Source organism: Rhinoderma darwinii, chromosome 13 (assembly GCF_050947455.1).
Source record: "Rhinoderma darwinii isolate aRhiDar2 chromosome 13, aRhiDar2.hap1, whole genome shotgun sequence".
In the NCBI taxonomy this organism is placed as follows: domain Eukaryota; kingdom Metazoa; phylum Chordata; class Amphibia; order Anura; family Rhinodermatidae; genus Rhinoderma; species Rhinoderma darwinii.
The window spans coordinates 59,644,863-59,933,220 of record NC_134699.1 but is presented as its reverse complement, the minus strand read 5'-3'; the positions used below and the strand labels follow the sequence as shown (position 1 = coordinate 59,933,220).

Here is a 288,358-nt window from a genome sequence, read left to right as displayed (position 1 = left end):
GTATTTCTATGGACTACGATTGTCGGATTAGTCAGTGTATTCCTATGGACTGTGTCTCTCGTGTGAATCAGTGTATTTCTATGGACTACGATTGTCGGATTAGTCAGTGTATTCCTATGGGCTGTGTCTCTAATGTGAGGCAGTGTATTGCTATGGACTACGATTGTCGGATTAGTCAGTGTATTCCTATGGACTGTGTCTCTCATGTGAGGCAGTGTATTGCTATGGATGAGGACTACAAAAAAGCCTTTTCCAAGAGCCATAACCTTTTTATTTTTGCGTCGACATAGCTGTATAAGGTCTTGTTTTTTGCGGGACAAGTTGTATTTTTTAATACCACCATTTTGAGGTGCATATTATTTATTGATTAACTTTTATTAACTTTTTTTTGGTGGGGGGGAATAGAAAAAAAACTGAAATTTCGCCACTCTTTTTCGCGTCCTAAATCTACGCCGTTTACCGTGTGGTATAAATAACACAATAACTTTATTCAGCGGGTTGTTACGATTACAACAATACCAAATTTGTATAGTTTTTGTATGTTTTACTACTTTCACACAGTAAAAATGCATTTTTTTTAAAAATTATTTGTTTTTGTGTCTCCATATTTGAAGAGCCATTACTTTTTTATTGTTCCGCCGATGCACTTGTATGAAGGCTTTTTTTTTTTGCTGGACGACTTGTAGTTTTTATTAGTACCAGTTTGGAGTAGATGCGACTTTTTGATCACTTTTTATCAAATTTTTTTAAAGTCAGGATTCACAGACTTTAATTTTTTACGGCGTTTCATGTGGGTTAAATAATGTAATAGATTTATAGTCAAGGTCGTTACGGACGCGGCGATACCAAATATGCATAACTTTTTTACTTTATTTTGGTTTTTTAATAGTAAAGCAGTTTGTAAGGGGGAAAAAGTGGGTTTTTCATTTTTTTAAATGAACTTTATTAAACTTTTTTTTAACTTTTTTACTAGTCCCACTAGGGGACTTTAATATGCGATTCTCTGATCGCTATTATAATACACTGCAATACTTTTGTATTGCAGTCTATTACTGCCTGTCCGTTTAAAACGGACAGGCATCTGCTAGGCAGACCTGGGGGCCTTTATTAGGCCCCCGTCTGCCATCGGAGACAAAGACACTCGGCGATCTTATCGCCGGGTGTCAGTGGGATGAGAGGGAGCTCTCTCCAAAACCACTCAGATGCGGTGCACGCTATTCAGCACCGCATCTGAGGGGTTAAACGGGTGAGATCGATACTAATATCGATCTCACCCGGTCGAGCAGGGATGTCCCCAGCCCTCCGCTACCTCTGGCAGCTGAGAGGAGGGGGATTTGACATCTCCCTGCTCTGTTTACTTATTCCGATGCAGCGACGTAAAAAGTCTATTACATCGAAATAAGGCCCGTTAGTGACCGACGTAGAAACACTATGGGCTGATCACTAACTATGTATAAGGACTTTTTTTTGCGGGACAACTTGTATTTTATAATAGCATCATTTTGGGGTACATATAATTTATTGATTAACTTTTTAATCATTTTTTTTAGTGGGGTACTGGAAAAAACTGAATTTTCGCCATTTGTTTTGAATCTTAATTTTACACCGTTTACCGTGTGGTATAAATAACATAATAACTTTATTCAGCGGGTCGTTACGATTGCGGCGATACCAAATTTATATGGATTTTTTTTTTTTACTACTTTTACACAGTAAAAACACATTTTTTTCAAAATTATTTGCTTTTGCGTCGCCATATTTTAAGAGCCATAACTTTTTTATTTTTTGACCGATACAGCTGTGTCAGGGCTTTTTTTTTGCGGGACGACTTGTAGTTTGTATTGGTACCATTTTGGAGTAGATGCGACGGTTTGATCACATTTTATCAAATTCTTTTGAAGGCAGGATGAACAGAAAACAGCAAATCTGGCGGTTTTTTATTATATTTTTTTTACGGCATTCACCGTGCGGGTTAAATAATGTAATAGCTTTATAGTTGGGTTCGTTACGGACGTGGCAATACCAAATATGAGTACGTTTTTACTTTTTTTTCATAAAGTATTTTGTAAGGGGAAAAAAGTGTTTTTTTTTTCCTTGGGACATTTATTTATTTATTTCAAACTTTATTTAACTTTTTTTTACTTTATTTTTAGTCCCACTGGGGGACTTTACTATGCAGACTTCTGATCGCTATTATAATACACTGCAATACTTCGGTATTGCAGTGTATCATTGCCGTAAAACTGACAGGCACCTGTTAGGTCATGCCTCTGGCACGGCCTAACTGGCAATTACTAAAGGCAGACATGGGGGCCTTTGTTAGGCCCCCAGGCTGCAATAGAACCCATCGGCACTCCGCGATGCACGCGGGGATGCCAGTGGGATGAGAGAGGGAGCCCCTTCCCTCTAAAATCAGTCAGATGCGGCGCTCGCTATTCAGCACCGCATCTGAGGGGCTAAATATGATCGGAGACCACTGCTAGTGGTCTCCGATCGTTGCCCTGAAGCCCGAGGCTGTTACTAACAGCCCCGGCTTCAGCAGCACCCCGCACGATGCGGGGAAAGTTCTTCTGACGTGCCGACGTGGAAACACGTCGCTTCAGAAGAACTACCCTGAACGCCCGACGTAAAAATACCATACGCCGGTTGTTAAGGGGTTAAGGCAAGGGTCTCAAACTCGGCCGGGTAAGTAGGCCACATATAGAAAAAATGGGAAGTTGACGGGCCGCATTACTTTCAAATTTGATACAATACAAAATTATTGTTAATCATTTAGTTATTTGAACTACTATAACACTATTACTATTATAATAATAATACTACATTACTATAATAATACTATATTACTATAATAATAGCACTAGGTTTAAAATTTGAGATATTTCTCCACGTGCTTATTTCAACAATCCAGTTTTCCAGTTTAAGTGTCGCTAAATGCAGTCCGGCGGCTCAGTTAGCAGTGTTTGGCAGACACACATGTCAAGATTGGGCAGCCCCCTTTTAGATAGTGCCACAGTGCCCTCGGTAGATGCTGCCACAGTGCCCACTGTAGATGCTGTCACAGTGCCCTCTGTAGATGCTGCCACAGAGTCCTCTGTAGATGCTCTCACAGTGCCCTCTGTAGATGCTGCCACAGTGCCCTCTGCAGATACTGCCACAGTGCCCTCTGCAGATAATGCCACAGTGCCCTCTGTAGATAATGCCACAGTGCCCTCTGTAGATAATGCAACACACCCCTAGATAATGCCACAGTGTCCTCTGTACATACTGCCACAGTGCCCTCTGTAGATGCTGCCACAGTGCCCTCTGCAGATACTGCCACAGTGCCCTCTGCAGATACTGCCACAGTGCCCTCTGCAGATACTGCCACAGTGCCCTCTGTAGATAATGCAACACACCCCTAGATAATGCCACAGTATCCTCTGTACATACTGCCACAGTGCCCTCTGTAGATGCTGCCACAGTGCTCTCTGTAGATGCTGCCACAGCGCCCTCCATAGATGCTGCCACAGTGCCCTCCGTAGATGCTGCCACAGTGCCCTCCGCAGATGCTGCCACAGTTCCCTCCGAAGATGCTGCCACAGTGCCCTTCGCAGATGCTGCCACAGTGCCCTGTTCAGATAATGCCACACACACCCCAAGTAGATAGCTCCATTGGGGCTCCCTCTAGGAGTGGAATCCCCAGCCAGAGCGTTGCCGACGCTTTGGCTGGGGATTCCTCTACTGTTGGAGCCCCTGACGTCACTGTCCATACACAGTGACGTCAGGGGATCCTCCTGAACCGGAATGTGATATCAGGGGCAACCCCAGAGCCGGAGTCCCGGAGCAGAGCACTAGTATAGGCTCTGCGCCGGAACTCTGGGGATGCCATTAACTTCAGTGTCCATATATAGACAGTGATGTCAGGGGCTTGCCCAGAGCTGGAGTCCCGGAGCAGAGCCGCTTCTAGCATTCTGCCTGGGATTCCAGCTCTGCTCCTGACATCACTGTCCATATATGGACATGGATGTCAGGGGCAACCCCAGAGCTGGAGTCCCGGGCAGAGCGCTAGTAGGCTCTTCCTGGGACTCGAGCTGTGCTCCTGACATGACTGGGACTCCTGCTCTGGGGAAGCCCCTGACATCACTGTCGATGTATAGACAGCGAGGTCAGAGGCTTCCCCAGAGACCCAGAGCAGAGACTATACTAGCGCTCTGCCCGGGAATCCTCTCTGGGGAAGACCCTGACAACACTGTCCATATGTGGACAGTGATGTCAGAAGATTCCACAGAGTCCAGGAGCAGAGCATATACTAGCGCTCTGCACGGGGCTCTGGAGAAGCCCCAGATATCGCTGTCCATATGTGGACAGCGATGTCAGGGAATTCCAGAGTCCCGGAGCAGAGTCTATACTAGCGGCTCTGTTTCCCGCGGGCCGCAGATGAAAGCCCCGGGTGCTTGAGACCCCTGGGTTAAGGGTTCCTGGACACGTAGCAGCCGCGTGGCGGTAGCGTGCTTTTAGTTTTACTGCAAATAGCCATGGTATTATGATGCAGTTTTTGCTGCAGCTTGTGCCGGGTTCCCACGTAGCGTAAACGCTCTGGAATTTCCGCAATGGAATTGTGTGCAGAAATTCTGCAGCATTTAAAGTAGCAGCAAAGTGAATGAGATTTGACCCTGAGAAAGGCCTAATTCACAGTATTAGATGCTGATTTTGACGCGAAAACCGTGTCTGAGTCAGTGCCAAAAACAGCCGAAATCGCCTCCCATTGACTTCAGGCGTTTTTTTTCCCAGGTGGCTCTCAGCCGCTCGCATGAAAAAAAAAGCGGCATGTGAACATGCCGCTGTTCCGCCTCTGACCTCATTGAAATCAATGAGAGGCAGAAAAAGCTGTGGTTTTTTTGCCCACGGTCCTCAATGGCCACGGCAAAGAAAGCCGCAGCAAAAAAACGCAGACAGGTCAAAATCTGCCTCAAAATTCCTGAAAAAATTTTGAGGCAGATTTTTTCTGCCTGCAAAATACTCAGTGTGAACAGGGCCAAAGACAAGCTGCGCACACCTGAACCTTTTATTTTCCTTGACTTACCTCCGGGTAACCTTGGCATTCTCAAAAAAAAAAAAGACTTCACAGAATAAACTATCATGGAGAAGGTTAAAGAAATAAGTATTTTCCTAGTGGAAATACATGAAATTCCTCATCAAAAACCATGGGAAACTAATCTTCAATTTTATCGTATTTTCCTAGCGGAGTCTGTAGCCTTTCATGTTATTCCAAGACAGGGAAGGAAGCTTGTCTGCTGCGGTAGAAATTAAGCGGGACATGAAAAGAGCTCGTTTCACTGAAGATCCGACGTGCGATTGTCTTTTCTGTACAGTCACCATTTCTCTAGGTGTTAAATCCCAGACCGGAAAACTTCAATTAAAAAACATTGCCCTAAAAAACACACCTTGATTAATCTTGTGTGTATCCTGTCATTATTTTCTCGTATATGAAGGCTGGGTGACAACCAGTAGGGATGATAATACGGCCTCAACACTGGGGTCGTCATGCAGCTTTCCCAAACGCTAAGGCTACATTCACACATGTCAGATTTGCAAATTGCAAATCCAACGAGAATTCTTACATGACCTGTGGCAGAAATCCAAGGTATTTCTGCCACGGGTTTGCAGCAGATCCGCAAAAGGATTAGCCCCATTGTCATTCAATGGGGCTAATCCCTGAATTTTCTATCGGGAAACCGCAGAAATAAGTAGCATGGTACTTATTCTGATTTTTTTTCTTTGCTTGGGACAAAAATTGGCATGAAAATTTTTCTGAATATGTGCGGAAATCCAGATATACATGCCAGGGATGCGGATTATCGTTGGATTTGACTGGGATTTTAACACAGAATCCGTGCCGAAATCCGTGTCAAATCCGACACGCGTGAACAGGGCCTAAAATACAGTAATACAGGGATGGGGGATTTTACAGTCAAGGATTTGGGAAAGCTAGGTGACACATACAGAAATAAAGGGGCAGGGAATGCATATCTAGGCAGATTTGCCTTTCAGGATTCTGACAAAAGTTAGAGCAGTATTGGTTGTCATATTTAAAGGGGTTCTCTGCTTTGGACAATCCCTATTTTTTAGAAGGGTCTCTTGACAATAAGCAGATCACATAGTATTTCCCTGCTGGGACCCCCAGCGATCAGCTGTAATCCGTGGGTAAACCTGGCAGTAAGTGTTACATTTCCCTGCAGCACCACCACAGGGGAAATTAAGCAATACACAGTGTTTATTTATATCAATAGGTTGTCTGTGTAATACAGGACAGGTCCTCCAGAGAGAGACACTCTTTGTAACCTCTCTCCACTCTGACCAGGAGATGAGGATCCTGAACAGAGACCCCCTCTATTAACTCAGAATTCTCTAATATGTATATAAAGATGTGTTTTTGAAACTAGACAATCCCTTTTAAGAAGTTGCCTGATTTCGAAAATTAATTTTGAAATAACTTCTAAGGGAATTCTGAGTTCATAGAGAGCGGCTACAATGAGCGTCTCTGTTTCTCTGGAGGACCCAGCATGTCGGTGCATTACACAGACAGTCAGTTGATTTAATTTGACACTGTAATGCTTAATTTCTCCTGTGGTGGCGCTGAAGATTAGTTGAAAACTTGCTGTTGGGTTCCGCCACAGATTAAAGCTGATCACTGGGGGTCCCAGCAGTGGGACACTGTGTGATCAGCTTGGGGTCGAGGGACATGGGCTCTGGTTTACTTGAATGGTGCTTAGCTGCAATACCAGACATAACCTGCTGTCTTTGGGGAAAAAAAGAAGTATACCCTTTTTTAAAATCCTGGATGACCCATTTAATAATGAGCAGCTCAGCGAATGTAATGCAGGACATTATCTTCTTTACTGACCACTTCAAGATGGGGTCCACTGCTGATTCCCATTATCAAGGTAAGGCAGAAAAAGGAGACCCCGTCCTAGACTTCTCAGTGGTCCACTATTTAATTTGTTTAAAGAGCTTCTCCACTTATACGATACAATCACTATTTGTTAGAAGGGTCCCTTTGGAATAAGCAGATCACAAAGTGTCCCCCTGCTGGGACCCCAGTGATCAGCTGTAATCTGTGGGTAAACAAGGCTCAATGTGTTCAATTTCCCTGCAGCACCTCCACAGGTGAAATGAAGCATTACACAGTGCTCATTCATATTAATGGATTGTCTGTGTAATGTGACAGGACAGATCCTCCAGAGTGGGAGACGCTCTTTGTTGTTGCTCTCCACTCTAACCAAGAGATGACAATCCTGAATGGAAGACCCCCTCTTCTAACTCAGAATTTCCTTAACTGTACACACCCATTAATATCTCCTTATAGGCATTGAGAAGGCTTTTTAAAAGGGGTTTCCATTATTATATTTGGCATAGAAAAGTCGCAAATTCTGGTGTACACCATATTTGCTCTGTAATCTGTAATCTAAAACACTTTTTATAAGTAAGCAGAGGTTTAGCAGGGGACCAATAGCGGTCCAATAAATTTATTAAGTCAGAAAATAGCACAAAAAGTGGCGCAAATCTATGGCTTCTCATAGCTTCGCAGATTTAATTTTCCAACTTTAGCTCAGCCCAATAATTGCCAAATTTATTAAGAGGCATGCACTTCTCAAAATAATTTAGCAGATTTCACTCCAACGCACTTTGGATACATAAAATGCCAGTCTTAATAAATCTTAAGTTTGTGTTTTATTTGCTCACCATTTTCAAGCCCTCTGTTTCTTGACAGTGAATTGCCACATTTTTCTTAAGCCTCATACAGACATAATATTTCTCACAGCTGAGAGTTTGTTACATTGTAGAAAATAATGAGTACAATGTACATGTTTTCAGCTCTTGGATTTAAATAAGAATTGTTCAACTCACGGACAGTAAGAAGAGATCTTGAAAATAGGGAAGAATTGATACAGCCTCATACAGACATAACATTTCTTTAGTCTCATACAGACATACTATTTCTCACAGCTGAGAGTTTGTTACAGTTTATCCAGTCTAGGCAATCCTGTGTGAACTAAACAGTCTGAACTACAGGCAGATACATTTTACCTGTACTGATACATTGAAGTGAATAACGAGTACAATGTACAAGTGGATATAAATAAGAATGTTTCAACTCACTGACAGCAACCAGAGAACTTGAAAATACTGAGGAATTAATACATAAGGTATATTGGAAACTTGCAGGACGTTTCATCATGCAACCTGGAAAACCCATTTAACTTGGCTTCATCACAGTTAAATGACACATTTAGCTCTGCTACATCTGTATCGTTTCGCAACGCTGCCTCATCCTACCAAAAATGCGGACCTCCGCTGCAGCGGCCGCTCTACGTGCTCTAACTATAAATAGCACCGTATAACTGAGCCATGTACATCCCCTGTCCATGGTACTGACTGGAACTGCAGGACATGCCCAAGCAACTATGCCCTGGTACCAGAGGGAAAAAAATGAAGAACATCAGATGACAATTTCTGCAGCTTTGCTAGATGGTTTATTATGAAACGGTGTATCTAATAAAATGAATAATGGCGTAATAATACAAAGAAATGGCAGCAACTAAAGGCCAATGCAAGATCTTCAGCCTGACAAATGGCGGATGTACGCAGTGGGAATTGCCAAATCTGATACATCATGTATTTATGGAAAAGCACCTGCGCCCTCCTCCTGTTCAGGAATACCTGACTCTCACCCCTTTAGATATAGACACATTGATCCAAACTAGTGCAGATACAAAAACAGATATTACCCATAGCAGCCAATCAGAATACAGCTCTCATTTTTCAAAGGCAGGTTGGGCAATAAAGGCAGTGATTTGATTTGATGAACAGGATGTTTAAGGTACGACTGGCCGATCAGACATGATAATTGGGGTGTTTTTTCATTATTTTTTGTCACTTGTACATCATAATTATATCGTCCTATGTTTGTATAGATAGATATAGGGCCAGAACGAGGGGTAGGAGGTCTAGGCAGCTGCCTAGGGCACCATTGAAGTGGGGAGGCACAATTTATGAATTAACAACCTTATTTGGCCGTTAATTTTTTTGTACAACCCATTAGACCCTGTAACCAAGATAAAAAAAAGTTTCCTTTAAGTGCGCCAAGGGGCACGTGGGCGCCAAGAGACCTTGTCTTGCCCCCGGATGGACGGCTAATCTGTGTGTTTCTGATGGCCACGTTACGCAGAAGAGCAAGTCAGGTGATCCCTCTCAGCCAATCAGTCAAGAGGAACATGCTTCTTTGGACATAGTTCACAGGTCAGTCTTATTAGGATATCTAAGGGTAAGGCCACACGGTGCAGTCACGGTGCGTTTATGTTGCGTTTTTAACCTGCAGCAAGTAATTTTTCAATAGAAGTCAATGGTGAAATTTGTGCTATCGACAGACGGCTGCTATTATATTACAATGTGTTTTTTGTTCGGTTGACCGCATCTTCATAATGTCCGACCGCAGTTACTGACCGCGCTGCCAAAGTTGTTGCTGAACTGCTTGCGTTTTTGCTAAGGCTTCATTCCCACTTCAGTCTTTTTCTTTAGGGTGCTAGCTGTTTTTCAGACGGCTGGCACCCTGACCCATTCATTTCAATGGGGCCATGCACACTTCAGTTTTTTTGACGGTCCCGTTGCTCCGTTCCGACAAAAGTAGAGCATGTCCTGCTTTGGTCTGAGATTCCGTGACCGTGAGGCCCATGCAAGTCAATGGGGCCATCAAAAAAACTGGAGGCACACGGAAGGCATCCTTGTGCCGTCCGTGTGTGATGGAGCCGTTGCCTAGCAACAGCCGGGCGGGCAGAGGTACACATACAGACAGATACTGCACTGTACTAATCGGCAGCCCCTTCTCTGTCAGCACTGATGTAGAGAGAAGAGGCTGCTGATCAGTGCTGAAACGCAGCGATATTAAAAAAAATATGTTCATACGTCCCCTGGCCGTTGTCTTGGTGACGCGTCCCTCTTCTGGCATCCAGTCCGACCTCCCTGGATGACGCGGCAGTCCATGTGACCACTGCAGCCTGTGATTGGCTGCAGCGGTCATATGGTCTGAAACGCCATCTCAGGAGGCCGGACTTGAGGAAGAAGCAGGCAAGCAGGGAGTTCTGGGTAAAGAGCAAATTTTATTTTTGTTGCAGGTTTTTTTTTTTAATGAACCATTAATCTACATTGTGAGCGCCGCGCATGCTATTCCCTGTCCAGCGGTAGTTTCTGTCCAGGGTGCTGAAAGAGTTAAGGGCTGCACTGATCGGCAGTAACTCTTTCAGCACCCTGGACAGTGACTACCGCTGGACAGGGAATAGCATGTGAGGTGCTAACAATATCGTGTACATAGTGTGAACGGGTTTCAGTTTCCTCTCGGAAACTGAAACACGGAAGTGTACACGGTGTACACACAGGAAGAACACTGTTCCAATCACGGACACACGGATCCGTGAAAAACGGCCGTGAAAACGGTGATGGAAGTGTGCATGAGGCCTAACAGTTCTGCAATGCAATGTAATGACGTATATACAGGAAGCACCTAACAAACTTCAACACGGGTGAAAACCATGTCCATCAATTATTTCCTTTAAGGCTGGGTTCACACGACCTATTTTCAGACGTAAACGAGGCGTATTATGCCTCGTTTTACGTCTGAAAATAGGGCTCCAATACGTCGGCAAACATCTGCCCATTCATTTGAATGGGTTTGCCGACGTACTGTGCAGACGACCTGTTATTTACGCGTCGTCGTTTGACAGCTGTCAAACGACGACGCGTAAAAATACAGCCTCGTCAAAAGAAGTGCAGGACACTTCTTTGGACGTTTTTGGAGCTGTTTTCTCATAGACTCCAATGAAAACAGCTCCAAAAACGGACGTAAAAAACAGCGCGAAAAACGCCGCGAAAAATGCGAGTTGGTCAAAAAACGTCTGAAAAGCAGGGTCTGTTTTCCCTTGAAAACAGCTTTGGATTTTCAGACGTCTTTGGTCACTACGTGTGCACATACCCTAATAACGCAACAGAACTGCAGCATTAGGCTGTGTTCACACAGAGTTTTTTGCAGGAGGAAAATTCCTCCTGCAAAAACTGCTCCAGTAGGTTTTTGCACAGTGGTTTGACAAAAACTCGTCAAAACACTCGTCTAGGTTTTTTTTTCCTCTTTCTGACTGATTGAAATGTGGTTTTGGAGGCGGAAACCGCCTCAAGATGGGTCATGACGCTTCTTTTTACCGCGACGCATTTTTTTTACTCGCGGTAAAAAAAACTCGTCCAAAAACTCAGTGTGAACAGGGCTTTACAGAGACAAAAAACTCATGCAGTTCACCGCGTGCGCTTTTCAAACGCAACAAAACCGCAACAACGACGCACCGTGTGGCCTTACCCTAATAGAAGGATTCATTGTACGCCACACATAAAGTGGTGGCCGTTGAAATTAGTGGATGTCCATAGCCGGCTATTGCATGCTATATAAAAGTTGTATATATATATATATATATATATATATATATTCTACCATCAGAGGACTCTGTAACAGATCCAGTGGCCCCTCCATGTATTTGAAATCCTAGAGGTGTCCTCACTGAGATTTATTCAGCAGCATCTGGGGAGAGGTGGGTGCTATATCAGAACCAGCCAGAGATCTGGCCGTCAAATTTAGTACTTGGCAGCTTAAGAGTTAAAGTCCGATATGCTGCCAGTTCTAGTATATCTTACAATGTCTTTTATGGAGGGACCTACGTATAGCTAATGCATGGAAGGGGTTTTCTGGTTCTATGTAAACCAAACCTCTGCATTGTATAATGAAAGATACTGCAACTTACTTAAATACATTCAATTCTTAACAGATTTCAAGAGGTGTGCTTGCTGTCAGTGAGTAGATGCATTCAGGGGCCGAAGACCAATCCTCAAGGTCTTTGATAAGGAGCCTAGGGAGCAGCAGATTCTCAGGACTCTGAATGTAAAGAAGAATTCTCATTCACTGACAGCAAGTGGAGATCTTGAAAATGGGGACCAAGGATATTAGAAAGTTGCGTAAGTTTACATTATACAATGTTTGAAATTGATGGTTACTGAATACCTCTGAACCACCCCCACCACCACCACCCAATAATTTTCTTAGAAAGCTCAAAAATTTATATTTCCCACTTAGACACGTAAAAAAAAAATACAAAAATAACACATTGGTGAAAGGTTGTAAAATGTAATGGCAAACAGATCACATACTTAGCAATAGACTAAGCACAATTAGGGACCACATTCCTCCTGCCGCTAAAAATAACCTCCAGTTTCCTATTCGTGTCTGTGAATTTCATTAAAAGAGGCTACAGAGAGAGGACTCCATCACCGCATCCCCCATAACTCCACCACTGCATCACTACATCCCTCCATCACTGTATCACTTCATCCCTCCATCACTGTATCACTTCATCCCTTCATCACTCCATCACTGCGTCAGTGACTTTGTTCAGCTTGTGGGGTGCGGAGCTTAAATGCTCCTGAGTCCTCAAAATATCAACATGTGCGTTTTCCCCCGAAATCTCCAACAGATGACTGTGGAATTCACCTGCTGAAAACAAAATTACACCGGACTACGCACTCCATCCTTGAGGAGTTAACCTGTTAATGCTACAAGTCGAGGAAATATAACTTATTATATGTGTGTGTATATACAGTTCTGTGCAAAAGTCTTTGAAAGATGTGGAAAAATGCTGCAAAGTAAGAATGCTTTCAAAAATAGAAGTATTAATATTTTTTTTATCAGTTAACAAAATGCAAAGTGAATGAACAGAGGAGAAATCTAAATCAAATCAATATTTGGTGTGACCACCCTTTGTCTTCAAAACAGCATCAATTCTTCTAGGTACACTTACATAAGGTTTTTGAGGGAACTCGGCAGGGAGGTTGATCCAAACATCTTTTAGAACAGATCTTCTGTGGATGTAGCCTTCCTCAAATCCTTCTGTCTCTTCATGTAATCCCAGACAGACTCGATGATGTTGAGATCGGGGCTCGGTGGGGGCCATATCATCACTTCCAGGGCTCCTTGTTCTTATTTACGCTGAGGATAGTTCATAATGACATTGGACAATAATTTTGAAACCAATCCGATGCCTCCCTGATGGTACTGCATGATGGGTAAATATCTGCCTGTATATCTCAGCATTGAGGACAAGACCTAATTCCCAACTCCATTAGAAGAAATGCAGCCCCAAACTTGTACGGACCCTCCACCATGCTTCACTGTTGCCTGCAGACACTTATTATTGTACCGCTCTCCAGCCCGTCGGCGAACAAACTGCCTTCTGTTACAGCCAAATATTTCACATTTTGACTCCTCAGTCCAGAGCACCTGATGACATTTTTCGTGCATAGTTGAGTCGCTTTGCCTTGTTTCCACTAAAGGTATGTCTTTTTGGCCACAATTCTTCCATGGAGACCACTTCTGACCAGACTTCTCCGAACAGTAGATGGGCGTAGCTGGGTCCCACTGGTTTCTGCCAGTTCTGAGCTGATGGCACTGCTGGACATCTTCCGATTTCGAAGGTAAGTAAGCATGATGTGTCTTTGATCTGCTGCACTAGGTTTCCTTGGCCGACCACTGCGTCTATGGCCCGTTTCTTTGTGCTTCTTTAAAAGAGCTTGAAACCGCAGTCTGCTTTGAATTCTTTACCTGGGAGAGACCTTGCTGATGCAGTATAACTACCTTGTGTCTCTTTGCCGCACTGAGTCTTGCCATGTCAGACCTGTGACAGGAAACGGTCTTCCACAACCTCACCTTTGTAGCAAAGTATTGGGACACTTACACATTATACCTTCAAGAGCTTTTATGACTCCCTATTCTAAATCTATAAGTATTAATGTGTAGTACATTCCCCCTTTGCAGTAAAACATCTTTCACTCTACTGGGGGCTTTCTACAAGATTTTATGCTGTGTCTGTGTGAATTTTTGCCGTTTATCCAGAAGATCATTTGTGAGGTCAGACACTGATGTTGGAGGAGAGGGCCTGGCTCATAATCTCCATTCTAGTTCATCCCAAAGGTGTTGGGTGGGGTTGAGGTCAGGACTCTGTGTGGCCATTCAAGTTCTTCCACACTAAACTCACCCAACCCCATGTCTTTATGGAGCTTGTGCACTGGGGCGTAGTTATGTTGGATCAGAAAAGGTCCGAACCCCATAGTTTTTCCACAAAGTTGGAAGCTACAATTGTCCAAAATGGCTTGTCTTGTTATGCTGAAGCATTAAGATTTCCCTTTACTGAAACTAAGGGGCCGACCCCTGAAAAACAACCCCATAGCATTATCTCTCCTCCACCAAACATTACAGCTGGCACAATGCAGTTGGGCAGGTAACGTTCTCCTGACATTCACCAAAACCAGACTCGTCCATCAGACCGCCATACAGAGAAGCGTCACTCCACAGAACATGTTTCCCCTGCTCCAGAGTCCAGTGGTGGCGACTTGACACCACTCCATCCGACGCTTGCCATTGTGCTTAGTGATCTAAGGCTGCCTGCCCCCATGCCATGAAGCTCCCGGCGCACAGTTTTTGTGCGGATGTTAACCCCTTAGTGACCAGCCCATTTTAGGCCTTAATGACCAAGCTATTTTATTCGTTTTTCTATAGTCGCATTCAAAGAGCTATAACCTTTTTATTTTTTCGTCTACATAGCTGTATGAGGACTTGTTTTTTGCGGGATTAGTTGTGCTTTTTAATAGCACCATTTTTGGGTACATATAATTTTTATATTAACTTTTATTAACCTTTTTGGGGGGATTATAAAAAAAAACTGAAATTCCGCCATTGTTCTATGCGTTTTTAAATTGACGCCGTTCACTATGCGACGTAAATAACATGTTAGCTTTATTCTATGGGTCGGTACGATTACGGCGATACCACATATGTAGAGGTTTTTTTATGTTTTACGACTTTTGCACAATAAAAACACTTTTGAACTAAAATTATTTGTTTTTGCATCGTCGCTTTCCAAGAGCTGTAATTTTTTTATTTTTCCATCAATGTAGTGATTTTTTGGGCTTGTTTTCTGCGGGACAAGACGTCGTTTTGAATGGTACTGTTTTGGGGTGCATGGGACTTATTGATTCATTTTTATTATGACTTTTTTGGGGGGCAATGGAAAAAAATTGCAATTTCGCCATGGTTTTTTGCGTTTTTTTTTACGGTGTTCACTTTGCGGTTTAAATTACATATTAACTTTATTAATGGAGTCATTACGGTCGCGGCGATACCACATATGTGTTTTTTTTTTACACTTTTACTAAATAAAACCACTTTTTATGGAAAAAAATGGTTTTATTTATTTTTTTACTGTACTTTTTATTAATAATCTTTATTTCTCTTTGATGACTGATTTTATTAGTCCCACTAGGGGACTTTACTGTGCGATATTCCGATCGCTGCTATAATGCTCTGGTATACTTCGTATACCAGAGCATTATTGCCTGTCATTGTAAATCAGGCCCCCGGCTGCCATGACACCCCATCGGAGACCCGCGATTGCATTCGCGGGCCGCCGATGGGTGACAGAGGGAGCGCACTCCGTCTGTAAACAAAGTTAAATGCCGCGGTCGCTATTGACGGCGGCATTTAACGGGTTAAACGGCCGCGATCGAAGTAAACTTCGATCGCGGGCGTTGGAGCAGGAGCTCAGCTGTCATCAGACAGCAGAGCCCCGGCACCAGCCTGCACGGGAGACCCGTGCAGGACTTAGACTAGGCTGACGTGAAAAGGCGTCAGCCTAGCCTAAAGCCCATAAGTGAATCACGTGAAAAGGCGTATTAGTGGTCACTAAGGGGTTAATACCAGAGAAGGTTTATACTCTGCAGTTATTGAGTCAGCGGAGAGTTGGCGACTTTTCTGTACTTGCTCCTCATCACTCGGCGCCCCCGTTCTGTAACTTTACGTGGTCTGCACTTCGTGGCTGAATTGCTGCGGTTTCTTCCACTTTATAATAATATCACTCACGGTTGATTGTGGAATATCTAGGAGGGAAGACATTTCAGGAACTGACTTGTTACACTGGAGGCATCCTATTACAGGACCACGCTGGAATTCAGTGATCTCTTTACAACAACCCATTCTATCACAAATGATTGGAGAGGCGACTGCATGGTGAGGAACTACAAAATAATCTGCAATCTTTTAAACCTGGGAAAAGCAGACTAAGAGATAACCATTGTATATCACAGACTGGAAAGAAGCGGGGCATATACATGAACTTAGATGTGATCATTATTAGCTGGATCCTGTTTGTTGGAGACACGCAAGACCAGCTTTCTGCCGAGCCGTTAGTCCAGCTGACATGACGGAATCGGCTTTGACGGCAAAATACAGCTTCTTTTTTTTTTTTTTACTTTTCAAAATACAGCTTCTATGTCTACAGGATACATAGAAGCTGTATTTTGAAAAGTTAATTTTTTTTTATTAAAGTCAATTTAAAAGTTGCTCTAAATCACCTAATACATTGTTTTATTAAAAAAATAATAATGATTGTGTACACAGCCTTTAGAGGGGTTTTCCCCTAATCATAAATTATCACAAATCTATGATTCAAAGAAAAACCCTTTAAATTTGTATATTATGTAAGATAAGTATAACACAAGCAATTTAACCCCGTACCTGCTGCTTACACTGCTACAAGGCATACTATAAAACCACACGTTACTAAGTTCGCTTGTGAAGCTGAAATAATAACCCACACGGCTTACTCCTATAAATCACGCAAAAAAGATTAATAAAACGGAAATTAAGAGAGAGTGCCGTGTGGCTTTATAAAAACTAAATCCAAGACACTTAAGGTGTCAAGATACAGAAAGCAAAGGACAAATTGCAAGAGCAGATCCTCAAACAAAAGTCCCAATAATGCCAGATCTGATGGAGAAAGTAGATTTCATTTCCTTAGGCTTAGTATTGAAGAAATGTCTGTCACTCACCACAAACCTCCCTTTACCAGATGCGCAAGGTTCCCAAAACTCAGCACAATATTGGTTTACTTCATAAGAACGACAAACTGCTTTATATCTGTCAGCAGCTTTCGAGGTGTGTTTTCACTCCTAGAGACCATTTACCAGCAATAAACAACCAAAGTACCGTCAAAACAATAGAAAGGCAGTGCTCAGGAATACGGCAGAAATACACCCTTCTGTGCCACATATGGAAGAGAAATGCTACCCCTAGGGTTGTCAGGATGTCACAGATTGTACAATCAGTGTATAGAGAGAGTTCGCTGTAGGTGCCCGAGATATACCAGGACATTAAACTAGTTGACCAATGTATTGCAAAATTTTACCCGGGTAGGCAATTTTTGTGCATCATTCTCTGCAACTTGTTACAGCCCCGCTTTGTGAGTATCGTGGTTTACCGCTCCGTGACTGAGCTATTGTTACTCCTAGATACTTTCACTTCACAACTATAACACTTACAGGTGACCGAGACAGATATAGCAGATAATAACAACTCTTACAGGTGACCAGGGCAGATCTAGCAGATAATAATAACACTTACAAGGTGACCGGGACTGATCTAGCAGATAATAACGCTTACAGGTGACCGGGGCAGATCTAGCAGATATAATAACACAGATGGCCAAGGCAAATTTAGCCGATAATAACGTTTACAGGTGACCAGGGTAGATGTAGCAGATAATAACAATGCTTACAGGTAACTGGGGTAGATCTAGAAGATAATAATAACACTTACAGGTGACCGGGGCAGATCTAGCAGATAATAATAGCACTTACAGGTGACTGGGGCAGATCTAGCAGATATAATAACACAGGTGACCGCGGCAGATCTAGCAGATCATAACAACGCTTACAGGTGACCAGGTCAGATCTAGCAGATAATAATAGCACTTACAGGTGATGAGGGCAGATCTAGCAGATAATAATAGCACTTGTCACATGTCAGTGGTTTTATGTTATGGATAAAGAGTATATACGTATCAGTTTGTGCTACCCCTCGACCCACAGCTTGCCAATAAGGTGGAAAATTTAACTACTGGCAGCATGAACTCACACTTCATTTATCTTGTATATATCACTGATGCCTGTGACCGGACACTTACGAAACCTGCATGCGCTAATGTTGATTCGCAGGTTTTTTTCCCCTAACGCTAATGTTATTAGAGAATGAATCAGATGCTTGTCTTGGGTGGCAAAATAATAGAGGTCCCATTTTAATATTTGCCATGGGCCCCCCTCTCTAATTCTTCAATACAATATAAGGAAGATGAGCAATTAAGTTGCAGTTAAAGGTCGGTTCACTCTACCTTTTTCGTCCTCCGTTTAACATATATGCTGGGATAAGTTTCCGACATACAGTATACGTTAAACGGAGGCTGTAACATATACCTAACAGTGGCATCCATTGCCCTTAGATGAATATGGGATCCATTTAACCGATACATTGTGAGCTATTTAATAATGTTTCCGTTAAACGGAAACTATTATACCCTATGAAAAGCCAATGACGTATCCATTAAATGCCTGTGAAGGGTGCCATACAACGCATCCGTCACCGTTCAACAGGCTGGAAAAGGGTATTCTACTATGTTATTTTATACCATCTATGAAGATGTTTAGTGTGTACGTCGGGAGCTTTCCTGGCAAACACACTAAGCGTAAGGGTAAAACGCAGTGTGAACCCAGCCTAACCCGAAGCAGGATCCTCCCCCACATACAAATAGCTTATCCCTGGGGGACCTACTATTTGGGTTACCATAGGTTGAAAACTATTTGCGTGTGACCATATTTTATTTTTTTAGTGTGTACGTGTACCCTCTGAGAACCTTAGTTTAGCCATTAGTTCAGATACAGTAAGCCATCTCTTGTCTTCTATATGTATACATCTATAAGGTCTCCTGCGCATTTAATCCCCTCTGCCTCCCAAGTAGTAAAAATACCACTTCTCACAATTCCTGGAAAAAATTCCGGATGCCCCCATAAAGGCATAAGTTTAGAAAGTAAGTGAGGCAGAACAAAAAGTTTACGAACTGCTTTCCAAGCTAGGATTGTATCCCTCAAGATAATGGAGGTTTCGAGACGATACGGAAGTGAAGCAACCTTACAATGCAATAAGGCCTTCAAATTCCAGGGCGAGGCAAACGCCCCTTCCAGGTCTAAATTTGAATAATTACTGGATTCATGAAGCCAATCTACTACATGGCGGAAGAGACATATCTTGCGTGACCATATTTTAATGTGGTGAAACATTCTGTGCGGATTAATTTCCTGATATGTCTTTATAGCGGTTGGAGCTCCCTTTTCGTGATACAGACATAGACTGAAATTATAAAGTTCAGACTTCCTGTAGTCACCACTAGGGGGAGCTTAAGAGCTTACTGCATACTTTGTTGTTATCTACTAAGCTCCCCCTAGTGGTGGCTACAGACAGACAAAATGTATCATTTAACTCTATTAATATGCTGAGGGTCTAGAGCACTGTATCAGAAAAATGTAGCTCCTAATGCTATAAATATATAACGAGAAATTAACCAGCACAGAATTTAGGACCTATTTAGATGAAAGTAAAAAAACAAATTGGCATTTAAGACTGTACATAAAGATTTTTTTCCACCTATACTTATGTTTTGTATAGAAATCTGATTAAACTGCAGCCTGAGATGGGAAATGTCATGTCATATGACAGTCGTGACTGGTACGGAGCTGCTTTTCCCTTCTCTGTTGTTAGTACAATACCAATAAAGTTTTACAGTGTAACTAAACTTTTAAAAAACGTTTGAAATGTCATAGTGATATGTCAAAAGTTTTGATCAGTGGGGGTCCAAGCACTGAGACCCCCACAGATCGCTAAAACGAAGCTGCAGAAACGCTGTGCTGCTTAGTTCCTGATCGGCTTTCCTCGGAAAGCCAAGCGAGCGGTGTACGGGCTCATAGACTATCTGTTGAGACACCACTCTGAGGAAAGCCGAGCAAATCAATCAGAAATCATCGCTTCTGCGGCTTCGTTTTAGCGATCGGTGGGGGTCTCAGTGTTCGGACCCCCACTGATCAAGACTTCTGACATGTCAATAGTTTTTTAAAAGTTTATTTAAACTTTTAAGCTGAATAGCTGAGCTATGTCTGACAGTCTGGTAGCTATGAATACACTGCCTAGCAAGCAACCTCTGTTATGAATGGGGACTGTCAGGCAGCGCATATAGCTGAGTAATTGACTTGCAGTTTAGAAACTTTTGCACCTTGGACCCTAGGCACTGCCCAGATGCCCAAATGGTCAGTCCACGTCTGAGATAGAGAATTATTAGTATTTTACCCTACGTTTTTAGCCATTTTTTGCTCTTGCCTTGTCGGTCACATTGGATGTTAAGTGAAATACTGTAATATCGGTTATAGAGTATCTGGACTTTCGGAAAACTTTAGAGATATATCAGAAGTTTTTATCGGTAAAGGGTCCGGGTTCTGAGGCCACCACTGTCGCTGAAATGAAGGTGCAGAAGCGCTCAGGTGAGCGCCCTGCACCTTCGGCTGTGAGGACAGTTCGTTTTAAGGACAGTGGTGGTCTCAGTGCTCGGACCCCCACCGATCAAAACTTCTGATATGTCCATATGACCAATCAAACGTTATATGAAAGTGCAGTTACTCTTTAAGGTTTCCTGGTTAAAAAAAACAACCTAATAAATTACAGCTCTTCATGTTTTGTAGTGCATTATAAAACTAGACCATAAAAAATACCAGAGTGCAGACTTTTATTGCACTGTAAATTAATACACCCCATTCTCTAGGGGAGATACATGTGGATTCTATAATATACCTGCAGTCGCCCCAGGCACGCAAACTGGCAGCTGGAAACTGAGGTTTGCAGGAGATTTAAGGTAATGTCTGAAAATCAGTGAACACCTCTCCTGATGAGGTAACGGTGAGTCACATCAGAGCTGATGTTACATACGTGCCCTTATAGCATATTCCTGCGATCATTCATCTATCACGTAGCAATCCCAGATCGGTGAAGGACATTAAAGGCCATTTATGAGATTCATTGTATAGGGTACATAAGATTTTTCATTTTCTGATAATTCTCCTGGATGTGTGCTGCGCGCATAAAACGGAGCCTATTCACATTCCGGTTATAGTCTGTGCAACTTTATGCATTTATGGCCAAAATAACGTAGAGAATGGAAGAACTTCTTGTCGTTTTTGGAGCGATATTATTTATAGAGGATCATCATCATCTAATGTGTACCATATGGGTAGAGATCTTATTGGGAGTAAGGCTTGGTAAATCATGCCCAAAAGCAAGTCGTCTTGCAGCGGGGCAAAGTGCCCCGTTGCCTCATCTAACCATATAAAATGCATTTAAATTCTGTAGAAGAAATGCACCTACATATATTTTATGAAGAAGGGCAATGAACTATTGGGTTTCAGTATTTGAGTGGTATGAGAAGTTTGTCTGCCTTGTCCGAACATTGCAATAGGCCACACGTTAAACTCTTAAGAATTAAAGAAGTTATCTACAATAAGAAAAACATGGCCACTTTCTTCCAAAAACAGCGCTACGCCAGTCGATGGGTTGTGAGTGGTATTGCAGCTCAGCTCTTTTGAAGTGAATGGGGCTGAGCTGCAATACCAGACACAACCTGTGGACAGGAATGGTGCTGTTTCTGGAAGAAAGCAGCCATGTTTTGTAATCCAGGACAACCCCTTTATTGTTTGGTTGCTTAATAATACTGAGCAGTCAGCCAAGATAGATAGGATTGTGTTTCTCTGATGCATTACTCCTATGTTGCTCTCTGTTTGGCTACTTTGCATCCAGCAAGCAGATTAGGGGTTAAAGGGATTGTCTACCTTGGACAGTCCCTACTTGAAAGAAAGGGTCCCTTGACAATAAGCAGATCACAGAGTGTCCCACTGCTGCGACCCCCAGCGATCAGCTGTAATCTATTGGGAAATCTGGAAGTGTTCATTCTTCCTGCAGCGCCACCACAGGGGAAATACAGCATTACACAGTGCTCATTCATATCAACGGATCATCTGGGTAATACCGGACAGGTCCTCCAGAGTGGAGAGATGCTCTTTGAAACGGCTCTCCGTTCTGACCAAGAGATGATCCAGAGGATGCCCTTCTCTTAACTCAGAATTATCTAATAGGATTTTTGAAAAAGGGGCTTGTAAAATAGACAACCCCTTTAACTAGCAAGTGATAGATGTCGTAACATAAGTATTGGCTTTGATCAGTGATATTACATTTTTAGTGTGCACCAAACTTCACCAAAGGCTGGTCCACATTACTAGTGGGCATAAGGGACTATGCCACTAAAACACTGGACACCAGGGCACTGCTTCACTAAGTAATGAGTAGTAAGCTACTGGACACCAGGGGCTGGGGCTCTAAACTGCTATAAGCCCTGGCCAGATGAATTACACAGCTGGATACCATTCCCTGAGGCACTATAATGCTGTATACCAAGAACTGCAGCACAACACCATAGACTCGATCATTACACCTCTGGACACCAGGGATTGAATCCATAAAACCCTGGACACCAGGGATAGAATCCATAAAACCATGGACACCAAAAACTGCAGCAATACACCACTAAACACCAAGGACTGAGGCATTAAACCCCTGGACACCAGAGAAAGGATCCATGAAACCCTGGACACCAGGGATAGAATCCTTAAAACTTGGACACCAATAACTGCAGCACTACACCACTGAACACCAAGGAATGAGGCATTAAACCCCTGGACACCCGGGATAGAATCCATAAACACCTGGACACCGGGTAAAGAATCCATAAACCCCTGGACACCCGGGATAGAATCCATAAACCCCTGGACACCTGGGATAGAATCCATAAACCCCTGGACACCCAGTATAGAATCCATAAAACCCTGGACACTAGGGACTGGTGAAATAAACTGCTGTATACTGAGGAGAAGGTCACCAAACTGTTGCTAGTTTCACGACTTGGGGACTTGACCAGAGGACGCTAAGGACAGGGTCATCAAACCACCAGAGTATGATGTCCTGGATTAACCCTTACCACTCTTCTGCAGCTCATGTAAAGAAGTGATGCACCCAGCCGTGTTCTCATACTGTGTTTTGTTGCTTTCATGTGACAATTTGCAGAAGATCTATTGTAGTGTTTCTTGTTAGATTTATACTAAATTGCATCCCAACACCCGCATCATTCTTCTGTTCAAGTCTTAAAATATTCATTGTCAATGTAAGAAGGTTTGCCAACATATGAAATGACCACACATTGCAACCTGCATTCAATAACCGAACAGATGCTCAGATGGGTCACAATTCTCAAATAGAGAATTACGTCATGTCCCTCCAAACATGCAATGACATCACTCACATGAGTCATTTGTACTGAGCACTCCCGCTACCAAGCTGCTCCTTTCCATCGCAATAGCAAAGTGATAAGAGACAGAACAGCTACTCCGAATTCCATCCTTAAAAGTTTTTTAGATAGTCTTCTTTCTTTAACCCTTTACGAACATTTGACGTACATTCACGCCATAGCCAGGAGGGGAAAGTATAGAGCGGGCTCACACGCTGAGCCCGCTTCATACTCAGTGGGTGTCGGCTGTATGGGATAACTCCCATCCCGACTATTAAATCACTTAGATGCCATGGTCAATAGTGATAAGTGATCATTGTCCCCACCGATAACGAGAACTGGGGTCCCAAATTGCCCGACAACAGTGAGGAAGACATCCTAAATTCCCAGATCCTCTTAACCGCAGTGAGGAGGAGCTTGAATGGACCGGCAGCCAAATACGCGCCCGCCACTCCATCAAAGTCTATAGGAATGACGGAAACATCCGAGTACAGTGCTCAGCTGCTTCCATCACTCCCATAGACATGGAATCAAGTGGCGGGCACGTATTCGGGTGCCAGTCCATTCAAGCTCCTCCGCACTGCGGTTAAGAGGATCTGGGAATTTAGGATCCCCGATCTCGTGATCTGTGAGGGTCCAAGCGGTAGGGCCCTTAGCGAACAGGCAATTATCACTGTGGATAGGTATTAATTCTTGATTCTGGGACAACCTTTTTAACGCATTGTTCCCTAACAGGGTATATGAAAATGGGCTTTCTAAACTGGACAAACCCTTTAATTGTAGCGTCCATGACCACGGACCGTCTGGTTTACTAACCTCCCGACGCCCGCAGCCATGGATACTTGAGCGCTGGTCCCCATCTCCTTCCTAGGAGACGCCTGCGCTCACTTCCGCTCCGTTCTGCTGTGTCCCGTAGGTGTGCGCGCACACGCTCGTGCTCGGCCTTAAAGGGCCAGCGCACGCACATCAGGAAATCATCATCAACGGCCCATGATTTCCTGGTCTATAAGAGTGCCCAGCCCTTCTGATCCTTGCCTGAGCGTTGTTAGTTTTCTCAATCTGTCTTGCAAATGGTCCCTTAGTGTTTCCCGTTCCAGTTGTTACCCGTGCCCTGTTACCTGTTCCTGTATCCCGTGCTGTTCTTGTTCCTGTGCCTATTAGTATTGGAGTCGTGTCACGTCCTGTGTCATGTGCCACGTCCGGAGGAATTCGTCACGTCTGGCTCCAACCTGCGGCATCTGTGACATCCGCCACGTTTGGAGATACCTGCTACACCCATCTCCATCAGTGCCAGAGCTGCGGCCACTGTCTGGACTATCCAGGTACCCTTGTGCGGGACTTTGTATTCTGGGGTTCCTGTTATTTGGCCAGCTGCCTCCCTGCTACGGCGATGCGGCCTAGTGGGTCCACTAACCCGCTTTGTGACATTAATTAACAGTTTACGCACAAATTTTGCCCGTTTCCGATCAACAGCCCAACTGGCCAATCAGAAAGTGAAGAGAGAGCTCACAAAGGCGACCAATTCTGATGCGTTCACGCCTCAAAAGTTTTTTGTCATTAGTTGAATAAATACATTTGGCAAAAATACCAGATTGTTTTTGGGAAGCCCTGCAGTCTCTTTATTTTTACGCCCACCCTACCGATCCTTTAGAGCGTGACCTTCCGTCCTTGTTCTGTGAGTTGTGAAAATCTTTCTACAATTTCCTCAATTTTTCTGCAATTACCCCAAACTACCTAGTCTACGTTCCTTCTGCATGTAACAATCTGCAGTGTATTTCCATGAAATTTAGAAAAAAAAAAGTGCTGTATTTTTTTGCGTGGTTTACTTAACACGGGTTATGTTCCAACTCTTTGAGAAAATGATCTGTAAAGCAGTGTATAAAACATTTACAGTCCTAGAGACGTAAACCACAGCGAGTTTATAAAGTCATTTGCTCATGAAACATAACATTGACTAAATGGCTTGAAAGACCTCATGCTATATACAATTTCCCCCCTTACTTCCACATTAGAGGCGTCTTGTCAAACTGTCCCTCTCTCCTGCATATTGCGACTGGAAATATAATTTCATCAAGGGAGAAAAAAAAAAGAAAAAATTGTTTCCATTTTTACACTAGGAATTTTATTTTGTGGCGAGAGATGGAAAGTAGAAGATTATTTTGTGCAGCCATAGGAAAACCTAAGAAGGACAAAGTCATATGAGGACACTTTAGATGCTAATCTCATAAGATACAAAGGTCACCCACCCAGAAAACACATTTGTCCTTAAAACATGAACATTTGGAAGCTGGTTTCCATAACCTGTGGTTATAATACTGCCTGCTCCTGCAGAGATGCCAAGAAGGAAAGCAATATGTAAGAATTTGATGTAATGGAAGGACTTGAAGATCCCGAAGAGAAGTCAAGCAGACGGGGCTGGATGTAAACAATCACAAGTAGACAACTGGTGTCATTTGGCCTTGATGATCTTTTTTGGGTAGTTATAACACATCTCTGGTTTACAAGGTCAATCTTGTGTCAAATGTAAGGACTCTTCATAGAACGGGCCCATTCGGTTGAAATGTTAAGATTAGGACCACCATGGACCATCAAAGGACACTTTTTTGGCCTTGAATAGTTGTTTCCTTTATCCTCTGCCATTAGGAATGTATAGCACATAGTAATGTTCCTTTGGCTTCCAGAATGTCCACCTTCTGGCAACTTTGTTATTTTTGTGATATGGTTTGCTAATAAAGTGTGGTTTTATTTCAAGATATCCCCATGATATGTAAATCTACGGGCGTGATAGTACCAGTTTTTGGCAATTGGTAATAAGTATAATAATAAGAATAATTGATAGATAAATAGATAGTTATGAGATAGATAGATAGATAGATAGATATAAGATAGATAGATAGATAGATAGATAGATAGATAGATAGATAGATAGATAGATAGATAGATAGATAGATAGATAGATAGATAGATAGATATGAGATAGATAGATATGAGATAGATAGATATGAGATAGATAGATAGATAGATAGATAGATAGATAGATAGATAGATAGATAGATAGATAGATTATGAGATAGATAGATTATGAGATAGATAGATTATGAGATAGATAGATATGAGATAGATAGATTATGAGATAGATAGATATGAGATAGATAGATAGATAGATAGATAGATAGATAGATAGATAGATAGATAGATAGATAGATAGATAGATAGATAGATAGATATGAGATAGATAGATAGATAGATAGATAGAGAGATAGATATGAGATAGATAGATATGAGATAGATAGATATGAGATAGATAGATAGATAGATAGATAGATAGATAGATAGATAGATAGATAGATAGATAGATAGATAGATAGATAGATAGATAGATAGATAGATAGATAGATATGAGATAGATAGATATGAGATAGATAGATAGATAGATAGATATGAGATAGATAGATATGAGATAGATAGATATGAGATAGATAGATAGATAGATAGATATGAGATAGATATGAGATAGATAGATATGAGATAGATAGATATGAGATAGATAGATATGAGATAGATAGATAGATAGATAGATAGATAGATAGATATGAGATAGATAGATAGATAGATAGATAGATAGATAGATAGATAGATAGATAGATAGATAGATAGATAGATAGATAGATAGATATGAGATAGATAGATAGATATGAGATAGATAGATAGATAGATATGAGATAGATAGATATGAGATAGATAGATAGATAGATAGATAGATAGATAGATAGATAGACCCAAGGAGTAAGCAGCACTGAACATGAGCTCCTGAGTCTACATCAATATATACCTTGTAATGAGCAAACTGTAAGGCATAACCTGGATAATACAGACTCCATGGAAGACAGGAAGAAGCAGGACTAAAAGTTCTTCATGAAAAATAAGAAATGTAAAGATTTGAAAGAAAAAACAAGAATTTTGCTTAGAGGACAGACTGCAGCAGAGAACATCAAGTCTGACCGAGTCCAGAGAACTGAGCATCCAAAAGGTAAGAACTTCCTGCAACACCAACACAATCCATCTAGAGAGAAAACACCATAGATATAAGGATTTATCTAAAAAATGGAAAATCACAATTTAGAAATGCAGAATAAAGTAAATGTCCATAAGACGGAGTTTGGGATAGAAGGTTCAGACAAGAGGGGGTCAGGCACCTTGGAGATCACATACTCCGAAGAGCAGAGGAGCATTCAAGCGAGGAAAGCCGTAAAACATGCCACAATCAGACACAATCCAGAGACACTTTTTGCTGACTTTACCTCTAAAGAAGAAATCAAGAGGAAAACAAATGTATTATTCTACACTGAGCACCGCTCCGCCTGGCACACAGCCCTGTGCCAGCACTATAAGGACATATCAAAGTGTGGCATCAATAAGGGCCGACAGATCAGAATAAAAGACCCAGGAAATGATGGGAGTATTACACTTACCATAAGTCTATATAATAATGGCACCGTTCTCATACAAGGCAATGAGGACAACCTAGAGAAATTCCAAGAAATCTTTCATCATATTAAAGACCAGGCCCAAACTTACATAGAACAACAAACTCCAGCAACCCAGACCAGAGATGGACATACAGAGACAATCTCCAGCGACACCCCCGCTGCCCCATGTCCCAATGTCCCACACCCCTCACCCGACACCCTCAGAGACTGTTTATCTCAATTAGAAAGAGACTTTGTACAATTCAAAGAAGAACTTCAAAGAAATCTCGGTGACAAAAACACAAATGACCAAGTAATTAAAGAGATAAACAAACTGAAATGTGAACATGCATCAGCTCTGCAGGAAATACAATGTACACTCCGAGAGCTGCAACAAGAAAATACAAAGCTCAGATTAGAGATAGAAAATCTAAAACCACAAACACAAAGTCTAGGAACAAGGGAGAGCGCTGACATAAGGACTGCCAATGACCAGCGCGATAATATATCAAATCACCCAAACCCAATAAATATTCCTGAAATTAATGAAAACAAACTAGGAGAAAACAGAGCGACACAAGTGGGTACAAAGCCGACCGCCAACCAAACCTCCAGCACAGAACCACAACAGCACCACATACCACCACCAAGCAGGACCCAGGACACAAGCATCAGACAAGCCACACGCAAGCCTGATACTGTCCTAATAATTGACTCAAATGGCAAATACCTTAATTCACGGCGACTCTTCCCAGGAAAAAGGGTCAGTAAAATTCACTGTGCAACTATCCAACAAGTCACATCAGTCATCAATAACCCACATTTTACCAATCCAAACCATCTCATACACACGGGTACAAACAACCTCCAAGACCAGCAACAGCAGATTGCAGAACAACTGACCCAACTAACAAAGACGGCACAACAGAAGTTCCCTGACAGTAAAATAATTATATCATCCGTGCTCCCAAGAAAAGATGTACCCAACGAGATCACCCAGGCCATCAACACAGAGCTGGCAGCGAACATCAGCTCAATGTCAAACATCAGCCTGGCACAACACCCCTCCATAGAGCAGCACCACCTGTATGATGACAAACACCTCAACAAACGAGGGGTCAGCCTTCTGGCCAAAGAACTGAAAGACATTGTGCTGAACAGACCCCCCAGACCTGGACCCCACACCAGCCAAAACATGGAGACATCACTAACAATGAAAAGACCTCAAACTCCACACACCTCACTACACCCAGGTGAAAAACCCCTTTACCCAAGGTCAGACCAACAGAGGCAAAAGCCATGGAGAAAACCCCCTGCCTCACACAGAGACACGCAGGGGAGAGACATGGAGGAAACCCCCTGCCTCACACAGAGACACACAGAGCAGAGACATGGAGGAAACCCCCTGCCTCACACAGAGACACGCAGAGCAGAGACATGGAGGAAACCTCCTGCCTCACACAAAGACACGCAGAGCAGAGACATGGAGGAGATAAAGACCCTGCTCAGCACTCTATGTAGAAAACTTATGTGACTGTACAACACGAGACTATCTACAACACATCCAGCAGTCACATCTCCAGCCCGTCCTATACAGCGCCGCTCATTACAAGGTATATGGACACACAATGACGTCCTTTATAATCAGCAGCTGGAATATTCAAGGCCTCAACGCCTCAGCCTTTGGATGCAAAATTAACGATCCAGACTTCAACCAAAGACTGAAAAATATCGATATACAAATCCTCCTGGAAACATGGACTAGGACAGAGAATGAGTCCCTGGTGCCCACTGGATACAGGGAAATCTCTGTCCCCGCCCTGAAAAATAAACACATCAAGCAGGGCCGGTGTTCAGGAGGAATATTAGTCTGGTACAAGGAGGAGCTCCATGAGCAGATCAAAGGCGTGAAGCGAGGAGACAGCCACATCTGGATAAGAATAGGCAGCTCCATCCTCACCTCTCAGTCTGACATGTATCTCTGCGCAACGTACATCGCACCGCCAGAGTCCCCGTACTCCAACCCAGACAGCTTTGAGATTATACAAAGGGAAGCCGCCCATTTCCAGACCCTGGGCAGCGTTCTCATCTACGGAGACCTCAATGCAAGAACGGGGAGAAATAAAGACTACCTGACCAATGATGGAAACATCTTCATCTTTGGAGCAGAGGCCGACTGTCATAACTCCCTACAGAAAGAGAGAAACAGCTATGACAGCACCATCAACAAAAGCGGGAAAAAACTACTGAATCTATGTCGAAGCTTAGGACTCCACATACTGAATGGCCGCACCAAGGGAGACTCTTTAGGAAGGTATACACTAAACTCCCATGTAGGCAGCAATGTAGTAGACTATGCCATCACGGACATGGACCCCGCAAACATTGGCGCACTCATAGTCACTCCACAAACGCACCGGTCAGATCACAACCAATTACTTCTATACATCAAATCCACAACCAAACCATCTGCACAAAAACCACATCAAACCGGCCTCTTCAACCTGCCCTCATCTTATAAATGGTCCAAAACGTCAACTATAAAATATAAAGAGACAATGAACAGACCAGAAGTGCAGGAGATGCTTCACAACCTCTACAACAAGGTGTATGAGACCATCCCAGGAGGGGTAAATCAGGCCGTAAATGACCTCAATAATATATTCTATACCATGGCAGAGAAGTCTGACCTGAAAAGATGTCACTACAAGAGGCCACAAGAAATACATCCTAACGGTTGGTTTGACCGCGAGTGCAAAGAAGTACGGAAGACCCTAAGAAATGCCTCAAATAAGAAACACCGAGACCCAAACAACACCGGTCTGAAGGAGGCCTACAGCAACATACAGAGGCAAGACCATCCTCCGAAAGAAAAAACAAAGTCACATCTCCACCAAACTTACCCAACTCCAAGATGCCCTCCATGACAACTCGTTCTGGGAATTATGGAAACACATGGGCAAAAATTGCAAGAAAAACAACCTTCATATCCAAAATGGCAACATCTGGCTCCAATATTTCAGGGACCTCTACAAAGATATCCCGAAAGACGGACAAAGCCAAGAACAAAAACAAATAATATCAAAATTGAAGGCGATGGAGGAAACACTTAAAGATTCTCAAAACCCCCTGGATACATCAATAACACTGCAAGAAGTAACAGAGAGAACCTCAGACATAAGGTGTAAAAAATCCAGCGGCCTAGACAGAATTTCACCAGAAATGATAAAACACAGCCTGCCAGAAATACAGGCCGCAATAGTAAAACTATTTAATATAGTGCTGAGTGCCGGCTACTTCCCGCAAATCTGGAACCAAGGCCTTATAACACCAATCCACAAGAGTGGGGACAGGTACGACCCGGCCAACTACCGAGGGATATGTGTCAGCAGCAACCTGGGGAAACTGTTCAACAGCATCCTGAATAAGAGAATCCTCAGCTTCCTCACCCAGCACAATGTCCTCCACCAAAGCCAAGCTGGGTTCATGCCAAACCACCGCACCACTGACCACATCTACACCCTGCGCAGCCTCATCAAGAGCCACGTCCACAATACAAAGCATGGGAAGATTTACGCCTGTTTTGTGGACTTTAAGAAGGCCTTTGACTCAGTGTGGCACCCGGGCCTATTCCTGAAACTGCTGGAGAGCGGAATAGGAGGTAAAACCTATGACATCATCAGAAGCTCCTACACAGAGAACAGATGCAGCGTGAAGGTGAACGGGAGAAGAACGGCTGATTTCCAGCAGAGCCGAGGAGTCAGACAAGGCTGCAGCCTCAGTCCAATGCTCTTCAACATCTACATCAATGAACTGGCCACAGCTCTGGAATCCTCCTCAGAGCCAGGTCTCACCCTCCATGACACCCAGGTGAAATTCCTGTTGTATGCAGATGACCTTCTGTTACTATCACCAACCGAGAAAGGTCTCCAAGACAACCTGCAAATCCTAGAAAAATTCAGCTCCACGTGGGCACTACCCATCAATGCAAAGAAAACCAACATCATGGTGTTCCAGAAGAGAAACTCAAAATCCCCCAGGCACCCGACCTTCACACTAAATAACGCCACAATCACAGCGACCGACAGGTACACTTACCTGGGCCTAGAAATCAACCAATCAGGAAGCTTTAAACAAGCCATAGAGATTCTGAAAGACAAGGCGTGCAAAACCTTCTATGCCATCAGAAGAAAACTATCATCTCAAACCACCAGTGACGGTCTGGCTGAAAATCTTTGACTCCATCATCTCCCCAATCCTCCTGTATGCCAGTGAAGTCTGGGGTCCGGACACATACCCAGACTGGTCAAGGTGGGATTCCAGCCCAACAGAAATCTTCCACCTAGAATTCTGCAAACACCTTCTCCAAGTCCATCGGAGCACCACAAATAGTGCCTGTCGGGCAGAACTGGGCAGATTCCCACTGCACCTCACAATCCAGAAGAGGGCGCTATCATTCTGGGCCCATCTACACAGCAGCAGGCAAAGTTCCTATCACCATAAAGCCCTGCTACACCAAGGGGTCCCAGGTAAACCAGGCCCCGCAGAACATCTCACCCTGACCCGGCCTGAAGAAAATGTCACTCAGCGCGGCCTCACAAAAGCCGAAATCAAGAAGACAATAAACGAGAACCAAGAGGAGTATATCAGTGACTGGAGGAACGACATAAAGACATCCCAGAAACTGACAATATACCGGAGTCTACAGCGGGAATATAAACTGGCGCCATATCTGGAGAAACTGCCAAACCCCAGAGACAGACAGATCCTGAGCCGCTACAGACTGAGCGCCCACAACCTGCTCATCGAATCCGGGCGCCACAGACAGAGCTACAAGCCCAGGGAGAGCCGACTGTGCCAACAGTGCGACCAAGAGGCCGTGGAGGATGAGGCCCACTTCCTGCTACACTGCTCCAAATACTCAGCAGTGAGGGACACTCACTTCAGGAGACTCTCTGATCTCTTACCGGACTTCAGCTCCATGGAAGAGGAAGAGAAACTCTACATCCTGCTGGGTGAAGAGGAAACCACAGTGGGCACAGCGGCACAATATGTCACTGCATGCCATAGACTGAGAGAGACATGATATGCCATGGACTTGTATAACCCCGACCCTAGATGTGTCCCTATCCCCCAATCCCTCAGTCCCTATCCCTCATTCCCTTACTTCTTACTTGCTTTGGCAATGCTAATATGTATTTGGTCCTGCCAATAAAGCTTCTTTGAATTTGATAGATAGATAGATAGATATGAGATAGATAGATATGAGATAGATAGATATGAGATAGATAGATAGATAGATAGATAGATAGATAGATAGATAGATAGATAGATAGATAGATAGATAGATAGATAGATAGATAGATAGATAGATAGATATGAGATAGATAGATATGAGATAGATAGATAGATAGATAGATAGATAGATAGATAGATAGATAGATAGATAGATAGATAGATAGATAGATAGATAGATAGATAGATAGATAGATAGATAGATATGAGATAGATAGATATGAGATAAATAGATATGAGATAGATATTAGATAGATAGATAGATAGATAGATAGATAGATAGATAGATATGAGATAGATAGATATGAGATAGATAGATAGATAGATAGATATGCGATAGATAGATATGAGATAGATAGATAGATATGAGATAGATAGATAGATAGATAGATAGATAGATAGATAGATAGATAGATAGATAGATAGATTGATAGATATGAGATAGATGGATAGATATGAGATACATAGATAGATAGATATGAGATAGATAGATAGATAGATAGATAGATAGATAGATATGAGATAGATAGATAGATAGATAGATAGATAGATAGATAGATAGATAGATAGATAGATAGATAGATATGAGATAGATAGATAGATAGATAGATAGATAGATAGATAGATAGATATGAGATAGATAGATAGATAGATAGATATGAGATAGATAGATAGATAGATAGATAGATATGAGATAGATAGATAGATAGATAGATAGATAGATAGATAGATAGATAGATAGATAGATAGATAGATAGATAGATAGATAGATAGATAGATATGAGATAGATAGATAGATAGATTAAAAAATTACAGTGGACAGAGAGATAGATATAATATAGATAAGCAGAGTTTTTCTGCAGAGTACTACTTCATCTTCTACAGGGTTCACACTAAGGACAATGACCATCATTGCTAAAATGTGGACCACCATCTGGTGTCGGTGCGTAGATTGTGTTCCACGTATGAACCGCAGACACCATTAGACTTAATACAATGTTTTTCCCAATATGGGTATTATGGTTTTATGATGTCAGGTTATCTTATACCAGTACGGATATACATGTACATAAATCTCAGCCTTTATCCCATTTTCACCTATATATTAATACATATAGACAGACGAGTGATGTGTGTGCTTTATGGCAGCTGCAATGATTGGGGGTTAATAGTCATAGAAAAGTCAATAGAGTATTAGAGTTTCCTGTAAAAACAAAAAACTAAAGTTTATATTAATATTTTATTTCTTTGATGATATATTCCCTTTAATATATGTTGGAGGGAAGGAAAAGAGGAAAGTGTGTGATCTATTAATATATAGCTTTTATTGATATGCATTAAAATAAACATTAAGATAAAAAATCCAATGGTGCAATCGAGTATGTGCGAGTGACCCCCAAACTCACATACTCGCTGGCCATATAATCAGTGTAGCGATGTATGTTGCAATAAGATTCACATATGATTGTGTGCTGCCAGCTTGGGTCACTGTCAAAGTCTCATTAGGTTCTGTGCTGCCAAGACTTGGCGAGCAGCACAGTGTGAGTAGGTTCAAACTGCCGGTGTTACAGTGAGCGCTGTGTAATGAAAAGCGAATCATTCGCGCAATTGAGACCGGCCAAGATCACACTGTTTGACAGTGAGCCGTAGTGGGACCCCCCAAGGATAGTGAGTGGGCATGTAACAAATTGTATCACATGTAGTCAACATCCAATTGTATACTATCAGGTTGTCTCACTGATGATTCACAAATATTTGTAAGTGTGCTGCCGCGCGGTTAGCAAGCAGCACGGTGTGAATGAGTGCCAGCCGGCCAATCTCTCACGATGGTGCTCCTGGTGCCGGAGCAGCAGCGTGGTAGACAGGCTTGGCTGATACAATGCAACGGCACCCAGCTGTCAGCTGGGGCAGTAGTGTTATTGAATCGTCTTAGGGTAAGACTATATTCCCGGCAGTACGGGACCCGATATGTGCGCTGTGCCTGGCAGCAAAGCGGAGTATCGTGCTTTACTCCCGCATTGGACGGAGCAGCAAGGTAGGGGAGATTGTGCGTTGTATAAATCAATGGCAAGCAGCAGTCACTGCAGCCGGTGAGTGATGGGTCACACCCAGCTGTTAGCACGAGGCACAGCGGGGCGTGTTGTGAGCTGCGCTGTTGTGCTATTAGGACGACTGACCGCTGTCAGTCCGGTGTGGAATACAGTTAGGCTGGTGACTGTTTGGTTTTGCTGTGCAGCTAGGGCCATACATTGCACCATGGATTATAAACAGTGCTAAGCACCCGACGCGCGTTTCGCCAGCATTCTGGCTTCTTCTAGGGGTGCGCCCCATTGTTTAGGCACAGACATTACGGCTGGTAAACATTGAAGAGGCCGCGCATTCGTCACTTTGGCCCGTTCAGTCAGCTGATCAGCGGAGGTGTCGGGAGTCAGACCCCCACCGATCTGAGGATAGGCCATCAATATAAAATGCATGCAGAACCCCTTTAAGGTAAGAGTTTTACTCTTCATCCCTCTCTAGAATGTACACAAAACATAAAAAATATACATAAAATATGTATATATTATAACATTTATATAAAAATATACATATGTATGTATAATAAAATATTTCCCGCACTGGAGGACCCTGTCCTCTATTACACGGACACTGTGTAATGCTTTATTTCTCCTGTGGTGGCGCTGCAGAAAAATGTATACTTGCTGCCAGGTTTCCCGACATATTATAGGTGATCGCTGGGGGTCGTCCCAAATATATTATAAAATATATATAAAAATATACATAAAATATACATAAAAATATAGTACAGGTCGGGTTGTATTTACATCTACATTATTCAATAATAATAAACTTTTTTTATTGAAAGTGAATATTCACAAATTGATTGCCATATATACCGCACTCAATGTATATACCAAGAAAATAACCTGAATTTTGACAACCTATTCGATATCATCCTAGTGATGTAGCAGAGCCGAGTTCTTTATATCATGCATGGTGATATCATAACTTGTTAAAGCCGATGATTGTTCATAGGACTGCAAAATAAACTACTGCATGTAAATGGATTTTTCCACATTAAAGGGTAACTAAACTTAAGTTTTGATCGGTGGGGGTCACAGCACTGAGACCCCCACCGATCGCTAAAACGAAGCAGCAGAAGCAATCGGTTGAGCATTGTGCTGCTTCGGCTTTTCTCTGAGCAGTGTATGGGCTCAATAGAAAGTCTATGGGTCTGTATACCGCTTCGAGGAAAGCCGATCAGAAACGAAGCGGCACAGTGCTCACCCGAACGCTTCTGCTCCTTCATTTTAGCGATTGCTCAGACCCCCACCGATCAAAACTTCTGACATGTCACTATGAAGTTTTTTAAAGGCTTAGTTACCCTTTGAAGGGTTTAGCAATTTTAAAAAGCCAATTTTCATACAACCTATTAGGGAATTTTAAGTTGATAGAGGGGGGGGGGCCCTGTGTTTTGGATCCTCATGTCTTGGCCAGTGTGGAGAGCGGTTACAAAGAGTGACTCCGGCTCTGGAGGACCTGACCTCTATTACACAGACAACCCATTTAAATGAGCACTGTGTAATGCTTAATTTCCCCTGTGGTGGCGCTGCAGAAAAGTATGTGATCGCTGGGGAGTCCCACTTTGTGATCAGCTTATTTAAAAAAGTAGGGATTGTCCAAAGCAGGTGACATCGCTGTTTTCGAAAAATAACCTAATGGGACACTGACCTTTTTGGCGCGACATCTAGAATTGGACCACCATCAATCAGATATTGATGGCAATTCTAATCAATATGTCATCAATGTGTATGATATGGAAAATCTGTCACACTGCATATAAGAATAAGGCAAATGACAAATTCAGCACTGCTACATCTGCATGTATACAATGCTTATGAATAGAAATTAAAATGTTTTCCCAGGAAGAATTGCTTCCAGGTGTTTGTTCCAATTCATCCGATACGTGAGCACATTATAACATTGACGTTTACAGGACATTTTATATTATTTTTTTGCTTCCAGGACACCTAAGAATTTCTCATCTTTTCATCATTTACAGAGCAGAGTCGTAAAAAAGGAACATTCAGGGCAGTTTTAATGTTTTTGAAGGGAAGCGGCTCATTTCATAACCCGAGCTGCAATGTCGTACTTTCAGGAAAGTCACGTGACTCCCGGTTTCATAACGTCATGTGGTGGGATTGCAGATTTAATGAAAGCAAGAAATGATAGCGGGAAAAGAAAAAAGAAACGGTTATGGCCAAGTTTGGATTTAGTAAGTGAATAGTACAATATAACCCCTTCCTGCACCATGCCATAGGTTTACGGGGGGGGGGGGGCAGTGCTTTATTATACATCAGACACACAAAGGCGGGATCGAAAATAACTCGGATCCTAGATGTATTACCTGTTCGGTGTCGCGGCCAATAGTGACCGCAGCACCCTAGTGACTTTACAGAGGGGCTCCCTCTGAGCACAACGCACCCCTACGACAGTATTGTGGAGTGCCAATGGGTTTCCATGGAGGTCAGGAGTCTAACAAAGGCCCCCAGGTCTACAATGTACCTAAGCATATTAGGGCCTGCCTATCTAAGGTAGGGTCTTATAGGCTGCCTGTCAGTATAAGGCTATGTTCACACGCAGAGTCAAAAACCACTGAAAATGACGGAGCTGTTTTTAGAGAAAACAGCCTCTGATTTTCAGCTGTTTTTGAAGCTGAAAACATTTTATGAGGTATTTTTTTCTAGACGTTCTTGGAGCGGTTTTTCTATTGACACCTCTCCAAAAAGTGAGATTTTTACGCGCTGTTTTTTACGTGCCGTTTTTTAAAACAGCAGCGTAAAAAAACGACCTGACTGAACATAGCGACGTTTTTCCAATTGAATTCAATGGGCAGATGCTTGTAGGCGTTCAGCTACCGTTTTTTCAGGCGTATTTCAAGGTGTTTACCCCATGGAATATACCTGAAAACTCTGCGTGTGAACGTACCCCAAGGCCTCATGCGCACTTCAGTTATTTTCTTCAGGGTTCTATCCGTTTATTTAACTGATAGCACCCTGAGACATTCATTTCTATGGGGCCATGCACACTTCCGTTGTTTTGACGGTTTCGTTTGTCCGTTCCATCAAAACTAGCGCAGTGACCATGGAAGTCTATGGGTCCGTCAAAAAAAACGGACGGCACACTGAAGGCATCCGTGTGCCGTCTGTTTTTCATGAATCCGTTGCTAAGCAATCAACACACAAGATGGATTTTAACAGACCGTTTAAAACGGAAGACAAACGGAAGCACAGAATCCGTTTAAAACGGAACAACGGAATGGATGCGGAGTGACAACGGAAACCACACGAATGTCACAATGGACACACGGATCCGTTTTAGACGGACGTGAAAGCGGTGAAGGATGTGTGCATGGGGCCTAACATTGAAAGGCGTAATACAGGAGAAGTGCAGTGTATTATGTAAGCGATGAAAGGATCGCAAATACCATAGCTGAATTTAAAAATATCATTAAAAAAAGTATTATAAAATTTACAAAAATATAAAAAATATCCAATGTAAAAGAAAAAAAATACACATTTTTTCCATAAGAAAGTGTTTTATTATTAAAAAAAAATTAAAAATGTAAAAAAATTGACATAATTGGTATTTCCGCAAGCGTAATGACCAATACCATAAAAATACCACATTATATATCCCGCACTGTAAAAACCAAACAAAAAACGAAAAGACTATTCCAGAATTGCTTACAAAAACAGCAATAAAAGTTAATCAATAAGTCCCCAAAATGGTAACAATAAAAATATTCAACTCGTCCCACAAAAAGACGAGCGCCCATAAAACTTTGTCAATGGAAAAATAAAAAAACTTATGGGTTTTGCAATGCAAAAACACAAAAACAAATTGTATGTTAAAAAAGTAAAACATAAAAAAACGTTATAAATTGGTATCGCCGTAATCGTATTGCCCGCAGAATAAAGTTATCATGTCGTTTATACCACACGTTGAATGCTGTAAAAACAAACCCGCAAAAAAATGGACGAATTGCTGTTTTTTCCAATTCCCCCTCCCACCCAACAAAATCACTGTGTCCTTCAAGGGGTATTCCCAAAATAATAAATTATCATCTATCCACAAGATAGGTGATAATTTTATGATCGCTGGGAACCCAACCAATCTTGAGAATAGGATTCCGCCCTCCCAAGTTCTCCTCACTGCTCGGCCAACACTGAGGAGGACATTGAATGCCGCTGCATTGAATGTCTATGGTAATGACGGAAACAGCCGAGTAAAACGCTCAGCTGTTTCTGTCATTCTTATAGACATTGAATTGAGCGGCTGGCACATGCTTGACCATTGCTCCATTCAATGTCCTCCTCACTGCGGAGGGTGCAGCAGGAGGATCTGGGGGTTCGGGACCGTGTTCTTGTTATGGGTACCAGCGATCACAAAAATATCACTTATCCTGTGGACAGATAATCATTTATTATTTTGGGAATAACCCTTTAAGGCCCAAAATGAGGCCACGTCCTAGGGACACTGTCACAATATAGTAGCCATATCTCCCGATGAATGCAATCGGCAGCAAGAGATACAGTATCAGACAGACGTATGCACATTCATGTTTTGGTGCCACTTTCCCGCAATTGGGGTCACAGTTTTTAATATTAACAGTTACCTTGGCCACAATTGTGGGAAATTACATCAATAAAACATGTTTTTTAGGAAATGGTAACAGTTTGGAACACGTGAAAATTCCCTACAAATGGCAGGATACAGTCACCGTTATATAAGGTGCAGTTTTGTCTTGCATTATATATGGGATAATGTCCCATATGTAGGACCACGATTTGAAGAGTAAGTGGGAGGTTCCTGTCCACCATTGATTTATATGAAACACCCTCATGCATTCAAAAAAGGGCTGACGTCGCAGCAGGGACCCAGTATTGTATATCAAAATTCAGCTGCTGAAGAACCTCTTTTTTAAGAAGAGAGGGAGCACCACCTGTCATTAAATCAGTGGAGCATTAACTTCCTACAAATACAACCTGCAACAGACTGCTTTTACAGGAAAAGATAAAGCAGGGCCTATGTGGCGCCACTGATCCCTGTATAATCGTCTGGTGGATTGTGAGGTCAGCATGAGAGTAACTATAGGCATTGCAGCTTCTGTGTGGCGCGGAGGTTGAGTGAGCCCACTCAGGTGTAAGAACATTGTTCCTTTTTGCGGAAAATAAGACGTTGGGGGCTTTCTGCTATCTAGCACTACCATGTGGGTGCTCTCAGTGGCAGATAGACACAGTGCCACTCTAGTTAAGGGGCCCCTGTTTCAACCTAAAATCCTATTTTTACTGTCTTTTAGATTGCCGGTAAAAAACTACACTTGCACATTTTTGCACAAGGACCCTATAATTTCTGTGTCTGCCCCTGGGTTCTATGATATATGGGGCTATTGTCTATACCAATTTATTGCTACCTGCTGCTGTTTCAGTTTTCTCTCACTAGGTGGTGGGGATCCGTATAATATTTCTATAGCGCCCAATGAATTCTAGTTATGCCCCTAGAGTTCAGGGATTAAAAAAAAAAAGCCAGTAGAATTGTGAATGCAGCTCTGGAGGTAAATAAGGTATGAGACTTTTTGAGTTGCTTTGTATCCTGTATATCATTAGGAAAAAATAGACTTTCTATTACATTTCCCAGACAGCCCTTATTGAATCTCCTTTGAAAATTTAAAAAAAATAATAATTAAAAGTTTGCAGTTTGTTGCAATTAATTTAGAAATACAACAAATACCATTCTATTAGATATTGCAGATTGAATAATAGGTTATAATGTATTGGATGTATTTTTACTACATTTTATATGGCTGTTTATTATTATTTTTTATTTATTTTTTACTCCAACTGCCCCCTAGTGGTAATGGATGAAATCACAACTACTTAATGTTCACAATAATAACATACCCTGTAGAAATTTTTACTCTTTTGCTTATATGGAGGGGCATTTCTATATACTTTTTGTAAAATATAGCACTAAATACACAAAAATGCACAAAAGCTAATAGAGTCCACCTGTTTATAACAGTCCCTGTATGTGGTCACTACAATATATTTGGGATTTAGTTGGTCCTATATTGAGGCAAATGTTATTTAGTGTCCCCTTGCTACCTAACACTATATCTTGGGTGACAAAGAATATGGTCAATATATCTTCCACGGTTGACAAAATATGATATGCCCCAATGATCACTACTTTATGTCACTTATGTCCAGTGCTGGGAAACAAATACCAATTTTAGGTTTAGTGCCCCCTTAAGGGCTCTTGCACACCGTTAATTTGCGTTCCCACAGAACGTTTTTCACAGGGCGGATAAGCTGCGTAAAAACGCAAAGTGTATTCGCTCTGGACGCTGCAGGGAATTCCGTCCGAAAAACCTCACCAAATTGTGGTGTCGTTTTTTGATCGGAATGTCCGCTGCGGAAAATAGCAGGTAAAAAAAAATAATGAAATCATATTACCCGTAGCTATAGCGACGCGTCCCTCTCACGTCCTGCAGCCCAACCTCCCTCCTGGGATGACGTTTCATCCCATGTGACTGCTGCAGCCTGTGATTAGCGGATTGGCGGATTGGCCCTATCACTGTTTGTCAGCCAATTTTGTTCTTTGCTGTCTTTTTATTGTATTTTGTGTTTTTTTTTACTGTTTTTGTTTTTTTACTATTTTATTTCTGTATTTTATTCTTAATTTCTCTTTACTTCTTTTAAAATACATTATTTTGATTATTTATTTTATTAGGTCATTATTGTAATCATTTTTTTATCCAATCAGTTCATGACATATTTGGGGAGGTCCTTGTAATTTTTTGTTTGTGTCTTACATTACTTTTTCCCCTATTAATGGGGCTGCCATGTCAGACTCGGTATAGGATACGTTTTCTCTTGGTTTCTTGGGGTTATTATTGACTCAGATATTTCCTTTACTTCGCACATCCAATCACTTACACAGTCCCGTCAATTTCACCTCAAAACCATCTCCAGAATCCGCCCTTTTCTTACCGTGGAAACTGACAAAACTCTCATTGATGATCTGATTCACTCGCGTCTCGACCACTGTAAATCATTACTAATCGGTCTTCCACTCACTGAACTCTCCCCTCTCCAATCGATCCTTAATTCAGCAGCCAGGCTCATCTTTCTGACCAACCGCTACACCAACGTCTCTACCCTCTGCCAGTCACTGCACTGGACCGCTACACTAATACGTCTACCCGGTGCGTCACTGCACTGGTTGCTCATTCCCTTCAGAATTAAGTTCAAACTTATTACTCTCACCACAAAGCTCTCCCCAGTGCTGCACCTCCTTACATCTCCTCCCTCATCTCTGTCTACCACCCTACTCGCGCTCTACATTCTGCCAACGACCTTAGATTAACATCCGCCATAATCCAAACCTCCCACTCCCATCTCCAAGATTTCTCTTGTGCTGCACCCGTCCTCTGGAATGCGCTACCCCAGACAATCTGATTAATTCCCAATATCCACCGTTTTAAACGTGCCCTGAAAACACATCTTTTTAGACAGGCCTATAACATTTCCTAATCGGACTCATTTCCCTGGCCCCACTTTTACATTAGTCATGAGAACTTGACCCCCTTATTCAGCAGTATCCCCCAACACTCCTTTGCACCCTCATGTCTGTCATACACAGATGCTGTCTGGTGACCGGCTCATGCAGCTTTATGTTACTACTCCATATGTATAAAAGATGGCGGGACCATTGTCCTGATCAAGCAGTTCTTACATTTTGTGTCTCCCTTATTTCCTTATAGATTGTAAGCTCTTGTGATCAGGGTCCTCACTTCTCTTGTTTTAAGTATTTAGTTTTGTCACTATGTAATGTCTGATATTGTCTGTACATATTCCCTCTGAATTGTAAAGTGCTGCTGAATATGTTGGCGCTATATAAATAAAGATTATTATTATTATTTCAGAATGATAGCTGAAGTTCATCATATAGGATGGACCATCATTAATTTAGTTGCCCCCTTCACCACTAGTCCCTAGCATTCTTATCTTTAAAACATACTCCCTATTTCGCTCCATACGCCCTGCACATGTGCAGCTTTTATTGCAGAGTTCGCCAGTTACAAGGGCATATGTACCATGGAGGCGGGCTGCTATGGGGCCCTTGAGGAGCCCTGGTTGGTCCCATCTCCTTTGCTATTGGGTGGAAAGACCTTGAAAAGGAATCCCCTCCCCAGAGGAACTGCATTGTTAGCGAGCAAGAGGGTGAATAATTGGCCCAAGGGAAAAACAATGAGGGGGAGGGGGGAACTGACACCAGGGTGCTGGCGAAACCATAATGGGGGCTCTGTTTGATCTACATTTTGGGGGTCACTCTTGGCTACGTACATCACTGCTGGACACCCTACCACGTATATGTAGTAGGTCTGCTGGCTCATACGGCTCCTCTCTTGGATCCATGACCAGCATGCTCTGTGTTTACCACGTTGTGAATGAGACCTGTATGAAATTATTATACTTCCACCGGGAAAATTGTGCCCTCTATGTTGTGCCCAACCCCTACATTGAACCCAACATAAGGTGCCATATTGTGTTTACCAAAATAACTGACCTCGGTCTTTGCTGGAAAATGTCATGTCTACAGTTTAGAGATGATCGGGTTAAATTTACACAAGAAAGAGAGGAAAACCACACACTGTTTTCGCGTGACAGTAATTCCTCCTGGGTCCCCCTTATTTTCCATTGCATAAACTTCTCAGCATGCCACCCACCCCCAAAAAATTGAAAAAAAAAATCACAGAACACCTGCAGACAGCATCGTGGAAGGTTTTGTGACCTGATGAACTTTTTTGACGTTTTAATGTGTGTTGTGTCAAACCCAGACGGTGGGTAAGAGGGAGGGGTTCATCTCACACCAGACCCCAGGAATCCAGGAAAATAAGAGGGGGTGCGGACAGGAAGAATAACTTAAAAAGGAAAGTTAAAAATTGTTCTGGATTCCATTGACTCTGTAGTTATGTAAGACCCACATGCCGGTATTTCTGCAATAAAACACTGACACATGTGCACGGTCAGACAGACGGATCAACAGATTGGTTTACATTACTAAGAGCAGGGTAAATAAATACAAAGGATAGGATGCATATTTCACCTCAAATAAGAAGCTGCTCATACAATGTGAATGGTGAGCAGGAGCTGGGCACTGTGCCCTCTAAGCTGGGTGAACCGGAAAAAAAAAAAGATAAATATTATTATACAACGTCCAGATAAATATTATACAGTGTCCAGATAAATATTATTATATAGTGTCCAGGTAAATATTATTATACAGCGTCCAGATAAATATTATACAGTTTCCAGATAAATATTATATAGCATCCAGATAAATATTATACAGTTTCCAGATAAATATTATTATATAGCATCCAGATAAATATTATTATACAGTATCCAGATAAATCATTTTATAGAGTCCAGATAATATTATTATACAGTATCCAGATAAATATTATTATACAGTATCTAGATAAGTCATTTTATACAGTGTCCAGATAATATTATTATACAGTATCCAGATAAGTCATTTTATAGTGTCCAGATAATATTATTATACAGTGTCCAGATAATAATTATACAGTGTCCAGATAAATATTATATAGTGTCCAGATAAATATTATTATACAGTGTCCAGATAAATATTATTATATAGTGTCCAGATAAATATTATTATACAGCATCCAGATAAATATTATTATAGTATCCAGATACATAATTTTATAGTGTCCAGATAAATATTATTATACAGTATCCAGATAAGTCATTTTATACAGTGTCCAGATTAATATCATTATACAGTGTCCAGATAATATTATTATACAGTGTCTAGATAATTATTATACAGCATCCAGATAAATATTATTATACAGTATCCAGATAAATATTATTATACAGCGGCCAGATAAATATTATTATATAGTGTCCAGATAAATATTATTATATAGTGTCCAGATAAATATTATACAGTGTCCAGATATTTATTATTATACAGTGTCCAGATAATTATTATTATATAGTGTCCAGATAAGTCATCTCATACAGTGTCCAGATTAATATTATTATACAGTGTTCAGATAAATATTATTATATAGTGTCCAGATAAATATTATTATACAGCATCCAGATAAATATTGTTATACAGTATCCAGATAAATCATTTTATACAGAGTCCAGATAATATTATTATACAGTATCCAGATAAATATTATTATACAGTGTCCAGATAAATAATTTTATACAGTGTCCAGATAATATTATTATACAGTATCCAGATAAATATTATTATAGTATCCAGATAAATATTAGTGTCCAGATAAATATTATTATACAGCATCCAGATAAATATTATAGTGTCCAGATAAATATTATACAGCATCCAGATAAATATTATTATACAGTATCTAGATAAGTCATTTTATACAGTGTCCAGATTTAATATTATTATACAGTATCCAGATAAGTCATTTTATACAGTATCCAGATTAATATTATTATACAGTGTCCAGATAATAATTATACAGTGTCCAGATAAATATTATATAGTGTCCAGATTAATATTATTATACAGTATCCAGATAAGTCATTTTATACAGTGTCCAGATTAATATTATTATTACGGTGTCCAGATAAGTCATTTTATACAGTGTCCAGATAAATCATGGCAGCCCATGGGAATTTCTAGACCTCCAGAGTAGACAAGATGTTTCCGCTGTGGTAGTCTATGGGGGATGAAGGGATAATAGTAATATCCTTGGTGGTCTAGGGTAGTGAATGGATTAATACTAACAACCTGAGAGTTGTCACAGCACCTGCAGGGATTACATTAGGTCCTTCAGTGGTGAGTTATGATGGCCCGTATTGTATGCTGGGAGATGTGGTGGCTCCTCGGGCATTCTGAGAGTTGTGTCTTTCAGGATATGCTGGGAGTTGTGGTGGTTTGAAGTGCATGCTATCAGTTGTGGTGGCTGTCCGGATATACTAAAAGTTGTAGTGGCTCATAGGGCATGCTGTGCGTTGTAGTTAATGTTAGTGCATCATGGGAGTTGTAGTTTCACTTCATCTGGAGAGCCAAAGGTTGTAGACTAATGCAAAGATTTTAAGCATTAATATATTACATTGGGCCACACCCAACCTATGCAGGGATTTTTATTGCTGCTTTATGTGAATAAAGAAATACCCAACATCAGGGGCACTATATATTGGCACATACCCACCAAAAGTTTCATATTAGTAAAAATACTGAGTTTTGATGCTGCGCTCCCACGCTGACACCCATCTTATTGGGAATAGTGTGCATATGTTGCTGCTAAACCCTCTCCTTGCACCTCCGATACGTTCCTGGATAATATTACCACAATGATAATATACCACTGGAATGGAAACAATTACGTAACACTGTCTTTTTTCAAAATACACCAAAATATGTTCCTTACGCAATGGTACTGAAACAGCAGACATGTCTCGACCTGCAGCTGAGTGCACTCATCGCAACCTCAGATTCAGAGGAAACTGTTTAGGCTCTGTTCACATATGTGTCGTGGTTTCTATCATTTTGACGGCAAAAATAGCGCTCCAACGCAAATGTGAACATAGCTATACTGTTACTTTAGGCAGGGGTAGACTGACTATTGGGGCAGTGCTAGGACCCATTGCCATAGTCAGATACATCACATACTTCTTAACCTCCCCGTTTATCTCAAGGGGCAGGGTATATGCAAATATGACCCACAGCAAGTGTTTCTGGGAAGATTTAAGGCTTAAAATTGTTCTGTGATCTGGAATTTAATAGTTAGGGAGGTATCATTAGTGTTTATAGAAGATAAATACAACAAAGGAAATTGCTCAAATGCAATATGTTAGCCCAAAGTGTATGACGACTATGTTGCTTGGTAAGTGGACCCTCACCTTTATGGTCTAGGGGCCCAGACCTAAATATGCCGTAGGTCTCTTTTTCAGACACTACTCTTCCATGAGAAGTTCCAATAGGGATTTCTGCAACGTGTCGTTATCTAACTTCCCTTGACAGCCCTGGCTTATGGCACTGGGCATGCTGGGAGTGGTGGTGGCTGTAAAGGTATGCTGGAGCTTTGGTGGCTCGAAGGGTATTCTCGGAGTTGTGGTCGCTGTCTAGGTACTCTTGGAGTTGTGGTGGCTATCAGGTATTCTCAGAGTTGTGGTGGCTATCGGGTATGCTCAGAGTTGTGGTGGCTATCGGGTATGCTCAGAGTTGTGGGGGCTATCGGGTATGCTCAGAGTTGTGGGGGCTATCGGTTATGCTCAGAGTTGTGGTGGCTATCGGGTATGCTCAGAGTTGTGGTGGCTATTGGGTATGCTCAGAGTTGTGGGGGCTATCGGGTATGCTCGAAGTTGTGGGGGCTATCGGGTATGCTCAGAGATGTGGTGGCTATCGGGTATGCTCAGAGTTGTGGTGGCTATCGGGTATGCTCAGAGTTGTGGTGGCTATCGGGTATGCTCAGAGATGTGGTGGCTATCGGGTATGCTCAGAGTTGTGGTGGCTATCGGGTATGCTCAGAGTTGTAGGGGCTTTTAGGTATACTCAGAGTTGTGGTGGCTATCCGGTATTTTCAGAGTTGTGGTGGCTATCGGGTATTCTCAGAGTTGTGGTGGCTATCGGGTATGCTCAGAGTTGTGGTGGCTATCGGGTATGCTCAGAGTTGTGGTGGCTATCGGGTATGCTCAGAGTTGTGGTGGCTATCGGGTATGCTCAGAGTTGTGGTGGCTATCGGGTATGCTCAGAGTTGTAGGGGCTTTTAGGTATGCTCAGAGTTGTGGTGGCTATCGGGTATTCTCAGAGTTGTGGTGGCTATCGGGTATGCTCAGAGTTGTGGGGGCTATCGGGTATTCTCAGAGTTGTTGTTGCTATCGGGTATGCTCAGAGTTATAGGGGCTTTTGGGTATACTCAGAGTTGTGGTGGCTATCGGGTATGCTCAGAGTTGTAGTGGCTATGGGGTATGCTCAGAGTTGTGGTGGCTATTGGATATGCTCAGAGTTGTAGTTGCTAGCGGGTATTCTCATAGTTGTGGTGGCTATTGGGTATGCTCAGAGTTGTGGTGGCTATTGGGTATGCTCAGAGTTGTGGTGGCTATCGGGTATGCTCAGAGTTGTGGTGGCTATTGGGTATGCTCAGAGTTGTGGGGGCTATCGGGTATGGTCAGAGTTGTGGTGGCTATTGGGTATGCTCAGGTTTTGGTGGCTTGCATGCCATGCCTTGAGTTATTGTCGCGGTTAGAATATTGTGGGAGTTGTGGTGGCTGTGAGTGCATCCAGGGTTGTAGATTTTACAGTATTTGAGGAGCCACAATTTCGAGCATACCTCTAGGCACTAGGTTGGATTCATTAATACATCACATTCGGCCGCACACAACCGATGCAGTGATTTTTATTGCTGCTCATGCTATCGGACACACATGTGCAATTATCCTAAATCACGGGTTACAGAGAATTAAAAGTAAAAAATATTTCAGAGCTCAAGTCACATGGGGCTGGTGATGCTGACGCCTATTCTGATGTTTTACTCTTGGAGAACCAACTCATAAATTAGAGAATATGCCGATAAATGTCGATAAATGTCTGAGACAGGAATACCCCTGTAAACTGGCCACACACATTAGATAGTTGTCGGAAGATGCCTCCGATCAGATGACAATGTAATGTGTATTAGGGCAGCCCAACTGTCCCCTGATGTCTGCTGTTGGAAGAAACAAGGTTGTCCTACTGTGAGATAAGCAGAGCCAGATGAGTCTGGCAGCCGCTTATCCCCTGATCCTTTTGGCAATAAACATGCACGCTCGGACACTGCTCTTCTTCTAGCTAGCATTTCAGGCATCGAAAGCTCCGACCATTTCTCTTGTATTAGTAAAGATGCCTAATAAGTTTATATCGACACTTAACTTTTTAAACTCCCTTCTTGCTTCTGGGAAATTCCGGGAAGCACTGGAGTTAGCTGGGAGGTGGTGGCCCCTAGGGAATTGCCCCATTTGCCCTCCCTGTAATCCGGTGTGGTATAGAGGATGTTATATAGAGGGTGGTTTTATATATTGTATAGAAGATTATTAGGGCACGTTCAGACGTGGCAGAGTTTTCCCGCTGCAAATGTTGGTGCAGATTTGGGGCAATTACGCAACGAATCTGCACCAACACTTGCATATTTGACAGGTAATTCAGACGTTGCAGAAAACACAGCGGACTTGCCACAGATTTCAGTTTTTGCATTGCAAAGGCTGAAATCCGCAGTGAAATTCCGCTTCTTCTCCGCAACAGACAGTGCATGCTGCAGAGGGAAAATTCTGCACCGCAGCCTATGGTCCGCAGCGGAGTTTTCCGCAACCTCTGAACTAACTTGCCTCAAAATGTATTGAAACAAATGTAAAAACGGTCGCTGGAGAATTCCACAGCAATTCCGCCACGTGTGAATGTGCCCTTACTGAACAATGGGGCATTTTCAGGAACACACATTTCCAGGAATGAGGCTTGAAACTTTTCGACTGGCCCTGGGACTCGGGGTAATTGGCAGCTATGGAAAAAATAGCTGAAAATGACTAATAGATTTCCTAATCTGACACTTCCACTTTTATATTGCTGGGTTTTGGCATCGACAAAGATTCACTGAGTGTGGAAAAAGTCTGAATTAAAATGTGTCTGAAAATACATTGAAGTTGTTCTTGGAAGCCCTGAGCAGGCGACTATTAATATTATTACTAGTTCTGTCCAAGCTCACCCAAGGAATAAAACTGTAGGAAATAATATATAGACCCACCCATTCATTGTATGTGGAGAAATAAAGTAGTGTATAGTGTATAAATAACAATAGTAGTAATAATAAAAACAACAACAACAATGTAATAGTAATAAATCAGAGCAATAATAATAAAAAAATCTAATAGCAATAAAACAATGATAATAATAATAATAACAACATCATACAGGGTAATAAAAACAATAAAATACTACAACTACTACTAATAATAATATTACAAATAATAGTTATAATAATAAATACTAATAATAATACTAATAATAATTATTATATAATAGTAATAATAATAACAATAACATAATACAGGGTAATAAAAATGATAAAATACAACTTCTACTACTAATGATATTATAAATAAGCATTATAATAATAAATACTACTACTACTAATAGTAGTAATAAACCAGAGTAGTAATAACAATAAAATATAAAGTTGTTATTATTAATAACAACAAACCAGAGTAATGATAACAATAAAATAATAGCAAACCAGAGTAATAATAGCAATGAAATAATTATTAATGACAATAAACCAGAGTAATAATACGAATAAAATATAAAACAATAATAAAAACATGAAAATAATAAAATACTACTGATATTAATAATAATAATATTAATAATAATAATAAAAAAATACTAATTATTTTCATAAACCAGAGTAATAATAGCAATAAAATATTAATAATAAAATAGTAATAAGAACAATAAAATATCAAATATGAATACAGCGATGATAATAATAATAATTACAATAAAATAAAATTAATAGTAGTAGAAATAATAAAATAGATTAGTAGTAATTTAAAAAAAAATAATAGTAATATTAATAGCAATAAATAATCATAGTATACGCTACATCAGTCCAGTCTTTTGCAGGTCTGTCACATGAACTGGACCTAAAAAAGGGGCGTGTACTATGCAAATTTGCATAATATAAGACATTTTCTAGGCAGAGCGGGGTAGAATGGGTGATTTCGGATTCAAATGTTGGGAGGTTTGAGAATAGTAAAAATGACAACAAAATATGAAATAATAGCTAGTAATAAAGCAGAGTACATATAATGGGTAGCAATAATAATAATAAAATATAAAAAAATAATAAAAACACTACATTCTGAGGTCTTGAAATCTCCTACACGTAGTCACATTTAAGCAGTCCCATGGGTTATAGTGTAGTTTAATATTTGCCAAATCTATATTTGCATATTAGGAAAGTGCATAAAAATAAATCGCTCCAAGTTATCTGCATTTCTGAAGTATAAACGAAAGTTGATAATATATGTGCGGATGTTTTGTACATATGATAAACATATTATCAACCTGTCTAAATGTAAGTTGAGCTACGGAAATGTAATGTTATAAATCTGTATTTTTCTTTGCAAAAATTCAATAAAAACTATTGAAACAAAAATAAATCGCTCCATTTAAGGCTAAAATTTTAGACTTTTAGTGCAAGTCTCAATAGTAAGTAACAGCAACACTTTCTATTTTATCATTATCTATAGTATAGGAATCAGTCATTATATGATGCACCTTGCATATGGCGGGAGCTGCATAAGAAACATGCACCTGTAGATCTCGCAGCTTTTGGCTCATTCTCCAATTGTATTCTTAGCGCTAAAACATCGGAAATAACAAATATGTCAACGTTTCCTGAAGGAAATGCTGCTCAGCATTGACAGGAATTCATAAAATCTGACCTCCACGTCACTTAGTAATCCTCCCTGCAGAACCGTAAATAAAGTCAAGTAAATAGACAGATGCAGCAGAGCTGGGTTTGTCAAATGTAGTAGGACGGACTGGTGTTATTGGGTCAAATGTGCCATGCTCGCATGTTATTTGTTGTTTTACATAGGACTGCCGGTGAACCGACTACGTTGTCATAACTTAGTAAGTTACTACAAATTATAAAAGAAATAATTGACAAATTTAGCTTGGCTACATCTGTAGTTGAGCTGAATTTGTTATTTAGAGGGGCTTTCCAGGATTTGACAGGATTTTTTTTCCTCTCTGCATCCCGGCGGTCATAATTTTTTTATTTTTTGTTTGACGTAGCTGTATGAGGCTGTGTTTTTTGCAGGACGAGTTGTACTTTATGTAGGTGCCATTGTTTTTATACCTATTTGTTCTATTTATATTCATTTTTATTTTGGGAAAAAAAGCAGTTCCACTGCAGTCTTTCTTCATTTTTCTACAGCGTGCACCGACCATCATAAATAACGCAATAAGCTTGTCGTGCAGGTTGTTACGGTCGTGAGGATACCAAATATGTGTATATTATTTTATCTTTAAAGGGTTTGTCCACTACTGAACAACTGATGACCTATCCCATCAGTATATCATCGTTGCGGGTCCGACACCCGGACCCTGCACCGTTAAGCCGCTTCGGCTACCTGACTGATTATGCTATGTACGGAGCCCAGAAGCAGGTGATTCTGAACATAGCATAGCGGCCGTGCTGCCAAACTGCAGCTCTGCTCCTATTCACCTGAATACAGTACTGCAGCTCACCACTATTCAGTGACTGGAGCCAACTGCTTCCGGCATGTACATCTGGTGCTCGGGGGCAGCTGGAGCGGCTTAATGGTGTGGGGCCCGGGTGTCAGACCCCCACAGATCATGTACTGATGACCGGTGGATAGGTCACTAGTTGTCCAGTAGTGGACAAACCCTTTAAGTTTATTTATTGCAAAATTATAATTTTTTTGTAATTTTCCTCTTTTTTCATCTGAGGGGCATTTTTTATTTTTTTTTAACTGTAATGTACTGGCAAATATCTATATACCAGTGAATAAGGCTGTGTACTAAGGCCCTGTTCACACAGGGTTTTTTGGCACTGTTTTTGATGTGGAAACTACATCGAAAACCACGCCAAAAACGCCTCCCATTGATTTTTCACGGGAGGCGTTTTTTCTCACGAGTGAAAAAAACGCTTGCAGGAAAAAGAAGCATTATGCCCTATCTTCAGGCGTTTCCATCTCTGACCTCCCATTGACATCAATGGGAGGCAGAGAAAGCGGTTTTCGCAGAGTTTTTTGCCCGCGGCGCTCAATGGCCATGGCCGAAAAACGCGGCAAACCCAGGGGTCCCTCAATGGATCAGAGCTTTCCTGTGATGTGATCAATGGGGCGTCCCCCCTCACTCTTTCCTTTTGAATTACACGATCAGCTTTGATTGCAGCATTCGAGGGATTCACGGCAGAGATCAGAGATTTCTCTGTTCTATGCCATTCTAGCAGTGCTGTGGCTTTGTAGTCTCGCTCCTGATCGCACTGGCACACTTTTTGTGCCCCCCACTATCTGCAGGACGAGTATGCTCATCCTCACGTGGCATTATCCCGCCGCTCATGCGGTGAATACTAATCCTTAGTCGGCAACCTGTAAAGCATTGATAGCCTAAGCTTAGGATAGGCCATTTGATCGGTGGAGGTCCGACACCCGGGATCTTCACTAGTCAGACTAATTAAAGGGTCAGTTCATGGTTTACGCAACCACAGTGTCTCGTTTATACGGGCGCCTGTGCAAATTCTAATCAATGGACTGAGCTGCAGTTCCAGGCACAGCCACACTCAAATGTTCGGCGCTGTGCCCAGGGCCATTTTGTACCTTGACTTTCTGGTTTGGACCTACTCTCCTCAATAGTCACTTCTTCCAGCTACTAGCCGATCATGCTTGGATTCTCCTGTGTGACCCTTAGGCCGGATTCACACGAGCGTGTTCGGTCTGTGATATACGGACCTTATGTCGGCAGTATTTTCCGGAGCTAACCCAGTGCAGGGAGCCGGGCTCCTAGCGTTATAGTTATCCCTGCCTCGCTGCGGAAAACCGGACCGAACACGCTTTTGTTAATCTGGCCTTAAGGTAATCTTACAAGGCCCGATGTGGACCGTGTAAACAAGCACCGATCAACGAGACGAATGCTCGTTACTATGATCGCACGTCCACATACATTTTTATCATGGCGGCAGCACAGGGAGATGTGCTGCCGACAACTATAATATTTATGATATTTAAAACAATACGATAGGCTGATGAACGAGCGACATGCCGCTTTTTTTCTGATGAGAGGCTAAAATCAGCAGACACCATTGATTTTAATGGGAGGCGGTTTCGGACATTTTTTACACTGATTCCAGCGCTGTTTTCGTTCCACAGTAAACATTGAAATAAATAGGCCGTCTGTGTGAGGGCCGTGCTGTGTATTGCCTTTATCTAAAACTTCTTTATACCCTAATAGGACATATGGAAAAGGATGTCCAAAGCAAATAAGATATCTGAAAACCACTCATAAACATATGAAATCTCGTCAAACCACAAATTCCACTCTGCTACATCTGTATATAGAATATAACTACTGTAGAAACAGTAGGCCTGTCCTAGAACTCATGTTGGGGGGTGTTGTTGAGAAGGAAATTCCTGTTTTCTCCCTGTGGAGTTTCCCAGGTGTTTCTGCCTTGAGCTTCCGTCAGTTTCCTCCTTTGCATCTTGATGCGGCTTCCTGAACCGTATGTGTGAAATAATGTTTGCTGCCAGAAAATCGAGGCCCAAGCCACGACAATGTCCACAACAAGGACACACAGCAAAAAAAACAAACATTGAGATGATTCCAGGAACTCTGCTTCGTATCATTCAACGCTATCTTCAGTAGGGAAGAAGACGGCAGAAAAAACCCTCATATAAAAACCTCAATCATATTTTTTTTGCACGTCAATCTCAATTCTAAAACAATTTCAAAATTGCTTCTTAAAAAAAAAAAAACAACGCATAGTGGTTTTCATTCACTCACAGCAAGCAGAGATCATGAATAATGGTAAAACATTTAACGCAAAGTATATTCAAACCTACATAATGCATTGATTAAGCTTTATTTACATAAAACCATGAATCCCCTTTTAACGCAGGGGCTCTAGTGCTGGGCCCCATCTTGGTGTGGCGTGGAAGGGGGTCCCTGTTGCTGCTGAGCCCTGAGTCTCTATCAGTAGCCAGTCCACTCTGGCTTACACAGGACTGTCAACGGGTCGTCTGCTGCAAGATATACAAATGTAGCCGCGATACTACAGCACTGAAATATAAGGGTGTAGCTATAGGGGGTGCAGAGGTAGCAGTCACACCGGGCCCTGGTACCTAAGGGGGTCCAAAGACCACCTCTGTCACATAAGGAGACACTAGTATAGTAGAAATGGCACATGCTACTTGGGGGGCCCTGTCACATTTTGCAATAGGGCCCGCGAGCTTTATGTTACGTCTCTTTATAAAGCATTGGGACAGCTGAGTGTGCGCTGCGGTTTATACTGGATATTAGGTCCTTTACCTTAGACTGTTCTGAACGTAAGGGGTAATAAAATGATTGGCCAAGTAGGTCGTACATCACAGGAAATTGTGTTTTCATGTTCCCAGTTACGTGGGTTATGAAGCACCAGTGTTTCCTGTTAGTAGAGCGGTTATCTACTGGTGGTCCAGCTGTCACCAAGGTCACATCTCGGATTATTATTCTTTCTGCGTGCAGTTTGACACACAAGAAAACTTGTTGCTTTCTCCTTTTCCCTTAGACATCTGATCTTTTGTGTATTAAGTGGTACTGCTCACTTCAAATAAAAAGTTACAGAAAATACTTTGTATATCAATTCCTCCCAGTTTTCAGGATCTCTGGTTCCAGGCAGTGAATGAAAACACCCATTTAGAGGCTAAAAACTCTGCCCTGATAATGCGCTAAAGTGTATCAGAGCTCTCTCTCTTAACAACCCCTAAGCTGTGTGAGCAGAACTTGGTCAGGTTATTACAAAAAGAAGAAAAACATAACAGGAAAATGTTTCTATTCACTGACATGAAGCTGAGATCTTGAACTCTGTATGAAACTGATACACACAAAGTAAATTGGAAAATTGACTTTTCATAATACAATGAATAGGCTAAAAAAGTTTTGTATACGATAGATGCCTTGTTGATGAATCTGTCGATGGGGGGAAATCGCCTGGTCCACAGAAAAGACCATAAATGTCTGATAGATGCGGGTACAACCTATGAGAACTTAAGGAAGCGTTATTACTGTATGGGGCACTAAGGGGGCACTATTACTGAGAAGGGGCACAAAAGGAGCAGTGTTACTGAGGGGGCACTTTTATTGTGTGGGATACTATTACCATCTGGAGCACTGTGGGTACTGAGTTTGTTTAGAGGATGGGGTATAGGTAGAGAGGATGCTGGTAAAGCGAGGAACCAACATGTCTGTGTGAGATTCTGCAGAGTCGTGGCTGGAAGAAGTCGTCTTGGCGGTTTGGGCCGGATGGAGAAGAAAAGGAAAGAGAACTTCTACAATCAGAGAAGACCTCACCTGTGAGTCACTGAATGTAACTGTAGTATAATCACTAATATGGTCTGCAGAGCGCCTGTGTGGAACCGGTATCTACCACTATACGGTCACTGTGTGGTAGTAATATTGGTCTATGTATAGTGGAGAAAACTTATTAAGACTGCGGGTATTATTCAGTCACTATGTGGTTATGGTGTGGGGGTATTATTCAGTAACAGTATGGGGGTGTTAGTCAGTAACAGTATGGGGGAATTATTCAGTAACAGTATGGGGGTATTATTCAGTAACAGAATTGGACTATTCAGTAACAGTATGGGAGTATTATTCAGTAACAGTATGGGGGAATTATTCAGTAACAGTAAGGGGGTATTATTCAGTAACAGTATGGGGGTATTATTCAGTAACAGTAAGGGGGTATTATTTAGTAACAGTATGGGGGTATTATTCAGTAACAGTATGGGGGTATTATTCAATAACAGTATGGGGGTATTATTCAGTCACTGGTTATGGTGTGGCGGTATTATTTAGTAACAGTATGGGGGTATTATTCAGTAACAGTATGGTGGTATTATTCAGTAACAGTATGGCGGTATTATTCAGTAACAGTATGGGGGTATTATTCAGTAACAGTATGGGGGTATTATTCAGTAACAGTATGGGGGTATTATTCAGTAACAGTATGGGGGTATTATTCAGTAACAGTATGGGGGAATTATTCAGTAACAGTAAGGGGGTATTATTCAGTAACAGTATGGGGTATTATTCAGTAACAGGATGGGGGTATTATTCTGTAACAGTATGGGGGAATTATTCAGTAACAGTATGGGGGTATTATTCAGTAACAGTATGGGAGTATTATTCAGTAACAGTATGGGGGTATTATTTAGTAACAGTATGGAGGTATTATTCAGTAACAGTATGGGGTATTATTCAGTAACAGTATGGGGGTATTATTCAGTAACAGTATGGGGGAATTATTCAGTAACAGTATGGGGGTATTATTCAGTAACAGTATGGGAGTATTATTCAGTAACAGTATGGGAGTATTATTCAGTAACAGTATGGGGGTATTATTCAGTAACAGTATGGGGGTATTATTCAGTAAGAGTATGGGGGTATTATTCAGTAACACTATGGTGGTATTCAGTAACAGTATGGGGGTATTATGCAGTAACAGTATGGTGGTATTCAGTAACAGTATGGGGGTATTCATTAACAGTATGGGTGTATTATTCAGTAACAGTATCGGGGTATTATTCAGTAACAGTATGGGGGTATAATTCAGTAACAGTATGGGGGTATTATTCACTAACAGTATGGGGATATTATTCAGTAACAGTATGGGGGTATTATTCAGTAACAGTATGGGGGTATTATTCAGTAACAGTATGGGGGTATTATTTAGTAACAGTATGGGGGTGTTATTCAGTAACAGTATGGGGGTATTATTCCGTAACAGTATGGGGGTATTATTCAGTAACAGTATGGGGGTATTATTCAGTAACAGTATGGGGTATTATTCAGTAACAGTATGGGGTATTATTCAGTAACAGTATGGCTGTATTATTCAGTAACCGTATGGGGGTATTATTCAGTAAGAGTATGGGGGTATTATTCAGTAACACTATGGTGGTATTCAGTAACAGTATGGGGGTATTATGCAGTAACAGTATGGTAGTATTCAGTAACAGTATGGGGGTATTCATTAACAGTATGGGTGTATTATTCAGTAACAGTATCGGGGTATTATTCAGTAACAGTATGGGGGTATTATTCAGTAACAGTATGGGGGTATTATTCACTAACAGTATGGGGATATTATTCAGTAACAGTATGGGGGTATTATTCAGTAACAGTATGTGGGTATTATTCAGTAACAGTATGGGGGTATTATTTAGTAACAGTATGGGGGTGTTATTCAGTAACAGTATGAGGGTATTATTCAGTAACAGTATGGGGGTATAATTCAGTAACAGTATGGGGGTATTATTCAGTCACTGGTTATGGTGTGGCGGTATTATTTAGTAACAGTATGGGGGTATTATTCAGAATCAGTATAGTGGTATTATTCAGTAATAGTATGGCGGTATTATTCAGTAACAGTATGGGGGTATTATTCAGTAACAGTATGGGAGTATTATTCAGTAACAGTATGGGAGTATTATTCAGTAACAGTATGGGGGTATTATTCAGTAACAGTATGGGGGTATTATTCAGTAAGAGTATGGGGGTATTATTCAGTAACACTATGGTGGTATTCAGTAATAGTATGGGGGTATTATGCAGTAACAGTATGGTGGTATTCAGTAACAGTATGGGGGTATTCATTAACAGTATGGGTGTATTATTCAGTAACAGTATCGGGGTATTATTCAGTAACAGTATGGGGGTATTATTCAGTAACAGTATGGGGGTATTATTCACTAACAGTATGGGGATATTATTCAGTAACAGTATGGGGGTATTATTCAGTAACAGTATGGGGGTATTATTCAGTAACAGTATGGGGGTATTATTCAGTAACAGTATGGGGGTGTTATTCAGTAACAGTATGGGGGTATTATTCCGTAACAGTATGGGGGTATTATTCAGTAACAGTATGGGGGTATTATTCAGTAACAGTATGGGGTATTATTCAGTAACAGTATGGGGTATTATTCAGTAACAGTATGGCGGTATTATTCAGTAACAGTATGGGGGTATTATTCAGTAAGAGTATGGGGGTATTATTCAGTAACACTATGGTGGTATTCAGTAACAGTATGGGGGTATTATGCAGTAACAGTATGGTGGTATTCAGTAACAGTATGGGGGTATTCATTAACAGTATGGGTGTATTATTCAGTAACAGTATGGGGGTATTATTCAGTAACAGTATGGGGGTATTATTCACTAACAGTATGGGGATATTATTCAGTAACAGTATGGGGGTATTATTCAGTAACAGTATGGGGGTATTATTCAGTAACAGTATGGGGGTATTATTTAGTAACAGTATGGGGGTGTTATTCAGTAACAGTATGGGGTATTATTCAGTAACAGTATGGGGGTATTATTCAGTAACAGTATGGGGGTATTATTCAGTAACAGTATGGGGGTATTATTCAGTAACAGTATGGGGTATTATTCAGTAACAGTATGGGGTATTATTCAGTAACAGTATGGCGGTATTATTCAGTAACAGTATGGGGGTATTATTCAGTAACAGTATGGGGATATTATTCAGTAACAGTATGGGGGCATTATTCAGTAACAGTATGGGGGTATTATTTAGTAACAGTATGGGGGTATTATTCAGTAACAGTATGGCGGTATTATTCAGTAGCAGTATGGGGGTATTATTCAGTAACAGTATGGGGGTATTATTTATTAACAGTATGGGGGAATTCAGTAACAGTATGGGGGTATTATTCAGTGACAGTCTGGGGGTATTATTCAGTAACAGTATGCGGGTATTATTCAGTAACACTGGTGGTATTCAGTAACAGTGGGGGTATTATGAAGTAACAGTATGGTGGTATTCAGTAACAGTATGGGGGTATTCATTAACAGTATGGGGGTATAATTCAGTAACAGTATGGAGGTATTATTCAGTAACAGTATGGGGGTATTATTCAGTAACAGTATGGGGGTATTATTCAGTAACAGTATGGGGGTATTATTCAGTAACAGTATGGGGGTATTATTCAGTAACAGTATGGGGGTATTATTCAGTAACAGTATGGGGGTATTATTCAGTAACAGTATGGAGGTATTATTCAGTAACAGTATGGGGGTATTATTCAGTAACAGTATGGGGGTGTTATTCAGTAACAGTATAGGGGTATTATTCAGTAACAGTATGGAGATATTATTCAGTAACATTATGGGGGTATTATTCAGTAACAGTATGGGGTATTATTCAGTAACAGTATGGGGGTATTATTCAGTAACAGTATGGGGGTATTCAGTAACAGTATGGCGGTATTATTCAGTAACAGTATGGGGGTATTATTCAGTAACAGTATGGGGGTATTATTCAGTAACAGTATGGGGGTATTATTCAGTAACAGTATGGGGGTATTATTCAGTAACAGTATGGGGGTATTATTCAGTAACAGTATGGGGGTATTATTCAGTAACAGTATGGGGGTATTATTCAGAAACAGTATGGGGGTATTATTCAGTAACTGTATGGAGGTATTATTCAGTAACTGTATGGGGGTATTATTCAGTAACAGTATGGGGATATTATTCAGTAACAGTATGGGGGTATTATTCAGAAACAGTATGGGGGTATTATTCAGTAACAGTATGGGGGTATTATTCAGTAACAGTATGGGAGTATTATTCAGTAACAGTATGGGAGTATTATTCAGTAACAGTATGGGGGTATTATTCAGTAACAGTATGGGGGTATTATTCAGTAAGAGTATGGGGGTATTATTCAGTAACACTATGGTGGTATTCAGTAACAGTATGGGGGTATTATGCAGTAACAGTATGGTGGTATTCAGTAACAGTATGGGGGTATTCATTAACAGTATGGGTGTATTATTCAGTAACAGTATCGGGGTATTATTCAGTAACAGTATGGGGGTATTATTCAGTAACAGTATGGGGGTATTATTCACTAACAGTATGGGGATATTATTCAGTAACATTATGGGGGTATTATTCAGTAACAGTATGGGGGTATTATTCAGTAACAGTATGGGGGTATTATTCAGTAACAGTATGGGGGTGTTATTCAGTAACAGTATGGGGGTATTATTCCGTAACAGTATGGGGGTATTATTCAGTAACAGTATGGGGGTATTATTCAGTAACAGTATGGGGTATTATTCAGTAACAGTATGGGGTATTATTCAGTAACAGTATGGCGGTATTATTCAGTAACAGTATGGGGGTATTATTCAGTAAGAGTATGGGGGTATTATTCAGTAACACTATGGTGGTATTCAGTAACAGTATGGGGGTATTATGCAGTAACAGTATGGTGGTATTCAGTAACAGTATAGGGGTATTCATTAACAGTATGGGTGTATTATTCAGTAACAGTATCGGGGTATTATTCAGTAACAGTATGGGGGTATTATTCAGTAACAGTATGGGGGTATTATTCACTAACAGTATGGGGATATTATTCAGTAACAGTATGGGGGTATTATTCAGTAACAGTATGGGGGTATTATTCAGTAACAGTATGGGGGTATTATTTAGTAACAGTATGGGGGTGTTATTCAGTAACAGTATGGGGGTATTATTCAGTAACAGTATGGGGGTATTATTCAGTAACAGTATGGGGGTGTTATTCACTAACAGTATGGGGATATTATTCAGTAACAGTATGGGGGTATTATTCAGTAACAGTATGGGGGTATTATTCAGTAACAGTATGGGGGTATTATTTAGTAACAGTATGGGGGTGTTATTCAGTAACAGTATGGGGGTATTATTCAGTAACAGTATGGGGGTATTATTCAGTAACAGTATGGGGGTATTATTCAGTAACAGTATGGGGGTATTATTCAGTAACAGTATGGGGTATTATTCAGTAACAGTATGGGGTATTATTCAGTAACAGTATGGCGGTATTATTCAGTAACAGTATGGGGGTATTATTCAGTAAGAGTATGGGGGTATTATTCAGTAGCAGTATGGGGGTATTATTCAGTAACAGTATGGGGGTATTATTTATTAACAGTATGGGGGAATTCAGTAACAGTATGGGGGTATTATTCAGTGACAGTCTGGGGGTATTATTCAGTAACAGTATGCGGGTATTATTCAGTAACACTATGGTGGTATTCAGTAACAGTATGGGGGTATTATGAATTAACAGTATGGTGGTATTCAGTAACAGTATGGGGGTATTCATTAACAGTATGGGTGTATTATTCAGTAACAGTATGGGGGTATAATTCAGTAACAGTATGGAGGTATTATTCAGTAACAGTATGGGGGTATTATTCAGTAACAGTATGGGGGTGTTATTCAGTAACAGTATAGGGGTATTATTCAGTAACAGTATGGAGATATTATTCAGTAACAGTATGGGGGTATTATTCAGTAACAGTATGGGGGTATTATTCAGTAACAGTATGGGGGTATTATTCAGTAACAGTATGGGGTATTATTCAGTAACAGTATGGGGGTATTATTCAGTAACAGTATGGGGGTATTATTCAGTAACAGTATGGCGGTATTATTCAGTAACAGTATGGGGGTATTATTCAGTAACAGTATGGGGGTATTATTCAGTAACAGTATGGGGGTATTATTCAGTAACAGTATGGTGTATTATTCAGTAACAGTATGTGGGTATTATTCAGTAACAGTATGGGGGTATTATTCAGTAACAGTATGGGGGTATTATTCAGTAACAGTATGGGGGTATTATTCAGAAACAGTATGGGGGTATTATTCAGTAACTGTATGGAGGTATTATTCAGTAACTGTATGGGGGTATTATTCAGTAACAGTATGGGGATATTATTCAGTAACAGTATGGGGGTATTATTCAGAAACAGTATGGGGGTATTATTCAGCAACAGTATGGGGGTATTATTCAGTAACAGTATGGGAGTATTATTCAGTAACTGTATGAGGGTATTATTCAGTCACAGTATGGGGGTATTATTCAGTAACAGTATGGGGATATTATTCAGTAACAGTATGGGGGTATTATTTAGTAACAGTATGGGGGTATTATTCAGTAACAGTATGGGGGTATTATTCAGTAACAGTATGGGGGTATTATTCAGTAACAGTATGGAGGTATTATTCAGTAACAGTATGGGGGTATTATTCAGTAACAGTATGGGGGTGTTATTCAGTAACAGTATAGGGGTATTATTCAGTAACAGTATGGGGGTATTATTCAGTAACAGTATGGGGGTATTATTCAGTAACAGTATGGGGGTATTATTCAGTAACAGTATAGGGGTATTATTCAGTAACAGTATGGGGGTATTATTCAGTAACAGTATGGAGGTATTATTCAGTAACAGTATGGGGGTATTATTCAGTAACAGTATGGGGGTATTATTCAGTAACAGTATAGGGGTATTATTCAGTAACAGTATGGGGGTATTATTCAGTAACAGTATGGGGGTATTATTCAGTCACTTAAAGCGTTTCTTAAAAATGCATCACGTATAAAAAGAAGCTTCAAGGCAATTCACCTAATTCCCATACTCAATGGGAGCCCTAATTACACGCCAAAAAAACGACCTGAGAGTGCGCGCGCGCACAACACGTCAAAACCACTAGAGTTTTTTACACGTAGTTTTTAGCACTGTGTGAACAAGGCCTAACAATGCCTCCTTTAGTTCTCACTATAGGTGCGGGTCTCAGAGTTGGTACCCGCATCTATGAGACATTATAGCCTATCCTGTGGATGTGACATAAATGTCTCAGATGGGAAGAATCTTTCATTTGCTTTCTGCGCTTTTCTGTTTTTCCCCTGTGAAGAAGCCGCAGTAAATACAGGAGGTTTTATTCTCCTCCAATCACAGCGCAGCTTATACAATCTGGCTGCATGATACTGATGGAACGTAGAACCCTGCCGCATCATAGACATTGTGCTTATCTCCCGGGTGATGACGTCGTGTTGCGGCATTTCTTGTTGATCGGTGAGAGAAGTCAGACACGTCTTCTAGGAGCTGTCCAGCGTTTCTACCACAACAGGATATTCTTTACTTTACAACTTTCTGACAACCTGTTCCCGGCTGGAGATACAGGTTGTCACCACCATGGAGCAGGACATCATGGAGTTTTTCGCATGGAGGAGGAGGACTGTTCCGCATCTGATGTGTGGCCCCCTGGTGGTGGTCGTCTGGTCCTCCTGCCTCTTTCTCGGGGTAACAACCCTTGGACTCTGCATCCCAGCTCTTCCCGTCTCCTGGCAGCCTGCAGGCTACACCCTTCTTTTCTATATATACTTTGCTCACGCGATCTTGCATCTACTCAAGGTCTCCATGAACTTTTCAGACATGGACGAGGTTGTGAGCAGATTTTTCCCTGTGTGTGGGACAACATTCATCCACGTCTCCATGTCTCACATGTACACACGCAGGAGAAGACGAAACCTTTGGTTTTACTCTATGTGTGTCCCCGTTACTGTTATGGGGGCCACAATCCTGTCCCTGGCATCTCGTTGTGTTATTTTAGAGATCGGCCATTGGTCCGGTGTCTCCATAGGAACACTGGTGGGATACGCCCTGTGCCTCCACCTTTATCTCCTGTACCAAGTCGTGACCACATGGGAAGGTGACGAGGCCTGGACCGTACAGGACCGGGAATAGAGGCAGAATACAGGCCCATATGTCATCTCCTACACATATACAGATCCGCAATGAGGAGGCGGAGCTAACAAATCATTAATAAATATTAGAATGTCTTATAATCAGCGCTGGTTTCATGTTTCATAATAATACGGTTTATAGGAAACACATGGACAAAAAGTGACATGAGAGGAGATGATCCTGGAGAAGCACTGGCTGTCAGTGAATGGAGACATGATGGTGGGTGACTATTCACTGACAAGGATACTGTGTGTATGGGAGCAGCACCGGTATGAGTGATGGGTGAGACTATGCTATTAGGGCCAAAGGTAAGTAAGAAGAAGAGTATAGCCAGTAATAATACTTAGGGTATGTGCACACGACCTATTTTCAGACGTAATGGAGGCGTTTTACGCCTCGAATTACGCCTGAAAAGACGGCTCCAATACGTCGGCAAACATCTGCCCATTGCTTGCAATGGGCTTTACGATGTTCTGTGCAGACGAGCTGTCATTTTATGCGTCGCTGTCAAAAGACGGCACGTAAAATTACAACCGCCTCAAAGAAGTGCAGGACACTTCTTGGGACATAATTGGAACCATTTTTCATTGACTCCAATGAAAACCAGCTCCTATTACATTGGTAATGGATGCCGCGAAAAACGCGAGTACTTGTAAAAACGTCTGAAATTCTGGAGCTGTTTTCTCCTGAAAACAGCTCCGTAGTTTCAGACGTATTTGTCGTTATCGTCTGCACATACCCTTAGAATGCGTCGACACGAAAAGTGAATTTCTAAAATTAAAGGGGTTTTCCCATCAGAGACATTTATCACAAATCCAAAGGACATGTCATAAATGGCCGATTTTGAAGGATAACCCACTGGATAACATAATGGGAACTTTAAATAGAAAATTGACTTTTGCATTGGATGAAGGCTTAATTAACAAAAATGAGTTTCAATTTTTAGAGGTAAAAGAACCCCGTATGCCCACGATATATGTACTTCCTAAGGTGCATAAAAATAGGAACACACCCCCAGGCAGACCCATTATTTCAGGGTGTGATGGCCCAACAGATCATCTTGGTAAATACATAGACGAAAAATTGAAACCTTTTGTCCGTACACTTCCATCCTTTGTATTAGACACGGGGGATCTTCTAAATAAAATTGATAATTTGAATTTTGAGGAAGACTTTATCCTGGTGGGATTGGATGTGGAGTCCTTGTATACCTCCATCCCACATGATGTTGGCCTCAAGGCGGCTGCGCATTTTCTGGAGAGGAGAGGGGGAGACTGGGCCCATCAAAATGAATTTATTATTGAAATGTTGGAATTCGTTTTGAATTATAACTGCTTCTCTTTTGATGGTAAATTCTACCGTCAGATTCGTGGAACGGCCATGGGATCTTCTTGTGCACCATCGTATGCCTGTTTGCACTTGGGCTGGTGGGAAGAGTTCATAGTATACCCTCATCCTCTTTTCAGAAAATGTGCATCCGTTTGGCTCAGATACATGGACGATGTCCTTTTGTGCTGGAAGGGACCGTTGGACTTACTTGAAAGTTTTATTGGGGATTTAAACTCAAATGAACTAAATATCCTTTTGACCTTTTCTCATAGTAAAGATCATATTAGCTTTTTAGATCTTAATATTCATAGGGAAGGAAATAAATTAAAAACGACTACATATCGGAAACCAACATCTGGTAATACTCTTTTGGCAGCAAGTAGCCATCACTTTCCATCTCAAATTAAGGGGATACCGATAAGCGAATTTCTTCGAATTCGCCGTAATTGCACAGATTTCAGGGATTTTAAAAGCGAAGCACAAGACTTATCATCTCGCTTTGAAGATAGGGGTTACCCCAAGAAGATGATCAAGAAAGGATACAATAGAGCATCTAGGCAGAATAGAGAGGAAATCCTTAAGAGAGGTAAAAAAGATAACAGTGATAATAGAGTCAGATTCATTTCAAGGTATGGGTCCCATTGGAACATACTTCGGAATCTGATGATTAAAAACTGGCCACACTTAACCTTGGATAAAAGAATCAATTCAATAGTGGGGAATGTACCGAGCATGGTCCCAAGAAAGGCCCCTACTCTGAGGAATTTATTGGTGAGTTCTGAGTTCAAGAGAAGGACCCCAAATAATGAGAAATGGCTACAGAAACGTCCAAAAGGAATGTTTATGTGTGGCTCTTGTAAATGCTGTAAGTACGTTTTAAAATCAGATACTTTTCTGGATAGTGAACATAAAAGGGAATTTAAAGTCTATAATTTCATCAACTGTCGCTCAACCATGGTCGTTTACTCCATTATCTGCCCATGCGGGAAACAATATATAGGAAAAACGAAACGAGAATTACATGTTCGCATTAGTGAACATATTAGAGATATCATTAAGGGTGAAATGATTAATCCTCTAGCTGCACATTTCAAAACATACCATGCCCAATCACCAACTGGCTTAAAATTTATGGGGATTTACCAACTTTTTCAAGATAGAAGGGGAGGTGATCTCAATCGAATACTCCTCCAGAAGGAAACTATGTGGATCTATACATTAAGAACTTTGAATCCCAGGGGATTGAATAATGAAATTAAATTTAATATGTTTCTTTGAATGGTTGGGGTTTGAGAGACTGTCCTGTATTTCCCTCAATCCTCGGTATTCTGGAGTTAGCTGGTATTGGATATAAATAATTTCTGATACAAGAATATTAGATTAAAGAAAGGGACCCCCCCCCCCCCTTCTTTTTTTGTATGTCATCCCTGGAGAATGATCTAGGAAAATTGGTTGTGAAAAATTTGGATTTAAATATACACACTTTCTGGTTTTAATTTTGGAAACCTGATAGTTAAATCCTAATTTGCCTTCTATCCGAATATCATATAATAATTTTTTCATTACAATTTGTTTTAGTGGTATGACTATGAGTTACTTTATTTCCAATATAGAATGATCAACTATTTGGATTAATAATATCTAATGGGTGGGAATTGGGGATCTGCTGTCTTATAGACACTGGATCCTGAATTCGTGCCTTCGCTTGGAATTTCATGATGGCTCCTATTATTCATCAGAGTCTTTTATACGCATATGCGAAATATGATGTAAATCAGTAGCAAAATTAACCGATTTTGATTCTGCTTTGGGGGTGGTGGGGACCCGGGTCCTGATGCCTGAATTGGTAGTAGTTCTCCGTCCCTGCCTCCCCTAAGGTATTATCTGGATTTCATATGCTTATATGTATGAGTGAATATACTCTATATACAAATATGTTAAAAGAATTGAATAGACTTCATATCATCTTATGTTAAAATAATACAAGGGGGGTTCCCCTATTGAAGAAAAACTTTTTTCCTCCATAAATCTATTATAAAGTCTAGATATTAATAGTTAACCGTATTAACGGAAGAAAAAAATTTTTTTTATTTTATTAATCAAATCTAGGTATCAATGGTATCTCTATATAAAATTTAATAATTGGTCTTATTTTGACCAAGTTGAGACACATCACTGATTACCCTCCTCCGGATAAATACTGAATATTCTTATGAATTTGATTTTCTGGATATTCTAACTGTTTGTTTGAACATAAAAATATTTTAGCTTGCTATTAAAATTGAGAGATATATTTCATGCGGCATCTCATGCAAGAGTTAAATATATAATATCCATAATGTCTTTGTGTGAAACATTATGTTCTTGATCATGGAACCAATGAATGAATTTGGGACACTATATATATATGGTGTGTCTGGCAGTAATTGTCAAACTGCTCTGAAGAAATCCCGTTCAGGGATGAAACGCGTCAGCTGTCCTAATCAATGAGGCGGGTAGTGACGTCCTAACCCTGCCCAGAGAATACCTGTCCAGTTTTGAAGAGCTCTGTGGAAAGGAACATATGTTGGAATAATTACCTACCTGGTTGCCGGCGTGCGATCCTGTCCGGTTCGTTCCTCTTGGAGTGCCTGGTTAATTCATCTGAAATTTCAGTGTGCGATCCTGCCTTGCTGGGCCCCTATCTCAGTGAATACAGCGGCCTTTGCCAGTATGGATCTATAGAGGAAGACGCCAAGGGAAGTAATGGTGGAGATGTGGATGCTTTGCAATTTAATGTGTGGCCACACAGGCGAATTTTCCTCTTGAGGAGATCTATCTTTTACATCGGAGTTAATTATCTCCCTGCATGGTCTCCCTGGCATTTTTTTTTGATTTCAGAGATGAAGGTAAAAATCCATTCAAGCTCATACTCTACTCCAAAATTCAATTGCCTGTAGGCTATACATTGACCTAAGGGTCTGTGAAAAGACTTCCTATTATCATCAGTTTTGAATTGGAATTTTTTATCTACTTGATGAGAGAAAAAAGCACGTTCATAACCACATTCCTTCAAATCGTGAGGCTATTTTTCTATTTTTGAGAGTTGTCATATTGTATATGCATGAAAAAATCTTGTTATAAATAGCATTAACAGCCACTTCGAATGGGGTTATTTTGCAACATTGTGATACATATTACATACATGTTTGGAAACCGCAGGTGTGAATACAGTCTAGCGGTTTACCATTTGGAAATCTTCATGTAAAATTGTGTAACAAACATACATCATGCTATATATCCATCTGACAAAATTATTTACCTTTTGAAGGTTTATTGTATGTTATATTATTAACAGTTACCCCAAATAGGTCCTTTGGTAATATGGTTATACAAATTACAATTATCTACAGCTACCTTACATGTATGTTTGGAGACCGCAGGTGTGAACACAGTCCAGCGGTTTTAGATTTGGAAATCTTGTTGTAAAATTGTTTAATACATATACATCATGCTATATATTCATCTGGCAATATCACTTACGCCTTTGAAGGTTTATTGTATGTTATATTATTAACAGCTACCTCAAACAGGTCCTATGGTTATATTATGATATATATTATATATATGCTTGGAAAACGCAGGTGTGAACACAGTTCAGCGGTTTTCCATTTGGAAAACTCTTATATTATTAACAGCTACTCCAAACAGGTCCTTTAGCAATATGTGATACAAATTATTCAAATGTTTGGAAACCGCAGATGTGAACACAGTCCAGCGGCTTTTCATTTGGAAATCTTTTTGTATAATTGTGTGGTACACATATACTATATTATATAACCATCAGGTAATATTACCAATGTTTTGAAGATTATTCGTACGTTCCTTTTCCTGGCCAGGAGAATTCTCTTTTTAAATTGTATTTTGGTGTATGTATAAATTTATCTTTTCCGGTATTATCTGGATTCAAAAAATAAAATAATTATTTACTTTTATTGAGCCCAAGAGTGCTTAGTTATATTTCTGAAACTTTTTCTTTTTTTCTTTTTTTCATTAACTTATATCAGGAATGGCACCGTGCTATATTATATTGCATTTTTGGGTTCTTTAGGTATGGTTTGTAATAACCACATCTGTTTTTCTTTAAACATCTGCCCATTGCTTGCAATGGGCTTTACGATGTTCTGTGCAGACGAGCTGTCATTTTATGCGTCGCTGTCAAAAGACGGCACGTAAAATTACAACCGCCTCAAAGAAGTGCAGGACACTTCTTGGGACATAATTGGAACCATTTTTCATTGACTCCAATGAAAACCAGCTCCTATTACATTGGTAATGGATGCCGCGAAAAACGCGAGTACTTGTAAAAACGTCTGAAATTCTGGAGCTGTTTTCTCCTGAAAACAGCTCCGTAGTTTCAGACGTATTTGTCGTTATCGTCTGCACATACCCTTAGAATGCGTCGACACGAAAAGTGAATTTCTAAAATTAAAGGGGTTTTCCCATCAGAGACATTTATCACAAATCCAAAGGACATGTCATAAATGGCCGATAGATGCGGGTCCCACCTCAGAATACAGATGACGTCATTTATACTGCATGGTAAACGCCATGAAAGCAAATAAAAAAACTGTTGCGGAATTGATGTTTTTTTCCATTCTCCCCTGAAACATTTTGTAGAAAGATTACTCAGTACATTATATGTACCCCAAAATAGTGGCATTTAAAAAATACAACTCGGCCCGCAAAAAAAAAGCACTTATACAGCTATGTTGATGGAAAAATAAAAACTTTATGGTTTTCAGGATGCAGCGATGAAAAAAACGAAAAACAAAAAGATGTGTCCATATGGCCAAAATTAGGCAACGTCCTTTAACCCGTTAGTGACTGCCAATACACCTTTTCACGGCGACCACTAATGGGCTTTATTCTGATGCATAAGCCTTTTTACGTCGCTGCATCAGAATAGGTAAACAGAGCAGGGAGCCATCAAATCTCCCTGCTCTCATCTGCCAGAGGTAGCTGGGGGCGTCCCTGCTCGACCGGGTGAGATCGATCTCACCCGTTCAACCCCTCAGATGCGGCGCTCAATAGTGAGTGCCGCATCTGAGTGGTTTTGGAGAGAGGGAGGGAGCTCCCTCTCATCCCACCGGCACCCGGCGATCAACGAGCGTCTGTGTCTCTGATGGCAGCCGGGGGCCTAATAAAGGCCCCAGGTCTGCCTGTAGTGAATGCCTGCTAGGCTATGCCAGAGGCATGCCCTAGCAGATGCCTGTCCGTTTTACACGGACAGGCAGTAACACACTGCAATACAAAAGTATTGTAGTGTATTATAATAGTGATCGGATGATCGCATATTAAAGTCCCCTAGAGGGACTAGTAAAAAAGTAAAAAAAAAGTTTAATAAAGTTAATAAAAAAAATTTGAAAAAAAAATGAAATACCCACTTTTTCCCTTTACAAACTGCTTTACTACTAGAAAAACAAAATAAAGTAAAAAAGTTACGCATATTTGGTATCGCCGTGTCCGTAACGACCCCGACTATAAATTTATTACATTGTTTAACCCGCATGGAACGCCGTAAAAAAATTTAATAAAAAACTATGGAAAAATTACTGTTTTCTGTGAATCCTGATTTTAAAAAAATTTGATAAAAGTCATCAAAAAGTCGCATCTACTCCAAAATGGTACACAATAAAAACTACAAGTCTACAAAAAAAAGCCCTGATACAACTGCATCGGCGGAACAAAAAAAAAGTTACGGCTCTTCAAATATGGAGACACAAAAACAAATAATTTTGAAAAAAAAGCGTTTTTACTGTGTAAAAGTAGTAAAACATACAAAATCTATACAAATTTGGTATCGTTGCGATCGTAATAACCCGCTGAATAAAGTTATTGTGTTATTTATACCACACGGTAAACGGCGTAGATTTAGGCCGCGAAAAAGTGTGGCAAAATTTCAGGTTTTTTTCTATTCCCCCTCAAAAAAAGTTAATAAAAGTTAATCGATAAATAATATGTACCCCAAAATGGTGCTATTAAAAAACACTCAAAAAACTATAGCTCTTGGAATGCGACGATGGAAAAACGTAAAAAATGGCTTGGTCATTAAGGTTTAAAATAGGCTGGTCATTAAGGGGTTAAAGGTTAAAATGGAAACAAAACGGGATTACAAGTCCCCCATTCTTTAATCTGTGACCAGGATAAAGGTATCTATCAGATGCTCAGAGTATTGTGCTTCAGCACATTGTTAGGCCCCATGCACAAGGCCGCTCCCATAATCACGGGCCGCGATTTCAGGCATGGCCGGCCATGGACAGCCGCCCACATTCTCGGCCCGTACTCCCATACAAAGTATGAGTGCACAGCCCGTAAAAGCAAAAGATATGACATGTCCTATCTTTTGCAGTACACTTCTACGGCACGGACACCTTCCAGTAAATAAACGGGAAGGTGTCCGTGGGCAATAGAAGTGAATGGGTCCGTAATTGCGGTCCGTAATTACAGATGATTTTTACAGTCGTGTGCATGGAGCCTTACATTGGGGCACATCCTATGTTTTTATAGTTTTTTTCTTTACATTTTTTATATTTCACATACAAATCAACAACTAAAACAACCCGTAAATAGGTCCCTTGTTTTGTAGGATCTTTTTTTCCCACTGGCGTTAAGTTGTGTTGATTGTCGTTTCCTTTCATACTTAAATTTGGAAACTATAGAAAATGGAGTCAGGGCTATCTGTAGTTATAGCCCCGGGGGGAGCGTTGTGGAAGGAGCTTGTGGTGGAAGTGTTTTGGTTCTCTGAGGTGTGAAAGGAAACAATCTGACGTCTTCAGGCAGGAAGAAAACACAGGGTTGGTCCTGGCTGTGCCTCACAGGGAGGCCGTTGAGAAGGGAATTAAAAATAGTTTTGAAAGACCTGCTTAAAGGATATCCGGAATAAGAGCAATACTACAGACCATTACTGGGCAAGTTTTGTTAACTTACGCAATTCTAAATAGCAGACAAGGAAGCTTAACTTACAGCGAATATTCACCTCTGAATACTATCTTACAATTAATCTACATAAAAAGAAGAAAAACTTTGTAATTATATTACATGTCTTGTACTGATCCTGAGTTACATCCTGTATTATACACCAGAGCTGCACTCACTATTCTGCTGGTGGAGTCACTGTGTACATACATTACATTACTTATCCTGTACTGATCCTGAGTTATATCCTGTACTATACTCCAGAGCTGCACTCGCAATTCTGCTGGTGGAGTCACTGTGTACATACATTACATTACTTATCATGTACTGATCCTGAGTTACATCCTGTATTATACTCCAGAGCGGCACTCGCTATTCTGCTAGTGGAGTCACTGTGTACATACATTACATTACTTATCCTGTACTGATTCTGAGTTATATCCTGTATTATACTCCAGAGCTGCACTCACTATTCTGCTGGCGGAGTCACTTTGTGCTTACATTACTTATCCTGAGTTACATCCTGTATTATACTTCAGAGCTGCACTCATTATTCTGCTGGTGGAGTTACTGTGTACATACATTATTTATCTTGTACTGATCCTGAGTTACATCCTGTATTATAAACCAGAGCTGCACTCGCAAATCTGCTGGTGGAGTCACTGTGTACATACATTACATTAATTATCCTGTACTGATCCTGAGTTACACCATGTATTATACTCCAGAGCTGCACTCACTATACAGCTGGTGGAGTCACTGTGTACATACATGACATTACTTATCCCGTACTAATCCTGAGTTACATCCTGTATTATACTCTAGAGCTGCACTCACTATTCTGCTGGTGGAGTTACTGTGTACGTACATTGCTTATCCCGTACTAATCCTGAGTTACATCCTGTATTATACTCCAGAGCTGCACTCACTATTCTGCTGGTGGAGTTACTGTGTACTTACATTACTTATCCTGTACTGATCCTGAGTTACATCCTGTATTAGGGTATGTTCACACGCTTAGCAAAATATGTCTGAAAATACGGAACTGTCAGACGTTTTTGTAGCAACTCGCGTTTTTCGCAGCGTATTTTACGGACATTATTGGAGCTGTTTTTCAATGGAGTCAATGAAAAACGGTTCCAAAAAGTCCCAAGAAGTGACATGCACTTCTTTTTCGCGGGCATCTTTTTACGCGCCGTATTTTGACAGCGTGTGAACATACCCTTATACTCCAGAGCTGCACTCATTATTCTGCTGGTGGAGTCACTGTGTACATATATGACATTATTTATCTTGTACTGATCCTCAGTTACAGGCTGTATTACGCCCAGTTCACAAAATTTTTGGCGCTGATTTTGACACGGAAGCCGCGTCGGAATCCGTGCCAAAAAAACACTGAAATCGCCTCTCATTGATTTCAATGGGAGGCAGAGGCGTTTTTTTCTCGGGCGGCCTTTAGGCGTTCATGGGGAAAAAAAGCGGCATGTCGCGTTCCCATTGAAATCAATTGGAGGCAGAAAAAGTGTTTTTCGCTGCATTTTGTGCCTGCAGTCCTCAATATTCACTGGCGAGAAACTCCGCAAAAATCACATCAAGAAAGCGCAGGAAGGTCAAAATTTGCCTTCAAAATTCCTGAAAGAATTTTGAGGCAGATTTTTTCGGCCTGCAAAATACTCCGTGTGAACCAGAGCTGCATTTACAATTCTGCAGTATTACGATTCTCGCCAGAGAAGTGGATCTTTTGGCAGAATTCGGTTTGGTGCTAGCTAAACTTAGGTGCGGAGTCTAAGGAATCTCCCCAGTCTACCCTTAACCGCATGGACTTTCCCGAACGGATTCCTAGCTTGCAGTCCCCAGACTAGTCCTTTATGGTCGCAGTTACGCTGCCAGGAATGTCTAGAACAACGCAGAGGCAAAGTCAGAAATTAAACCAGGGGTAGTTACCAGGAGGGCGGTCAAGATGCGGCAAACCAGCGGATGAGTTCATGACAAGTCAGAAGGCAAGTCACGGGTCAAAACCAGGAGGTCGGACTATAAATCTAAAGGGGCAGGATGAAGGCAAAATCCAAAGGCAAGATTTGGATCAGAGTCAGAATCAAACAACAAACCAGCTAAATAGAAGTAACTTAATCAACAAGCAATGTGTCAGGCTGGAATCAATTTTTAATGGATTGCTAGGTCTGATATCTTTAGAGGGCATTGGTTGCAACATTTACACAATGCGGCCAGCAACTGGAAGATCATCGCTTTATTAGGAGAGGTGAGTAGCAGAGTAGGAACCAACGGCCACAACTCGTAGATCGCCTCTAAATCGTGGAAAGGTGAGTTACATGTAGGCTTCAGAGCAGAAATCTCCTAGCTTTCCTGCTTGTTCCATGCCTGCACAAAGTTTGCTCTGGTGATTTGCATTATTGGAAGTGGCACTGAAGAATATGATGATGTAGCACAACATAACTCCTCTTCTTCATTGTAAGAGCTCAGAGAAATGAGAGATAAGTGGCTTGGTCCTACAGGGGTTAAGCATGAGAAATAAAACATATTATTTTCTTATTGGAGTTTCCCTTTAGTCTATATGGAGTTTACGTAGACTCAAGCTTGGAAAGTGGAGGATGAGGAATTAAGAAATTGAGAAAATGCCCAACTGTCCCCCATTGTTGCTTGTAACATCTGCTTCTGTAAGCACTCAGTGTACAGTCAGTCCATCTAAGCTCTCCGAGAGTCTGTCTCCTTTTTATAATCCTGTAGAAATATGGATTATGGGGCAGACAGAAGAGACAGCGTGGGAGGCATGGGGACTTAGTGGGATGAAGGGCACAGGCTTCATAGCCGGAGGCAATGTCCTGCCAGTTGGCCAGAGCCTGTCCCCCATGTGAAACTTACCAGTCCATGCAAGTCCAAGCCTTATATTCCCAAACTGTGTGTCTCTTAGTTGGATTAAAAGAGTTAGTGGCGATGATGTTACCATTGGCAGAATTCCGATCAAGCCAATGGCCAAAATATATGCAACCATCATTAATTGTCTTTGTACTTAAAGCAGAGTTGTCAACGGCCCATTACTTGCTTTGTATACAGGGCATTGCGCACTGTGTAGACGGCAAACAACAAGGTTCCTATGGAGCAACAATCTAAAAAAGAGTTAGGGTATGTGCACACGATAGCAGGCATTTACGTCTGAAAAGATAGACTGTTTTCAGGAGAAAACAGCTGCCTCGTTTCAGACGTAAATGCTCCTCCTCGCATTATGCGAGGCTTCTCTGACAGCCGTAAATTTTGAGCTGCTCTTCATTGAGTTCAATGAAGAACGGCTCAAATTACGTCTGAAAGAAGTGTCCCGCGCATAATGTATATAAGTGTCCCGCATATAATGTATATAAGTGTCCCGCATATAATGTATATAAGTGTCCCTCATATAATGTATATAAGTGTCCCGCATATAATGTATATAGGTGTCCCGCATATAATGTATATAAGTGTCCTGCATATAATGTATATAAGTGTCCTGCATATAATGTATATAAGTGTCCCGCATATAATGTATATAAGTGTCCCGCATATAATGTATATAAGTGTCCCGCATATAATGTATATAAGTGTCCTGCATATAATGTATATAAGTGTCCTGCATATAATGTATATAAGTGTCCCGCATATAATGTATATAAGCGTCCCGCATATAATGTATATAAGCGTCCCGCATATAATGTATATAAGTGTCCCGCATATAATGTATAGAAGTGTCCCGCATGTAATGTATATAAGTGTCCCGCATATAATGTATATAAGTGTCCCGCATATAATGTATATAAGTGTCCCGCATATAATGTATATAAGTGTCCCGCATATAATGTATATAAGTGTCCCGCATATAATGTATATAAGTGTCCCGCATATAATGTATATAAGCGTCCCGCATATAATGTATATAAGTGTCCCGCATATAATGTATATAAGTGTCCCGCATATAATGTATATAAGTGTCCCGCATATAATGTATATAAGTGTCCTGCATATAATGTATATAAGTGTCCCGCATATAATGTATATAAGCGTCCCGCATATAATGTATATAAGTGTCCCGCATATAATGTATATAAGTGTCCTGCATATAATATATATAAGTGTCCTGCACTTCTTTTGACGAGGCTGTATTTTTACGCGTCGTCGTTTGACAGCTGTCTGTGATGTTTGCCGACGTATTGTAGCCCTATTTTCAGACGTAAAACGAGGCATAATACGCCTCGTTTACGTCTGAAAATAGGTCGTGTGAACTCAGCCTTAATGTGCCATTTCCAGGCAGCAGCAAAAACATGTCAGGACAGGTTCACACCTGCGTCGTTCTTTCCGCTGTTCTTATCCGTCAGTGGAGCACAACAAAGATACCTGGAGCGCCGCTTCAGTTGTACGACCAAAACATTCATAGTCCGACAGAACGCATTGACTTTAACGGTTTCCGTTGGGTTTCCAGAAGGGTTTTCAGACAGATCTGTGATGGTGGTCCCTAATGGAGCCTCCAATGCAAATGTGAACAGGCCCTAAGAAGGTGGCTGCCCGGGATCAACCATAACTTTATTTCAGAACTGTAATAGACACTTGACAGACATCTCCAGTCTTGAGTTGGGCACATGGATGACCAACAGTTATATTCGATACTGGGAAAGATTTGAGATTATCTCAAAGTCGTGAATTGTATCGTATAAAATTCAGTATTAAGCCCATTAGCCTGTGACATTGACACCACACAAGTAGAACAATTTACATTTATAGATGCTTTAAAATAAATGTCCACCTCTTAACACCTTGTTGTTTTTAGGACCAACATTCATGGCTGACTAATTTCTTACTATTTCTTTATAGTGATCGGAGGTCTGTTTTTCTAACACAGAGCTCAAAATGTTACTGTAAATAATAAATTTTAGGCCGCTTGCACTCACCACTAGAGGGAGCTTACTGCATACTGTGTTAGGCCCCATGCACACGACCGTAAAAACCTCAGTTTTTGCGGACCGCAATTGCAGTCCGCAAAAACCGACCCATTCACTTCCATTGAACACGGACACCTTTCCGTATCGCTATGGATGGGTGTCCGTGCCGTAGAAATGTTTCCGAAAATTCTGGAACATGTCCGTTCTTTTGCTTTTTGCGGGCCGTGCTCCCATACTTTGTATGGGAGCACGGACAGAAAATGCGGGTGGCAGACGGCGGCGCGTCGTGCCCGCAATCGCGGGCCATGATTATGGGCACGGCCGTGTGCATGGGGCCTTACTATTGAGCTCAACGCATGAACAGTATACAGTAAGATCCTAAACTCTCCTTATTGGTAGCTGTAGATACAAAGAATTTTATCATTTAAAGGATTTTTCAAAATTGGCAGCAGGGCAGGGGATGGAATTACATAGTAAACTAACAGATACTCATCCCCTGATGTGCCCAACGCTCCAGCACTGAGGCTGTCGCTTCGGTCTCGGAAGATCCTGCTGTGTGCCGTCCATCACTCACGTGCCGCTGCAGTCAATCGCTGGCCACAACGGTCACATGCCATTCATGGATAAGCCCTTTACCTTTATGTATAAGCAGAGAATTTGGAGCTCTGTATTGGAAAAATTGAGCTCTGACCAGTATAGAGATATACAGTATTAAGACTTTAATAAGCACTCAATAGTGGACTTCCATTCATTGACAGCAGACATAGATCTTGAAAACAGTGAAGAAATGAAACACAAAATATTATTTTTTGTTATACAATGATCTTACCTTATTTATATAAGATTGTACAAACCTTTTAAAGGGAATCTGACATGACAAATCTCTTTATGTAAAACATGTCTGAATGGTGCCCCATACATAGCATAGTAAGTGCTGTCTCGTCTTACTGGCCAAGAGGTACCATGTGATTTATATTCATCACATACTATGTATAGGAGCCCCATATGCTCTGTTGAAGTGGTGTGTCATCATGGGAGATGACATCATTTATATAAGTGGGAATTTCAGAGCCCCGATAGTATATATGATAACTGCACAATGACATCATCATGCTAGACACAACCTGTACATGTATAGACTAGACAGAGTTATCTCACTATATAAATTAATACTGAATCTTCATACATATCTTAGTACCATCTAAGTCCACATCTAAGCACCAATGATGTCACTGGAGTATGATGATGTCACTGTATTGAATTATATATCTAAATCCAGTACATAGTGACATCATCATACTCCAGTGATATCATTGGTACTTAGATGTTGAGACATGGTATAACATTTGCCTAGGACTGGCTTCTTTGTGGCTGTCATATGTGGTTCTGTATAATTGCAGCTTCCAGTCCCATTCATACTGTTTATAAAGCCATTATATAGTTATCTAGATGCGCTATGAAGAATAAGGCGCTAACTTTCCCTTCAGTGGTATTGACATGGTTAAAGATGAGAATAATCTTCCTTTTAAGCAGCAGGAATACTTGGGATGTAGAAGCTTAGAGCGTCTTCCTCACAGGATATCCAGCCTCGGCCCATCGCCAAACACCCCCGTTTGATATGACCTCTATTCCATATGAGGGAACAATGCACATCATCTCTGAGAGACTTAACACCTCTCGAGCCCACTCCTAATATCTGCCATCTCAAGCGCTATGGCAATAACAGGTGTGCAGCGGAGACTGTGAGATAGACAGTCATCCTCCAGGGACCGGAAGGCAGAGGTGGATGGAGCATCACCACACTCTGTGGGCTTTACCTATTGCAAACTGGTATAATTCATTTAATCCGCGTCTGTCTGGTCTGAAGACAGTCTGTCCTAATACTAGACACCATTTGCTAAAAATTTGGCTTTGTTACAAGGCTATTTTTCTATTTGGGATGTTGTCTCGCTCAAAGGTCTGACAATAAGACTGATGTCTCAGTTATTTAATGTCCTGTCAACGTTTTCTATAGCTTCACCACCCATATTATGCCAACATATTCTGAAGTGCCCCTCAAATATTTCTTCAAAAATGATCAATCCATGTGATAATATGGCATCTGAGACATACCAATTATATAAGTAGGTTACTTTACAATTATAGGGCCAGTGCAAAGTGGGAGGATAAGCACTGAATTTAAAGGGGTTCTCCTCTTTGGACAATTCCTACTTGTCCTGGAGTCTGGTCTGAAGTCTGAATTAATTGTGGGGTCTGGTCTGAATTTATTTAGGGGTCTCATCTATACCGCATTCCAAATTATTATGCAAATGTTATTTTTCGCTGATTTTCCTAAATAGTCGATGCAAATGACAGTCAGTATAATCTTCAAGCCATCAACCGTTGGCGTATAATGCAAATTTTATTGAACAAATCTCCTAATGATAACAGATTTTTTTTTAGAAGTAAAAAACTCAAAATGCACTGTTTCACATTATTATGCACAACAGAGATCAAAACATTTTAAAGGTTGTAAAGAGAACTAAGATGGTAATTTGTTGAATTTGCAGAATCAGGAGGTCATATTTACAGAAATCAAAAGCTCTTTCAATAAAAAAAAACTTAACAGGCCAAGTTACATGTTAACATAGGACCCCTTCTCTGATATCACCTTCACAATTCTTGCATCCATTGAGTTTGTGAGTATTTGGACAGTTTCTGCTTGAATATCTTTGCAGGATGTCAGAATAACCTCCCAGAGCTTCTGTTTTGATGTGAACTGCCTCCCACCCTCATAGATATTTTGCTTGAGGATGCTCCAAATGTTCTCAATAGGGTTGAGGTCAGGGGAACATGGGGGCCACACCATGAGTTTCTCTCCTTTTATGCCCATAGCAGCCAATGACACAGAGGTATTCTTTGCAGCATGAGATGGTGCATTGTCATGCATGAAGATAATTTTGCTACGGAAGGCACGGTTCTTCTTTTTGTACCACGGAAGAAAGTGGTCAGTCATAAACTCTACGTACATTGCAGAGATCATTTTCACACCGTCAGGGACCCTAAAGGGGCCTACCAGCTCTCTCCCCATGATTCCAGCCCAAAACATGACTCCGCCACCTCCTTGCTGACGTCTCAGCCTTGTTGGGACATGGTGGCCATTCACCAACCATCCACTACTCCATCCATCTGGACCATCCAGGGTTGCACGGCACTCATCAGTAAACAACACGGTTTGAAAATTAGTCTTCATGTATTTCTGAGCCCACTGCAACCGTTTCTGCTTGTGAGCATTGTTTAGGGGTGGCCGAATAATAGCTTTATGCACACTTGCAAACCTCTGGAGGATCCTACACCTTGAGGTTCGCGGGACTCCAGAGGCTTCAAATACCTGTTTGCTGCTTTGCAATGGAATTTTAGCAGCTGCTCTCCTAATCATATAAATTTGTCTGGCAGAAACCTTCCTCATTATGCCTTTATCTGAACTAACCCGTCTGTGCTCTGAATCAGCCACAAATCTTTTCACAGTACGATGATCACGCTTATGTTTTCTTGAAATATCCAATGTTTTCATACCTTGTCCAAGGTATTGCACTATTTCATGCTTTTCGGCAGCAAAGAGATCCTTTTTCTTTCCCATATTGCTTGAAACCTGTGGCCTGCTTAATAATGTGGAACGTCCTTCTTAAGTAGTTTTCCTTTGATTGGGCACACCTGGCAAACTAATTATCACAGGTGTCTGAGATTGATTACAATGATCCAAAGAGCCCTAAGACACAAAACCATCCATGAGTTTAATTGAAAAATGAATAATTAAATGTTTATGACACTTAAATCCAATGTGCATAATAATTTGGAACACGGTGTAGGGATGCACGATGCATTGAAACTTCGATACTGTTTCGATATGGTGCATCCCCAAACGGTTTGATAATGTTGTTTCATGTATTTCGATACTATGAATGTATGAGTGCGGGGCTGCGGCTGTGTGATACAGCCATTGCCCCGCTCCTGAGTCCTTATAAGTGAGCGCTGTCAGGATGATGCGATGCGGCCAGCTCTGCACTAATGAGCGGCGGCAATGAAGACAGAAAATGGCGGGCACACTGCAAAACACCCCCATGTTCTGTCTTTAGTGCCTGTGCTCATTAGTGCAGCGCCGGCCGCATCTCCCCATGCTGACCGCGCACACACTTATGTCAGGAGCGGGGCAATGGTTGTATTACACAGCCGCAGCCCCGCTCTATAACGGCGGAGATCATAGAAACCTCTTATCTCCGCCGCTATTCCCCTGAATGCTGCGATCAAAGCGTACCGCAGCATTCAGGGGAAAATGAGAAGGGGGGATGCCCATGGATCGCGTCACAGGGAATTCCAGGGCTGTCTTACCTAAGTATGCCCTAACAGGAAATATGGTATGTAATAACAACTGCCTGTGTACTATACGTACACAGGCTAATGTACTGGCATACATCTGAGATATGTCTGTACATTAAAGTTTTAATATAGCTTTAATTTTTAATTCAAAAAAATACTCATACACCTTATTTTAATGTTTATTGTAAAAAAAAAAGTCTCAATACATAAAACATACATATATTCGGTATTGGCACAGCTGTAATAACCTGCACAACAATTTTTTTTGCGTCCTTTGTGATGTGTACGCTGTAAAAAATTTAAAAAATAAAAACCTTTCACTTTTTAATGTGAGGCACGAGGTGTGATGAATTTAATTAACCTCCATGTGCCTCACATTAATAGTAATTAAATTCATCATCACACCACACGCCTAAAAAAAAAAAAATAAGTTCTTCCATTTTCTGATGTATTACTGTTGGCAAAGTATCGTTTTGGTATCGAAATCGCAATACTACACAAAGTATCGGTCTCAAAGTCCAAATTCTGGTATCGTGACATCCCTAGTCTCATCTGGGGTCTACATAAATTTAGGGACCTGGTCTGGGATCTGAAATTAATTTAGGAGTCTCGTCTGGGGTCTGAATCAATTTAGGGGTCTGAATTAATTTAGCGGTTTGATCTAGATTCTGAATTTATGGGTCAGATCTGGGGTCTGAATTAATTTAATAGTCTGGTCTGGGGTCTGAATTAGGGCTGGGCAATTAATCGAAAAATAATCGAAATTCAGCACAATTAATCTGCATCATCTTGCGAATTCCGGTTTTTATCAATTAATTACTCCCGTTTAATCTATCTGCATCTTCAGGACGCATAAACAGTTGAATCCAATGGTAGACCAGGGTTCCTGCTCTACCATTCAGTGTCACTGGACGCGAGGCAGTGACGTCATCGTGCCTGTCTGCGCCGAGCTGCACAGAGCAGAGGAGCAAAGAGAACTTATCCACTCATCTTTGGAACAGGGTTAGGTGAGTATGTATATTATTATTTTTATCAGGCACTATTGGGGGCAACTGTAGGGGAACTATACAGCTATGGGGGCAGTTAGGAAGGAATTATACTATGTAGAGGCAGCTATGGGGGCATTATACAGTGTGTAGGACAGTTATGGGGGCATTATAAGGTGTGGAGGACAGTTATGGGGGCATTATACAGTGGGGAGGGGAGTTATGGGGGCATTATACAGTGTGTAGGACAGTTATGGGAGCATTATACGATGTGGGGGCAGCTAAAGGGGCATTATACTGTGTGGAGGGCAACTATAGGGGCATTATAATGCATGGGGAGCTCTATGGGGCAATAAACAGTGTGGGGGCACTGTCAGGGTATGTTATATACAGTGGTATACAGCAGGTTCAAGGGATAAATATGAATTTAATGGTGTAGCATGCAAATAGGGGGCGTGGCATGCAAAAGTGGTGTGGTCTAAATCGTTCAATAATCGTAATTGAGGTTACATGTTCAATTAATTGTGATTTTGATTTAGGTCATTAATTTAGGGGTTTGATCTAGAGTCTGAATTTAGGGGTCTAGTCTGGGGGTCTGAAATAATTTCGGGGTTTAGTCTGGAGTCTGAATTAATTTAGTCTAGTCGGGGGTCTAAATTAAATCTGGGAACTGAATTCAATTTGGGGTCCGGTCTGGGGTCTGAATTAAATCTAGGGTCTGATTTAGGATTTAACTTAAATTTAGGACCTGATCTCGGGTCTAAATTAAATTTGGTGGCTGATGTGTGTCGTGCCGTTAACCCAACATGCTCTAATAATTTGTCAGGTCATGCTGGGAGTTTTCACAGAGGTCGTGTTTTTTTTTTTACCATAAACCTCACCCTAACTTTCACATGAATCTGGTACATGCATGGCGGGAGGATGAGGGGCACAGCAACTTGTTTTCCTAGCTAATCTGTATTACCAGAACTTTCATACTGGATGTAAAGGTTTCCTAATGTAGGAGAATAAAATCTCTAGCCAGGGGATAATACCTGAGTAATATAATATTGATGAACGCGGTTGAAATGACTCACAAAACGCGCTCCAACAGAACATATCAATAATTATTTGAAATTGAGAACACATTGGGGATTTTCCTACAGATTATAGAAAACTTTTAACTCCTGGCTGTTTGCTGAGGACTTTTTGATTTAGGCCGCCAGGTCATTTTAGGAGAACGCCGTCCACTTTAAACGTGATGGAACAGGACCATACTAGGTCAGCAAACTGCATACTAGAAAGGGCAAGCCAAAACATTAGCATAAAATGTAGATAGGATTTCATAAAGGCAGAAACCTATTAACATTTATTCCTAATACATTTCCATATATCTTTTAGAAGTGCATTAAATTAAAAAATCTTTATTTTACATACGAGATACACTATATATACACTATTATCATCTGCTAGATCTGCCCCAGTCACCTGTAAGTGCTACTATTATGCCAGAAAGGTTGATGGTCAGTATTATTATCATCTGCTAGATCTTCCCCGATCACCCGTGTTATTTGAATCTGCTAGATCTGTCCCGTTCACCTTTAAGTATTATCATTATTATCTGCTAGATCTGCCCTGTTCACCTGTAAGGGCTGATTCAAACGACCGTGGCGTTTTTGCGCACGCAAAACACGTGACGTTTTGCCTGCGCAAAAGCCACTTACCTGCTCCATGAGGCGGCATCATATGATGCGTGGCTGCGTGCCTTTCGCGCAGCCGCCATCATTATGACACGCCATTCGGATGTTTGTAAACAGAAAAGCACGCGGTGCTTTTCTATTTACATTCATCCTTTTGACAGCTGTTGCGCGAAACAGGCAGTTCGCACGGAAGTGCTTCCGTGCGACCTGCGTGGTTTTCACGCACCCATTGACTTCAATGGGTGCGTGATGCGCGAAATACGCGGAGATATTGAACGTGCTGCGCTTTTTACGCAGCGGACAAACGATGCGCAAAAAACACGGACTGTCTGTACTGGCCCATAGACTTCTATTGGTCCATGCGTGCCGCGTGAAAACCACGCGACCTGCATGGACGCAATTCACGGTCGTCTGAATCAGCCCTAAGTGCTATTATTATCTGCTAGATCTGTCCGGTCACCTGTAAGTGTTATTATTATCATCTCGATATGCCCCAGTCACCTGTAAGTGTTATTATCTTCTAGATGTGCCCTTGGTACCTTTAAGTGTTATTATCTACTAAATCTGCTCCAGTCACCTGTAAGTGCTATTATTATCTGCTAGATCTGCCCCGGTCATCTGTAAGTGCTATTATTATCTGCTGGACCTGCCCCAGTCACCTGTAAGTGCTATTATTGTGAAATGGAAGCGTCTAGGGGTAACAACAGCTCAGCCACGAAACGGTAGGCCACGCAAACTCACAGTGCGGGCTGCCGAGTGCTGAAGCACATGGAGCGTAAGTATCGTCTATCCTTGTTGTAGCCCGCACTAAAGTGATCTATACTGCCTCTGGAAGTGACATCAGCACAAGAACTGTTTCCGGAGCTTCATTAAATGGGTTTCCTTGGTCGCTGGAACACAAGCCTAAGATCCCCATGCACAATACAAAGCATTGTCTGGAGTGGTGTAACACAGACTCTAGAGCAGTGGAAACGTGTTCTCTGGAGTGATGAATCACGGCTCCCTATCTCGCAGTCTGATGGAGGATTCAGAGTTTAGCAGATGCCAGGAGAACGCTGCCTACCAGAATGTATACTGGCTATTGTATCATTTGGTGTAGGATGGGTAATGGTCGAAGCTGTTTTGAGTGTTTGGCCTCTTATTGTAAGTGAAGGGTAATGTTAATAATACAACATTCAAAGACATTTTACACAATTGTAAATTTGAGGCAATAGTTTGGGGTTCAGCCCTTTCCTGTTCCAGCATGACGGTGGCGCTGTGCACAAAGCAAGCTCAATAAATACAGGAGGTGAGGAGCTTGCTGTGGAAGAGTAGCTGCACATAGTTCTGACCTCAAACCCATCCAACACCTTAGGGATGAATTGGAACATCGATTGCGAACCATACATCAGTACCTGACCCGGGGTTGGACTGGCCCACCTGAGTACCAGAGGATCCCCCGGTGGGCCCAGATTCTGACCCAGTTATATGTCCCAAATGGTCTAGCAGAAGACAACCCCATTTGAAACTGACTTGGGAGCCAAGCATTTCCCACTAGGGTCTTATTTCTTATGTGTGATTCACAAATAACCTACTAGACCTTGATGACGATATGTCCTATGTGTACAATGATAACAAGTGGACATGCACATATTCTGTAGAGATGGTGAGTGGGCCCTCAGAATCATTCCCTCTGGTGGGCCCAAGAGGCCTCACTCCAACGCTAACCTGACCAAATTCTCAGACACTCTCCAAAATCTTGTGGAAAGTCTTCCGGGAGAAGTGGAGGTTGTTATAGCCACAAAAGCCTCACTCCGACGCTAACCTGACCAAATTCTCAGACACTCTCCAAAATCTTGTGGAAAGTCTTCCGGGAGAAGTGGAGGTTGTTATAGCCACAAAAGGGGACAAACTCCATATTAACGCCCATGTTTTTGGAATGGGATGTCCAACAAGCTGATTTAGCCAGGGTGTAAAATTGGCCCGGTGTCCATATACTTTTAGCCTGAGAGTGTACAATCAGATGTATTTTACATCCTCTCATTGTTGCTAATTTTCCAGTAAAAGTGAGGAATGGGTTGGCCGGTCCAAAAATTGCCACTTAGCCTATGGACAGTAGCTTATGCGGAGATCTGTCTTGCATGCCCCAACCAGGGACAGGAGGCAACTAAAGCACCCACAGTTTCTATGCCTAGAAGGCTTCTGACCGTAGTGGGGCCACCTCAACACTGGCAGACAGACCCCTGCTCCCTGTATCACCTGCTCCCAGTGTTCCCGTGTGAGGCCAACTACTGGCTCATTGGGCTCAAATCCGGTAAAGTCTTTCTGGTTGCAGTGCTGAACTCCTGTCAAATCCTTCGGTATTGCATATTGTCATCTCATGATCTACTAGTTTAGTATAAAATTCAAAAGTTGTAGAACTTTTCATTTAATTATTGCTTATTCTTTATTTATTTATTTATTTAGAACCGCAAAACCCCTTTAGGTCATTTATAAATCCTACAACAGCCTGGCCGGACAAAGTCTTTCATCTGTAATCTTATTTTCAGTATTTATTTATGGGAATGTTTGGCGACAACCACTATGGCTTCCATTGCAATCCCAACATTGGCTCTCGGCCATCTTTTTTCACCACATCCTTGCAATTCAGGACATTCAGAAAGTTCGTCGACAACCATTGTGGCAACTGGTACCCATGATGTTTGTGGCGTCCATCCCATGAAGAAAGGGAGCCCAAGTTGGGTTGCCCAATCTTTCATCTTCTTGTGTAGTGTGAACCTGAACCAGGTCCTACAGGTGCCTCCACATTAGCAAATAAAACACAGAGGAAATCAGCCCGAGGGCCATCAGTCCATTTAGTTCTTCAAGAAATGGAAAAGAAGATCAACAACCACCAAATATCACCTCATATATATATATATATGTAATTGCAGCATGGGAAGATATTGGTGTTCAAGGGGCTGTCCACAGTTAGAAAAACATGTCTCTTTTCTTCCTAAAACAGCGCCACACCTATCCACAGGTAGTGTGTGGTATTGCTGTTTAGACTATTAACTTCAATGGAGGTGAGCTGCAATACCAGACAACCCATGGACATGTTTGGCACGGTTTCTGGAAGACAGTAGTAGTGTTTTCCTAATGTGAGACAGCCCCTTTAAGTGCGGTCATACTTGAATTTAAGGCTTTAGCGTTTCTTATATTGGGAGAAAAGATGGCCTCGAGCATTATTATTTTGGATAACTTCTAATCACTGTGCATAATATAAAAAGCTTGTACATGTAAGATGCTCTCATTTCCTTTTTTTTTCATATTCTATAATCATCGCCACGTAAATCCTACAACAGTCTGGCCGGACAAAAGCTTTCATCTGTAATCTTATTTAGTTTCAATCGATTTTACTTCTCTTTTAACTGTGTTGAGAAAAAAAAAGCCATTCTGCCCAATTCTTCCCAGTCCACTTATTTATTTAAAACACAACCCATGCAGGTAATTCCTTATCTGTTCATTACTGAGCATGCGGGCTGTAAACTGAACTTCTAAAAGAACCCACCGAAGGTCCAATAATAAATCCCGCACAATCCTTTCCACCTCAGGTTTGACATTTGCAGTGGTGTCGATCACAGATTTAAATTACTCCGACCAGGACGGCACGCCTGGAGGTCGGTCACCAGATTGCAAAATGTCACTTGTCGGTGACCCTCCTCCATTATGTGGGTAATCCAAGGGTTTTCTATGGAATTCTTCAGGTCAACAAGCTATTTCTCATATGGACAACTTACACAAGGCTGGAAAGATATACATGGAAAGCCAGGGGCGTAACTAGGAAAGACTGGGCCCCATAGCAAACTTTTGACTGGGGCCCCCCTCCCCAGGGTGTCACACAACCCACCCTTGTAGATAGTGCCTTTTTTACAGCCCCCCTGTAGATAACGCCATACAGCCCCCTCTGTAGATAGCGCCATAAATCCCCCTGTAGATAATGCCATACAGCCCCCCCTGCAGATAACTCCATACAGCCCCCCTGTAGAGAACGCCATACAGCCCCCTGTAGAGAACGCCAAACAGCCCCCTTTGTAGATAACGCCATACAGCCCCCCCCTGTAGATAACACCAAACAGCCCCCTTTGTAGATATCTAAACGCAGTGTTTTCAGACGTAATTCGGGCGTGTTACGCCTCCAATTACGCCTACAAGCATCTGGCCATTGCTTTAATTGGGTTTTACGGTGTTGTGTTCCCACGTGGTGTAATTTTATGCGTCGCTGTCAAAATACAGCGCGTAAAAAGACACCCGCGAAAAAGAAGTGCATGTAATTTCTTGGGACTTTTTTGGAGCCGTTTCTCATTGACTCCATTGAGAAACAGCTCCAATAACATCCGTAAAATACGCTGTGAAAAACGCGAGTTGCTACAAAAACGCCTGAAAACAGCTCCGTATTTTCAGACGTATTTTGTTAAGCCGTGTGGACATACCCTTAGAGGGACAGTCTCATGGACAATGGGACCAATAGCAAAATGCAAATGGCCCACTATCCTTCTGGCATAGGAATATCCCTGGAGATCTCTTCTTCTCCAAGCCAATCTGATCCCCATCCTCTTCGACCCTGAGAAGTTCCATATTAGTTGGGAATTGGTCACCATTTTGAAAACGTTTTAAATATTTTTCTACACATTCAGCAATAGCTTGGTCTTAATGAAGCAACTAACGAGTAAGCCTGGATTTCACGTAGCTATTATTTCTACCATTCAACCAAGAATTCATGTCGTAAAAATATTCCTAATGTGTAAATAATCAGAACGATCAAATCCGAACATTATCCAATCTGCTCCACCTGGCTGGAGCATTCAGTGCTTCCTGTGAGCCTGATGTTCATAGTCTCCGAAACACAATAGCTCCACATCTTGCAAGTGGTTGAAGTCTCCATTATATCAACCACCACCAGCTTCCACTACACGACCTCCCATTTTAATGTCTTCTAACTTTGCTCCATCTTGCCTTATTCCATCTCCTCCCTCTGCAGCTTTTACATTGTCGATTTCCATTTCCAACATTCTTTAGCAATTGCTACTCAAAAACAGTGCCACACCAGTCCACAGGTTGTGTGTGATATTGCAGTTCAGTCCCATTCCCTTTAAGATGTTGCAATGCCAAACATTGCCCGCAGACGGGTGTGGCGCTGTTTTTGGAAGAAAGCAGCCATGTTTTTCCTAAACCTGAACAACTCCTTCAATAGAATGAAGTCCCCCATTTTAGACCCTAATCTAATAACGAGAACAGAGCGACTACAAAGAGCATGGAGGAGAATTGGCTATAACTACAGCTGGCTCTGGCGCTCCTAGAGGCCTGGATGGCAAATTCGCATGGTTATGCACTGGTACAAGAATGGGGGATATACCTCTACATAAACTAGACAGAGTTGATAGTCACAATTGTGGAATTGCTAGGTGGAAGTCTCCGTCGGAGCTGTAATGTAATGGCATTTGTCCCCCATTGGGTCCTTTTGTAAAATAAAATGTATACTGCGCCCCTCGATGCCTTTCTATTGTATATGGCACTACACTATTCCAAACAGTAAAAAAAAAGGAAAACTAAAAAAGTTAGACGACGCAAAACTCCTTGATATATGCCAAAAGTACACTCTTGACATACGTCAGGTCAATGGGGCACCATGGACACCGTCAACTGTGGTAAAGATGCACTTGCGATTAAACTGGTCATAGAAGAAATGGAAGTAGTAGCTGCTGCTTTAAAGATCAGAATCGGGAAGCCAACCTTCCCTATTCAAAGATCACATAGCTTAGACTATAGCATGTGAACCACTACCACCAAGTGATCGACATACCAGAACGACCCAAACCAATCGACTTCTAATGCTTTCTTCTACCATTACTCTAGACCATTGATTGACTGCTCCCCTAAAGCAGTTTGAGGTCACTGTCGTGCAGGATTTCCACCTTGCTATGACAAATCCAAACCATCTTCCCAAACGGAGTCTGAAATGGTTCAACTGACTTCATTACATAAACCCGTGCTCAATATTTTTAGCTTTGAGAAAGACATAACAAGACGGGTTGTCAGAGATTCAAGATTACCTAATCTTTAAAGAGAATAAATAGTGAGCGCTTTGTTTTAAGGCCAGGTTTACACGAGCATGTGCGTTATGCATGCAAAAAAACGCAGCATTTTGCGTGTGCAAAAGGCACTTAACAGCTGCGTGTGTCATCAGTGTATGGTGCGCGGCTGCGTGATTTTCGCACAAGCCGCCATCATTATGACACTCCGTTTGGATGTTTGTAAACAGAAAAGCACATGGTGCTTTTCTGTTTACATTCACAGTTTGACAGCTGTTGCGCGAATCACGCGCGTCCCACGGAAGTGCTTCCATGTGGCATGCGTGATTTTCACGCACCCATTGACTTCAATGGGTGCGTGATGTGCGAAAAACGCAGAAATATCGGACCTTTCGTGAGTTTTACACAGCGGACTCACGCTGCGCAAAAATCACTGACAGTCTGCACTGCCCCATAGACTAATATAGGTTCGTACGACACGCGTGAAAATCACGTGCGTTGCACGGACGTATAACACGCTCGTGTAAATGAGCCCTAAGACTGAAAAATACGGGACTAAAATACAATTCAAATTAAGCTATTGACTGTAAGGGTATGTGCACACGGTAGCAGGCTTTTACAGCTGAAATGACAGACTGTTTTCAGCAGAAAACAGCTGCCTCGTTTCAGCCGTAAAAGCTCCTCCTCGTATTATGCGAGGCGTCTGGGACGCTCGTAAATCTTGAGCTGCTCTTCATTGAGTTCAATGAAGAACGGCTCAAATTACGTTGCAAAGAAGTGCCCTGCACTTCTTTGCCGAGGCAGTCAATTTACGCGTCGTCGTTTGACAGCTGTCAAACGACGACGCGTAAATTACAGGTCGTCTGCACAGTACGTCGGCAAACCCATTCAAATGAATGGGCAGATGTTTGCCGACGTATTGGAGCCGTATTTTCAGGCGTAAATCGAGGCAGAATACACCTCGTTTACGCCTGAAAATAGGTCGTGTGAACCCAGCCTTAAATAAAGTTGATGGTGTTAGGTAATAAACTACGTAGAAAATAGAGACAGCTGAGAAAAGTGAACCTAGCATGAAACATCTGGATGATACCCCTGTTGCATCAAATTAGCAGGCACAGCACCCAGAGTAAATTGGACAGTTGGGTGGTGCAGCTAGAGGAGCTCTGGTCCAATCGGCACTCTAGAATGCTCTTCCCCATAGTGCCCACTATATGATGGCGTCAATGTAGCTGGCACTAAGGGCTCCTGCTGTACAGCTCCCTGAAACATAGTTCAAGTGTACTATAAGCTCCTACCATCATGCATCTGAATTGGACTGCTGGGCAGTGCATTAGACTGAGCCCACTATCGGAAGTGCTCCACCAACAGCACTCCAATTGGACCAAAGCCATTAAGAGGCAGGACCTCTTTCTCCATAGTCCCCACTAGTTTAATGCTTTAACACAGTGGTCTCCAAACTGTGGTTCTCCAGCTGTTGCAAAAGTACAACTCCGAGTACGCCCTGACACCCTTTGGCTCAGTGCTGGGCAGAAGATTGAGCACCCTATTGGAAGTGCTCCACCAACAGCCCTCCAAAGCCATTGATAGACAGGAATTTCCCTTATACCCCCCCCCCCCATAATTTAATGCTTTAGAACAGTGGTCTCCATCGTGTGGCTCTCCAGCTGTTGCAAAATTAGGCTTTAGCCACAGGAAACCATAGCTTTAGGGGCATCAGGTATCTGCCCCATGACAAAGTAACTCTAAGAGGCCTCCATGGATACAGAATTACTTATTCTCCAGAATGTCTGTTTGGGCTTCTCAGTGACGTGTTCATGATTCCTGTGCTGGTCTACAGTCATCGTACGGCTTGGTTTCCACATTTTTCCCTATTATCTGTTTCAACGAGCTAGGTGTTACCATAACATCTCTAAAATTAGGTAAACCCTTAGTCTGGTTATTGGTGCATCAAGTGGAAAATCCATCTGGTTTTGGTCAAAGATCCACATTTTTGGTTTTCTCAAAGATTTTTTAGAATTCCATGGATAACAACAAAAACAAAAAGAGATATGTCTTATCATGAAAACACATTTTGCATGCCACAATTTCTATAGCATCATGACTGCACAAAGCCATGATCCCTACCCCATCGAACACTTTTGCGAGCCAGACCTTCTCATTCAACATCAATGCCTAAGCGGAGAAATTTTATTTTATGGCAGAATGGGCACAAATTCCCAAACACACCTCCACTTCTGGAAAGCCTTTACAGAACGGTGTAGGCTCTAATATACGCAAAAGAGGCCAACTCCATATAACCCCCATGGTTTCGGAATGACGTCCAACAAGCTCATATAGGTGTGAGGGCAAGGTGAACACATACCTTTGGCTATATAGTGTATATGCCGATTCAAGCTACTGCAACCTAAAGGCTGGTCCACCAGGATTAGATATCCTTATAAAAAGGTGGAAACATTCATAAAAAGTGGCTTATCCCAGTAACAACTATGTATCATCTTAATATTCAAGTGGCTGAAGGAGTATCCAAAAATATCTCATATCTTGCAATGTTCCCAAAATTTTGCCATATAGAACGATGGTGTTCTAAAAAAGGGTTGAGGATTAAAAACTAGTTAAGCGAGATTAGACCAGAAACTGTGATTCTTCGAGACATCTTTGCTTATGAAACCTAATCACGTTCTGGAGAAGAAGTTCTTCAAAAATCTCATACAAAGATCACATAGGAAGTCCCAATGCGTCGAAGCATACATCAAAGGATGACCACGTTGAGACACAGTATTTTTGAACGTCCTGGAAAATGATTCCTATTATTTCCTTTTATCACATCATCACGTGGCTAAGAAGAGATTTTCCAAGTTATTTCTGTTTTTGGGATTTTGTTAGGGTGGTTGATGCCGCCTTCCCTCTTCACGCCAATTGTGAGCTTACAAAAACACTACGGACATTGGAAAACAATGAAGTCACATCGTTGCAAGTTTTAAAATCGAGAACTCTAACAAACTTCCCTTCCTTTCTAACGTTAGTAATACAAAAAAACTAATTGCAAACAGGTTCCGGCTGATTGTGTGAACGACTTCAATTTGGAAAAATCGAAATGAGCAGGATGCCGATCCAAAATACTATGGAAATTGTAAAAAAAAATTATGCCATTTATGAGAGCGGTTTCACATGCTGGATGTTGGTATGGCATCACTGCTCCCAGTCAGCCATCTAAGGCCATGATGGATGGCTGTTCCAATAGCTAGATGCTTCACCTTCATGCCCAATAATCAACACCGAGATCCCCATGCTAATTTTTTGTAACAATTTTTATCCTTCAATGCCCCACTGGCAAGTAACTTTAAGTTCTGACCTTGGCTGGACAATTCAAAATGGTTGTGGGTTGACCCCGTGAAAGTATCTCTCTCCCCCCCCCCCCCTTTGAATGAATGGCCTCAAAAGCTGAAAAACATGCTCTATTAAAGCAGGTCATTAGCACTCCAAAACTTGGAATAAGGCCGACTCCATATGGCCAAATTATGGTCGCAACACTAAGACATCTCCCCACATCCGCAGTTCTACTGAATTGACCTTAGATCACCATAGGCAAGTTCCCATTAGTACAACTGAAGGAGGTGCGGGCGTTCACGCTGTATATATTGATGCTAAAATACAGCCACAAACATGCAACATGAAGCTCCAGGGTCCCCACAAACCACGTGCCAGGTCTTCGGATGTGGCACAGGGGCCCAGAGGACACCATGCGACTGCAACCTGTGGATCACTACAGCTACGCTCTTGTACAACTGCATTACAGCCATGTGAAAAGAATGGCCAAAAGAGAACTGCAACTGAGGATATGGAAGGTGAAAAGTTTTTGCATCTCTGGACTTTTTGAATTTTATGTGGAGTTCCATTTTAATTAAATTTTCCCAACACCCGGTAAAGACGACCTCCACAATGTACATTAGACAGGTTAGCAGCGTTTTACATGGAAAACTAGAATCCAAGAAATCAAAAAGTGCATCTTTGCCAAAAAGATCCTGATAAACTGCAGACGTCTGACAAGAAAACCTAAATCCAGACTAGAAAAATAAATATTTACTCATGTGAAAAAGTCTTTGTAGTCATGAGCAAGAAATGTGCAAATACGTCTTTATTTCATCTGGACAGAGTCGTCGCTGACATTTCTTGTTGCGAACTAGTGTAAAAAGGTAATAAACACATAAAAAGAGCGGAATCTCTTAAAATGCCAGAAAGGGGGCGCTCCGCTTACTCATGGACGAGTCAGAAAGAGCTTCTATAAATACAGGGAAATATTGGATCTCATCGTAAATCAGATGTCCAGATGTATTATTAACCTTCCTTTTAAAAAAAAACAAAAAAAAACGGGTGTTCCGGAAATAAGCGATAAGCAAAAAATGTAATTTTTTTTTTTTTTTTTAAAACAAATCCAGAGAATTTTCAAGAGGAAGGAAAGTCATTGCAATCTATAAAATGTATGCTTACAGGGAATCAGAGAATAAGATGCTCTGGTATCACAGACCTTATTTGTTCTAGATTTTGGTGCTTTTCATACACACATTACCCCGGTCTACAGCCAGGGCGCAAACAATGTCTCTTTGAATCCAAATAGGCCTCTTCCATGCGGCTCCCGACTACCCAGAAAATGCCAAACAAGTAGGGGAGTCCTGGGTTTTTGGCACAGTTTCATAACGTAACCCATCTATGCTGGTCTCCTCCAGTGCTGATCTGTCAGAGGAAGATATCTAAGGATACATCTAAATGCCCGCTGAATGTGTATTAAATCGAGACGTAGGGAGAGCACACCACCATGGAAGGCATGTTGTCTTATAAGAGCACTATGGCTGGCACATTACTTTGTGCACTGCTCTGGCTGGCACACTTTTATGGGCACTGCGGTTTTTACTTTTGTGCTTTTAGTTTAAGCTATATATGGCCACTGATATGTGGCTGGCACAATATGGGTAATCCTTTGTAGAGGGCACTATGATATGGGCAAATCTGTGCTGATGCAATTACTCAGTTGGCACTAGTAGCTGGCCTACACTTTTTCATGGGCACATCAGTGGGGGAATAGCTATAAGGTGGCACCAAGGTATAGGCACTGTGACTGATGTAGGGCAGAGTCTTAGGTGAACTCTACGGCTTAGAGCAATTCGGGGAATTACAGCGGAGATTGTCTTGAGGATATCCCCAGGGTTGGTTTGGACTACAGCGGCGCCAGGATAATAGAGGGTATGTAGTAAAATTTACTGTGGCATCGACTTCTATGCTCCAGGATGGCAGCTGTTCCTTATTGTGGCTCCGGAGACTCCGTTGTATGTTAGGGTGTATTAACATGGCAGGTATCATATTAAGTTTTTGCAGTCTGACCACCGTGTGTATGACCCTACAACGCAATGTCTGGTCCCGCTCTAATTGGATTCTACCAGCTTTCTAGTGCAAACCCATAACCTGTATAAATTGGTGGCAGCTATTTTCGGGCTATATACCATTCAATCATACTATAGGGCGACTCATTCTAAAGAATAACCCAAAAAAAACCAAAAACACATACGCATAAAAAAGGCACAAAAGACACAGACTTGGTTTGACATTAAAAAATATAATTGATATGCAAGACATTTTATTGGATTGGAAATAAAAGCTCATTATTTCCCGTTGTGTATATTTGTTTTTTTTTTATTTTTTATTTCTGACATGGCACAACCCTGCAGTATTCACCACTAGAAGATCCATACAACATTTCATGGCCGGAACGATCATGACCTATTTAAACAAGCCCTTCAGTAATAGAAAACATTACTATTTGTCATGGATACCATGACCCCAGTTACCCCTTGCAATGCATTATATGGCGCTCTAATAGGGAGAAAAAAAAAAAAAAATATAAAAAAAAAAAATATAAAAAAAAAAACATAAAAAGGGGCAGAGGTCCGGGCCAAAGAAAAATAGGCAAAACATTAACAAAATAAAAATATTACAGTTTACAGTAATTGTGTGTTGCTGCACAAATTTCAAGAAAATAGTAATTTGATCTAGGAAAGAAATTAGGAAGAATTGCACCCAAAATTATTTTTTTTTTACAGTAATTGTGTTGCTGCATAAATTAAGAAAATTTTAATTTGATCAAATAAGGAAATGAGGAAGAATTGCACCTAAATATCATGGGAAACAAAAATTAAAAAGGTTTTACAATAAATTGTGTGTTGCTGCATAAAATGAAAGATAAAAATAATTTGATTAAAAAAAAGGAAAATTAGGAAGAGTTGCACTCAAAATATGGCAAATAAGGAATACTTTCAATTCATTTTGGAGGACCAGAATTGATTTTTTTTATTTCATTTAAAAATAAAAATAAAATAATAATTATGTTGATTGAAGACTAAAAAAAGTTATCCCTGTTTTTCCTTTGCTGTATTTAATAAAAACAGATTTAACTAAAAAAAAAAAAAAAAAAAAAAAACTAAAAAGTTTAGATTCAGACTTTAAAAACTCATCCATCACTCTTGGCGGCCATACTGGCGACCCAATGCATTGCAAGCCCCTATGTCCACACGAGGGTCCCTTCAGCGACACATGGACTATTCCTATACATCCTGAGGAGTAAATTGTACACAGAGGGTAATGGTTTGGCCTTTAGTGCCAGTCACATACCAATACAAAAAATAAACCCGCCCCAGTATGATGATTTCATAGGACAGATTTCCTCTGAAGTAGTATACACGCAGAAATTCCGCTTTAAATCACGTCTCAAAACAGTCCTCCATTAACTGGGTTACGATAACCTCAGACAGCATTATTCTAGTGTATTTTTAGCTTTTCAATTCAGCCACTACTGAGACCATGTAGTCAGCAATGACTCGTCTTGCCTCCGATCGGCCAGCATAAAATCATCATTATGTCAATCTAACTACTTGGCATTAAAATTAAACACATTAGATTAAAAACAAAAAAAAAATAATATATATATTATATAGGAGGATGACATTTTTTCACACAGCCACTCCAGAATCATTGTTTAAAAAAAAAATGTGGGGTGGAGGGGAAATTAAATATAAAAAAAATAAAAATAAAAAAAATTCACCCTTTCACCAGCAAAACCCTATAAATATTTGCCACCATACTTCACCCAGATCACACACTCTTCCTCTCAAACACAGACTAGAATCAAAATACAGAACTTAAATATTATGACAAAAAAAAAACTAGTAGCACCTAGAACCAAAACAAAAATGCCTAGGATATGAAACCTAAATTGCTATAAACCCATACGGCAGCAAATGGGTGAAGAAAAAAAAATATTAAAAAATATCCCATTCCGGTAAGACGCATCAGTGAAACTCCTGCACTGCCAGAGAGGCTGCTGTGGCAGAACAGGGGTTAGACGTTTGCATTAAAAGGCCAACAGAAACAATATGGAGTCCAGTTTTCCCAGTCCCATGATGCATTTCTATGGGTATTTAAGCAGCCATATTAAAGCCGCCCCATGTCCTGTAGGAAGAGAAGTCCATGCGTTGGATGAGAGAGGGGGTCACTCGTGTCCATTTATTCTCCCAGAATGAGTTTGACGAAGGACGCCACATCAGTGTTCTTGGATGCATGCAGCATAAAGAACGGGTGTTGCTGCAGGGTAGATGCATAAAAGTGTTACAAATTTGTTTCCCAAAAATAAAAGCTATGATTTAAAAAAAGATCTGACAGCTCCCCTCAAAGCCTATTTTTTGTTTTAGAACTCTGTGTTGTGTTGTTGTTCCTCCTGGAAATGTTGCCTTACCATTCCATTCCTCATGTGAATGGGGCATATCCTTACACAGTAACACTCCGTTCTGTGTAGGGACACACCCTACTAACAGGAACCAGTAACGTCCAAGTGTTATTTTATACATACATTTCCAGGAGGAATAACAGAGGAACGACAGATAACGTGGGGGAGAGCTGACAGGTCTGCTTTAGAGGGATTCTCTGGTTTTCTGTAAATTAAATATCTCCACAAATGCATATAAGAAAAATAAAATGATTTCAAAAGTTGCTTAAAATTTTGGATTAAAAATAACCTACCTATACAGATGTGTCTCCATGGTTACAGACTACAAACAAAATCAGCCTGAACACTGAATAGATATTAGTAAGGAGTAGGTAGTAGACAGATAAAAGGGAGAATGACTATAGGGTCGGACTACTCAGGATTTGTTTGTAGTCTGTAACCATGGAGACACAAATCGGATTAGGATCTGTAGACACAAAACAAACTTCATTTTGGGATAATCCCTTAAAAAAAAAGACAATAAATGGTTAACATCCATACTTACCATAAGCTCTGCGTAAGTCGGACGCTCTTTGGAATTTTTCTTCAAGCTGTGGACAGAACAAAAAGTTTATAAAGAGATTTATCAGTAAATTATCTTTCTTGCACCGATATGGTCACGGACGTAGGTCAAACCAAAGCTCCTTGTTCCTAATGAGATGAATGTAGTACTCGCTAAACTGCGGAACAGCTTGTGGCAGGGCCAGATTAAAAAAAGGGCACATAGGGGACATGCACCATAGAGTGTCCACCATATTGGGAAACAAGAGCGCCTCCACCCCGGAGAACTGGCGGGTGCTCCCCCATTCCACACAGGTCGATGTGACGAGCCAAAGGCATGCACGGCCACATGTGGCTACTATAGGGGGTCAAATGGGGTCTGGGTCCCAGAGGTGGGGTGGGCAGCCCCATCACATTTCTTTTGACCATTAACCTTTATATGGTCACATGTATTAATGACGTCTCCAGAGACGGATCGCAGGAGCGTTTAAGATTCCCTTTCCTCTTAATTATTAAGACGCCTAAATCTCCAATAACGAATGCAAATGGGTTTGAAAACAAAAAAACGTAATGAGTGTTCACACCCAATGACAACACATATCAGCAGCTGGACAGCAACAAGTGTCCGTGTCAGAGCGCGCCACATCCGTCACTGCACAGCCTCGCCTCTCCTTGCTGCTGGAATAATGTTACCCATCCTTAGTCAGGACGCTTCCTGTGATTGCTTCCGGCCCCGTGATCTTGGGGAAACTTTCCAGACAGACAATAGCAAGACAAGCTGCATCAGACATAACCAGTAAAACGTGAGCTGGCCTATGGGATTCCTGAAACCGAAGGGGAAACTGCCGGATATACTTTTCCTGCTCCTACTTAGTGGTAAACACATTGCTCATATTTACAGTATTAACCCTATTACGTGTCCGCAGTATTGGCACCACATTGGCACCACATATGATCCCCTAGTAGTGCCAAATTGTGGCCATATCCGCACCAACTTCTCAGTTACTAGAGGGTCCTCATCTATATTTAACCCTTCAACGACCACCAACTGTCTTCTGTCGTAGGCCAACCCGAACTGTAACCATAGCCACCCCTGTTCACCCAAGACTATACAGATCATCTATCAAAATAGGAAACACATTAAATATTTTAGTGTGAATTTGCATATTTAAAAATTAAAAGGGGTTTTCGGAGTTATTTAAAAAAATTAGCCAATAAAAGCTGTTCTGTTCCTCCCCGTATATCAACGTGATCAATGCAGCCAAGCACTGGTCTTGGCCATTCTGTACCGTATACCCACTGAGACCAGTGATTGGCTGCAGCGATCATGTCGGTATACGGGCACGTCATCACTGCACATTATTGCTGAGGCCATGTCAATACACAGCGGCGGAGAGGAACAAAAGCGGCGGTGCTGGAACGACGGGGATCCTTGAGTTGAGCAATGGCTCTTTTTTTTTTTCATCAATCCGAACGTGTCCAATTTTTTAGATAACACACATAGATTTACTTTTTCTTTAACTTTTTTCTATTAAAACTAAAAAAAAAATATATTTCTCTAAAATGAAAAAGGTATTAAAAACATCCCTATGTGGCACAAAAGAAAAAAAACACGGCACAAAAAAATATTTGGTAGCACAATAAATACATTTAGGACCATTAAACCATCGCTAAAAAGCGTCCGCTAATTTAGGATCGAAACACATATATCTGAATAATAAAGCACGGCCACCCCATCTCCTGTCAGCAGGTCTATGAGCTGAACAGCCGAATTATTGGACACCGTGTGGTTGCTGGGGTATGCAGCAGTCTGTCTAGATATAAGGGCAGAGAAGGGGCACAGAGCCATGACAGCACTAAAACCACTTTCCTCTACCGGCTTTATTAATCAGATTTTCCTAACTAAAACTGTAGATGAAGCAGCCCCTAAAGCAGCTCCTAGAGGGCAACTCGTTTGAGACACATCCTAATCGGAGCGCTGTAGTAGTGCCTATTATTTAAACGTTAAAAGGCCATCTGTAAGATGCCCACGAGGCGACTATCTGCAGGGCCGAAACAGTACCGTTGTATGATGGCAAGTGAATGGGACTGAACTGCAATACTGAGCTGCAATACAAAGATCTGGGGGTCTCTAATCCCACTGTGTCCTCTTCATTGTTTAGCGTGGACACAGCGCCGAACATTTAGTAGTGGCTGTGCGCCACTACTAAATGTTCGGCGCTGTGTCCACGGTAAACAATGAAGAGGACACAGTGGGATTAGAGACCCCCCAGATCTTTCCTGCTCCAAAAGCAAACAGGAATCCCGCTCTACTTGTCATCCGCAAATTTTTAGCCGATCACGTGAAAAATATGCAACTCTTCTTATGCGATTGGATAAAAAGCTGCACATGACCAGTCGGGGACTCCCATGGGACTCCTACAAGCATTCTTTGCTCTTGCGACTTCAGTTCTCTGTTCTCCATTTAAAGCGACTTCTATAAAATCAACAACTCCTATCATCACTCACCACTTTGAGGTAAAGTCAACAAAATCTGCAGAAAACTTATCCGCAGGCAACTGTGGAGACGGCTCCTCCACCACCTGTTTGAGTTGCTGGAAAGGAGTTCCCCAGGAGTCATAAGGAAACCGCAGGATGGCCAGCTCAATCTAAAGAGGAGACAAGACAGGGACATCAAGGACGAGAGGCAGGAAAATAGACAACTGCTTGACTCTGCTGCCACCGTGTGGTGAGAAACTGGAACTGTGACCTTATACTCGCTGAAGGGCATTTCCTATGGTTTCCAAATCCCCTAGCGCCAAAGAATGAATGAAATATTGCAATACCACACACAACCTGTGGTGGTGGAAGAAAGCAGCCATGTTTTAATAATCCTGGACACGTGCAGTGTTGTCATGGGGACCTTATGGTTTATGAGACTCACTCTTTCCCCTTTGCTGCGTGGGCAAGTAAGAGTCAGATTGTTAAGCAAAAACTTACCAAAGTAATCCCCAGACTCCATATGTCAGATTTGACACTGTATCCTTTCTGATTTAGCTCTGGGTTTATTCTTTCAGGCTGTATAAAAAGGAGAGCAAGGGTCATTATAATACCACTCAAATATCCACAAACGGAGTTCCTAAGGGTATGTTCACACGATGAGAGGCATTTACGTTTGAAAAGACAGACTGTTAACAGCTGCCTCGTTTCACACGTAAATGCTCCTCCTCGTAATTTACGAGGCGTCTGAGACGCTCGTAAATCTTGAGCTGTGCTTGATTGAGTTCAATGAAGAACAGCTCAAATTACGTGGCAAAGAAGTGTCCTGCACTTCTTTGCCGAGGCAGTCCATTTACGCGTCGTCGTTTGACAGCTGTCAAACGACGACGCGTAAATGACAGGTCGTCTGCACAGTACGTCAGCAAACCCATTCAAATGAATGGACAGATGTTTGCCGACGTATTGTAGCCCTATTTTCAGGCGTAAAACGAGGCATAATACGCCTCGTTTACGTCTGAAAATAGGTCGTGTGAACCCAGCCTTAGAAACGCACACAGCATTTCCCACCAGTTCTTGGTCATTCTCTTTGGTCGGGTTGATAAAAATTATATTTAGTCCCCTTTAGGGATGTCACGATACCAGAATTGGGACTTCGATACCGATACTTCGTTTAGTATTGCGATTTCGATACTTTGCCAACAGTAATAATTATAAAAAAAGTTCTTCCATCTTCTGATGCGAGGCGCGAGGTGTGATGATGAATTTAACCTCCACGTGCCTCACATTAATAGTAATTAACCCCATCATGTTTCTCAGTCATAATGGGTTAATGTGTGAGGTACATGATGGGGTTAATTACTATTAATGTGAGGCACATGGAGGTTAAATTTATCACACCTCGTGCCTCACATTAATAAGTGAAAGAAAGGTTTTCTTTATTTATTTTATTTACAGTGTACACATCATAAATGGCGCAAAAAAATTATTGTGCAGGTTATTACGGCCGCGCCAATACCGAATATGTGTATATTTTATGTATTAAGACTTATTTTAATGTTTATGGTAAAGAAAGGCGTGTGTATTTTTTTTAAATGTAATATTACTTTATGTTTTTACTTTATTTTTAAACTTTAATGTACTGGCATATATGTATATACGGATAGTACACAGGCATATATCTATATAGTGATAGTACACCGGCAGTTGTTAGGACATACCTAAGCATGCCCTAACAACAGGAAATATGGTAAGACAGCCCTGGGGTCCTTCAATGGACCCTGGGCTGTCTGGCCATATATAGTATGGCCCTCGATCAGGTCACAGGAATTCCCTGTGATGCGATCCAGAGGGCATCCCCCCTTCTCATTTTCCGCTGCTGCGATCAAAGCGGACTGCAACATTCATTCAGGAGAATAGCGGCGGAGATGAGGTTTCTCTGATCGCCGCCGTTGTAGAGCGGGGCTATAGTAATACATGAATGTATGAGAGCGGGGCTGCGGCTGTGTAATACAGCCATTGCCCCGCTCCTGACATTAGGTGTGTGCGCGGTCGGTCAGCAAGATGCAATGCGGCCGGCACTGCACTAATAAGCGGCGGCACATGCACCGAAGACAGAACACCGGGGTATTTTGCAGTGCTGTCTTCAGTGCCGCCGCTCATTACTGCAGCGCTGGCCGCATCACATCATCCTTATGGCGCGCACTTGTTGTCAGGACTCTGTATTACACAGCTGCAGCCGCGCTCTCATACATTCATATGTTACTATACTTAACTGCGCGGCCACACAGCTTAGTATCGAAATACATGAAACAACGGTGTCGAACCGTTTGGGGATGCACAGTATCGAAGTTTCGATGCATTGTGCATCCCTAGTCCCCTTCTAGTTTCTGGGAAAGTAGGGTAACAATATGGCTGCCAATACAGCTACCAGACAGGTAGTCACCCAGCTTTCCTAGGATCTGGAATGTAATATCTGTGCAGTGATAAGGGAGCAGAAGGTAGCGTTGCAGAACTAAAAAGCTGGGTGACAACTAGAATTTTTTTTCTTTTTTTATTATAGGGGGGCGCTCTTTAAAAAGAACCACTCTTATGAAATGTGCACTTTAACTAGGATAATTTACATGACACCCCTAAAGAGTAAACTAAACACCTATGGAGGACCGGGCGTATATCAGTCCCACCTACAAATGCAAATATCCCGGAAGCTCCTCAGACATTAATGACCCCCCAACTAAATCTCCTGTGGATATGAATAAAAGTAAAGCCACTTGCATACCATGGACAGCTCTGCTATTTAATTTAGCTGGACAGACTAGGCAGCCCCCCCCCCCCCTTTAAAAGATAGGCCGACCCCATAAACCCCTACCGATCAGCAAAGCAAAAAGAATGCAAATGCTAAGCGGCACAGCACCATATAAGTTTGTGTGGCCGACTCTGGTACTGCAACTCATCCCATTTCAATTGCTGTTGGGTTAAATGCTGTATGGGGTATCGCAGAGAAGGGAGTAGGATTGGCCAATGAATGGTATTTATCAGAATTACCCTTTTTCACCAGATCTGTACACTTACTGCCATGTATGGTTTACAACCGGCATCCATTGTTTTGGCTACGGAGTCAACTAAGTATCCACTGATTCCAAAATCGCACATCTTCACTTGACCCTGCTTGTTGATGAGGACATTGGAGGGTTTCACATCTGAAAATTGTACAATAGATCTATATCAAACATTTCTTACGTTTGGATCAGGACTCGAATCTTCTGTACACCTATGTCCTCATGACAACACTTCTTGTCTAGGGACATTATGTGGATCCTAATCACCAATGTTCACTCTCTAACTGACTTGAATAGCAGCAGATATGTATGAACGTTGATGTGGATCCACACAAAATCCTTATAAGGCTGAACAAGGCCAGAGCTCTGACAGGAAGTGTTGTCATGAGGATGGCAGATTTAGGCTTTACAGGCAGTGTTATGCTGCGGCTTCAATGTTGAGATAACCCATGCAATAATAGGAATTATGGTCCCATGGGCCACATAAATTTGAGGAGAAAGATGGGAAAGAGGAGAAAAAAAAGAAATGTTTTCCAGTTTATGTAATTAAAGCCTAATAATGATCAAGATAAAAAGTTCCACAACTTTCTAATATGCTTTGCATATTTATTCTTCACATTTTCAAGATTTTTGCTTGCTGTCAGTGAATAGCAACATCTTTCTTTACATCCAGGACCCAAAAACTAGTCCTTAGCAAATATCTTCACAATTCAAGAAAATACTCTGTAAGGCTCTGTTCACATCTGCGTTGGGGTCCCGTTCTGACGTTCCGTCGGAGGTTTCCGTCAGAACGGGACCCTGACCAGACACAAACGGACACCGACGGAAACCAGGGGCACCATCTCCGTCACCATTGAAATCAATGGTGATGGGGACGGAAACTCGGCGTCAGTTTGTGTCCGCTCAGTGTCCCGTTCGGACGGGGGACCCCAACCCAGATGTGAACAGAGCCTAAGCTAAACTGCATCAACAGAACAAATCTCTCTCCTGTCCTGTCCTGATAGTTTGCAACAATGTATCAGTGCAGCTAAAATGTATCATCCAGCCTGTTTAACTCACAGATGACTGTCTAGACGGGATAAAATTGTAGCAAACCATCAGCTGTGAGAAGTATTTAGTACCTGCGAGATTTCAAGACTCCAAATGAAAATTATGTTTCCATTCGACAGCAAATGGAGATCTTGAAAAAACGTTATTAGAAAGTTGCAGAACTCTTCATTATACAATGATTAACCCCTCACAGTCAGACATTATTTTCCGTTTTTCACTCCCCGCCTTCCATGAGCCATAAAGTTTTATTTTCCCGTCAATAGAGCGGTGTAAGGGCTTGTTTTTTGAAGAACGAGTTGTCGTTTTTATTGGTACCATATAATATAATGTACTGGGAAACGGGAAAAATTTCTGTGGGGTGGAATTGGGGAAAAAAAAGGAGTTACTCATTTTTTGGGGGGGAGGGGGGGCTAATGGTCCATTAAGTTTTTTTTATATTTTACTACTTTTACAAAAAAAAAAAAAAGACGTTTTGTTTCACTATACTCTGAAAAACATAACGTTTTAATTTTTTTATCGATTGAATGTTGTGAGGGCTTATTTTTTGCGGGACCAGCTGTAGTTTTTATTGGTACATGCGACTTTTTGACGGTTTCATGCTTTTTTTCACGCCGTTCACTGTGCGAGTTAAACAATGATAGATTGTAAAAGTTCAGACGCGGTGATACCAATTTTGTTTATTTTTTACATTACTTTAGAGGGAGAAAAAAAAAATGGGAAAAGTTTGTTTTTTTTACTTTTAATATTTTTTTCCACTACTGAAAACTTTATTTACCTTTTTAAAAAAAAAAAAAAACTTTAGTCCCCCCAGGGAATTGAATCCTCCTCTTTCTAACAGCTTAGATGCCTCCGTCACGATCAACTGCGGCATCTAAGTGGTTAAACGGCAAGGAACAGCACGATCGCTGTTCCGAGCAGTTCGTGTAGCTGACACCCTCAGCGTATGGAGCGCGCGCAGCGTGTGAGTCCGCTCCATACTTCTCCCCCTGCACCAGGAAGTACCAGCACGTACCAATGCTTGAAAGGGGGTAGAACGCAGGATAGAACTTGTCTGATAGATTCAAGTCCCAACTCTGGGATCCGCATTGATCTTTAGTTTGGGGACTCCTGACCCCGTCAAACTTTCTGCCGCTGGTCTACGGTCACGGGGTTACGAGGTGGATGGGTTTTCTGAAAACAGCCAAGCGCGTTTTGCTACAGTGTTTTCAAAACTCCCATAGAAGTGAATGGAAGATACAGAGACGGCGTAGCATAGCGACAGAAGGCAGGACACGGTTAGGGGGCCCCCCGTTCTAGACATAGGTGCAGGTCACAGAGGTCGGACCTGTATCGATCATACATTTATAGCATATCCTGTGGAAGGGAAACCTCTTAAAGCTTTATTCACATAAACCCAGGGGGGAAAGAAAAAGTTAAAAATCTCCCATAAGTTTTCCATTGGATGGAATAGATTTCCACTAGTTGTAACTTTTAACCACTGACGCTATCAGAGCACGATATCTGTAGAATTATCTTTACGTCCTGGTTGTGGACGCATACATTACACAGGACAAACAAGTCGCTCGGAAATACAAAAAAAGAAAAAACAAATTTCCACTGAATACAATAAACGTGGAGAACACACATAAAGGGGTCCACTTACCTCTATGGATCACAGAGAGTTTACTATGTAGATGTTCTAATGCTCTGACAATCTGCAGGAGAAACAGAAATCAGGGCAGTCCCCTTTAAATGAGGGCATATATAGAATGTATTAATGTACATTGGCATATCAGGAGGATCAATATGGCTCATACGACAGCAGTGTTATCAAAAAGCAACGAAAAAGCGCCTCATCGCACACTCCGCCTTGCGGGACGGTAGTTTTCCTTTTACGGATTGAAGAACCGGTCCCTAATACTTTCTACAAGTCAGGCTTATGTATAGGATATCCCGATATAACCTTGATCCCCACTGCTCATGGTCACTTACAGAAACTGCTATTTTGCCCAGGATATCTTCCGGGATTGTCAAGCCTTTGTCTATCACGTCCTTGTAGAATTTGTCCAGTGATGTATCCATAAGTTCCATACAGATCCAAACATCTCCCTGCAAAACAGTGAACAGACATATGAAAAACCCGAAAACATCGATAGGTTAGTTGGTTTCTGAGGAAATTAGCCGACACACTTATGATATAGGGCATTGAAATACAGTCGGTGTACTGCGCTACAGAATATGTTGGTGCTATATAAATAGTTAACCATAAATATATAATAGAAAGACAAAAAAGTATTTGGAAAAAAAAAATAATAGGTTATTAACTATTCATACGGGCGGTATATTTAATATTAGTTCCATTATTACAAAATACTAAACACTCTGGGGGTTGGGAGCCGATTCCCATTGTGGAGATCCAGCTGGTGTAGAGTGTTTTACAGGCAATGCTCCCTGGGATAAAAAAAAAATGCAAATTAGCTCTCCCTCAGAAGGAAGAAAACTCTCTCCTTATAGATAGCTACACATATATATATATATATATATATATATATATATATATATATGACATGACTCCGTGAGCCCGTTCCATCCTTCCCCTACCCGACTTTGGCGTATGGATACGTCAAATGTAGGGAAGGGGTTAAAAAGCCTCCAAACACGACTAGGAATATCAGCCAATCTGAGACCGTTATTTTGGAGTTGTCAGTACAGAGTACTGGATGGCTGGATGAAATGCCTTTGAGGCAGCGCTTGGAGGTACTAGTTCTCCTTTTAGAGATTCAGCTGGTCGATAGGTGGCACTAGAGAGACTAGTAATGAGTACACTAAACAGTGATAGTAAGTAACTACAGCGCCCCCCATATAGCGTGAGTGTCCGCTGGTGTTATATAGTTGGCAGCAAAAATTATTTTTATCACATATAGCTGGTAAAGCACTGATCAGATATTGGTAGTAGTTATATTCTTATGCAAAGGTGGCAGTATTAAAGTAGTTAAATTCTTGTATATTAGGAGGCAGTATTATAGTAGTTATATTCTTGTACATAGGGGGCAGTATTATAGTAGTTATATTCTTGTATATAAGAGCAGTATTATAGTAGTTATGGCAGTATTATAGTAGTTATATTCTTGTATATAGGAGCAGTATTATAGTAGTTATATTCTTGAATATAGGGGGCAGTATTATAGTAGTTATATTCTTGTACATAGGGGCAGTATTATAATAGTTATATTCTTGTATATAGGGGCAGTATTATAGTAGTTATATTCTTGTATATAGGGGCAGTATTATAGTAGTTATATTCTTGTATATAGGGGCAGTATTATAGTAGTTATATTCTTGTACATAGGAGCAGTATTATAGTAGTTATATTCTTGTATATAAGAGCAGTATTATAGTAGTTATGGCAGTATTATAGTAGTTATATTCTTGTATATAGGAGCAGTATTATAGTAGTTATATTCTTGTATATAGGGGGCAGTATTATAGTAGTTATATTCTTGTACATAGGGGCAGTATTATAATAGTTATATTCTTGTATATAGGGGCAGTAATATAGTAGTTATATTCTTGTATATAGGGGCAGTATTATTTTAGTTATATTCTTGTACATAGGAGCAGTATTATAGTAGTTATATTCTTGTACATAGGAGCAGTATTAGAATAGTTATATTCTTGTATATAGGGGCAGTATTATAGTAGTTATATTCTTGTATATAGGGGCAGTATTATACCGTGTTTCCCCGAAAGTAAGACAGTGTCTTACTTTCTTTTTATCCCCAAAAGCCCGACTATGTCTTACTTTCGGGGTATGTCTTATATTGTAAAAAAATTGTCGAATTTTTTTTTTTTTTTTTTTCACAAACTTTATTTAACTGTTTTACATTTTTTTTTTTAGTCCCACCAGGGGACTTCACTATGCGATGTGCCGATCGCATATATAATGCTTTGGTATACTTAGTATACCGAAGCATTATTGCCTGTCAGTGTAAAACTGACAGGCAACCTATTAGGTCATGCCTCCGGCATCGCCTAACAGGCAGATGCTGAAGGCAGACCTGGGGGTCTTTGTTAGACCCCCGGCTGTCATGGAAACCCGACGGCGACCCGCGATTTGTTTGCGGGGGCGCCGATCGGGTGACAGAGGGAGCTCCCCCCTCTGTCAAACACATTAAATGCCGCTGTCACTATTGACAGCGGCATTTAATGGGTTAAACTGCCGGAATCGGCGCGCGCTTCGATTCCGGCAGTTGCAGCAGGAGCCAGGCTGTGTATAACAGCCGTGCTCCTGCCGCTGATGGAGACGTATGGAGAGGGGGGCGGCGCGGAAGTGGGCAGGAGGCGGCAATACCCCCGTGTTTCCCCGAAAGTAAGACATATGTCTTACTTTCGGGGTACGGCTTATATTAGCCGACCCCCCTGAAACCCCCGATACGTCTTACAATCGGGGGTGTCTTACTATCGGGGAAACACGGTAGTAGTTATATTCTTGTACATAGGAGGCAGTATTATAGTAGTTATATTCTTGTGTATAGGAGCAGTATTATAGTAGTTATATTCTTGTACATAGGGGGCAGTATTATAGTAGTTATATTCTTGTATATAAGAGCAGTATTATAGTAGTTATGGCAGTATTATAGTAGTTATATTCTTGTATATAGGAGCAGTATTATAGTAGTTATATTCTTGTATATAGGGGGCAGTATTATAGTAGTTATATTCTTGTACATAGGGGCAGTATTATAATAGTTATATTCTTGTATATAGGGGCAGTAATATAGTAGTTATATTCTTGTATATAGGGGCAGTATTATTGTAGTTATATTCTTGTACATAGGAGCAGTATTATAGTAGTTATATTCTTGTACATAGGGGCAGTATTATAATAGTTATATTCTTGTATATAGGGGCAGTATTATAGTAGTTATATTCTTGTATATAGGGGCAGTATTATAGTAGTTATATTCTTGTATATAGGGGCAGTATTATAGTAGTTATATTCTTGTACATAGGAGGCAGTATTATAGTAGTTATATTCTTGTGTATAGGAGCAGTATTATAGTAGTTATATTCTTGTATATAGGAGCAGTATTATAGTAGTTATATTCCTGTATATAGGGGCAGGATTATAGTAGTTATATTCCTGTATATAGGGGCAGTATTATAGTAGTTATATTCCTGTATATAGAGGCAGTATTACAGTAGTTATATTCTTGTACATAGGAGCAGTATTATAGTCGTTATATTCTTGTATATAGGGGGCAGTTGTAAAGGATCTGCCAGGCACTGCGGGGTTAACTCCCAGAACTAATCAGTCAGCACCTGAGAATACATCCCTGAGACTGACTCCTGCTTCCACCATTCAGGCTGGCAGGCTTAGGAGTGGGAGAGCCTATCGTAACCTGGCCAGACTCAGCTAGCTCCCGCCCTCGGTCTATTTAAGCCTGCACTTCCTGTCCCTCGGTGCTTGTTATTGCTTTTGTTTCCTTCCTTGTGGTTCCTGGCCCAGCTACAGCTCCTGCTATTTTTGATCCTGCTCCATACCGACCCTGGCTTACCGACTACTCTTCTGCTTTTCGTTTTGTACCTCGCACACTCCTGGCTTGCACTTACTGAGCGCAGGGACCGCCGCCCAGTTGTACCCCGTCGCCTAGGGCGGGTCGTTGCAAGTAGGCAGGGACAGAGTGGCGGGTAGATTAGGGCTCACTTGTCCGTCTCCCTACCCCCTGCCGTTACATAATAACAAGCCCATACCTAGTCTACCCCTGGTCCCTGACACCACTATGGATCCCCGTGAGACCCTGGCTCAGCAAATGCAGGGTCTCTCCCTACAGGTCCAGGCCCTGGCTCAGAGGGTCAACCAGCCTGATGCTACCCTGGTAGTTCCCCGCACCGCACCTCTTGAACCCCACCTCAAGTTGCCCGACCGGTTCTCAGGGGACCGGAGGACTTTTCTCTCCTTTCGGGAGAGTTGTAGGCTTTACTTTCGTTTAAAGCCTCATTCCTCAGGTTCTGAGAGCCAGCGGGTGGGTATAATTATGTCCCGGCTCCAGGAAGGGCCCCAAGAGTGGGCCTTCTCCTTGGCTCCTGACGCCCCTGAACTTTCCTCCGTTGATTGTTTCTTTTCTGCTCTCGGACTTATTTATGACGAGACTGACAGGACTGCCTTTGCCGAGAGTCAGCTGGTGACCTTAAGTCAGGGTAAGAGACCTGTTGAGGAGTATTGCTCTGACTTTCGGAAGTGGTGCGTAGCTTCTCGGTGGAATGACCCTGCCTTAAGGTGCCAGTTTAGGTTGGGTCTGTCGAATGCCCTGAAAGACCTGCTAGTTAGCTATCCCTCTTCTGACTCCCTAGACCAGGTTATGGCTTTAGCGATACGACTTGACCGACGTCTCAGGGAACGACAACGTGAACGTTTATGTGTTTTCTCCTCCGACTCCCCCATGATGCCTCCCGAAGCTCCGTTGCTTCGTTCCTCCCCGAAAGATTCAGAGATACCTATGCAACTCGGGGCCTCCGTGTCCCCCCAACAACGTAGAGAATTCCGCAGGAAGAATGGTCTCTGCTTCTACTGTGGGGACGACAAGCATCAAGTGAACAACTGTCCTAAGCGTAAGGTTGCAACCAGAGAACTTCCGCGTCTAAGTGATCATCGGGGAGGTCACTTGGGCGCACAGGTATTTCCCATAAATATGAAACGTACTAAGATCTTGCTTCCCTTTCAGGTCTCTTTTGGTGGTAGGTCTGCTACCGGCAGTGCTTTCGTGGATTCAGGGTCCTCTACTAATATCATGTCTGTAGAATTTGCTATGTCCCTTGCTATGCCTCTTATTGATTTGCCTAAACCTGTCCCGGTAGTGGGTATCGACGCCACTCCTCTTGCTAATGGTTATTTTACACAGCATACCCCTGTTTTTGAACTCCTTGTTGGCTCCATGCATTTGGAGCAATGCTCTGTACTGTTGATGCAGGGATTATCGTACGATTTGGTGCTAGGTCTTCCCTGGTTGCAGTTGCATAATCCTACGTTTGACTGGAATACTGGGGAGCTAACCAAATGGGGTAATGAATGTTGTACGTCATGTTTTTCTGTTAATTCTATTTCTCCCCCTAAGGAGGCGAATACGCTACCCGAGTTTGTTCAGGACTTCGCTGATGTTTTCTCTAGGGAGGCCTCTGAAGTGTTACCTCCTCATAGAGAATACGATTGCGCTATCGAATTGGTACCAGGAGCTAAGCTTCCTAAGGGTAGGATATTTAATCTTTCTTGTCCCGAACGTGAAGCTATGAGAGTGTATATCCAGGAATCCCTGGCCAAGGGTTACATTCGTCCCTCTTCTTCTCCGGTAGGTGCTGGCTTCTTCTTCGTGGGGAAGAAGGATGGTGGTCTTAGGCCATGCATTGACTACCGTAGCCTGAATAAGGTCACGGTAAGGAACCAGTATCCCCTTCCTTTGATTCCTGATCTCTTTAATCAGGTTCAGGGGGCCCAATGGTTTTCTAAATTGGATCTACGGGGGGCGTATAACCTTATTCGCATCAAAGAGGGGGATGAGTGGAAGACTGCGTTTAACACGCCCGAAGGCCATTTCGAATACCTCGTCATGCCCTTTGGGTTGTGTAATGCCCCTGCGGTCTTCCAGAATTTCATAAATGAGATTTTGAGAAATTACCTGGGGATTTTTCTGGTAGTGTACCTTGATGACATACTGGTGTTTTCCAAGGACTGGTCCTCCCACGTGGAGCATGTCAGGAAGGTGCTCCAGGTCCTTCGGGAAAATAAACTGTTTGCCAAAACCGAAAAATGTGTGTTTGGGGTACAGGAGATTCCATTTTTGGGTCAAATCCTCACTCCTCATGAATTCCGCATGGACCCCGCCAAGGTTCAGGCTGTGGCGGAATGGGTCCAACCTGCCTCCCTGAAGGCGTTACAGTGTTTTTTGGGGTTTGCTAATTATTACAGGAGATTTATTGCTAACTTCTCGGTCATCGCTAAGCCCCTTACGGACCTCACTCGCAAAGGTGCTGATCTCCTCCACTGGCCTCCTGAGGCTGTCCAGGCTTTTGAGGTCCTTAAGAAGTGCTTTGTCTCGGCCCCGCTGCTGGTTCAGCCCAACCAAATGGAGCCATTTATCGTGGAAGTTGACGCATCTGAGGTGGGAGTGGGGGCTGTCTTGTCCCAGGGTACCAGGTCCCTCACCGATCTCCGCCCCTGTGCCTACTTCTCCAGGAAGTTTTCGCCAACTGAAAGTAACTATGATATTGGCAACCGCGAACTCTTAGCCATTAAATGGGCATTTGAAGAGTGGCGCCACTTCCTGGAGGGGGCTAGGCACCAGGTAACGGTCCTTACCGACCACAAGAATCTGGTGTTCCTAGAATCTGCCCGGAGGCTAAACCCGAGACAAGCTCGATGGGCGTTATTTTTTACCAGATTCAATTTTTTGGTTACCTATAGGGCTGGGTCTCAAAATATTAAGGCTGATGCACTGTCGCGTAGCTTCATGGCCAGCCCTCCTTCAGAGGAAGATCCTGCTTGTATTTTGCCTCCAGGTATAATCATTTCCTCGATCGATTCTGATTTAGTCTCTGAAATTGCTGCTGATCAAGGTGCAGCTCCCGGGAACCTTCCTGAGAACAAGCTGTTTGTTCCCCTGCAATTCCGGCTAAGGGTACTTAGGGAAAATCATGACTCCGCACTATCTGGCCATCCAGGCATCCTGGGTACCAAACACCTCATTACCAGAAATTATTGGTGGCCTGGGTTGCCTAAAGACGTTAAGGCCTACGTCGCCGCTTGTGAGGTTTGTGCTAGGTCCAAGACTCCCAGGTCCCGACCAGCGGGCTTACTGCGTTCGTTGCCCATTCCCCAGAGACCTTGGACACATATCTCCATGGATTTTATCACCGATTTGCCTCCATCCCAAGGCAAGTCGGTGGTGTGGGTGGTGGTGGACCGCTTCAGTAAGATGTGCCACTTTGTGCCCCTCAAGAAACAACCCAACGCCAAAACGTTGGCTACCTTGTTTGTCAAACACATCCTGCGTCTCCATGGGGTCCCTGTCAATATTGTTTCGGACAGAGGGGTACAATTTGTTTCATTGTTTTGGAGAGCCTTCTGTATGAAGTTGGGGATTGATCTGTCCTTCTCCTCTGCCTTCCATCCTGAAACCAATGGCCAAACGGAGAGGACTAATCAGTCTCTAGAACAATACTTAAGGTGTTTTGTCTCTGACTGTCAATTTGATTGGGTCTCTTTCATTCCCCTCGCCGAATTTTCCCTTAATAACCGGGTCAGTAACTCGTCTGGGGTCTCTCCTTTTTTTTGTAATTTTGGGTTTAATCCACGGTTCTCCTCCGTTTCACCTGGTAGTTCCAACAATCCTGAGGTAGAGGTCGTTCATCGGGAACTGTGCACAGTCTGGGCCCAGGTTCAGAAAAACCTAGAGGTGTCCCAGAGCGTACAAAAAACTCAGGCTGATAAAAAACGTTCTGCTAACCCCCTGTTTATGGTCGGGGATCTGGTGTGGTTGTCGTCTAGGAACTTGCGTCTCAAGGTTCCGTCCAAGAAGTTTGCTCCCCGGTTTATTGGGCCGTATAAGGTCATTGAGGTCCTCAATCCTGTCTCCTTCCGGCTGGAGTTACCCCCGTCTTTTCGGATACACGACGTGTTTCATGCCTCCCTCCTCAAACGCTGCTCCCCGTCCTTGGCTCCCTCGAGGAGACCTCCTGTTCCCATCCTCACCCCGGAGGGGGTGGAATTCGAGGTGGCCAGGATTGTGGACAGCAAGATGGTCCAAGGCTCCCTCCAGTACCTGGTCCATTGGAGAGGATACGGGCCCGAGGAGAGGACTTGGGTACCCGCCCGGGATGTTCACGCTGGGGTATTGGTCAGGAGGTTCCACCTGCGTTTCCCCAGTAAGCCAGGTCCACTTAGAAAGGGTCCGGTGGCCCCTCATAAAAGGGGGGGTACTGTAAAGGATCTGCCAGGCACTGCGGGGTTAACTCCCAGAACTTATCAGTCAGCACCTGAGAATACATCCCTGAGACTGACTCCTGCTTCCACCATTCAGGCTGGCAGGCTTAGGAGTGGGAGAGCCTATCGTAACCTGGCCAGACTCAGCTAGCTCCCGCCCTCGGTCTATTTAAGCCTGCACTTCCTGTCCCTCGGTGCTTATTGCTTTTGTTTCCTTCCTTGTGGTTCCTGGCCCAGCTACAGCTCCTGCTATTTTTGATCCTGCTCCATACCGACCCTGGCTTACCGACTACTCTTCTGCTTTTCGTTTTGTACCTCGCACACTCCTGGCTTGACTCGGCTCGTTCACCACTCTGGTTGCTCACGGTGTTGCCGTGGGCAACGGCCCCTTTTCCTTGCTCGTGTTCTTTGTATGTTTGTCGTGCACTTACTGAGCGCAGGGACCGCCGCCCAGTTGTACCCCGTCGCCTAGGGCGGGTCGTTGCAAGTAGGCAGGGACAGAGTGGCGGGTAGATTAGGGCTCACTTGTCCGTCTCCCTACCCCCTGCCGTTACAGCAGTATTATAGTACTTATATTCTTGTACATAGGGAGCAGTATTATAGTAGTTATATTCTTGTATATAGGGGGCAGTATTATAGTACTTATATTCTTGTATATAGGGGCAGTATTATAGTAGTTATATTGTATATAGGAGGCAGTATTATAGTAGTTATATTCTTGTATATAGGGGCAGTATTATAGTAGTTATATTCTTGTATAAAGGGGGCAGTATTATAGTAGTTATATTCTTGTATATAGGGGGCAGTATTATAGTAGTTATATTCTTGTACATAGGGGGCAGTATTATAGTAGTTATATTCTTGTACATAGGGAGAAGTATTATAGTAGTTATATTCTTGTATATAGGGGCAGTATTATAGTAGTTATATTCTTATATATAGGAGCAGTATTATAGTAGTTATATTCTTGTATATATGGGCAGTATTATAGTAGTTATATTCTTGTATATAGGGGCAGTATTATAGTAGTTATATTCTTGCATATAGGGGCAGTATTATAGTAGTTATATTCTTGTATATAGGGGCAGTATTATAGTAGTTATATTCTTGTACATAGGGGCAGTATTATAGTAGTTATATTCTTGTACATAGGGGCAGTATTATAGTAGTTATATTCTTGTACATAGGGGCAGTATTATAGTAGTTATATTCTTGTATATAGGGAGCAGTATTATAGTAGTTATATTCTTGTATATAGGAGCAGTATTATAGTAGTTATATTCTTGTATATAGGGGCAGGATTATAGTAGTTATATTCTTGTATATAGGGGGCAGTATTATAGTAGTTATATTCTTGTATATAGGGAGCAGTATTATAGTAGTTATATTCTTGTATATAGGAGCAGTATTATAGTAGTTATATTCTTGTATATAGGAGCAGTATTATAGTAATTATATTCTTGTATATAGGGGCAGGATTATAGTAGTTATATTCTTGTATATAGGGGGCAGTAGTATAGCAGTTAATGCCTGCTACGTAAAGCTAATCGCTTTCTGATAACAACAGCACAAAGAGCTTGAAAAGTGATAACCACTTTAACCCCAAAATGTGCTCAGAGTAGTTGTGACTTCCATCCCCCCTTCTTATAGCAGATCAGATAAAGAACAGTACTCAGAAGGGGGAAGCGCCTCCTACCAGCATTCAGGAGTAATACTTTTACCATATACCTTCTGAATAATCACTTATGGGTGGCATTGGTTTTTAGGTGAACAGTCTACATTAATGTATTTACCACTGACTCTTTGAGTGTCAGTTGAAGACCTTTAGATCCTTAATTCCCTTCAAATGCAACCCATTACCTCTCTAAATAACGCTCCGTAAAACGTCACAGTGAAGTCACAGTCAACTGTGCGCATAGATATATCGAGATCCATCAGAAGTCTCTTTTGTTCCTGGCTGTTCACAGTTGCCCTGATGCGCTGCAGAGGAGAGAACAGCATTCAGTCAGAAAAGTGCAAAGCTCTTCAACCCCTTCATTGTACGTCTAAAAACTTACATGAATAAACCAGGCCCTCCCCCCCCCCCCTCTGACATCCACAAATAATAAGCCAAATGGAGAGTGAGTATCCTGATGAGACAACCCCATTCAGTGTGCATAAGGACATATGTGAGCATTGGGGTATTTTAGGCGCCCCTCTGCTGTTGATGGATCCTACAGGGCAGGAGAGGGGAACCTAAAATACCCCAACAGCTTTTGCTTGTAAATTAACCAACTCAGATGATAACATTATACTAGTTGTTCAATCACCATTATAAAGAATTAAAGGGGGCTGTCCAAGATTAGAAAAACATGGCACTTTCTTCCAAAAACAGCGCCACACCTGTCCATGGGTTGTGTCTGGTATTGCAGCTGAGCACCATTGAAGTTAATGGAACTGAGCTGCAATACCACACACAACCTCTGGACACGTGCGGCGCTGTTTTTGGGAAGAAAAAAAAAAAGCAGTCATGATTTTCTAATTCTGGACAACCCCCTTTAAAAAAGGGAAAGGCCCCCAAAAAAGGAAATCCATCTTTTACCTTTACTGCCATTATCTGCTCACTAGGTACATGGCGCATCTTCTCCACCACTCCGTAGGCTCCTCGGCCCAGTTCTTCTATTGGTAATAAGTCATCTGCTTTTACCTCAAAGTTCTAAGTACAAGAAGAAAGAAGAACATTATCATAGCGTCACCGTCACTCTGCCGGCCAAACGACAGGCCCGCAGTGCTGCTGTGATTATATGGCCTGGAGAGCTGCCAAAAGGGCCATTCCCATTCGGATGGCACCTCCTTCCCTTGCCGGCCAGCTGAGAATGTGCTGCGTAATTAGAAAGATCTTGGCACACAGCGTCATCGCATGCAGCTCGCCTTCGTTAACGGGTTGTAGCAGAGCAAGCGGAGTTGTGCTGTGCATGTTGTCGCGATGCTAGGGCAAGCGTTTCTTTAGATCAGCACCTTTAAGTCTGGCCACCTTCTTACGTCATATAGTTCAGCCCGGTGGGGGGTTTGCACATATTTTGGCAGCTCCAGGGACAAATGCTCTACCGGGAACACAATGTTCCATTCTTATGTCATGGGCATATCTGAAGTGACAGGTACACGGAATTAGACTTAAATAAAGAACAGCTCATTCGCCACCAACTTTGAAAAGTTTCCACCAGGCTCCGCTGCCCGGCCCCTGTGAACTCAGCAGGTTCCCTTTCAGTGGACGGACGGGATTAAGAGGCAACAGCGTACAAACCTTCTCAGGTCCCATGTAAGATATTAAAGTGGAGCTCCTTCAAGAAGAGGATTAGTCGATTGCTTAAATATAATATTGAGTGATTGTTTTTTAAGCAACTTTAAGCACAGAATATGCCATCACTTCTTGATCAGTGGGGGGTCCGACCATCTATCACGAGAACAAAGGGGCCAGGCCTGTCCAGGTGCTGAGCAAAAAACTGCAAGTGGGGGTCCCAGTGGTTAGAAACAATAAATCAGGAAGCCGGAGACTGAAAAACCCTTTTTATCAACAAAAAATTCTGCATTTTTCTAATATACTGTTTCAATTTCTAACCATTTTAAGATCTCTGCTTGCGGTCATTGAACAGGAACATTTGCTAAGAGGCCTGACTGAACTATCATCTGGGAACCTAAAACATTAGCAGTACAGATCTTTTCCCTGCCCTACTACAATGTATCAGTGCAGGTAAAATGTATCAGCCTGGGGAGTGACCGAGCACGTTCTCGACAAAAGTTCTGAGCAGAGATGACATCAGTCGACGCAGAATTAATCAGGGTAAGCCTAGGTCTGATCGCACTCAGCAGACGCACAGACGCTGCCAGTAATCTTCCCACGTAGCAGCTTAAAGGAGCAACTAAACCTATGGAAAAATAAAAATGCTAAGACTTGCCTTATTCACACCTTGGTTTCCCCATGTATCAGCTGAACTATTAGGAAGGGGTGTGGCTTAACGGAAAAGGTGGGGCTTAGTTTTGACTGGTGTAAACTACAATCAGAGCAGTAGGGGGCGGTCTGTACTCCTCAGCGAGAGGAAGAAAAAAAAAAAACGTTTCCACCGCCCCATTTCCCAATATTTTTAGCGTGGTCTAATTCTAGGACGGGAGATAAAACAGACGCCTCTTGGCGAAATACTGGAAACCATTGTGTTTATTTCTACTGTATCATTTCTTTAAAGTGCCCCCCCCCCCCCATTCCGATGTAACCGCACAGCACCGGTAGAGTATCGTGCACTTTTCCTATTCTGATTGATAAGACTCGTGCACGGTACTCATCAGGCGTCTTACGTCTTCCTCGACAACTCTACCGATTAGCGTGCAATAGCGTTTCTCTACGCCTGTTGTCCGATCAGAATTGGAGGGATTATTTTAACCCTTTTCATATACTAGCTATGATGGACAGGAGCTGCAGACTTTAGTGCTACAACTTTACAGGAATTCCCCCCGACAGGACTGCTGATCGGGCTCAGCCAGAGGGCATAGCATCAAGCATGAAGTCAGGAAGGAGTGGTCTCATGCATCGCAATCAGGTTACAACAGGGAACTGGATATCTGCACTGTGTGGGCGACGGCGAGAACCTGCTGAGGGATCTACCGTAGCTTCCTAGAAAACCGGAACACCGTGCCAAACCCATGTGCTCCGTCTGATTAGAACGTATACAGACACATATATTACAGCTTTATAACCCCCCCCCCCCCCCCCCTTATAGAGCTGCTCTATTGCAAGTATCACACAGGAGACCCATAAAAACCTAAAGGCGTTTGAACACTACAGAACGCACAGCTCAAAGCTTGTGCCTGGAAAGATTTCTAGGACTGGCATCCTTATGGCTGACAACGTGCGAATCGGCAAGTAGCACCAAAAGGGATCCTGGCGATCTAGATTGGAAAGTGTGTCCAAGTAATTTTTTTGCTTCATTTAATGTAGAAATAATTAATCATGTCAAACGTAGGAGATGTTGTCTTAAGCTTCGTTCAACAACCAAGACAGAGACACCGCTGTTACTGCAGATTAGTCATCGACCTGTAACCACTGCTAAAGGTTCTTCCTATAAATGGGACGTCCAGCTGATAACACGGTTAACCAAATACACAAGAATTTATATTGTATGCGGCACGGTCAAAGAACAACATTGTAAAAGGGTGGCAGATTATTCGCTGGGATACCCATTGATCATTGGTACAGGGTTCCCGAGTCCTACATTCCTCCCAATCAGCATCTGTACTGATGGTAAATAACAGCCTGTATTATACTCCAGAGCTGCACTCACTATTCTGCTGGTGGAGTCACTGTGTACATACATTACATTGCTTATCCTGTACTGATACAGAGTTAGATCCTGTATTTTACTCCAGAGCTGCACTCACTATTCTGCTGGTGGAGTCACTGTGTACATACATTACATTGCTTATCCTGTACTGATACAGAGTTAGATCCTGTATTTTACTCCAGAGCTGCACTCACTATTCTGCTGGTGGAGTCACTGTGTACATACATTACTTACCCTGTACTGATCCTGAGTTACAGCCTGTATTATATTCCAGAGCTGCAGTGACAATTCTGCAGTTTGCAATTGGAAACCATCAACAAGCTTGTGGTTAGACACACCCCTATCAGACCTACCTTTTCTCCAATCAGGATGCATGCTTTTGAGTCCAAGTCACGTGGTGGCCTAAGAAAATGAAGGAAAATAAATAGATGAAAGCGAATAAGCTAAAACATAATACAAATACTCCCATGTTATCATTCTCACTACTACGGAGATTAACCCCTTCCCGACATTTGACGTATCCATACGCCAAAGTCGGGTAGGGGAAGTATGGAGTGGGCTCACGGAGTGAACTGGCTCCATACGATGCGGGTGTCGGCTGTTTGCGTCAGCCGACACTTCAGAGTAACGATGCTCGATCCCGCTCGTTTAACTCGTTAAATGCTGCAGGCAATAGCGACCACAGAATTTAAATCGTTAGAAAGAGGGGGCGACCCCTTCTAACAGTTCATCGCGCCCCCCGCAACGCAATCGCGGGGGGGGGGGGCGATGGTTGCTATGGCTGCCTGGGGGCTTAATGAAGGCCCCCAGGTCCGCCATCTTTGTGCACCTATTAAGCCTTGCCTCCGGCCTGTCAGAATCACGATATACTGCAATACATTAGTATTGCAGTATATCGTGCAAGCGATCTAATGATCGCTGGTTGAAGTCCCCTAGGGGGATAATAAAATAAAAGTAAAAATGAGTTAAAGTAAGTTTTTTTTTGTATAAAAAAGAAAAAATTAAAAAAGTTAAAAAAAACCTTTTCCCATTTTCCCCCTAGAGAATAGTAAAAAAAAGAAATAAACATAATTAGTATCGCCGCATCCGTAAAAGTCTGAACTATTACAATATATCATTATTTAACCCGCACGGTGAACGCCGTAAAAAACAAAAATTGTGAACGCCAGAATCTCTATTTTTTGGTCACCTCATCTCCCACAAAAAATGAAATAAAAAAACTGATCCAAGCGTTGCATGTACCCCAAAATGGTATTATTAAAAACTACAGCTTATCCCGCAAAAAATAAGCCGTCACACCACTTAATCGACGGAAAAATAGAAAAAAAGTTATGTCTCTCGGAATTTGGCGACACAAAATAAAATTTCTTTTTTACACTTCGGTTTTTACATGTAAAAGTAGTAAAATATAGAAAAACTATATATATATTTGGTATCGCCGTAATCGTATTGACCCGCAGAATAAAGTTAACATGTTGTTTTAATTGCACAGTGAATTCCGTAAAAACAGCGCGCAAAAAAACATGGGAGGAATCGCTGTTTTTTTTCATTTTCTACCCCACAAATCATTTTTTTTCCCGATTCCTAGTACATTATATGGCAAAATAAATGGTGCTACGAAAAACTACAACTCGTCCCGCAAAAATCAAGCCCACATAGGACTACATAGACGGAAAAATAAAGACGTTCTGGCTTTTGGAAGGTGGGGAGGAAAAAACGAAAACGAAAATCTGAAAAAGGGCTGCGGCGGGAACACAGGCCAGTCATCCGCAACCTGTGGCTCTCCAGTTGTTTTCAAACTATGACTTCCAGCATGTCCTAACAGCCTGTTGCTAGCAGGGCATGCTGGGAGTTGTAGTTTCACAAGATCTGGAGGGTCGCAGATCACTGGTAAAAAATTCATACGTCCAAAACCACATAAGTGTGTAGTGCCGGCCTCCTACGAGACGACGCTGAATGTAGCCGCTTCTAAATTATTTCTATGGAGCACGAATCCCAATCTGAAATGCGTTTTTTTTAACCCATGCAACCTTTTTTTAAAAGGCCTATACAGTATGACAGAACTGCAAGCAACAAGACCCCGGCAATCAGCTGTGATCAGTGGGTCGGCCATGACGGCATTTACTGAAGTCAACGGGCTTCATTGTTTTCAATGGATGTCTACATTCCTTCAGAGCCTCGCAGGACGCTGCTCTAATTGTTTAAAAGTTAGGAAAAAGAACCTTTTAAAGCCGACCTGTCCGCTCTCCTAGTGTTCCCCCATGAAATTCCTCTGTTGATCCTCCTGGAAATGCGTGAATAAATTGTTAACTGGGTGCAACCATTCCCTTTGTTAATAAGGCGTTTCCCTACATACCCTAATTTTGTCAGCGTGTATGGGCGTGTAGGAAAGAGACCTTTTGACAAGGCAAATGGTAACACCAGTTGTTTTCTTCCACACATTTCCAGGAGGAATAACAGAGGAGTGGCACAACACAGACGCTCCAGCATTGTTATTTCAAGGAGAATGCAACACTGACAATTCAAGAGAGCTGACAGGTACTTTTTATAGGGATTCTCTCACCTTAGTTGTTAATGGTCTATCCACATCTGGGATTCTCGCCTATCCGGTCAATGCGGCCGCCCTATCTCCTGTTCTGCAAGCTGCATCCAGGCAGAGACTAAAAGGAAATATGGCCGCACTCATGCTAGACTTCATTAAAGTTTTGAAGGCACCCGAGCACCAGGGCTGCAAGCTACTTCCGTTTAGTGAACGGGGGGCAGAGGTACCCCGATCTCCCGATAGGCAGAACTCTCACCTAGCAGACAATGGCATATCCAATAGAATGGTATTTCTTTCTGAAATATATTAAATTGTAATTGCGGCAAAAACTAAACAATGGAAGGTTCGCCTGCGGACCGCTCAGACAATTGCTAAATCACTCCAGGACATTGTTCTGTCAGCACAGATTATTGGCATGATCTACATCGATAAGGCAACCTGTTGGTACATCTAGGTTTTAGATTCAGCCAGGGAACCAATGACAACAGAAGAGGAACCTACAAAACGTCAGAGAATAGCCAGAACCGGCAAGCACGTGCCAGCAGGAGGCGACAGCGAAGCACAGACAAAGCCTATGAAATCAGCTCAACGCCATGCAGTCTGCAGATGGAATGTCAGGAATGTAACAGCTGGGGATTCTTTCAGCGGCAACTCAACTGTGATGTCAGCTCTGTGGCACCTCCGATATTCACTAGGATGTCCCTCTAGCCGTCTCATATCTAGCTGCCTGTAGATAATAGCGAGCGACAAACACGAGACCCCCGACCTCACGCAGAAGAAAGACTTTATTAAACGTGTAACATTTCAATCTACTATTACAAGATCCCCATAAATATCAATTTTGGAGTTACACTGTTTTATACAGTGTACACAGGTACAAGGGCTCGTCCATGCAGCGCCTTCCCTCTGCTGATGTTCAGTTGGCCCTGAGGAAAGGCCATGTACTGATCCCGAGCAACATTCTGTATTATACTCCGGAGCTGCACTCTCTATTCTGCTGGTGGAGTTACTGTGTACATACATTACATTACTTATCCTGTACTGTTCCTGGGTTACATCCTATATTATACTCCAGAGCTGCACTCACTATTCTGCTGGTGGAGTCACTGTGTACATACATTACTTACCCTGTACTGATCCTGAGTTACATCCTGTATTATACTCCAGAGCTGCACTCACTATTCTGTAGGTGGAGTCACTGTGTACATACATTACATTACTTATTCTGTACTGATCCTGAGTTACATCCTGTATTATACTCCAGAGCTGCACTCACTATTCTGCTGGTGGAGTCACTGTGTACATACATTACTTATCCTGTACTGATAGTTAGTTTAATCTTTGTATAAGATATTCTGCAACTCCCTACAATTTTTAAGATTTCTGCTTGCTGTAAGTAAATAGAAGCAAACGCTAACATCCAGAAACAGAAAACCTGCATAGACACAATACTTCTCAGAGTTGAGAGTTTGCTACAAATTCTTCCTTGCAACAAGGGTTTCCTCATCGAGTTACATGTGCCACCTCTTCAGCTTTATATGCCATAAAAGTCTGTGGTAACAAAACTTCTTTAACCCCATAACGACCAAGCCTATTTTGGCCTTTTTTGCTTTTCCATCGGTGCATTCCTAGAGCCATAACTTTTTATTTTTCCGTCGATGTAGCCGTATGTGGGCTATTTTTTGGGACGAGATGAAGTTTATATTACCATTATCAGGTACATGACAGTTATTGGTTAACATTTATTATTATTTGGGGGGGGATGGGTGACAGCAATTGCCACTGACTGTTATTTAAGAGGTTTAACGGCTGGGATCGCAGTTATCTCCGATCCTGGCTGCTGCAGTGGGAGCACAGCTGGTTCCAGGAGCGATCCTGTAGGCACACTCCTGTAACCGTGCGATCAGAATTACGTCTATGTACGGCATTCTGCGACAACTAACCACCGCAGATGACGTATATGCACGGCGCTAGGTTAGGGGGTAAATAACGAGGTCTAGAATGAAGGGGGAGGCACGGGGCTCAGTACAGTTTAATATCCACCTGTAAGCATTGCGTTGTACCACCTTTTGATCAGACACGGATGGCGTATCTATTGTTAATAATTAGAAAACCCCTTTAAAACCTTACAACATCTAGTAGCACGGTGTTGTGGGGGTGACACTTTCACATAAAACTAGAGAAGAGGAGCTCTAGCAGACAAACACACGAGAACTGATCATTTTTGACATTTACTAGTCTTGTAACATCAAATTAAAACTGGTTTAGAGAAAACATATCTATATATCCTGCTAGCTAATTCAGGACCATCATGTATTGACCTAAGTGGACAGCGACTACAATGAGTAACTCTTCCTCCGGAGGAGGCGGTACATCCACGCGCTGCACGGTTAAGCTCATTAATTTCAATAAGCGTGTAATGCTTTATTTCCCCTGCAGGGGCGCTGCAGGCGAACAGAAAACTTTACAACTAAACCGATTCCAATCTATCGCTGGAGGTTCCAGCAGTGGGACATCCTGTGATCAACTGGTCGTCGGGAAGCCCTTCTAACAACGCCAGGATTGTCCAAAGAATACATGTAGCTCTTATGAAATAACAATTCCGGAACATATTTACTTAGAACTCTGCATTCTACCATTCCTCTGTTATTCCTCCTAGAAATTTATGAATGAATTGACAACTCTGTGTTCCATTTCCCTTGTCAAAGAGGCGTGTCCCTACACAGTCTCACTCTGACAGCACTGATTGGACATTGTCAGTCTGTGTAGGACACCCCCCCCCCCAACTGGTAACGCCCAGTTATCAATGTAGTCATACATTTCCAGGAGGAATAACAGAGAAACGGAACATAAAATTGTAAGAAAAGATGCTCCAGAATTGCTATTTCACGAGTGATACAATTATTTACTAAAACAGTCATGTCAGGAGAGGTGACAGGCGCTCTTTAAAGTAAAAATAATCATAAAAACACCATATATTTTATTTTTAGACTTACGTGGGAGGAGTGGGATCCGGCTGATCAAAAATCGGAAGCTTAGGCAACTTTGGGTTTCTCCTCTTTCCTTAAATGTAAAAAAAAACACTAGGTTAAAAAAAGTTATACAGGCAACATTAGATCAATTACATTTTTATAAAGAACGTAAAATAAACAATCTATGGAGACGCACAGCACACAACGTAAGGACAATGTGACGTCTTTCCCAATACAAACCACATAGGAGAGGCCCGACTTTGAGTCATTAAGACATTTCTGAATGGTTGATCATACGTGGGAGAGGTCCGACTATGAAAAAGAGCAGCGACAAGTAGGTTGCGACACTATTACTCATCACTCCCGACATGACCTGGCCTCCTTCCACATATAGGAAGCATAGGGATAACTCGCCTGTACACAGAGCCGACAAACACAGATCTGCAGGACCGATAAATTAAAGCTCCTTTTTTTTTTTTTCACCTATGCACCGGTTTGTTTTTTCAGAGTAAACAAAATATCACATTGTTAACTGGAAACAGTCAACAAGCTGCTGTTGATGGATACAACATTCTATTTGTGATTCTCTATTATGATACTGATCTGCTGGTCGATGTTGCAGAATAACGGATTAAAAAGGGGTGTTTCTCCCATCTAAGGGGCCAGTTGCTGCAACCCATATAACGCCAAGAACAGGGGTGCCTGGTCCTGCGTTACCGTAGTCAGCGATCGTGCTAAACCCACAGACCCTAATGGAGAATTACCACGCGCGCATTGTCACCTCTCCACCAACAACGGAGTAACAGGCATGGAGGTCCCAAACCGATCAGACGTGTATGGCATCGAATAGTTTCAGATGTGAAAGTGTTAATATTGGCGTAGCCCAGGATGGGATTTCAGCCTGCTGATCGGCACTTCGGGAGACTTTTTAGTAGGTGCAAAGGCGCCCTCTGGTTACGTAACTTCTAGTATTATATATTGAAGGGGCCTGCCTTAGGACTGGAGGTGTTGCAGCAGGCCATGAATGAGTAAATGGGTGACCATGTAATATAAGACTGAGGCCAACAGAGCAGTAGCCCCTACACTCTCCAGAGTGGGGTACCCCTTCATGAAGTCTATATGGCCTAATAGGGACAAAGCATTATACAGCTTTCTAATATACTTTGTTTCAATTGCTCACAGTTATCAAAATTTCTGCTTGCTGTCAGTGAATGAGACCATTCTTGCTTACATCCAGAGGCTGAAAATCTGTACAAACCAGGCTGAGGTTTACAACAATTGTATCCATTCTAGACTATGCTCTGGGAGATAAATACATCAGCAACACAAACCTCTTTCTGGATGGTTAGGCTATGTTCACACGGAGTATTTTGGGGGAGGAATATCTGCCTCAAAGCTCCAAACGGAATTTTGAGGCAGATATTCCTCCCCCAAAATACTCCGTGTGAATAGCAATTATCGCGCCGTTTTTCGCCCGCGGCCATTGAGCGCCGCGGGCATAAAACACGCTTTCTCCTGCCTCCCATTGAAGTCAATGGGAGGTCGGAGGCGGAAGCGCCCGAAGATAGGGCATGTCGCTTCTTTTTCCCGCGAGGCAGTTTTACTGCTCGCGGGAAAAAGACGCCGACGCCTCCAATTGAAATCAATGGGAGGCGTTCTCGGGCCGTTTCTGCCGAGTTTTGCGACGCGGTTTCCGCGTCAAAAAACTCGGCAAAAGACCCCGTGTGAACATAGCCTTACAGTGTATCAGTGAAGGGGAAAAACTATCAGCCTGGAGCTCAGATGTTTTACTTTTTAGTTGTCTACACTGGATACACTGTAACCCTCTCTTAGCTGCGGTTCACAAGGAGTTTTTTGCATGCAGAAAATCTGCCTCAAAATTCCATTTGGAAGTTTGAGGCAGATTTTCCACTCCCTGCACGCCGATTTTCGCCCGTGGCCATTGAGCGCCGTGGGCATAAAACGCCACTAAATATGCTTTCTCTGACTCCCATTGAGGTCAATGGGAGGTCAGAGGCGGAATCGCGCGAAGATAGGGCATGTCCCTTTTTCCTGCGAGCCGGTTTTACCGCTCGCGGGAGAAAACCGCCTCCACTTCCCATTGAAATCAATGGGAGGCATTTTCGGTCGGTTTTTGGCGAATTTTGCGGCGCGCTTTCCGCATCAAAAAACTCAGTGTGAACATACTCTAATAAGGCTGGGTTCACACAGGGTTTTTTGCAGGCAGAAAATCTGCCTCAAAATCTGCCATTGAGCGCCGCGGGCAAGAAACGCTGCAAAATACGCTTTTTCTGCCTCCCATTGATGTCAATGGGAGGTCAGAGGCGTAAACGCCCGAAGATAGGACATGTCGCTTCCTTTTCCCACTAGATGGTTTTTCCACTTGCAGGGAAAAAAACGCCTCCGCCTCCCATTGAAATCAATGGGAGGCATTTTTGGTGCGTTTTCTGACGCGGTTTGCGGGTAAAAAAAAACTCTGTGTGAACTCCCCCCTTAGGTTTAAACAATGGATGTAAAAAAAAGGGTGTTTATCTTATTCACCGACAGCAAGTAGAGAACTTGAAGCAATTTAAACAAAAAGGTTTTAGGCTATGTTCACACGGAGTATTTTGGGGGAGGAATATCTGCCTCAAAGCTCCAAACGGAATTTTGAGGCAGATATTCCTCCCCCAAAATACTCCGTTTGAAAAGCAATGATCGCGCCGTTTTTCGCCCGCGGCCATTGAGCGCCGCGGGCAGAAAACACGCTTTCTCCTGCCTCCCATTGAAGTCAATGGGAGGTCGGAGGCGGAAGCGCCCGAAGATAGGGCATGTCGCTTCTTTTTCCCGCGAGGCAGTTTTACTGCTCGCGGGAAAAAGACGCCGACGCCTCCCATTGAAATCAATGGGAGGCGTTCTCGGGCCGTTTCTGCCGAGTTTTGCGACGCGGTTTCCGCGTCAAAAAACTCGGCAAAAGACCCCGTGTGAACATAGCCTTAGAGAGTTTTAGAACTTTGTTTATACAACATGAAGCAGCATTTAAAACGTAGCCTCAAAACCTAATCTTTTCATAGAAATTACCCGAAAGAGGATCATTAAAGGGATATCCCCATCTCAAAGTGCACAGCAGGTGGTGGGGAGCCGTGGTGGGGTCCCGCAAGTCATACCGCCAACAGTCAAAAAGTAATGGCAACAATGATCTTTACGTCTGTGTGAGCTCCTCATACAGCACCTTCTTCCTGGCTGTCTAGTAAGCCCCTCATCGGTGCACCCATTTCTCTTGTAGATGCCCCTGTTAATGGGCATCTGTCTGCATGGTATGTCACCACCTTAAACAGCTATGCAAAAAAAAAATGGATGCTAAATGCTGACACTATATAGCCCACCCACTCAATGCTCAGGGTCTTACACCTGTCATCTACTTGATGGATTAGACGGCGCACCTACCTTTATAGAAATCTCTTAGAAGATCGTATTTAAAGGGTATGTCCACCTTCAGGCAACATTTTAAAGCATATAGATATATTCTATCAATTTTAGTAACATTGTAAATACATTGTATTGATTATCTTATTGTAAATTATAGCCCTAAATGGCATCTACAGCTCTGCTGGTCATCATTGGAAAGAGTCAGCAAGCTGGCTACATTAACTATAATGTTGTGGGAAAGTTATAATGCTGGAAGACTTCAGCTCTCAAGCATGTAGAATAGTGAGTGCAGCTCTGGATCAGGATCAGTACAGGAGAAGTAATGAATGTACACAGTGACCCCACCAGCAGAATAGCGAGTGCAGCTCTGGAGTATAATACAGGATGTAACTCAGGATCAGTATGGGATAAGTAATGTAATGTATGTACACAGTGACTCCACCAGCAGAATAGTGAGTGCAGCTCTGGAGTATAATACAGGATGTAACTCAGGATCAGTACAGGATAAGTAATGTAATGAATGTACACAGTGACCCCACCAGCAGAATAGCGAGTGCAGCTCTGGAGTATAATACAGGATGAAACTCAGGATCAGTATAGGATAAGTACCGTGTTTCCCCGAAAGTAAGACAGTGTCTTACTTTCTTTTTATCCCCAAAAGCCCCACTATGTCTTACTTTCGGGGTATGTCTTATATTGTAAAAAAATTGTCGAATTTTTTTTTATTTTTTTTTTCACAAACTTTATTTAACTGTTTTACATTTTTTTTTTTAGTCCCACCAGGGGACTTCACTATGCGATGTGCCGATCGCATATATAATGCTTTGGTATACTTAGTATACCGAAGCATTATTGCCTGTCAGTGTAAAACTGACAGGCAACCTATTAGGTCATGCCTCCGGCATCGCCTAACAGGCAGATGCTGAAGGCAGACCTGGGGGTCTTTGTTAGACCCCCGGCTGTCATGGAAACCCGACGGCGACCCGCGATTTGTTTGCGGGGGCGCCGATCGGGTGACAGAGGGAGCTCCCCCCTCTGTCAAACACATTAAATGCCGCTGTCACTATTGACAGCGGCATTTAATGGGTTAAACTGCCGGAATCGGCGCGCGCTTCGATTCCGGCAGTTGCAGCAGGAGCAAGTGCAGGGGACGGCGCGGTGACGTATGGAGAGGGGGGCGGCGCGGAAGTGGGCAGGAGGCGGCAATACCCCCGTGTTTCCCCGAAAGTAAGACATATGTCTTACTTTCGGGGTACGGCTTATATTAGCCGACCCCCCTGAAACCCCCGATACGTCTTACAATCGGGGGTGTCTTACTATCGGGGAAACACGGTAATGTAATGTATGTACACAGTGACTCCACCAGCAGAATAGTGAGTGCAGCTCTGGAGTATAATACAGGATGTAACTCGGGATCAGTACAGGATAAGTAATGTAATGAATGTACACAGTGACCCCACCAGCAGAATAGCGAGTGCAGCTCTGGAGTATAATACAGGATGTAACTCAGGATCAGTATAGGAGAAGTAATGTAATGTATGTACACAGTGACTCCACCAGCAGAATAGTGAGTGCAGCTCTGGAGTATAATACAGGATGTTACTCAGGATCAGTACAGGATAAGTAATGTAATGTATATACACAGTGACTCCACCAGCAGAATAGTGAGTGCAGCTCTGGAGTATAATACAGGATGTAACTCAGGATCAGTACAGGATAAGTAAGGTAATGTATATACACAGTGACTCCACCAGCAGAATAGTGAGTGCAGCTCTGGTGTATAATACAGGATGTAACTCAGGATCAGTACAGGATAAGTAAGGTAATGTATGTACACAGTGACTCCACCAGCAGAATAGTGAGTGCAGCTCTGGAGTATAATACAGGATGTAACTCAGGATCAGTACAGGATATGTAATACAATGTTACTCATATCTAAACGATGAAACATTGTTTGAAGGTGGATGTACACTTGAAGGATGATGATAATGATATGAAGAAACAGCGTTAGTGTGCTGTATGGCAACCGTGCTCATGCACACAACACGGATAATTCACCCAACAGACTCACCAACTCCTTTGCTTGTGGGGGTCTTCTTCACGTACCCAGGAGCTGTGTGACAAATTAAAGGAACACCTACAAATGAAAAGTGTTCACTGTACACCAAACCGGCGTTCGTGCCAATCTTAGGGCCGGACATCTACATGAAACGCAATTACTTAGAAGTTATTACAGGAAGGTGCCTAAATGCATCAGACGCATGGGAAATGTAATTGCAACACTGCACACACAGCAGCACAGAACCATATGGAAATGGTCAGGAACGGTTAACTCTATGGAGCTGCCCTGTAGCTCTCCCATCAAAGAAGCAGCTTGCAGTACCACTTTCCACCACTGCCAGAGCCAAAAATGCATAAGCACAAATGCAACAGCGCCCCCATCCATAACCTAGTGACACTCTTCTTGGAGTCACTTACTTATTCCATATTATAATGTCAGTTTACAAGTATACAGGGCAGCCACAGAGAAATCAAAGCCTTTTACAGCGGCCTGTATTCCTTAAAACGTATTCCTGAAATAAAAAGAGAGTCAATAGTTCTGAAAAATCCATGATTGTGGGTAGGGCTGTTACCCTGCAGCAAAACTGGGTCCTTGGGTATTTACTGTAAACCTCAAAGTGTATGTCCACCATTAAACACTAGATGATTAGATAGATAGATAGATAGATAGATAGAATCTGTATAAAGGGTTAACTATAAATACATTACTTTACTAATCTTGTATTGTTCCTGAATTCACAATTCTACTGATTGCTATTGGAAACAGTCAGCAAGTTTGTTGTCAAACACTGTCCTATTAGCCTTACTGAGCTTCTATAAAGTAGCGGGACAGATGATTTTTCCTAATATAGAAGACTGTACAATGCCTGGTGTAAAGACGACACTTCCCAGAATGAAAATCACCAGAGCAAGCTCCAGGCAGACACTGAACAAGCAGCAAATGCTGGAGATTTCAGCTTTGAAGCCTGCAGAATTCAGAGCACTTCTTTCAATACAGGCTGCAACTCACAAATCAGTACAAGATAAGAAACGAAGGAAGGGGAGCCGGTCACTGCCAGGAAACTCAAGGAGCCCCACAGGCCAAAAAATGTCTCATGTGAATAAGATTTCCAACTGGACAATTCATCAAATTGCATTTTGATTTGTGATAGGCACCGCTTATCTTCGTTTAACTACAAACCCATAGGGAAATGGCATCGAATTATCCCACGTCTATGGCCATTAGATGACAGGCCACATGGGGCACCATTCGTCCAATAAAAGGAGCGCCGCTTGGGGTCCCACCGATCATTAGAACAGGGGTTCAAAGCCCCTCGTTCCTACTCAGGCCCGCATAGTGGAGAAGCTCGAATGGAGGAGCGATCGCCCTCCCCACCCCCATTCAAGGTCAATGGGGTTGACCGAAACATCGGAGGACTGCACTCCATCAGACCCGCAGGTCCATTCAAAGTTCTGCTCACTGCAAGGGGTGCAATGGGGGGCCCGGGACCCCTGTTCTAGTGATCAATGAGGCCCCCAGTCATCAGACCGTTATCCTTTTGAGAATTGATAGATCTTGAGCTTGGTATGATGCCTTTAAAAGCAACTGAAATACCGCAGTCATAATCTACAGGTAACTTTTCTTTACCGATTCTGAGTTTCATGATGTTTTCTTCTCCAGTCATAGCTAAAGCTAAATTCAGAATTCTGCTGGGGAGATCAATCGCCATGTGTTTCCAAGGCCAACCAGAAGATTTGTATGTGAATGGAGAAAAGTTCCTGAAAACGAAAAACGTATACAAAAAAAGAGTTTCCATCATCAGGCCAATTAAGATGGTTACCCAAAGAGAGTCACATATGTAGCAATGCAGAGCGACACGCTAGTCAGGAACGGTGAAAAACGGAGTGACAACCATCACGGGCACGGCATTAGCCGCCATTAAAAGGTGGTCACCCAGCACCGAACTACCAAAAGAGGCTGAAAAGACGACGTCGATGACTCTGGAACAAATTATTTACACTGCAATCCCAAAAATGCCTGCATCCACTTCCAGCAGAGAAATCAATGGCTGCAAATGCATCTGTTAACCCACTCACTGCCACACATACAACTTATATCATGACAGAAAATCAATGTGAGAAAAGAAATAAGAAGGTTTTCTGTGGTTTCTATTTCCTGGACGACTTAAAAATAGTCATCGAATATCTCTGAGATCTCCCCCCGGTCAGAACACATGCAACATAGGGGGATCCTAGCAAAAATGTTACCCACGACCCCCTCAGTACAAGGATGTTTTTTTACTATATTCAATTAATAGGATTCAAAAATGGATTTGTCAAGTCTTTAATGCTGGGGGGGGGGGGGGGGGGGGGTTCGGTGCGAAGACATATGGGAAAGTACACACTGCACAAAGTAACACCTATAATAGCAAAAACTGGACACAGATAAAACCCTCCTGGTCAGATTGACTGGTCCCCCATTGTACACACAGCAGAGGAGGAAGGTTGCTGCCACCGCAAGCTGCCTCCCAGCCAGATACAAGTCTGATCTAAGGGGGGGGGGGGGTGACGACGCGCAACATGGATGTCACCTAGGATACCCAAAAGGTGTCTGGACAAAATAAATAAATCTATGAACTCCATATAGACTCCACATAGAAGAACGTACGCAGCAATGTGACCAGGAGTATTTGACTCAACGTCTTATCACTGACGTCCTGGGATTGTTAAGTGGACTGGTTAGCACAGTGACACGTCTGAGGAGAATAAATGGGAAATGTATTAAAATGAAACCACAAAAAAACAAAAACAAAACTGTAATTGGCTCCGCCCTGAACATACGAACGCTACGTCTATCCGAGCTGCAGAGCTCTGCGTGGTGCATTGCAATTCTTACTAATACATGCTTTTCAGATTAAAATAAAAGCTCAATTTCTGCAACTTGCTAATAAGCTTAGGTGATATAATTCCACAAATGGGATCTACGCTTGCTGTCAGTGAATAGAAATGTACGGTAGAAAAAAATACATCTGAATGTTAAAAACAGGTACAATTATAGAGGTTGTCTCGTGAATACAACGCCGGTCTATAGGTCATATTATATGGACGTCATGTGGGGGGGGGGGGTTCATTAAATGATGAATAATTTTTATTTAAAGCTGGAAAGGGGTTCCATATTTTTTTTTTCTTGCGGGGGGTGGGGCTGTCTAACATAAGGATTGATTTTAATAATTGCAACGCAATTGGGGAGGTGGGGGTCATACATAAGCCTGAACTAGCAGACTACATTTTCTGTCTAGCTTTTGCAAACGACACACCGAGGTGGACCTAGCCTGCAACAACTTTAGCGCAACTGTAAAGTACATGCAGCACAATTCCGTTAATCCGGCATCAACAGAATATTAGGTTTTCCGGACTACTCAACAGTCGGAGGAATATAGTAAGAATTGTGCGGCATAAAATGAAACGCAGACGTTATAACATTAACTCCTAATCAGACATCTCTGCTCTGCATATATCGTAGTACAGTTCTGTGCCGAACTATCGCAATATAAAAACAGACGTTTTGTGTGTTTTTTTTTTGCTATTTACGGTTCACGCAGGTTCAATTTAATAGGACTCGTGCACGATACTCTCCAGACGCCATTTTTTGCACTGTGATTACTGCTCGCCGGTCTTATAGATCTCCCACAATCTCTGTAGGCCGTAACTGGAGCCTGGCTGAATTATCTGCCACCCGGGAGTCTGTATTTCCTATAAAAACTTCCAGGGGGGGGGGGGGGTAAAACTCTTCAGGAGTCAGACCATCCGAGGAGCAAAGCTACGTTCATAGTGGCCCACAATAAAGATATCATTTATAAAGATTGACAGGGGATCACAAATATATATATATATATATAGGAGCGCAACACCCCCAACATGGCGGCCCTAAGGAAGAAGGTTCTTCCATTCTATATTTATTGTCTACTTTAGGGAACATTTGGATAGCCCAAAAACACACACCCTGATGGTCCATGAGGGTGATCTGGATAATTAATTTTTGTATATAACAACATAGGCCCCGATGCTATTCCAATAGTGCAAAAAAGAAAAACTGTATCAATTAAAAATTATTTCCTTCCTCGTCGTGAGAGTGGAAAAGGGGTCTTAGCCCTCCTGCACACAACCGAGTGCCACTCTGGCCATTTTTCACAGCATCCGATAGCTTTCCAGTATCCATTCCCTTTAGTGGGTGAATCGGGTCTGTGAAAACGCACCAAACTCTCCGATCTGTTGAAAGATAGAACATTTCCTATCTTTCCACGGATCAAGGACGGGACTCGGACGGCACACACGGTCGTGTGCATTAGGGCTTAGGACAGTTTCACATAGCCGTAATACTGCCAGAAAACCCCGACCCTTTGTGCCGAAATAAACCTAGAAAAACACTTGACGGATCCCATCAGCAGCAAGCCAAGACTTCTAAAGAATCCACAAACAGCTCTCACATCTAATCCCCCCATTAACCCGCAGTAAGAGTCCCGCGGTTTGTTTTTCCCTTCCAGTGTGTCATTTCATTGGCTTCTGCAGCCACTTGCAAGGCCTTAGGGGTAGAACTGTTAAAATAGTCTTTCATAAAGGACGTTTTAAATAGCTCAGTGTATATAACCAGTGCCGTGCCAATCAATACCAAGCCTGGCTGTGCAAAGGGCGAGAGAAAAGAGGGCAGTCCAAGTCCGGCCTGAAGAAGGTATATACAAGGAGGAGGAGTGGTATATACACAAGGAGGTGGAGGTATATACAAGGAGGAGGAAGGGGGGTGGTATATACAAGGAGGAGATGGGGTGGTATATACAAGGAGGAGATGGGGTGGTATATACAAGGAGGAGGAAGGGGGGGTGGTATATACAAGGAGGAGGAAGGGGGGGTGGTATATACAAGGAGGAGGAAGGGGGGGTGGTATATACAAGGAGGTGGAGGGAGGGTGGTATATACGGGGAGGAAGGGATAGTATATACACAAGGAGGGGATAGAGATATATATACACATACATACATACACACACACACACAAGGAGGAGGTGGTATCTACACAAGGAGGAGGGGCTAAATCCTGCACAGCTGAATTGCAACTGCACAGAACAATCTGCAGCAATGCAAAAAGATATAAAAAAAAAAACAAAATATTTAGTTTTTCTATATTTTACAATAAAAAAAAGTCAAAAACAAACAAAAAGTAATGCGTGCAATATTTAAAAACATATAAAGGCTAATTAAATGGTGCGAATTATGTTGCAGAAACCAAATAAATGCAAAGATAGGCAATCAGTAAAATTTCCATGTAGACCGTACAATGCAATAAAAGTAAAAACAATGCAAAAATAAAAATTAAAAAAAAGTGCATACATGCAAACGAATCATCTAAAATGAGGCAAAAGAAACCCTGCAGTATAATACGCTGCAAAAAAAGTGCATGCAATTTTAACTCGTTCATGGCCCCTGCAGATCTGCATGGCCCCCCGGCTGCAGAATTTAAAAAAAACAGACTAAATTCCACTTTGAGCTGTGCAGCCGTGTAACGTGTGGGGTGCAGACTGCGCTAGGAGCGGCGATCTACGGACATGTTGCATGGAAGCCCTGCCTTGTAGGAACTCTGCAGAAGGGCAGCACGCAAACAGGAAATGCAACTGCACCAGGGAAGCCTCAAACTTGCTAATGCACTGGCACACTGCTGCCTGCACTGCTGCACTCTCATATGCACACGGGAGATTTTGCATTTGCACTGTGCAAACTCCACAATTCTGATCCCTTACCTCCTTTACTAGGCTGAGACATTCTCCCCTTTGCTTTGATGGGAAGGGGGAGGGGTGCACAAAAGACTTTGCCTCTCCTCTCCTCTCTTTCTTTCTAGTTTTACAACAAAGATGCAAACTGCAGGCTCCAGATCTTCCTGCAGAGCTGCTGGGGTTGCAGGAGGTGCTTGCACTGCCTGTTCCTGGATTGCACAGCAAAAGCCCCCTAATGCACAGTGATCGCCGTCCTCTCCGGTCCGTGAAACAAGATTTCCAGCACTTGCAGTTGCAGCCGAGATCCCGGGCTCTGCACCTACATGATGGGCCAAGGGCTGCCAGCTGAAAAGCTCCAAACTTGGAATCGGGGACGCAAAGCGCATGCGCGGTTTCTGGGAGCGTTCGCGGGGCATGACGGGACATGTAGTTCCAGGGGAGGCCGCCTTTTTTCCCCTCTCATGCCGGTTTCTGAGTGGAGTGAACCCGATGACCTTACGCTGCGTGTTATTTCACTCAACGTACAGGGGTTTTATGCTGTTATTTACACAGAATTTGGGACATTTTCCCTCAGAAAGCTCCAGAAATAGACTTTGTCAGGCGCCGTGCTGTGCAATAAAGTTTTCAATGACGCACAATATGGTTGCGAAAAGTCTGACTGGAAATATTTAGTCAGCCAGTCCCTTCAGTTAAAGTAAGGCTGCAGTCATACTCCCCTTTAGTCTTACTTCATATATATACACTTTAATCGGATTTATAAAGTTTTCCTTTAAAATCCTAACAATGCTCCAGTAAAGGAATCCCAGTTGTTTATTAGTCATATCTGTTCCTGGAAAAGCTGGGTGACTACCATAACAACTGCTGCAGGGGTTATCACTCAGCTTTACCAGTGTCCTGAACAGCAAAGCTTCTTGTATGCGTATATACCGTCCATATTGCGGTACTCCTGGGGAGATATAATGGCGTCCATATTGCTTGCCAAGAAACGGCTGCATAGAATTGGTATCTGCGTGCGAAAAGAGGAAAACATGAAGACTCGAAAGAGGTTTTCCTACTGTTGGTAAATAAATAATGTCCCCAAGAACAAAGGTGGCAGTGATTTCTCTTGCTTCTTCCCAATACAGAGGGACTCCTGACCAAAATGGTTGCCGTTCCTGACACGTCTCTAGGTAGAGGGGGTCCCCCACTCTATGAGCCATAACAGGGAACATATCTGGTGGACCAGGCCCGTCATTGCGATGGACTGACGGACATTCACTTGAATGACCGCCATGTAATGCTACGTTTGCTTTGTAGCGGCTGTCTGACCAGGGGTAAGGGTTTATTCACGCATCGCAGTCTTGCCGCGATTGCCTGCTATGGCAGTTTTTGCTGCGATCTTCACTAATTCGCGGCAAGACCACGACGTGTATAAAGCAGCTGCCGTTCAAAAAGTGGTTGTTTTCATGAGAAAAACGCTTTAAGTTTCACATCCGAGTCATCGGTGCCATCCTTCGGGTAGAGACACACGTAGCAGTCGAATACACAAGCCGCCATGCGGTTTTATCGCTAATCGGCATGATTTATAAATAATTGTTAGTGTCTGTGCGTTTTTGCGGGTAAAAAACGAGCCCTACTGCGTTAAAATCGCATGGCGGCTTATCGGGCGTCTGCCTGGTTGCCGTTACATGTGTCTTTACCCTTAGGCTGAGTTCACACGTCGTGAATTTGTCGCAGATTTTGTTGCAGATTTGATGCAGAGCTCATCCTTTTGCATTGCAAAGGGAATAATTTGCAATGAAAATCGGTGACACATCCATAACGTGTGAACTGAGCCTTAGGGCGCTGGTGTTTTTTACGGCTAGCACACTGACCCATTCATTTCTATGGCCACATGCACACGACCGTGGTTTTTACGGATCCGTGTGGGAGCGAGTCGCAAAACTCAGAGCAGGTCCTATTCCTGTCCGTGTTTGCGGATCAGTCTCACGTATTCAAGCGTATGGCGACGTGAAAACCACAGACAGCACACGGATGCCACCCCTGTGCTGTCCGTGTTTTGCGGATTTGTTTACGGACCGCAAAATATAAACGGTCGTGTGCCTGAGCTCTTGGAGATCAAATTGTAAGTATTACAGGTTCCCATTGACTTTCTTGGGTTTACCCTACGTAGAAAATAATAGAACGTAATAGCGTAGCGATAAATGCTAGGCGCTCTCCATGGCTATGAATTGAACATTTAACCTCTTGATTTAAATCGCACTAAAAAATGAACCTAATCCTATCATATTCTTCTTTCAGGCTCATTTCCAATTGTAAAAAAAAAAGTGCGCATTATGGGGCAAATGGCTGCCAGCCCCCCCACCATTTACATTCTGCCGTTTTTGCAGCATGACGTTCATCGAGAAGCATAAGGTATGTATTATAATGTAATAAGTATGATGAGGTGACGCTGCAATAACCAAGAGCAACGATATTCTTTAAAAGAAAACGGAGAAAAAAAATATATAGATTTACGATGAGCAAAAATAATACAGTGGCATTAGTTTAATCTAGAATCTGATAATCCAGAAAATCTGATCATCCAACAAGTGTTGCCATCAATATAATATCACAAGAACCAATAAAGACATATTTATGGTTAAAAAATGAAGTGAGTTTTATAGACGTCCTAACTACTACCATGGGATAATCCAGAATATCTGGTAATTATCAGGTTCCACTGACACCAGATTAAGGGAATTTTTTCCAATTTGAAAATGAAACCCTATCCCTTTAATGTGAATCTCCACTGAAAGGGGTTGTCTGCTTTGAACATTTGCTCCTTGTGTGTTCCCAGCGATCAGCTGTAATCTGTAGGGAACCCTGCAGAAAGTGTTTAATCCTTACAGTGCCTCCGCAGGGGATATTAAGCATTACAGATCTCTCATTAATATCAATGAGTTCTCTAGTGCTGTGCGATTCTGCGTGTGATGTATTCAGTCACATGTGTTCATATGTGTACATGCAATTTCATGCGACCGCATCCCGATATTACAGAAATGCAAGATTGCGTTCTACCGTAGACATGACCATGCAAAATGCATTGTTTGCCGTGCTTTTCGTAAGCCAGCTGGGGATACGCGAGTAACAAGTCTTGTGCAGTCAGTGCATTTTATATTCAAGTTTTCACTATACAAAAACATTTATGGTGCCTGGAATCTAGTTAAAAACCCATTTTCAAATACCCTATTAGGGAATACTGATTAATAGTGGAGGGTCCCCCATCAAGGACCCCATCTATTAGCCAGAGCAGTGAGCAGCTACAAAGAACATCTCTCTCTGGAAAACCTGCACTTCTATTCACTACACAAATAGCCTATTGATTCTAATGGGATCTGTGTAGTTCTTCGTTTTCCTTGATGCAGGGTAATGAGACATCTGCTGCCAGGCTACCCCACAGATAACCGCTGATCGCAGTGTGATCAGCCTATCATCAGGGGCCTTTTTACGCTAAATAATGATCGGGCTCGTACGGACACCCGTTCCTCAGCCGATCTTTTATGCGATAAAAATAAAAAGTTGCTTGTTGGCAGCAGAACTCATCGTGTAAACGGAATACGCTGCCGACAAGATGCAAAATGAATGAGGATGAATGATCGTCCAGGGGTGAACGTCATTACACGTGATCTTGAAACATGGATTTGTAACAGAGTTCTCTGTACTTGCAGCATGCATGCTTACTAATATAAATTGTTGCACTAATTATTTATGTTACTTATATAGTGCCAACATATTCCGCAGCGCTGTACAAAGGTCCACACTTACTGTCCCCATGAGTGCACTAATTCACTTTGTTCCTCAGTTTTTGTGGTATTATCTATATTGAGGGATTCATGTTTGGCTGTGATACATCGATCTATATATATATATATATATATATACTACCGTTCAAAAGTTTAGGGTCAATTAGAAATTTCCTTATTTTTGTAAGAAAAGCACAGTTTTTTTCAATGAAGATAACATTAAATTAATCAGAAATACACTCTATGCATTGTTAATGTGCTAAATGACTATTCTAGCTGCAAACGTCTGGTTTTTAATGCAATATCTACATAGGTGTATAGAGGCCCATTTCCAGCAACCATCACTCCAGTGTTCTAATGGTACATTGTGTTTGCTAACTGTGTTAGAAGGCTAATGGATGATTAGAAAACACTTGAAAACCCTTGTGCAATTATGTTAGCACCGCTGTAAACAGTTTTGCTGTTTAGAGGAGCTATAAAACTGACCTTCCTTTGAGCTAGTTGAGAATCTGGAGCATTACATTTGTGGGTTCGATTAAACTCTCCAAATGGCTAGAAAAAGAGAGCTTTCATGTGAAATTCGACAGTCTATTCTTGGTCTTAGAAATGAAGGCTATTCCATGCGAGAAATTGCCAAGAAACTGAAGATTTCCTACAACGGTGTACTACTCCCTTCAGAGGACAGCACAAACAGGCTCTAACCAGAGTAGAAAGAGAAGTGGGAGGCCCCGCTGCACAACTGAGCAACAAGACAAGTACATTAGAGTCTCTAGTTTGAGAAATAGACGCCTCACAGGTCCTCAACTGGCAGCTTCATTAAATAGTACCCGCAAAACGCCAGTGTCAACGTCTACAGTGAAGAGGCGACTCTGGGATGCTGACCTTCAGGGCAGAGTGGCAAAGAAAAAGCCATATCTGACACTGGCTAATAAAAGGAAAAGATTAATATGGGCAAAAGCACACAGACATTGGACAGAGGAAGATTGGAAAAAAGTGTTATGGACAGACGAATCGAAGTTTGAGGTGTTTGGATCACACAGAAGAACATTTGTGAGACGCAGAACAACTGAAAAGATGCTGGAAGAGCGCCTGACGCCATCTGTCAAGCATGGTGGAGGTAATGTGATGGTCTGGGGTTGCTTTGGTGCTGGTAAAGTGGGAGATTTGTACAAGGTAAAAGGGATTTTGAATAAGGAAGGCTATCACTCCATTTTGCAACGCCATGCCATACCCTGTGGACAGCGCTTGATTGGAGCCAATTTCATCCTACAACAGGACAATGACCCAAAGCACACCTCCAAATTATGCAAGAACTATTTAGGGAAGAAGCAGGCAGCTGGTATTCTATCTGTAATGAAGTGGCCAGCGCAGTCACCAGATCTCAACCCCATAGAGCTGTTGTGGGAGCAGCTTGACCGTATGGTACGCAAGAAGTGCCCATCAAGCCAATCCAACTTGTGGGAGGGGCTTCTGGAAGCATGGGGTGAAATTTCTCCCGATTACCTCAGCAAATTAACTACTAGAATGCCAAAGGTCTGCAATGCTGGAATTGCTGCAAATGGAGCATTCCAAGACCAAAGCAAAGTTTGAAGGAGAAAATTATTATTTCAAATAAAAATCATTATTTCTAACCTTGTCAATGTCTTGACTATATTTTCTAGTCATTTTGCAACTCATTTGATAAATATAAGTGTGAGTTTTCATGGAAAACACAAAATTGTCTGGGTGACCCCAAACTTTTGAACGGTAGTGTGTGTATATATATATATATATATATATATATATATGTTTGTTTGATCCGTAGATGTCATCCATTTTCTGATGTTAGGCTGATTTTTAACTAGTATGGTTGTGTTGACTAATAAAGATATACCTTCTATGTATTATGGTACTTTGGCTTTTTTTGCACTCTATTTCTTCCATTGGTTCATGTTCTATGGGCTGCATTTCTGTGTCTCCCTGCTCCTCCTCCCTTCTCCATAGACTTCTATGAGCAGCTTGTATGTGTTTCTGCTCCTACTTCCTCCTCATGCTGCTCCTCCACTCTCCATAGACGTCTTTGGGCAGCGTGTATGTGTCTGTCTGCTCCTGCTTCCTCCTCCTGCTCCTCTCCCGCTCTCCATAGACTTCTATGGGCAGTGTGTCTGTCTTTTTCTCTGTTTCTGCTTCCTCTTCCTGCTCCGTCTCCCATCTCGATAGGCTTCTTTTTGCAGCAGTGTCTCGCTCGCTCTGTACTCCTGCTACCCCTTCTCCTCTCCATAGACTCTATAGGCAGCATGTCTGTGCCTCTCTTTCTCTCTGTTCTTGCTCCCTCCCCCTTCATGGCTGTGAAGAGACACCCCGACTTCCTGCAGAGTTGGATTTTAGTTGACAACAGGAGGTGGGTAGCAGATTACAGAAAGGGAGACACCTAGTGGCAGTAACTTCACACAGAATTTGCAGGGATAAAGCAACTATATTTTTAAAACGTAAGTAAATGACAAAAGTTGAGATATATATATATATATATATATATATATATATATATATATAATGTCAGGTATACTATTAGATGAGCATAAATTGTTTGAAAAGTTAGTGTCCATTTAAGTGTGTATGTAAAAAGAATCCACTTTCACCGACAGCAAGCAGTAATCTTGAAAATGGTGAAATAATGGAAACACAAAGTATATTAGAAAGTTGCAGAACATTTTCATTTTAAAATGATAAAACTTTATTTATATGAAATCACTTTGAAAATTAAATGCAAGGCAAAACTTATCGGTAATACATGGCTGATTTATAGCTTTTCACCATTAGGGTCGGCTCTGTGACTGCCGCTTACATACACTGCCGATAGGAAGCCTAAGGCAGTCTGAAATCAACCTCCTGTCTCATTACAGGTCTAGACTGCACCTCAGTTCACCCCTATGCTTTAGACTTCAGCTTTGCTTGTTCAAATGGGCATCTGTTTATAAACACTAGCTCACCAGGAAGTCGGTTCATGAAGAAATCATTTCATATACTGAGAGAAATGAGTCTCAATAAAGAGGGAGAGTCTAGAGATCTGCTGTAAAGGGGAACAGACCTCTGCTGCTGATCTGCGGGAGACCTCCTCAGGCAATGAGATATTTTTGCATCCTGCAGCAATAAAGCATTATGATTCTAAAAATTGCATTGTTATTATTAGGGCATGCCCCCACGTGGCGGATTTCCTCCGCAACTGTCCGCATCAGTGCCGCACAGAATCTGCGTTGCAGATTCTGCGGCGGATCTGCCCAAAATGTGCAGTAAATTGATGCGGACTAGCTGCTGCGTACTGCGGTAAAAGTGCTTCCCTTCTCTCTATCAGTGCAGGATAGAGAGAAGGGCCAGCACTTTCCCTAGTGAAAGTAAACAAATTTCATACTTACCGGCCGTTGTCTTGGTGACGCGTCCCTCTTTCGGCATCCAGCCCGACCTCCCTGGATGACGCGGCAGTCCATGTGATCGCTGCAGCCTGTGATTGGCTGCAGCCGTCACTTACACTGAAACGTCATCCTGGGAAGCCGGACTGGAGACAGAAGCAGGGAGTTCTCGGTAAGTATGAACTTCTATTTTTTTGACAGGTTGCTGTATATTGGGATCGGTAGTCACTGTCCAGGGTGCAGAAACAGTTACTGCCGATCGCTTAACTCTTTCAGCACCCTGGACAGTGACTATTTACTGACGTCTCCTAGCAACGCTCCCGTAATTACGGGAGCCCCATTGACTTCCTCAGTCTGGCTGTAGACCTAGAAATACATAGGTCCAGCCAGAATGAAGAAATGTCATGTCAAAAAAGCAAGACGCATCCGCAGCACACATAACATGTGCATGACAGCTGCGGACTTCATTGCGGAATTTAGAATCTCTATTGAAGTCAATGGAGAAATTCCGCCATGAGTCCGCAACCAGTCCGCCACTGGTCCGCAACAGACAGAGCATGCTGCGGACACCAAATCCTGCTCCGCGGCCTATGCACCGCAGCGGAATTTTACGCATCGTCTAAACGAACACTTCTAAATAGAAGTGGAAGTCAATGGAGAAACGGCTCCGCTGCGGATTAACGCTGCGGAGTGTCCGCAGCGGAATTCAAGTGAAATTCCTCCTCGTGTGAACCCAGCCTAATAAAATTTTTTTTTTAAAGTGGCTCTTTCAAGACTCCGAAGCTACCATATCTGAGGACAGCATAGGAAAATACCTATATTCTATTTCTCCATCCTATGCTGCCGTTACATCATCTAGTCAAGGAGGACTGATCGAGCTTTCTATGTCCTATGTCTATACCGATCCCGGTTATTATATTACAGGTACGGCAATGCTGCTATTTGAACAGTTATCCGAGCAGTGCAGTGTAGTCCTGTATCGATGCCTTTGTGAACATTCAGTCCTTCATGCAAATCTGCCTGCAGCATTTTTCAACAATCTGCTGATGCATTCATTCTTCAGATTCTGCTCAGCACAATATTCTCCAGTGCCTCTTGTTGGTAAGTTATCATTCTTCTTGATATGTTTTCAGATTTAGGCCCGGAAAGCTCCTGACGTACATCCTAAAAGTGTTTATAGGGTTACTATAGCCGACAGAGTCAAAAATAGTGTCCTTTAGGTCTCCGCGTGGCCGGTATACATCAATCTACCGCACAAAAATATGGTATAGAATAGTGTAGTAGAATACGTTATTCCATACAACATTTTCCAATAAATGAGTTCCTATGGGTGACAGATGCCACTGTATGGCATCCGTGGGAGGCATTCGTTTGACATATACATCGGGAGTCTTTCCCGGCCTATACATTAAATGGAGGCCATAAGCGTGATGGGCCTAAGCAACAATGCTTCAAAATGTTTTGGATGGCGCACCTCACGGGTGGGTTTACTGCCCTGCATTATTACCGCTACCTCCAAACCATATGATTGGTTCAGCGAGACAGAATTATGGAAATTTGTATACAACCCATTCCAATATAGAAGGGTCCTGTAATTTGCCATCACTTCCTGCAGAATGGGGCAGCTTGGTCTTGTATTGAAATCAATGTTACACTGTTCTTGGTAATGAGTATGGGCCCCATAGCAGCCACAGAAGCCATACTTATACCCGATCAGTATTTTGCATCAGTATTTGTAAGTCAAAACCAGGACTGGATCCTAAACATAGGGGGAAATATAATGAAAAGATTTATACTTCTTCCCTTCTTTGCATCTATTCCTGATTTTAGCTTGAAAATACTAATGCAAAATACTGACCAAATCTGCATTGTGTGAATGAGGCTTTAGGCTGCTTATACAGAAGTTTTATTTTCTTTCAGAACCTCAAGACAAAAGCAAAGCTCCTCAATTCTCATGGAAGTTTTTTTTTTCCATCATAAGAGAGATGGGAGTTTACAACCATGTCGACGTCATCTTCGTGGGGGTTCATTATTGAACCAGGCAGACAGGTATGTTCTTCAGGTTCCACAGCACATGTAATGCAATAGGTCATTGGCCGTGGACATGGGCCGTGTAAATGAGCGCCGATCAATCAGACAGCTCATTGATCGGCGCCCGTTTGCTGCTTTCATAGGGAGCTATGTATGGGGACAAGCACTTGTTACTTCGATCGCTCGTCCCCACGCGTTTCTATCACTTTGGCAGCGCGTCTGCCTGTTTACACACCAAGATGTTCTGCCAACAACGATAATATTTTCGGCTGCATAAATGATACGATCAGCCGATGAACGAGCGTTTGCCCATTTCGCCAGCTGATCGTTGCCCTGTTTAAACAGGACAATGATCGGGAATGAGTGTTCTGTGATTGCCCGATAACTGGCCCGTGTAAAAGGGCCTAATGCAATGCTTCTCAAATTGTGAGACATCCCCCAGTTGTTGGTGCTGCACAGGCCTTTCTTTGGCTGCACCACTCTCCGGTTTAGCAATAAAATTGACTGCTTATTTTAATATTACATTAAGATCAAGAGAATAATAAATCAAGATACATTTTTAATATTGGCTGAGACTTGGATGACCAATGGTGAGGTCCAGGCATCACTATGTTCCGGCTAGTGATGTCCTAGTAGAAAAAGCGGTGCTAAAACACGAGAGCCCGTTATTGTCAGGTAGGAAAACATGTTATTAATTGTCATACCAACAAGTACAAACAAAGGAACGCCGAAATTGACAAATCAAAACAGACGTAAATGGCTGTCAAGTTCATTGCCGGTACTATGTATTGGACACACCTAGGGGGTCATGTATAAAAGGAAAAAAAATATTATTTACTCGTCAAACTTGGAAAAGAGAATATTGCACAGAGTAGTCTTAGCCATATCATATATATATATATATATATATATATATATATATATATATATATATATAATGGTAAAATTCTACATGCTCTTACTAAGAATGAACTACGGATAGTTGCAGGAGAAAAAGTTGGATCATTCCAGGGGCGCTGCTGTGTGGTGGGAATAAAGGGAGCGATATCCAGAGGTATTGGTAAGTTCAGTTTATTTGAACAAGTTGGCTACGCGTTTCAACGACGGACAGTCGTCTTCATCAGGCCATGTGCACAGTTACACACAAAATGGCTTATATAGCATCTAAGTTCGATTAGCCATGTGTCAGAAAAACCGCCAAATCTGTAAAAGGTCAAGGTGCGATCATGACGTCACACCCGGTTTTTTTTAAAAACATAGCGCAAAGCAACAAATAAATTTTAAAATTAGCATTCAATCTAAAAGGTTAAATATAAAAGATTAAATATAAAAGAACAGTTTGAACAAACGAAAAGGCGAGAGTGCAAGACAGCGAAAATATATACATAAATACATTGTTTGGTAAAATCTTCCCCAAACTATTATGTCATTAATAAGCAAGTATAGAAACATACAGTAGAGGGTTAACATGGTGTGGTAAAACCAAAGGGATATGTAAATGGAATGGTAGAAGTTGATTTGACATAGGGCTACAGTAGGAATAAATGTATTGTCGGGTTACAGAGCAAGAAGCCGGGACGCGACTTCGTTGCCTAGGTAACCAAGCAGAGAGAGAAAGGATGGAACCAATGGAAGTGAATGTGCTTGCTGCAGGTGAAGTATTGGGACTTTGAAAAGGTTAAAAAATATATATAGTTGTAAGATTAGAGAGATATACGTAGATAGTGTATTAATCTTGATCGATATTTGGATGTTAAAAGGATAGATCGCGACTTACAGAGTTCTTAAAAATGAATAGTTCAATTCCAAGTAGTTCTATTTTAATAGGAAATGTGTAGTGTATTTTAACCTCCAGTATGTGATTCTATTGGAGGAATATTCGGTTTTGAATATTTTGAATTCTTTTAAAGACCGTTGAAACTGGCAATTCCATTACCAGGTTCTAATGTCGGGCAGCGGGACAAAAAGAACCCAAATCGGACGGGAACGAAAAGGGCAAAGCATGCTGCAGGTGAGTAGATGATTAGGAAAAATATTATTAATCAAATATTATTAATCATTATTAATCATTATTAATCTTCATGTTTTGGGAAGGTTAATTAGGCATTATTGCATATTTAGTGTTCACAATGAAGGAAACCACTGCATTAATGAATTCATGTGGATAGTAAAGTGATAGAGGGAGAACGTATGGTATGTTGATGAATGTTTTCATTTGAGTTAAGAAAATGTTTGTATCTGACTTCCAGTGTTTATTTTGCAGTTTAACGGATATTAAAAATGTGGGTTAATCTAATGTAGATTCCGATATATCGTTTAGACCCCCTGGATGTAATGTCTGTAATTTAAAGATCCAATAGTTTTCCCTCTGTTTTAGCTTATTGAATCTATTGGGAATATCATGTTGTATGTTTTCAATAGGTGTAACTGTGATTTGATTAAATTGAGAGTTATGTACGTGGGTGAAATGGCGTGAAACACTGTGTTTTAAAAAGCCTGTTTTCACATTAAATCTGTGTTTATTTATTCTGGCTCTCAGGCACTGTGTTGTCCTCCCTACATATTGGAGTTGGCATGTACACTCCATCAGATAGATTACATAGGTACTGCTGCAGCTTAGGGGTGACTTAATCGTAAAGGACTCTTGCGTAACTGTTGATGTGTAAGTGTATTTTTTATTGCTGATAGTGTTGCAGCATAGGCATCTTGGGTGGCCACACTTGTAAGATCCATTTGGTCTAGGTAAAAAGCTGGTTGATGATGCTTTTGGTTTGCGGATTCTGCTGGGGGCCAACATGTTTTTCAAAGTCAGTGACCGTCGGAAAGTGATGGTTGGGTAAGCAGGTATTATATCTTTAAGGAAAGGGTCACTTTTTATAATGTGCCAATGTTTGTGTAAGACTGATCTAACAGTCTTGTTACCTAGATTAAACGTTGTAACAAAATTGATGTTGTGTTTGTTTGATTCAGATTTTTTCTGTGCAGGATTAAGGCAGGACTCTTGGGATAATGATGAGGCTTTCCGTCTTGCCTCTTTAATTAGTTTGAGGGGGAAATTTTTGTCTCTAAATCTTTTCTCTAAAGTGTTACATTCCGATTTGAAATTTCCGTTGGTGCTACAATTTTTCCGTATTCTTCTAAACTGACCGAAGGGTACATTTGTCAGCCAGGGGCGGTAATGGGCACTTTTAAAGTCAATGTAGCTGTTTACATCTACGGATTTAAAATGAGTTTTAGTGACAAAAAGCTCGGTAGTGGTATCATAGTTGATGGTGAGGTCCAAATAATTAATTGAGTTTTCGGAGAACGTGTGTGTAAACGAAATGTCAAAGCTATTGATGTTTAGATAGTTGATGAAATTGGAGGCTTCAATTTCTGATCCTGACCAAACGAAGAACAGGTCATCTATATACCGCCTGTATAAAAGAATATTCTTTTTGAAAGCATGTTCCCCGAGAATATATTCCTTTTCAAAAGCCCCCATGTATAGATTCGCATAGGATGGTGCGAATCTGGTGCCCATTGCACAGCCTCTAGTTTGGTTATAGAAACTGTGATCGAATGTGAATGCGTTGTGGTGAAGAATGAAATCAATGCAGTCAGTCAGAAAAGAGGCTTGATTGTTTGGGATGGAGGTGTTAGATGATAAAAAGAGTTTAGTTACCTGCATGCCTTTTGTATGTGGGATGTTACTGTATAAAGCGGTTACGTCTGCTGTGAGAAAGTGTATATCGGATGTATTGGTTTGGAGATTAAATAGGTCTTTGATTAGTTGAGTAGAGTCTTTGAGATAAGATGGTAATGTGAGCACAAAAGGTTGAAGGTGTAAATCTATGAAGTGAGAAAGATTGCTGGTTAATGAGCCGATACCTGAAATGATTGGACGTCCAGGGGGGTTCGTGAGTGTTTTATGGATTTTAGGGAGATGATAAATGAAAGGTACACTCGGGAATGGTACATGTAAAAAACGTTTTTCTTTCTTCGTGAGTAAGTCCTCCTTGAACGCTTTCTCTATCAGGGATGTGTACTTGAGTGTGTAAGTTGGAAGGGGGTTAGAAGTTAATTTACAATAAAAAGTCTTGTCGTTTAGAATCCTTCTAGTTTCTCCGAGATAGTCATCTCTATTTTGGATCACTATGCCTCCCCCTTTGTCGGCAGGACGAATGACTATATCTCCATTGTTTTGTAAGGATTTAATGGCCCTCCTTTCGTGTGGGGTTAGATTGTCTCGATAGGGATAGGGGTTCACTAGCGACCTGAATTCACTACTGACTAGTGTTGAGAACGTTTCAATGAGAGAACCCTGGTGATGGATAGGGTAGAATTCAGATTTAGAGTGGACATCTACTGGAATGGCTTTGATATTTGCATGTAGTGACTGTGGTTCCTCTATGATAGCTGGTGATGTGGTAGGTTTCTGTAATGCAAAGTGTCTGATTAGGGTAAGCTTTCTAATAAAGCGGTTGAGATCCATGAATAGTTCAAAGTCATTAGGTGAAGATGTAGGACAAAAAGACAGTCCTTTATTAAGTAAATCTGTCTCATGGATGTTTAATAGATAAGACGACAGGTTAAATATTTTTATTGTTATTGTTTTATTCGATTTTTCTTTGGGTTCAATCTCGCACAATGGTTTGTTACGGTTTTTTCCTCCTCTCCGTCCTCTAGGTCTATATTGAGTTTTCTTTTTATGGAGATTTTCTGTATTTTCGGAAAGAAGTGGGTAATGGTTTGGGCTTTGGGGCTCATTAGGAAGGGTAGGAGAATGTCGTTGCTGGTGACAGTAGGTGTTAATGGAGGTCGGGTGAGTTGTGAGGGTAGGCCTAAAAAAGAAGTTGCTGCATAGGTGATGTCTAATGATGATGTTGCTAGCTCAATTTTGGAATGGTTGTTGTTAGGCGGTAAAGATGTGGACAAACTTCTATGGGGACTTCCTTGTATGTCGAGGATGGAGGACTGGGGGGTGCTGTGCACTGATAATTGGAGTAGAGATACCAGGCTGTCTTCGATGGAATCATTGAGTGGGGAAGAAGGGGAGTTAGGTATGGTTAATACTTCCATTGGTTCAGATGTGGGAAAAAACTTGGAGAGGTGAAGCTCCAAATCTGATGCCCTAAAAGCATTCAAAGGTACTTGAGTGATTGTTAATTTACTAGGTGAGGAAATGGCTTGAATGGAATTGCATTTATCCTCTAACGGTTTTCTTGCCGCTAAGGGGATGTGTATAGAATGTTTCTCAGTTGGGACACTTCTAGGTGTTCCTGTTGAAAGGCTGTCATTATTAGGTCTCTGATGGAGTCTTAGACTGTTTTTAAAAGACCTACTGAAGGTGTTACCTTCGGCAGTAGGAGCCCGAAATTTGGGGGGGACCCTGGACATTAAAGGGACATCCAGAGGTGCTGAGTGGTTTTGACGTGGAGTATTAAATTTGCTTGTAGCAATGTCTGTCTTAGATGTATGTGGTATAGATACTCTCCAATCTCCTGAATCATTAAGCATATAATCATCACGGTCCCTCTTAAGTTTTTTAACCTTTTTCATAATTATGTCTTTCTCATATATATTAAGCCTGTTGCTAGTACAGGTCTCTAATTTCAGAAAATCACGGTGGTCAGAGAATTTGAGGAGTTTTTCTTTGATCTGAGAGATTTCTGTTTTGAAGGTCTCAATCAGTGTGTTCCGTTTTTTCAGAAGTCTTTCCAGAAGACCTAGGTGACATTGGTCTAAAAATGCCTTCCAGTCATTACTAAAAGACAGATCAATGGGGTAAGGGTTATTAATAGAGAACCTTAACCCCCTTGGGGCAATGTTTTCATTAATATAGAACTGTAAAAAAAGGCAGTCTATGCTCTGTAGAGCTTCTTTTTTAAGGGTGTCCTCCAGTGTTAGATAGAGATCAGTCATTACTTTGGTCAGTTCAGGGTTGACATCGTTACTCACTGTAGTAGGAGCCCCCATCGTGGGATCAGTTCCGATCAGCTGCATGATCAGGTTCTCACGTAGGGAATTCCTTTTGTCTGTAAAATCCAACATTGTGGGGGTTGATTGTAGTGGTATTGGTAGATCAGAGGGGAAGAGCTCCACAGCGGTATTTCCACGAGGGTAAAAAGTTCCACAACGGTATTTCCACGGAGGTAAAAACTTCACAACGGTATTTCCACAAAGGTGTAGGTAGATCTATACACGCGGCTGCCAGTGCAGGAGAATCTGGCAGCCGCGTGTATAGATCTACCTACACCTTTGTGGAAATACCGTTGTGAAGTTTTTACCTCCGTGGAAATACCGTTGTGGAACTTTTTACCCTCGTGGAAATACCGCTGTGGAGCTCTTCCCCTCTGATCTACCAATACCACTACAATCAACCCCCACAATGTTGGATTTTACAGACAAAAGGAATTCCCTACGTGAGAACCTGATCATGCAGCTGATCGGAACTGATCCCACGATGGGGGCTCCTACTACAGTGAGTAACGATGTCAACCCTGAACTGACCAAAGTAATGACTGATCTCTATCTAACACTGGAGGACACCCTTAAAAAAGAAGCTCTACAGAGCATAGACTGCCTTTTTTTACAGTTCTATATTAATGAAAACATTGCCCCAAGGGGGTTAAGGTTCTCTATTAATAACCCTTACCCCATTGATCTGTCTTTTAGTAATGACTGGAAGGCATTTTTAGACCAATGTCACCTAGGTCTTCTGGAAAGACTTCTGAAAAAACGGAACACACTGATTGAGACCTTCAAAACAGAAATCTCTCAGATCAAAGAAAAACTCCTCAAATTCTCTGACCACCGTGATTTTCTGAAATTAGAGACCTGTACTAGCAACAGGCTTAATATATATGAGAAAGACATAATTATGAAAAAGGTTAAAAAACTTAAGAGGGACCGTGATGATTATATGCTTAATGATTCAGGAGATTGGAGAGTATCTATACCACATACATCTAAGACAGACATTGCTACAAGCAAATTTAATACTCCACGTCAAAACCACTCAGCACCTCTGGATGTCCCTTTAATGTCCAGGGTCCCCCCCAAATTTCGGGCTCCTACTGCCGAAGGTAACACCTTCAGTAGGTCTTTTAAAAACAGTCTAAGACTCCATCAGAGACCTAATAATGACAGCCTTTCAACAGGAACACCTAGAAGTGTCCCAACTGAGAAACATTCTATACACATCCCCTTAGCGGCAAGAAAACCGTTAGAGGATAAATGCAATTCCATTCAAGCCATTTCCTCACCTAGTAAATTAACAATCACTCAAGTACCTTTGAATGCTTTTAGGGCATCAGATTTGGAGCTTCACCTCTCCAAGTTTTTTCCCACATCTGAACCAATGGAAGTATTAACCATACCTAACTCCCCTTCTTCCCCACTCAATGATTCCATCGAAGACAGCCTGGTATCTCTACTCCAATTATCAGTGCACAGCACCCCCCAGTCCTCCATCCTCGACATACAAGGAAGTCCCCATAGAAGTTTGTCCACATCTTTACCGCCTAACAACAACCATTCCAAAATTGAGCTAGCAACATCATCATTAGACATCACCTATGCAGCAACTTCTTTTTTAGGCCTACCCTCACAACTCACCCGACCTCCATTAACACCTACTGTCACCAGCAACGACATTCTCCTACCCTTCCTAATGAGCCCCAAAGCCCAAACCATTACCCACTTCTTTCCGAAAATACAGAAAATCTCCATAAAAAGAAAACTCAATATAGACCTAGAGGACGGAGAGGAGGAAAAAACCGTAACAAACCATTGTGCGAGATTGAACCCAAAGAAAAATCGAATAAAACAATAACAATAAAAATATTTAACCTGTCGTCTTATCTATTAAACATCCATGAGACAGATTTACTTAATAAAGGACTGTCTTTTTGTCCTACATCTTCACCTAATGACTTTGAACTATTCATGGATCTCAACCGCTTTATTAGAAAGCTTACCCTAATCAGACACTTTGCATTACAGAAACCTACCACATCACCAGCTATCATAGAGGAACCACAGTCACTACATGCAAATATCAAAGCCATTCCAGTAGATGTCCACTCTAAATCTGAATTCTACCCTATCCATCACCAGGGTTCTCTCATTGAAACGTTCTCAACACTAGTCAGTAGTGAATTCAGGTCGCTAGTGAACCCCTATCCCTATCGAGACAATCTAACCCCACACGAAAGGAGGGCCATTAAATCCTTACAAAACAATGGAGATATAGTCATTCGTCCTGCCGACAAAGGGGGAGGCATAGTGATCCAAAATAGAGATGACTATCTCGGAGAAACTAGAAGGATTCTAAACGACAAGACTTTTTATTGTAAATTAACTTCTAACCCCCTTCCAACTTACACACTCAAGTACACATCCCTGATAGAGAAAGCGTTCAAGGAGGACTTACTCACGAAGAAAGAAAAACGTTTTTTACATGTACCATTCCCGAGTGTACCTTTCATTTATCATCTCCCTAAAATCCATAAAACACTCACGAACCCCCCTGGACGTCCAATCATTTCAGGTATCGGCTCATTAACCAGCAATCTTTCTCACTTCATAGATTTACACCTTCAACCTTTTGTGCTCACATTACCATCTTATCTCAAAGACTCTACTCAACTAATCAAAGACCTATTTAATCTCCAAACCAATACATCCGATATACACTTTCTCACAGCAGACGTAACCGCTTTATACAGTAACATCCCACATACAAAAGGCATGCAGGTAACTAAACTCTTTTTATCATCTAACACCTCCATCCCAAACAATCAAGCCTCTTTTCTGACTGACTGCATTGATTTCATTCTTCACCACAACGCATTCACATTCGATCACAGTTTCTATAACCAAACTAGAGGCTGTGCAATGGGCACCAGATTCGCACCATCCTATGCGAATCTATACATGGGGGCTTTTGAAAAGGAATATATTCTCGGGGAACATGCTTTCAAAAAGAATATTCTTTTATACAGGCGGTATATAGATGACCTGTTCTTCGTTTGGTCAGGATCAGAAATTGAAGCCTCCAATTTCATCAACTATCTAAACATCAATAGCTTTGACATTTCGTTTACACACACGTTCTCCGAAAACTCAATTAATTATTTGGACCTCACCATCAACTATGATACCACTACCGAGCTTTTTGTCACTAAAACTCATTTTAAATCCGTAGATGTAAACAGCTACATTGACTTTAAAAGTGCCCATTACCGCCCCTGGCTGACAAATGTACCCTTCGGTCAGTTTAGAAGAATACGGAAAAATTGTAGCACCAACGGAAATTTCAAATCGGAATGTAACACTTTAGAGAAAAGATTTAGAGACAAAAATTTCCCCCTCAAACTAATTAAAGAGGCAAGACGGAAAGCCTCATCATTATCCCAAGAGTCCTGCCTTAATCCTGCACAGAAAAAATCTGAATCAAACAAACACAACATCAATTTTGTTACAACGTTTAATCTAGGTAACAAGACTGTTAGATCAGTCTTACACAAACATTGGCACATTATAAAAAGTGACCCTTTCCTTAAAGATATAATACCTGCTTACCCAACCATCACTTTCCGACGGTCACTGACTTTGAAAAACATGTTGGCCCCCAGCAGAATCCGCAAACCAAAAGCATCATCAACCAGCTTTTTACCTAGACCAAATGGATCTTACAAGTGTGGCCACCCAAGATGCCTATGCTGCAACACTATCAGCAATAAAAAATACACTTACACATCAACAGTTACGCAAGAGTCCTTTACGATTAAGTCACCCCTAAGCTGCAGCAGTACCTATGTAATCTATCTGATGGAGTGTACATGCCAACTCCAATATGTAGGGAGGACAACACAGTGCCTGAGAGCCAGAATAAATAAACACAGATTTAATGTGAAAACAGGCTTTTTAAAACACAGTGTTTCACGCCATTTCACCCACGTACATAACTCTCAATTTAATCAAATCACAGTTACACCTATTGAAAACATACAACATGATATTCCCAATAGATTCAATAAGCTAAAACAGAGGGAAAACTATTGGATCTTTAAATTACAGACATTACATCCAGGGGGTCTAAACGATATATCGGAATCTACATTAGATTAACCCACATTTTTAATATCCGTTAAACTGCAAAATAAACACTGGAAGTCAGATACAAACATTTTCTTAACTCAAATGAAAACATTCATCAACATACCATACGTTCTCCCTCTATCACTTTACTATCCACATGAATTCATTAATGCAGTGGTTTCCTTCATTGTGAACACTAAATATGCAATAATGCCTAATTAACCTTCCCAAAACATGAAGATTAATAATGATTAATAATGATTAATAATATTTGATTAATAATATTTTTCCTAATCATCTACTCACCTGCAGCATGCTTTGCCCTTTTCGTTCCCGTCCGATTTGGGTTCTTTTTGTCCCGCTGCCCGACATTAGAACCTGGTAATGGAATTGCCAGTTTCAACGGTCTTTAAAAGAATTCAAAATATTCAAAACCGAATATTCCTCCAATAGAATCACATACTGGAGGTTAAAATACACTACACATTTCCTATTAAAATAGAACTACTTGGAATTGAACTATTCATTTTTAAGAACTCTGTAAGTCGCGATCTATCCTTTTAACATCCAAATATCGATCAAGATTAATACACTATCTACGTATATCTCTCTAATCTTACAACTATATATATTTTTTAACCTTTTCAAAGTCCCAATACTTCACCTGCAGCAAGCACATTCACTTCCATTGGTTCCATCCTTTCTCTCTCTGCTTGGTTACCTAGGCAACGAAGTCGCGTCCCGGCTTCTTGCTCTGTAACCCGACAATACATTTATTCCTACTGTAGCCCTATGTCAAATCAACTTCTACCATTCCATTTACATATCCCTTTGGTTTTACCACACCATGTTAACCCTCTACTGTATGTTTCTATACTTGCTTATTAATGACATAATAGTTTGGGGAAGATTTTACCAAACAATGTATTTATGTATATATTTTCGCTGTCTTGCACTCTCGCCTTTTCGTTTGTTCAAACTGTTCTTTTATATTTAATCTTTTATATTTAACCTTTTAGATTGAATGCTAATTTTAAAATTTATTTGTTGCTTTGCGCTATGTTTTTAAAAAAAACCGGGTGTGACGTCATGATCGCACCTTGACCTTTTACAGATTTGGCGGTTTTTCTGACACATGGCTAATCGAACTTAGATGCTATATAAGCCATTTTGTGTGTAACTGTGCACATGGCCTGATGAAGACGACTGTCCGTCGTTGAAACGCGTAGCCAACTTGTTCAAATAAACTGAACTTACCAATACCTCTGGATATCGCTCCCTTTATTCCCACCACACAGCAGCGCCCCTGGAATGATCCAACTTTTTCTCCTGCAACTATCCCTACTCAAGCGGTCCCTTCTGGTCACCGACTCGGATCTGGCAGCAGCACTGTGGCTTATATTTACATGCCTTAAAAACTCTTTTTCCAGGTGAGCAATTTTCTTGCCGCACTGTCTCACCTTTACCAATTGATCTGCACAAGGTGGCGCCGTGGTTTTTTCTTTTTATTTATCCTAAGAATGAACTACGCCATTCCCCACCACAGACATAAAAAATTAGTTGCCATTTTTTGTTTAAAGGGGCTCCTGATCACAAATAGTCCTGCTGCTCGGTCCACCTAGAGATCAGATGTTCTCGACGAGGGAAGCGACCAGGTAATCCGCATAAAATTAAGCATTACACCCACTGAAATCAAAGGGCTATCTGTGTAATCCATCAATGTGCCAGGTCATCGGGTTGATCTTTGTAGCAGCTCTCTGTTCTGGCTGAACGGGAGGACTGTTGCCACCATATAACCTAATTTGTCTTAAAGGGTATGTCCACCTTTGAACATCATTTTACAGATTTTGACAAAAACAAAACAAAAACCTCTTAATAATTCTGTAAAAAAAAAAGGAAATGGCTGAGGTTTTATTGGTGGTATTAACTAATATTCTCTCTGTCTTTTTGTTTTCTAGGTCTCGCTGGGGGCTGTATAAAAGACAGCATTGCTGGGTTTGATAGTAAAAGCCCAAATCTGCTTAAAAATGGTAAGTTATGCTCCGAACACAGTGACAGATGATCTGTGGTCATTCTCTCATGTCAACCTGTTAAAGGGTAACTAAACATTCAACAAACTTCTGACATGTCACAGTGACATGTCAGAAGTTTTGATTGGTGGGGGTCCGAGGACTGAGACCCCACCAATCACTGAAACAAAGCGGCAGAAGTACTCGTGTGAGCGTTCAGCCACTTCGTTTCTGTGCGGCTTTTTCTGGAAATCAATGTAGCGGAGTACGGACTCATCATAAAGTCTATGTGCCCGTACTCTGATACATCGGATTTCCTGAAAAAGCCGAACAGAAACGAAGCGGCTCAGCGCTCACACGATTGGTGGGCATCTCAGTGTTCGGAACCCCACCAATAAAAACTTCTGACATCTCACTATGACATGTCAGAAATTTGTTGTCTTAGTTATAGCTGTCTGGAAAGCAGGGGGACAACTAATATGACTGCTATTACAGCTCTCATCCAGCTTTCCAAGACACCTGAACAGCAAATCGAGATGTACTAGGCAGATTTGCTATTCAGGCTAGGTCTACACCCTGATTTTTGGCCGCCCGCATGTCCTATTAAAATGGTGACATGGCCATGACACCACCTTAATGTATTTCTATGGGGGATAAAGGTCACAGGCAACCTTGCGACCATCCCAAAAGGTGTTAACCAGTCAGATTTTTTGTGAGGGTTGTCTGTGACTTTGTTTCCCATAGGAAAACAACTGTGCAGTCATGCCGCGATTTTAACTGCAACATTTTGGTGACCAAATGTCACTGTGTAGTCCTACACTTAGTAGTCCAAAAAGGCTGAGTGACAAACCCTGTGTGAGATGTAGTTGCAGTCATTCTTGAAAACTCTATTAAACTCATTGACTAGTGCTCCAATGCAATGCCATAGAAGCTCCAATGCAATGCCATAGAAGCTCCAATGCAATGCCGTAGAATCTCCAATGCAATGACGTAGAAGCTCCAATGCAATGACATAGAAGCTCCAATGCAATGCCATAGAAGCTCCAATGCAATGACGTAGAAGCTCCAATGCAATGCCATAGAAGCTCCAATGCAATGCCATAGAAGCTCCAATGCAATGACATAGAAGCAAGCGTGAATGCATTGTAACTTATAAGTATGTTTAGATAAGTGGGTGGTGGGATAGTATACTACTGTTGATATCTTGTTAATAGTACTGTGCCACATATAGTGTCCGTATATTCAATACATATTAACTTATGTGTATTGGGGTATATTGAAACTATACCGTGAATATATTTACTGTGCTGTGTATTTTGTGTTTAATATCTGAGTGTGATTTGTGATAGTAATTAACCTTTGCTTGCTATACAATTGTGTTGTGCATCACCGCGAGTACACACACACTTAGTGGCAAAGCAGATAGATAAGCGTAAAAGGAAAAAGGTAGGGGAGCTAGGCATAACCCTAGTGACCCTAGCATAAAGGAGCTAGTAATAGTGGGAGACACTAGGCCGGTGAACCCCATTAATGCTTCAACCGTTGCGCTGCGGTTGAGCACTAGCCTTATATTTACTTGAGCATTTCTTATTCTGTACATGACAACATTTGGCCAGCATAGCTGCCTGTATACTTTTTTTTTCTAAGAATACCTTTATTGGAGTTTTCTATGTGTAAATAATACAAGATACATCATGATAATATATGGAGGCATGTTTGAATTAACATGTATGCTGTACAGCATATACTAAAAATATTACTGGAATCAACGGTAAGATAAAACGTATAAAAAAAACAATCAGAGCAAATTACATTCAAATTAAATTAAATTGCTGGATATGCCGTTAATCTAGATTACAGTATATTATCTGCATTACGCACAAAGGAAACGCAATCAAATTAGTTGCCAAAGTCACAGTTAAAACCTTGTGTTGTGTGATAGTATTCAGAAACCTGGGGAAGCATCAACTGTACATTGAATCAGACATATAATATCAGTGGGGTTCCGGGTGCTGAGGCCCCCACCGTTGCTGAAACGAAGATCCAAAAGCGCTCAGCTGATCGTTTTGCTTCTTCAGCTGTGATTAGTGCTCCTCGTCAGGCTGAAGACGGCGTACATAGAATGTCTAAGAGTCCTCTTCAGCCTGACCTGGAGTGCCGATCACAGCCAAAGGCGCAGGGCGTTAAGCTGAGCGCTTCTGCGCCTTAGTTTCAGCAACGGTGGGGGGTCTCATCGCCCGGACCCCACTAATCCAAACTTTTGATATGTCTCCATGACAGTGTAGTTGCTCTTTAAGACTGACTGCAAGCAGAGCATGTGATAAAATAGCAAAATAAGTAATACTCAATTGGTAAATCCCCCGCTGCCCCAGCGCTCGCCTGTCTCTGTTGCTGTCCAACACTGATGGCGTTACTACTACCAGCACGTGACCGCTGTAGCTAATCACTGTCCTTAGTGGTCATGTGCCCACCGTACTACCATCACCACTGAGGACAATGATTGGCTATAGTGTGGTAAAGTATAGAGGGTAGGATTACCATTTAAAAAAGGGCTAATCTGTCTGCCCAGGACGAAGGGATTTTTAGCCTACTCGTTTATTTCTTGGGGTATGGAGTTCAGTAGGGGTTTAAAGCTTTCTTGATAGAAAGCTGAACTAGGAGAAGAGATTAAGGAGATCCCTAAATATTTGACAACTCGGGAATTCCATTGAAAGAGAAATTGTGCAGCCAACTTCTTCTGAAATAACTAGTGCTTCCTATGACTTTTTATCATTTACAATGTAGGATAGATTACCAAAATTACATAGGGGTGTCTGTACCATTGTGAGAGAATCTCAAGGGTTTGTTAAGGCTAAGATAATGTCGTCTGCCTTTAAGTCCAATATTGTGTTCCACTTGTCCTACTTTTAAGCCACTTATGCAGTGATTAGCACGTATTGATTCAGCTAAGGGTTCCATAACTAGGGCGGAGATGAGAGGCGACAGGGGGCAACTTTGCTGCGTTCCATTTCTAATGCTCAATTGTTCTGATACAAAAAGAAGTAAACCCTGGCTGAGGGCCTAAAGCACAGAGCCATGATGGACGATTTGATAAATCCACTAAAGCCATATCTTGTCAATACCGAATTGAGGTATCCCAAATGAACTCTATCAATCGCCTTCTCTGCATTAAGAGCCAGGACCAGAGTTTTTTTTTAAAGTTCATCGTGTTATATTAGATTAAGGAATCTATGGGTATCACCAGGAGTTTGCCTAATCTCTATAAATCCAACCTGGTCTCGGTGGATTAGTGTTGAGAATTTTTAATAGCCTACTTGCAATTATTTTTGCGGATAGTTTAACGTAGGCACACAGTAATAGTATTAATACATATACATTAAATGGAATAAAACTGGTGATACCAGAACAAGAGAAGGACCTGAGTATTCTGGTTACAAATAAGCTAAGCAGCAGAACTCAATGTCAAGCAGCAGCTGCAAAAGCAAATACAATTTTAGGGTGTATAAAAAAAAAAGAGATAAAAACCTGTGATTCAAATGTAAGATTACCTCTCTATAAATCCTTGTACGACAACATCTTCAATATGGGATTCAGTTTTGGGCTCCACTTTGTAAAAAGAACATAGTAGAGCTGGGGAGGGTTCAGTGGAGGCAAATTTATCATAATAGCTATGTGGAAGACCGTCCGAGTGGAGCGATTTACCGAGTTTGAGGCTTTTTATAGCTGAAAGAACCTTATTTGGTATAAAAGGGAGGTCAGGTTCTGAATATGTTCTGGGAGGAGATTCGGCAGGTTCAGGTTGTCTAAAAAAAGACGTTATGTCTTGCCTGTTTAGGTTGAGGCGTAAATTTGTCATTCTTCAAATTATAGAGAGAGTTGCAATATTCCCTAAATTGAGCTACAATATGTTGGGGGGGGGGGGGGCTTAATGATTTTCTTGTTGCTATGTTATTAAATAGGCCTTGTTTGGCCTGTCTATGTTTTGATTGCTGCCCTAGGAATTTTCTTGGCCTATTATTGTGGCATAGAAATTTGATTTGTAGCGCTAAAGCGTAGCTTAGTGAAATGAATTGCAATTTTTGTAGTTTATCTCCTTGCACTTTAAAGCCGATCTGTCATCAGACTATGCTGCATTATATAAGCCGAGTATGGCACAGGTCCGCTCTCCTATAAGCCAAAATGGCTTGAGTAGGTAGGTGAGTGGCGGAGAAGAAAGTAAAGTCTAAGGGTCCTCTTACATGGCCGACATGGGCCGTGTAAACAAGCGCCCATCAACAACACAGCTCGTTGATTGGCGCTCGTTTTCTCCTTTCACAAGGAGCAATGATTGGTTATGTATGGGGACGAGCGCTTCTTACTACGATCGCTCGTCCCCATACATTTTTATCATGTCGGCAGCACATAGTTGTTTACACAGGGAGAGGCGCTGCCGACAACGACAATATTTATTGCTGCATATAAACGATACAATCAGTCGATGAATGCTCATTTGCCCGATATTTGGCTCGTGTAAAAGGGCCTTTATTCAGACCCATGTTGGCACCGCCACACATCTAGGTATTCTTATTTTATAATCAGGCCATGGATGGAAGATGATGATCTGGCCTTGTAAGAAGATACTAGGTCCAGAAACGTTATCTTATTAACCCCTTCCGGTCATTTGCCGTATGGGTAAGCCATGGAAAGCTAGTGCTTCCCGCATTTAGCCGTATCCAAATGCCAAATGCTTGGCACCGGCTCAGAAGCTGAGCCGGTGCCATCATCGCCGGATGTCAGTGGTATCTTACAGCTGACATCCGACTGTAAAGGCAGGGACCGAAGTTAACTTCAATCCCCGCCATTAACCCCTTAAATGCAGCGCTCAATCGCGATCTCTGCATTTAAGATGTTTTCAGCTCATCGGAACCCCAGCAATGAAATTGCCGGGGTTCTGGTGGCTGTAATGGCAACCGCAGGCCTAATAATGGCCCTCCCGGTCTGCCTAGCACGGAAGTCGGTCAGGACCCGCTCGGCGGCGGAGCCTGATTGGCTTCCGTAGACGCCGGCAAGGTGGCGCCGGCTCAGGAGCTGATCCGGCGTCATCAGCGGTGAAAGTCAGCTAGCTCCGATCCCTGCCATTAACCCCTTCGATGCAGCGATCGAAAGCGATCGCTGCATCTTAGCGGTTGCTAGCAGATCTCCAGCCCTGACAGGCAATCAGGACTGGCTACTGCTGCTATGGCAACAGGAGACAGAGTGGCCTCCTGCTCTGCCATTACGGAAGCCGATTAGGCCCCGCCGGGAAGCGAAGCCTAATCGGCTTGCTGTCAGTGAATAACTGACAGATCTAATACATTGCACTACGTAGGTAGCGCAATGTATTAGAAAAAAAAAAAACCTGACAGTTGGACCTTCAAGTCCTCTAGTGGGACTTGAACAAAAGTGTTAAAAAAAGTGAAAAAAATAAAAGTTTGAAAACATAATAAAAGTTTCTAGTAATACAATAAAACAGAATCGCCCTGTTCCTTTATCAAGTCCTTTATTATTGAAAACAAATAATAAACCATACGTATTTCGTATTGCTGCAACCGTAACAACCTGAGGTATAAAAATATTATATTATTTATTGCACACGATGAACAGCGTAAAAAATAAAAACGTTAAAAACTGTACCAGAGTTTCTGTTTTTTGGTCACTTTGCCCTACAAATATAGGAATAAAAAGTGATCAAAAAGTCGCACGTATCCAAAAATGGTACCTATAAAAACTATAGCTCGTCTCGCAAAAAACAAGCCCTCATACAGCTCCATCGACGAAAAAATAAAAAAGTTATGGTTCTCACAACATGGCAACAGAAAAACGACATTCTTTTTACAGAAGTAATTTTATTGTGCAAAACGTTGTATCGCCGGAATCGTACTGACCCGCAGAATAAAGTTAACCCCCAAACTGCAAATGTGCGGAGTGTGGACCAAAAGGGGCATAAGAAAAGACATTTATGAGTGCGACACCGGCTTGTGCAGAAAGGATCAACGTAACACACATCTATGGATTATTTTATTATTTACCCCATTATTATACCACCTGACTATGCCCCTGATGTACTCTGCCCAGCTTACATGTACCCCCACATTATAAATGGAAACACCAGTAATACTCAAACAAATCTACTACCAAGCAAAATCCACGCTCCAAAAGCCAAATGGCGCTCCTTCCCCTACAGCGTGCCCAAACAGCAGTTTATTTCCACATATATGGCATCGCCATACCCGGAGAAGCCTTTTAACAATTTTTGGGGTGTGTGTCTCCGGTGGCATAAGCTGGGCATGACATATTTGCCACTGAAATGGCATATCTAGGGAAAAATATACATTTTTAATTTGCACCATCTGCAGCGCATTCATTTATGGAAAATACCTGTGGGGTGAAAATGCTCACTACACCCCTTAATAAATGCCTTGAGGGGTGTCGTTTCCAAATGGGGTCGCTTTCTTTTTATTATTTCACATCTGAGCCTCTGCAATTGTGAACCAATACTTTGGAAATCGCCAAATTAGGCCTCAATTTTACATGGTACTCTTTCACTCCTGAGCCTGGTCGAATGTCCAGGCAAAATATTAGGGCCACATGTAGGGTGTTTCTAAAACCGGGAATCACTGCATAATAATTAGAGAGCTGTCTTGTTATGGTGGCACAAGCCGGGCACCACGTATTGGCATATCTATTGAAAAATCCCATTTTCACTCTGCAACATCGAGTGCACACTAATTTCTACAAAACACCTGCGGGGTTAACATGCTCACTACACCCCTAGGTGAATGCATTAAGGGGTGTAGTTTCCAAAATGTGGTCACTTCTGGGGGGTTTCCACTGTTTTGGTCCCACAGGCGCCCAGAAACCAATCCAGCAAAATCTGCACTCCAAATGGTGCTCCTTCCCCTCTGAGCCCTGCCGTGTGCCCAAACAGCAGTTTATGACCACATATGGGGTATTGCTGTACTCAGGAGAAATTGCTTTACAAATGTTGCGGTTCTTTTTTTCCTTTATTTGTTGAGAAAATGAAAAATTTTGAGCTAAAGCTACGTCTTATTGAAGAAAAAGGATTGTTTTTATTTTCACTGCCCAATTCTAATAAATTCTATGAAACATCTGTGGGGACAAAATGCTTACTACACCCCTACATGAATTCCTCAAGGGGTGTAGTTTCCTAAATGGAGTCACTTTTTGAGCGTTTTCATTGTTTTGTCCCCTCAGGGGCTTTGTAAATGTGACATGGCCTCCGCAAACCATTCCTGCTAAATGTGATCTCCAAAAGCCAAATAGCGCTCTTTCCCTTCTAAGCCCTGCCGTGTGACCAAACAGCCGTTTATGACCACATGTGGGGTACTGTTTTACTCGGGAGAAATTGCTTTACAAATTTTGTGGTGCTTTTTCTCCTTCAGTCCTTGTGGAAATGAGAAAAAATTGGCTAAACCTACATTTTCTTTGAAAAAATGTCGATTTTTATTTTCAGGGCCTACTTCCAATAATTTCTGCAAAAAACCTGTGGATTAAAAACACTCACTATACCCCTAGATAATTTCCTCAATGGGTGTAGTTTCTAAAATGGGGTCACTTGTGGGGGGTTTCCCCTGTTTTGTCCCCTCCGGGGCTTTGCAAATGTGACATGGCCTCTGCAAACCATTCATGCTAAATGTGAACTCCAAAAGCCAAATGGCGCTCCATCGCTTCTGAGCCCTGCCGAGTATCCAAACAGCCGTTTATGACCACATGCGGGGTATTGTTTTACTCAGGGAAATTGATTTATAAATGTTGTGGTGCTTTTTCTCCTTTAGTCCTTCTGGAAATTAGAAAAAAATCGCTAAACCTACATTTTAATTTTCAAGGCCTATTACCAATAATTTCTTTAAAAAACCTGTGCGGTCAGTATGCTCACTATACCCCTATATATTTTCCGTGAGGTATATGGTTTCCCAATTGGGGTCACTTTTTTGGCACTGCAAGAGCCCTTCAAACCTGACATGGTGCCTAAAATATATTGTAATAAAAATAAGGCCCCAAAATCCACTAGGTACTCCTTTGCTTCTGAGGCCGGTGCTTCAGTCCAGTAGCAAGCTACGGCCATATGTGGGATATTTCTAAAAACGGCAGAATCTGGGCAATAAATATTGAGTTGCATTTCTCTGGTAAAACTTTCGCTGTTATAAAAAAATTGGATTAAAAATTAGTTTCTGCAAAAAAAATATGAAATTTGTAAATTTCACCTCTACTTTGCTTTAAATCCTGTGAAATGTCTAAAGGGTTAAGACATTTTCTAAATGCTGTTTTGAATACTTTGTGGGGTGAAGTTTTTCAAATGGGGTGACTTTTTGGGGGTTTCTAACAAATAAGGCCCTCAAAGCCACTTCAGAACTGAACTGGCCCCTGTAAAAATGGCCTTTTGAAATTTTCTTGAAAATGTGAGAAATTGCTGCTAAAGTTCTAAGTCTTGTAACGTCCTAGAAAAATAAAAGGATGTTCAAAAGACGATGCCAATCTAAAGTAGACATATGGGGGATGTTAATTAGCGACTATTTTGTGTGGTATAACTTACAAGCAGATACATTTAAATTTAGAAAAATGCTAATTTTTGCAATTTTTCGCTGAATGTTGGTGTTTTTCACAATTAAATACTGAACGTATCGAGCAAATTTTGCCAGTAACATAAAGTCCAATGTGTCACGAGAAAACAATCTCAGAATCGCTTGGATAGGTGAAAACATTCCGACGTTATTACCACATAAAGTGAAACATGTCAGATTTGAAAAATGAGGCTCTGTCAGGAAGGTCAAAAGTGGCCAAAGAGGGAAGGGGTTAAAGTCTCCACCTACTCCGTCAACATGTTTTAGAACTGTAAATAGTATTCTTGCAAAAAAATAGTTTCTTTAGAGTACATACGTTGACCAGGGTGTATTTAATATAGAACAATGATGTATCACCTTTGTGCGTCAGAAATCGTGCAAATGTGGTTTTAGGCTACTGCTTCCCTTATTGCAATTGGATGACCACGTTTTTTGCATGTCATGGAGGACAGGAAAATATAAGGGTATATGGGATGTGCACACTTGAGTGTTTTGTCCTTTTAAAAATGGGTTTATGGTGCAAAAAGGACACTGCAAGTCAAAGAAACAGCCTCTGTCCACAAAATATGTATTTTAAAAGGGCCATTTAGTCCCTTTATATTAAAGGATGAGACATGATCATCATAGGGAAAAGGAATAAGAAGAGTTAAGGCCCTTTTACACCGACCGATAATCGTCCGGTGATGCTCGTTTGCTCCGGTCACACGGAGCTATGGATGGGGACGAGCGGTCATTACTCCGATCGCTCGTCCCCATACATTATTATTATGTCGGCAGCGCGTCTCCCTGTTTACGCACCAAGATGTGCTGCCGAAAATGATAATATTTAACTTTTTTAAAACTATATGATCAGCAGATGAGAGCGTTTGCTCGTTCATCTACTGATCGCTGCCCTGTTTACACAGGACAATTATCGGCAACGAGCGTTCTATGAACTGTCTGCCCGATCATCGCCCAGTGTAAAACCCCCTTTAGTGTGTGAAGAAGCCCCTAATGGGGTCAAAGCAGGGTGTTCCCAAGAATAAGTATTCACAGACTAAATAGTATTATACATCCTATAACAAAGTGCAGTGGCATATCCAGCATGATTCACAAAGGTAACTAGAAACCTAAACAAAAAAACGGGAACATGTAAATCGGCATTCGTCGGGGGCCGAGCATCAGCATGAAGGGCGGGTAAGGAGCACAATTAGAGGTTAGCCCTTGAACCTCTTAAAGGCTAAATGAACTGTAGATAGCATAACGAAAGGGTACCAGTCAAAAATTATTTTCTTCTTGGCAATTTTTTTCCTGGTACACTTTGTAAGATGCCAGTGAAGATGCCCGCTGGTAAGTCAGAGGCAGTTTTGATATTCCATTTGTGGAGTAACTGAAGTCTTCCTGTATATCGCTCCATTTCTGCTAATGAATCATTTCATAGGCAATACCCATTTTATATTTGATTTGGCGATCCCGGCGCATTTGAAGAGTAGTAGGCGAGAGGTCAGGGAACAGCGCAATGGTAAAATACAGGTCAGGAAGCAAACTAGATTTCTTCGCTTCTTGGAGAACCAATTCTTTAACTTGATAAAAATGTACGTCCCTTCTGGAATTTTCAGGAGCAGATTTGGGTTTTGTTGAGCAACGTACTCTGTCACTTGCAAAATCGGAGGCGTTGTGCATGGGGAGGTGAGTCTTGGAAAGAAGTCAGAGGGTGTTCGCTCTGTAGGAGAAATTTCTTCAGAGATTCCTCTAAGTTTTATATTATTTTGGTGAGACCTGTCCTTGAGGTCTGTTACTTTTTCTTTGAGCCCTTTAATCTCATCCTCAGCTGTATTATGTGCATGTATTAGCTCGCGGTCACCAGCAAAAATCCCCCTATTTTGTTTTCTAGGTGGGAGGTACGAATGTCCAGTTCATCAATAAGTTTGCAAATGGTGCGTCCTTTTGCTTAAAGGGAATCTGTCACAAATTAAACTTTTTTTTTTTAAAGTAAGTTACTTATTTCTATTATATTTTTTAAGTTTTTTGCTGTATTTTTTTTTCTTCCACATGGTGGAAAGTATTAAAAATGAAATAATAATTTGACATGTTTTCCTATGTTGGCCACCAGAGGGAGCACTTCCCAGAATGGTATTTGACACGCTTTTTTTGCGCATTTTACGTGCCAAAAACCGCATAAAGAAACGCTTGATTACGCCTGATTTTGCATGTTTGGGGGGATTTGTGGGGGGGGGGGCGCCCGTGCATACTCCGCTGCACAAAAATAGGACACAGCTCTGCTGCGCACATTACACACACACACAGGTCTGCTATACACACACACACACACACACACACTCAGCACTGCTACACACACACACACACACACACACACACACACACACACACACACACACACTCAGCACTTCTACATATAGACACACACAGCTCTGCTGCACACACACACACACACACACACACACACTCAGCAATGCTACACACACACACACACACACACACACTCAGCACTGCTACATATAGACACACACTCAGCTCTGCTGCACACACAGCACTGCTACACACACACACACACACACTCAGCACTGCTACATACAGACACACACTCAGCACTGCTACATATAGACACACACTCAGCTCTGCTGCACACACAGCACTGCTACACACACACACACACACACACACACTCAGCACTGCTACATACAGACACACACTCCGCTCTGCTGCACACATACACACACTCAGCACTACTACACACACACACTCACTCAGCAATGTCTACTCTGCGAGAGCGGGGGTCTGTGAGAGAGAGGGACAGACAGAGACACACACCTTACCTGCAGTGCAGCCTGTCTTCATAATGGCGCCTGCTATCTCCCTACAAACCAGCTTCTCTGCTGTGTGGCTCTGAAATACGGCTGCGCCGGACAGAACCAGATAGCAGAGGCAATGGACGGGAGCCGTTCATTGTGTCCTATGCCCTGTAGCTGCCGTATTCCATCTGTGTTTGTGTCGTTAAGAGACACATACACAGATGAAATAAAACATGGCAGCCCCTAGTAAAGTAAGAAAATGTTAATAAAAAAACTTTGTGAAAAATTTAATAAAGTCAATATAATATTTTATTAAATAAAAACACATAAACTAATAAAAAAAAATAATAATCATGACACTGTCCCTTTAAAGGGTAACTAAACGTTCAACAAACCTCTCACATGTTATAGTGACATGTCAGAAGTTTTGATTGGTGAGGGTCCGTGCACTGAGACCCCCACCAATCGTTAAAACTAAGTGGCAGAAGCGCTAGTGTGAGCGCTCAGCCGCTTAGTTTCTGTTTCGTTTTTTCCGATAATCAATGTATCGGAGTACAGGCTCAATAGAAAGTCTATGAGCCCGTTCTTTGCTACATCGGCTTTTCGGAAAAAGCCGAACAGAGACAAAGCGACTGAGCGAGCGCTTCTACCGCTTAGTTTTAACGATTGGCGGGGGTCTCAGTGCTCGAACCCTCACCAATCAAAACTTCTGACATGTCACTATAACATGTCAGAAGTTTGAAGGTTTAGTTACCCTTTATATCTGTGCATATGTTTTTTTGTAGAGAAATGAGCATACCTTTTAGTGTACGTTCTGTGACAGGCTCATCAGATGGTGAGAGAGTGTTTAAGTCCCATTCAGTTCCTCTTCAGCCTCCGGGCCCATATGAACCCCTTTTGACGATGTGGAGTATGAGCCACGCTTATTGGCAGGCTCTTTAGTAGATGGTGATGCGGGAAGGTCCGCTTACTGAGCGATTTTGCTTCTACCGTCTGCAGATCGCTGTCGGTAACTTGCGCTGATGAGTAGGCTGGGGATCCAGTATCCTCTCCATGGTGCAGAGATGTGCATTGTACCTCGGTATTGCCTATGGTCAAGGTTCATCCCCGTTATACTTGTTTTGTATGAGAGATTGTTGTGTTTTATGTGAAAATCAAACAGCATTTCATGTAATCTTAGTTCTTTATACCTATAGGATGAGGATGATGATAACTTTACTAATAAGTATTATGTCAATAATAAAACAGAAGTTTCATATCTCGGCTATTATAATCCCACGGAGGATAATATAAGGTATGTCATATCTATAAATAATAATTTACTCTTAAATCCTATTGTTTTTAGTCTATTTCCCTTCCAAGGAGGATATGGACTCCGGATAGCAAGGCAGGTGTTACAAGTCATGGGGATACATTTGGGATCATTGTCAATTCTTGAGTCACAGTAGTACTATCAATAAGCATTACACTACAGATGTGCCATACAATAGGGTACACTGACACTGAGACCGTGACATTTCTTTAAAGTGGTTGTTCTCCTTGGACTTTGTGTCTGTTCTCCAGAGGTATAGCTTGTATTATTTTCCAGAGCTGCATTCACATTTCTGGCATTGGTTATTAGAAACAGTCAGTAAGCTTGTCATCAGACACTCCTCTAACAGCTGAGCTGAGCTGCTATAATGCAGGGTAACAGTTCATTCTTCTTTCATCAGATTACTGTAATGCCAGGTGAAAAGAAGACACTTCCCAAAATGCAAATGGCCAGAGCAAGCTTTGTGCAGACACTGAACCAGCAGGAAATGCTGTGAGATTTCAGCTCTGAAGCCTGCGGAAAGGTGAATGTAGCTCTGGAGTATAATATAGGCTGTAACTCAGGATCTGTAGTAGATAAGTAATGTAATATATGTGTACAGTGACTCCACCAGCAGAATAGTGAGTGCAGCTCTGGAGTATAATAAAGGATATAACTCCGGATCAGTACAGGATCAGTAATGTATGCACATAGTGACTAAACCGGCAGAATAGTGAGTGCAGCTCTGGAGTATAATACAGGATCAGTAATGTATGTACACAGTGACTCCACCAGCAGATTAGTGAGTGCAGCTCTGGAGTATAATACAGGATCAGTAATGTATGTACACAGTGACTCCACCAGCAGATTAGTGACTGCAGCTCTGGAGTATAATATAGGATGTTACTCAGGGTCAGTGCACGTAATGTAATATATTTACAAAGTGACTTTGGTGTTGAAATGTAGACATAGGCTAAAAAGGACAGATGGGCATTGACCTTCCCAATACAGTAAAAGAGGTTTAACACTGGACGATTATCGGGCAGACGAGCGTTCATAGAGCATTCCCATAACGCTATTTGCCGATAATTGTCCTGTGTAAATAGAGCAGCGATCAGTAGATGAACGAGCAAACGAGCGCCGATCAATGATGTCTCGTTGCTCAGCGCTCGCTGCACCAGCCGATTATCAGTCGTGTAATAGGGTTAAGACAAGTACTGACCATGGATGACTAATAATATAGATGAACCCTAGTATTTGATATATCCAGTCAGGATGAATTTGCTTATGATCTACTTAAGTTTGGGTAACACACTGTGTTATGCGGGTTATTTACTCACATATATCAAAATTGATATTCTATGATAATTATATGAGCCATTGATATAGTCGGCTTGTATTAATAGCTTGCTTCACGTTAAACAGTTCCATTTAATTAAAAAGATCTGCCGCTAACTAGGTGCTAGGAGAGCCCCTGAGATTAAGGGGTTATTCCTCATTTATGGCATATCCACCACAGGATATGCCTAAAGGGTGCGGGTCAAACCTCTGAGAACCACAACTATTGGGAGAACGAGGGTCCGGTAACCCGACTCCCATTATACAAGAGTCCAGACAATAGAAGAAGGAAAATTAGTAATGAATGTTTATATTGCACAGAAATTTTCCAAAGAACTTTTATAGTATACGTATTATTGGACTTCCCATTGAACCATATGGAGAGTGCAGCAGCCAGGAGTCAAGGAATGGGGGTCACCGAGCCCTGATTTTCCAGATAGATCAGGGTCCCTATCAAGTATTTATGGTACACCCCTGTTAACCGTTATAGCCAGAGGAGATGTTCACTGTGTGATTGTTTCAATAAAGCATTGACCAGCACCTATTAAAATCAATCAGCATCTGTGTAATGCACAGGGTCTTCCTCAGTGAAAGCAGATTTTTACTGAGGGGGGGGGGGGGGTTCTGATGCCTTACTGTATATATATATATATATGTTTTATTTTAATGCGTTGCATAGCTTCATATCATGTTTCTGATGGGTCAGCCTCCTAGGATTGCGGTTATTTCTTTTGAGGTCCCATCAAAGATGCTTAAGGTTTTCTTTAGGGTCTCCGCTTTTTTTCCACATTTTAAAAAAATGTATTGATCGGTTTATTGGCTTCCTTTGAATTCGACACCAGCTTGTATGTCTGAGACTGGGAAATTTGTTTGTGAAACCCATTTTAATGGGAATGTCCATCTACAACAACCCGCTGTGCTGAGGCAGCTCCCACGATAGTGAGCTGATCTGGGCGGTGTGACTGCTGACACCCCGTGCGATCAGCTGTTACTGGCAGGAGAAGCTGCCAGGGCCACCCTGCAGGGGAAATGTAGTATTACATGATTATTGAATTCAGTGGGGGCCTATGTAAAACATGGATGTCCTAAGTGCCTTAGGCAACAGTCACACGAACGTGGCCAACCTTGAACATGAGAGGTGCACCCGTGCGTTATCATGCATCCCCCATAGACTAGATTCTAAGGAGGGATGTGTGAAGCACAAAAAAAATAGGACGTCCTAGTTTTTTCACGGACCCTTCACACGCTCTGTTGAAACAACCCATTGAAATACATGAGTCCGTGTGACGGACGTTATTTTAACGGACGTGATACATTATGCCCTGATAGAGTTGGCGCGGGTTATCTAAATCTGGCCATTCACTAGAGATTTTGGACAGTAAAAAGGCAGATTTAGACTATCACACAAACGATCGTGACATCATCTGAAGTTGATCTGCCGTGTTGGATTTTGTCGGGTGCAGTCCTTGATAAGTCGTTCATGTCAAACGACAGATCTGCTTTCCATCAATAGAAGCCCCAAGCAGGCCGCAGATAAAGGCAGAGATCGATCGGCGAGTAGATGTTTTAATTAATGGAGATATCATCTAAAACGACAACCTTCACAGAGCAACCGTGAACGGCAAGTCATTTAGAAAACGCTAATGTATGGCCCGTCTAATGCTGCGTAACTGCAGAATAAGTCACTACACTTGGTTCATTACCATAGACACATAGATTACTGGTGTGAATGCTCAGTATCAGCTTTGAACTGTCTAAAGAGCGTCTCTGGAGGACCCGGCACGTCCGTGCATTACATGGACAGCCCAGAGATTTCAATGAACACTTTGTAATACTAAGTTTTCCCTGCGGTGATACATTAGAGCAACCCTTGCTGATGGTTTCCCCCACAGATTTTAGCTGATTGCTAGGGGGTCCCAGAAGTGCGATACCCTGTAATCCGCTTATCATCAGGGAACTTTTCTAACAAAAAGGGATTTTCCAAAGTCCACAGCTCCTTTAAAATGTTTTACTTTTTACATACATTTTTTGTATTTTTTTTTTTTTCAATTAAATCCAATCATTTTGTTTGCCTTTGCTGCATTACTTACCAATTTGGAAGTCAGTCTTCAGAATATTGCACATATTTACAGCTTTTTATTACTTAGTGTGACTTATGAAACAGCCGCAGACATGTTCTCTGGGTAATGTAATCTGCCTGAAAACTGCTAAATCGTTCTAATCTTCTTACCTCCTGCAAAGTAAGGTTTTTCTTTGGCATCGGCCTTCAGAAGTGTTCACATAGTGCTATGATAACAAGTAGCTGCCTGGAATGGATGAGAACATTAAAGAGCAACTCCACCCACAACTACACGGGCCAATGATCAGGCAAATGCTCGTTCCCGATCATTGCCCTGTATAATCAGGGCATCGATCAGCTGATGAAAGGGGAAATGCTCGTTTATTGGCTGATCGTATAGTTTATGCAGCAGAAAATATTATCGTTGTTGGCAACACATGTCCCTGTGTAAACCGGGACATGCGCTGCCGACATGATGGTAATGCATAGGGACGAGTGATCATAGTAACAATGGCTCGTCCCCATACATTACTGATCATAGCTCCATGTGAAAGGAGCAAATGAGCGCCGATCAACGAGGTGTCTCGTTGATCGGCGCTCGTTGTTACGGCCAAAGTTGTCCAATCTAAAAAGACCCTTATCATAGAAGCAATGCCTCAAAATGCGTAGGTGGACGGAGGTTGCCCAATCCAAGAGGTTCAGGGCATGCTGGAGGTTGGAGCCTAATCATGACCCTTGACTAAGGGTGGTCTTTCCCTATTCCCTGGATAAAAGAGTCTTTCATGCCATTCATTAAACAATAGACAAAACTAGAGACCTTCCAAGCAGCTGCTGTTGTACAGAAACGAATGTGTTATTCATATGAGTGTGATTTTCAGATGATCGTCCATGTAATGAATGGACGACCCGTGTCCTCAAGAGGAGGTCTGTCCTTTGTAGCGGTAATCTGACCACACTGATAGAGGGGACTTCTGAATGAGATTTCAAAAAGGGATTCTCCTAACCAGACCTCAACTTTTTAGTTCATAAAGTGGTCCCCTAGTCAGGTACAGCACAGATTTCAGCTCTGGAGGGCACGCAGGCATCCATTAAAAAGAAAGGGAGCTCATCGTTTGCATTGCATCATTACCTTCCAAGTACCAATAACTTTTAATCCGAGCCTCATTGGTTGACAATGGACAATCCCTTTAAATTACTTCTCATAAAACAGGATCAGTCTTATATGGACTACGTGCAATAGTCGTATTAAAGGGATGCGAACCAGATGAAAAGAGATGTTTTAGAACGGGATGATATATGCACAGTCGAGTCACATTATTATGACTACCTCCTACATTCGGCAGAGTGTAGCTCATGAAGGCAGTGATGTTTCGTGGGCTTGGTGGGTATATAAGGTGTGCGATAGGCTGTCTGATCACATATCACTCGTTGTTGTCATGGGTAAAAGGGGCGATTTATCAGAGTTGCAAAAAGGGATGATTATTGGCTTTCAGGCCATGGCTGGCGGTTTTTCTCACACAGCGCAGTTTGTGAACTGTCCGCGTGCTGCTGGGGTGACAGTGTATCGTGAGGGGACAAATGTCATCATTGTAAATAACCGATGTGTAAACAGCGGAGCACCGCGTGACATTGATGTGAGAGGTGAACGTCGGCTACGAAGGTGCGCGAGGGCCAAATACCAGAGACCACCGATCACTCTCTGCCCGTCTAGCTGCTGTCAGTGCTGCACACGTCGGTTACTCAAGATATTAGCTGTTGCTCATAATAATGTGACTCCACTGTGTATATAAGGGTTCAAGCCCTTTTTATTTGACGTTTACTTCCTTTATTCCACCAATCCATGCAGGGTAGGATATTCTAGTGATCTATATGCATCATATATGTTCATTTCCCCCTACCAGGCTTCCATCTGAGATAAATGCTGGGCTGGATTATGTTCTAGGTGACCCAGACATCCGAGGCTTTATGTGTTCATTCTTCAAAAGTCCTCTTCTTTGCATTTGAATAAGGTGACAGCTGGCTTAAGGGCAAGGGGGTCAGAGGGTCTTTAGTCTGACCCACATGTCACATCTGCCTTGTAGCCTTGGTTTTAATGACAGACCAACTATCATTGGGGAGTTCATTCATCTCGCACTATAAACCGGCAGGGCTATCTTGGAGGTGGGCATACACGGTGCCATTACTATGGACGACATATATAACAATGATATTTTTCTCAGCATTAATCAGTTTTCGGTTATCACACCCAACTTTAGGGTGAGGTCACACGCGGAAAATTTTGTTGCAGAAATTTCTGCAACTGAAAATTATTTGCATTTATTTTAATGGAACTTGCAGAAATTCCTGCACCTGCTGCAGAAACAGCCACATTCAGATGAAAGGAACTGATTTTTCAAGCGCAGAAATTTCTGCAAGAAAATTTGCCGCGTGTGACTCCACTCTTAGGTCAGATGCATGTTACGTGCGGATTTGCCGCGCGGATTTTCGTGCGGCAAATCTGCAACGTAATACAGTACCAGCAAAGTAAATGAGACTCCAAGTATTCTCATCTACACGTGGATTTTTTCTGCACGTAAATTGACTTGCGGTGCGTATTTCAATTTATCTTGCGTTTCTTTTTGTGAATTGTATTTGACTAGTTTTAAAAAAATCCATAGCATAAAAACACAGCTATTTCTGCAGCAAAACATAAAAACTGCACATAAAAGCGCATAAACACTATTATGGCATGGCCAGACGTGGCGGAATTTCTCTGGAATTTCGCTGTGGACATATTCTCCATTGGTTTCCACACCTTTTTAGTTAGGTTCGTGCTGACGAGGCGTAAAACTCTGCAGCGGACCATAGGCTGCGGTGCGGAATTTGGTGTCCGCAGCATACACTGGTTGTTGCGGACTCATTGCGGAATTTCTCCATTGACTTCAATGGAGATTCAAAATTCTGCTATGAAATCCGCAGATGTGTTGCTTTACGTATTGGTTTTTTCGAACAGGATATTTCTTCATTCTAGCTGGACCTATGTATTTCTAGCTCTACAGCCAGACTGAGGCACCATGCACACTAACGTAAAAACGCCCGTAATCACGGGCCCTAATCACGGCACAGGCAGGCCCATAGAAGTCTATGGGGCTCCCGTAATCACGGGTGACTACGTGTGTGCACCCATAATTACAGGAGTGTTGCTAGGCAACGTCAGTAAATAGTCACTGTCCAGGGTGCTGAAAGAGTTAAACGATCGGCAGTAACTGTTTCAGCACCCGGGACAGTGACTTCCGATCACAATATAGATCAACGTGTTAAAAAAATAGAAGTTCATACTTACCCAGAACTCCCTGCTTCTTCCTCCAGTCCGGCCTCCCAGGAAGACGTTTCAGTCCATGTGACGGCTGCAGCCAATCACAGGCTGCAGCGGTCACATGGACTGGCGCGTCATCCAGGGAGGTCGTGCTGGATGTCGAAAGAGGGACGTGTCACTAAGACAATGGCCGGGTAAGTATGAATTTCTTTTACTTTTACTAGGGAAAGTGCTGTCCCTTCTCTCTATCCTGCACTGATAGAGAGAAGGGAAGTACTTTCACCGCAATACGCAGCGGCCAGTCCGCATCAATTTCCTGCACATTTTAGGCAAAGCCGCAACAGAATTTGCAACGCAGATTATGTGCGGCATTGATGCGGACAGTGGCGGCAGAAATACGCCACGTCTGGCCATGCCCTAAGTGTGAATTTTACCTGCAGAATTACCTGCGGTTTTGATGCAGATTTTCTGGACCTAATTCCGCAACGTGTGCATATAGTCTAAGGCCGGGTTCCCACGTAGAGTAAACGCTGCGGCATTTCCGCTACGGAATTGTATGTGCAAATTCCGCAGCACTTACAGTATCAGCAAAGTAGATGAGATTTAGAAAATCTCATGACCATGCTGCGGAAAAAATGCAACGTATACGTTAATAAATTGATCTGCGGTGCAGAATTTAAATCCGCAGTACGTCAATTTATGCTGCGTTTTAGTTGGTTTTCAGTTGCGTGTTTTCCCCATTGAATTCAATGGGGATGCAAATCCCGCAACAGAAAGCCAAGAGTTGCAACTTTTGCGGCGTATTCGCAGCGATTACGCTGCAAAAATCGCAACTACGGAAAAGGAACCATACTTACCCAAAAGTCTGTGTGTATTCGTCCAGTCCGGCCTCCTGGGATGACTTTACAGCCCATGTAACCACTGCAGCCAATCACAGGCTGTAGCGGTCACATGAGCTGCAGCATCCTCCATGAAGATCGGACTGCACAGGAGGGACGGGTCGCCATAACAACGGCCTAGGTAAGTAGGAACGTTTTTTACCGCTGCCTTCCGTGTGATTTTTACGCAATGTATCCGACCTGTGTATCCGTACGCAACGTATCCGATCACACACAGGATACGCAGCAGATTCTAAAAAAAAAAACGCGGATAAATCTGTCACAGAAATCCACAGAAAATAGTGCGTTTTTGCTGAGCATATTGCTGCGGAAACGCGGTTTTACCTGCAGATTTAATGTTAAACATTGATTATAGCAAAGTATATGTGCACCTGCGTTTTCCAGCTATTTTCACTGCGTTTCCGCCATGTAAACGCTGTAAAAATGGCAATAAAACAAATCTGTTGCGGTAAATAAGAAGCAGCTATGCACCTGGCAGAGACATGATTGGAGCAAGCAATCCCCCACACATCTGTAAGTAGTCCCCGCTCAGAGGAAGTCTCATGGGAGAGGATATGCATTATGTCTCAAGTCACCGCATTACGGTACGTGGAAGAAGAAAGGAACATAAGCAATGGATACCAAGTGTCCTTGTATCTTGTAGAAGCAGCCGCAGACTGAGCCAGAAGCGGCTCCATTCGCTGTAGTAAGGCAACCTCCTGGAACCACTCATCCAACAGTGGAGGAACTGCCGATCGCCACCTGCGGGGGATAACTGATTTGGCAGCTTGGAGGAGGTGTCTAAGTAGGGAGCATTGGTAAATGGGTAGTGGCATAGGGAACATGAATAAGAGGGCCGCCTCGGGTGAGCTAGAGACAGAGACCCCAGTAATTTCTAATATAATTTGGAGAACCGCCTCCCAGAAACTCCGCAAAGAGGGACAACTCCCCCAAATATGAGACATGTTTCCCCGTCGCCCCACAGCGCCAACATGTGTCAGGTACAGACGGTTACCATTTATGCAGGGCAGTGGGGACCCGATACCACCTAGAGATAATGTTATAGCTAGTTTCCTGAGCTCGTATGGCTATCGAGGCTGCGTGAAAGCACACATCGTATCCGCCCTGTGCACCGCAGGGAATTCTGGCTGAAGAACCGAACCAAATTGTGGTGCAGTTTTTCGGCCTGAATGTCCGCTGCGGAAAACTGCACAGAAAAAAAAAATGGATACTTATCATGGTGTGATTGGCTGCATAGGTCACATGGCATGAAACGTCTTCCCAGGAGGACAAATTTTGTGTAAGTAGAAGTATTTATTTTTTCCTGAGTTGCGTTTTTTTTGTGCGAAAATCGCTGCGATTTCGCCACAGAAAACGCAACATCTGCTATTTGTTGTGAGTTCTACCTCCCCATTGAATTCAATGGGGAAATCCTGCAACAAATAAGCAGCGTTTATGCGAATATAGTTGACATGCTGCGGATTGAAAAAATGCACCACAGTTCAATTTCTGAGCGTTTTTTATTTTCCACCTATCATTTCCGCAGCGTGTGGAGGAGATTTGTTCAAATCTTATCCCCTGTGCTGCTTATGTATTATGATGCGGATTTTCCGCAACTAAATCCATTGCGGAATATCCGCAGAATTGATGCTACTTGTGAACTTACCCTTAGGCCTTATTCAGACGAACATTGAAATCGTCCATGTGATGGACGTTTTTTTAATGGCCGTCACACGGCTGCATCTATTTCTATGGAGCCTTACGGTAAGTGCGCACATGGCAGATATGCTGCACTAAAGTACACAGCGTATCCGTCCTGGAAGCCGCAGGGAACGCAGTGTAGTTTTTGGGGCGTAACACAGCTAGAAAAAAAAAAAGTTCATATTCAACCCATTTTCCGTTGTCCTAACGACGCGTCTCTCTGCACAGCTTCCTGGGATGACTGTAGCCCATATGACCGCTGCAGCCTTTGATTGGCTGCAGCAGTCACATGGGATGAAACGTCATCCCAGGAAACTGGGCTGTACTCCGTGCAGAGGGTCGTGTCGCCATGATAACGCTTGGGGGGTAAGTACTTGTAACATTTGCCCATTTGTTGCGGGTATTACCTCCCCATCGAATTCAATGGGGAAAAGTCACAACACAAAAGCAGAGATTCCGCACCATAAATTGACATCCTGCGGATTAAAAAAACCTCAACAAAGGTCAATTTAAAATGAGCATTTTCTCAGCAGATTTTTTCCAGTGTGTGGATGAGATTTGTTCAAATCTTACCCACTCTGCTACTACTGTAATACGCTGCAGATTTTCCTCAATGAAATCCGTTGTGGAAAATCCGCAGTGTTTACGATGTGTGTGAATATGCCCCAACAGAGCTCATTTCTTGAGGACAAAGTGGTTCTAATTAAATAAATTAGTTATAGGTGCCATATAATATGTGGTGATTGGTGCAATCTGTATTCAATAACATGGCGGTCAGTGGTACAGTTACCTTTAGGGCTTGTCCACACACCACGGAATTGCTGCAGAAAATTTCTGCAGCAATTCCTTTGAAAGTCAAAGGCTTTCCGCTGCGGCAAAAACACACCCGATCCTGCGTAAATTGCTGCGTTTTTCCCAATGTTAGTAGATGGAGACCTCTATGAAAAACGCAGCAATTCTAGACACTTTCTGTAGCAGGAATTGACATGATGAAATACGAAAAATACGCACCGCAGGTCAATTTCGGCTCGGAAATTTTACGCAGCGTGTGGATGAGATTTGTTAAATCTCATCCACATGCTGCTACTGTATTCTGCTGCGTTTTTCCGGAATTTCCGTTACGTGTGGACGAGCCCTTAGTCTTTGGTAGACAGTGGTAATGACAGAATCTCATAGGTGTAGTAAGTGATAGATCGGATTTAATACATGGGGTCAGTTGAACATTTAAGCCGGATTTACACGTGGCGTAAATACTGCAGATTTTCCACAACCGATTTTGCTGCTGAAAATCCGCAGCATAAGACAGTAGCAGCAGAGTGGATGAGATCTGAACAAATCTCCTCCACACGCTGCGTAAATTATAAGCGGAAAAAATGCTCAGAAATTGACCTGCAGTGCATTTTTTTTTTAACCCGCAGCACGTCAATTGTATCTGCGTAATCGCTGCTCTTGTGTTGTGCGTTTTCCCCATTTAATTCAATGGGGAGGTAAAACCCACAACAAATAGCAGATGTTGCTATTTCTGAGGCTGAATCGCAGGGATTCCGCTGCAAAAAACGCAACTCAGAAGAAAAAAAAAATTCTTATACTTACCCAGAAGTCTGTGTTTCTTCGTCGAGGCTGGCCTCGTGGGATGACATTTCATGCAGCGGTCACATGGGATGCAACATCATTCCAGGGCTGCAGAATGTCAGGATGCTGGAGGGACACGTTACCGTGGTAAGTATCCTTTTTTTTTCAGTGCAGGATTTCCGCAGAGGACATTTTCCGGCCGAAAAACTGCACCACAATATGGTGCGGTTTTTTGGCCGGAATTCCCTGCAGCGACCAGGGCGGATACGCTGTGTACCTTCATATCCCTAATGTTTCTACCTTTGCAGCCATTGGCACAGTCAGTGTCTAGGAACCAGGTTGCCAGTAGAATAGCCAGCATGTGGTTCCTGGTGGTCAGTGGTAGAGTCTGGATCTGATAACAATTGTCAGTCAGACATTTAATACTTGGTGGTCAGTGAAATATTTAGATCCTGGTAGTCAGTGTCCAGTAACCGGGTGGTCAGATGTACGGTCAGCATATAATCTCGGGTAGAAACATGAATTGTGTGCTCTCTGTCAGTATCCAGATGGCCTGCTGCACAGTGAGAACGTGAATGTCCAGGGAGCAGGTGGTCAGTTACACGCCATGATTTGGTCCCTGGCCAGCAGAAGTACATCCAGTGTCCTGTACTGTATGAGGCTATCAATGCACGTCCAAAACCATAGGAAGATATTGCTGACACTACTAGAACAGGTCAGGAGGAAAATACTTCTAAACTTGTGCAAAATAAAGACATCCCCAGTGGAAATCAGGCATTAGGGTTTGTTACAGCAGTTATCAGTTTTCCACATGTGAAGAATGGAAATCATCGCTTCCAGACCAAGGCTGTTCTGATACCTCAGTCACATGAGCACTGGATCTCCAGATCTACAAGAAACCTAATGAAAGCCGCGTGGTCCAGTCTTTATACATCATACAGCGTGATTGTTACTTACAGTCTTTTTTGGATTCAGAGCCTCATTCAGATATAACGTTGATGTCAATTTAATCAGTAAGAACAAATGTAATTATTAATTGCAGTGTGAAAATGTGGCAGCAATGCTGTACTTATACAAACCAGTCTGACGTTGTAGGGCCAAGTGCCTGTAATATGATCCTGACCCATGAGCCACGGGACAGCGATATAGTTCCTAGCCTTGTGTTCACTGCCAGTCATTTGGTTCTAACCCCGGTGCCAAATTTCAGTGATGCTTTGACATCCTAGGTGTCATTGATACACATTGGTATCTGCAGATGCCAAAAGCTATGGACTTTCTTTTTTCCTCACTGACCCCAAAGTTCCTGAAAGTAAAACACACGTTCCATTATAATATTATTCCTGCCACTATAACGGTGTGCCCGACACTAATGTCCCCATAACAGTGAGCCCAGATGTCCCCCTAACAGTGTGTCAGCCACAGATGACCCCTTAACAGTATGCGACAGATACCCCCATAACAGTATGTCACCCGCACATATCCCCATAACAGTTTGTCAACCACACATATCCCCATAACAATGTGTCAGCTGCAGATGTCCTTTAATTGAAATCTAACATTGGCTGAAAATAATAAATTTATATAAAGTATAACAGGAATTCTTTTTTTCTATGGTCCAAAATAGAGTAATACACCAAGGACGCAATAATAGTATCAATGCATATATATTAAATGGAATAAAACTGGGGATAACAGACCGAGAAGGACCTGGGTATTCTGGTTACAAATAAGCTAAACAGCGGCGCTCCAAGTCAGGCTGCAGCTGCAAAAGCAAATAGGATTTTATAGTGTATAAAAGGAGAGAGAAAAAAAACTGTGATTCTAATGTATTATTAGAAGGCCACATCTTTAATATGGAATTTTGGGTTGGGCTCCACATTGTAAAAAGCATATAGGAGAGCTGGAGGGGGTTCAAAGGCGGGCAACTAGATTATCAAATGGGATGGGAGCAGGGGTGTAACTAGGAAACACCGGGCCCCATAGCAAACATTTGACTGGGCCCCCTCCCCTGGGTGCCACACACAGCCCGCCCTTGTAGATAGTGCCCCCCTGTAAATAGTGCCATACAGCCCCCTCCTGTAGACAGTGCTATACTGCCCCTCTGTAGACAGTTCTATACAGCCCCCCATGTAGACAGTGCTATACAGTGCCCCCTGTAGACAGTGCTATACAGCGCCCCCTGTAGACAGTGCTATACAGCCCCCGCTGTAGACAGTGCTATACAGCCCCCGCTGTAGACAGTGCTATACAGCCCCCCCTGTAGACAGTGCTATACAGTGCTCCCTGTAGACAGTGCTATACAGCCCCCCCTGTAGACAGTGCTATACAGCCCCGCTGTAGACAGTGCTATACAGCCCCCCCTGTAGACAGTGCTATACAGCCCCCCCTGTAGACAGTGCTATACAGCGCCCCCTGTAGACAGTGCTATACAGCCCCCGCTGTAGACAGTGCTATACAGCCCCCGCTGTAGACAGTGCTATACAGCCCCCGCTGTAGACAGTGCTATACAGCCCCCCCTGTAGACAATGCTATACAGCGCCCCCTGTAGACAGTGCTATACAGCCCCCGCTGTAGATAGCGCTATACAGCCCCCGCTGTTGACAGTGCTATACAGCCCCCCCTGTAGACAGTGCTATACAGCCCCCCCTGTAGACAGTGCTATACAGCGCTCCCTGTAGACAGGGCTATATAGCCTCCCCATACAGTGCTATACAGCCCCCCTGTAGACCGTGCTATACTTTTAAGTATCACAGAGGGACAATCGATGCGGTTTTGTTCTTTTAAGCCACACCTCTAATCCCATCCAATCCCCGCCAATACATACCCGGTTCAGCCCACACAGTACCATGCTCCCATAGTGCCCACCACACAGTATAATGCCCCCATATCTGCCACCATACAGTATAATGCCCCCATACAGCATGCCTACACAGATGCCACATGTAGTATAATGCCCACACGGATGCGCCATACAGTATAATGCCCACACGGATGTGCCATACAGTATAATGCCCACACAAATGCCACATGTAGTATAATGCCCACACGGATGCGCCATACAGTATAATAACCACACAGATGCCCATACAGTATAATGCCCACACAGATGCCCCATACGGTATAATGACCATACAGATGCGCCATACAGTATAATGCCCACACAGATGCCCCATGCAGTATAATGCCCACACAGATGCCACATGTAGTATAATGCCCACACAGATGCCCCATACAGTATAATGACCACACGGATGCCCCATAAAGTATAATGACCATACAGATGCTCCATACAGTATAATGCCCACACAGATGCCCCATAGAGTATAATGACCACACAGATGCCCCATACAGTATAATGACTACGCTGATGCCCCCATGCAGTACAATGCCCAAACAAATTCCCCCATACAGCATAATGCCCCATAGCTGCCCCCACGCAGCATAATACCCCCATAGCTGCCCCACAGTATAATGCCCCCTCATAGCTGCCCCCACAATATAATGCCCCCATAGCCGTCCGCACAGTATAATGTCACCCATAGCTGTCCAGACAGTATAATGCCCCCATAGCTGCCCCTGCAGTATAATGCCCCCACAGTAAAATGACTCCAATAGCTGCCCCACACAGTATAATGCCCCCCCATAGCTGCCCCCACAATATAATGCTCCCCATAGCTGCCCCCACAATATAATGCTCCCCATAGCTGCCCCCACAATATAATGCTCCCCATAGCTGCCCCCACAATATAATGCTCCCCATAGCTGCCCCCACAATATAATGCCCCCCATAGCTGCCCCCAAAGTATAATGCCATCCATAGCTGTCCCCACAGTATAATGCCCCCCATACAGTTTAATGCCCCCCATAGCTATCCCCACTGTATAATGCCACCCATACCGTATAATGCCCCTAATATAGTCAAATGCTCCTATAGCTGTCACCATATCAGCCCCCCTTCCCTATCCAGTATAATGCCCCATAGTGCCTAATAGAAAAATAATAACATAATTACTTACCTTAGGATCCTTCTCCTCCGGTCTGTGCTGTGAGTGACTCTGCACAGACAGGCGCGATGACATCAATACATCATGCCTGCCTGCGCCGAGCCGCTCATAGCAAAGTGAATGCTGGAGCAAGGAGCCGTAAGCTCCTTGCTCCACCATTCAGGAAGCGGGACCAGCGCGGTCAGCGCTGTGTGGCTGTGGGCCCCCCAGGCTTAGGGGCCCGGTTGCAATTGCGACCGTTGCGACCCCTACTGCTAAAGCGGTAGTTACACCACTGGATGGGACGTGTCGCTTACAATGAAAGGCTAGAAAAATTTACTTCAGCTTGGAAAAATTACGCCTTAGAGGTGATCTTATTAACCGGTATAATTATATGTGTGGTCAATACAAAGAACTAGAACATAAGACTTTGTAAATGACCAGGGGGCATTCATTATATGTGGAAGAAAGGCGTTTCAGACATTAATATAGGAAAGGGTTCTTTACAGTTAGAGCAGTCAAACTATAGAATGCCCTACCCCAAGATTTTTAGCATATGGCATGCTCTCTTCCTCGCTCGGTACGTTACTCACGTGTGAATGAAGCCACAATACAAGGTTGCGCTGTGTAACTTGCCTCTAAAATGCAAAGGATTATTTTCTTTTTAATTACTCCTGTAGTGTCTCAAGTTAATTAAAGCTTAAAATGTGATAATTTGAGAATTGTTTGAAATATAATGATAGGAATTATAAGTGAGAAAGAGGAGGGATAGATCTGGATGTCCTCTGCCGCTTGTGTAAAGATGTCATTAGTTATTGTGCTCCGTTATAAAGGCCGCCATTCTGCGTCGGACGCATCTCAATTAAGACGATAATTAATCATTTTTATTATTTTAATTTATGCAAAACCCACCATAATGGAGGCATCAAAGGTTATTTCTCCAACCACATGACAAACAAGTCAGACACACCGAGTCCTTAATTTCCTTTAACCCATTACGGGCTGCTGGCCATGGTTTAAAGTACCAGAAGGCCGGGGTTATACACATGAATGTGTTGCGGTTGACCCATTTTTTTTTAGGCAAAAGTGATTTCTTAAGAAATGGGCAGCAGGTTGGCTCAGCAGCAAAGGCGTACATAGATCGGAGAGGGCCACCAGTGACACCTCCAATCTACGGTAATGCTTTTCCCCCTCCCTTCCCATTAAGTGTAGGAGAAAGGAGCAGCACAACCCCTGCAAGTTTCTTCCCCCTTGTTAGTGAACATTGCAGTGCCCATGGAGAAGGAGAGCCTTGCTTAGGTTTCCAGTAGACCTAGGATGTGGCCAACCTGGCCTTCTTCTCCATAGACCCCATAGCAACTATATGAGCTGCCTTATTGGGTGGTCATTACTGGGTTCCTGAGCTGCATGGAGTTTGTATGATAACCCCCTTTTTATTTTGCAACATAAAAATTGCAATCACTGCTAAATATGGCAGCCCCTTGACATTAGAATCGGTAAAGTGATGGGGAGTAGTAGGTGTAGCTTCTGTGTTGGTTCTCGGGTGCATTAAAGGGTATGTTTCCCCATGAGCACCACTAATCAATCTACATAAAAGTTGAGTCACATTGCATTACCATACTGAATCATAGGTTATAGCCTGTATTATAGTCCAGAGCTGAATTCACAATTCTCCTGGTCAAGTTTGTCATCATACAGCTCCGTAACAACTTAGCTGAGCTTCTATTTTGCAGAGGGCAGCTTGTTTTTGTACATCAGATTACTGTACAGTGCCTGTCTATGATAACAAGCTCTATGCTGACCCTGAACAAGCAGCAGATTATGATAGATTTCAACTCTGAGGCCTACAGAATGGTGAAGGCAGCTCTGGAGTATAATAAAGACTGTAACCTCCGTATCAGTACTAAATGTATGTACCCAGTGCCTGCCCATGATAATAAGCTCTATGCAGACCCTGAACAAGCAGCAGATGATGATAGATTTTTTTAGCTCTGAATCCTGTAGTATGGTGAATTCAGCTCTGGAGTATAATACAGACTGTAACTAAGGATCAGTACTAAATAATGTATGTACACAGTGCCTGTCCATGGTAATAAGCTCTATGCAGACCCTGAACAAGCAACAGATAATAGATTTCAGCTCTGTAGCCTGCAGAATGGTGAATACAGCTCTGGAGTATAATATAGACTCTAACCTCTGGATCATTACTAAACAATGTATGTACCAAGCGCCTGCACATGATAACAAGCTCTATGCAGACCCCGAACAAGCAGCAGATGATGATAGATTTCAGCTATGGAGCTTGCAGAATGGTGAATGCAGTTCTATAGTATAACACAGACTGTAACCTTAGGACTACGTAATGTATGTACACAGTGCCTGTCCATGATAATTAGCTCTATGCAGATCCTGAAAAAACAGATGATAGTAGATTTCAGCTCTGAGGCCTGCAGCTTAGTGATTACATAAGTAACGTATGTACACAGTGCTTGTCCATGATAATAAGCTCTACACCCTGAACAAGCAGCAGATGATGGTAGATTTCAGCTCTGAAGCCTGCAGAATAGTGAATGTATAGTAATGTATGTACACAGTGACTGAACTGTTTATGTAGAAGAATTCTATGATCAGAGGTGGATCACGGACATATGTGATACAAATATTAGCAAAATCATGATCTGTATGGTCCAGTGATCTCTGTGAAATCTGCAATGAAGTCAACCAAGGAGGACGGGGGATCTACAAGGGTCTATTGACGATGATGAGTCACCAGCAGCAGCAGGTCTTCAGGCCTCCCTGCAGCGCTCTCTGCTGACCAGCAGGTGTCGCCAGTGGCCGCTGCTGATCCCTCCTCCCCGCTGTGTCAGTGTGAGCGCTGCCCCGGGTTGCCGTGCTTCGGCAGCGGCTGTACGTGCGTTATCACTGCCGGTAAGGAGCCGGGCCGGCCTGGGAGCCATCACCAGGATAACCGGCCTGCTGCAGCATCAGCATCCTCGTCCTGGAATATCGCAGGTACCGTGTGCATTGTGTGTAGACTGTGATGTATACGCAGCCTGTGTGTGTCTATTGTGTGCCCACTGTGGGTGACCCTGTGCACCCGCTGCCATAATATGATCTGCAGTCCTGTGCAATATGTACCAATGCTTGTATGTATTCATGATCACGGGGCTAACCATGGAGAACCTGCCCTTGTAGTAGATTATCATCATATTAGTGCTTATTATTGTGAATTATGTGGCTTTAGGTGGCAGCGCCCCGATTCTGGGACCAACCGGGAGATGCTGCATGTTGATTTTCTGCAATGGTGCATTAAATTGCTAGTTCTTTAAGTGCAAAGTATTTTTCTATGCAGCGGCATAAGACATAATCGCTTCTCCCGTCATAGGATACGATATGCCATAATTGTTTAACCGATGGGGGTCCGACTGTTGTCCCATTCCTGGTAGAGATGGGTGATCTCCATTAAAGTGAATAGGAGATGTGGAAATTTGTGGAGTGTGTAGAGCGCACTTACTCGTTTTCATATCTCTTATCTTGACCACCTCTATGCCAGGAACGGGGCACCTGGCACCCCTATTTTTAGGATCCACAGTTTGACCCCACTAATAAAACACTTATGGCATATGCTCTGTATGTGATTTGAGAACCTTTTGTTTCTCAGCAGCATTTCTCTAAGAGTTTGATGCCTGATTCAATAGGTTTCCCTATGATCAGACTTTTATGACTTTAGGAAACCCCTTTAATGCGGATTTCTTATTGCAAGGAACTTCATCGATGGAGAATGAACTTGTATTCCTCATCTCTGTCCTTGCTACAACTGTGGGGTCCAGAGATCTACACCTTGATCTACATTATATACAAATGTCTTGTAAGATGTCAGTCGTTGTTTTTAATGCTCTTGTGCCCACGCTTGTATGGAGGTGATGTAAAGGAAGTTTCTGACAAGTTAGAATAGAGACCTAAGCAGTAGATTATCATCATATAGGGCAGGTAAGGGTCCCCGATGCAAATCTGCAAACCCTTTACTTGTCGGAGAAGGAGCTCCCTGATCTTGGCTGGAAACACTCCATTTGACAGGTCTTTTTTAAAGGGATTGCCTTTTGTATACTTCTCTATCACCTGTTGATCAGGAGTTATGACCAGGGGTTGGGCTACATGGCCGATCATGTGCATGGATCGGCCGGGCCCGCTCGAGTGGGAATTGGTCTTCTAGTGGATGTCTATGACGTCCATAAACTCTAATAGGGCATGTAGACAGGGGTTGTCTTTGAGATGACCCCTATGTGTAGATACATAATATAGCAATAATATAAAAACATTCTGCAATAATCTAATATATTTTATTTCAGTCCGGCTTATCACCTGTGCGTGTAGTTCATTTTCCGGACAGGTTTTCTGTCTCTAGATATAAACACGGATGTTCCCAATTCATTCACAGCAAGCAGAGGTTTTAAAAAGGGTGTGGAATTAAAATGTTACGGCCTCATGCCCACTTCAGTTTTTTTCGTCAGGGTGCTATCCGTTTTTTTAACTGATCGCACCCTGACACATTCATTTCAATGGGGCATTGCAGGTCCTACTCCTGCCCGTTTATGATGGAACGGTCTCGGCCTTTGCATTGATTTGGTCCGTGAAACAACGGACTGCTCACGGAAGCCATCCGTGTGCGGTCCGTGATTCACGGAACCGTCATTAGCGGCCGTTGAACGGTCGATGGAAGAATGCATGAGGCCTCAGTGTACTAGAAAGCTGCAGAACTATTTTACATTAATTTAGCTTTATTTATTTATTTAAAAACATGAAGCGCTCAAACTCAATTAACATGACTCACAAAAGTGTTGACCATGAGGACCAAGGCTTCGTTTCCATGCACGTGTCCATATAGATCCCAAAGGACTTATCCCATATGTGATGAGCCGCCACTGCAGTCCTCAAGCAATGCTCGACAATCAAATTTCTAAAGTGAGTCTTTTATATTAGAAAGTTAGAGCGCTACATGAGACATGCTCAGCCGCTTGTTATTAAAGTGGATCTGTCATAGGATTTCAGACAAGCGGTGGACATGCCATAGAGCAGTTGTTTCCAGCTTCTGCAAAACTACAACTCCCAGCAGGCTGTTAGAGCATCAACTGAAGGTCCACAGGTTAAACACCACTGTTTTCAGGCAGCCAATACAGCAGTTATGGGGCCAATAACAAGAAGGGCTCCAGCTCCGGCTAGGTACCCCCCACACCAAAAAAGCGGAAACCCCTAGAGGGTGGTGCTGCCTTTCTGTCCTAGAAATGAAAATGGGTTGGGGGTAGAGGTAACATGTTTTTTTCGTGAACCAGCAACAGCAAGGGGCCCCATTAAATTAGTCATTAGCACCTGCCCCCAGTGTACCGGCCCATGTCAAGAAGCTTCGGACCTTCTCACAGTCGATACGCAAAGACTGGTACGATTGAAAAGGCAGATGCATGTACAGGGGCGGTATGTGTAAAGACCACTGAAGTTTCAATGCAGTTATTGGCTCAGTTTTTGGATAGGAGTGGAAACAAAAAAAAAAGGGCGACGCTTCAGTCTTTTCCTTTTGGATCCACTTGTCTCTGGCTAAAAAAACTAAGCCAAAACTGTGTGTGCGTGTCCTGGCCTTGCAATGGTGCAGAAGAAGGTCCAGAGTTTTCTGCTCTGGAGATGAGACCAGAAATCAACTTCAGGACCGTACGATAGATGGAAAATCACTCCCATCACCTCGATCAGACATACTTCATAGTGATTCTCGGTTACTGGTTGTGTTCACATTGGTGGCATGGCTTCCAGGACTCCTCTGTTCTTCTCGTCCCACTACCTGCATTAGAGATGTTATTCCCTCACACCTCATCCAGTCTCTCTCACCGGCTGGCATCCCTCTTCTCGACCCCTTAGGCCCTGTTCACACAGAGTATTTTTTACACGTTTTTTGACAGGGAAACCGCGCAAAAAAATGGCCGAAAATGCCTCCCATTGATTTCAATGGGAGGCGGACGCGTTTTTTAATGCGAGCGGTAAAAAACGATTGCGGTAAAAAGAAGCGTCATGCCCTATCTTCGGGCATGTACGCCTCTGACCTCTCATTGACATCAATGGGAGGCAGAGAAAGCGTATTTCGCAGAGTTTTTGCCTGTGGCACTCAATGGGCGCGAGCAAAATACGCCACGAAAATCCTGGCAAACCGCGTGCAGGCAGATCAAAATCTGCCTCAAAATTCCAAATTGAGTTTTTTGCAGGAGGAAAATTCTGCTTCAAAATTCTGTGTGAACTCAGCCTTACAATCTGGTTTCCGCACTCTACAGTCTACACAAACTGCTCTCACTAAAGTCACCAATGATCTAAATCTAACGGCAACTACTCTCTCCTGATACTTCTGGATCTCTCTGCAGCATTTGGCACTGTAGACTACCAACTCCTACTCAGTATGCTACACTCTTTTGCTCTCTCTTGGTTTTCTTCCTACCCCAGTGAGTCATCTGCTAATTCTACTTCTTCTCCTCGCTATCGGGGTTCCTCCGGGATCAGTCCTATGTCCGCTCCTCTTCTCTTTCTATGCAGCCCCTATCAGACAAACCATCGGCAGATTTTGCTTCCAGTACCATCTCTACGCTGATGACACCCAATTATATACCTCTTCCCATGACAAAACACCAGTGATTGCTTGTCCACTGTCTCTTACCACCTTGTCCTCCAGTGATTGCTTGTCCACTGTCTCTATCATCATGTCCTCCAGTGATTGCCTGTCCGCTGTCTCATCATGTCCTCCGGTGATTGCCTGTCCGCTGTCTCTACTATCATGTCCTCCAGTGATTGCCTGTCCGCTGTCTCTATCATCATGTCCTCCAGTGATTGCCTGTCCGCTGTCTCTATCATCATGTCCTCCAGTGATTGGCTGTCCGCTGTCTCTATCATCATGTCCTCCAGTGATTGCCTGTCCGCTGTCTCTATCATCATGTCCTCCAGTGATTGTCCATCCGCTGCCTCTAACATCATGTCCTCCAGTGATTGCCTGTCCGCTGTCTCTATCATCATGTCCTCCAGTGATTGTCTATCCGCTGTCTCTAACATCATGTCCTCCAGTGATTGCCTGTCCCCTGTCTCTATCATCATGTCCTCCAGTATGATTGTCTATCCGCTGTCTCTAACAACATGTCCTCCAGTGATTGCCTGACCTCTATCTCTATCATCATGTCCTCCAGTGATTGCCTGTCCACTGTCTCTATCATCATGTCCTCCAGTGATTGCCTGTCCGCTGCCTCTAACATCATGTCCTCCAGTGATTGCCTGTCCGCTGTCTCTATCATCATATCCTCCAGTGATTGTCTATCCGCTGTCTCTATCATCATGTCCTCCAGTGATTGCCTGTCCGCTGTCTCTATCATCATGTCCTCCAGTGATTGCCTGTCCGCTGCCTCTAACATCATGTCCTCCAGTGATTGCCTGTCCGCTGTCTCTATCATCATGTCCTCCAGTATGATTGTCTATCCGCTGTCTCTAACATCATGTCCTCCAGTGATTGCCTGTCCACTGTCTCTATCATCATGTCCTCCAGTGATTGCCTGTCCGCTGCCTCTAACATCATGTCCTCCAGTGATTGCCTGTCCGCTGTCTCTATCATCATGTTCTCCAGTGATTGTCTGTCCGCTGCCTCTAACATCATGTCCTCCAGTGATTGCCTGTCCGCTGTCTCTATCATCATGTTCTCCAGTGATTGCCTGTCCGCTGCCTCTAACATCATGTCCTCCAGTGATTGCCTGTCCGCTGTCTCTATCATCATGTCCTCCAGTGATTGTCTGTCCGCTGTCTTTATCATCATGTCCTCCAGTGATTGCCTGTCCGCTGTCTCTATCATCATGTCCTCCAGTGATTGTCTGTCCGCTGCCTCTAACATCATGTCCTCCAGTGATTGCCTGTCCGCTGTCTCTATCATCATGTTCTCCAGTGATTGCCTGTCCGCTGTCTCTATCATCATGTCCTCCAGTATGATTGTCTATCCGCTGTCTCTAACATCATGTCCTCCAGTGATTGCCTGTCCTCTATCTCTATCATCATGTCCTCCAGTGATTGCCTGTCCCCTGTCTCTATCATCATGTCCTCCAGTGATTGCCTGTCCACTGTCTCTATCATCATGTCCTCCAGTGATTGCCTGTCCGCTGTCTCTATCGTCATGTCCTCCAGTGATTGTCTGTCCGCTGTCTCTAACATAAATTTCCTCTCTCTATCGGAAACTGAATCTTTCTAAAACTGAGCTCCTTGTCTTACTACCATCTACTAACCTCCCTAAACCTGATGTCTCCATCTCAGTGTGTGGTACTACCAAAACGCCTGGGCAGCACGCCCGCTGTCTTGTGTTTGTTTGACTCAGATCTTTCCTTTAGTCCTCATATTCAATCACTTACACGCTCCTTTCAGCTTCGCCCTAAAAACATCTCCAGAATCAGCCCTTTTCTTACTGTTGGAACAGCAAAATCTCTCATTTGATTCTCATCTTGACTAATTCATGTAGCACTCACTGTTCTTGCCGTAAAATGATCTGAAACCTCAGTGTAGGGAGTTCCTTTCCCTTGTGCATTAATCCGTGTAGAGACAGCAGCCTGACTATGGCAGTAACGTGTAAAATGAACAGATATGACAAAAGAGCAGATATATCTGTGCATATTTTTTTGCAAATCGGTGACTGAGTGACCAATGACAGCTCGCCATAGCCTACTTAATGGATGACTATGGTTGTAGCTTTGTGGCACTGGTTAAAGTTGATGGAGCAGCAGCTCTGGAGCACAAACTGCAGTTCTAGTAACTGAAATATTGTGTAGATTAAGACAACAGGAACATTCATGAGCATATGGAAGTTTTATTACAGGGGCTGAAATGTACTTCTATGACCCCTGTTTGCCATAAGAGGCTGTAGAGGACAATATCGTAGTATTGAACTGATTATATACCAATACAATACCACCGAAAGAAGGGGCACAGACACAGAGTACTGTTCAATATAAAGCAGCGTTGCTGAACAATATGAGATCTACTGTGTTTGCGTCCCAGGTAATGACCAAGATAAACTTGGTGCATCGATCAACAATTGATAAACCCAAAAAAGAAAATGATCGACTGAAGCACAACAGATTGATAGCAAAAAGTACAAAATTTTATTAACATGAAAACATGACAAGGGTTAAAACTGGAACAGGGAATGAGTCACTCAATAAAAAGACATCGAAAACAATAATGCACCGGATGTCAATGTGACAAAGATCTATACAAAACTGTTTGTTTGTTAGTACAGCAAAGAAAAAGAGTGTATATATGCCTGTATAGGCCTGTAGTTGATAGAGCCAAAAAGGGTGATAGCAGAAAAAGAGATCCAAATAGGATAGGATACCTGTATACACTGCCTACATCACCACTATGCAAGTGAACGCATAGCAATGGTTACATGTAAATGCCTAAATGCAGTGATAATCTGCATGTATGTGTTGGACTAATGTACGGCATAGTATGTATTGCAGGACCACTATTTGAAATAACATCCAACAATGTGCATGGGCTCTATAAGAAAAAAACTTGAACTATTGAACTGATTAACATTTGACTGGATGACAGAAGAGACAATACGTTGGGTTTGCAGCATGGCTGTATATTGTAGATACTTGGAAATACTTCAACTAGTAATGAGATGAGTTTCTATTGATTTTAGGCAGAGAAATGCAGTGCGGCGTCTTCATATGAAGACCGATCCAGAACATCACTTAGATCACCATATACATATTTTATCGGCACATTTGCTGGACTTGTGACTAGCTTGCTGAATAGGAAATAAAGTGACGAGTCTGGCTGTGCTCCTAAAATCTGATTGCAATATTGTGGCTCCTTAGTGTTCTAGATATAGGCATCTTCAAACTATTTATTAACCTTTTGGACAAACCCTACTTGTTAGAAGAGTCCCTTCGCAATAGGCTGATCACAAAGTGTCCCCCTGCTGGGACCCCCAGCGATCAATTATAATCTGTGAGGAAACCTGGCAGTAAGTGTTGAATTTCTCTACAGCGGCACCACAGGGGAAACTAAGCATTACACCGTGTCCATTGATATCAATGTATTGTCTGTGTGATGCAGGACAGGACAGGTCCTCCAGAGAGAGTGTTACTCTTTGTAACCACTCTAACCAAGAAATGACGATTCTGAATAGGGGAACCGCCTCTATTACCTGAGAATTCCCTAAAAGGATATATGAAAATGTTTTGTTTTTTTAAAAATGGACAACACCTTTTAATGACCAGACACTTTGCAATTTGTAGTTTGCAATTTTCCGCTCTTGCAGGTTTTTAAGGTTACAACATTTTTATGTTTTATGTTATTGAAGTGATATTTGCATCTTTTTTGCTTGAAAGATAAGGCTTTGTTTGTTTGTTTTTTTACTAGTTTTACATACATAGTATTTGCTTTTTTTTTTTTTTTGTATTATTAAGCATTTAGGCCCCATGCACACGACCATGGCCGCCATCAGGGCAGTACTGCTGGTACTCGAGTCAGGGGCCCGGCAACAAGGATGAAAAGAAGGGGCCTGTCCGCTACTTTAAACATTTAGTTGAGGGCCCCAGCGTTAGTTACTTGGAGAAAGGAACGGACCCTGCAATGTAACGGGCCGTTCTTTACTCTGAAGTAACTTACGCTCGGGCCCTGAGAGGAAGATGCTGCCTGAGTTGGAAACTGAAGCTCCGTGTCACGTGTGGAGGGAGCCGCCCACCAGACAGGGAGGAAGAAGGAATAGCCGGAGAGGAGCAGTGCCACGCAGCCCCCCTCCTGCCTGCAACTTGTACCAGGGGAGGGAGGACGAAGGAAGAGCCGGAGAGGAGCAGTGCCACGCAGCTCCCCCCCTGCCTGCAACTTGTACCAGGGGAGGACGGACGAAGGAAGAGCCGGAGAGGAGCAGTGCCACACAGCCCCCCCCCCCCTGCCTGCCTGCCTGCAACTTGTAAGGCGGGATTCACACGACCGGGTCGTTCCCGAGCCCGAGTGTCGGCCGGTAAAATCGGCCATTTTGCCCGGCCGGTTTGCATTAAGTTTTGCATCCGTGCCGGGCCGGGCAGATCCGGACAGTGACATCAGCGGCAACTCCTGAAGGGGAATCCCCATGTGTTCGGGGATTCCGCTTCAGGAGTTTCCCCTGATGTCACTGCCCAGATATGGACAGAGACATCAAGCGCTCTGTCCAGGAGCGGAATCCCCGAAAACACGGGGATTCCGCTCCTTCGAGGAGCTAAAGTGCGGCTAGCACATAGCAGAGCGGGGGGGTACCTCCCCGCTCTGCTATAGTGGCGTCGCTACAGTAGTAGCAGCCGCAGCAGCAGCTGCTAGCGGCGCCATGGAAGGTGTCGCCGGGCCAGGGTGCTTTTAAAACAAGCAGGGGAAGGGAGCCAGCGCAGCGCTCCCTTCCACCTGCTGTACACCCCGGCCCTGCCACACAGTGTACAGCGATGCCATTCGTCAGAATAGCATAAACTCCTCCTCCTTACATGCACTCTGCGCTGTGAGGAGGAGGAGATAGAGCGCAAGCGCCGGAAAACCCGGCCATCACTCGGGACACACCTCGGTGATGGCCGTGTAATACCCGGCCCCATAGACTTCTATGGGAGCCGGGTACCCGGGCGAAGATAGAGCATGTCCTATTTTTTGACGGCCGGTTTTCCCGGCCGTCAAAAAATCGGTCGTGTGAATAGCCCCATTAGGGGTCTATTATTCCTAATGCAGCCGGGTGCCGGCCGATTTATGAACGGCCGCCACCCGGCCGGGAAACCCTGCCGTGTGAATGAGGCCTAACTGATGAGGAAGATTCCTCCAGGACAGGTAAGAGGGAACTGTAATGTTATGTGTGGGGGATTCTTTACTATTTGTGGGGGAGGGGGAACTAACTGTTAATGCTATATGTGGGGGAGGGGATTTTGTGTAAAATGTTTTTTTTGTGGGGGAGGGGAACCTAACTGCAAATGCTATATGGGGGAGTAGATTTTGTGTAAAACGTTTTTGTGGGGAGGGTGGGACTTGGCTGTGAATGCTATATGTGGGGGGAAGGGATTCATGATAAATTTTTCTTGGGGGAGGGGGAACTTAACTGTTTGGCTGAGTTCACACAGTGCGGATACGCTGCGTAAAAGCACGCAGTGTATCTGCCCTGTGCGCCGCAGGGAATTCCGGCCGAAAATCCACACCAAACTGGTGCAGTTTTTTGCCCGGAATGTCCGCTGCAGAAACTGCAGCATTTAGCCGGCCTGCTAGCAGTCACGTGGTATGAAACATCAGCCCAGGAGGCCACGCTGGAGGGAGGAAGAAGCCCAGACTCCTGTGTAACTATAAGATTTTTTTAACATTTAATGGAGAAAACCTGCAACAAATAAGCAGCGATTCCGCAAATACAGTGACATGCGGAATACGATTACGCACCGCAAGTAAATTTCTTAGTGTTTTTAGCGCTCACTATTCACGCAGTGTATGGATGACATTTGTTCATATCTCATCCACTCTGCTGCTACTGGATTTGCTGCGGATTTGTTTGCAATGAATTCCATTTTGAAAAAACTGCAGTATTTACGCTACGTGTGAACTGACCATAAGGCCTAATTCACACGACCGTGTTCGGTCCGTGATATAAGGACCGCATGTCAGCTGCGTTTCCCAGACCAAACACAGTGCAGGGGGCCGGGCTCCTAGCATCATAGTTAGTGACTCCTGGCATCGTACATAACTCTGATGCTAGGAGCCCGGCTCCCTGCACTGTGTTCGGTCCGGGAAATGTGGTCCGACATATCAGGGGATTCTGTTTAAAGGTTATGTACACCTTTGAAAACTTTTTAAAAAAAATCAATGTGTTTGGTGCAACTGTGCAATTACATTTTATTAAAATTATTTTTGCTATTTGAGATACAGCTGCTTTATATCCTGTATACAGAGCAGCTGTATCTAGTTCTGGGACCTGAATCTTTGTTTATCATTTAGATGTGATCGGTAAGTCCGGGTTCCCACGTACCTAAACGCTGCAGATTTTCCGCAACGGAATTCTGTGCGGAAATTCCGCAGCATTTACAGTAGCAGCAAAGATGAGATTTTGTAAATCTCATGCCCACACTGTGGGAAAAAAAACGTAGCATAAACGTTAATAAATTAACCTGCGGTACGGAATTTAAATATTGTCCTCCTTCCTGCAGTCCGGCCTCCTCCTGGGATGACGTTGCATCCCATGTGACCGCTGCATCCAATCACAGGCTGCAGTGTCACATGGCCTTCGACGTCATCCAGGGAGGCCGGAGCGGACGTCCTGCGGGTTCCAGGACGGACACGCGTGATTTTTATGCAGTGTATTCGACCCATGGGAACCCGGCCTAACAGCTCGCAGGATCCGCTGTCACTGAACCCATCAGTCCCGCTGACCTGAAGGATACAGGTCTCAGCGCAGTATACAGCTGCTCTGTATACAGGATATAAAGCAGTTGCATCTCAAAAAGAAAAAAATATTTTGAATAAAATGGAATTGCAAAGTTGCACAAAACACTCTGATACACGTTTTTATTAGAAAAAAAAAAGTTTTCAAAGGTGTAGCGGCTGTAGCCTTTTTTTTTCTTTTATTAAAAGGCTTTATTTTCAAAATGTTGTTGTACAAAACACGTACAAATATACAAACAGTACAAAATAAAGACATTCAGAGAAGCTGTATCATCACATATAAATATCAAGTCGGAGCATATTCATTTAACAACAGTAACACATCGTACAGCTGCATAACCTCCGAAAGCCTAACTGAGGCTTCATGCACACGACCGTGCTCGTAATTACGACTTGTAATTACGAGCACGGGCGGGCACGGCCGGCCGCGGGCAGCCGGCCGCTTTTGCAAGCCGTGCTGTCATTATAAAGTATAGCAGCACGGCCCGTAAAATAGAAAAATAGAACATGTTCTATTTTTTTAACGGCACGGGCACCTTCCCGTGAGAAAACGGGAAGGTACCCGTGGGTAACAGAAGTCTATGAGCCCGTTATTGCGGGTCGTAATTACGACCCGCAATAACGGGTGTTTTTACGGTCGTGTGCATGAGGCCTGAATCGAAACACTCACTCACTCACACACAAACATCCTTGTGCTCCAAACCCACCACATCTCGGTCATTTTCAAGCGACCATTAAACCGCAGTGTCAATAGTCTCTATCCACCTGGACCAAATTTTCCTAAATTTATCTGGACATTTCCTGCTAAGATACAACTTTTTATACATGGGTATATATTTATTCACTATTTGTTGCCAGTGCAGTATACTTGGACTATCCGTATTCTTCCAAGCCATAATTATAATCTTCCGGGCACAAACAAGAACAAAACGAAAGAATATCTTAGCATAGTGATTATGAATAACTTCATCCATAATGCCCAGGAGGCACATCTGGGGGTAAGAAGTCGCGGCAACTCATAATGGGTATGAAGAAACTCCACCACCTCCGACCAAAAGGGGGCAATTCTAGGCCACATCCACACACAATGCAGAAAGGTACCAACCTCCGAATTACATCTAAAACAACTATCCGAAGCCAATGCCCCCATTTGCTTAAGCCTAACTGGAGTGTAATAAATCCTATGCAGGAACCGAATCAAAAAAGGAGGATTCTACCTCCCGCCAGTCCTCCTCTGTCAAGGTGGGAACATCACCCCGCCATTGCAGATACGCCTTATCAAATGGCCTAGCACCCAGGGATATCATGACGGTGTATGATTGGGTAAGGACCTATGAGAGATCCGGTGCCCCAAGAAGGTCCTCTAGCCTAGAGAACCCCACCTGAGGTTAGCGGCTGTAGTCTTTAAATAATTTTTGTGGGGGAAAGGGGATTTGACTGTAAATGCCATGTGTGTTGGAAATTATTTAGCATATGCTCACAGCTTACGGTCATATTGCGATTTTGTTGTCTTGGCAGAGATATTCGCAAAACCATGGCAATAGCATGGTTATAAAGCAATTTTACAAAAACTTTTTGGGTTATTTTGTAAAAAAAAATTACATTCAGCTTTTTCTCAGCGTGAGGTAGTGGGTGCCCTTGGTATATATCACATGCCACCTTTGACCCCCTTGAGAAGTGGGCAAAAGCATCCAGATCTCTGCTTGTTGTCATTGAATGAGAACCTTTGTTTACTTTCCCAAAATGAAATTCTGTCCTGGTCATGGGAAGATCGCCCAGCTGCACGGCTCATAACAGCACAGCGATTAGAACTCTGTCTTGTAACGAACCATGCATCTGTGTGAGCATGACATGACAGTTTTCATCCTCTATTAGAATTAAAGCGATAATCGATTTAAATATGATGGGGTATATGGAGTAATCATATCTGATGCCCTCCAGTTGTGCCCCTCTGCAGTGGATCTGCCGTTTTAGGGTCTCCTCTGTGCTGTCCCAAAATGGCCGCAGCGCTTCTTAGACTACGAGTCTGAGACACTCCCATTGTTATCGGTTTGGCCAGAACTGCTCACGTGAGCTGTTCCATCCAATCCTTGACCGTGTCGTAGCCTCGGTCTGAGAAGTGCTGTGGCCATTTTAAGGCAACACAGAGGGGACCCTAAAATAGTGGATCCACGGCATAGGGGGGCAACTGGAGGGCACCAGGTAATATCATATACCCCATCACATTTATAATTTTGTCCTGAGACTGGAGGGCCACTTTAGGAGGGGCAGATAAGTGATACACACCCTGGTGTCTAGCAATGGCATCAATTAATGCAAGAAGGGCCCTGTCCTCATGTCCTGGCATGTTGCAGGGAATGCATAGGTATCACCTGGGGGGCTGTTGTTTTTTGTTTATTTTAGCTGTGCGCCCACTCTCGAAACGTGTGTGTGGTTAAACATAATGCTTGGCAGTGACAGTCATTCTGTATTCTTGTTTTCTGTCTAATGTAGTAGGGAAGATGGAGCTGTGTATAAACATTGTGATACTGAGATAAACAGCTTTCTCTGCTGCCAGAATATGATGCTGCCAGAAGCACCAAATAAGACAGAACTAACCCCCCCCCCCCCGAACTGCACCCGAAAGACCATCAGCAGCTACATGTATTATTATTGCTCACTGCAGAAAGAGTTTGTAGCTGTTTTCATATTCATTTAGTAGATTTTTTTTTAATAGCTTTGGAAGATACACTACCTGGAAAATACTCTGTTGACATTAATGTAACATAATGGGATGTAATAAAATGCAATATAACACAACAAAATAAATACAATAAAATACTACATAAATATAATAAAATACAACATAAATACAATAAAATACAACATAAATACAATGCAACAATATAATACAATACAAAATGAAATAATATAATACAGCATGAGGCACTATAACAGAATACATAGCACAATGCAATACAATAAAATAAGATATATTATGATATAATTTAATATTAAATAAAATAATACAATGTTATAAATAAAAAAATTCAATGCATAATAATAGAATACATGTACTATGACACCTTTCGCAAACAGACCTGACACCTCTTTACTTTTTTTAAAATTTGTTTTATTTAAAATGTTGCAAACAGGATAAGTCGAATACATTGATATAACATCTCAAGAATATGAATAATATACAGTGAAGGAAATAAGTATTTGATCCCTTGCTGATTTTGTAAGTTTGCCCACTGTCAAAGATATGAACAGTCTAGAATTTTTAGGCTAGGTTAATTTTACCAGTGAGAGATAGATTATATTTAAAAAAAAACTGAAAATCACATTGTCAAAATTCTATATATTTATTTGCATTGTGCACAGAGAAATAAGTATTTGATCCCTTTGGCAAACAAGACTTAATACTTGGTGGCAAAGCCCTTGTTGGCAAGCACAGCAGTCAGACGTTTTTTTGTAGTTGATGATGAGGTTTGCACACATGTTAGATGGAATTTTGGCCCACTCCTCTTTACAGATCATCTGTAAACCATTAAGATTTCGAGGCTGTCGCTTGGCAACTCGGATCTTCAGCTCCCGCCATAAGTTTTCGATGGGATTAAGGTCTGGAGACTGGCTAGGCCAGTACCAACCATTAAGAGTTCAGCCACCTCCAGACCAGTTACACGCTCCAAATAAACTTGGTGCCTGCATTAAAGACAGCTGTCTTAAATGGTCACCTGTGTAAAAGACTCCTGTCCACAGACTCAATTAATCAGTCTGACTCTAACCTCTACAACATGGGCAAGACCAAAGAACTTTCTAAGGATGTCAGGGACAAGATCATAGACCTGCACAAGGCTGGAATGGGCTACAAAACCATAAGTAAGACGCTGGGTGAGAAGGAGACAACATGTTTGTGCAATAGTAAGAAAATGGAAGACATCAATCGACATCGATCTGGGGCTCCATGCAAAATCTCACCTCGTGGGGTATCCTTGATCCTGAGGAAGGTGAGAGCTCAACGAAAACTACACGGGGGGAACTTGTTAATGATCTCAAGGCAGCTGGGACCACAGTCACCAAGAAAACCATTGGTAACACATTACGCCGTAATGGATTAAAGTCCTGCAGTGCCCGCAAGGTCCCCCTGCTCAAGAAGGCACACGAACAGGCCCGTCTGAAGTTTGCAAATGAACATCTGGATGATTCTGAGAGTGATTGGGAGAAGGTGCTGTGGTCAGATAAGACTAAAATTGAGCTCTTTGGCATTAACTCAACTCGCCGTGTTTGGAGGAAGAGAAATGCTGCCTATGACCCAAAGAACACCGTCCCCACTGTCAAGCATGGAGGTGGAAACATTATGTTTTGGGGGTGTTTCTCTGCTAAGGGCACAGGACTACTTCACCGCATCAATGGGAGAATGGATGGAGCCATGTACCGTCAAATCCTGAGTGACAACCTCCTTCCCTCCACCAGGACATTAAAAATGGCCCGTGGCTGGGTCTTCCAGCACGACAATGACCCAAAACATACAGCCAAGGCAACAAAGGAGTGGCTCAAATTAAGCACATTAAGGTCATGGAGTGGCCTAGCCAGTCTCCAGACCTTAATCCCATCGAAAACTTATGGAGGGAGCTGAAGATCCGAGTTGCCAAGCGACAGCCTCGAAATCTTAATGATTTACAGATGATCTGCAAAGAGGAGTGGGCCAAAATTCCATCTAACATGTGTGCAAACCTCATCATCAACTACAAAAAACATCTGACTGCTGTGCTTGCCAACAAGGGTTTTGCCACAAAGTATTAAGTCTTGTTTGCCAAAGGGATGAAATACTTATTTCTCTGTGCACAATGCAAATAAATATATATAATTTTGACAATGAGATTTTCTGTTTTAAAAAAAATATATAATCTATCTCTCACTGGTAAAATTAACCTAGCCTAAAAATTCTAGACTGTTCATGACTTTGACAGTGGGCAAACTTACAAAATCAGCAAGGGATCAAATACTTATTTCCTTCACTGTAAGCAATCTTATTCAATATGGTAAATAAAATTAATTGGGAATAATTGTTTTCTTTTTTGTTACAAATCCATTAACACATGGAACAACATAACCGGTGGTCTATGCCACTATAGAATTATAGGAATAGAAAAAAAAAGTGACCGCAATCGAGACAGAACATGTAAGGATCAGCATCGCAACTTACGAGACTTGAGTTAGGAGTCCTCCATAACAATAGACTCAGAAGTGTCTAACCATGGGCCCCAGACTTTACCAGGGCATCCTCGATGTTGATATACTAATCGTTCATAGGTTATGATGGTATTTACGAGTGTCTTCCATTGTAAAATGGAAGGTGGCCTGTCCGCCATCCAATTCACCGTTATGACTTTCCTAGCCAAAAACAGAGAGTCTCTCAGAAATATGCGCGTTTAGTGCGACCATTGTTCCTCATCTAGAATTCCAAACAAGGCAATTTTAGGAGAATTCGAGATAGGGGTAGGTAAGAGGGACGTAAGAAAATCAATTACAAGGGACCAAAAGGAGGAAATATAGGGGTAATCCCACATAAGGTGCCAAAACTTTGCCTCTAGGCGGTAACATCTATGACATGCTGTTGTGGGAATCCTGCCCATTTTGTCTGAAGGGACGGCAAAGTGGGGTTATGCCACAGAGGTTAATCTGGAAGGGTATCCATAAAATGTAGTATATTTTTTGACATGCGCCATACAGCTAAGGCCACCCTATGTAGGGGAAGTAACGTGGCTGGTCTAGTAAATTGAGGATATTCAAGGTAACTAAGTAAACCGCCTCCAGCTACCAATGAAGCCATGAAATGAGTGGAGTCTAACAAAGGTTCATCCAAGAACCATTCTCTCAGTCCACTTAGCTGGCCAGCTAGATAATAAATGTGGAAATCAGACCGTGCCATCCCTCCATCATCCTTGGGTCTTTGCAAGGTGGTCAATTTAAAGGGAATGTGTCGCTAGAATTTAATTTTTTTATTTTTAATTAAACAATTATTATTTAAGTGATTACACGTTATTTAAATTTTTTAAAAATTTTTCACAAATCAGGAAATATTATAAATTAGATTCTAATTTATAACATTTCCATGTGCTGAGCACTAGAGGGAGCAGTTCCCAAAATTGCAGCATGGTCAATGTGGTAAAGCAACCTCATTGCTTTATGCTGCAAATTTGGGTTAGACACACTCTCTCTAGTGTCCTCACACAATCCCCCCTCCCTTATTCTGGCTAGTGCCAGGAGAAGGAGGGGTTTGAATCTTAAAACCTACACTGTGTGCCGCCATTTTCTGAGCGACTGCACAGTGTAGGAGGATTAGATACAGGGCTCAGACGACAGCATAACACTAACATAAATGACCTTCTCCTGCCGCCTCCGCTCCTATTACTTGCGTCTTCGCTTTCTTGAACATATAGCCGGAGGCTGCGGCCGGAAGTCGTCATCTTACTGTCCGGCAGCGGCTTCCGGTCCACATAAACATGACGCCTGATTTCGCTCTGCGAACGAGCTTAGTTTTGGACTGTGTGGGAGCGGCGCATGCGCCGTTCCCACACAGACGGCATACGCTGCAGTGAATGGAACGGCTCCCGTTCGCATTCTCTATGGGGTTGTATGTGTCGTATTCCATCTCTGTATGTGTCGCTAATCGACACATACAGAGATGAAGAAAAAATGGCAGCCCCAAAGAGAAGTAAATGTAAGAACAAAGTAAAAAGTAGAACATGAGAACACAAATAAATACAATTTGTTAATATCATGTTAAAAGCAATATGATAAAAAAATAATAATTTCATGACACCTTCCCTTTAATTTTTGAACGTGAGGAGCCCCAAATAAACAGAATAAGCAAAGAGTTAATTGAGATAAGATAAGAGAACTGGAATTGGCATATGTTACAGTATATACAAGTACTTAGGCTGAATAACCATTTTAACAGGTTAATATGCCCTGCCACTGACAACGGTAACTTAGACCACAGCTTCAGCTTCAACCCTATATGGGCAAACAGCGGAGTAATGGTTTCAGCCTTCACATAAGCGTGATCCAGAACCATCACCAGTCCCAGATAAGTAAATTTGGTGACTACAGCTAGACCACATTGCGATACCAAAGGATCCTGGGTGGGGTTAAGGGCTCTGTACGCTATAGCTGGTTTCTGCCAATTGATTTTTAATCCAGAGAATAGCAAGAAGGTGTCAAGTAAGGAAATAGCATGGCGGAAAGACTCATTAGGATTACTTAAAAACAGCACCATATCATCCGCGTGTAGGCCCAATACGCAAGTCTCCCCCTCCCACTGCACACCTGTTATCGTGGGAGTAGATCTCAACCGAATCGGCTTTGATGGCAAGCGCAAACAATGGCGGGGAGAGAAGACAACCCTATCGTGTACCCCGGGTCAGAGGAAAAGAGTCAGAGGGAATGCCATTAACCACCACATTCACTTTAGGGGACTTATAATGGATCCAAGTCATAAAATAAGGGCCAAAGCCTTGAAGGCAAGCTATAAGAAATGGCCAGTCAACTGAATCAAACGCTTTCATGGTATCTAAGGAAGCAACAGCCCAGGGCAGATTGTGTGCCCTACATAATTGTATGATCGTCTGAACACGTTTAATGTTTATGGTAGTGGATTTCCCTGGCATAAACCCAGTTTGGTCTGGATGAATGATCCCTAGAATAACTTTATTCAACCTCTTAGAAAGTATTTTAGTCAGGATTTTATAGTCTACATTAACTAAAGAGATCGGCCTGTATGAGCCGCAATCCCAGGATTTTTCCCAGGTTTTAGTAACACTATAATGGAGGCGTCATAGAAGGTGTAGGGGAGTAGACTGGTATTCAGGGCCTGGGTAAGAGTATCCAGCAGTAACAGTCCTATATGATCCCAATATCTCTTAAATACCTCGATAGGAAGTCCATCTGGGCCTGGCGACTTGTGAGGTGCCATATCATGAACGGCCTCCTGTAGCTCCTCTAAGGCGATGGGAACATTCAGTAGACTAGTTTGTTCTGTCGACAAGGTAGGGAAGTTTAAATAACTCAAGTAGGTTAAAACATCAGCTATATTACGGTCAGTAGAAGAACTATATAAAGCGGCATAATACTCTATAATGGCAATGGCATCCCCACCGCTGTGAATATGTGGCCATCGGAATCCTGAATTTTAAGAACCGAGTTGGGGGTGTTATCCTGTCTAATTAAATGAGCCAACAATTGGCTGGATTGATTACTTATTTCAAAGTAGGTTTGTCGTGTAAAAAATTGTTTACGTTTGGTTTTGAGATGGAGTTGGTGCTTATATAGACTTTTTAAGCCTAACCATTCAGCTCTATTAGCTTCTGTAGGATCAGAAATATATAAAGACTCCGCAGCTTGCGGGTAAGAGAATCTCCATAGGTTGATCCAACTGACACCCTCAATCAGCTGACATAAGAGGGTAGGGGGAGTCTGACGGAATATTGGACCCTGTAAGAAGCGATCCACAGACGGAAACATCACCTGATTAAAATCTTCCATGCATAGAGTGGAGGAAGTGGGATATTGATTAGCAAATGCAATGGCTGCTTGAAGAACAGATAAAATAGCTTGTGGTGGATTATAAATGCATAAAATGACATATGGTTTAGTATCGTTTTCAGCGTAAACAAAACCAAATCTGCCTTCGGGGTCCCTACGAGTATGAATCGGCTTCCAACGCACTGAGCGGTGTATTAACAGAGAAACTCCTCTGTATTAAGTGGTATGAAAAGAAGGACATGTCCATTGTATCCAAGGCCTTTTAAGGCAATCGGATTTGTCTGATGTAAGGTGTATTTCCTGTAAACAGATAAGGTGGGGGCTGGATCGCCTAATATGGGAGAACTCAGAGGTCCGTTTAGAAACCCCCAGACCCCAGACCATACACATTCCATGAGATACAGTTTAAAGATGCAGCCGTATAGACAGAGATAGGAAGAAAGTACACAGATGTAATTGGCAATAATGATAAAGGAAATAGTATAATAGCGAATAAATAAATGGTCAGGCAGACCTATCACAGTTTGCAGCATAGACACATTAAACAACAATTACAAAATATAACAGAGAAACATATGAAACAATTCTGAAGGTAACCTTACCGACAGATATGGACGAAGTCCGCATTTAGGGTAAAAAAAAGATGTAAATGGGGGCTATATCTTGGTCAAGCATACAACTCTGCATTTCTAAGTATGTAACAGGAAAATCTTATTGTGCCAGACCAGGACTATTTACCTATTTCTGTCCTCTCCCTGCCTATAAAGGTGAAAGGAAGACCTAAGCCTCGCAATGCAAAACATCACACGGTATAGTGAACTTCAAACAGAGACCTCCGGTATTAGGAGATATTAAGTGAGAGCCAGTAAAGGCAATACATCACCAGACGTTATATTGAAGGCCACAGAAGGTATGAGAAAGTGAAGGCAAGGTCCAAAGTCAGTGGCTGGCAGGTAGTAACTTCACATACGACTAAACCACAGGGGGATGCATCTGGATCCATTCAGATGCCTCAGCTGGATTATGCAAAAAGATCACCTTGCCCTCAGTAACAATACGAAGGCGGGCGGGATATGCCATAGACTATGGCATGTTGCGGTCCTTACATTTTCGAAGGTGGCACGTTGCTTCTGGAGATCCGCCGAGAAGTCAGGAAATATCTCTATATGGTGGAGTTGTTAAACTTCAGTGGAGCCCTTAGTCTAGGTGATGTAAGGCATCATCTCGATCCCTGTAATTCAACAGCCTCACTAAAAAGGGTCTCGGAGCAGCGCCTGGCGGCGGCTTAGCCGGGTCACGACGTGCCCTTTCAACCACGAAACAAGTGGTTATGTTTGAGCCATTGTTCAATGAATGATTCTGGAGTCTGCCCTTTCGCTTTTACCGGGAAGACCAATAATACATAAGTTATTGAGGCGTAGCCGGTTTTCCAAATCATCGGTCTTGGATTGGCAAGCATCAGCTTTTCGTGTGGTAGTTGCAAGAGTAGCGGCAAGCGGGCCAAGCCTATCCTCAGCATGAGTGAGTCTATCCTCCAATTCACCAAGACGGCCCCTCGTATTTTACATGACCTGACGGAGTAGGCTAACGTCGATCTTTATCTCCCCAATCTTGCCCGTCAAAGATGTTTTACAGGCATCAATGGCCGTAAGAAGTTGCATAGAGACTCGACGAAGGGTGGGTTCAGGCTCCGTATCCGAATCCATTCCACTGTGAGAATGGGAATCTTCCTCTCTATTTTTGGAATGAGAGGATCTAGTCCACCGCTGACTGCTGCATAGATTTATGCATGTTAGTACAGAGAGAGATCACTGAGCATCTTGCTTCAAAATGGTGTAGAAATATGTCCCCTCCGCACCTATCGCATAGCACAGTTAAAGGGGTTATCCGGGGAACAAAAATTGTATTGCAATAATATATTTATGTGAAACTAAGTAACTTACTAATATACTTTAATTAAAAATTCTGTGCTAAATGGTGCAGTTCAAACCTCATGAATTATTCAGGAAGTGCTGGAGCTTTTCTAATAATGATGACGCTGCGACACGGCCCCACGTGACTGGGCTCTTTATTCATGTGCTGTTCGTGAACATGACCGGCAGGAGCTGTCATATTGCTTGAGTCCCGAGCAGAGCATCAGCTAGCGCTTTGCTCGGGACTCCAGCACTGCTCTCGCCGTCCATATTTGGTCAATTCGGGGGTCACGCCCCCACACCTCTGTACTTTTAAGGTTAATATTGAGAGAATGGGGTACAATGATCAATACATTTGGTCTTTTGACACATCCTAAGCCCCTCACTCCTTTTTTAGACAACCCCAAGTTTCCAGCAGGCACGGGTAGCAGAACCGTTTTGGGGATGTCAGCCGCATCATATCCGCAGATATACGCAGACCTACACCCTGGGCTTGGTGCCAGTACAATCAGTTAAAAGCATCCATAGCCACCTTCCAGGAGGGCAGTGCATTTAGGTCATTGACTGATTTTGAGTTCTAAATCGCAGGCTCCAGTCCACACGGTTTCCTTAGGCCTCATGCACACGACCGTAGCCGTGTGCACGGCCGTGATTTTCGGGTCGGCCGGCTGCGGACTGTCAGCCGCAGGCCGCCCGCAAATCGTGGGACATGCACATGGCCGCGGCCATTGTTTTCAATGAGCCCGGACCGCAGAACCGGGCCGTAATAAGACATGCACGTGAGGCCTTATTGTACAGAGAAGTCGGCAAAAGACTTATCAAATTTCATTTAAATCTGATTGGGAAGCAGAATTGGGTAGAGAACTCTCAGGCCGAATTCAGATGACCATGGTACATGTCCGTGTTTCGGCCGTTAAAACAACGGCCGTCACATGGACAAATGTATTTCAATGGGACCCCATACACGGTCCGCTGAAAAAAAGAACATGTCCTACTTTCTTCCGTTTTCACGGATCCCTCGATAGACTCTATGGGGATCCGTGAAAACGGGACCCGCACGGGTGCAACATGGATGTACATGAAAAATGTAATGTATTTTTTTTTCCTGTAGTATGGAGGGTGGTCCTTTAAAGAAACCCTTTCATTAGACTAATATGCACTTAGAACACTTGTCTTTTTTCCGTTTGCAGATTTGTATAAGATGTCCTCGGAAATTAAAGATGTCGGTGTGTGGGCGCAAACGAGAACGCTCCTGTACAAAAATTACCTTGTAAAATGTAGGACAAAGAAGGACACATTGCAGGTACGTCTGGGGGATTTTCTCTAGCTCAGCTCTACATTTGTTTCACGTTCTCTGGGAAACACAGGGGAATGTGGGCAATATGCCATAGATGGAAAATACTGCGTAATAACAGCATGTCGATAAAAACCTTCACAATTCTTACAAGCTGAAAGCTGGCCAGAGAGCTAGACTTCAGAAGGATGATTCTCTGGCAACACCATGAACATGTCCATTGGGTTAAGCCAAATGGACATGAGTGAGATAAGTGACTGCCCAACACCTTTGGCACCGCTTATACCAGGCAAAATGATCATATCAGAGAGGGTAAATCCGACATGTCCTATCCCTGTTTTCCCTAATTGGGGACGTCAGGGGACAGTAAAGTTGGTATTACCTGGCCCGACGTGTGTTGTATAAACGAGCGCCGATCAACGAGACAGTTCGTTGATCGGCGCTCGTTTGCTCCAGTCACAAGCAGCTATGTATGGGGACGAGCGATCTTTACTCTGATCACTCGTCCCCATACATTTCTATCATGTCGGCAGCAAGTCTCCCTGCTTACATTTCGTAGTTTAGGCATTTAAAACGATGCAATCAGCCGATGAATGAGCGTTTGTTCGTTTGTTGCCCTGTTTACATAGGACAATAATCGTTTGCCCGATAATTGGCCGATGTAAAAGGGCCAATTACACCGTCTCTATAGATATCAGACTTTTTAGACAAACTTGACAAATATAACTTGTATTATCAGCTTATCACAATGCGATCAGCTTTGTATGGTTTAAGGCTGGGTTCACACGACCTATTTTCAGGCGTAAACGAGGCGTATTATGCCTCAATTTACGCCTGAAAATACGGCTCCAATACGTCTGCAAACATCTGCCCATTCATTTGAATGGGTTTGCCGACGTACTGTGCCGACAACCTGTCATTTACGCGTTGTCGTTTGACAGCTGTCAAACGACGACGCGTAAAATGACTGCCTCGTCAAAGAAGTGCAGGGCACTTCTTTGGACGTAATTTGAGACGTTTTTCATTGAATTCATGAAGAACAGCTCTAAATTACGGCCGTCAATGACGCCTCGCAAAATGCGAGGACGAGCAATTACGTCTGCAATTACGGAGCTGTTTTCTCCTGAAAACAGCTCCGTAATTTCAGCCGTAACGGAGGCTGCCGTGTGAACATATCCTAACTGTTTATTCGAGCAAGCAAGTAGTCATAGTTTAACTAATCCAGCTGTCCATATTGGACCCTAATCTACCAGCAGAGGCCAAGGGAAATAACCGCAAGCTTTATATTTACAGTACAATTCTATGATGATAGCGCGAGGGAAGCCGTACTTGCTGAACTTGTCTACTTGCGTACTTGTCTTGACACTATTTGGTGAGCGCCACCCTCCCCGTGCAGCTGCACTCCAGTGCAGGCCCTCCAGCTGGATTACCCATTTGCTCAGCGGACATTTTTAGCTTTACACCGTCCGGCCCCCTCCTCCTGAGCCTAGTATCAGTTATCCCCCTCATAGTAACTGAGTGATAAGCCAAACACTAGTTCAGGTTACACGAGCTGCAGGCAAGTTGAAGTCTTCTGTTTACATGTCCTATGTAGAGACACAACCAAGTAAACGCAGACAAGAAGCAATACGTACCGTAGAAGTGCACGGTGTGCCCGGCAGACGCGACATGGCACAGGATGATATTGAAATGTGTGGCTGTTTTATCATAGAGAATATCAGTTCTGTGATCTGTTCCCATTTCCAGGATCAACATACCAAAATTGGGTCATGCATAAATAACAAGCCCCCTCCATTTAAAGGGATCTGTCACTTCATGTGTCTACCATGGGCAGCCATGTTTCACGAAGCAGCTCCTTCATGGTGAACTGATTGTAAAAGGGGTTTACCAGAATCAACAATTATGACCTATCCAAAGGATAGGCGATAATTGTCTGATCGCTGGGGACCCCCACCGATCCAAGAATATGGGTCCCGAGCCCCCCCTACTTGAGCGGCAGCCAAGCATACAGCTGCTGCTCCATTCAATGTCTATGGGACGGATGAAAAGAGCCGAGCGCTGTACTCTGCTTTTTTATGTCACTTTTACTTACTTTGAATGGAGCGGCAGCGCAAATGTTCGACCTTCACTCAATTCAATATCCTCCTCACTGTGGTTGAGCAGTGAGGAGGAACGGGGTTCAGGGCCCCCATTCTCACAATCGATGGGGCTCCCAGCAGTGAGGTTCCCAGCGAACAGACAATGGTCACCTATCCTGTGGATAGGTGATATCTATCGATTCTGGGAATAGCCCTTTAAGGGCGAGTTCACACGTGTCGGATATTTTCCCGCTGTGGGTTTCACATTTGTTACATGCAAATTTTCAAAATCTGCTTCGTGCCCTCAATTATACGTGGATTTTTTGGCATTGTTGCAGATTTTAAGGTCGAAATCCCCCCTGAAAATCTGTGACAGATCCTCCATAGGCAAACTCAGCCTTAGGCCTAATTCACATGAGCGTATTTCACGTCCGTGTTATGCACGTGAAAATAACGCACGTCACACGGACCTATGTAAGTCAATGGGGCCATTCAGACATTCCGTGATTTTCACGCAGCGTGTGTCCGAAGCGTGATACTTACTGCATGTCCTATACTTGTGCGTTTTTTTGCGCATCACGCACCCATTGAAGTCAATGGGTGAGTGAAAATCACGGACAGCACACGGACACACATCCGTGTGCTGTGCGTGATTTACAGAACAGTTGCTAAAGAAATGTTGAGAAAAAGAAAAACACCTCCTTCATTTTATTTTGCTGACGTAAATAACGCATGACATACGCGTGTAAAAAACGCTGACAAGCGCCGTACACTGATGTCACACGGAACTGCAATGCAGGAAAAACGCTGCGTTTTTTACGCGTGCAAAACGGACACGTTCGTGTGAATAAGGCCTTAAGGTCCAGCTACTGAGACCCACAACGGTGCCTTGTTAAGATCAATTAGTGATTGTGTTGTCAGGTCCGTATTTCACACCGAATAACCACCTCTGTAAATTGAAAGCTGAAGGCATGCCTGGAAAGAAGTACACCACACAGATGTTTGGTACACAGCTTCCCTCAGTCAGCCAGGAGGAAGACTGAAACTTTATTCAGAACAAAGAAACACAGAAAAAAACACATGCCTCCTCCCTAGAGATGTGGGAGTGCCCAAGCCCCCACCGGTTTCTCAGCTGTAAGTTCTCAGACTCACTCTTCTTGCATTCCAGGGGGCGGTGTCTTCCATAGGTGTGTCCGACGTGAACAAAGAACTTATTATATATCAGTATATTACACAAAGAACTGAAATGTATATACATATGTGTGAGGATAATATTTTTCAAACAATATACATAGTAATGATCCCTGACAGTGTAATACATGAATGCTCAGAATTCTGCAGTGAGAAAGCTTCTGCAGCTAATGGGGGTACCCAAGTCACTTTGCTCCATGTAGCCTTAGGCTTAGTTTTTTGCAGGCGGACAAATCTTCCTCAAAATTCCTTCAGATTTTGACCTGCCTGCACTCTCTTTGCTGCATTTTTTAACCGCTTTCTCTGCCTCCCATTGATGTCAATGGGAGGTCAGAGACGGAAATGCCTGAAGAAAGGGCATGACGCTTTTTCCCACAAGCGTTTTTTTTCCGCTCCCGGGAAAAAAACGCCTCCCCATCCCACTGAAATCAATTGGCTGACGTTTTTTGATGCGGTTTCCGTGTCAAAAACAGCGCCAAAAAACACTGTGTGAACAGGGGCTTAGCACCAGTATGTTTTCGTTTTTTCCTGGGGATGCAGTAGTTGTACAATCTGCCCTTATTTTTATGGACTGAGATTCTCCATGAACCACTCAGGAATGATTTACTCCGTATTTGCTTGTTGCTTTGAGGGCGTCTTATGGCAGTAATTTATACCTTCTTAATAGACGCAAGTAGCAACCTCCAACCTCGGTCACAGTAATTGCCTCACGCAGGGAGACTTGTTGTGTAAGCTGTACCTTTGGGATGTTACAGGCGAGCATTTGGCCCTGGCACTTTTCCAAGAAGAAGTATGTCAGTGTTATTGCCGGTTATTTGCTCCCATTTCCCATGTTCACATAAAAAAAATATATATATTTAATTGAATTGGTAAAGTCGTATATTTTCACCATTGAACACCATTATATAGCTTTACATATTGAGATCATTAATTTAAAAAGTTATTTTGAAAAAATATTACATTACTTATCTGGTGCATTCACAATTCTACAGGCTTCAGAGCTGACATTTCCCAGCATTCCTTACTTGTGTAGTGTCAGCGCAGTGCTAGTTGGGAAGTGTAATATTTACACCAGGGGCTTTACTGTAATCTGATGCTAAGCAGTGATTGGAATGTCTTGTTTCACAATAGAATTGTGATTGCAGCTCTGGAGTATAACATTTAATGTACTGTATTTACACAGAAATTGAATGTATTTGCAAAGTCAATTAATTCTGTATGTAAACATTAAAATGCTGTTTAAAGGTGAACAAACAACCCCTTAAAATAATACTGTCAAAAGAGGGAAATGCCTAAGGAGTTCCTTATGGTGGTCACAACGAATATTCTCACATTATATCTTTTATATAAACCAGTCAAATGTGGATATTTCCTTTTAAAGAGATATTCCCATCATAGACATCCATGGGACATGCCATAAATGTATGATAGGTGCGGGTCGCTCTATAAAGAACGGGGATCACGACCGTGCCCTAACTGGTTTGGCGAGGCAGCCATCGGCCATCACATCCAGACAGGGAATGAATGGAGAGGTGGCTGCGCATGTGTTCATTCCCCACCTCACCAGGGGACCCCCGTTCTTGAGATGGGTATGGTTCCCAGAGGTGGAACGTGCACCTTTAAAACATTTATGGAATATCCTTAAATGTCTATGATGTGAAGAACCCTTTAAAGGAGTTATCTGGGTTTTGAAAATTTGGGGATAATAGCTGCAAATAATATAAATAAGCAAAAAGTGCAGTACTTACCTATCCATTAGAGCTGGGCAATTATGATCGAAATCAAAATCACGATTAATTGAACGTTAAACCTTGATTACGATTATTTAGGCCACACCCCATTTTTGCATGCCACGCCATTGAATTCATATTTATCCCCGGAGCCTGCTGTATACCACTGTTTATACTATACCCCCTGTCACTGCCTCACACAGTATATTGCTGCATAGTGCTCCCCACACAGTATAATGTCCCGTAGCTGCCCCCACACATTATAATTCCCCTATATCTGCCCGCCACAGAGTATAATGCCTCATAGCTGCAACCACACAGTATAATGCCCACACAACTGTCCTCCACACAGTATAAAGTCCCCCATAGCTGCCCCCAATAGTGCCTGATAAAAAATAATATACATACTCACCTAACCCTGTTTCAAAGACGAATAGTGTAACAGGGACAGACAGGCGCGATGACGTCACTGCCTCGCGTCTGGCGATACATAGTGAATGGTAGAACAGGGACCTTATGTCCCACTGCTCTACCATTGGATTCAACTGCATCTGCGTCCTGAAGATGCCGATACAGTTTAAACCGGAAAAAAATAATTGCTAAAACCAAAATTTGCAAGATGACGTCGATTTTAATTGGGCTGAATTTCGATTATGTTTCGATTAATTGCCCAGCCCTACTTTCCATTCCCCCAGCTATCCAGCGCTGTGCGGCTTATTATTATTATTATTATTATTGTCAGTCGGCGGAATGTGATCTTCAAGCTGAACTCCACTCAAGACCTAAACGTTCAAATATGATCCTAGAAAATCCTAAATTTCCACTCTCCATGTCGCACTGAAAGCTAAAATATGAGGAGATATTTGGTGGGATCCTCAATGTTAGAGCTGTAACTATCTTCGCCGGCTTGTGTCACCGGGACGTTTCTTTACCTGACCAGCAGAATAGTGCCTTACATCTTATTTTGTGTGAATTTTTTTCATTTGTTTATTTTTGTTTTTTTAATACAGGAAATCTTCTATCCTGTGATCTGGTCCCTGATATGGCTGCTGCTAGTCCTGGTCATGCCGAACAAACATTACGAAGCCACACCAAACGATATGCTTAACGACTTGGACATTAGCCAGGTCTTCACTATTGGATACACCCCGGCTACTAACGTCACAGAGAACATCATGACGTTGGCGTCCTTGCACTGTCTTGGCTCAGGTAACTTGGTTTATGGTATACACTGGTATATTCTTTATGTTAAGAAGACAGAGCAATTCCATCTATATCTGAAAATCATGGGGGGACCCTTATGCTTTATATATGCTTGTTGGAATTGCTCATTACAAGTAATTTAGGGTGTAAATTATCCAAAGGTTAACAGCAGTTCTCCAGTACAGCCGTTCTTCACGTTTCCAAGTCAAGTCCTCACTACTGAAAGACATTTCTACCGAATATCCTAGTTCTAATTTGGAAGAAAATTGCTCAATTGACACATTCCACTGTTTTGTATTGCTTTGCGGCTTTTATTAAAAAATTGTGCGGTCACCTTGAATTTCTGTCTGGGGTGGTGGTGAGGTGTGGCGGCCTTCTTATTACATCTAAAATAACTAAAAAAAATGGCATATACATCAGATTTCCCTGTTCCAGCTGCAGGGTTGTCTACAGTCCAGCATCATGATTTGTCACCTATGTGAACGCAGTCATCAGTAGCTGCTAAAGGGTGTGATGTCACGACTATAACATGTCACATGGGCAGGTGGCAATAGGCCATCGCAGTCACATGTCACCATGGACGTTGACTTGTAGACAAGGGAGAAGTGGGGGGGGTGGGGGGGAGAAATAGCAACGTACGTCTATGACATTGATTATTGTTTTTTGTTTTTCTTTTTCTCCTCATATTGAATTCCCCTGAAAGAGGTGTGGGATGTACAAGGGAGTGAGGATATATTTTCAACTTTTTGATATGGAAATGAGGGACATCATAACATAACATAGTCAGCTATCTTGCCCCATAACAGAGCCAAAACCATTGCCATCTTGACAGACCCAGGCATAGTATCTTCATAACATCCATCCTGCAACAGTACCACCATAGCAAAGGCAGAAAAAAATCTAAATAAATGAATTCTAGTTATTCAGGTGCCGTCCCAAGCAATGGACCTCTAATATCTAGTGAGTACCCACTAGGATGCCCATACCTATGTTTGAGAAAGTTTTCCCAGTCTCACAAGTCTACTGCCTTGGTATAATCTTCGACTCTGCCCTGTCTCGTAAAATGCACATCCAGCCCTTACCACCTTCTGCCGCCTCCGTCTCAAAAACATTTCCCAAGTCCACTCTTTCATCAAACTTGAGTTAACAAAAATGCTTGTACATGCCCTAATCATCTCCCACCTAGACTACTGCAACATCCTTCTCTGTGGCCTCCCATCTAACGCTCTTGCACCTTTCCAATCCACCCTCAACTCTTCTGCATGGTTAATATACTTTTACCCTCGTTTCACCTCTGCCAATCCCTTCGCTGGCTACCTATTGCCCGGCGAATTCTGTTAAAAATATTAAAAACGACATACAAAGCCGTCAGCAACTTGTCTACTCCATATCATAATCTGCTGATACCTCCCCACACGTAATCTGCAGTCCTCACAAGACCTCCTTCTCTGCTTGTGTCTCGTCTGTTCCTCGCATCATCCTCTCCAAGATTTCTCCCGTGCATCCCCCATACTCTGGAACTCTCTATCCCCACACATCAGACTCTCTGCCACCATCCAAACCTTCAAAACCAACCTGAAAGCGTAGATTCTGCAATGACCCTGCTGCCACTCCACTACCAGAGGAACAACTTCTACCCTCACCCACTGTCTCCTTCCCCCTTCCCTTGCTGATTGTAAACCCTCGTGGGCAGGATCCTCTCCTCTTGTGTCATTCATTAAAGGGGTTTTCCGAGTTATTTAAAAAATTTGCCACGGTACGAGGGATGCAAACAAAAACAAAAAAAAGCCATTGCCCAACTCACGGATCCCTGTCGTTCCGGCGCAGTCGCTTCCGTTCCTCCCTGCCGCTGTGTATTGACCTAGCTGCCGCCATGATGGGCATGATCGCTGCAGCCAATCACTGGTCTCAGTGGGTATACAAGATCGCTGAGGCTAGTGCTTGGCTGCTTTAAATGAAAATAAAATTATAATAATACCCCAGTATAGATCCAGTTGCTGCTTTCATGATTGGGAGCAGTTCCCCAACCCTGCAAACTCCGGCCAAAAGACACAGGGCTTTCCGTCACATCAGTGACTCAATGGAGGCTTTAAATAATAATGGCTTTGAATAGGATGTTGTTATCATTGCTTAGATGCGCAGAATACATCTCGTTAATAGAGAATCAGTCCAAATCATTAGCTACGACTCTTGAAATGTAATTTGAGTCTTGGCTTGACCCACGAGTATTTCAGGTAAGGGTATGTTCACACGGCCTATTTACGGACGTAAATCGGGCGTTTTTGCCCCGAATTACGCCCGAAAATAGCGCCTCAATAGCGCTGACAAACATCTGCCCATTGAAAGCAATGGGCAGACGTTTGTCTGTTCACACGAGGCGTATATTTACGCGCCGCTGTCAAAAGACGGCGCGTAAATAGACGCCCGCGTCAAAGAAGTGACCTGTCACTTCTTTGGCCGTAATTAGAGCCGTTATTCATTGACTCCAATGAATAGCAGCGCTAATTACGGCCGTAATTGACGCGGCGTTCAAGCGCCTGCACATGCCGGTACGGCTGAAATTACGGGGATGTTTTCAGGCTGAAACATCCCCGTAATTTCAGCCGTTACGGACCCCCGCCGTGTGAACATACCCTCACAGGAAGCCATTGCTTTTCATTACGGCGGAGTATCAACAAACAGTGAATGTTGGCTTCCACAAGTGGCCAACAAATGAGATCAGTTTATTTGTAGGTTGGCACTTTGGTTGCTAATTTTAGCTACGTAAAAGCGTGCGAGTCAGGAGAAATTCAGTGTTTCCAATTTTACTTGTGATGAGCGCTGTGGTGGCGTCACTTAACACGAGCCACTCCGCCAATCCAGATACTTAATACGACAAGGAGGTCAGTGGAGCTTAAAGCAATTCAGATCAACCTGGAGGGTGAGGGTCCAACACTGAGGGGTGCCATCTGCATGGGGCCTGAAGGCGAAACCATTGGCACCTCCTCAGCCGCCAGGTCATCAGCCACTCTCCGATAACCAGCCATTTTTTGTTGGACCCCTGAATGTCACAAACGTTTTACTTTTCATAGAGCACACATATTCACGGCCTAGGCTTGAGTTGACCTATATAGAAATTCTTATGATGAGAATATTAACGTGGTAAACCGGTCACAAGAAGTTCCTGCCTATTCATTGGATAGGTGATAACTGTTAGATGGGTCGGGGTTTGACCACTGGGACCCCCACCGATTGCCAGAATGGGGGTTCTATGTCACCCGTTCTTCTCCAACCGGAATCCCGCTTCAGCATGCGGCCTGCCGCTCAATTCAAATTCTATGGCACTGACAGAAACTGCCGTCGGTGGAGGTCCCAGTGATCGGGTCATCAACGATCTAACAGTTTTGACCTATCTAGTGGATAGCTGATAACTTCTTGTGACCGGAATACCCCTTTAAGGTAAATATTGCAATAACCATATATATATATCATGATAAATGCGATTCCTCCTTAAAGGAATTGCCCCCTCAGTACAACCCCTGTCCATATTTCCTATTGGACGACATAGAGGGGGTCCCTCCATCTAGGAGTCAGAGCAGAGAGCCACTGCAAATCCGCGGACCTCGCTCTGGCGAACTCGAGCCGTCCTTGTCTTACGTGGATGGCCATTCATCGGCATGGCCGACATTTAATACTATGTTTCCAGGAGAAACGCATAGCTGGCTGAATATTCTCCTGGCAAAATTATCTTTTTGCCAGGATCTCAGGAGCTATGTATTGATCGATGGGGCAGCTCCCAGAATAAATGGGTTTTCTGCGATGCGAGAACCCCATTAACAGACCCAGTTATGATAGCGATCCAGTATCCATACCGATCTACCACCCAAACCTACTATCAGCCCGCTTCTAAGGGTCCCCAGATAAAATGAATGTAATATCTTCTACAATAGGGAAGAAGCTCAGCCATGACGTCCTCCGAAAAGAGACCACACATCGTGTACCATGTCTTATGTTTGATGAAATCCTGTCTCCCCCAAGGTGTTTTTCAGTAGTAAGTAACTGGTATGAGAAGGATATAGCACAAGTTGTACCCTGAATGACACTATGGCCAATGCAGGAAGGCTGCCACACACTGTACATAGAAATGTCTCATTCTTATTCAATGAGATTTACAGAAAGACACCACAGGGCACTGACTACAGTATATACCGCAGCTGAGCGATTCCCCTGCTGGCTACTACTAGTGCCTTTGTAGTGACATGAATACCAGACGTCGTCCCGGGCTTTATCACATACACAATTCTTCATAGTTCCGCTCCCAGGCCGCCATAAAATACTAAACGGCGGCCACAACTGATGCTTCACAGTAAATCAGCAATGCAATCAGGCGGTTTATTAATGTATAACCTCTATCCTTTATGTCCTATAAGAGCATATGAATGTAATAGAGAGGGTTTCTCAATCCGGACAATAATCTCTTAACCAGAACACAAAGCCGCACAGCACACTACCACCGCAGGGCCTCTGCGTGTACGGCACCCTTATTGCTTTAGTATGGCACCCTAATATAAAGAGGTCTGCCCTATATTCCGGCCCCCTTTGGCGGTTTGGACATCAGTGCAACTTTTTTTTCATTGCTCCTAGAGTTCTAAAATAAAATAAAAAGTGAGCAACTGTGCTAATAGTCTTGCTTAAAAGTCTCCTTCTGTTTTGTGTCTACAGCTTCCATACAAACTTATGCATCTCCATGGTTACAGACTCAAACAAACCCTGTGTTGTCTGATCCTGCAGTCATGCTCACATCTGTCCCCTACGTCTTGCTTACTTACATTTGTGGGTAAGTAAAAAGTATGGGACAGGTGGAAAATGACTGACCGGTATGAGAGGAACAAGCTGATGTTAGGCCCTGTTCACACACTGTGTTGGAAACCGTACCTGAAAACGCCTACCATTGATTTCAATGGGATGCAGAGGCGTTTTTTCCCGCGAGCGGAAAAAAACGCTCGAGGGACAAAGAAGCATCATGCCTTTAGGCGTTTCCGTCTCCGACCTCCCATTGACATCAATGAGAAACAGAGAAAGCGGTTTTCGCTGCGTTTTTTTGCGTTTTTGCCTGCGGCACTCAATGGCCGCGGCCAAAAAACGCCACGAAGGAACGCGGCAAGTTTTCTGCTGGCAGGTCAAAATCTGGCTAAAAATTCCTGAAGGAATTTTGAGGCCTATTTTTCCGCCTGCAAAAAACTGTGTGAACAGGGCCTGTGCATGTGAATAGATTTGTGAAATCTCCCTTCATGTGTATGGTACAGTCGCAGAAATGTCTGTAACAAATCTGCGACGTGTGCACATACCCTTATTTTGCAATTGGGTGGAGTTCCTCTTTAAGGCTTCAGTTCTTTTATATACTTAAAGGTTTTGTCCAGGATTAGAATGTTTTTTAATTTGGTTTTGTTTAATTTTTTTTCCAGAAACACCGCCATTTCTGTCCATTGGCTGTCCCTATTACTGCAGCTCATCCCCATCGAAGGGGTTTTTACCAGAATCTCCATCGAGAACGTAGGTCCTGAGCAGTGATGAGGAGGAGCTTGAATGGAGCTTCTCCATTCTATATTTATGGGACTGACTAAAACAGCCGAGCGCTGCACTCGGCTGTTCCTTTCATTCCCATAGACTTTGAATGGCGCGGCGGACACATTTACTGCTGCTTTACTCAATCTCCTCACTGTGGTCGAGCAGTGAGAAGGAACGGAGGCTCGGGGGCCCCCGTTCTTGCGATTGGTGGGGGTCCCAGCGATCAAGCAATTATCACCTATCCTATGGATAGCTGCTAATTATTATTTCTGGAAATACCCCTTTAAATTCAGTAGGAATGAGCTGCAATACCAGACATGGCCTATGAAGAAAAGTGGCAGTGTTTTTGGCAGAAAAACTTTTTCTAATCCTGGACAACCCCTTTAAACGACTTATTCTCATATGGGAGTCTTACAGCTGTTCGCTTATGTTTATTTGCTGCTGCGTGTGGTGATATCGCTTTGCTTGGTGATAATTGGCTGTGATTTTACATCAGCTGACGTTGTTAGCAAAACAGATATATATATATATATATATTTTTTTTTAGGCACTTCATAATTCAGCATACATCAAGACGTCAGGGAAACCTCTCACCGTTCCCTTTAGTTTGGGGCACTGTATGCCACGTCATGTCCTCAACTCATGCCCTGAATTTGCACTTTGCGGACTTCATCTACCGTGACAAAATGCAAAAAATTTAATATTTATATTTCTAGTGGGCCTAGATCTTCAGGTATTGTCTGGACTGCATTTGAAGTGGGACCCCCAAGACTCAAGAGCATAGCACTTTATTTTTTTAGAATGGGATGTGAGTAGTTCTCATGTATTGCTGTTGTAAGCGGCAGCACCCCTGACCTGCAGTGCACAGAGGACGCTCACCCGATTTTACATAGACCGCTGATAACTACACCGAGGGTCGTTCCATTGTATCTCATTTGTCTCCCATTCTCTCTGTTTTCCAGATGTAGATATTATTCATTATCGTAACGAAGAGGAGTTAAAAGCTGCCAGTGCTTCCTATTTACATTTCGTCGGTGTCGAATTTCAAGACCCCATGTCCTACAAGCTTATGTTCTTTCCCTTCTACTTCCCAAAGCCTACTCCATACATACAAGGTAAGAGTGAAGGTGAATGGAAACTCTGTAGACTGCATTCATTGTCAATTTGTTTTGAATAAAGTGAATCTTCAGTCTTACCTGTCTTCAGACAGGTCATTTTTTCTTATTGTTGTTGAATTATATAACAAAATATTCCATAATACCCAACAAAAAAAAAACGAAGAAAATGATCAGAGTTAACATTATATTAAACAAAATATTATGCAGTACAGGCACTATCCAAAAAGTCAATGCTAGCAAATCAACAGTCACCCTGGAAAATATTGTGTGTGGAGGAGAGAGAGAGAGAGAGAGAAAAAAAAAGAAAGGGAAAACCCCCCCCCCAAAAATTACTTTTAAAGCACCCATTAACACATTTTTAAGCTAGCTCCAAGGTCTTTTTCTGTTGAGGGGATAGTTCCACTGTCCATCTGTTCCAGATCTTATAAAAAAAAAAATCCCCTTCCTCTTTACTTAGTGTCAAGTAATATGATCTTTCTAAAAGCATCACTCTATTCACCTTATGGTGCCATTCTACTTCCTGTGGGAAATCTTTTGTGATCCATTTATAAATCATAACCAATCTTGCCAGAAACAAAATCTTTCTAATTAGTTTGCTACAACCACAGTCATTCAGTAGGCCGGAGATGCCAAAAATAAATATCATCAGTTCCATTGGAACTTCTTTCCGAATTAAATTAGAAATAGATGATGCTACTCCACTCCAGTAACTATGTAGCTTGGGACAACGCCACAACAAGTGAATGATATCCACTTGATGTGTACCACATTTCTGGCAATCATAGTTATTCCTTAACCCCATAATCTTTGAGAGCTTCGGTGTATAATAAAGTCTGTGATTGGTCATAAAACAAATAAATCGGTGATTGTGACTGAATGATGCTTCTCCGATATGTTTATAAACTAACCCCAAATCGGTCCTAATCCCAACATCCTTATTCCATTTTCCTTGTGATGTCCGTCAGACATGTCATTGATGGCATCGGGGAGTTCCCTTAAGCTGGGAATCCCCAACCCCTACTAGAATTGAGGGGCTACCCTGTTGCACCTAGGTTTGAGATTTCTGTATCTCTGAGCTTAGTAAATGGCCGATGCATTGAGTGAAACGACAAGTTGCATCTGATCTATTCACATTATTGTGCCAAAACTAATTTGAAGAACTGTTTAATTTTTTTTTAATTCATACATATTTTTTTATATACTCTTCCCTTAGAATGTTATTCTTCCAAGTGTGACGCTGTACAGTATCACTATTCGGGATTCACGCATCTGCAAGCATGTATAGATTCTTCCATTATAAAGGTAAGGTTTCGGATTCGTAAAAAACTTAAAGGAAATCTCTGCTTTGGAACAACTTTCTAGATCATGTAGAAGTGCGGAGCAAGTTTGCACATTCTTTTGCTGATTTTAAATTGCTTTATATTTTTCTCTGTTTATGTTTAAAGCTCAATTCAGAATTCTATTTCCTGTTACCAGAGAGCAGTGCATTGTGGGAGCTCTGGTGTCAGTCATACAGCTAGAGCTTAGCTGCTGGGTCATGTGACTGTCAACAGACGGGAGGTAAACACTGTCTGTTTCTAACGGTAACCAGTAGAATTTTGAAAGCAGTACGAAAACAGTGAAATATTAGTATTGCATTAATACTGACATCGGTGCTGATCTGCTGCTGGGAAATAACTGATAACCTATGTTAACGTATTACTGGGGCATTACTACTACATAAATATGACTTGTGTGTAGATATGAGGATATTACCTATTACTCTCAACATCACTGCTGGCTTATTATATATTGTACTAATAATTTATAACTTCATTGGACATTGTTTTTTATTTGCATTAATACTTTGGTAAATTTAGGGAATTAGTGCATTATCTGCATGCTACAGGCCATTGTAGTTGATATATGACTGGACATTACTACATTTACTGATCGGGCCTATCGTGTCCCCGTGAGCCTCAACCTTACATCATTAAAGAGGGATTGCCAACTATATGCTAGCATAGACCTGACTGTAATAGTAGGTACTAGGGGTGGACTGGCCATTTGGGCAGTGCCTGAGGGCTCACATCTAAAATGGGCCTAAATATAGCACTTACAAAAATAAATGAAATGCAAGAGATAAAAGCAACTCAAATGAATCATGATAAGGGGCCACCTTTATTTCTTAGGGGCCCAGAGTACCACTTGCAGATTTTTACCAATGCTATACGAGTGGGCCAATACACTGCAACATGCATTCATGAAGACTTAACTGTAATAGTAAACAATTTGTAACCTGAAGCAGCAACGTATTGTTCACAAATTGTTTTCTCTTTTATGCCAGTTAAAAACCAACTATTCGTCATGGGAGGAACTGATGAGGACAAAAGCGATGGTGATGGAAAAGAAGCCAGTGGTTGAAGTGGACGGTTTCTACCACGCTCTCATGTCAATATGCCTAGTCATGGCGTTCTCACCATTTGGATGTTCTCCGGCAGCTTATATTGTGGCTGAAAAAGAGAAAAAGCTCAAAGAGTTTATGAAGATATTGGGGCTCCATGACACCGCCTTCTGGTAATGACTGGCTTTTCTCTTCATTTTAATGGTGGTAAAACTGTACCGACACATTGACTTTATTTCATACTTACTGCTGCAGTTCCGTCCTTTGTTCACGCAGCGGCTGCCCAGGTCTTTCATTGGTTCTGTGTGCACTTTGCTGAAGTACCTGACCGCGGCGGGCAATGACTGACCGCATTATTGAGCTCACTATAGATGACACAATATCACGCAACCACACACACACACACATACACAGCACCAGCGGGACAGAAGTGCAGTATATTAGAATAAAATGTCACTGTTTTCTCATAACATGTAAAGGGTTTTCCTGTTTTATGTGCATAAAATATAGTCATTGTGTAATGAAAAGTTCTGTAATTTTCTCTTTACACTTAATATTTCAATTTCCGTAAATTTATAACTGAAATATACTCCAGAGCTGCACTCACTATTCTGCAGGTGGAGTCACTGTGTATATACGTTACATTACTGATCCTATACTGATCCTGAGTTACATCCTGTATTATACTCCAGAGCTGCACTCACTATTCTGCAGGTGGAGTCACGGTGTATATACGTTACATTACTGATCCTATACTGATCCTGAGTTACATCCTGTATTATACTCCAGAGCTGCACTCACTATTCTGCTGGTGGAGTCACTGTGTATATACGTTACATTACTGATCCTGTACTGATCCTGAGTTATATCCTGTATTATACTCCAGAGCTGCACTCACTATTCTGCTGGTGGAGTCACTGTGTACATACATTACATTACTTATCCTGTACTGATCCTGAGTTACAGCCTGTATTATACTCCAGAGCCGCACTTACTATTCTACTGGTGGAGTCACTGTATACATACGTTATATTGTTTATCCTATACTGATCCTGAGTTACAGCCTGTATTATACTCCAGAGCCGCACTTACTATTCTACTGGTGGAGTCACTGTATACATACGTTTATTATCATGTACTAATCCTGAGTTACATCCTGTATTATACTCCAGAGCTGCACTCACTATTCTGCTGGTGGAGTCACTGTGTACATACATTATTTATCCTGTACTGATCCCGAGTTACAGCCTGTATTATATTCCAGAGCTGCACTCACTATTCTGCTGGTGGAGTCACTGCGTTCATACGTTACATTACAATACTTAACCTGTACTTATCCTGAGTTATGCATCATGCACATGACAGTGTGCGCCTGCCGAATCCTGTCAGTGATCCGTGGAAAGATAGGACATGTCCTATATTTCCACTGATCGGAGAATTGGGTCCGTTTTCATGGACCCGATTCAGCCGCTAAAGTGAATGGGTCCATGAAGACTATCGTGTGCCACTCGTATGCCGTTAAAAATGGCCCGAGTGGCACATCGGTCGTGTGCAAGAAGGCTTGCAGTCTGAATTATACTCCAGAGCTGCACTCACTATTCTGCTGGTCTTTATTGGAAATGTTCAACAAGCTTGTTATGAAACATGTCCCTAACAAACAAGCTCCTGTAGTACAGTATATTTACCAGATCAAGATTTGTGCAGACTTTGTACCATCAGGGGATGCTGCAAGATTTCAGCTTGGAAGCCTGCAGAACTCTGCATGCATCTCTGGAGTATAAACTATAATGCAGGATCATTTTAGATCAGTACACAATTGTAGTATTGTCATTTATTTACACACTAGTCATTTATTTTTGCTGAATTATCTGCAAATATATATATATATAATATGTTCTTTGTTTTTCTTGTAGGTTGCCCTGGGTTCTGTTATACATCATACTGATTCTCCTGATCTCTTTGCTGATGGCTTTTATCACCACTGTCTTCACCCCATTCAAGCATAGCAGTTGGTTCCTGATCTTCCTGCTATATGCGCTTTATGGGATATCTCTGGTGAGTACTGGACGCCCTGGACTGTCTACACCTCTGACGCTGCATGATGTTATACATGTGCCTCTGCTGTAATGTATAGCATAATGCTGAGGGACTTTGCTGCCTGGAGGACTCAAAGTAAAATTTTCCAGCTGAATCAAACAAGGATTTTATAGCATAATAAAACTGTATAATGCAGCAATAAAAATAGCAGATTCCAAAGATTCAGTGTAGGTAGTATACGTTTACGTTTGTTAATATACTGAATATCAGAGGTTTTTTTTCTACTATATACAGCTGCATTCAGTGTCTTTGTTTACGTGACTGATATATAACAATATGTAGTGTCAGTATATAGAAGTCTCATTTCAACAGAAGCCCTCTTGATCACCTTTTTATCAGGTCCAACCCCATGCACCACCTACTTTACATCCATTATGTTTCTTTTATGTGCTTGAGAGCGGCCTCTAGATTCTGGCCGCCTGGAGCTCCCCTGGCGATCATTGATGCCGTATGCAACGCCTCGATTGGCCGCAACGTTACTAAGGGGCCGTACCAATCGGCGGACGTCATTCTGATGTAGTTCTCACCTATTGGTGGAGATTCCCAGTGACGCCACCATAGGGGGCGGGGCTAAGCCTTATTAGGCTCCCGGGTTTCTCTGGCGCGCGCTAGACCAGTCATTAGTGTCCAGTGTACGCCGGCAAACAAACACAGCATAATATGCACTGACCGGCATTTATAACTTTTTAGGCAATTGTACCCCTGAGGACGCTCCCCTGATGATACGGGGCGTTTGTATCTTAATGCCAACCAGATCGGTCGTATGTGTGTACTAACACTGAGCCAATATGCTCTAGACACTCTATTAAAGGCTTATGATCTGTGCTGCCAACGCCGGTGTCCAGATCCTTTGGCATTAGTGCCCTCTTCTTTTGCTATTTCTAAGAAAATTAATTTTAAAGGTTTATACAGGCAATAAAAATAGCAGCAAGCAATCCTCAGCTGAACGCTATTCATCCTAATGGCACGAGTCCTAAGTTACCGCAGGAATATGCCACTTCACATTGCTCTGCCTTGTGCGATCTTTTTATAGGCTCAGTACTTTGTCCGGCCGTATTTATCCAACAGATTTTCCATGTTTTCTTACCAATGATGCTTTTTAAGGGTAATCTCATCAAAGACCTTGACATGTACACAGAGGTGGGACCCCCTCCTCTGGACATGGGCATCTGCAGTATATGGTTTACTTTAATACAAGTTTTATCATTGTGTAATCCTAAGTTCTGCAACTTTTCAATATACTTTGTTTTCAATTCTTTAACCGGTTTCAAGTCCTATGCTTGCTGTCAGTGAATGAGAAAATGCATCTAAAAAAACATGGTCATTTACGTACTGCAAACAAATATCCTGCCTATTGTAAGGATTTGAAACCCCTATTATTAAACCAGTTGCAGAACTTTTCACAGTGATTAAGCTTAAACATAAAAAAACTTTTTTTTGTATAAAATCATTTTTGTTCTGCAAAGTTCAGGTATGAAAAAGTTCAGTCGCAGTGTTTGCAAAGACATCCGCTCCTTAAGTGCCATTAACCTCTGATCCCAATGACAATGGTTCTGGTTGTCTGAACCTACCAGGCAGTGCTGTCATAGGGGATGTTGTGTGAATAAAATAAATCTTGATTTACATCACTTTTTACTTTAGCTCTGAGGAGGGAGAGCTCCTTTGCTGTGAAAAAGATAGCGGACAGTATGGCAAAAATCTTATTAGGCAGAATGTCGGAAGAAAGAAAACTGGCTTCAATCCTCAGGGGGCCGGTGAATAGAAACATTGTCATCAGGTCTAGAGCAATGTGGCGCTTCTATATGGTGGGGGGGTAGGAACTTCAACAGTAGATATTGGTCAGAGGTTATTGCTCTATGAATTCTCCAAAAGGGGTTTATTTTGAGGTTTTTAAAAGTTTTTTGTTTAAAACTTTTTCCGCCGCAGACTTTAATTCACCCCAAGGTCAAAACCTGCTGGATCTACTAGCTCAAAAACACACTACTATTGTATGACAAACCATCCTTCTGAGGCTTTTAGGGTACGCTGAGAGTTAGTTCACACGGCAGCGTCCAATACGCCTGAAATTACGGAGCTGTTTTCAGGCGAAAACAGTTCCTGAATTTCAGACGTAATTGCTCGTACTCGCGTTTTTCGCGGCGTCAATTACGGACGTAATTGGAGCGGTTTTTCAATGGAGTCAATGAAAAATGGCTCCAATTACGTCTCAAGAAGTGACATGCACTTCTTTGACGCGGGCGTCTTTTTACACGCCGTCTTTTGACAGCGGTGCGTAAAAAAAAAGCCTGTGTGCACAGTACATCGTAACCCCATTGATTTCAATGGGCAGATGTTTGCCGGCGGTTTGGAGCCGTATTTTCGGACGTAATTCGAGGCGTAAAATGCCCGAATTACGTCCGTAAAAAGGGCGTGTGAACATACCCTTATAGTCTGCACCGCAGGTGGCAGATTTCTGGTAGAATTTACACTTCATCATCTTCTCTTTCTTCATGAACTTTTTTTTTTTTTCTCTCTGCAGATCCTGTTTGCACTGATGCTTACCCCTCTTTTTAAAAAAGCCAAGCAGGCTGGTGGTGTTGCTTTCCTGGCCACGCTTGTCCTCGGCGCTCTCGGCATTTTCATTGTGATGAAGGGAGACTACCCAAAGTCCTTTGTTTGGTTCTTCAGTCCATTCTGTCAGTGCACATTCATGATCGGTATAGCCCAGGTAAGTGTTACATTAGAAACGGAAGAATTTGATCCAGCGCTGTTTCGCTAATAGGAAGTAATATTCCAACTTTATTTCCGACAAGAGTAAAATCCACTAGGAGTAAGGGCGGTTGTCTCAGCTTACGCGTTTCCGACAGATCACCTGTCCTTAGTCACGGCACAATGTAAACGCTGCAAACAAAGCAACCTGCACTTCTATCCAGTCAGTTCACCTGTAAAGCTTTCCCCATATGTGTCCAGTCTCTACACCAGACCTTCAGGAACAGAGCGCACACCTGTGCCAGAACAGCTCCCTCCCAGGTAACAACAGGAACCAGACGGTGCATAGGGATAATGCAACCCACATCCAGCAAAGGGACAAATTAACCCCTTGTAGTGAAATTCAATATTGTGAACATATTATAATATATATTATAATTATTTGTATGGGAGAATGAATTTACATTTTCTAGAACAGATGTTAGACGGGATATATATACATGTAGATGTTTATGATAAGAATAACTGTTCAAACAATAATCTGTGCAATCCGCAGAGATATGAATAAAAAATCTTTTAAATATAAATACAAAGAGACAAATAGTTACTGGAATGTCAATCTCTTCAAGAAGTGTATGGTAGAGAGAGGAAGAAAGCCGCACTTCCCTTAGGAGGACTTATTCTTAGCCAATATGATATATATGTATATTAACACTGCTGGACCTAAATCTAATATTATAGATCCTTCAATAGAATTTTAACAGGATAATGGTGGTATATAATCTGATATCGAGCAAAATCAAACCCAATCTGCCACAACCGAAACAGAACACAAAATAGATACAGAGTCCTAATGATCGTATATGTGCAAGATGTTACCATGGGAAGCGACACGTCTACAACTATGAATATGATGAAGATAAGGGCATGTTCACACGGAGTGTTTTCAGCCGTTTTTCGGGCCGTGAGCGTCCCGAAAAACGTCTGAAAAATCTGAAGCAGAACGCCTCCGAACATCTGTCCATTGATTCAATTGGAAAAACGGCGTTCTGTTCCGACGGGCCATTTTTTTACGCGGCCACGTAAAAAAAAACGGCCGCGAAGAAGAAGCGCATGTCACTTCTTAAGCCGTTTTTGGAGCAGTTTTTCATGGACTCTATAGAAAAACAGCTCCAAAAACGGCCGTGAAAAACGCGACTTTGATTAAAAAACGTCTGAAAATCAGGAGCTTTTTTCCCTTGAAGACAGCTCCGTATTTTCAGACGTTTTTAGTCTAGCGTGTGAACATAGCCTAATAGTTCTGATCAAATATCATATTGGGTTGTCTAGGGCTAACAATAATTCCTCCTAAGGGAAGTGCGGCTTTCTTCCTCTCTCTACCATACACTTCTTGAAGAGATTGACATTCCAGTAACTATTTGTCTCTTTGTATTTATATTTAAAGATTTTTTTTTTATTCATATCTCTGCGGATTGCACAGATTATTGTTTGAACAGTTATTCTTATCATCTACATGCATATATATCCGTCTAACATCTGTTCTAGAAAATGTAAATTCATTCTCCCGTACAAATAATTATAATATATATTATTATTATAATATGTTCACAATATTGAATTTCACTACAAAGGGTTAATTTGTCCCCTGGCTGGATGTGGGTTGCATTATCCCTATGCACCGGCTGGTTCCTGTTGAACTTAAGTTGGGAGTTGTTACCTGGGAGGGAGCTGGTTCTGGCACAGGTGTGCGCTGTTCCTGACCGTCTGGTGTAGAGACTGGACACAGAAACATGGGGAAAGCTTTACAGGTGAACTGTCTGGATAGAAGTGCAGGTTGCTTTGTTTGCGGCATTTAAAGAGGCTGTCACCACATTATAAGTGCCCTATCTTCTACATGTGATCGGCGCTGTAATGTAGATCACAGCAGTGGTTTTTTATTTAGAAAAACGATCATTTTTGACGGAGTTATGACCTATATTAGCTTTATGCTAATGAGTTTCTCAATGGACAACTGAGCGTGTTTTACTATATGGCCAAGTGGGCGTTGTGGAGTGTGGCTTCCGTGTGCCGTGCGTTATTTGCACGCACCCATTGAGTTAAATGGGTGCGTGCAGTGCGTAACACGGGCAAATATAGGACATGTCGTGAGTTTTACGCAGCACACATACGCTGCGTTAAAATCACTGACCGTCTGAATGGCCCCATTCACTTACATAGGTCCGTGTGATGTATAACACGTTCGTGTGACTAAGGCCTTAGTTGTAGTTTTTATCCCATTGACTAGCCCAGGCCTGTACTCCCAGCGTCGTCTCGTCTCCTGCAGAAGTGAAACGTTCAGTAGTCGCCTTCAGCTTCGCTCTCTTTTTACTGTAACGGGAGGTTTCATTTGCTGCTGTAAATAAAAAGCTGCGCAGTATAAACATGAACCCTTTGCTGACGTACCCCATGCCATTATTTTATTAGTTGACATCTATTATTCATTATCTGCCAGGATTATCTCTGCCCCCACTGCATTCTGCTAAATCACTCGCATGTTAATCTCTCAATTTTTTGGCAATTGTAATCCTCAGCAATTTTTAATTACATTCTTAATTCTGCCAGATTGGTATATGGGATTATGGGATAAATCATAGACATGACTGTGTGGCTCTGTGGTGGGTAGAATACTGTCATATACTTTGGGAAAGGAAATATGTATTGTGTTAAATTCCTTGGAACAAGTTAAAGCTTTCTAATATGCTTTTGTGTTTCAATACATCACTGTTTTCAAGATCTCTACTTGTTGTCAGTGAATGGGAACATTCATGTTTACATCTATAGGCTGAAAGCCGATCTAGACAGGCTCCCCCCTTATTTGAGGAGTGGATATAATTATATCAAGTCTAGACAATCCTCTGGACTCGAGGCGTTTAACCATATTTATACATTGTAGCAAAGGTCTGTGCCATTGATTTTATCCCACGGAGAGTATTTAGCTCTCAGAGGTTGCACGGATTGGTGCAAAGCCTCACCTCTGAGAAATATTACATCTGCCTTGGCTATCGTGCAAGACGCAAACAAGTGTGTCCTTAATCACTGACAGCAAGCAGAAATCTTGGAAAACAGTGAGTAACTGAAACACAAAGTATATTAGAAAGTTGCAGACCTTTCCATTCTACAATTAAGTTTTGCTCTTTTCAGTTCATAAAAGTGTTCAATCCCATTAACTCCCTCCATGTATTTTTACTAATTATTGTTGGTACCACAAGTCTTAAAGGGGGTGTGCCATGGTCGACACTCATCACCTATGGTTGGACTGTCTCTGTCGGTCACATTGACTTTGATTAGAGCGGCAGCGCACATGCGCCTCTGCCACTCCATTCAAACTCGGGCACGCTCAGGTCCCCCATTCTAATGATGGGGGGGGCGGGGTTTCAGCAGTCAGACTTTTATCAACGTCCATCTGAATAGGTAAAAACTTTCGATCTTGGTATTACCCCTTTAAGTTATTTTGGTTTTACCCATTACTGCCTCTTCAGGTTCAACTACTTAAAGAAGCTCTGCCACCACATAATAAGTGCCCTATCTCCTACATAAGGAGATGGGCGCTATAATGTAGGTGACCGTAATGCTTTGTATTTAGAAAAACGATCTATTTTTACCACTTTATGAGCGATTTTTAGCTTTATGCTAATGAGTTTCTTAATGCCCAAGTGGGCGTCTTTTTACTTTAGACCAAGTGGGCGTTGTACAGAGGAGTGTATGACGCTGACCAATCAGCATCATACACTTCTCTCCATTCATTTACACTGCACTAGCGATATAGTTATATCACTATGTGCTGCCACATACACACACTATAACATTACTGCAGTGTCCTGATAATGAATATACATTACTACTAGCCAGGATGTGATGTTTATTCAGAATCCTGACACTTCTGAATCTTTTCTGTGAGATTCCAGCAAGGCAAGCGTAATCTCGCGAGATTACGATGTAACCTGTCATTTCAAACGAGATTACGTTTGCCTTGCTGGAATCTCACAGAAAAGATTCAGAAGTGTCAGGATTCTGAATAAACATCACATCCAGGCTAGTAGTGATGTATATTCATTATCAGGACACTACAGTAATGTTACTGTTTGTGTATGTGGCTGCACATAGTGATATAACTATATCGCTAGTGCAGTGTAAATGAATGGAGAGAAGTGCATGACGCTGATTGGTCACTGATTGGTCAGCGTCATACACTCCCCTGTACAACGCCCACTTGGTCTAAAGTAAAAACGCCCACTTGGGCATTAAGAAACTCATTAGCATAAAGCTAAAAATCGCTCATAAAGTGGTTTAAAATAGATTGTTTTTTCGAAATAAAAAGCATTACTGTCATCTACATTATAGCGCCGATCTAGCAACGATTCTTATGTAGGGGATAGGCCACTTATAATGTGGTGACAGAGCCTCTTTAACCACCCTTACTGTAAAGAACCCTTCCTCATCAATAATAAAATCGCCATTCCTCCACATGCAGCTGATGTCTACCAGTTAATGTCTGTAGAGTGGATATAGGTAAAGTCCAGTACCCATGGTGGTAATAGTAGCTCCTGAGTTAGTTTCCCCAGTGACCGAGTCTTTTATGTCTACAGGCAGTTTGATTGGGGCTTACTGCAATAAACTGTATCTGTAATAGCCTAGCTCAGTGTTTCACAGACTGCTTATGGGTTACGCGGAAGATCGACACAGCAAGAATTGTCCATTTTACATTAGGTATGAGGATTTTGTAGGGGATTGAGAAAAGATTGTGATTCGCTGACCTAGGTTATGAAAAGCAATCGACAGTAACTGATCACCAAGTAGCCATGGGTTAAAGGCACACTCCGGATAATAACTGACACCATGTGCTATGTCTGGTGCAGGACTGGAGGGGGCGGAGCATGACACAGGGATTCAAATAACGCTGAAGAGAATCGGTCATGCACCGCACTTATAGGCAAAAAATGCCAACTTTGTATCCAGAAAGGATCATTTTTCTCTCTGAATAACTGTAGTCGTAGAAGTCGTTTTTAAATAATCTCGCTGATTTACATAAAGTCATTATATTCGAGAACGTTCACAATTCTTTCTATCTGAATGATAAACAGACTTTTATTTCCAAGGACACATACATTGCTATAGTCTATTGTGTTATCTGGACTCATGTATGGACTTCTGTTCTGTTTTGCAGGTCATGTTTCTCGAGGCCCATGGAAAAGGTGCCCAACTATTTAACCTTAAGGATGGACCGTACCCACTAATAATTACATTTATCTTCCTTGTTGTGGACAGTGTGATGTATCTGCTGCTGGCCTCTTATCTGGATCAGATTCTCCCCAGTAAGACATTTCCCTTATTTACTACATTTACCTAAATGTTATTGTGTGTTTTCCTTGATGGCATAACGATTAACTTTATCATAAATGTCTGGGGTCCTGGCAGTCATACTCCACTGATCAGACATCTAACCCATATGCCAACAGTGTTTATCGTGGGAAAACCTGCAGAACGAAGGGGTTGCACTTTAACTGGGTTTTGTTGCAATTTCCAGCAAAGCGCAAGGTCCATGGCCCCTTCATTCTAGGCATCAGTGAGGGGTCCCAGAAGTAATAACCAGATATCGATGGCATAACTCCTTTAAAAATATAGTACATTTCATTGCATCAGATGACTGCAGACTGGCAACTGTTAAAGGTTGTATCTAGTTTCGAAAACTAATTATCATACACTCCTTAAAGGGAATGTGTCGCTAGAATTTTTTTCTTTTGTTTCAGTTAAATAATTTTGTATTTAAGTGATTACACATTGTTTTAATTTGTTCACAAGTCAGGAAATATTATAAATTAGATTATAATTTATAACATTTCCATGTGCTGGGAACTAGAGGGAGCAGCTCCCAAAATTGCAGCATGGTCAATGTGGCAAAGCAGCCTCATTGATTTATGCTGCAAATTTGGGGTAGACACATTCTCCTCTAGTGTCCTCACACAATCCCCCTCCTCCCCTCCTCTGGCTGGTGCCAGGAGAAGGAAGGGTTTGAATGTCTTCAAACCTCCTACACGGTGTGTCGCCATTTTTTGAGCGACTGCACAGTGTAGGAGGATTAGATACAGGGCTCTGCAGACCGTATCTCACAAACATAATACACACATCACATACATAAATTACCTGCTCCTGCTGCCACCGCCTCCGCTGATCTACGCTCCTCCTTCGCTTCGTTGAACATATGGCTGGAAGTCGACCTCTTACTGTCCGGCCGCGGCTTCGAGTCCACATGAAAATGGCGCTGGATTTCGCTCTAGGAACGAGCTTCGCTTTGGTCTGTGTGGGAGCGGCGCATGCACCGTTCCCACACAGACGGCGTATGCTTCTGAGAATGGAACGGCTCCCGTTCGCATTCTCTATGGGGATGTATGTGCCGTATTCCATCTCTGTATGTGTCGTTAATCGACACATACAGAGCTGAAAAAAAAAATGGCAGCCCCCATAGAGAAGTAAAAGTAAAAATACATTAAGTAAAAAATTAAATTTGTTAATATTATATTAAAAGCAATATAATAATAAAAAGAAATAAATCATGACACCTTCCCTTTAAAGTAATTCTTAGTTAATAGAGGGGGTGGGTCCTCTGTTTAGGATCCTCATCTCTTGGCCTGAGTGGAGAGTCGGGGTATGTTCACACTTATTTTGCTACTGCGTGTGAACATACCCTTACAAAGAGCGACTGCCTGGAGGACCTGTTCTGTATTACACAGACAACCCATTGATGTGAATGGACACTGTGTAATTCTTACTTTCCCCTGTGGTGGTGCTGCAGGGAAATTTAACACTTACTGCAAGGTTTCCCCATAGATTACAGCTGATCACTGGGGATCCCAACAGGAGACACTTTGTGATCCGCTTATTATCAAGGGACCCTTTTAACGAGTAGGTATTGTGCAAAGCGGAGAACTCTTTTAAATATGACTTATCACCAGGTAAAATCTGGTCTCTGGCACATGTCTTGAGGCTGGGCTATGTTTTTCAAGAAGAAAAGCAAAGTTATAAATAATGCAGCACATCTGAGTCAGCGCATGCCCAAATACTAGGAACTAGAAAACATCAATACATAATTGATGGTATTATCATTTCATATACCACCAACCCCTTAGTATGAGCAATGCAGTAGGTAGAGAACCCTGCCCAGAAGAGCTCACAGTCTACTCCTAACAAAATAAATCCATGACTTTCCCTCTATGCTTGTAAAAAGGCATGACCATGTTTCACCTGCCCAGTGTAAGACCCTTTTAACGAGCACATTTTTCAGATGTAGTGGGGGGGGATGCAAAAAAATAAAATAATTGACGGAGTGCTGCAAAGAGTTGACAGAAAAGTTTGAGTCTAATAAGTGTTCTGTACTCAGAGCTGTGATGCCAAGACGTCTCGCATAGAGGGAATTACCCAATATTATGTCCAGCTCTGAACTTCAAATGTATTAATATCTACAGACGTTGACACGACGCATGGGAACCCACTTCATGAGTCCGAGCTGGGAGCCGCTAAGTTAAAAAAAAAGTTACAGTTCTGGCAGGTTTTACATGGCCAGCCATTTATTTGAATGGCTCGCATTTAATACTACATTTGCTCTGCAGTTTTTCTGGGCGATCACTTCTGATCGCTGGGGTTCATTCATCAGAGAAGGTGTGGACTTCATCAGACAACACCTAGAAGTAACATTTAAATACACTATGCTTCTCTTGTACTGATCCAACCTGAGTGTTATACACAGAGCTGCACTCCCTATTATGCTGGTTGTTGACACACACACAGCTCTGTAGTTCTTTTTTGTAAGAGGAAGAGTCCCAGATGGCCAAGTGGGCTTTAATCTGGCCAAATAGGCTCCTAAAATGGGGTCTTGCTTTCGTGAACATATGTGACACTGGGGAACCATTTTCCAGCTCTTTCAGGAGAAACCCGTTAACGCAGTAGGAATACTGGATCTTTAATATGCTAAAGGCACGAACCAAGACCCCAATGAGTAATGTAGTCCTTGTGGTGGTGGAGGACTACCACCTGGCCTCTTTCCCCCGTAGTGCCCAGGTTATGAAAATTTGTATTCTTACCTATTGACATATTTCATCATTTATAGTGATGATCCATGACGGTTATCGATGGCTCGGGTCAGTGTCATATGTATGTTATATCATGGCCGTTATATGTACGTTGTCTTGGTTTTATAATACTGACACGCAGAGCCGCGGTGCTCGTTGAATCTGCGCAGCTTTTATGACTTTTAGGTCTTCAGCTTGCCTCACAGGTATCGTCATTTTACATACTCTAAAGGGTCATGTTAAAAGAAAAACAAAGGCGCTTTATAGGGCATCATGGGGAGCACAATATTTGTTTTTTCTGCATTATACTATGAGGTCGTTTTGGTGTGGAGCCGCTCCAGGTATCCAGATGATCCGTGATAATTGAGTTATAAATTGGAAGAAAGCGACGGATTTCCACAAAATGTTTTACCGGACGTAGGAAATGGATTGGTTTCAAAATACTTTTGTTTCTGCACGATAAAAATATTATCTTTTGGCATCAAGGCCCAATGGTTAAGTTCCTTGTCACCTAGGAAGTAGATACAGATTTGGAGAAAACTTCCTGTTGCCTATAACATGGGTATAGTGGGTAGTTTAATGGTGGTAAACCTGTTGGTAAAATGTGATGCAGTATCTTTTGCTTTGTAAACAGGCGAATACGGACTGAAGCGGCAGCCTCTATTCTTCCTGAAACCGTCTTACTGGTCAAAGAGGAGGAGAAACTACGGAGTTCTCAGTGAAAGCTTTTTCAGCACAAACACAGACCTTGGTGATATCATCGAGCCGGTAGCCTTAGGATTGCATGGAAAAGAAGCCATCAGGTATTTCTGACTAGATATTTCATTGTATTGAGGGTCAGTCCTTATGTCAAGTGTCGCCACGTACACATTTCCCTTGCATAGTATTGCACGGTGCTGACTGAAATCCATAAGCAGCCATATAATACGTCATCACAAGTCCTCTTGAGCAAGAGCCGCTCTTTGTAGTGGCTCTCCGCTCTGTCTGATAGAGTATTGGGATCCAAGCAAGGGTGGACCCTCCTTATGACCTGTATATGCCCTAATAGGCCACATGGACGTGGGTTGTCTAATGCTCCAGTCACATCCAGAGCTGTATTTAAACTATCTGTAAATTATTATCTCCAATGCTGCATGACCTCACATCGCAGTGTTTATACAGAACAAACCCTGCAGCGCTGCGCTGTACAGTAGCCCAGTGCTTAAAGGGGTTGTCCAGGATTAGAAAAACATGGCTGCCTTTTTCCAGAAACTGCACCACACCTGTCCATGGGTTGTGTCAGGTATTGCAGCTCAGCTTCATTGGAAGTGAATGAGACTGAGCTGCAAAACCGCACAAGACCTGTGGACCGGTGTGCTGCTGTTTCTGGAAGTAAGCAGCCATGTTTTTCTGATCCTGGACAACCCTGTTAATAAAAGCGCAATTAAGCTGTAAGGGTATGTTCACATGGTCTATTTTCGGGCCGTAAACGGACAAAAAATCGGAAGCAGAAAGCCTCTAAACATCTGCCCATTGAGAAAAAGAAGTGCAGGACACTTCTTGGGATGTTTTTGGAGCTGTTTTTCATTGACTCTATAGAAAACAGCTCCAAAAACAGGTGTAAAAAACGCAGCGACAATCTCGAGTGGTTTAAAAAACGTCTGAAAATCAGGAGCTGTTTTCCCTTGAAAACCGCTCCGTGTTTTCAGATGTCTTTGACTCATTGTGTGAACATACCCTAAGGGTATGTGCACACAGTCAGGATTTACACCAAGTCTGCCGTGAGTTAAGATAATGTGTCAGATCTCCGCAGCTGAAACAATTGAAATTCAGTGGACCTAATCCGTGGCTTTTTAGCATGGAATCCGCGTCCATGATGAACGTGCTGCAGATTTCAAAGTCCTTATTCTGCGCTGATTGTTTCCGGAGCATATGAATCTGCGCTGATTGTTTCCGGAGCATATGAATGGGCAGAAAATGCCCCATTCACATGCAGTGCCGGGGAAATGCTTGCAGATTCTGCCCATGTGTAGAAGCAGAATCCGCGCCAACATCTTGACAGAATCCACAGCGTGTGAACATGGCTTTACTAGCAAATCTGTCTGCACAGTGTGTAAGGATTCCAGTCGGTAGCCGGCAGTATTTTGAATGCATCTCTGGATGTGACTGGAGCAGAGCACGTGATGCTACTCAATATTACTGCAGTGAATGTCTGATCTCGGCCACACGTAATAGTACAGAAAAGGGAAACATATCTAAAAATGTTTCCGCTTACATCCACATTGATGTCCTTGTCTATTAATCTGAAACTTGTGCTTTTGTAAGGGATTTGTTTTCAATTTTTTATTTTTTTCCCCCCCAGGATTAAAAATATTCATAAATCTTTCAAGAAGGAAAATCAACAAGCAGAAGCCTTACAAGGTGAGTCCTATTTGCTTGGTAAGCAGCGGTGCTATGTGATGCTATGAAGACCGCTAAGTGACCGTTTTTTATATTTACACGCTACCCATCGTACCAAAACGTAACAAATTCCAAGTTTATTGCTTCTGAATGTAAACAAATGATGTTTACATTCACTGGCAGCAAGCAGATTTAGTTAAACGGTGAGTAACTGAAGTGGAAAGTATATTTTTGAAATTTGCTTTATCTGCAGAAGTCTGGATAGTAAGAACACCGTAGGAATAAGGAAACTGTGAGCAATACGTAAACGTTCCACTAATACTTGCTGCAATCTTGTTTCACTAGGGTTAACCTTGGATATATATGAAGGTCAGATAACCGCTCTGCTTGGCCACAGTGGCACTGGGAAAACAACACTGATGAATATTTTATGCGGGCTCTGCCCTCCATCAGAAGGTGAGACGTTCAGCTCTTTCATGATGAATGCAGCATGATGCAGTATCGCTGTCGCAGCAGACAGGAGGGTCGGCCATCATCTCTTCAGCTTTATATAACTATACATCCACACCATTCATGCATTACTCTCTCTCTACTCCATATTTTTATGGACACATTTAGGCCAGGGTCACACACGCAGTTTTTGGGTCCGTTTTTGGAGCCAAAGTCAGGGGTGGATCCAAACGGAAGGAAAGATATAAAGAGAAGACTGATGCATCTCCTTTCTTTTGTCTACTTCTGTGTTTGGCACAAAAAACAGGGCAAAAAGCTGCATCAAAACTGTGTGCGTGTGATCCTGGCCTAATGGTCTAGGACTACAGATGTAATTGCAACTACCTTAAGTTCAGACAAGTAAATATTGCAAACTATTTGTATGCATCATTTTTTAGGATATGTAAACCTTAGTATTCTTGAATTAATATGTTAATGTGCCAAGGCCTGCCAAGCCTCCTTGCCACTTCACTGCCCTCACTTTAGTGCCAATTCTGACTTGAGATGAAGAGCTGAGTAATCTGAGATAGACTGGTTGCTAAGGACGTGCTGCTTTCTTGCAATTCTATATAAGGCTCTAGTTGTTAGGCATTTTATCCATAGCAACCATCCTGTCAGATGTGACACAGCTGCTCATTATCACGACGATCCATGTAGCAGGTACAGGAATACGGATAATTCCGTGGATTTCCATTCATACAGTGTATACATCTCTAGGGATGAGCCGCAGACTGGGAATGCCACTTCCACTCGTGGTGTATATGCCAAATGTATCCATAGCCCACAATGGAGCTAGCGTATGATCTAAGTGTCCTTTTAGCATATGTTAGGCTGGTATGATTATGCATACTTTTTTTTCTCGTAATTCCAAGCATACAGCATGGTATACGCTTTTTTTTTTATTTTTTACTATGGCCATCCTATGCAACTGTATGGCATACAGATGCATATGTCGTGGTTCTACGTTCAGCATAAACATAGGGAAATCTTCCTGGAATAAACGCTGAATGTAATGCAAAAAAGAAGTATGAGCCGAGTTTTACCTGGATAGGTTTTACTGATTACGCGATTCTTTGAAGGTTTTACTGAAGGTGCTCCCATATAGGAACTGTCAGTGTAAAACAAGCAATGGCTATGCTACATTTATGTGTGTCCGCTGTTTATTAAAAACACCGGAAACAGAACTTGAGAAACCTTTTATTTATTTATTTATTTCTTTATTGTGCTGCTCTGTTGAAGGAATTACTATTCCAGGTGGCGCCCATTCATTTCATCCACTGAAAATAATCATGTATCATCTTATTTTATGTCTCTGTCCTTTTTATGTTTTTCCAAATTCCTGGAAAGCCGACCTATCAAAGCATTAAAGTGTCCCTCCAATTGAATTCTTCCACCCAATCGGATATCGGGCATGAAGAGGTGCATGCTGGGCAGTACATTTGCCCAGATAACCATACAATGCTTGGAGGAGAGTCTAGAGTACCGCTCCCATTCTAATTAATAGAACCCATGCGCGATACTCCTCGTGTGTATTAGCCTCACCAACTGTACCGCCCAGCGGGCACCCTGCACCATACATTGAAGGGGTAAACCCGCCAAAAATTGGCATGCTGCGGATTTGAAAATTGTCAGCAATAGGGCCATATTCTTGAATGTTTCCACTTCCCACAGTATATACTACTGCAAAGTAGTTCCATTATAGCTGCCTCTAAGACTGTTTCCCAAAGTAGATATGCCCATCTAGAGGCGTTTTGCTTGTATGATGTTGCCTCACTACATTGATGTTATTTGTTGTATATCTAGACATCCGTCATTATACTACCTCTGAAAGAAGGAGCCTCGATGTTCCTGTGAACTTTAGTCGGGCAGCCCTGTGATGATAACTATTCCATTGGCTTCTACTTTTAGGCATCGCTTCGATCTATGGTCACAGAGTTACAGATATCGATGAGATCCTGGACATCAGGAAGGTGATTGGAGTTTGCCAGCAGTGCGATATCCATTTTGACGTTCTGACGGTGGAGGAGAATCTGTCCATCTTCGCTACTCTGAAGGGAATAAGTGAAACCGTCAAGGAGCAGGAGGTACGGATCAACTTACAACAGGATCTTGTCACAATATGAAGGATAGCGCATTCCTTTTTTTAAATTTTCTTATTACAGGTCCATGTTTGTTAAAGGTAATCTTCTAAGGAATTCCCTACACCAGTGCTTAAAGGACCGTTTACACAGGATAATATGGGCCGTGAAAACTAGCGCCAATCCACGACACACCTCGTTGATCAGCGCTCGTTTGCTCCTTTTGCAAGAAGCCATGATCCGTTATGTATTTGAACGAGCGATGGTTACTACGATCGCTCGTCCCCATGCATTTCCACCATGGCAGCAGCACATCTCCCTGTTTGCACATGTGCTGCCAACAACGATATTTATTACTGCTTAAACGATGAGATCAGCCGATGAAAGAGCATTTGCTCGTTCCTCGGCTGTTTGTTGCTCTGTTTATACAGGGCAATGATCAGGAACGAGCGTTCACATGTGAACGCTTGTTTGCCTGGTCATTGGCCCATATAAAACGGCCTTAACTCCACTCAAAAACAAATATGGCTCTGGTTTATTCTAATATACCAGTGACCCCCATTTAGTTGTTATAGGGTCTCAGGAAAATGAGGTATGGGGGATGTTTGATTGGTTCCTTTAACTGGAGAGATTGTTGTCCTAGACCCCTTTTAGTGTGACCTTGGGCGATAGGTGGTATATTGGAGTGGGCAACCCCTCTCCTCTTCACATGTCCCTAATGATTACGGGAGTCCTGAATTAACTGTTATTAACAGGCGGAAGCAGTCGGCTCCTCGTCACTTCAGTGACGCTGCAGGTGAATTTGTGTGTTACACGTTGATGCATGAAAGAGACGACGGGTCCTATAGAGTTACTAAAGTGAGAGTCTCTCGCTCTGCAGGACTGTTCCTTCCATTCCGGATGACTAATAAAGGGAAGCCCGAGCAGGGTGGACCTCCCTTTATGACATCCATATACCCTGATAGGACGACTTAAGGAGATCTGAAATATATGTTTGTGCACCAAAAAAAAAAAAATGACATATACCGTATTGTTAATATAGGGGAATCATGTTCTCTTATCCTTTGATTTATGTTTAGATACAATTTATTTTTTAAGGTGATGGGGTTTTTTTTCAGTATAGGGGGAAATACTCTTTAAATAGCTGATTTCAAAGTATGACTAATATCTCACAGCTCGATGCTGCCATTAAAGTGTTATTCTATCAAGAGAAAAGTGAATAAAATGATTAATTCTAATACAGCCGGTTATCTTATGTTACAGATAAATAAGGTTCTACACGATCTGGATATGGACGCAGTAAAGCACAACCAAGTCAAGAGACTCAGCGTAGGACAGAGGAGGAAGCTGGCTGTGGCTATTGCTATTTTGGGTAACCCCAAGGTAATGTGTTCATGCACTCATTAATATTTTATCATGGCTTCTAGATAAATGGACTGGCTTTGTTCTGCACTTTCTTTTATTATACATAACCCACGTTGTTGTTTTCATCAATACTGCTGAATACAAAGAACGGTCTGGATTGATGTGGTGTCATTAAAGGAAAAGGTCATCTTACAAAAATAATACAGCAGATAGTATGTGAAAATTAAGGTATCACAGAAATGATGGAGGAGACAGGGAGCTATGTTTGTGTTGGTCATCCATCAGCAAACTTACTTGTTGTCAGACATATCCCTAACAACTTGGATCACCCTGAAATGTAATGGAACAGTTAGTTTTTGCCTACATCAGATTACCACAGGCACTGTACAGTAGAGACTAAACTTTACCAGAACAAGCTCTGTGCAGACACTGAAGAAGCAGAAAATTCTGCGAAATATCAGCCCTGAAGTATGCAAAATAGTGAGTGCAGCTCTGGAGTATAATACAGGATGTAACTAGGATCAGTACATGATAAGTAATGTAATGTATGTACACAGTGACTCCACCTACAGAATAGTGAGTGCAGCTCTGGAGTATAATACAGGATATAACTCAGGATCAGTACAGGATAAGTAATGTATGTACACAGTGACTCCACCAGCAGAATAGTGAGTGCAGCTCTGCAGTATAATACAGGATGTAACTCAGGATCAGTACAGGATAAGTAATGTAATGTATGTACACAGTGACTCCACCTACAGAATAGTGAGTGCAGCTCTGGAGTATAATACAGGCTGTCATTCCGGATCAGTACAAGAGAAGTAATGTAATGTATTTGCAAAGTGGCTCAACTTTTTATGTAGATTATAACTGTTGGTAAAATTTGTAAACCCAACAAGATGTAGAGATTATATCTGCCAACAAAAGCTCATGCTTCCCCATCACTATAAAACTTCAAGAGTGAAGTCTTGCCTGTCGTCTGTAAATCAAATAACAGAGATAATTGTTAATGCCCTGCTCATAGGGTACTTTTCACGTCGAGCATGCTGTCCGCTCTGCAGGCCGGAGAGCAGGAGTAACTGAGCAGTGCGATATAAAGTTTTGTTGGAGAAAATTCAAGGTAACCTGTCACTCATTGATTTCAATCCCTGTGGGCGGTCTCCATCATTAATTAACCGCCTCCCCTGCATTAAGGTATGTACTGAGGTTTTAGGTAGTATTAGGTAGTGGGCGTGGTTTTGTCAGCATGTGGCCACCACAACACGGGTGCTTATTCTTAGTGATTGGCAGCTGTTTCGGTATGCACACTGAGTAGGACCGCCCACTGGACTCCAGCTTTTAGTGAGAAGGAAATTAAATCAAAATAAATTACAGGTTATCCTGGGACCTTTTCCAACAAAACTTTATATCAATCTGTTCTGCTGCTCCTGCTCTAACATGCTGCCTGCACATGGGACGTGACTGGTTCCCTTTAAAAACATAAAGCCTTCTCTATTTAACCAGCATGATCATGGAAGACCTGGTCATAATGTTCAGTCATAAAATACTGAGCAAGTATTAGAAGATATTTCTCCTGCTCCGCTACAAGGAAAATGAAGCACATCCTGTTCTATTTTAAAGCGATCATTGATGATGGAGGTTGCAGCAGATGCTCACATTACTTGGATGTTCCATAACAATCCTGTTACATTGTGTTTGTGCTTCCTGCAGGTGCTGCTCCTGGATGAGCCCACTGCCGGCATGGACTCCTGCTCACGTTATACTGTCTGGAATGTGCTGAAGAAGAGGAAAACAGACAGCGTGATTGTATTCAGCACTCATTGTATGGAGGAGGCAGACATCCTGGCAGGTATACCTTTATTATCCATTATCCCATATATTCAATACTCTGAGCACCGTATATCATCTTCTAGAAAAGCTGCATGACAACCAATATGGCCTTCATACAACACTCACCCTGGGGGTTGTCAACCAGCATTTCTAGTTTCCTCAATAACAAGTGTGGTTATTCAGTATACCTCCACCTTTCAATCCATGTTTCAAAGGGAACCTGTCCGCTTCTATTTCTCTGCCAAACCAGTCCCAGCGATTGGTAGGATTTGTTTCACGTTGTATCCACATACCTTTTTTGATTGCTCTGTATTACCTTGTTTGTTCTGACTTTATTGCCATATGCAAGTGCCACTCGGGTGGTCCATTTCCCCGCAAGTGCTCCTGTTCTTGGTATTTTGGCCTGCTCTACGTCGCCCCATCGCTCAGGATTGAAGTCAACACGCTATGGCCACATCACTCTCATCCTCACTGAAGTCTCGCGCAGCTTGCACTCATTGCATGCGCAGTAGAATTCCTAATCTGCATTAATATGTAAAATTGCTACTGCAATGACCTCAACAGGACCGCTCGAGTGGCACTTGCAGAGTCATTTGCATATGGCAATAGTAGTTTCTTTTGAGAAGGTAATACAAAGCATTTCAAAGGTATGTGGGCACATCGTTTTACAAGACCTACATACACTGGGACTAGTAGGGTAGGCAAATAGGAGCTGGCAGGTTCCCTTTAGCCAGGCAGATTTGCTATCCAGGAGTTTAGAAAAGCTGAATTTCAACCCCTGTGGGAGGGTTGTAATTGCAGCCATGTTAGGTGTTACCCAGCTTTCCCAAAACCCAAAAACTGTTGTAAATCTATTCTACTTAACCATTTTTCTCAGCTAAAAATGTGTTCTGCTTGAATTTAACGTCACATCAGTATATTGATGATGCCAATCCACCCATGTCCTGCCAGGGGGCTGCACAAACTTTTGTAAATACCAGTCTGCTCTCCCGCAGTTTCCATTAGACACCACTAGCACCAGCTTGCAGTTGCTCCAAGAGTCCTTATCCATTAGATATGTTGGAAAAGGTAATGTCTAGCACTCCATCCAATTAAAATCCAAAACATTAGTTCACAACTTTAAAACAAAGTAAAAACTATCCCGGGAAGGACGTTTACGTGTAAGCATCCTTCCCGGGATGGTTATTTAATTTAATTCATAAAATCCCAAACTTTGTTTTAAACTTATCTGGACGTTACCTTTTTCAACATATCCCCTGTTTCCATCTGCTGCCGACGCAGAATCTGTTTGTCAACAAGCACCAAACGATATTACAGCGATGTGTCAGAAATATCTGAGGCACATGGTGAGCCGTCCAATGTTATCTCTTGTGTTTTTCATTAACCGTTAGCCTAATTCTATCTAAGGCTCGAGCGGTTGACACATCGTAGGCGAAATGCGTTTTTTGTTTGCAGCGAATTGAAGCAAAAGTGTGCAATTTGGCACGGTTTTAAAACACATTTTAACCGCGACGTGTGAGCACCACCTTCGATGTCCCAATTTGACAGTTCATAGAAAGCAATTGGTTAATTGATTTTCTGATTATTGGGTTTGATTGGCCAAATGCATATCACAAGTGTGTCAGACCAACTCCTGGTAGGAGTGGTTTACACTATAATGGTAGGAGGATTGTAGAAGTCTTCATCTAGCATGGACCTGCGGAGTACATCTCAGCACTATAGTCATTATTCTGTTGACTCCAATTACATCTCGGGATGAAAAACATCAAAAAATGTCCTCATTACACCTCCGCACGATCTTCATCAGCCAGCGCTCCCTCCAATTACAACTGCTGATCAGTATCAATTCCACTCCACCGCTGCATACATTATTCTGTTATCATAAACTTCAGCTTGCTGTCTCTTTCCTAGCACATCAAAACATTATAATCCTATCAAACTATGACATGTGGCCGCTAACACGGCTAAAGGAGTTTTCCGCTGTTATAAATGCTGCAACTTTTTAATTGACATTTGTTTTTCAATTCCTCCCTGTTTGCTACATGTCTACTTGCTGTCAGTGAGTTTAAACATTTTTGTTTACAACCAGAGCCTGAAACGTATAATGGTATGTTCACACAGAGTGTTTTCGGTCCGTAAACAGCCAAAAAATCGGAAGCAGAATGCCTCCAAACATCTGCCCATGATTTCAATGGGAAAAACAGCGTTCTGTTCCGACAGGCCGTTTTTTTTACGCGGCTGTTTTAAAAAAACGTCCGTGTAAAGAAACTGCTGCGAAAAAGAAGTGCAGGTCACTTCTTGGGGAGTTTTTGGAGCCGTTTTTTATACTCTATTGAAAAAAGCTTAAAAAACGCAGCGAAAATCGCGAGTGGCTTAAAAACGTCTGAAAATCAGGAGCTGTTTTCCCTTGAAAACAGCTCAGTTTTTCAGACGTTTTTGAGTTTGCGTGTGAACATACCCTTACACTTCTGAGGGTTTGCTACTACATTTGGCAATTTTCTCTAAGCTAAATCGAAAGCTCTTCTGCAAAGTATCAGTACAGATAAAATGTGCGTCTGGACATAGGGTTTCCTACACCGGATACAATTGTAGCAAACCTCAGCAGTTCGAAGTATTAGTTCTGTGCCAGTTTTAAGCCCCTGGGTGTGAACGATTGTTTCCATTAAATGACAGCGACTGGAGATCTTAAACCCAAACACATGGGGGGGTTATTAAGTTTGGTGTTCAATACGCCAGTCTTAATAAACAATTTGTTGGAGTAAGATGCGTCACATTTATACATGTGTCTGATCTTTCGGCCGGCCGCGCGCCACAATTGTGATGTAACTACCGCGGCCTTGTGCCGTCCGTTCCCTCCACCCCCATCCAACATAAAATAAAACATAAATGTACTCACCGCTCCTCTTTGCTTCTCCCCACAGGGTGCCCTCCGACTCCCTCAGCATATAAGGTCCTGATGCCGAGCTTATATATGACGCAGCACTCGACATACTGAGTGCTGCATCACATACAACGTCCTGACACTGCCGAGCGTGAGAACGTTCTATGATTCGCAGCATGCTGAGGGAGCCGGAGGAGACCCAGAAGGGAGGAGCTGGGAGGTGAGTAGACTTATTTATTTTTTTATATATAGTCTGGTTTTGAGGGAGGTGCGGGGCCCGGCACAGGCCTCTACCTTGCTATACAGTAGATTTCCGCTACAATCTACACCAGCTTTCTGGCGTAAATGATAATAAGCTTGTTGCCGACCCCTTTAAGTAAGCCATGCCCATTTTAAAAAAGTGGAGAGGGTGGCGTAAAAAGCCCCAAAGCTGCAAATTTCAACGCAAATTGCGACTTGTTGGCCCTTTTGTGACTTGAGGTTGATAAATTCTCCCCAAAGTGTATAAAGTTGCAGAACTTTTACAGAACTTCTAGAATAATTAACCGGAATAGCCCTTTATTTTATACTTAAAAGGAGTTGTCCAGTCCTAAGAATTTGACGGCCTATCCTCTGGATAGGCCATCAATATATGATCGGTTGGGGTCCGACTCCCGGCACCTCCACCGATCAGCTGTAATGAATGTGCCGCAGCGCTCGTACGAGTAAAGTGAATAGGAGACTGTAATACGGTTAACCGATGCTACAAGTTTGAATAATAAAGGAAATGAAGGGGAAGCCGCGTTCGTACGAGTGCCACGGTACCTTCAAAGCAGCTGATGGACGGGGGTGGGGGGGGTGGTGTCCTGGGAGCCAGACCCTGAGTGATCAGATATTGACTGCCTATCCTGAGTATAGGCCATCAATTTCTCAGGACTGGAAACGCCCTTTAATAAATCCACCATTTTTTACAGCTATTCTCCTATGTTATCAGTCAGTTGTAGCAGGTCCTTCACTGCATGGTAGTCTGTATAGAAATCCAACTGAACACCCACATACATAACCAAGCCACATCCTCATTACCCTGTGTTTTTGAATAGCGCTTGTAATATTTCTATACATATTTGCATATCTTAATAAATGAACGTTTCATACATTGTGACTTGACTCCGCACAGTGATTCGGGCTGCTATCCATATCGGCGCAATTACAATTATTGCCACCTTCCCTATAATTGTCTGGTTCATTATCCCCCATTATTTTATTCTACTCCCACGTAGACCTCCATTGTTAACCTGCCTCCACTAATTCATATCACTGTAATAGAAGCAAACATATAATTTCCGCTTCATGTAGGGCATGTGTAGGGGGGAGTGTGAACTAATGAATGAATATTTATGTATCCTACTATAAATACCAGAATCTCTACACATTGTTCTCCAGATGACTAAAAATCTGTCACAGGATACAGTAACATGGAATACATTTGCTTTCTATGATGCGCTAAGCTTATATATCCCAGGTCTTTCTATGAATGAGTCCCAGATGGTGGAACGGTCATTCAGAGTAACGCGAGTCATTTTCTTTTCCTGCATCGAAGACCTAGCGGTGTTAGGTGACAGTCACATGGACCTGCTTTTACAGGTTATGTTACAGCCGGAAAAGTAGGATACATGTAAATGTGTAGTGTAACAATGGATTTTCTATTTCTAGATTTCACAGGTTCCTGTAAATTGCATCAAACGAAGTGCAGGGAATGAAGCAACAAGTCACTAAGACCACCCATAGGGCTTCACCTTAGTTCTTGTACCCTCTATGAACTCAGAGCAGTCTCTTTAACAGCTCTTCTAGATGCTAGCCTTTTGAATGTTTCCATCCACAGACAGCAAGCAGAGATCTTGGAACCTATGAGGAAGTTTTATGAAAAAAAAGAAAAAAAAGTTGCATAATCGTTACATTAGAGAGAGGCAACACTCCTGTGCTCTGTTATTTTTGGTGTATTTATCAAGAAAGGACGAGATTACTTACCCGGAATCTAGAATATAACGCTCTCTCTTTTTTCCATTTTAGACCGAAAGGCTGTTATATCACAAGGAACACTGAAATGTGTTGGCTCCTCCCTCTTCCTCAAGAGCAAATGGGGTGTAGGCTACCGCTTAAGGTATTTTAGTTTTATGGGGTGATGTATTTTTAAGTCTTTGTTTTGAAACGGTGGCCCATACTTTGATTTGTCATTGTGTGATTTTTTTTTTTGTCTCCGTCTTTCCTCAGTATGGACATAAAACCATCTAGTAATGTAGAAGCAATTTCATCATTGATCTCACAACATATACCAATGGCGACTTTAATGCTGCAGACTGAGAGTTCCCTCATCTACTCCTTACCATTGAAAGATGTGGACATATTCCCAGGTATCCTAAGGAATGTATCAGGTTAAATATATCAAGCCATTTCCTGTAGTTTGATAGTTTTTTGGAATGGTTAAATTTAAACAACCCTATTTTATTGTGCAAGACCCCTCATGACTATCTGTTCACTGGGGGGTTTTGCTTCTGGGACCCTCCACGATCTGCTGTTATAACCGGGGAAATTGGTCGGAAAGCAGTCACTTCTGCAGTGAAAGTAAAGCGTTACATGGCACCCAATAAAATCAGCGCACTGGCATTGATGCATTACACAGACACCCATTAAAAACAAATAATGCATGGATGCTAATGGCCGTCTAGTTAAGGCCCTATTACACCAGCCGATTTTGGCGAGTGCCGATCAACGAGACAGCTCGTTGATCGGCACTCGTTTGCTCCTGACACAAGGAGCTATGTATGGGGACGAGCAGTTGTTACCCCGATCGCTCATCCCCATACCTTTATCATGTCGGTAGCGTGTGTTCCTGTTTTCACCTGGAGATGTGCTGCCGATAATGATATTTTCGTTTATTTGAACAATACAACCAGCAGATGATCGAGCATTTGTCCGTTCGTCTGCTGGTCGCTGCCCTGTTTACACAAGGAAATTATCGGCAACGAGCGTTCTATGAACTGTCTGTCCGATAATTGCCCAGTGTAAATCCCCCTTAAGACCCACATTTTAAGTTGGCCATACGCCTTAGATAGCTGTTGGCTGAACGCTCATTTGGCCGACAGCTATTCTTCCCGACCCCACTCCACATGCATGCTCGGATTAGTCGAAACTCCTCTAGCGGCATATCTCCCGTGGATACAAAGGATCAGGCATGTTGAAATCCATTATGCCCAATCCTTATTCTCTCCTGACATTTGCCGTCAGTAGGAACATACCCATACACAACAGATGGTCGGCTGGTCCTACTGCAATCGGTGGGTTTGGTCAACGTTCGTCTAACGTGTAGGGGCACCTTATTCAATGGCTTGTATATATCTTTGTGTCTTTCAGGGTTATTTTCTGCTCTGGACAATGATTGCAGCTTAGGGGTTATGACTTACGGAGTTTCCATAACCACGCTGGAAGACGTCTTCTTCAAACTGGAAACAGAGACTGATGTTGATCAGACCGGTAAATATCAGAATCTCACACGAGCACTTCAGCTGCTTCGTTCTAGCGATTGGTGGGGGTCTCAGTGCTCGGACCCCCACCAATCCAATCTTCTGACATGTCACTGTGACATGTCAGAAGTTTATCAAACGTTTAGCTACACTTTAAATGGGTTTTCCAGAGTTTAAAATATGACTCTGACAGTAGGACTGATGCTTTAAAAAAAATAAAAATAATAATAATGCTCACCAGATTACACAGAGCAATGACGATTATTGACCCATTTGGAGATTTTTCTGGCTTACGTATTAACTGGGGCAAATCTTGTCTGATGTACCTCTCCCCGCGCCAGAACTCGGAGGTGGCCCAGAAGGTTAGCGGGTTGCAAGTGGTACCTCAATTTAAATATTTGGGGATCCAGATAGCTAGATCAGACAATGACATGCTGAAGTTGAATGTTGACCCTTTGCTTACAATCTTCAAAGATGAATTCAAAATCTGGTCGGCTCTACCTATCTCGGTGGCGGGCCGAATTAACCTTGTTAAGATGGTGGTTCAACCTAAGTGCTTATATGTACTACAGCATATATTTGTTCCTATTCCCATGACGTTCTTTAAAGAAATGGACTCTATGTTCAGAAGGTTTATATGGGGGTCCTCTAGATCTAAGCTGCAATTAGCCAAACTACAACGGCCTAAAGACCTGGCAGGCATGGCTCTCACGGACCTATATGTATATTACCTAGCTGGCCAACTTAAATACTTGGGAGCCTGGGTGTCACATGAGGAACCGGTAGGATTGGAGAGCTGTCTGGCAAATTTTCTAGGATCTAGGAAACTGTGGTCAACACTGGAACCTTTAGTACCGCTTGGCAGCAATGCCTTACCAATCCACAGAGTGGCAAAAAATGTCTGGGTAGCCGCGAGGCAGCTCTCATGGGATGACCGGATAATGGCAGAGACCCCCTTGTGGCATAATGACATGATGGACCAGCTGAGTACAACACAGGATGCGAGATTTTGGTCTAATCTAGGCATTAACATTGTTGGGTATGTGTTTGATAATAATTTATTATTTTCTTTTACCCAGATGGAAGAGACATATCAGGTTCCGAGACAGGCATTTTACAAATTTTTGCAATTAAGGCATTCCTTACAGGCCCAGTTTAGAGGTAGGGACATAGAAATCTCCTCGTATCCCCTAATAGGCATTGTACGATCCCAGGGACCGGGTGGACTGATCTCCTCGATATACTCTTAGCTCATACATGCCAAAGCAAGCAGGGCACCCTTTCCGGCGCCGGACAAATGGCAGGAGCTAATTCCATCCCTGGATGAGGAGGCCAGAGCTAGCCTTTTGGAATCTCATAGATTCGTATCCCCTGCCATTAATAACAAACTTATACAACTATATATAATTCATCAAAGTTACCTCACACCAATTCGACTATATAAAATGGGGAGAAGGCCCTCTCCCCATTGTCATAGATGCTTTTATAGCCCTGCCGATTTTCAGCATATGATATGGGATTGTCCAGATATTCGCCACTTCTGGACAGAAGTTACTGCCCTGCTTGCTAGGGTGCTGTCGATCCCTGTGCTGGCAGAGCCGGGGGTCTGCTTATTCGGGCTGATGGAGGAAGATTTGATTTCGCCACACCTTCGCATATGTATTCGGGAGACCTTGTTTATGGCTCGCAAAACAATAGCTCTCAGGTGGATGAACGTTCGACCACCAACCAAAAATATGTGGATACAACTGGTAAATGCGACTATACCTTTTGAACGTATAATGTATCTTCATAGAAAACGACCTGAAAAATTTAATTGGATCTGGGATAGCTGGTGCAATTCGGATCTTACGTCCTACTCAGGACCGGAGCTAGCGGTGGCTATTAGAGGGATACACACATGAGCATTCATGACTTCTCATGATCTAGATGGAATGGTGGACAGTTGATTGGTTGTCATGGTAGAGGGTGGTACCCTATATCACTGCTACCTTACTGGCTTATTTTGGGAAAACGCACAATATACTGGTACGGAAATGTAGCTGGCAAGAATTTGATAAAAGAGACAGACATATTTTCTTTCTTTTTTTTATTGTTTATGTGGTTCTTTTATTTCATAGGAGTGTTATGACTTTTGTTAAACATTTCACAGTAATAATGAACAGTATTGTATATGCATAAAATATGGACATGTCCGCTGTGCGGGGGTCCTGCTGTTTACTGTGTCAATGTGTTTATATGTCTCCTTCAATAAACGGAGTTTAAAAAAAAATAATGCTCACCAGCACCAATGCTCGGTGGTTATCGTGGGTCTTTGGTTACTTGACCTGCAGTGATGACTTCATGTACTCACATAACCGCTGAACCATTTACTTGGCTGTTAATGCAAGCATCACCGCTAAGGCCAGTGATTGGCTGCAGCGGTCTTGTGAATACATGGCACGTTATTGCTGCAGCAAAGTAAAAAAAGACCAGAGGTGACCTCTAGAGTGATGGAGCAGTGGGGGATTTTTACAGGTGATTATTGGTTATTTTTTTTATTTGATCACATTACCTACTGTCAGTGTCATTTTTAAACTCCCAGAAAACCCCTTTAACTATGTATACTGGCATAAGGAGAGGACCCTATATGTGTCTGCCAGTCACCTCTGGTGTCTCTTATTTCATGGGAGCGAAGGATAAGAACTGTCTAGCTGCTCTGTAGCCAGATTTAGATTCCGACTCCTAGATGCACAGGTCAATTGGTCACCTCTTCTCCAGCATGTAGGTGACTGGGTGTCCCCATTTCTCATTCAGTGACCTGTATCATGTTAGCCGGCAGGTTCTCTCCACTGTGTATTCTATTAGACAACCTCAAACTATCCCACCCTGTGAAGCACTGGTCTATACATCCAATATCTGGACATATTTAACAATCTTCAATGTTTAGGACACTCTAGATGTCTGACTATGTATTTATGGCTCTTCACTATCGTTATGACTCCTCAGATCACAGCATTTTTACACAAAGAATAGAAGATGATGGGAAGTGGAAATCCACCGAGGAGATTGACCAAGGTTTACTGACCATGCCTGAATCCCACCCTTGTACTGCCAGCGGGAAGGCACTGTGGAGACAACAGGTTGCCACAGTAGCCAAGTTACACTTCCGGAATCTGCGCCGAGAAACTAAGTCTGTCCGATACGTGTGAGTAGTGGCATAGATTATTAAATCCTAAAATGAAAGGTGGCGGTGGAAAAGATCCTATCGTATTTAGGTTACAATTCCTGTGTGGATTAGAAATGCATTAGTGAGGAGTCTCCTCTTGGCATCCGCCAGGCTGGCATATGCAGGTATACCTTTTGTTTCTCTGGCACTGCACCAAAAAGGCATCTGTTTGCAACGCTCGCTCTCTCACTGGCAATACGGATCCCTACTCAGGCCAAAGACCCTACGAGGGAGGAATATATATAGATAGAGAGAAGAAAACAACAGTGTGTGGAATCCGCTTGAAACGTTTTTGTTTTTTTTAGCATTCATTTGCGAATACTTACAGGATATCCACTTGTTTCAAGGCATGTCATCTCACACGACCATATAGTGTATGCGCTTTCTTTGCATTAAAATGGAAAACCCCTTTAAATCTTTGCTTCTCTATACCTGCCGTTGCTCTTGCATCAGACTTGTAAACTTCTGGGTACAGTAAAGCTTTGCTTGTTCTCCCTGCTTCACAATTTCTTTAACTGTGTTACTTTGGAAACATTCTGGGAAAATGTCTAAAAAAAAACAAGTGCAAATAAAAATATTTCCATAGCGACCAAATTGCAGACATTTTTTTTTTAGTATTGGTGCTAATGCATCCCATTAGTTTACGTAAATCCTTCCCATATTTGCAGAATGTAGACGGACGCACAAAGTTTTACATGAGATTTGCTTTTCTTTCAGGTTGCTATTTCTCTTTCTGTTCTTAGCGGTACAAGCGTCGATAAATATTACATACTGGTACTACCACAAATCTTCCGTCTCTATCAGACTGTCCCCTGATCTGTACTTCCTGCGTCCAGGACAGAAGAGTCAGAAGTATCTCACAAGTCTCTTGGTACAAAGCTCTACAGGTAATGTACGTGGTCGTCATGCTTGGTAACGTCATGACGCAAACCATGTTGGTTGGAAATAAAAACGAATGTCAATTTATCGACTGTTCTTTAATTCACTTTAGAGTAGATGTACACATGGCCGGCATTAGGGGTGTGCGACCTGTGCGGTCACATAGGGCACATCCCTTGCCAATGCTCCAGAGGGCACCACAAGCCCTGATGAGCTTGCACCCCAATTTAACAATTGATGCCTGAACCTATTGAAAAGCAGCTGCATAGGAAGCCGCTACATTTCATAGTTTAATAATTGGGCAGAGTTATTTGTATACTGTAATATTGTATTATTTGGATAGTAGATGGCCTTTTTGTTTCAGTATTCTCTTGCGATTTATATGGCAGTATTATGTTTACTATTTGGGCACTATATAGTACATCAAAAGATGGTGCAAAGGGCACTAACCGAACGAACGCCGGCCATGGATATAAAACTTTATACAGTGAAGACCATCATTTTATCTAGACCGGTTTTTCTGTGGTATGATGTACAGTGGCCTCTTTTTTGAGAGCACCACCCCTGTAGAGGAGCATTTTTCAATATGCTATTTCGGATGGTCGTCTCAAAGAGGTTTCATTTGATATGTTTGTATTTGTGGATAATTCAGGCATGCAGGAAAGCTGGGTGACATCCTTTGGGAGCTGTAATGTTGACCATAAGGGTTGTCACCTATTCTATTTGTGTTAAAAGTTTTACTTCGGACGTGCATGTTTTATATCTGTATATTTATGTCATAGGTGATGATATAGATGACTTAATCGATGCACTGAGGAACCAGAGGATAAAAGTGGATCTAATGAATGGAAGTGACTATATATCTGTTGCTCCTCACAATGGGGCCATTGATGTCTCCAGTTCAGGAAAGGTATGAGGGTGTAAGTAGTGAGCAGAGCCGAGTTACAAATAAGATAATATAGGCTCAACAGCTAAATTTTTAGGTGGTGGGGGAGAAGAGGGTAAAACCACACTTAACGATTTACCTTATTTATATGTGTGTATATATGTATATATTAATATATATAATATCTTTTGTTAGAGCCACCAATCTTCATTTTGTCCTGCTAAAGCAATGGACCTCACAACAGCCCTCCTCCTATCTCGCTCATATCTATCTATTTATCCACACCATGTATTTTATCTGCGCAAAACCTTCCATTCTCGTTTATATCATTGGGGAAACCGCACCATGGGTATAAACCTTTGCCACTAGCCTGATGGCTTCAGAGGGTGATTATAAAAGATTCCAATATTTAAGTGGGCAATTCAAGATGCGACCAGCCCTCAGGATGTAGCACCCGCTGAATGGGCTAGGTCTTTTGCTCAGGCCTTAGGTGATATTTCTTGACTCTCTCCCATGCCATGGTTGAGTCTTTGGAATGCCTTCTTTCCAAGATAGTCACCGATCTTATGATCCTGTGATTACTCATTGACTTCAAGTGTATTTTTGTCATTTGTACTGTTGTTCGCTTTTATTGTAAAACACAATAAATATTTTGTAAAACAAGATAGTGGCTGAGCTTAATGCTGCCCCTGTTCTATCCCAGGGATACTACACCGTCTATCTTTCGCGGTAGACCCCATAATAAGTGCAGAAGCACCAGGGACAGGTTACAATACTTTTCAGGCTCCCTCAGGGGGTCCCCTGTTAGAGCCCTCAATGAAGAAACTGCTTTCTACCAGGATCGGTCACCCTCCTCCAATGAAACCTCCTATTTGGGTTCAGAACCTGAGCATGACTCCCAATTGGCATCTGCCATACAGTTGTTGATACGCGCTGTACGGGACTCCTTTCATGTGAAGGATGATCCAATCACCTTTTCGCAAGACGAGGCACCCTTACAGCGCCCACAGTGCTAAAGACTGTGCTTTCCAAATTTATAGCGAGTTTGAGGTGATTTTAAACAAACAACGGAAGCATCTTGACAGGCGTCTGACTGTTTCCAAGCGCTTTAACACTCTGCTTCCTTTTCAGGAGGAATTGGTTTATAAATGGTTGATTTCTCGCTCTGCGGGTCCACCTATTTCACAGCTGTCTAAGAGCACCCCATCCCATCTTTACAGGAGACATGGCTCACTCATGTGGATGACTCCTGGGTTTGAGACGTGTCGACAGGTTTCAATATACAGTTCTCCGCCCTTCCCACTGTGAAGTTCTTATTGTGGATTTCACCATGTGCTTCAGATCGCGCCTCTGCTTTTTCACAGGCTGTTTGCTCCCTTCTTCAACAGAGGGTCATCGTCCCAGTTCCACATGTGGAACAGTTTCAGGGATTTTTATCAAATCTCTTTACGGTTCCCAAGAAGGGTGGGTCACTCCATCCAATCCTGAATCTGAAGAAATTAAACTGCTTTGTTCCCGTTTGGAGGTGTCGCATGGAATCCCTCCGGTCTGTGGTAGCATCGATGCATATTTTTACTTTCCCAACACAAGGTCTCACCAGTGCTTCCTTCGTTTGGCGATAGGTTCTCATAATTTCCAATTTGTCACCCTTCTCTTCGGGCTCGCCGTGGCTCCACGGGCCTTCAACAAGGAACTCTCATGGCGCTTCTCCACACCAGGGTAGTCTCTATCATCCCTTATTGGAGGACCTCTTGGTGAAGGCCCCCTCCAGACAGGACAATATTCAGTCTCCACATCACCCTAGACATTTTGACTCTCTTCAGTTGGATCAACGACGAGGAGAAATCCACCTTGATCCCATCTCCGAACATAGCGTTTTTGAGAATGTGCTTTAATGCCAGATCAGCAAAAGTCCATCACCTGGAGGACAAGATCAGGACCATCCGTGCAGTAGTGGCTCCTCCACAGGAACACTTCCTCTTTCATCTGTTTTTGCATGTGTGTACAGGGCAGGATGGTCTCAACCTTCGAGGCAGTTCGATTTCCACTCCATTCCCCTTCAGTGAGTGAGTCTGTCGCGTTGGGACAAGTCTCCGACTTCTTTGACAAATTGATCCTCTTGACTTCGCCAGTAGTTGCGCTGGTGGGAGACTTCATCGCGCTTGCTCGGTCCTTTTTTCCCCTTCAGTGGCTGGTCATCTCGACGGATGCCAGTCTGTCCTGGTGGAGTGCTTTCTTTGGCCTCCCAACAGCCCATGGCTCATGGTCGATAGAGGCAAACCTTCGGATCAATGTGCTAGAGCTAAAGGCAATCTTCCTCGCTCTTTCCCATTCGACGCTACTTCTCCAGGGTCATCCATTCAGGATCTGGACTGACAACTCTACGGCGGATGCCAACCTTAACTACCAGGGTGGCAACAGGAGTTGATCAGCTCTGTGGGAGTCCTCTCGGATTCTTCATGTTCCAGCATTGTCAGTGGTCCCATACCAGGAGTGGACAACTGTGCCACAGACTTCCTAAGTCTAGAGAAGATGGATCCAGGAGAATGGTCGCTTCATCTAGACTTCTTCCATCCCCTTTGCGAGATGTGGGGCACACCGGATATGGATCTCTTTGCATCCCGTCTCAACCACAATGTTCCAACCTATGTGGCCAGAGGAAGGGATCCCAGGGCCATCACGGTCGAAGCCCTGGTGACTATGTGGGGCCAGTTTTCCCTTCTGTATCTATTACCTCCCCTTCCGCTCTTGACCAGGGTGCTGAAAAGGGGATGCGTTCACATAATCCTGTTGGCGCTGGATTAGCCTCGTCAGGCTTGGTACCCAGATATAATATACCTACTCGCGGACGCACCTTGGCGTCGTCTTAATCAACCCAACCTTTTTTCCCAAGGTCTGCAATTCCACCCCACATTACCTTTACGTAAGTTCAATGGCGCGGCTGTTGAAGTTGAGGTCCTGAGTCAGAGTCGGTCATTCAGACAATGCTAAAGGCCAGGAAGCCTCAAACAGCCAAAGTGCACCACTGCACTTGGAAGGCCTATTTTTGTCTGGTGTAAACAGCGGCCTTTTCATCCTGTAGTCTTTTCTACACTTAGACTTCGGTCTTTCCTGCAATCAGGTCTTCACCTGGGACTTGGAATGTCTTCCCTTAAAGCTCAAGTTTCTGTTTTGTCCATCTTTTTCCAGCAGGCCTTGGCCGTTTGGGCTAAAGTGAAGACTTTACTGGAAGATTTGGCCCATGATGTCTCTCCATTTAGACAACCCACAGAGCCTTCGAGATCTCAACTTATAGACTTTGCTCCTTTTTAAACCATTGCGGGATGTCTTGTTGTGTTTACTCTCCTGGGAGATAGCCTTCCTGATAGCAGTCCCCTCCATTAGCAGGGTTTTGGAACTAGCTTCCCTGTCATGCCGGGCCCCCTTTTTGGTCATTCACAAGGATAAGGTGGTTTTCCGAAACATCTATTCCTACCTACAGGTCATCTCGGCCTTCCACGTCAACGAGGAGATCGTCGTCCTTTCTTTCTGCCCTCTCCCTTCTCATCCAAGTAAACGGGCTTTACATTGCCTTAATGTGGTGAGAGCAGTCCGCATCTATTTGACTGCAACTGAGTCGTTTTGATGCTCTGATTCTTTTTTTGTATTTGTCCCGAGTGGCCGTGCAAGGGCTTGGGGGCACCCATGGCCCACATTGCACGTTGGATATGGTCTGTAATCTCGGAAGCCTATCGGTCCAAGGGGTAAAGTCCACCTCCTTTGGGTTACTGCCCATTCTACCAGAGCTGTTGGTTCCTCCTTGGCGGTTTAGGAATCCAGCTTCAGTTGCTCAAGGATGAAAGGCTGCTACCTGGTCTTCGGTGCACACCTTTACTAAGTTTTACCAGATCCATTTCTTGGTCTCCTTTGATGCCAGCCTTGGTTGCAAGGTGCTACAGACAGCTGTGCATTAGGCTTTGCTGTTCTTTTTACTTTAATTTTTCTTCCCACCCTCTGGAGCTGCTTTAGGTTGTCCCATGGTGCTGTGTCCCCCAATGTTATAAATGAGAAAATTAGATTTTTGTACTAGTCGTTGCATTCATTTGGGGACACAGGTCCTTCCCCTTTTTTGGTTTGTTCCAGGCCCGGAACCTGTTGTACTAGCTATTTTTGTTGTCTTTTTCCGGGGACCGTGGACATGTTCTTGTTTTGTCTTTTCCTTCTGCCTTCAATACTAACTCATTTAGCCAGTTTCTATGGGAGAGGACGCAGCCGATACTTCCTACCTAGTGTCAGCCTCCTAGTAGCTAGGGTCTAAACCCATGGTGCTGTATCCCCCAACAAATGTAACAACAAAAATATTTTACGGTGAGTACAAAAATCCAATTTTCATGCTCCTGACTGGTTTCTTCTTGTCATTCTTCTAGTATTTCACATACGAAGCTGTGTTTAATAGCAGCATGGTCCACTCTCTGCCCGTCCTTATTAACATCATCAGTAACACTCTGCTAAGACAGCTGCATGTGAATGAGAGCATCCAGGTGTGGAGCAGCCCATTCCCTCAGGTAAGCAGTCGTAGTACCACAGCTGAAGTTGTGTCAGGTCATCCATATGGCTTCATTTGTGGGACCTGCTGCAAAGATGTCCATTCTCTGTCACTTCTGATTGCAAAAATTATAGTTGCTGAGAAAGAGAGGCAGCAGGTAGAGCCCCAAAACCATGATGTCCCCAGATAAGTAACATTTTTATGTGATTGAGGTCTTGGGACATCTACTTTAACCCTTGCACTGCCAGTGATGTACGTCATAAGTGACAGCATTGCATCCTGAAAAGTTTTTATTTAGATTATCTGCCTGGATTTATATGCCCAAATATTATACGCAGTGGGCATATATTGTCTGCAATAGGCAGGTATACCCATGCAGGAATAACCAGGTCCCTGCACTTAAAATACACTGCTGTATGTCAAAGAATGTGTATAATAATGATATACTATTTTTATATCAATAGGAATATTTGGAGTTAACATTCAGAACTACTCTGTATTTTCTGGTTATTTACCTGGGAATTATAGCTGCGGGCATGCTGCCTTATTTTGCAATGGAAAACACATACAACCATAAGGTAAGAATTATTATTACTGTTTACTTACCAGGATTTGTCATTTTCATATCACTGAATGTAAGTGTTAAAATATACATCTCAAGGGGATCAGTTGTCTCTCTGAGGAGACTAGGTGCATACACATGGATGGTCACAACATAAAGTTTATACAGGATAGTACATCAGGATTTATTGTGATCAGGATGACAGGTATACTTGTCCAACATATGCAGAGGTCATCATATTTCCTGTATATACTGAAATTTAGAAACCTCTCATTTAGAGAAACACTTTGGTTCTGGTTTACGGTAGTAAGCGTGATTGTTTACAGTCACTGACAACAAGCAGACATTTTGAAAAAACTGAGGAGTTGAAACGCAGAGTTTGCAGAAAATCTCCTTAAGTGATATTCACATTACTGAGTATACAGGTCCATCTATTCATCTACAAACTTGCAATTTGTAAATGAAGGAATAATGTGATCAGTCTTAAAGGCTATGTAAACCTTTGAAAGCGACTTTTTTTTTTTTTTGTTAATGAAAAGGTCAATCAATGTGTTTTGTGCAATTTCTACATTTAGTTTTTAGTTAAAAATAATTTTTACTTTTTGAGATGCAGCTGCTCTGTATTCTGTATACAGAGCATCTCTATCTTACGCTGAATGAACTTCGATGTGATGGGTAACAGGTGGACACTGAACCCGTCAGTCCCACGGATGTGACGGATTCGGGTCTTAGAGCTACGTACAGCTGCTCTGTATACTGAATACAGAGCAGCTGTATCTCAAAAAGTAAAAATTATTTTTAATAAAAAGTTGCACAAAACACTGAACTTTTTACTAGTAAAACAAAGAAAAACAAAAACTCTTTCGACTGTTTACATAGCTTTAATGTGTACTTCATATTTTTATTTCCTTCACAAGGTGAAAGCCTACACTCAGTTGAAGATGTCCGGCCTTTACCAGTCTGCCTACTGGGTCGGTCAAGCTGCAGTCGATTTGCCTTTGTATTTTATTATTCTCGTCATAATGCTGGGGACCTTATTCATATTCAATAAGGGAATCCATTTGTATGTTGGGACATTTATTACCTTGGTAAGCTGACTTATATTATAGATCTATATGTTCTAATATCACTTCTGTATATTGGGTATGGTAGCATTTTGTATAACAATATGTAACTAACAATATGTAAATAATCTCAAAAGTGTGTTTATAAATACTCAAAATCCTGTTTTTGCCTGGAATTAGCCCACTAAAAGTGGACCTAATGTTTCACAATAAGCTGTCATATGTGTCACAAGAGGATTAACACTATCTCTGGCCTGTATTCTGCGTTATTTAGCAGCTTTCCCTTCTGCAGGTTCTCTCTAATTCTCAGTTGTCTCTGATCTAGTGGGCAAAGCCTAACTTCTATCCTGTCTTCTATACACTGCATACATAGATAGTGGTAGGAGAGCAGGATTCTCTTCTATCACAAGCTGCAGCAGCATAAAGGAGACTATACAGCAGTATTGAGCAGTGTAGCTGTGAACCCAGCAATGGGGTGAGATATAACACTTACCAGGAAGCTGCAGCACGTCTGTGTTTCTTTCTCACTCTGCTCCTGCTCCCCCCTCCCGTCTCCATAGACTTGTATTAACAGGTACTGAAGAGAGACACATCCACTTTCTGCATTCCATTAATTCTGCTCTGTAACTTGACAGATTTTGCTTAAAGAGAAGCTTTCACCGGCCCATACATGTGCAGCGTGTAATGGGCAGGGGTGTACAAACCCGGTCTCACTATAAAAAAAAATTCCTATCTTTCTACGTTATTTAGATATTGGTGGCGTTATATTTGGCGCCTGATGTTTAAATACCCCCCTGAACTGTCAATGGGGCGTGTAATTGGCAAGGGGGCGTGTAACATCGCTGTGACACTCTCCAATCAGCTACGGACAGTGTCGCAGGAGGGAGGAGATCGTGTGCGCACATGCGCACAGCTCCGCCACGGAAGAGGAGAAGGTGAATTCTTCTTCTGTTCCATGGCGGTGGGAGTATCTTTGGCATCGGAGCTGGGCGCACGAGCACGCTCTCACTCACTCTTCAACTCTCGACAGACAAGGACAAGACTGTGATCTCTCACGAGTGATCAGTCTTGTTCAAAATAGAGATTTTGCTGATACCCTCACTTATTTATATATACAAAGTGAGTTTTTGGGGAACTACAACGGTGTATACCACCAATTAATGTTATTTATTATATTTTAGGAATAGGGAAAAGAGGAAAAGAGTTGTAGTTCCTATTAGAAATGGAAAAAAATATTTAAATTTTATTAGTATATTTGGGTTAAAATAATTCTAAAATAATCAGTCTTGTTCAGCTTGTCTGCCGAGAGCTGAAGAGTGAGAGCGCACACGCTGTCCTCTCTCCAGCTCTTGCTGTGACACTGTCCGTAGCTGATTGGACAGTGTCACAGCGATTTTACACGCAGCCTTACCAATTACACTCTCCATTGACCGTTCAGGGGGTTATTTAAATATCGGGTGCCAAATATAACGCCACCGATATCTAAATAACGGAGGAAGAGAGGGAAAAATGTAAAGTGCCCCAAGGTTTGTACAGCCCTCCCCATTACATGCTGCACATGTATGGGAACAGTAGGGGCAGGTGAAAGGTTCTCTTTAGAAGCAGATTACAGGAAGGGAGACACCTAGTGGCAGTAACGTCACACAGAATTTACATTAATAAAAGAACAAAATTTTAACAGTAAGTAAATTACAAGTTGTTTGATATCCGGTATACTATTAGATTAACATTAGTTGTTTGAAAAGTTAGTGGCTGTTTAAGTTTCACCTGCCTCGTGAGCTTCACTACAATCCGCATGAAAAGACTGCGACCGCAAAGAGGGTGTTTCATGCAGATCCCAGGGTTGCTCATGACCGTTATATTCTCAGTAATGATGCACCGGAGGTAGCTGGATGGGATATCATTGTATATACATATTGCTGTGTCTTTTATGTTTTCAGACATTCTGCTTAATTGGCTTCGTTCCTGCGTCTGTTCTCCTGACTTACGTTGTTTCCTTTACCTACAAACAAATCAGCGACACTCGGCAGTGGTGGTCAATATTGTTTTCAATGGTACGTACTGTGCTGGTAATTTAATTGTTAACCATTCATGCAGATGTAGCTGAGCGGAAATAGTAATTGGCATTGTTTGTGCATCAAGATAGTGCAGTATCTTCGCTTGAATTTCTATTGAAACCAGTGACAACACACTGTGATATGATGAGCTGTGCCAAACTACACACTCAGCTCTGCTACGGTTACATCCTGATTTACACTGACTTTGGATGGATGGACAAATGCAGCTGGATCCCTAATCTGGGGGACTCGTAGACCACCGATGCTACCAGCCAGCAGCACTTTATGCATGTGGCATGGAGACACAATAGCTTATTGTGCTAACGGCGCTGATGCATAGTGATGGGATTCATGGCACGCTACAGAGAGTGATCCCACTATACAAATCGTTGTGTTGTATATAGATCCTAGACATTCTTACACTTGAGACATCCCCTTTAATCAAAACGTATGTAATTCTAGTTATTTGCAAGCCATGTTAGAAAATCATAATCTCTTAACTCCAGAGCCATAGGTCCCGATGTGCTGGGGCAGTCACGGATCTACTTTGGGCTAGGACTATATGGTGCCGTGGTCACACACATGACTTCAGTTATTCCCTATAGCGGAAAAAAGCTGCGAGTGACCTGATGACTACTGCAGAAGTTCTGACCTGGTTGACTATTCTACTCAATAATCAGGTTACCTCTTTTTTGTCTTAGACCGGCTTAATCACCATCACCGTTATCGAGCTCGCTTCTGCTATTGGCAACGATTTGATCTCTACAGTTTGTCATGATCTTTTTTCCATATTTATTCCCATTTACCCACTGATTGGGGTCCTGATCTGTTTTTCTCGGGTAAGCGCTATTCATTATTGTGTTAGATCTTTGCCTGCATCTCTTTTTATAGCATTAAACCTCAGAAATCCAACATATAGGAGGAACACAGTAGCAAAACTTTGTGATACACGACTTACTGCTTTGTAAATTCTTGCAGCGTTTTTGGAGCTGATTTTCCATTGAATCCGCTCCAAAAACGCCTAGATTCAGAGAATGTTTCCCTTGAAATCAGTCGCGTATTTTTCTGCCTCAAACACATACTATGTGAACATGCCTTACAGCGGTGCAAGTATGTATAGTGAAAACATAGAAGCTGCAGCACTAAAACTAAGTAAAGTTTTTTGTTTTTTTTATGTCTATTAGAAAAATGTTTGAAAAAGCATAACACATACATTAAATAGTTTATAAAAAACAAAAGGCTGCGAGGGTTTACATAGCCTTTTTTAAAGTGTATCTATCGTGCAACGAACACATGCATTATCGGGAGTTCCAGACCATCAGACCAACTAAGGGATGTTTACTGTATATATATAATATTTTTTTTCTTTCATCCATTAACTAGAATTCATATTATATTTAGATTATTGTATTCATATCAGAGTATACATACTTTATCATATAATTATATCTATAATGTTGCAAAGCCTGTCCATAACCACTAGGTGGCACTGTGGATATAGAGTGAAAGATGATGAAAGTGGAATGTGTCGCTAGAATTTTTTTTCAGTTAAACAGTTAGTATATAAGTGATTACACATTGTTTTAATTTTTTTTTAATTTTTTCACAAGTCAGGAAATATTATAAATTAGATTCTAATTTATAACATTTCCATGTGCTGAGCACTAGAGGGAGCAGTTCCCAAAATTGCAGCATTGGCAATGTGGTAAAGCAATTTCATTGCTTTATGCTGCAAATTTGGGGTAGACACACTCTCTAGTGTCATCACACAATCCCCCTCCCTTATTCTGGCTAGTGCCAGGAGAAGGAGGGGGTTGAATCTTCAAACCTCCTACACTGTGTGCCGTCATTTTCTGAGTGAATTCACAGTGTAGGAGGATTAGATACAGTGGTAATCAGACAGTATAACACGAAGATACACAAACATCTTACCTGTTCCTGCCGCCGCTGCTGCCTCCGCCCCTATACCTTGCGTCGTCGCTGTGGACCGGAAGTCGTCATCTTACTGTCCGGCCGTGGCTTCCGGTCCACATGAAAATGGCGCCGGATTTCGCTCTGCTAACGAGCTTCCTTTTGGTCTGTGTGGGAGCGGCGCATGCGCCGTTCCCACACAGACGGCGTACGCTGCAGAGAATGGAATGGCTCACGTTCGCATTCTCTATGGGGATGTATGTGCCGTATTCCATCTCTGTATGTGTCGTTAATCGACACATACAGAGATGAAAAAAAAATGGCAGCCCCCATAGAGAAGTAAAAATAAGAAAAAAGTAAAAAGTACAACACAAAAACACAAATAAATAAAATTTATTTTAATAACATACTAAAAGCAATATTATATATATATATAAAAAGGCTCATACAGCGGCCAATGGAAAAATAAAGTTATGGCTTTTGGAAGGCTAGGAGAAAAACTTTTTAAAATGGCCGTGATAACAAGGGGTTAAAGGAGATCTGTGCAAATCTTCTCTTACAAGGTGTGATCACATTGTGTTAAAATATTGCCACTGAGTAAAGACCCTTTTACACCGGCCACTTATCAGGCAAACAAGCGTTTATATGAACACTCGTTCCCGATCATTGCCCCGTGTAAACACGGCAACGAACCGCCGAAGAATGCACGTTCATCGGCTGATTGTATCATTTATGCTAAATTATCGAACTGCTAATGCGGCTCTGAACGGTCATTTAGGCATTTCGGACATGCAAGGGTGTCATGAATCTGAACAGCATCAATAAGGTGCGCTAAATCCTGTGAGTGCTGTATAGTGGAGTTTGTTTTTCGGACCGGACCTAGGGGAACCTATGTGCCATTTTGAAGAATAATACGGACATCCCGTTTAATGATGGCATGTTATCGGTTTCATCCCAGTAAGATTCACATTTAGTTATTTGTTGCAGATGTCCTGGAAAGTTTCAAGTGATGAAAACAGCTACACACAATTGGGCAGGGTGCTGGTGTCCGTTATATCTGTAAGTATAGAATAGTTTTATGTATTTATGTTTCAGACCGGTCTATGATGATTCCACCCTCATCTGAGTACAACCAATAACTTATAATAATCACATAATAATATGTTACTGATGGAAAACTCATGGAACACGTAAATGTCAGCTGGATTCTTATCTGAATCTCTTGCACTAAATAAATATGATCTTGACAATCGCATTATATTAGGGATTGACTTTTATTTTTCTACTGCATTGTCCGCACCTCAGTGGTTCAGGTCAGTCATTCCTAACCCTATTACCATGGAGGAACCCCCTGACATTTTTGGCACTCACGTTGAACCCCTACTTCTATTCCAACCTCAAAGATTCTTGGTGTATGAAAGGGGGGGGGGGGGGGGGTATAGCATTGTATTCCTGCCCAGCGCTGTATTCTGGCTCAGATTTGTTGACCGCTTTGCCAGGGATCTTTGAGCAGCAGTCCATCACTACTGTGAAAGTAACGGCTCTCCCTGCTGCTTTCTTCTGACCTGGCTCCAGGGAACCCGGGTTGGCAACACTGGTTTATGTCATGCAGCATGAATGTTATACAATGTACAATGACTCACACTCGGGTAATGAGATGGGAAATGGAAAAGTGACAACCGCATCCCTATGAGTTTAAAATGGGGCTTCCGTGTGGTCATCCCTTTTCTTTTCCCGTTGGGATATATGGATGCTTGTAGCGTCCATGTATAAATACCTTATGATAAGACTTCCGTATATTAATTCTGATGGGGAACACAGAATGAAAGAGATCCTAATCCACCCTTGTCTAGAAAATATTTATTCTCCCCATATGTAAAATGATATTTCTAGGCAGGTCAAATCTCCATCCTTGTAAATAAATAACCAGTACTACATCCAATGAAGCTGCTAAAAGACTCCGTCTCACATTTCTTTGCAGCCTTATCTGCAGTGTGTGGTTTTACTCCTAATTCTGCGCTACCTGGAGGCAAAGAATGGAGGCAAATCCATCAGAAAAGATCCGATTTTCAGGTACGTACAGAAGAAAATGGTTTATATGGGTCCCTTTCTTTTCTAAGATTTCCAGGCTCCAATTATCTCTGGGCACACCGCAGAATATGTAATTATTGCTTATTTATTCTGAATTCACCTTCTCGCAGAACAAAAGATAAAAAAAACAAGGTGTGGAAGTTTACGGAGGTCCCTGAAGATGAAGACGAGGATGTGCGGGTAGAAAGAGCTAGAGTTGGCGAGTATATGGCTTCAAACTGTTACGAGGTATGGACTACAGCTCCAGAAGGACGTTTTATTTGTGATAGTTTTATAACACAATGTGTAATAAAAACCAAAACTGGTGAGATTGAGAAAGTTTTTCTTAGTCCCTATGAACAATTCCTCTGCTAGGCAGAGCTCGGAGGAATTTGGGTGCAACAGACGCCACCGGCAGAAGAAGACTCTGCTCAATCTACTTGCCCCTCTTGAGCTGGAGTGTGGGACTATTTCATTTTTTTGTCCTGTCCCCCCCAATACTGCACAGAAAAAAGACTAACTTATAGTTTTTTAAAGTGTAACTAAACTTTTAAATAACTTTTGACGTCGGAAGTTTTGATTGGTGAGGCTCCGAGGACTAAGACCCCGCCGATCCCTAAAACGAAGCGTCAGAAGTGCTTGGTTGAGCGCTGTGCCGCTTCGTTTTTGATCGGCTTTCCTTAGACCGGTGTATGGTGTCAAAAGAAAGTCCCACTCGCTCGGGTTTCCGAGGAAAGCTGATCAGAAATGAAGCGGCACAGCGCTCACCCAAGCGCTTCTGCCACTTCGTTTTAGCGATCAGTGGGGGTCTCAGTGCTTCGGACATGTTAAAAGTTTAGTTACCCTTTAAGTTCACAACTTAAAGAGGCTCTGTCACCACATTATAAGTGCCCTGTCTCCTACATAAGGAGATGGGCGCTATAATGTAGATGACAGTAGTGCTTTTTATTTAAAAAAACGATCTGTTTTCACCACTTTATTAGCGATTTTAGATTTATGCTAATGAGTTGCTTAATGCACAAGTGGGCGTGTTTTTACTTTAGACCAAGTGGGCGTTGTACAGAGGAGTGTATGGCGCTGACCAATCAGTGACCAATCAGCATCATGCTCTCCTCTCCATTCATTTACACAGCACATAGGGATCCTGTTAGATCCTTATGTGCTGTCTTATACTAACACATTAACAATACTGAAGTGTTTAGACAGTGAATAGACATTCCACGGAATGTCTATTCACAATCTCTACACTTCGTTACTGTTTCTGTGGTAGTTACAGCAGAGGAAGCGTAATCTCGCGAGATTACGCGGTAGATGACGGGTTACAACGAGATTACGCTTTGCTCTGCTGTAACTACCACAGACAGAGTAACGAAATGCAGAGATTGTGAATAGACATTCCGTGGAATGTCTATTCACTGTCTAAACACTTCAGTATCGTTAATGTGTTAGTATAAGACAGCACATACTGATACGGAGTGCATGATGATGATTGGTCACTGATTGGTCAGCGTCATACATTCACTCCTCTGTACAACGCCCACTTGGTCTAAAGTAAAAACACGCCCACTTAGGAATTAAGACACTCATTAGCATAAATCTAAAATCGCTAATAAAGTGGTGAAAATAGATCGTTTTTTAAAATAAAAAGCATTACTGTCACCTACATTATAGTGCCGATCTCCTTATGTAGGAGATGGTGACAGAGTCTCTTTAAAGGGGTTGTCCTGTTTAGAAAACCCATTTTCATATGCCCTATTGGGTAATTCTGAGTTAATAGAGGGGGTCCTCTGTTCAGGATTCTTATCTCTTTTGCCAGAGTGGACAGCGGTTATACAGAACTTCTCTCTCTTCCAAGGTGATGTCCATCATTTCACAGACCACCGATTTTATATGAATGGGCACTGTGTAATCTATCATTTCCCCTGTGGTGGCGCTGCAGGGAGAATAAAAACTTACAGCCAGTTTCCCCCACGGATTACAGTTGATCGCTGGGGGTCAAAGCAGCGGAACACTTTGTGATCAGTTTATTGTCATCAAGTAGGGATTGTCCAAAACTCTTTTTTAGTTCATTTTAAATACCTTCGCCTAAAACAATTTAAGATAAAGCTTTTCATTTGACTGAAGCTGGATAGTTTTTCTGATTTTAAGTGCAGTTCTGCTACCCATCCAGTAGAAAATAAATGTATTTTTGGCTCCCAAAACAATATCAATACACAGAGCATTTGATATGTTTTTTCTGTACAATTCTAATAATAGTCTTTTATTAATGGAAAACATTAGTCCGTCTATTACCCGTGTCCATTAAGTAGAACCTACACAATTGAACGGTCGGTTTACACATTCTTATGTAATTTAAAGATGTTTTCCCACTAATACAAGTGATTGCATATCTCAAGTATTTGCTATTACTTGTCGACTTCCAGGACTCCCACCAATCCTCAGAATGAAGGGGCTGCACTGCTAGTTTAGCGCTGCTGCTCCTTAAGTATTTTTCCTGCACAGCAGCACTCCTGACCCTCCGCTGTGCAGGGAACTACAACACAGCCCAGTTCACTTGAATGTCTGCTGTGAAGGAAAAAAGCTGAAGAGACTTTTACTACTTCCGTAATCGAGGGGCAAGGATGGTCTCTCTAGTCAGACCCTATAGCACATCCTAACGATATGCCGTAATATTATGTAATGGGAATACTCCTTTAAGCCTAGCTTGGGGTTCTAGAAATGTTTTATAGCCTATCCTTTTTGTTTTCCCATCAGAAACCTGCTGTCATGGTCAGTGGCGTACACAAAGAATATCAAGAAAGAGGCAAAACCATTATTGGAAAGACCATGAGAAAACTGGTGGCCAATAATATATCGTTTTGTGTAAGAAAAGGTGAGAACTCATGACTGCTAAGAATGCATGTACAAATCTATATTCCTATTCATTTGGTGTCTTGCACATCTCTGGTTCTTTTCAGGGGAGATACTTGGATTGGTGGGGCCAAACGGATCAGGGAAAAGCACATTACTAAACATGATGGTGGGACAGACAGACCCAAATGCCGGACAGGTCAGTAAGGATTCTTTCATTCACTGGTCCTGGTGCATCAGACATTTCGGCGCTTACTTTTGATCGGAGATAATGTTCTGACACTATAACGCTATATATTAATACGACCTCCAAATCTGCATGTGTTTGTGAGCAATAATAGGAGATCTGCTTGATATTGTGTTTTTAGATTTTGATAGGGGATTCAGACTCTGCGGACCGAGGTGATGCTCCAGTACGATTTGTGGGATATTCTCCTCAAACAAACCATCTCTGGCCGGAGGTGACGTTCGAAGAACACCTTGAGACATACGGATCTATCAAAGGCATGATCAAAAGCAACCTAAAAGAAGTCATAAAAAGGTACATGGTCTTGTATTGTTCTCAATTGTTATATAATATGTCTATGAATTTATATGGATTTCATATTATGGTGAAAATATAGGATTATGGTTGTACCCAGGTTGCCTGCTGGCACACTATAGCCTTGTCCAAGGATTGTGACCAAGCAGCCCAGGTACAACCATGATATAGATTACCAGGCCAGGATATTCCAGGCTGAGATATTATAGCTGCTGTAAACTGTAACTCGGCTATGCCATTTATTGCAACCACATTGACCTGCCGGCATGCATTATACAGCATGATGGGTAAATCATTTTGTGCCGTATTAGACATATGCTATATGAAGTACCAGTAGGTGGGAAGCATGATATTGCCGTGTTCAGTTCTGCTTGAATGGTCACCTCTGCATTGTGTACAGGATCGCAGAAACTCTAGACGTGAAGGAAGATCTCCATAAACCAGCGAAGAAGCTCTCCATGGGAACTCAGCGGAAGGTGACTTTATCCACTCCAATTGACCTGGAGATAAACGTTTCTACAGGGATCGATCTGTCAATATATTGTATTCTCTTGTCTTCTATTCCACAGTTGTGCTTTGCGCTCAGCATGCTGGGTAATCCTGCCGTTGTTCTGCTGGATGAGCCTTCCAATGGCATGGATTCCAAGGCAAAGCAGCGCATGTGGTGAGCATACATTGCTTTGTATACTTTGTATGACTATTTTGTACTATAAACGGTTATTGTGTTTTTATCTCGCTCTTGAGCATTCTGAAAATGCTGCTGTTGTTTTTTTTAGTCTTTATTAGTGCTTTGTTCAGGATTATTCTATTTTATGCATCTTCAGGAAAGTGATACGGTCTACATTCAAAGGCAAAGATCAGGCTGCGGTGCTAACCACACACTTCATGGAGGAGGCGGAAGCGGTGTGCGACCGTGTGGCAATTATGGTATCTGGGCAGCTGAGGTGAGTGCAGGCCAGAGATCCGCTGCGTGGCCCATACTTCTCATGGATAAGGGAGTTTTCCAGTCATTTACTATTATGGTTTATCCACTTGACTTGGCACAGCCACCGCAGTTTCTGTATATTCCATAGACTTTAATAGAGCATGATCATGCAGAAGTGGTGACCTCTCCACAGGAAATAGGGACCTTGCACTCCAGTCCAAGCAGTCAGACCCCTCTATAGTGACATTTATTGCATATCCAGTGGCTGGATTTTGTCAAAGCCATCTAATGTATGTGGCGACAGATTGACTGTCCCTAATGTCTCCTGTTGGGTGAGACAAGGGTTGTAGAGTTTGACCCATCCGAGTCTTTGTATACATGGGAGATATGATATCTAGCACAGGCTAAAATATTGTATGGCTATTACTTCAGTGCTATAGGTTGTTACAGTGTGGATCTTTAGGGCAGAAGCAGTCATGGAAGTATACTAGCTGGCTGAGCAGAAATGAAATGTAACACGTAATATAATTTGTTGCTGTCTTCCATTCCAGATATATTGGGTCAGTTCAGCACCTGAAGAGCAAATTTGGTCGGCATTTCTCCTTAGATTTGAAGCTTGATGCAGATTCTGGGGTGCAGCAGATGGAGATCCTACACCGGGAGATTCTGAAACATTTCCCTAATGCCTGCCGCCAAGAGAGGTCTGTGAAGGGAGTCACTTGTTGAGAAGGATCTGGGTGTAATAATCTGCAGGCATCATATGTCCTAGGGGGCGCTACACTGGGGAAGTCAATTGTTGGGAAGGATCTGGGTGTACTTGTAAATCATAAACTAAATAACAGCATGCAATGTCAATCAGCTGCTTCAAAGGCCAGCAAGATATTGTCGTGTATTATAGAGGCATGGACTCGCGGGACAGGGATGTAATATTGCCACTTTACAAAGCATTAGTGAGGACTCCTCTACAATATGCAGCTCAGTTCTGGGCTCCAGTTCATAGAAAGGAGGAAAAATACAAAGAAGAGCAACGAAGATAATAAGGGGCGCGGAGAATCTAAGTTATGAGGAAAGATTAAAAGAACTAAACCTATTTAGCCTTGAAAAAAGACGACTAAAGGGGGGACATGATTAACTTATATAAATATATTAATGGCACATACAAAAAATATGGTGAAATCCTGTTCCATGTAAAACCCCCTCAAAAAACAAGGGGGCACTCCCTCCGTCTGGAAAAAGAAAGGTTCAACCTGCGGAGGCGACCAGGCTTCTTTACTGTGAGAACTGTGAATCTATGGAATAGTCACCGCAGGAGCCGTCACAGCAGGGACAGGAGATGCTGCAAAAAAGGCAAAGATAATTTCCTAGAACAAAAAAATATTAGCTCCTATGTGTAGACGTTTTTTACTTCCCTTTTCCCGTCCCTTGGTTGAACTTGATGGACCTGTGTCTTTTTTCAACCGTACAAACTATGTAACTATGTAAATCCAAATCTCCCATACAACAACCAGATAACCAGCAAATTATTTAAAGGGGAACTAAACTTTAAAAAAAATACTTTTGACGTGTCATAGTGACAAGTCAGAAATTTTGTTCGGTGGGGCTCCAAATACTGAGACGCCCACCGATCACTAAAACGAAGCAGCAGAAGCACTCGGGTGAGCGTTGTGCCGCTTTGTTTCTGTTCGGCTTTCCTCGGAAAGCCGAGGCAGTGGTGTACGGACTCATGAACTTTCTATTGAGCCCATACACCGCTCCGAGGTAAGCCCATGAGAAAACGGAGCGGCACAGCGATTACCCGAGCGTTTCTGCTGCTTTGTTTTAGCAATCAGTGGGCGTCTCAGTGCTCGGACCCCCACCGTTTAAAACTTCTGACATGTCACTATGACCTGAAAAGTTTAGTTACACTTTAAACATCAGAAGGGGGCAGCAGCATTTTTGGTATGAGATCTGCTTTTAATGTTGTGTGCTCTGTTCATCTTCATAATCCATTTATTGGGGCTAATGAAGATAGCCAAGAAGTGTTGATTTTATTGAGGTTACCCCGCTCACCCAAAGAACACATAATGCAGACCTCTGGCATTATCATTAAAGGGTTTTTGCAGTTTGGTGTAAACTCCAATCTCTGCTTTCTGGTAAGAAAAGATCCCAAACCGTTAAATGACCAATACAGCTCTACGGCATCTTACGTGTCCTTATTATATACCTTTTATACCTCGGTCTGCCTTTTAGATTAAATTAGTATTTATTTAAGTTTTACCGATTACAAAAGTATATTAAAATAAACCCCTGTTTTATAGATCATAATAGCAAAGCATCAGAGAGAGTAACAGATGAAGTAGGAGAAGTCTGACTTATACGTCTACAATGATGTCTTCAGGTCATTAGTATCTACATTGCCCACTGTAGGTCTCAAATACACAAACCACGTGGCCCATATACTATTAGAAGAACAAAAAAAATGCAATACTAACATATAACAGACATAAGGGAAAGACGTAAGATGGAACGGGAAGTAGTTTATATGCAAGTAATGAATTCTGGTGAATTGGAAGACCACCAAGACTAAAACCCATCTGACTCAGCGGGGGACAAAGTGTCCGAGATCATGTTCCCATTTCTTCTAAATCCGTCCGCCCTTATGGAAAGAGCTTGTCAGAACTCAGAACTGATAATTGTAGTAATTCTGTCCTTATTTCAGCTTTGCTTCATTGATGTCATACAAAGTTCCTAAAAGTGATGTTCAGTCCCTCTCACAGGCGTTCTTCAATCTGGAGCAAGGTAAGATCGTGTTTGGTGCAACTTTCTAAATACTTTATATTAAAAATTATTGTTACTTTTTGAGATACAGCTGCTTTGTATCTGGTATACAGAGCAGCTGTATCTAGCGCTGAGACGTGAATCAGTCAGGTCAGCGAGAATGACCGTTCAGTGACAGCGGGTCCTGTTATCTATCACATCTAAGTTATGAACTTCGATGTGATGGGTAACACCTAGATCCTGCATGTCAGACACACAGGACCCGCCGACACTGAACCCAACAATGCTGCTGACCTGACAGATTCAGGTGTAAAGCTAGATACAGCTGCTCTGTACACGGGATACAAAGCAGCTATACCCTCCAGTCTAACAACCTGTAAACTATTTTAATCCTGCAGTGTTCTGGAATTGTCATGGTTCCAATGAATGGGTAAAAGGGTCCTAAAGCAGGAACTTTGGGCCGTTACCCCAGAAGTGTTTTGGCTTTTTTTGCTGGATTTTTAGTTATTTGAGGACTATTGTATTTGATATCCCAGTCCTGACAACGGCTGCTGTTCTATGCATTAAACTGAGCAGGTTTGTGTTTCTTTTTCTTTAGTGAAGCGTTCTTTTAATGTTGAGGAGTACAGCTTTTCTCAGTCAACGCTTGAACAGGTAACATCCAGTTAATTAAATATTAAAGTTCTCTTTGCAGGGAATAATGTCAAATTTGTGGTACTAGTGGAGAAAAATGGCTTTCTTTATTTTTTACCGATGATAATGACTATTTCAGTCACAGCCAATGCTGCATTTAAGGCTGTTTTACACGGGCCGATGATTGGGAAAACGAGCATTCATATGACCGATCGTTCCCAATAATTGCTCTGTGTAAACAGATGCTCGTTCATTGGCTGATCATATCATTTATTCAGCAGAAAATATCATCATTGTCAGCTGCAGATCTCCCTGATCGGCGCCACAAGGAGCTTTGGATGGGGACGAGTGGTCGTTACTCTGATCGCTCGTCCCCATCCATTATTATCATGTCGGCAGCGCGTCTCCCTGTTTACACTCCAAGATGTGCTGCCGTCAACGATAATTTTGTACTTTTTTAAAACTATCTGATCAGCAGATGATCCAGCCTTTGCTCGTCCATCTGTTGATCGCTGCCCTGTGTACACAGCGTTCTATGAACGCTTGTCTGCCCGATAAATGGCCAGTTTAAAAGCCCCTTAATTCCGTGTAGTAGCCAATGATGTAAGTGCAGTTCTGGTGGTGAATGTATAAGACCTAATGCAATAAATGTTGAGTGCTAAGTATATATGTTTATCTATTCCCTATTGTAACAATGACCATGTCCTATATGTAACTATCACTATAGGTCTTCATTGAACTTGCCAAGGAACAGGAAGAAGAAGACAATTTTGCTACCATGAACAGCACGCTCTGCTGGAACAGGGGACAGGAGGATCGAGTCGCCTTCTAAGCGCTGCACCTTGCAAGTGTATTACGCATTCTGACTTCAACCCTAGCCTAAGGGACCTTTTGGTTCGGTGTTACTGGCCCCCCCTCCGGCTAAAGATATAATAGAGAACGGTGTCTGTATCTCTGAACGCTGCGCTTACTTGAAAACGGGAGGATCCTATGAAATGAGCTCATGTACAGATTTTCTGAAATTCAGGTCTCTAGGGTTTCATAAGCACCTCATAAGTAATTGAATTAGTGCTTTAACATGTTGCAGGCGTTCCAGCACTGTGACTACTCCATTGTCTTGTAAAATATATCACCAGGATCCATTCTGAGGGCTTCTCTGTATTACCTCAAGTCTTCCTTCATTAACTGAGATTGAGCATCTGATCTAGCGTGGGCTCTGTCCCTATGAATGTTTCCTTCATGTAGAGCAGTCTTCTGGATTACAAACTATGCTCCTTCCCCTCCTCCGTCAGATGCAGTCCTTGGGATCAGCTCTTGAAAACCAGAAAGGTCGAATTTTAGTTAGCGTTATTTACTAAGTTATTGAACCCCTTAGAAAACAAGTTCCTTGTCATGGGTGTCCACTATATACATTCCCCCTCAATGGTAAGAAATAGGTGGGGTACAGGGTGATGGGATCTCCTGGCTCAAGGAGAACCATCTTCTCTCTAGAAACAGACCAGGATTATATTACACTATACCACCTACTTGACCAGTTTAGCCAGAAGGTGGCAGCAGTGTGCTGTCCTAAAGGTCGCCATACACCTTAGATAGCTGTTGGCTGAACATCTCGATTCGCGAGCCTCCTGAACGACCCCTCTACCCCCCCCCCCCCCACCCCCGTATACATGCACGCTAGGTTTGGCCAAGTGTACTTATGAGGAGAGGAGAGTAAGTGGCTGCCAGACACTTTGGGCAGCGGCTTATCTCCCAAGAGCGCAAAGGGTCATGCATGTTCAAATCCAACATGCCCGATCCTTCTCTCACCCCCCTTTAGATGATCAACCGGTCCTGCCGAAATCTGTCTGTTCAGCCGACATTCGTTCTTATGTGTATGGGCACTTTCAACCCCACTTCCCATCAACTCTGTATTGTGGGTGCACACAGCATCCACTAATTTAACCCTTTATATGCATTATTATTTTTTTTAGAAATCCATATTTAAAGCGCACACGAGGCCCTTTAAAAAGTCTTGAATGTCTGAGTGTTTCATGGCTGAAAACACAGGATCTGCACTAAAAAAAATGTTTTTTGTTTTTAGAAATGGAGTGTATAATGTGATCATCACAGTACAGGAGCCAAAAAGGGGGTCATTTAAAATCCCTGTTCATTGAATTGTTAGTACGGTTCATTTTTTGTATGTTTCTCTTAGTTGCTGCATGAACAGGTCAGACCTTCACTCCGCTGTGCCTGCAGGACTTTGCTATGCAAGATTTCAAGCAAAGAAGATTTAGCAGAGAATGATGCCTCGGGCATGATCTCCCACTGTAGATGGTAAGAATAGAATAGGTGCAAGAGACCTAAAATAGAGAAGCACATTTATTGACCAAAAGAAAAATATAGATGGAAATGTAAAAAATGACCATATAATATGACATTGCCTTCAAGGGGGTTTCCAGTTTTATGTAAATGAAGGTTATAATTTGTATAATTTCCGTAACTTTAACAAAAAGTACCCGCTGTTTTTAAGACATATGCTTGTTGTCAGTGAATATAAACATTCTTGTATATCCAGAGAATGAAATCCTATTGTAGCTTGTATACACAGCTGCAGGGCTCTTTAAGGGATATTCACATCTAATGAAGTATTTGCATATCGCTAGGATATGTCATCGTTTTATGGTCAGTAGGGGTCTAACTTCTGGGACCTCCACCGATCCCGAGAATGAAAGGGCCACAGCATTGATTTAGTGATGCGTCCCCTTTACTGTTGGCGCTCCAGATACCCACTGTACGGAGTACTGCAGCAGCACGGACCCATTTACATGAATGGGGTGACTAGTTCCCTGCACAGCGGGTGGCTGGGAGCACCGATATACAGAGGAAATTTACAAGGGGCCCCTTCATTCTTAGGATCTGTGGGGGTCCCAGTGGTAGGACCCCCACTGATCATAAAGTGTCATCACTTTATAATCGAGAATAACCCTTTAAGTGTATCGGAGTTCTCTCTGGTATCAAGCCATGAATGACAGGTTTTCAGCCTCTAAATGTATTCAAAATGCACCCACATTCACTGACAGCAAGCACAGATTTAAAACACAAAAAGTAATTGAAACACTAAATACTAGAAAGTAGCCACATTTTTCAATTTACATTGATTTTATGCTTTGTTTGCATAAAATCGGGAAACTTCTTTGAAGAAAATGTTACTTTTAGAGACGTTCCAATATTTCAGACAAATCTAATGTTTTACCCACTAACAATAGGCCACGTTTATTTTACATGTTCATTCCTAAGTGAATGAGCGGTTCTTCGAGAACTATCGATTTATATAAGGATATAGCAAACTTATATATGTATATAAAGCGGTCTTCTTTTTTTTTTTTTTTTTTTTTTTTTTTTTTATAATGTTGAAATAAATTATAATGGAAAAGATTATGAATATCAGATTAATAATTGAACGACCTATGCTTGCTTCTGGGAGAGACAAATAGCTCGTTGCTGCCGGCACTTTACCCTTCCATATAGTCCGTCACATCAGTTCTTCTTGGTATGAAGACCATATAGAATTGTTAAAGTGCAATACAATTTTCTATATTGTTCCTAGTACATAAGGTTGAGGCTATACTGTAGGATCTATTGAACATTAGACAGTTCAATGCTGCTTTACAGTGAGGACCCTGTGCCCTGGCATGCCAGTAATGGGTGACCCAAAGCAGAAGAATCCTTCTAGTACACCAGCAGCAAAATGGAATACCCATCTCTCCTGGTACCCAAGAAGAGTGGCTACACTTCACGATCTACTTAGCCACAGGGTACGATGTTACATCCAGGCCATTGCATTGCTCAGTCTGTACATGGGTAATAGATGTGGCCCTACAGATGGTTGGTAATGTCGATAGAGGAATAACCTAAACCTATACTTTGAAAGAGGTCCCTGTGCTTTCTTGTAGCTTTTATTACCATATAATCTTCACATATCCCCCCAAAAAAATAACGATAAAATGGGACAAGGAATGTTTTATGACAAATTGCCTTACAGAGAAAATCCACGTTTTGTGTTTATTTTTTTTTGAAACATGAGCTGACACTGGACCCTAGAACGGGACAGGGTCAGAAATTCTGTGTGATAGGGTCAGAAATGCTATGATACAAATCTTGAGGACGGCTTCTGTCTGGCTGTAGCATTGCGGCACATCTGTGATTCAAATGATGTTATGGAGTAATAAACATGGATTGCACTGATATTACAAATGCAGAAACGTGTCTGTTTTCTCTGTGACTTGCATGGGCAACATGGAAACACCTCTAATATATATGCCGCTATACCGCCGTATCATTCAGGTGAAGACAACCCATAGTAGATGTCCGGATCCGGTATCTGAAGGCAGGCGTTGACCCCTTTTGAGGACTCAGACTACCAAGTTAGCAGGCACTGGCAGATAACAGAGAGTAATAGACCAGGCTAAAGCAACAGTAGGCAGAAAAGTGAAGGATGTCACAGGGTACTAACACTGGTGAGGATCAACAGACGAGGTGGGTCAGCAGAGGTGTAGATGAGGTCCAATACAGAGATCATTGGACAACCGTGAACCAGGTCAATGATGCTAAAACAATGAAAGCTATAGAAAGTAAAAATACCAAGAATAATGGCAGAAACGCAGAGATGCCAAGAACCCAGCACATACCACAACAAAGCAACTGGACAAATATACACACACACACACCACCCCCCCCACACACACACACAAACACACACACACACACCACCCCCCCCACACACACACACAAACACACACACACACACCACCCCCCACACACACACACACCACCACACACACACACACACACACACCACCCCACACACACACACACACACCACCCCACACACACACACACCACCCCACACACACACACACCACCCCACACACACACACACACACACACACACACCACCCCACACACACACACACCACCCCACACACACCCCACACACACACCACCCCACACACACACACCACCCCACACACACACACCACCCCACACACACACACACACCACCCCACACACACACACCACCCCCCACACACACACACACACACCCCACACACATACATACCTGCCCACACATACATACCGACTACACACATACCTCCCACACCCCCCCACATACCTCATACACACCACACCCCCCTCCCACACACACACACATCACCCCCCCCACACACGCATACCCACCCAGACACACACGCCCACACACAACCCCCCCCACACTCCCCCTCCCACACACACCCCCCTCCCACACACACTCTCACAATAACCCCCCCACACATACCCACCACACCCCCTCCCACACACTCACACACTCACAATCAACACCCCACCACACATACCCCCCCACACACCCTCACTTCCCACACACGCATACACCCCCATACACACCACACCCCCCTCCCACACACACACACACCCCCCCACACACCCTCACTTCCCACACACGCATACCCCCCCAGACACATACGCCCACACACAACCCCCCCACACCCCCCTCCCACACACACATACCCACCACACACCCCCCTCCCACACACACACACCCTCTCCCACACACATACACCCCCTCCCACCCACACATACCCACCACACACCCCCTCACAAACACACATACACTCACAATCACCCCCCCCCACGCATACCCCCCACACCCTCACTTCCCACACCCTCACTTCCCACACACGCATACACCCCCACACACATACCCACCACAACCCCCTCCCACACCCATACCCACCACACACCCCTCTCCCACACACAATCACTCCCCACACACCCTCACTTCCCACACATGCATACCCCCTCCCACCACACACACACCCCCCTCCCAACACACACACACCCCTCCCAACACACACACACACACCCCTCCCAACACACACACACACACCCCTCCCAACACACACACACCCCTCCCAACACACACACACCCCTCCCAACACACACACCCCTCCCAACACACACACACCCCTCCCAACACACACACCCCTCCCAACACACACACACACCCCTCCCAACACACACACACACCCCTCCCAACACACACACACACCCCTCCCAACACACACACACACCCCTCCCAACACACACACACACCCCTCCCAACACACACACACACCCCTCCCAACACACACACACCCCTCCCAACACACACACACACCCCTCCCAACACACACACCCCTCCCAACACACACACACACACCCCTCCCAACACACACACACCCCTCCCAACACACACACACCCCTCCCAACACACACACACACACCCTTCCCAACACACACACATCTCCCTCCCACCACACACCCCTCCCACCATACACACCCCTCCCAATACACACACCGCTCCCTCGCACCACACACACACACACACCACACACCCCTCCCTCCCACCACACGCCCTCCCACCACACACACCCCTCCCAGCACACACGACACAGACACACACCCCTCCCACCACACACACCCTTCCCAACACGCACACACACACCCCTCCCAGCACACACGACACAGACACACACCCCTCCCACCACACACACCCTTCCCAACACGCACACACACCTCCCAACACACACACCCCTCCCAACACACACACACACACCCTTCCCAACACACACACACACCCTTCCCAACACACACACACACACACCCTTCCCAACACACACACACCCTTCCCAACACACACACACACCCTTCCCAACACGCACACCCCTCCCAACACACACCCCTCCCAACACACACCCCTCCCAACACGCACACCCCTCCCAACACGCACACCCCTCCCAACACGCACACCCCTCCCAACACGCACACCCCTCCCAACACGCACACCCCTCCCAACACGCACACCCCTTCCAACACGCACACCCCTCCCAACACGCACACCCCTCCCAACACGCACACCCCTCCCAACACGCACAACCCTCCCAACACGCACAACCCTCCCAACACGCACAACCCTCCCAACACGCACAACCCTCCCAACACGCACACCCCTCCCAACACGCACACCCCTCCCAACACACACAAACACACACCCCTCCCAACGCACACACACACACCCTTCCCAACACTCACCCTTCCCAACACACACACACACACCCCTCCCAACACACACACACCCCTCCCAACACACACCCCTCCCAACACACACACCCCTCCCTCCCAACACACACACACCCCTCCCTCCCAACACACACACACCCCCCTCCCAACACACACCCCCCTCCCAACACACACCCCTCCCAACACACACACACACCCCTCCCAACACACACAAACCTCCCTCCCAACACACACACACCCCTCCCACGACACACACACACCCTTCCCAACACACACACCCCTCCCACGACACACACACACCCTTCCCAACACACACACCCCTCCCCCCCACCACACAAACACACACACCCTTCCCAACACACACACCCTTCCCAACACGCACACCCCTCCCACCACGCACACCCCTCCCAACACGCACACCCCTCCCAACACGCACACCCCTCCCAAGACGCACACCCCTCCCAAGACGCACACCCCTCCCAAGACGCACACCCCTCCCAACACGCACACCCCTCCCACCACGCACACCCCTCCCACCACGCACACCCCTCCCACCACGCACACCCCTCCCACCACACACACACCCCTCCCACCACACACACACCCCTCCCACCACACACACCCCTCCCACCACACACACCCCTCCCACCACACACACCCCTCCCACCACACGCACACCCCTCCCAACACGCACACCCCTCACAACACGCACACCCCTCACAACACGCACACCCCTCCCAACACGCACACCCCTCCCAACACGCACACCCCTCCCCACACGCACACCCCTCCCCACACGCACACCCCTCCCCACACACACACCCCTCACCACACACACCCCTCACCACACACACCCTTCCCAACACACACACACCCCTCCCAACACACACCCCTCCCAACACACACACCCCTCCCAACACACACAAACACACACCCTTCCCAACGCACACACACACACCCTTCCCAACACACACCCTTCCCAACACACACACACACACCCTTCCCAACACACACACACACACCCTTCCCAACACACACACACCCCTCCCAACACACACCCCTCCCTCCCACCACACACACACACACCCCTCCCACCACACACAAGACACACACACCCCTTCCAACACACACACCCCTCCCAACACACACAGCCCTCCCAACACACACCCCTCCCACCACACACACACCCTTCCCAACACACGCACACCCTTCCCAACAAACACACCCCTCCCAACACACACACACACCCCCTTCCCAACACACACACACACACCCCTCCCAACACACACACACACACACACACCGCTCCCAACACACACACCCCTCCCAACGCACACACACACACACACCCTTCCCAACACACACACACACACACACACCCTTCCCAACACACACACACACCCTTCCCAACACACACACACCCCTCCCTCCCAACACACGCACACACACACACCCCTCCCAAGACACACCCCTCCCAACACACACCCCTCCCAACACACACACCCCTCCCACCACACACACACCCTTCCCAACACACACACACACAACCCTCCCACCACACACACACCCTTCCCAACACACACACACACAACCCTCCCACCACACACACACCTTTCCCAACACACACACACACGCCTCCCAACAAACACACCCCTCCCAACACACACACACGCACACCCTTCCCAACACACGCACACCCCTCCCAACACACACACACGCACACCCTTCCCAACACACGCACACCCTTCCCAACACACGCACACCCTTCCCAACACACGCACACCCTTCCCAACACACGCACACCCCTCCCAACACACGCACACCCCTCCAACACACACACACCCCTCCCTCCCACCACACAAACACACACACCCTTCCCAACACACACACCCCTCCCACCACACACCCTCCCACACACAAACCCCTCCCAACACACACACCCCTCCCAACACACCCCTCCCACCACACACACCACTCCTAACACACCCCTCCCACCACACACACACACACACACACACACCCCTCCCTCACACACACACACCCCTCCCAACACA

At 42.7% G+C, this 288,358-nt stretch overlaps 2 protein-coding genes across 5 annotated transcripts; one reads left to right on the top strand and one right to left on the bottom strand.

The window, feature by feature from the left end:
* Window positions 1-96,418: 96,418 nt before the first annotated feature.
* On the bottom strand, window positions 96,419-138,106 carry MAP2K6 (mitogen-activated protein kinase kinase 6). Of its 2 annotated transcripts, XM_075845156.1 has the most exons (13): window positions 137,746-138,106; window positions 131,986-132,027; window positions 126,531-126,597; window positions 121,346-121,394; window positions 118,262-118,375; window positions 117,541-117,660; window positions 107,697-107,813; window positions 107,368-107,419; window positions 104,689-104,816; window positions 102,121-102,198; window positions 101,650-101,789; window positions 99,146-99,191; window positions 96,419-98,459 (listed from the first exon to the last, which is right to left on the bottom strand). In XM_075845156.1, the coding sequence occupies exons 1-13, from the start codon at window positions 137,765-137,767 to the stop codon at window positions 98,382-98,384; spliced, it is 1,053 nt and encodes a 350-aa protein (XP_075701271.1). In that variant the 5' UTR covers window positions 137,768-138,106; the 3' UTR covers window positions 96,419-98,381. The 2 variants fall into 2 exon arrangements, with proteins under 2 accessions (XP_075701271.1, XP_075701272.1); XM_075845157.1 differs by lacking the exon at window positions 131,986-132,027.
* A 92-nt stretch (window positions 138,107-138,198) lies between these two features.
* Window positions 138,199-283,455, top strand: ABCA5 (ATP binding cassette subfamily A member 5). 3 transcript variants are annotated; one of them, XM_075845150.1, is made up of 43 exons: window positions 138,199-138,412; window positions 139,999-140,112; window positions 145,793-145,969; window positions 146,789-146,917; window positions 158,944-159,015; window positions 211,579-211,691; window positions 217,692-217,890; window positions 224,394-224,546; window positions 225,763-225,851; window positions 226,876-227,105; window positions 228,846-228,987; window positions 231,548-231,736; window positions 236,921-237,068; window positions 240,454-240,622; window positions 242,161-242,219; window positions 242,544-242,654; window positions 244,596-244,771; window positions 246,029-246,148; window positions 247,841-247,979; window positions 252,891-252,981; window positions 253,092-253,231; window positions 254,232-254,351; window positions 257,330-257,528; window positions 258,267-258,436; window positions 259,211-259,338; window positions 263,721-263,858; window positions 264,304-264,417; window positions 265,319-265,489; window positions 267,406-267,519; window positions 268,224-268,361; window positions 270,421-270,492; window positions 271,415-271,506; window positions 271,635-271,752; window positions 274,258-274,375; window positions 274,461-274,552; window positions 274,722-274,894; window positions 275,295-275,370; window positions 275,464-275,558; window positions 275,719-275,838; window positions 276,371-276,520; window positions 278,518-278,597; window positions 279,175-279,230; window positions 279,937-283,455. In XM_075845150.1, exons 6-43 carry the CDS (start codon window positions 211,590-211,592, stop codon window positions 280,039-280,041), a joined length of 4,896 nt encoding a protein of 1,631 aa, XP_075701265.1. In that variant the 5' UTR covers window positions 138,199-138,412; window positions 139,999-140,112; window positions 145,793-145,969; window positions 146,789-146,917; window positions 158,944-159,015; window positions 211,579-211,589; the 3' UTR covers window positions 280,042-283,455. The 3 variants fall into 3 exon arrangements, with proteins under 3 accessions (XP_075701265.1, XP_075701266.1, XP_075701267.1); XM_075845151.1 differs by lacking the exons at window positions 138,199-138,412; window positions 139,999-140,112; window positions 145,793-145,969; window positions 146,789-146,917; window positions 158,944-159,015 and adding an exon at window positions 189,360-189,515; XM_075845152.1 differs by lacking the exons at window positions 138,199-138,412; window positions 139,999-140,112; window positions 145,793-145,969; ... (1 more) ...; window positions 158,944-159,015; window positions 211,579-211,691 and adding an exon at window positions 214,749-214,894.
* Window positions 283,456-288,358: the final 4,903 nt, after the last annotated feature.

Excerpts from the sequence above, each read along its gene's own strand:
- ABCA5 (XM_075845150.1), top strand. The coding sequence starts at position 211,590 with ATGTCCTCGGAAATTAAAGATGTCGGTGTGTGGGCGCAAACGAGAACG. Across the intron at positions 263,859-264,303 it reads GGAGCAGCCCATTCCCTCAG|GAATATTTGGAGTTAACATT; the intron begins GTAAGCAGTCGT and ends TTATATCAATAG. Across the intron at positions 265,490-267,405 it reads TTGGGACATTTATTACCTTG|ACATTCTGCTTAATTGGCTT; the intron begins GTAAGCTGACTT and ends TTATGTTTTCAG.
- MAP2K6 (XM_075845156.1), bottom strand. The coding sequence starts at position 137,767 with ATGTCTCAGCCTAGTAAAGGAG. Across the intron at positions 104,817-107,367 it reads ACTCTCTGTGATCCATAGAG|ATGTGAAACCCTCCAATGTC; the intron begins GTAAGTGGACCC and ends TACAATTTTCAG. Across the intron at positions 99,192-101,649 it reads GTTGACTTTACCTCAAAGTG|CTTGAAGAAAAATTCCAAAG; the intron begins GTGAGTGATGAT and ends TTCTGTCCACAG.